The following is a 246,851-nucleotide window of genomic DNA, read 5'->3' as shown; positions in this document are numbered from 1 at the left end:
TGCATCACTCTCCTGAACAGCTGAAGTAGATGGGGGTTAAAATGTAAATAAACACCTTCAAAAAGATATATAAAGTAGCTCCATCAGGCATAAGATATATGACTTGATCTGTTTCATAAGCTTCCATACCTTTACACAACATATTATTTGTTTAACTTTCTTTATGGGATCTTGTTGCCACTGCCCTCAGGTAGACATCATGCAGCTGGCATGCTCAGAGACACTTAAAAAAGATGGATGGTTGTCTCCACGCTATGCTTTTTTTTCTTTTTCTTTGCTGGCTGTGGCCTCTCAGCCAGCCCTTTCTCTGAATAATTTCTTACTCAAACCAGACAGTGGCACACCATCAAACTTCATGATTTTTAAGCTCATATTTGAATGAGCTCAGTTATACATACCATTTTTCCAAAATATTGCAAAACATTGCACAATTGCACTCCTGATCTCATACGAACAGCATCCGAGCTGGTGTTGGGCCAAACCAAAAGAGCTTCAATTACAGCTACAAACTGTGAGAGAAATTAACCAACCAAAAAATGTTTTCCAAGTTCTTCTGGCTTGTACTGTGGTCAGCATTAAGTTTAAGGCTAACTGACTTTAAAAGGCCTCTGTGTCCAGTTGAATTGGCTCTACCACCAGGTACAGGAGTTTTTCTCTGGAAGCCGTGCATGCAAATGGTTGTTATGGTCAGTGCTATTGGAGCTGACATTTATAGATCATTTCAACATTAATCAAATCCTTTTACCATGGATCAAAGACTATTGCGTGATTTATTGTCATCGACTCATCCATCATATAAAATAGTTAAACTATTTTTTTCATCACTATCTCTTTAGGTTTTTGTTTGTCGTTTGTTTAAATTCTGTTTTTGTGCAATCAATTCTTAAGGAATTTTAACAAAATTAATTCAACAGAACTTTCCTTCAAATTTACCTCAGGGTGCACTCCAAGCCATCGAGTCCTTGTCCAATCTTTGTACATTGCCTCCTAATTATTATGCAATGTAAGCTGTCTTTTTGGTAGTTTCTTTTTTAGAAATGAATGTCAACCAGTTGCCCAGCTAGCCCATATTCTGTTGTATTGTGATTCACTGATGAATACCTACTCCCTTTAAACGCTACTTTTTTAGTTTCTTATAGTTATAGCACTGCTTTTGCCAGGTAAACACATTATTCCAAAATGTCTCTGCTTTTCTAAACTCTCATTAAGTCATTGCTGCTTTGTAGTTATTGTTAAAGAGCTGTGAGCAGTATAATAATACATGTAATAATCTGTGACAGTTCACTAGTAACCTTTTCTGTTTGCAGTACTGAAAGTGGAAGCTGGGAAAACCAGGCCTTAAAGGTGGTAATGACAGCAGCTCCTAGGGGCAGAACACAGCCGGCTGCTCCTGAGACACTGTAGTCACAAAGGTGTGGCAGCCTGAAAAGTGATAGCACGGTGCCAAACAATTATATGCGAGGAGATCAAATTGTTCCAAGTATCTATTGGGGGGATACTTCACCAACATGACTTGACAACATTTTTTTTTTTCTTGACCATCATTCTATTACACTGCTCCAAAGCTAAGGAAACGTTAGTCCCTCACATGTGAAAAAACAAAAAATACAATACAAAATTTCCAGATCTAAATGAAATGATCAGGCATAGATATATGAATTATGAAAGCACTTTAAACTCATTATTAATACAGTGTATAACAAGTGTTTTGTGCTTGTATTGTGCGGTCTCCAAGGCCCTTCGACATTAGCTTTGTGTCTTTCATCTGATCCCAAAGGATCGAGCAGCTTTCTCAACCTTAAATCTCCCCATGGGAATGAATAATAATCTCACATTTGGTGCTTCCTACGCTTTATCATCACTCTCCTTGATACCAAAGACAATTGTGGCATGATACCATCTGTATAAGACTGTTTAACAGAAGAAAACATCTAATAGTGCAGCTGATGGGCGCAGTTGTCGTAGCAGAGTAACTAATGTGAATAGCAGATTGCTATCATATCTGGTGATGGTTTTCTCTCACTTATCTCCAGCTCTCTCTTATCTAAGTCCCACAGAGACTTTCTGTCATATATATATTCCATCCCAGCAGCACTCGAGAATATTGGGGAAATGAAAGTGTAAGATATTTTGGAGTTGGCCAACTGCTCTTTTGACATTTGATTTGACATGCTCTGTGGTCCCCGCCATTCTGCTATAGGAGCATTTGCCAGAGGGGCCTTGTCTCACTGTTGTGTGACTAAATCCTGTTTGAGAAAGTGAATAATAAATCTGAGATGTATCCAGAAAGAGAACATGGGCTGAATTTAATGAGAGTCGGTGGTCAGATAAGACAGAAAAAAACATTAACGCTTTGGACCGTAAATTAGACTCGGTATTCACTTAACATGCTCAAATGTTGGAGCGTGAAACACTCAAGGTGAGAATGCAGCGTGGAGAGATGTGAAGCTTGGCCACTCATGTGTGTTTGTGTGTGTGTGTGTGCGCACACACACGCATGTGTGTGTGTGTGTGTCCTGTGACCTTAGACACAGAGCAGGAGACAGGACAAACAGCACAGCTACTGAAAGATCACAAGAATCACGTGACATATTTGAAAAGCTTTCTGTAAATCAATAAAATTGACCTCGCAGACAGGAAAGGTTTTTCCCCTCACTGGCAGACACAGCTCAGGCATCCAGCAGTTAAGAGCCCACCTCCGAGGTCCATAGTTCAACTGCGTAACTTGTGTTTACAGAGGCTAAGTGGTAATATCCCATTGTTGGCCTCTGCAGTGGAGGAATAGTCATATGGAGGGTCAACAAGCGTGCCATATTCAAATAAAGTAGCCCTCCCCCAGCCCCCACGTTAAAGAACATAGCGATATGTGCTCTTTGCTTCCCCCTCTCTCTCCTGCCCTCTCTCTCACACACAAACATATATACACACACTGCCTTTCTGCTTTTTACTCAGGCATCTACAAACCCGGGCAACAAAGATGGATTGCGGAGGGCTTTTGAAAATGATGAAACAAGCACTTATTCCATTCATTTGCGCACATAATGGCCCTTGGCCCTGACTGCAAAGTTATTAAAATGTGGAATAAAAACATCTTGAGAGCCAAGGTTGTGCTTGAATTACAGTAATATAATGTTTTAAGGGCCATGGGGCTGATCTGAAAATAAAAGAACATGAGATTCAAGTACTTACTGTATTTGGTTCATATTTTCATACAGTTCATATATATTTAACCACGATGAAACGTAAATACGTAAGCTGGTCAGCTTTTTTTTCTTTCTTTCTTCCCTGTGTAATAGCCACAGTGTCTTACTGGATCCAACTAAGCATCAATTTAAAAGGAGGAAACAAAAAAAGCGCAACATGAAAATAAAAGCAGATGAAGATGAACAAAATGATACAGTTGGCTCCTAAGCAAGGCAGTGAATATAAGACTTGAACTGAAACGGATAACATCATGCACAACATTTTACAGGCTCAAGTTCAGGCATTTCCTGTACCCAGGATATTTGCTCACAATGACAAAGTGACAGTTTATTTTGGCATTGCTTTATGGTGTGAAGTGTTGTCAAAAATATTGATATGTTGACACCTATTGATTCCAGTCATTTGAAACCGTTTTAAAGCACATTTTTCGCAGAAAAGGTGAACCTGTACCAACTGCCTTTCTTTCTCTCCTCTACCAAAGGGAGTTGACACGCACGGCACTGCATAATCCTATTTCCTACAGAAATGAATGAACTGAGCCTTGTTACCTTATCTTTTAATAAAAATCTAATCTTATTCCCTCATTCCGTGTCAATTTTTTCCCCTGTAGAATGGATCATGGTATTCAATGTGATTTTTTTTTTAAAGGTATTGTATCAAAGTTAGATCCTCCAGTATTGAGACAACACTAGTGTTGTGTATGTTAACCAGTTGTACAGTTATCATGTTAGCTTACATAAATGTGAGAAAAATTGCATTTGTAAAGGCTACAACAGGGAAATCCCCCAGCCCTTTGAATGAATAAAATGCACACCACGAAGTAAAAAAAAAAAACAGACTCTAGAGAACTGTTCAGGAACCTCATTATGTCATGTCATTGTCTGTAACCACTTTATCCCTTTTTCAAGGGGTCGCAGGGTTTGTTGCTCGAACCAATCCCAGCTGTCTCCGGGCGAAGGCAGGGTACACCCTGGACAAGTCGCCAGCTCATCACAGGGCCCTCAGGAGCAATTTGGGGTTCCATATCTTGCTCAAGGACACTTCGACATGCAGCGCAGCTCAGGGATTTGAACCAACGACCTTCCGATCACTAGCCGACCTGCCCTACCCACTGAGCTACAGCAGTCCGGAACCTCCTTATGATTTAACGAATTACAAAGAAATGGAATATTTGACTCTGATGGCTGGTGGTGTGAGCTGGAGGACTACAGGTCCAACAGGTCTTGCTGGGATGGTCTGATCTCTGTCAGATCAAGCATGCGGGGGTATCTGCTTGGCAGGTGTGCAGAGAAATACATCCAATGGCCTAATACGTTTTGTATGGCAACACACAACACACAGTATGTGATTTGTGATTTCTGATGGGGACAAAAAATATCGGTTGATGAGTTTGTGAAGTAGTGTTGGATCAGCAACCACCATTGCTGACAAAAATATATCTGACTCAGGTAGAAATGTTCAAGGACGAGGCAATATAATACAGTTTTACTTTTCTGCTATTCACTGTATGTTCGGTCAATTTAGCCGATTTCCTTCCTCACTGTCTGATGTATCATCTTAAGTTTTCCCAGAAGCTATAGCAACAGGCGACCAAATGAACCACAATGTACCCTTGAATAAAATTCCCAAAATTGATGGAAACCTTTGGGATAACGTAAGTACACAACTCAACACGAGGTTTAGTCGTTTTTAGACCTTTTTATGCAGAATTTTTGCATATCATATAGGCAGAAAATCCATTCTAAAATGCTTCAAAACTGCTCTACTCAAACATTTCACCCTATTCTGCTGCCACTGTACAAAGACTTGACGCTGCTTCAACTTGAATGGGAACCTCCCAGCCCCTCCCTTGCACAGACACCAGCGCAGAAATGCCAGATTGAGAGTTCTACGTGTGACAAAGTGGGAGCAGCCCCTCGTCATTAGCTTGAGAGGGCTGCAGAGTGCTGAGGAAGCAGAGAGGCTGGCTCTATGCCCTCAGCCTCCGTCTGAGCAGCCGGGGCTGGAGTGTGTGAAGGCTTGCCGAGTGAGGGGTCAGGCAAAGCAGATTGTGAACCGCAAGTGCTCAAACGGAAAAAAAAAAAAGCCTAGTCCTGGGTAGTGTAGCGGGTCAACAAGGCATTAAAGCATGAAAACATAATGGCTATCTGCTTGTAACTGTCTTTACAAGAGATGGATGAACTTCAGCTCTTTGTCAGCTGACACCTGCTCAAATCCAACCCTACAAGATGCTTTGTAACGGGACCAGTGTGCTACAACATGAGTCTCTTCAGAACGACGTCAAACAGTGTTATTCAGAGGCAGTTAGGCAGAGAGCTGCTCTTTGTTGAGTCACTTCTGTAGTTAAATAGAGTGAAGTGCCTGTCAGCTCAGTTGTTGCAACAATGCTTTGCTTCTCTATCCGGGGTGAGGTCTGGCTGAGGTTAACGCCATGTTCCCTGCCTTGATGGAGCTGAGGGGTTAGTTGTTCGGGTGCTGCCCCTGTGCGCGCAGGAACATTCCAGGCACACAAATAAAGCCGTAGCTGTGCCTTTGTTGCAGTGCTGACTAGACAAGAGCCTTTCTGCAGGGCTGCTGCCTTTAAAAAGACGAAGTCGTGCATCCCCGCTGGTAAATGATCTGACACACTTTTTCCCGCTGCAGTCTTTTCACAAGCCCTTGTTGTTAGGCTGTCATTGTTATTCTCCCTCTCCCTTCCTGCCTTCTTGGTTCCTTACCCTCCCTCCCTTCCCTCCTCTCTTTCATACACTTTCGCACACACATTGCAAGCAGATGGAGGGAAAAGGTGTCTATATCGAAGATATTTTCCCCTTCTTAAGCAGCCTTCCACCCTGCAGAACCAGCATGGGATTAATAAATTCAATATGAATTGAAAGCTAATGAAATGTGCACCCCCACCTCTCCCTCCTGGCTGCCAGTCGCCTGGAAGAAGGCTGAGCACAGAGCTCCTTGAGACCAGGCAGAGAATGAGATCATTGTCACAATTACACCATCAAAAGCAGCAGTCAGCAAAACCGTAAAAACTGGCCCGCTGTCAGGAAGCTGACCTGGGTGACTGGCAACAACATGCCCGGCATTCCTCTGTGACACGGTGCTTTGTCATTTTCTTCACAGTGAGGGACGGGCCACATCCTAGGAAGCAACATTCACACCATGTTTCAGACTGGAGTAATTATTCATGTCTGCTTCAGTGTGGAGTTATTTCTCCCGAACATGCATGGATGTCAGTCACGACTGTTTCCGTCTCGTAAAATGGGGAAATTAAATTTAAAAAGGACACGCGCAAGAGACTACACATAGTGTCATGTACATTAAGATATTGCTGGCAATCCTGGATGCTTACTCTTGGATAACATGGCAGCTTGTGCCATAACAAAGGACACAGCAGCCACAGGAAATACATCCAGGTTTGCAGACACAGCAGTTTTCCCACCTTCCATATGGACGGCTGCAATTAGATCAGAAACAGAAGCAGAGAGAGAAACAAGCAGACACAGACAGAGGGAGAGAAGGAGCAGGAGGGGGCAGTGAGACAGAGAGCAATGGGGATGTTAGGGTTCAACTCAAGGGCACGCTGAGTGTCATGGAGCAGGGTGGCTGAAGTGCTGTTGACGTAGTGGAGGCCCTTGTGCAGCAGGACCGGCCATGGTTCCAATTAGAGCAGCCTCGGCCCCTAATTGTTTAATTGGAGGCAGTGTGTGGGATGGAGGAGGCTCCAGAGCCCATGTGTTCACCCCTCCTCCTCAGCTGATTGATATCGAGGCCTGTTTACCACCCAGTAGGTCTCCACTCCTCATGATGGGATTTCATTGCCCCATCAGCACCGCCACCAACACACATCAGCGCCCTTCCCACCTTGCCCCTCAGCTCTCTGCATCGAGCTCATTACATTAGTTGATCATGCCGGAAAAAGTGCAACACTTGCAGAAACGTGTAAATTACTGTAAAGCAGCGGCGTGATTGATGAATATCGCCGGGCTCTATTTCAAACAAACAACAGATGTGAGACACAACGGACCTCGTTTCAGTCACTTAACTCGTCAGGTACGAGTCTCAATTCGATTTCCGGCTCATAAATGTCAAACTCTGAGCTCCAGAAAGTAGCCACAGGTCAAGGCAACTCACGGTAGGTTGTGAAACAAGTGAGGTCAAATAGTGTATTTCATACATTGAGATTCTGAATCAGAGCATGATATTTGATATCTAAAAAAAATGTAAAGCTCACATACTTGTGTGATCAAAGTCTTTATTATGTAACTTTTGCTTGTGTCGCAAACTATAATTAATACATAAATACATGTAAATTAAATAGCTCCTGATGAGCAGTAGGTGCCTTGCATGGCAGCCTCCGCTATCAGTGTATGAACGTGTGTGTGAATGGGTGAATGTGACAAGTGTTGTTAAGCGCTTTGAGCGGTCAGTTGACTGGGAAAAAAAACGCTATAGAAATGCAAGTTCATTTACTATTCCATTGAAATGGAATGGAATCCTGATATCATTAAGTGATTAAATGATATTTTCTTCCATTAAAGTTCAATTTGATTTTGGTGATTAGATGCATGATAAGCTTTGTTAAGGTTTACATTTGTGATCGTTGTTCCAGCAGTTTGCTTAGTCACATTGCGTTTTAAATATTAACTATCTCCCGCGAAAATGAAGTTCACCAGAAACTCAGAATTCATTGAGTCTGTGAATGAGATTACAATTTAAATAAGGTCAACCATTAAATGAGGAATAAAATGTGAAAGGAAATTGAGTTTCATTACAGGGTTTAGAGAGTTGTTTCACAAGGTACTAATCACACAATCTAATCATGAAACTAACCGTTTCATTTCAATACTGAATGACTTCTAGACTATTTACAGCGAACATTGATGTAAATACATCTTAAAGTAACCCTCCCATCAGAGCATCTGTAGGGAAACAAACAAATACACACATCGAAGGATCAAGCACAGCACACTCAATATTTTATGGGACTCTGGTCAATATTCATGAGCAGGGTTTATTTGAACATACTTGCTCCTGGTCAATAAGTTTACCAGCTGCAGCATTCAAGGCCTCTGTAAACAGTCTTCTCCCAACAGAGAATCCTGACGGATACAGTATCCTCCTCTGCTCACTGATCAATACATGCAGTATGCACTAAATCTGTTCTGGATGTAAAGAACAGCACAGTAATGACTTCATGTCATTAACACTGAATAGAACTGACAGCCCAGTAAGGACTGTAGTGTACATTTCTATTAATGCATGCAATAATACCATGTACATGTCATTACTTGCTCAGTGCAAGCCAAGCAGGTACTTTGATACAGGTTCTCAGCTGCCAAGAAGACATTCGTCTGTGCTGCCAGCAGAAACTAGATTGTTGTGTGTGTGTCTTCAGACATGTGTGCATCAATGTACATGCAAATGTGTGTGTGTGTGTGTGTGTCTGTACATACTGTTTGTGTGTTTGAAGTCATTATTCATGGTGCAATATGCCATAAATACTCTCAACATAGCACACTCTCATTGCAATGTGAACACTTGCTCAACACTCATGCATTATGCATGCCTGCATCTGTGTCTTACATTTACTGTGTAGAGTGTCTTGTTCTGAGGGGCAATATGGTCGGTGTGCTGTAATGTGTGATCAGCTTGCACCATTTCCTGCACGGAATGGGATTTACTAGATATAAGCTGTGTCTCAGCTTGCACTGTGCATTCAGAAAGTATCCAGATTTGTCACTTTTTATTTTTATACGCCAAAATAATTAGTAGACACTCAGTACCCTGAAACGACAAAGCAGAAACAGGTCATGGAAATTTTTTTAAGTGAAAAAAACAGAAAGATAATATTGACATAAGAATTAGCTGAAGCACCTTTGGCAGTGATTACAGTCTCTCGAGTACTTGGATATGATGTCACAAGCTCTACACACCTGGGTTTGTGGATTTTCTGCTTTTCTTCTCTGCAAATCCTCTCTCAGGCTGGATAGGAACCATGGAACAGGTTTGATTGGGTTCAAGCATGGCCATTCATGGCAACATGGTATCACAGCAGTTCATGAAACTGTCTCAAAATATAAACTAGAGGATTAGTTTACATGTACGAATCTGCACCGCATTTCTTGGAACACAGCATTTCTGAACCTTGCTGAAGTCCCAGGGAGGTGGTCAGGGTGGACGGCGTCTGTACAAATTCCAGGACTGGGACACAAAAATTGAGGGTTGCACCCAGTCTGTGGTTAGGTTTAGGCAACCGAAGCAGTTTGGTTAAGGTTAGGAAAAGATATTTTCAATCTGTTAAACAGTCACAAAAAATAATCTATAGGATTCACTTTTGTTAAGGTTATGGAAAACATTGTGAATTCAGTGACATACATTACATGATAGAAATCACTTGTATGTACAAGGTACAATTCACAAGACTTGGACACACATTTTCCGTTACAAGCTTGTTTGCGTGTCACAAAATGTGGACAATTTGTGCCAATGTGCACAATTGAGTCACGTTGCTGTGCTGTGATACTGCATTGCCCAAAGAAATTCACTGTGATAGGCCACTCCTGTGTTTGTAGGATCATTGTCTAAGGTCCTGAATGCTCTACACCAGGTTTTCATTCATAATATCTCCATACTGTGCTTTATTTTGCTCTCCCTCAAACTGAAAACACCTTAACAGCATGATGCGGCAACCACCACGCTTAGCTGTTAGTGTGTTACTACACAGGTGGCAAATTTCCAAATATGAAGCTTAGAACGGAGTCCAAACTGTTTGGTTTCATCTGACCAAGGAATCTTGTTTCTTTCAGTTTCCTTTAGGTGCTTTTTTTTTATCAACTCCAAGTGAATTTTCATGCGTCTGTCAGTGAGGAGAGACTCTCTAATGGCAGTTCTTCTTGCAGTATCTCCCATCTCCTCAGAGGAATTTTGGCGCTCAACTAGAGTGACCATCACTTTCTTAGCCACCTGTCTTGTGTCCAGTTCCAGGAAGAGTACCAGTTGTTCAAAACTTCCTCAAATCATTCTTAATCACTCTGAACTGCATTTCACTGGATGTGACATTTCACCTTTTTTCTTTTTAAGTTCACAAAACATTCTAGAATCCTGAATTCTTTGTTATTATGGGGCTTTGAGTGTTTTGTATTGATGAAGGGAAAATGAATCATTCTGTGAAAAACTGCCTTGTATCACTTAACAACAAGAAAAAAAGCTCTTTCTGGAATTCAGGTTTTCAATCATGTGAATTTATGTAGGGAAAAAAAGCAGAGCATGGAAATTACAACATGTTTACAGCGGCCGTATTCATTTTTTAGAAACCTCTGTCAGTCTGATCTCAAGACGGCAGCAGATTCAATGAGAAATGTTTAACGTATCATTCTGTCAGTTTATCTGCAGCTTGTGTCAGCTGCATAAAAAAAAATAAAAAAAAACGGGTATAATTTAGTGTCAAATGGTTCTTTAATATACTCCACTTGTGAACAACTGAAAGAGAGCATTTTGGCTGAGGGTATTTGGTTTGCAAATCAGATATGCCCTTACATGTTGGAGTGCTTTCATGATGCCACTTACCAAGCTCGGGAAGGGCACAGTCGACTGAGCTCACTTCATCATCATCACATCAGCTTTGACTGGACCGCTGCCACTGGAACTCAGCGCTGCTCAGTCAGTTGACTACTGCAGGATTTACCCCCCCCCCCCCCCACACACACACACAACAGGTAGTGCAGACTACAACAGTATATTTACTGGGGCCCCGCTGTAATAGATGACAGATGATAAGACTTTGGTGTAATCTCTTTGTGCTCATATTGATTAGAGATAAACATCTGGACAGTGCTATCAGCCACAGAGGCTCTGCGTTGATGTAGTGTTGAGGACATATTAAAACCTTTTATTGTACTCCTGGCACCTCCGCCCACTGCCCCGCATACATCACACACACACACACACACATACAGTGCACACACCATCCACTCTGGCCTTTTCTATCTGATTCACGGCTGTGTGTGACTCGATGAGTCAGAGTTGGCCTCAGCGGAGGATGAATGAGGGGTGGGTGTTGGATAACTTCTCTGCCACCGACTGTCAAGTTTTGCAGTCAATTTTATTTATATAGCCCGATATCGAAAAATCACCATTTGCTTCTAGGGATTTTACAATCTGCACCTTGATTTGAATGAGGAAAAACTCCCTTGCAAAAAAACCCCTTTAAACATGGGAAAAAAGGGAAGAAACCTCAGAAGAGTACGTACGTACCGTAGATGTAATGTTTACGGAATAGATTCACCGCAGGAAATCATATTATTAACAAATATGATGACAAATATAGGTATTAAAACCTAAGTGAGGAGGATGGATCCAGGAGGACAGCTGAGCAGCTTCAGGTGTCGCCCACTGAGTAGGATTGGAGCCACAGCACCTCCTCTCCACCATAGAGACCTGGAGAGAGGCCACATATATATATATACACATATAGATTTTGTATACTAACAAAGTCAAAACCAAAAAGTTAAGTTCTTAAAAATGTTGTACTGGCTGTGAACATCTGGGCTTCATACAAGGCTGAGTTATGCAAACAAGTTATTCAAACTTAGAACTACTGAGTTGTGGCCATTTAGATTTGTCACGCTGATGTAGTGCCACCTATAGATGAAATACCATAACATTTGGCAGGGCCAGTCAGAATTGATATACAGTCTACATGTGTGTTCCAAATGTGGTTGTAATTCCACAACGCGAGTCACAGTAACAGGTCACGAGAGCGCATACGTAAAATGTGCCATAAAGAATTTACTCACCAATTACATAGCATCTCAAAAAATGCCTTTGGGGCTCATCAAAATATGTTATGTACCACATTTATGGTTTAACTGCAGATGTTTTGGGAAGAGACCAACAGTGAGGAGGAAAGCTGCTCCCACCGAGCCTGTGAGTGCATTTTCCCTGTTTCTCCGCCCATCAGTAACAGCAGGGAGTCATGCAAACTGGGCTCCTACTACCAGCGTTGATCAGGGTTGGCTCCAGCTGAGAGGCCTGACTGCTCTGAGCTCACCATTAACCCTTCACAGAATGGAAACTGACTTTGAGACAGGTATTAAAAACCTGGTGTTGGCATTAAACAAGTCCAGCACTGAGGTAAACTATGGGAGGCTCTCTCCGAATTGCACTGTGAGATTAAAAAAATAAAAAGCTCAGCATCTCAAGCGTTGTCTTCTGAAGGATTCGCAAAGTAACAAAAGGCAGACATACTAAAACAGAAAACATAAGAGTGCTGGAAGGCAGATACTGAAAGTAAGGATTATGTAAATTCAAACAACTGTCTTGACTTAAAGCACCCACACAGGTGTTTTAAGTTATGGTGCCTGATAACACCTATCCTCAGAGCAGTGTGGGCATGCACAAACTGGGCTTCAGTGACATCTCACTTAGTCACCTGTTGGTGCTGTTGCACCTGTCAGGACAATTTAGTAAGTTAGCACATAGTTTTACGACATCAAGAGATTTGCAGGATAGAAGCACTTTATTCCGTCCTTCAACAACTTTAAATACGACAGATCCACCTCCGTGATCATAAATGTGGCAGATATTTTAATGAAGATATCCCTTTTCTGAAAAGTGCTATGCTCTCTACACGAAAATTAAATACGTGTGTGGTGAGGCAGTGCATAGTAAATATTGGTTAATACTGTCAGGAGAGTGTAGATTTTACTTCCCTACAGAAATGGATGACGGAGCCAGAGAAGCAGAGTGGGTGCTAAATAATTTAGGGGAAATGATCTCAGAGTTCTATGAAGGCTTTTTTTTCGGTCAAGTGGACTTTTTTTTCAGACAATCTTGGATGCAATCACTTTTGTAACTGCCAGTGAGTCAAGCTGCACGCTGCGGGGCAAAAAAAAAAAAAAAAGAATCCAGCTACCACTGGAAGCAATTACTGTAAAAAATACCAATTAGAATGAACATGGAACAAAGTTAATCTAGTCAGCACTTGTGTGTTTTCATATGACTGAGCAGAAACGTTGGGAAGTAAATGAACTCCAGAACGCTTGTTCCAAATTATGATAACGCAACCATGAAGTTTGATGAAAATAGCTATTCAATAACAGTTTGATGCTTGGTAGTGTTTTTTTAAGGTCATATTACCCCACAGCTTTTAACTCAAAACAAATGGAAATGGAAAAAAACAGCATTTCCTTACACGAATATCATGATGGTAGTAATAATTTTTTGGCAATTTATATACAGTAGAGAACGCAAAGCAAAACAATTATAGTTAAACACCAGTGATCACATTATATGAGAGGTTACCTGTGCCTCACAAATAATGTATAAATGGTGTAACTGCTACTCTACAGAGTTAAATCTTTGCAGAACACATCATGCGCAACACATTTGGTGCACATACCTGAATGCAGGTGATCCTTGATAATCGGTTTGTTAGCTGTTATCATTGGCAACAGGTTAATAAATCTCTTACACGCCACCCGTTTCCTTTCCACCCATTACTGCTGCCTTGCATTTCTCACACATCCTCACATTGTGTTTGTTAGCTTTAGTCTAAAGTTACAGGTGCTCATACACTTCACATCTACTGTTTCTTGATTAGAGTGGTGCGACTCCTCACGCTTATTCGGGGTATATTTTGAGTGTGTGTTTGTCTGTCCTCATCAGGAACAAACGTCTCCACACAAGTAAAGATATTTTGCCAGTTTGCAAAAAAGCAGCACAATTAGTTGCTTCAGAGGCTGGTTTCCGTATGTTGTTTCATCAAACTCTGTTTTTTTCACAGTGACAGTCTGTTGCTTGTTTAGTCAGTCAGCTCAATTTTGTGCCAACACTTGTGGTCCCAAGAGGATGAATCCACTTTGGAGATACCCTAAATCTACATCTGACCCCACCAGGGGTCAGGGATTCCTCTTATCCATTGAAATATTTCAAAGTCTTCTTGGGTTGGTAGAGAGAATTGTAATCCATGATTCCTAGAAAATGAACCCTTATAACTTTTGAAACCCCCCGACTTACCCACAAGTGCTATCATGAGGTTGACATATGTATTTTTAAGTTAATTTCTCAACTACTTTGGGATGAAATGGCTCAAGATTTTATGTTTGCCCCAGGATGAACTGAAACAGCTTTGATGATCCCAACTGGAATGATTTAATTGTGCCTTTCATTGTCACAGATAACGTCAACATGGTTTAAAATATTCTGTGTATAGTTTAGTTGTTAAAAGCACTTGGGGAAACATCAGAAACGCTCCTTTTCCTCTATGCAGGCTGGAGGGGCGGGTCCTGTGTTTGACTGACAGCAGCTGACAGGTTGCCAGAGTGCTGGTGTTACACAGGGATGTAACAAACATGTCGCATTCAGTGTGTTGTTAGTGGTACTGAAAAGGAAGCACTGCACCAGACTGAAGTCACATTTGCATGTGTGTTTACATGCTGTTTATTGTGCTGCAGCTGAGCAGCTAATTAACTCTCTAGCCTGTGAACTGGTGTCAGCAGTGCACTTTTTCCTGGCTAATGTTTATTTGGTGGCCCGTTCGACAAGCTGGAGTGCTGGACAAGAGGCATGTCCATGTTTGTGAGTTAGGTAAGAGGGCGAATTTAGCAGGAGAGCTATTGCATGCTGTTGATCTTGTGTTGATCCATGGGACCGCAAGAACTGTGACATTGCTGCTTTGTGTTGGATTTGATTGGCTGTATCAAAATAAGGTCTCCATCTATGTTTGATTTGAAATGCTTGAAGATCATTTTGAAGTGTACATTTTGAAGTGAAAACCATTTAATACACCCTGGTTGCATGATTTTGTCAACACTACACACGCCTTACTATAAATTAATGAATCCATACATTTTAAAATGTGAGTTAGAGTAGTTTGCAAGGGGACGGGTAGAAACACAAAGAGGCTGTGAAGACGGACTAGTGATCAGATGAGCTTCAGTGTTCAGCGTGATGATGTTGAATGTCCCTGACAACCTCTCTCGTTTCATTTAGCCACTCGTTAGCTGTCTTTTTAAATTCGCTGACGTATTTCATGTCGTTGAACAAAAAAACATGACAATCTCTGATGCTTGTGTTAACCACAGACCTTGTTTCAGACGCCTAACCAAAAACCCATTCAGACAAAAATCCATTGAGACTTTGAGATGACGGAATTGGATGTGCAAGAATACTAACTCATTTCTGGGTTTTAGGACTCACTCCTGCAGCACAGCATTTCTCCCTTTTGGTTTCTAAATGTGACTGAAAAGGAGAGCACATGAAAACTGATTTACAGAATACTATGCTGGAGCAGACCCCCCCCCCCCCCAAAAAAAATACAATTTAATGTCTGCTGTAGATCCAATACTTTAATTTATGTCAAATACCTGCATGAAAAAAGGGTCTGAGCACTGTAGTGCAATTTATGAGCTCATCCATAAGTGATGTTTTAAGCCAATGCTCTTCTTCAGACTGCCTGCAAAAGTAATAACATTCCCATTAACCTCAGCTGTATTTTGTGTTTACTGGCAATTAGCAAGCGTCGTAAACTATGATGGTGAACATGGTAAACATCAGACTGTATCTGCTAATCATCAGCATGTTAACATTGCTATTGTGAGCTTTTCAGCATGGTGATATTGGCAATTAGCTTGAAGCGGCAGAGCAGCCTCACAGAGTTGTTTGCACGGCTGCAAACTAAAGCTGGATTACTTTGTTGTGGTCGATTCACGTTTTTGCGAATCCAGTGTCTTTCCAGCCATCGTCTCCCAAAGAATGGACCTCTGCCAGTTGTTTTCAGCTGTTGTTGCACATGTTGGTGGAGGGAGCAGAAGAGATAGCACAAGGTTTTTCGCTTCAGTAAAACCGAAGAGCTGTTTGTGTTACTCGAAAGGCAACATTTATAATATTTTTTTTCTGCCTTCTGGGCCACCGCAAGTGGAGAAATTAATTTCTGTGACACATTCCTCTGTGCATCATTGTTGAATATTGATGGAATGTGCTGAATCTGTAAGAAAGACTGAGCTGACTGAGAAAGGATTTAAAAAAAAAAACTGTTGACTGTTAAAAAAGCTTGCAACGGTTACAACAAACACGCCTGTACGCTAAAGCCGTGCCCTCAGAAAAGCCTCCGTCACGAGTCGTAGTAGCACCACTTTGCTGTGCCAGCAGGTAAATGAACACACGCTGAGAGCCCCTCCGGAAATAGACCGCTAAGTCTACAAGTTCAATTGTGAAAGCTATAATTAGGCTCAGATATTATTGAGTGTTAGTTGTGTAGCTATGTGTAATCTTAGCTGTCACACATGCTCCAGTTATTTCACTCCTGGAACAGTAGCGTATATTTCGCTTGCACTGGAGAGAACAATCTGGAAGATCTGAAGGTACATTTGGTTAATGGTGCTCCCATTCATATCTCAGCTTCTCTGTCATCGTTTACTCTCTGAATGTTTACCACTCGGCACATTTGATTAAAGCTACATTAATGGCTTTGTCGGCTCAGCTTTGCCCCCCTCCGACAGCTTCTCCTGCCTTTGTGTCTTAATGCTGTCAAACATATTCTCCTCTCTCTCTCTCTCTCTCTCTCTCTCTCCCTTTCTCTGTCTGCGTGTCTCTCTCCTTTGTGCGTCTTTCTCTCTCTCCACGCGCCTACCCCCCATACAGGAGGATACCAACTGAATGTCAGTTCAGGGAGTGTGTTTAGAGGGATTTCTGCTGGGGAAAATACATATTTAATGACAAATCTGCAACTGTGCTTCTTTCAACCTCACCCATTAGCCAGCATCAGCCTCCTTCACCTCTTTGGGGCTAATGTCCCTTCATATCCCTCTCTCCATCCCTTCATCGCCCTGAAACAAAGGGGGACAAAAATTCATGCACTTCGCATGTTACAGCTAAGACTTTAACAGCAGTCAGGCTCACAGGATGCAGGAGCATACGTCCGGGTTGAATTAGATTTGCATCATGCCTTTATTTATTTATCTGCCTTTCAACAACTGATTAGTCTCCAATGGCCCCCGAGTTTCATGCTAGACTTAGCATTTCAATTCAGCACACATCTAGTGTTATCCTGGAGCCAAATAAGTGTCTGTCTCCAGTGGGAGTTTCAGCCCACAAGAGCGCAACCACTTCTGCGTGTGGTGGAGGGGTGCGTGAGGATTGGGAGGGGGGGGGGGGGGGGGGGGGGGTTACTCGCAAAGATGAAAAATGACAATGAGATCTCGTGGTGTGGACGGCAATGCAATTACGGCAGACAAACTGGACAACGCGTAATACCCTTTGCTTCTGTGTGAGCCGCACACAGCTGGAGAGGCAGCAAGGCTCCTCTCTTCTCTGCTTCTTCTTCCTCCACTGCTCTCCACAACACAGCCCCAGAAGCAGCAGCAGCACAAATACTGACGGGGCCAGGGGGTGGGGGGGGCTATTTGTAACAGGAAAACACCTTACCAGTACATCTTAATGACAGGTGACAAATGAGCCTCAAGTTCGGCTGGGTTATTCGCTGTTCATAAATCAAGGCAAACTGCAGACAGGGGTGTATGTAAGAAGATTGGTTTACTCACTGCTCCAGAACAAACCTAAATGACACCAATGAAGCAAGCAATCTAGATCACAGATGTAGGCAGGGGGAGGCAAAATTCTGCCTGTAAGCACTTTGTCACGCCGACGGTAGCTCACCTTTTACAACCCACAGAGTGCAGGCCCAACTAAAACACTACATGACCACTGAAATGTTCTAATCACTCGATTGCTGGCCTCTATTCAAACTTCTAAAGTGTGAACATGGGAGGTTGTGCGAAAGAGAAATTCGGTTTACCGCCCAGGAATCCCTTCTGAATTCAGCCCTTTAATCTCCTCACCCATGCCTGCGTTTAGAGGTTGTGGTTATGAACATCTGGAACACAAACCCCTCTAATACTCCAAGACGAAACAGGCTAAAAAGCCTCGCGTGTGATTTAAGGCCTTTTCGTCTAGCCATCTATCCTCCCAGAGCCCCATTTTTACTCTTCCCTTGTCCTCTTACTCCAGGCTGTGTTGGATGAGACGGATGCTTTTTGCCGGACTTTTCATTTGCCAGTGAGCTTGGCACAGGAATAATTACCTGTCTCTATGATCAATTACCTGATTACTCACCAGAGACGCACAAGATGTCTGAAGAGTGGCGCCTGGGCCTGTGCTGTGCTGTGCTGTGCTGGAGGACAGGGTTGCTGCACAGCCTGCACACACAGTACAGACACATGAACACAAGCAGAGACTCATTAAGAGACAGACATGTATACTAAGCATGCATACACTCTCTGTATAGAAAGTCCTCCCAAACACACCACACACACATACACCCAGAGGATCGTATTCTCCCGATGTTATTCAGGCAGCTAAGCAGCTGACAGAGTCAAGGACACACTGACTGGTGGGCCATTGAAAACACAAGGAAGTCATTAAGAACGATCCTGACACACATCACAGCCAGAACACATCCCCGTGTGGGGCAAAATAATTCCTCCAAACTGCCTTGTTATGATGAGAAATGTTAACCTGAGGGCAATACATGAAGAGAGGAGAGAGCGAGCTGTTAAAAGGAAGCACTGGACGTCGTTATGTGATATCCAGATATGATCCCCACGGTCTGAATAAACACTACAGTCAGATTATCATCATGTTGTGCAAGGCCCTCTCCGTGCTCCTCATGATATACAGCTTGACCTCTAAATAACACTTACATATGAGCTCAGCAACCTCCTGATCTAAACACACACACACACACACACACACACACAAACACACACAACACACAACACAGGAGGAATCTCCATGATGCTTCCTCCATCCACCGCCATATCACATCTAATCCCACACATTGCACACAGAAGTAGCTTGCCCAGCGCTTGGCTGTGAAGCAACGTGTAAAGAGACTTCGCCTGAAACCACTACGGGAGAATATTTGTTTGTGCACTGTGCATCTATTTGTCTTCTGCTCAGCATGTGTCACACCACACAATCTGTTTCTCTTGATCACACAGTAAGACATTTATTTAGACCCAGTCTGCCCTGTACTGAGCAGACCGTTTAGTCCACACATCAGACCTGTGTATTGGCATGTTTATAAAGGCACTATCAGGTGGGTAACTTCAGAACTGCCAGCTTTATTCCACTTTTGTTTAAAAGTATAACATGACCACTGGAATAGGTCTCAGTAGAGCACTTGACCATAATATAAGATCACCAGATCTGTAACAGCCAACCACAATATCAAAACAATAGCCCTGTTTACACTGCCTTTTGGATGAGGGGATCCTGCACCAATTCCCCACCTCCGTCTCTGTGTGAATCTCTCAGAGGCGGCGAGGGGTTAAATTTTGCTCCGGCGCTGATACGCCTCTTAGTATCAGGGGCATATTACTGGCGAACCAAATCAATCGATTCGTCAGGGGTTCCCCGCAACGAAGCAAGCTGCTGCAGGAGAATGGTGAGTTGTGTGAAATCCGGCAAAGTTAGCAGAAGTTTGATGCCTCGAACTATGTGCTGGGACCCTATTTGTACTGTTGTGTTCTGAGCATTATTTGTGGCTATGAGTGGCTTTTTGATGGCAGTTTCTTGGTGGAGGTATAGACTGCAGTGTATTGTTATCGTGCAGGCTTTTCTGAGGTTGCTAAAACAACATAAGCTAGCGGCGTTAATTTGTCTTCTCCTGTGTGAGAGGGGCTAGTGTTTATGGAATCATGATGCCCATTGTGTTGTGGAAGTATATAGCCTTCTGTGAAGATATCCATCAAGTTGTACAGTAACCCAATTTTTTTTTTCATTAAGAAATTAGTGAAAAAAAATGTGTAATGTTGAAAAGTGAGAAAAAAAATCTGAATCCGTTACTTTACCTGGTTCCACACCAAAAGTTGGTGGTATCTAATCTGGGTTGAGACCTGTCCTCCAACCAAGTTTCACTGAAATCCTTAGTATTTGTGTAATTCTGCTGGCAAACCAACCAACCAACAAACAAAAACAAATGGTCCCAGGTTAAAAAAAAAAAATCTCCTTGGCCGAGGTCATTAACAATTACAGTTTCAAGGTTTCTACACAGAAGCACTATGAAATGAAAATCAACAGGAAGTCATCAAAACAGGTTGTTCTGTTATTTCATTCGTCTCCTTGGTAATTTAGACATATTGACCACGTGCAATCTAACAACAGCTTCAGAAATGACAAAACTGCAACTCCACAAAGAAAGTGGTGTACCTCAAGGGTAAATATTTGGATGCACTCAGCAAATTGTTGGGCCCTCGGTGGGAAAAGGGGGTTAAAATATTCAAATATAGTCTTAATGTTTAGGCCTTGTTTTTATTACATGTATTCAACCTCATCCAGTTGTCTTTTTTTAAGTCCTCAAATCATATTAAACTTTTCAGTCAATCTAGCCTAGCCAAAATCAATATTTCTGATTTTAATTGAAAAAATTGTTCACAGAAGATTTATTCTTATCATCTGATTAAACCACACTGAATGATTTAGAATGCAACCATTCAAAGCGTCTGGTCTGTTGGTGTGATGGTATCAATGTAAGGAGTACATCCAGACATGGAACAAGTCCTGAGTTGCATATTTTATTTGAGGCAACATGATTCAACAACTGGCCTGGGACCCAATACTCTATTAAACTGTTACTGTCATAAACAGTGAGAGCTGTACATGTGTTAGTGTATAGCACAGGACGGGGGGAACGGGGGGGGGGGGGGGGGAACTGTCTATAATATTCAGTCTGGTCTTTTCTGTTAAAAATATTACATGTAAACATAGCGACAGTAATTGTGATGATGCCGGTGCCATCTTATCACCGCCTCATCTTAGTCATGCAAAACAGGCTGTTGATGAACATATTTAGTTCCAGTTTTCATTAATGAAAATAACACTACCTGATTGGATAATTGGCACAACATGAGGGAGATAATAAGCAACCGCTCAGAGAGTACTTCCCTACCGGTCCCAAACCGAAAATGGTTATCGACTCAAATTAAACTAATTTCCTGCTCTTATTTAAAATAAGCTGAATCTGTCTTTGGAGCACTAAATGTACTCCACCTCACTGAATCATTGCTGTTCTTTGAAATGTTTTCCTATTTGTCACTGGGCAGTATTTTCTGAATGACATCCATCTTTTTCTGCTTTGTTTTTCTTGTACAAGTCTGTATTATTTTGATCAGTCACTGCACATGTACAGACCTCAACCAACATGTACACTGCAAGATCAGTTCCGTGGGAGTCAGCTCTTTCACTCAGAGAAAAAATAACAACAACAAATCTTTCCAATCAGTTAACACCATTTCGGTTGGTAACGAGGATTGGCAGGCTTGAAGCTGCCTTCCAGTCATTGCTAAAGGAACAAAAATCCTAATGTGTGCGTGGGAAAGGTAGGGTAGGATACACAAGTCCAAGATTGACTCTGAGGTGCTGGCTGCCTCAGCAGGACCGTGCTTTCTACAGATTCACTGCAGAGTTAAATTAATATCGCTCTGATTCCTAAAAAGAATCAGTAAAGATGAATGAATTATTTAACATTCTCTCACACAAACAGTTCAATAAAAAAAAAACAAAAAAAAAACATACAGCCATTCCTCAGACATATTGCATCTTGGGCTGTTTGGTAAGTCACTCGCACAGACAAAGCTCTGCTCAGGGGCAATCAAAGCTATGAATAGCTCTGGTTAGTACACACAGAGCAGAAACCTTGAAGCTGACTGCTTTCATGAGATGCAGACTCTGAGTGGCAGGAAAACACAAATACTACTCCACAGTCCTTTCTTCTCTTCTTGCAGACGCCACATTAACATAATATAGCCTACTTGGATTCCTTCGCCTCCACACAATTATGACTCCCCATTTAGACTTGTATGCAAGTCAATAAATCCACGGAAGCGAGTCACAGCCACTCTCTCTGGCTCATAGATATGCAGATGTCATGATCCAGAGGTTCTCTTATTTCCTCTATGGGAGAAGCCATTGACCTTTTCCAGTCCCTGCATGTGTCACTGCAAATAACAACAAAGCAGGAGCTTGGCAGAGAGGCACTGTGGCCCAGACATCATCATTCAGGTTACATACAGGAGTAGTTCATGGAGGAATTCATTGCACACCAACAGGGGAACCTTAGCATATTAAAACAGTGAAGCTATAAGAGTGATATTAGAGATCATGGAGATGTGACTCGGTGAGTAGAATCTGTTTGATTCTAAGGACCAGCTGGAAGAACCTGGCTTGGACAAGTGAATAATTGGGTTCTCTTAATATATCCTACTGATAAAATCTAAGCTTTAGAAGCACAAAGTGAACAGTTATGTTGTTGAGACTGTGTCAAAAACACAACATAATAATCTTTTTAAGTGGGCGGCTGTAGCTCGGCTAGCAGGTTGGCTAGTGTTCGAAAGGTTGCTGGTTCAAATCCCGACTCCGGGCGGAGCTGAGCTGCAAGTGTCCTTGAGCAAGATACTGAACCCCAAATTGCTCCTGCTGTTCGGTTGGCAACTTGCATGGCGGCCTCTGCCATCAGTGAGGGCCCTGCGCTCACTGAGCTGGCGACTTGTCCAGGGAGTACCCTGCCCTCGCTCAGAGACAGCTGGGATTGGCTCCAGCAAAAACCCCCGCGACCCCATAAAAAGGAATAAAGCGGTTACAGACAATGGATGGATGGATGGATCTTTTTAAGTACTGACATATCAAAGTATAACACTGTGAAAAAAGAAAACCATAAGACTTCCACACAAGTCATACTTTACAGTGTTGATTTTGTGACTAATGAACAAAAACATGTTTGCCAATGACCTGTTTTCCATGACAAAGATTTGACGTAGACTAGCTAAATTTAGATCCATGATAATAAGAACAGATCAGCGACGAGACTAGATGGGACTGATATGTTAGTAGGGGACAAATGAGCATTCAAGAAATGTGTGATATTTCCCCCCCCCCCCGATTGTGCAACTAGTCTTGTTTAAAAGTATAAATAATACATCCCTGTCATCGATCGACATGCATACAGATTGATGTGACGTATGCAGTTTCCCAGAATCCCAAGGTGATGCTGCCCCAAAGAGAAAACAGCTGCTGGCAAAAAAAGGTTTGTTCATAAAAAGAGTAGATCTATGGACACACTTATTATAATTGGTCAGAAAGGAAAACACAATGCATTCAAAGGAGACAGAGGGATGACCTGTAGCCATGAATGAACAAAGGATACAACCAACCTGAAGAGAAACTTGAGGTCGTACCATCTTGCTGTTATTACCACAGTGAGCCAGCTATCTAAGGCTAACGTTGTCCGTTGTATTGTGTTAGTTAACGTCAGTTTGCTAGCGTCAACGCTTGTCAAACATGAAGGGCCCGACAATTAACATTAACTTTTTGGTTAATAAACTCTTTGGACGGACAGGTGAAAAAGCTGTATCGTACATACTGTATATCATCTTATGGTTCCAGTGAAACGTATGGGGAAAACTGCACTGAGATTTAAGAACCCAGTCTGTCTAAATGCTAATCAGGTGTTGCTGCTTTACATTAAAACCTGCTATTTGATTTATATATTTGGACAAGTGATGTGCAATTATGCTGGATTCATTTTCACTTAATTGTCCTTACCAGAAAAAGCCTAATGACAGCCCTGAACGTAGTAGGAATTGCCATCTAGTCACACTTTTTGCTTTCTAAGATTATACAGCATTGTATTTGGAAGATGTTTATGTGTGATTTCTGAACTGTAAGGCCAGGTACGCACAATGAACAACTAATTGTTTCAGCACTGGTGTGATTTTTATATAGTTGTAGCCTATTTGTTAGTACAACCTACCCAACAGATTTGCTGATTATACAGAGGCTTATTTGCCTAACTGGATGAGTTGAAAAGAGGGAGAACATTTTGTCTAAAAGCTGACTAAAATGTGACTAAATCGAATAAATATTTTTGTCTCAAGATTAAGACTAGTTTTAAATCTAAATAGCTGCTAAAATAAACTCTGATTCTTTACAGGTGTTTTATTAACTGTAGCACATGTTCAATTATTAATGTATGAACATTTTGCAAATCAGTAATAATGACTTGGATTATCTATTTCAAAATGTATTAGCAACTTTGGAATACTTAGGAAGCAATAAGTCATCAAGGCTGCAGTTACGAATGTCAGTGCCATATTAATGAAAACTTCCTCCACTCAATAATCCAGTCAGCAGTTTGAAAGGATAGGTTCACATTTTTTTTAGTCTTTCTTTCTTTAGTCTTAAAACAAAACTCTCTTGCTCATATGTATTCCAGTGTAAGAGACCGAAGAAAAAATCCAGAGTTCTCATTCCGTGCAGAAATGAATTCAGTTCAGCCGAAGCCAATGTGATACTTCAGTAATCACAGTCAGTCAAATAAAGTGGGTTATCTTCTGAAGGTAGACTTTTTACCATGGGAACAGAGAGAGGACATTTCAGATTCAGGTCTCAGATTGCTGAAGCCCCGTATTAGCTTCATATTACAATGTAAGTTTACCTGAAATTTGTTCCCCACCTGTTACGCCAGAATCACTTTGGTAATTTCTTCACCAGCAGGGTAGATTTAGGGGGGCCTATTAGCAGAAATGGAATAAATTGATGATGATCTTTTCATTAATCGCCTAAAACTAAGGATCATTGTGTCTTTGATAACTGAGTATGAGCCATGCATACCTGCAGAGGGAGCAGGTCCTCTTCCACAGTCAACCGTTGATGTGTCTCAATTCAGGTTCTGCATCCTTCAAAGGACCCGGCCCATGCGGTCGTCGAAGAGACCTTGTTACCCGCGTCAACCCATATTATATGGGACAGTCTAGTCTTTGGAGCATTTCCTGGTTGCGTCAATGGATGTTTTACCCTTGCATCACCATTTCTGCCGCCCAGGCCCGCAAAAGTGACGATCTACGCCACGCGATGTCGACATTTTCTCTCTTTCTTTTTTCTTTTCAGGGCGCGCAAAGAATCGGTATATGTGAGGCCACTAAGGATAGCAGAAAAAAGAGGGAAAAGAATTTTGTGGGCTGCATTTGAAGGAACCCTCGAATCGGGACAGCCTTCGCGCAGCATTGTGACCTAATTGTCCTTTAAATGAAGGCAGGAAGGATGCCTAAATTGAGACACAGCACATGTTGCGCCACCATGTTTTTACAGTAGCCCAGAAAGGACAAACAACATACTGGCTCCAGAGAGGGAGTTTTACATTTTTAAGGTTTCCAGTGGCCATCCTATGGGGAGGGTGAGACGAGGGGTGTAAGTTGGATGCAATCTGCAACCTCCCTGCTAGATGACACTAAAACCTACACACTGCGCCTTTAATGTGTCACAAGTAAAACAAAGCAATATAGAAAAATGGTTCCTATGACTGCAATATATTATTACTGGTATGTCATTGGATAGTTATCACAGATGTATCACTTCACTATTGTATGTGTCAATGTGGAGCAATTTTTAACTCATTATATCAATTTCAGTAGTTTAACAAAGTACCTCGAGCTCATAATATGAAAAGTAATTAGTAACCCTGGGTTTCTAATATATGTATTGAAGGTACAGAAGTACAGTATTCTCATTTGAAATGTTGTGAAGTATATAAGTATATAGTAGCATAACACAAAAAACACAGTAAAAGTGTGTCAAATTTCTCCTTATTCACAGAATTTGAGTGAATGTACTCATGTAAAATGTAAAATGCAAAACTGGCAATAAGACCCACTTCTTTAATTAATTGTTTATAGTAATTAATTATCAATTGTTCACCCTGTCAATCAGAACATTTCAAAATATGTCAACACTTAGATTGCACCGGTATACAGTTCTCTCTTTAAATTGTTGAAGTATTTATTCGAGATGTCCTGTGTGATGATTAGACCTTTATAAAAAGACAAAAATAGAAGACAGAAGACTTATAAAGAATGTCTTATTAGCAAGCAGTACCAAAAATGTACTGTATTTCAGGCGTCTCTCCCTTACTCCCTCTTTGTGGTACACTGTGTGATGCCTTCCACTATTTATACAAAGACTAGAGAGGCAGCTATAATAACCAGACTTCTTCTCCATCATACTTAGGCTGTATTCAGTGGTAATCCAAAAGCCCGGCATGGTATATTTCAGCTCCTATAGGAACTGAATAAGAGAGCCAAGCTCCCCAGAGAGAGCTCTATTGCTGTCAAAAGCCTGTAGAGTGGGAGGTTACCATTACTGTTCACTACACAGTAATTACAGATCTTTCATTACAAAGCTTCACTGTACTCTACCTTTATGTAGAGGGTGTACATTTCCAGACAGTTCTTTTCATCACACAGCGCAGACACGCACTCATTGGACAATTCTTGTCTGGAGGCTTCTGTATCATTTCAATTCCTATGTTGGCAGCACCACTATTATCTAAATGTAAACTCTGTAGTTTTGAGGTGGTTGACGATTTGGATCCTAACCAGCTTTTTCTTCTTCTTTGTTTCATATTAACCAATACGCAGCTTCGCCGTGAGAGTGAAGTGCGCGTCTAACAATCATCAGGGTAGGTGGTGTGATTCTAATGAAAGCTCTGTCTGTGGAACAGAGCGAGTCATTGCAGTTGCACGGTGAAGGTGGTGATGCTTAATTATACAGCAACCCAGGAAAGGGTGTGTGTGTGGGGGGGGGCCGAGAGGGAGTGATGGGGGACACACTGAGGGTGGGAGCTCAGTGCCTGTTACACAGCATGCCGTATGCCTTCCTAGGAGCTCTCCGCCTGCTTTGATTCCTGACACTGCGAGACGGCAGCAAGAACCTGCCATCAGGAGAGAAAGAGAGGAGGAGTCAGTGCAGGAGATTGGTGTGTGTGAGGGAAATGATAACAGAGAGATTGCTTGCAGCTCACTAATCAGAGGGCTAATAGTGATCTAATTATGGCAGAGTTCATTTGAAAAAATGACAAACGCCTCTGTAGGAAGCCGTGTCTGAAGCCGAAAGCAACTTAATCTCATTGACACTCATGTGTTAGTGCTGCAGTAGTGAAGACATTTGACGCTGTGCACAGTTAGCTTTCTTATATTTATTGACGCTTACTCCATGGCTCTAGGGATGGCAGTGGAGTGGAGGAAGTTGATCTGTCAGTCAGTCAGTCCACCACTTTGGTTCAATATTTATTTATTTTTTCATCGGTGGTTATCATACTTTTTATATTTACTTATCTATGGGATTCAATTCTACCATGATACTTTTATTAAAAATACATTGTATATCTCAAGTTTATGTACATTTTATTGTTAGTCAGGACATTATATTTTGTGAAATTATAAAATGTATTTCTTTGACATAAAAAAAAAAGACAAAAGACGTACGAAATGGATCGATATGGCATTTTGTGTAGACTTTCATGGACACCAGAGGATGACTCTTTGCTAATCCCTTGACTTTTCCTCTACCATGAGGTTGTAGGTTTTGTTTCGGAGTGAAATATCTTGACACTTATCAGATGGATTGCCATGAAATTAGCCAGAGACGTTCGAGGTCCCCAGAAGATAAATTCTAATGAATTTTGTGATTCTCTGACTTTACACTACAGCCACCAGCAGGTCAAAGTTTTCACTTATTCAGTGAAATATCTGGACTAGTCAAAACATTTTGTGAATGTCATTTAGTGGTTCAGGGAGAAAATCTCTGGATATCTATGGAATTTCATGAAATTTGACTTTCATATTTTCTTTTGTCGTGTTGTCAAGAATATAAAAATATTGATGAATGCTACTGTCCTGAACACACAGTTCACAAGCCTTTTTAAAATAAAAACCTACAATTTTATGGCCTCGGCGTTTCATCAACTTTCCCTTCAAACATGTTATCAAATATCTAGGTTTTTCAAGGTATTATATAACACAGTTAAAAATGGATGATTTCTAAAACTTCACCTGGCACAGTCATCACTCCAAATTATATAGTTCAACCAGTACCAGTACAATACCTGCAATGATATGCCCAACCAGCCTCAGCTGTACTCAAGTGCTAATCAACAAATGTTAATAAACTACTGGTATTCTGAATGCAGAGCCGGCCCTAGGCATAGGCAGTATAGGCAAATGCTAGGGGCGCCGTCATCCACGGTGGGCAATATAATAACAATAATAATATTAATAATAATAATAATAATAATAATAATAATGATAAAAACTTTTTTTTTTACCAGTGTTATTACTACTATTATTTCAAAATATTATGTCTGCCCACAGCAACATAACTTCATAGCAAAGCCTATTGAATAACGTGTATATATATATATACACACACACACACACACACACACACACACACACACACACACACACACACACACACACACATATATATACACACACTGCACTTTACTGCTTTTTGCACTAGAATTGCTTTGCGATGACAATAAAGTTGAATGAATCTCATCACATTTTTGTCTATATTAGTCTTATGTATAGAACACACCAAGCATCTGTTTTTTTTTATTAAAATGTAACATGCAGTGGTCACATATACTTCTCTCTTCAGATGCACTTTTAAAATATTTTGCCACCACCCCCAGTGACACAGCATCAGGTGCTCCTGTCCGTCTACCTCAGCCCAGCAGAGTGACACAGCATCAGGACTAAAGACTGCACCAATAGACCCCACTGACTGACCATCTCTTCTAACTGACAAAGTAAGATGAAAGTTAGTTCACAGAGGACCATTTCAAATAAAAAAGCAGTTACACACTTCGCAAAAACAAAGATGGGAGAGTGTCAACATGACTTTTGTAACAGAGTCTTACTCAATGGGGAAAAAAATCAAAAGAAGCTGGCTGATGTACTCAAACAAGAATGATAGCTTGCACTGCTTCTGCTGTGAAATGTTTTCTCCAAAAGAATACAGGGACTAAAGGACTGGAAAAATGCAAGCCACCTGCTGAAGGTTCATGAGGATAGCCAGGAGCACAATACCCATATGGCAACGTGGAAGGAGTTGGAGGTCGTTTTGCAAAGTGGCTGACAATAGATAAGTGGGAGATGGCACTCTGAGGCTGAGTGATAATATGTCTGCGCAATGCCTTATTTATATTGTATTTTTATCACTTGTTTCTTTCTTCATTTGGTGTGATATTTTTGACTTCAAAGAAATAAAATCTTGAATGCATACATGCAGTTTCAGTGTGAGTGTATGAAAATTGATTGTGAAATTGACTGTGGTGCAAGGGGGCGCCAGCTAAAATCTTGCCAAGGGCAGCCAAACATCATAGCATAATCATCAGTATGTTAACATACTGACGTTAACAACTCAAAGTACAGTTTGACAGAGCTGCTTGCATGGCTGTAGACTCTGAGTCCTGTTGTGGTCAGTCTAACTCTCTCCTGTTACCTGATGACCAAAGCTGGTGTTTGGCTCCATCATGGGACACTGACCCAACTCCGACTGGACAAGTCTAGTAACTGGGCCAAGACTGGTGTGTTTGGGGCGGTTGGGTAGTGCAGAGGTGGTGGGGGGCCAAGGGTTGGGGGCAGAAGTTGTGGACTGATTGCACCAGCCAGCGATACAGGCAGCTGCACAGGCAGTTTCCCCCCACCCACCCCCTGGCGCTGTTGGTTCTGCCTGATTATTTAACAGGAGCAACTGGAAGTGGTTGACATGGTTTCATGGGCTTTGTGCAGTGCGCACTCCTCAATTATGGATGGGAAAAGTGACACTGTGACAGCTGTAGCTCTCAGGGGGTCGGGGAGAGAGAGGCAAAGTGAGAGACGGAGAGAGAGTATGCAAGGAGTAATTCTTTCCTCCTCTAGCGGGAAGATAGGAGACAGTCTTCAGCATAGACGTAACACACAAAGACACCAACACAAGCACACACACAGAACACACACGCACACACACACACACACACACACACACACACAAGCCCGCTCCCTCTTCTTGTTAAATTAAATATGCCCTGAAAATGACGGGAAGAGTGGGGGTAATGAGGAAATTATTCACAATCCTTGACATGCTTTAAATCAGATTATACTCTCCGCCTGCCTCACCGGGCCCAGTCTGAAGACACAGACCAATCCATTTCTTGCTTAAGGCACACCGCCTCCTACACACACACACACACACACACACACACACACACACACACACACACACACACACTCTCTCTCGCTCTCTCTCTCACTCTCTCACGCACATGCGCGCGCGCACACACACACACACACACACACACACACAAAGAGAGGTATAGAAAAGCTCATCTGCATCCATCTCAGTTAGAGACAGGGGAGTGAGGAGAGGTGAATTATCCACAGATTTCTCTGTGGCTGGATGCAAAGCGGGAAGTGGGCTTGGACCTGCTGCCGTCTCGGAGAATCATTATGTCCGATCCTGGAGGGAGTCACGCTGCGAGCGGAAGAGCTAAAAGAGCAGGTTCCCCAGCAGCAGGCCACCCTAATGAAATGCATATTAACCAGCTGAGAGGGAGGGAGGCCCGGATAGGAGGAAAGAGGAAATCATGGAGACATCACTGGCTCCAGCCCACTCCCCTTTTCACCAGCTCACATGCCCTTACATACCTCTACAAAGGAAACATAGGGCCCTTTGTTTAGCATTAAGGGCTCTTACGCTAAGAGAGACATCCTCGCCGGTGCACCAGGCAATTATGTGTTAATGAGGTCTATGCATTTCACATCTACTTGAGCGGTTAGAGCAGGTAGCGAGGAATGGGCGGGAATGGTACCATTATGCACTAGTGTAAGAAATCCCAGGCGCAAGCTCCTGAAATAAATCAAGGATACACTGGTACAGCCATCATACATGTTATCCTCCCATTTAAATAGGAGGGAGCGTTTCAGTAGTGACCTTGCAAGCAGCCTCCACATGTATGATCTATGGTAATGTATGTAAATTGAGACCAGTAATTGCATATATTAGAGCTTAAGATGTGTTTTTAGAGGTGTGTGTGTGTGTGTGTGTGTGTGTGTGTGTGTGTGTGTGTGTGTGTGTGTGTGTGTTTGATGTGGTGGGTCACACAGCCCTCAGCAGCCTGGGTTAAAGCCCACAGCTGGAGGCGCTGGAAGGGCCAGGTCTCAGAGGCAACAACATTCAGCTTATACAAACACAACCGGCAGGAGAAGTCAATCACACACACACACACACACACACACACAACACACACACAAACACAAACACAGGTGCAAATAGAAATGCATGTGCACAAGTGCAAGTTCACAGAAGGACGCACACACACAGAGCTAATTCGCTTAACTTTTGCTGTGTGGGCTCATTTGCAAACACACACAACCTCCGACTATTTATACAGCAGTGCAGCGCTGCTGTATATAGCCGCATTCCTTTACACAATCAGTTAACCTGCTAGGAAGCATTATGCTCGTGGTTCAATTACTGGGATGCATTCCAAATCCATTCTAGTTAGTGTGATTCATCTTATTATATAAATACACTTAGTACCCCTTATCTGTTACAGAGGTAACCTGCACCAACAGGAATGTGTACCATCCTGCTACAGCCAGTGTTTTCCAGGGCCAGAAGCATCAGTCTGTGTTTGTCCCTGAGGACGGAGGAGGAGAGATCGAGCAAGCTGTTATCTCAGAGATCTACCACCACAGCTGAGGCCAAGGGCAATAACAACAATTATGATAAAAAAAAAAATGGTATAGAGACATAGAGGGATTGAAGTGTGGGGAAGGATGGATACACAGAGTTAATGTAAAGGACAGGGATACAGAGAGATGTTGGGACTGTGTGTCTTTAGTGGGTAGAGTAAGGAAGACTTTCCCCGAAGATGAATGTCTGCCACAGATGTGTTTTCACACATTTGAAAAAGATGAGTTTCAGTAACTGTGTCCTCACAAGATGATTCTGTATGATGTGGGACAGACTGTACTTTTACTTTAAGCTTTAGGCATGTGACTGTGACCATGTATGCATATGTCCCAAGATCATCCCTGATATGAAATTTGTGTTGTGATAATCTTTACATATTCAGATAAGACAACTGAGACACATTGAGTTTATTCATGAATTGATGAAAGGGATGATACCTTACATCGGTCATTTTGGAATATTTGTGGAGAATGCAGTCTTGTCCGGGCAAACCATCTGTATTTCTCAGTGGCAAGATAGCCTAAGCTATAAGTTATGAACTGGCGACCTGTCCAGGGAGTACCCCATCGCTCATCCAATGTCTGCTGGGATTGACTCCAGCCGTCCATGACCCTGTACACGATAAGCAGTCACAGATGATGGAAAGGTGGGAGATTTTATTTGTTATTTCTTTTACTTGAAAGCAAATGGTCAGGAGATGCGATGTTTCCTAATAAATGAGCAAATATATGCAAAGTAATTTCACATCTACCTTTATGACACTAAAATAAGAAGCCCTTTGATTTATAAAATGTTGTATATGTATACATATACATATATAATGTATACGATATACAAAGTCGGACACCTATACTGTGTTGAATTCTCGTATCATTTTAGCTGCTGTTGACCAACTTCAGTGTGCAGAAACACCATCCATATTAATCTCAGTGACCAGCTGGTGAGTCAGTCATTCCAAACTCCCTGCAGTGTGAAGTGTAAATACGTACATACATAAGTTTGTCTTGCTTAAGTTTGTGAAAAAACAAGACATTGAGAATATGTAATATGAGGGTTAGATGAAACCATAAAAAAGTGGAATAATGTAATTGAAGTGATCAACAGTTCAGGATGTCGACTTGGCACACTCACTATCTTTAAAAATCACAACAAAATGATTACTTAATCTTTGACAACACATGAAGACCTTGGTAGCACTTTTTATTCGGCATGATTCAGATGATTTCACTAAAAGCAAAGGCATTTTCCTCTTCATATTGAAGAAGCGTTTAAACTTGCAAAATGAACCAGTGTCAAATGTCACACATTCTTGACACCTTGGAGGAACAGACCCTCAGATCTGTGTAAATCCAGCACTAAGAATTTTTAATAAAGCTGCATCTCAGCACATTCTTTGATTTTATTCTGTACCGCTCAGTCAGACTGCGCTCACTGGTTATCTGAGTTCTCTGTTGCCGGCTTAACAACTTGACTGAGTTGAATGCACAAGGGTAGGTATTTGCAGCATCCCTCCTTTTCTTCTGTCCATTGGTTTCCCTTCTGGTGACAATGCTCCACAAGGAGCAGCTGCAGGTATGGCTGGAGGTCACTCCTAATACTATCATTTTGCCAGCCTGTGAGAACGGTGTGGATGAACATACTCTATGCAAGGACAGGCTCATATTTTAGAGCTGACTCAACTTCTTATGAAGCATAAAGGGTCCTTGGCTCATATGAAGGGCTTAAATCACAGGGGGGTGTGAATGATGCAGAAAATAATTATTCTCTACATTACCAAGACTCAAGAATTCAACAGTTTTTTTTTATTATGACAAATATGTTTAACTTCAGTGTAGCACAAAAGCCCATAATGTATGCTTTCAATAACTAGCAGTAGCGGGGAAAACAAAGGTTTCTTTTTTTTTTTGCAATATGCTTTCCTTGTGTCATGTTGTGTTACATGATCTGTGCAGGCCATAAATAGTTGATAATGCCGTTGCTGTGTGGTTCTTATTTTAGTTTACCTAGGAAGAAGTGGGTCCTAGGTCCTGTGGGATCAGCTTATAAGAATACATTAGGATGCAAGGTCAATCAAGTCTGCAGTGCTCATGAGCAGTAGTGAATAAAAAAGCTATATAGCTTCCTGCTCTTCTGGAAACAATAAGTCATATTTATGAGGATTATAAAGGGAATGTGCATAGCAGAACAGTGGGGCCGCTCCGATAACAGCACTTCAGTTCTACCTGTGTGGCTGTTATATTCTATGCTGTGAAGAAAAACTCCAGCGGTGGCTATTGTAATTAGCTTGTGGCAATCAACATAAGATTATCTGCTTAATGACTGAGAAAAACAAATGGTATCCATCCTACTGGTGGAGTAGCTTCAGAGCGATCAAACACACAACATCATTAAGAAGTCTGCTTTACACTTCAAATTAGCATCAAACAGCTCGAAGATAATTAAGTTGAGGTGGAGGTTAGGCCTACTGGAGATAGGAGATTTGTGAACAAATAATCACATTCGCTTATTAATGAGGCATAAACAAGCCTCCAAAGTTTAATGTATTTTCCCACACACTAAGACTGGATATTGATGCTTTACATGTCTACTTGCTTTCAGCCAATGCAGGCAATCAAATAAATCCAATCACGGATGCCGTGGCAACAGTGGCGCATACGTAGGCGGCAGCTATCTCCTTTAGATTTTGATGCATTTTTGTTTTTAACTGTTATTTTGATGCTTGGTGCTCATAAACAGTCAAAGTCGCAGGGTTGGGTCAGTGTTTTACCCGATGTTGAACTTCACCACCATCACCATCTTGTTGCACAACTTCGCATTCACTGTAACGCAAATAATTTTTTTTTTATATGTATAGAAATCACTGGATATATGCTGTATGTTGGTGTTACATTAAGGAGTTTACAAACTTTCATTTTGTCACGCAACCCTGTATTGTATAATGACATATAAATCACGTTGAACCTTGAAGGGCCATGGTGTGGAGATAACAGACCCATTTGAACATAATGAAATAAAACCAGGGACCAAGTGCCCTGCTGTCTGAGATGAAAACAAAGAAAGTCATGAATTAGCAGTGCATTTTTTAATCAACTATAATGTATCAGGAGGCCTGTTTTCTGTACTAGCTTGCAATCTTCCCAGGCATCATATCAATAATCATTCATGATCTGCATGATGGCAGTCTGGTATCTGTCAGTCATCTGCATGCCTATAGTCTGATTAAGCCACCATTTTGGCTGTGTGAATGTGTGTGTGTGTGTGTGACAGCTGAGTGCTAAGTGCACCTTGTTATCATGATTTAAACAAAGGTGGAGGACGGTGTGTGTACCCTCAGGACCTTGAGATAGATGGGACGAGAGACAGTGAGGGAGAGAGTGTGATAGTACGAGATAGAGTTAGTGCCTGGGTATATATACTGGGAGTATATCAGAGACAGCAGAGCCTCATTTGCATTCACTACAGACCAACAGCGGTGGCACACACACAGAACCAAGCCCACCACCACCACAACAACCACTACCACCACCAACACCATGTCCCAAGGGAGCTGCTGCTGCTGCTCTCACCCAGAAAGTGGAGACACTCGGACTCCTCTGTTGATGAGCAAGCATGATTTTATTAAACAAGAACAGAGCGATAGGGAGACAAATGAGAGGGAGGGTGTCTGGGGGTGAATTTTGTTTTCGTTACACCAAGGACATGAGCTCCTTTGATAGCGTACCATCTGGATGTCTTTATGCAGGTTTCACAATTGTGTAATTGTCAGCGTCTACAAATTCCCTCCTGTCTTGTCACATGCACTCAAAATTGTTATACAACCTGTAGAATAAGTACATCCGGACACATTCACTTTTCTTTTTTTGAAGATGGTGACCACTTTTCGACTTGTTTTGTCATAGGGGTAAAGAAAGTGGCAGAGGAAGGGGAAGCCGCAAGGAGATGACAAATGTCCAGATGGAAGTGGTGGAAAAAATACCTGGATGTTTAACTTAAGGAATGCCACAACAGTACTAGAATAGGTGACATGAATTTAAGAATGACAGTAAACCTGGACGAAATGGCCCATGAATGAGTGTAAATACTAATGCATCAATCCGTAATCAGTATTGGTGGAGCTTGTTTTAATTACTTAATACTGTATATAATTAGGTAAATAGCCGTGTGGTTCCCAAACTGAAGGCTGACTCCCCTCTATAGTGTCATAGGACAAATCTGTGGGGTCATGAGGTGACAGAGAAGAAAAAAAATAAGTTCTGCTTCACAGATGATCACATATTACAGTTTACTGTAGTATTTCAAACTGAAAATTTTTTTTCAAATTAAAATGGAGTACAAGTAGCAGAAAATCCAAATACTCAAGCAAAGTGCATGTACTTCAAAACTGTAATTAAGCATGTCCCTTGAGTAAATGTGAGTAAAATTCCATCACTACGTCTGTGGTATCAACCAAGTTTATTTTGTGCCTCAGCCAATTGCACCAACGGGACACACCTACTTTTCAGTCCAATTCATCTCCCTCATCTTTATTTTGATAAGAATATTCCACATCTGTGGCTGCTGGGGTCAAACTGCTTGATATAGTGAGGTAAAGTTATGTGGAACGCTTTGTCCTGATTTACTCTCCCAAACTTCACACCCCCTGTCTCAGAGCTCGGTTCAGGAGGTCAAACACTGGGATTCACAGTAGTAAGGTAAAAAAGAATCTGGCTACTTGCCTGAGACAGGAAGGTATTAACTTAAGTCTTGGCCCTGATGCACTGTAGGTAAGGGCGTCAGTGGATGCCAGGCACAGTGGAGGATCCTCCCATTCCTACGGGCTCCTGCTGGGCCACAAAGCATTCATCCACTGCAGTAATTAAACACAGCCCACAACTGTACACACTTTCACACACATACACACATGCACTAATTGCAGGCAGGAGGCATCTTACTCATTATAGGCCAAATTAAAGCAATCAATTGAAACTAGAGACCAGCAGAGAGGAATTCATTCATGGGGGCCTGATCTCTACAAAGACCGCACAGGCTGTGTCAGCTGTATAACCAGAGAAAACCATGCCTATTGACCAGGGTCTGTCGCACAGACAGTCTGTTAACCACCTTCACAGTCAGACAGTGGAATGCACTGCAAAAGAGATGCAAATACTTTTCAGCTCTGCCATGTTGTATGTGAAACCCTCCAACCCATTCACAACATGAAATTATGTTCTTCTCAGCACAAACAAAAATCTCTTGGCTGACACAAGTGGCTACATTTCTGCACACATCTGCAAGGCATTTTCTTGTGCACTGCCTCTGCGAGTTTCCTCCTCTCTTTTCTAGCTATTGCCTTCTCCAACACAAACACCCCCCCCCCCCCACACACACACACACCCACACACACCCACACACACACACACACACGCACACACAACAGAGGGGATCAAAGTGTTGCACATCATGGAAAAAAAAACAGAAATGTGGCAGGTAGGGTAATGCTCTCTGTTTGTCTCTGTGTTAGGCACAGGACGCTGGAGAAAATGAACACATCTGCCAAAATCAGCCTCTGCATCTCTACGCAGGCCTGCTTAAGGGAGAGCGAGAGCGTGAGCATATCCAATTCCAACATTCCCAGTGTTTTTACAAACACATCATGCTCCTGTCACCAGGGAGCCCACCCCTCCTCTCCTCTTTCTCCTCTCCCTTCCCCACCAGCCAGGCCAACTGTTGCTCCATCTCCGGGGCAGATTAGGGGAAGTGTTGGCTCCTGAAGAATGCAGGCCTGCTGCTGCCGCCGCCACTCTCAGCCGAGGATTTATTAGGACTGGCATGGCGGCCCGGGCTTTTGGCCTCAAGCTAGCAGGGGAGAGAGGGGAGGAGGGCAGCGGGAGAGGGGGACCTCTGCTGAGATATTACATGCTATCAATACAAAACATCACGGTGCCTCTTAAAGAACCGCAACAGCTTTTTAACCTGTGTTTCCGTTCATTCTGACACCTTCTTCACACAGCTCTGTTAAAGTTGACTGCCATAGGATCTTGTAAAGTAAAGCATGGTGTCAGCTAATAAAAAAATTAAAAGGTTGGTAAAACACAACCTCTAATTTGAGATCATCGAGATCAGCTAATAAAGAGCAAAAATTGGTTTAACTTATCATTATCAAGTGCACTGAAGGTTAATAAGCTCTTTCTAACAAAGGTAAACTGTGTCGCTGGTCAAGATGACATTGAACAAATGTACCGGTTTATTAACATTAAGCCGACAGGTGCTATGCGAACATTTAAATGGACACCGTGTTATACCCAGTCTGAGCCGCAATAACAAAACAATTAGACCACAACAGCAACAAGATGTGAGCAGCGATGTGTATCCATGGTGAGCGGCTAGGAGCCTCCACTACTAATGCAGTGGCCTGGATCCAGGCTGCACACATCGATCAGATTGACAATTGAGAGGCCGTGTCGTGGCCGATAAGGCTGGGTTTTTTCCTATGGCGGCGGGGGAGAAGACCATCTATTAAGATGAAAGGGAGAAGGACGACATCTGCGCTGCCATACCAGTGGCATTGTAACAGACTGGTGTGAGTGGCTGCAACCGGAAGAGGAGGAGGATGTGGAGGACATTGGGAGGTAGGTCATGTTCAGAATAAACAGGGGCACACAGAGGTCACTGTGAAACAATTCTTCTCACCTTGATGTCCACCAGTGTGCATGAGAGCATGAGAGCACGGCACCACATTTGTTCGTCTGCTCCTCACATCTCTCTCCAGCTCATATGGATTTATGCGCTTCATCTGTTCAGCAAACCAGTAAATTAAGATGATTTGCGATGTCTTATTAAGGACAGCCAATTATAAGCAGAAACATCTGTGTTTGCATCCCACGTGTACAATACATCACAGTGTGAGGCCTGAATTAGTCAGGCTATTGTTGAGTGTAAATTAGCAGTGTTAAAAATATATTAATCACTAACACCCATCATTTAGTAGCAGCTGAAGCTGTGTGGTATTACTAAGTGCTACTGAGAGAATAATTCATCTGAGCGCCGTTTGAGCGTCCTTTCATCACTTATCATACAGCACCACCTGCTGGACATGGAGAAAAATGGTGAACAGCCGGGAGCTGGTGTGAAGTAGAAATTCTGTCCTTCAGTGTCTTTGATGCCCGGTAGTCTTTATGATGCATACATAAGGCCTGAGGTAATATTTGACACCACTGCACATGCCGACACTGCCTTTTATTGCTGTATGAAACCCTATAAAAATCCCTTTATGTGAGTTATACGGTAGGCCTACTAGATAGTGCTGAACAAGTACAACAGTGTCTGGGGTCATCTGACCAGAAATGATCATACTGTACAATCGGTATATGAACCTACTACTTATTTGTGGTGTATGCAGTAAGGTATATAAGTTTTTTTTTTTTTTTGGCATGAAGTATGTTGTTAAATAGGTTGAGATGTGCAGGAAGTAGGGATAAACCGTTTATCGGTATGGCTGTTTATCGGGGCTGACATTCAACATTTTTCTGATTATCAGTATTGGTGTTTTTTTGTGGCCAATTGCTAATAAAATAACATCCGGCTCATGTCTACCAAAGTTAGGATCAGTGGCGGTTCTAGACCAGTTTTAATAGGGGGGCCAGGTTGGAGCCGGCTTTTTTGTTAGGGGGCACATACAACCCGGAAAAAAAGGATAAATCCCTCATTGAGACAAAGCAGTGTTAACAATTTCAGCAATGTTGATTGGGTAGTAAACTGCTGAGACAATTTATTTCTGCCTTTCCCTTCAGAACAAAATCATTGCAGGAAATCTGTCATTGTATTATTAATGCAGACTCCCTGTCAGGGGGGCCACAGGGGGGTCCAGACTCAGAGTTACGGGGGCACTGGCCCCTGTTGGCCCCCCCCTAGAACCGCCCCTGGTTAGGATCTTTTCAGTTTCAGGTGATCAAGTTCCCTCTTTGTGTCACTGTCCATCAGCTGCGACTCAGCTAAGAAACAGTGACTGTGGCAGCACAAAGTGAATTTCATGTAGAATACAGCAACCCACAAGCTATTTAGTGTGGACATGCCAGCTTTTTTCAAGATAGACTTAAAAAAAGAAAAAAATGAATAGATCCCTCAAAAAGACACTACTCATGTTTTGGCTTATTTTTTCGTATTTATTACTGTTAAGCGCAGCCACAAAACACATTTGTGGGAAACTGTCTCCAACTGAAAACAACAGGGCGGCATGTTGTACTCAGATTGTGTACTGACTGATGCTGAATGTCGTAAGGAAACAGAATCTAGAACAACACTTAATACGCCTGTAGATCAAAGTGACATACATTGCTTACTGAAGAATTATGTCTGCCTTAAAGGTGGGTTAACTGTAAATGCACACCACATATAGAAGAGACAGAGATTTATACTTTTAACACTGCATCCAAACAGAAAGCACTAACTAATAACATTTCCTTTAAATGTAGTTGTCACCAATTATGTGTTCCCTGCTGAACAAATTCTATTGCTCAAGAAATGAATCCCGCCCTGGTCGTGACAGACTTGGTTTCTAGACCAGGACACACCACACACACACACACACACACACACAGACACAGACACTGGCAATGGCAGCAGACAGACTGCAGACTCCTCTGGGGACATATAGACATAAATCAAGGCTGCAGAGGAGAGAACTATGCCTCCCACATTCAATTGGCACAAGAAATCTTCCCCACTGACATATCGTGGACAGTCCTGTGGAGGGGTTATACGTGTGTCTTTACAAAGCAAATGGACAGAATGTGCAATAACATATGTGGCACTTGAATCAGTCATTGCACAAAAAAAAAACCGCCATCTCAAAATGTTACAGTTTCACACGTATTATACATACAAGCCCTCTAATGCCATATCATTCTCTACGAGCTGTTTTGCCTGTTCAGGCAGTAATAAACAAATTCTCTCCATGAATTCTGACTCAGCAAACTGGAGGGTCTCCAACTGTTATGAATGTGATCTAAAAGGTCAGCCAATCCTCCTCTTCCGCTCCCCTCAAATACCACAAACACAAGCCTGCTGGATGGCATGTAAGAGTGTGCAAGCACAAACTGCAGCACAAATCATAAACAAGATACATTAAGTCCCTCATTTCAACTGTCGACATATCATTGAATCATTGATGCATAAAAAGCAACAGGTGTTCAACAAGCTGCAGGCATGAACCCAGTTCAGTAACTAAACTTGTGTTATGAGAAACCTTATGATATGATAGATAACATCAACAGTTTCACAGTGTTATCATCTTGAGACACTTTACGGATCACTTTACTATTGTGAAAATTGCTATACAAAGCAATTCAACACACGTACACATTATCAAGTGCCATTTCATAGCGTGAATAATAAACAAGGTGAAAAGACAGTTGAAAAGTGTGATTTACTATAGTGATATACATGTGCACACACCAACACACGCACACAAGCACACACACACACAAACACAGACACACAGACACACACACACACGCACACAGACACACACACACACACACACACACACGCGCACACACACACACACACACACAGGAAGCGCTACCATTGAATCTTTGGCAGCTCCAGTAAGACATCAGAGGAGGCAGCAGCTGGCACCGTGTACAGAGAAAGGAAGGGAGAAGGATGACGGGGGATATACGGAGTCTGTCAGAAGCAATGTCAGGTCACCGCTCTCCTCATCTGCTCTCTGGTGAGCTCCATTCATCTTGGCAGATAGCAATTTATATGTCAAGTTAACCTCCCTCCACAGACTCAGCTCCAATGGCTTGACTGGGGCAGTACAACTCCACTGACAATTCTATAGTGCAATAACACAATTACAGGGTGCGGGATAGAGTTGGGGAACAGCTCTCAAAGCCGTAGTACATTAACCTCCTTTCACCACAATGGCTGACTTCATGCTCATACAGTGTGAGGGCAATGCTAAGGCAGACATCAGAGGGAAAAAAAGGCTTTGACAAAAACAGATCCAAAGTGATTCTTTGTTCTTTCTGTTGGTACTATAGGACTTTTTCCGAGCATATGGATTGCACTGATTGTAATTGTTAATTGTAAAATTAATTTGTTAGCCAATGTGGCTGAACTCCAAAGTATTATTTATGAGCTATAATAACAAAGATGTGGAACTGATTAACCACTGATGCAACCCATACCCCAAGTACTCTACTTAAGTAAAGTCAGTAAATTACAAGTACCATAGAACTGTACTTGAGTTTATACATTTATTATTACCTTTATATGAAAGCTAGAATTACCAGTTATTTACTAAGATTTTATTTATAGAGAGCCATATTAAATTTTTCTTTCCCATCCCTGAGATTTTAGTTGTAATGCACAGGATGGAGCCTCACAAAACTGTATCTGAAGTAAGTATAATGACCAGAAAGGACAGTGCAATGAAACTTGCTACACATGCTTCACATTGCTGCATTAGTCTAACATTGCAATCTAATAATAATACTGTAATACTGGTAATACTGCACACAGTCACAGTGGCTGTTTTCATGCAAAACTATTACTTTAAGTACTTTTTATTGATAATACTTGTGGATTTTACTCAAGTGGAGGATGAGGAGTGTCACTTGTAATGGAAAACTTTCACAAGTATTTGAGTACTTCTGCCACTGTCCAACGGAGACAGTTGCATCATTTAAGCTTAGTAGAAAAGCATTATGAACGCACCAGAAACACTGCTGAGCACTCTTATGGTTCAGACCTGTAACAGTGATAATGACTAACTGTAACTGTTTCATCTTGATGACATGATGAGATTTTGTTTCTACACCCCTCAGCTTTTAGAGGTGCACTGTTTATAAATCACTGAACACAGTCTGTCGTAGAGGACATTATGGGAAGTTCAATAGCCGTTTCCACCTCCTTGCTTTGATTCTCCCAATTTATTAAACTGTGGGAGATCATATCAGCTGCGTTAAGCTGCAGGTGAGCATGAGCAGGCAGGCCTATTGGATGAAAAAACAGATGGCTGGCCAGGGGCCCAGAAGCACTAGGCAATAGAGGAAGACTAACAACATGTTCATACACTAAGTTTGTTGGCTCACTCTACCTGACTGCAGGAAGAGAATCAAATAGCCTCATCACTTCATATTCCTCCAGCTCCAGTTCATCGCGCAGGTGCAATCACACCAACTAATCAAACAAACTCTTAAACTTCAGTAAAGCCATTTAGGGAGAACTTGTGGAAATTTGGCTCATATGTATTAGCCTTGATCTACTGAACGCAACCATGAAAAGGGTTCAGTTTAGCAGTTTGCAAGTCCTTCCAAATATTTTTTAGACACAAAGAAAATGAAACAGGAGCTAAAATGGAAACTTGAGGGACTACCATGGAAATGTCTAAAGTCTGATTTAAGACCATCTGTCCCAAAAACACATTGTTTTCATCCCTAAACTATTTTGTAGCGGTGTCCCCTATTCAAGCACCACTTAATTTTAATCCCTTTGAACCATCAACAAACAACAGTGTTGATTTTTTCCCAGGACATTTACAATATCATTTAATACCAGCATAGCTGCTGTAACAGTGCTGTGTCCTGATGTAAAACCTGACTGTGTATCTGTTGTGATCTGCCCCAAACTGTTTCAGTTGGCAGTTTATTTGAGCTTCATACAGTTTAGCAAGAGCACTTGGAAATAATGTGGTAACTCTTCAGGTCTAAAGGATCTAAAATTCCATAATTTTTGGCATTGAATTTGTGCCAATTTGTGCAAATTTCGATGTACGCTCTAGGTTAAGCAATTATTTCAGCTGCAGCCTTTATTGGGAAGGGCTCATGGTTGTCTGTTGATCAAAAGCTTTAAGAGCAACACAGATATGATTTTTGAAATGGGTCTAAAAACAAAAGAGGGGTATGAGTGAACCAATTTAAGGTGTCATGGTGCTGAAGCTGGGGCAAAGGAAAACTGTTGAAGATCAACTGAAAATATAGCCAGCTGATCCAAAATGTTTCCCAAAGTGCACAAGCTACCACATTTGAGCAAATACATAGACTAACACTAGTCACAACTAGTTTCATTGATGACAACCCAATTACAACGGTGTCTGAGCAGCTGGTCAAAAGCCTGGGCAGATGGTACAATTCAAGCCTCAAGGACAAAGAGCAAGTGCAACAACTAAGGCAAGAGATTGTCAGCGGCCTGGAGAACACCAATAAGGCACTATTGCCCGGGAAACTGAAGCTCTGGTGCCTACAGTTTGGACTCCCCCAACCCGGACAATGCGCCACTCACTGTGTGTGAAGTCCCTATTACAACGCTGGAGAAGATGGAACGAACCATCAACTCGTACACTTAAATATGGCTTGGCGTCCCGCGATGTCTAAGTAACATCGGAGTAGTAAGGAGTAATGGAGTTACCTCTCACTGGCCTAACTGAAGAATACAAGTGTTCCAAAGTTAGACTCCAGATGACACTGAAGGACTCCAGAAACAATTTCATCAGTTATGCTTCAATGCCTAAAGTAACGGGGCGGAAGTGGATACCATCCAATCCAAGTACAGTTAATGTCAGACACTTTACGAATTTCAAGATAAGTACTGTGTGACTAGTATGGGTGACTTAGTAATATTTTAACACAATACCTTTTACTCAAGTATGACTTTGCGTACTTCATACAACACTGGTGAGGTCACCAAACTCCACGTTATTTACTTTACTTACATTCCTTACTCTTAACAGGAATAAAATACTTTAGTGTCTTTAAGTTCATCTTGCTCTAACAACTGTAAATACAAATCTAACAAAAAAGTACAGTGTGGTCCTGAACAGAATCCTAAGAAGAAGTCTAATTAGGGCAGATAAGTGGAAACACCTGTGAGGTGGACCACGGGTCCACACTAGTATGCACACATCCTGGCATTTGATTTTAGCACAAATTGCTCCTAAAACTCCGTACACATAAGCTTAATCTGATAAGAGCAAGGCAGTAAACTGACCCTTCAAAGGCTGCAGCCTATTTGTAGGACAGAGAGAACTTTAATTCCATGACGCAGCATGCAGTCCCCGAACACAATAATACATCCTTCCAGACATGCTGACATCCAAACCATGGTTTGTATCTAACAATATCTTTGCTCTATATATTGTTACCTGCAAGATTATTAATTATTATTGATTTCTTACTGTTATGGTGATTAACTGATTCAATTTTATAAAAGTTAAGATCCTTTAATTATACCTGTGTGGAGTGTAGAAATATATGCTTTTTGGGTTCTGATATTATTATTATATTAGCTGAAGAAAGTAATATAATATAATATAGTAATATAACTTAATAGTTTTCAGTGATACCTGTGGAGCTCCTTTAAAAATTGTGTATGCTCCGATATGACACAGTGTAAACTGTCTCCGTTCGTCTACAATTGGCGAAAAACGCGTGCAAAAGTGCCCTCTTGTGAGCCAAAACGCGCGCTAAAGTGCCCTCTTGGGAGCCAAAACGAGCACTAAAGTTTTTTAGCGCTCATTCTGCCCTTCAAAAAGTCTGTGCACGCCACTGTTGATTGTTCTAATTCTGATCAATACAACTAAATTACAATGGGGAGTGCCTCTTGCTGAGTTACAGTAGATATCCCCAGTAAAAAACAATATTCCTCACATTGCTCTAGACAGAGTTACCAAGTAATCATTCAGATAATCATCATCACCATGCTGCCTTTCTGAAGCATGAGTGACATTATTTCTCCAAACCAATTCACAAACTTCAGAGCGGACTGAACGAAAACATTATAACTGCCCAGTCACTTGAAAGACACTTTTGCTAACCAGTAGCCATAAAGACAAAGCTAAACACCGGTGTTAGCATACAAGCTAACAAGCTAGATTTACCAACAAGCTACGTAGCTCGACTGCAACATCATACGGTGATATGCCTTATTGCAAGTATTACTGTAACCGCTGCCATCTTAGCCTTATGGTTAAAACATAGAATTAAACACATCAAGCAGGGGTCCTACCTTGTCCAGCAGAAAAGCAGCTAACTCTGCGTTGCTCTTGAGTCCTTACAAATCCCATAGCTCCTCCACCTCTGAAATGAAGCTTGGATATTAATCCTTGTTTTCTCTCTTGCTCGGTCCAATTCTTTCTTTTTGCACTGCTTTTCTTCGTCAGTCTTCTTATTTCTTCTCTTTGACGTGGGTAATCGTGGGGCATTTTTTGGCTCTGTTGTTGTCTGTTCTCCACCATTGTTAACAGTTTGAGCTTTAAAGTATCAGACCAGGTAAGAGCAGGCACTGCACCGCTGAGGGGGGCTGTCACAGCGTATACATGAGAATGATTGACACTTCTCAGACACTCCCCTTGGCTCTGATTGGTTGTGTTGATCCGGGAGCGATGGATTATTGCAAATCAAATTACAGCCACTGGGTGGACCCACAGACAGTGGATGTTTACACAGCTGACCTGTATCTAATTCTACTGTCAGATCACAAAGACAATTCTAGCAAATATGACAAAAAAATTGTTACAGACTGCAAGTTTAAATAAACCAAACCAGTCAAACAATTGGAGTGCAGACAGAGAAGTATATAAATATGAACATTTAGCATATTAACAGTTATAACCTACTTCAGCAAATTTTGCAGATGATTCAAAATCCCACAGTTCAAAGTTATCTGAGTTGGATGAACATCAGAACACGCTTAAACCATCATTTGTACAATATTTATTTGATTGAAGATGTTCAACATTGTCAGATTTGTGAATTAAACATGAAAGATGAGAATATTGTTAGGTCATATACAGACATTTTTAGATAGTTGTCTTATTTGTATCTATACAGACACAACACAGTAACAGACTGTACAGAATGTAAGATAGTTCTACTTAAAACCTTTCATTTTTCTCTTATTCAGCCTGAACTGTCCGTCTCTTTCTTCACCGTCTTGATTTCTGATCATCGGTGCAAAGAGCTGGTGACAACTCCTTGTGTGTACGTGTGTGAGAAGGGTCCCAAACCCAGCAGCACAGAAGAAGAAGCAGATGATAATAACAACTTCCTCTGTGCTGGTCGGGCCAGGACGCTCCTCATTGTCTGGACTGGTGGCTGAGGGTGGTGTCGGGGGTTGAAGGGCAGTGGCAATGTACTCACTTGGTCTTCACACGGTGCTTTGGTGCCTGGAGGTGAGTAGCATCTTGAGAGTGGCTGGGTGGTCAGCTGGGTCTTCAGGGGAGGTTTGGTGGGTTGACGTCCACTCTCAGCTGCTCCTGAACACCATACACATAATTGTCCTGCCTTAAACATAAACGTTTACACTGTTGGTAGCTTAATTAAATTCATTTGTATAAATATCATAAAAAATGTAATAACATTTTCAGTTTATCAACACTATGTGGTACTGGTACTTCTGTAGTCTCAGTGAGGGGAGCACTTATTCAGCCCACTGAGCGAAAGCTGACTTCCACAAGCTGGTCCCGGTCATCCATCCTTCTCAATTGGTCCATCTGCTTCCCGTCATCATGGAAATCTTGGATGTCCTACGTTGTTGCCTCTAGTGGACAGGTTTGTGCGGTGTGTAATAGATTAAAATAAAATAAAAATACTACAACTTCTGAATAATAACACTCAATAGCATAACAGACTTATATTAACAATCACTGAACTTTGGATAAAGTCACACTTAAAGTTAAAACACCTGCGTTCATTTTCATTAAATGTCAACTTACCTCCTTGTGTTTATATATATATTTTTTCCTATCCTAGTAGAGATGCTCTGTATCGACAAAGAATTACATGTATTTCTATTTTTCTTTCATTCCGAGTTAAAACTATATTTACATATTTATCGTAAATTGCCTCCAATAACCTGTGAATTCCAATTTTTGCTTTCTAGAATATCGGATTAACGATGGACAGTAGGGATGTCCTGATCAGGTTTTTTTGCCACGGGTTTTTTTGCCACGGAGTCCAAGTCCGAGTCTACTTTGAGAGTCTTCTAAGCACTGGGAAGTTTTTTTTGTGTGTGTGGTCAAAAATGTGTCTTGTGGAGCAGTTTAGAAAAGTGGATGTGTTTGCCTACCTCCAGATATTTTTCCTCTCAGTTTAATGAGACTTAATGCAGCAGTTGGTCGGTGTTCCTGTCAGTTAAACGCCCACTGAGCCAAAAACTTTTGTGCGATTGCCTCCAGAGACTGTTTGAACCGCAACGTGCAAAAAGTATGAATGCTGTGAAAAAGCTGAATTCAGGTGAGAAAGTACTAATATTTGTGAACGTTTCACAGTTTGAATGGAGTTTCTATGTGGAAGTGTGAATGACTAGATGAGCTTTGAAAATGCTTGAAAAAGTGTGAAAACTTTGGTCCTAATCCAATTGACATATTTCTCTCCTTTAATCCAGCGTCAAAGGGAGCGCTCTTAACGCTGTACCGGAATGTCACCACGTTGTCACGATTGATGCTGGACAGGGCCAGGGTGGCGTGGGAACAGGACCTAGGGCATTCGATAAATGCGGTTAATGTTCTACCTCTATCTCTATACAACCAATACATATATATGTGTACACATGCATTTTTAAATTCATTTTATTCCTTTCCCCACCTTTTTAAATTTTTAAAATTATTATTATCATGTCATGTCATGTCATCGTCCGTAACCACTTTATCCCTTTCCATGGGGTCACAGGGTGTTGCTGCTGGAGCCAATCCCAGCCGTCTCCGGGCGAGGGCAGGGTACTCCCTGGACAAGTTGCCAGCTCATCACAGGGCCCTCACTGATGAGCAACGTGGGGTTCAGTATCTTGCTCAGGGACACTTCAACATGCAGCTCAGCCCAGCCCAGAGCTGGGATTTGAACCAGCGACCTTTTGATCACTAGCCGGCCTGCTCTACCCGCTGAGCTACAGTCGCCCCATTATTATTATTATTATTATCATTATTATCATTATTATTATTATTATTATTATTATTATTATTATTTTCTTTTTATTTATTTTAATTTTATTTATTTGTTTATTTGTTGTTGTTGTTTTTTAATTAATTAATTAAATTAGCTTTATTAATATTTATCTAAATATTGATTATTATTATTTTATTTTTTTTCTTTTCTTTTTATTATTTATTTGTCTTTTTTAATTATAATTATTATTATATTTCTTTTTGAATGTATTTTTCTCCTTCCTTCTCTATAAGTTGTATAGGATAACAGGTTATTTAATCGTACCATCTATACTCGCACCTGCCCAATCCTGGGATATCCTCGTGTTGTTATGATTGTGATGTACATTCTCAATGTATCATTGCTGTTTTTTGTACTCATTTTGGGGAAAATAATATAAAAGATCTTTGAAATCGAAAAAGTGTGAAAACTTACAATTTTTGAAGATTCCGTAATCTGCTTGAATGGGAAAAAATGGCTGAAAAACGTCAGAATATCTCCTGCATTGACAACCAATAAATATACATATATATATATATATCCAATCCCTGATCGGAATGTAACATCCGATTCCGATCAAGTCTGAAACCACGTGATCGGCCCCGATTTCCGATCACGTGATCAGATTGGGACATCCCTAATGGACAGGTTTTAAAAATGGTTTCAGGACTTGTATTTTGTATAAAGCCAGTTTGATTGTAGTGAATTACACTTGGGAGGATTTAAACTATTCGACTGTTTAGGACTTTGGCGATCATTTTATGGCCACAGTTAATTAATTCAAGATCAGGGTAATGGAGTCCTGTCCGGGCTCCCTTCCAAAACCCTGGACAGGCTCCAGTATGTGCAGAACTCTGCTGTCAAGGTCCTCACCCGCACCAAGCCCTGGCAACACATCACTCCCCACTCTCATCCGCCTTCAATGGCTCCCAGTTGAATCACGCATCACTTACAAAATTCTCCTCCTGACCTATAAATCTTTCCATTCCCTCGCCCCCCAATATCTGTCTGACCTCCTCCACCCTTATACCCAGTCACGGACACTGCGCTCATCAGGCACACACCAGCTCTCCATCCCTCACACCAAACTGCAAACCCTTGGTGGCAGAGCCTTCTGTGTGACAGCCCACACTCTCTGGAACACTCTCCCAGCTAAAATCCGCAAAGTGACTTCTCTGGAGACCTTCAAAAGAGACCTAAAAACCCATCTTTTTAATAAGGCCTATCAGCTCTAGATCCAGCCCCATCAAATCAATCAACTTTTCTATTTCTTTATCTTACATGTATTTTTTGTTTATCCATTTCTTCTTTTTTTGTTTGTTCCACTTTGTTAAGTGTCCTTGGGTACCCTGAAAGGCGCTATATATATTAAATTAAATGCATTATATTCAGGTGTAGAAATCTGTGGACACACATAACGAGAAACATGCATACACAGTCTTTCTTGTCAGATGTATAAGAAAACAATATTTTACGCTCAAGCAAGGGTACAAGTCTAAGAGAGTGTTGTGTATGTGGTAGAAAGGTTATGATTATATTAACCAAGTGTAGAATGAGTGTTACTATATAGAATATAAGTAAGATTATTTTGAATTCATGTGTACCTATATTTCTTTAGGCAGAATTTTTTATATTGTTTATTGACAGTCTGTGTCCAAGGCTTCATGGAAGGGACCAATGCATCATCCAGAGAGCGGAAATCACCTGTGAAACGTCATCATGGCCACTGTCACCCATCAGTGGGTGTTAGTCTACCAGATCCAGAAGAGACCTTCTGATTTAAGCACAAGTCAGCTACTGAAATTTGCAAGTTTAATTGATGAAGGTGGCGTAATTGGCAATGTTTTTGAACTGAGTGGACCAGAACTGCATGACCTGCTTGTTGACTACATCGGAAGTAAGAAGTTGGAAGCCCTGGAGGACGGAGGCATGTCCCAATTTCTTCTCCTTGATGATATGCTGAGTGACCTGCTGGCCTTGGATGCTGGAGAGGTTGGAGCAAGTCAGACAGAGCTTCTTACGAAGGAAGATTCTACTAATTGTGGTGAGGGGCACTCAGGGGGGAAAATTCAGCGGGGAAGCCAAACAACGCCACCTGGGGATTGCAACCCCAAGAAATATTTGAACCTTAGATATTGGTTGGGAAATAGGTAGAAAAAGGACGCACAAGCTCGTAACTGAATAGTCAGAGACAGAGAGCAGGAAGCAGAGGCAGAACAATGGCCCACAGGTGCCTCATAGCTTGGCCCTGATTAGGGGATTTGTTGGGGGAGGAGTTGAGCCAAGGCTGCATTCACTATCACTACACCTTGCTCTGTACTAGGGCAGTATACCCCACCACACCATCAACAGTGCCATCAACCCCACCTGATCTTGACCACAGGCACCCGGACAGCTGTCCCTTTACTTCCCTTGCCATTGAAGAGGGGTGTTCGTGTTAACCCATCTACAGAGAACAGAGATCTTCACACACTTCAATCACCTACAGGAAGAGACACTGTTATGTCGGCCAAGAACCTTACCATTTCAGCATCAGCCAAGCCAGTTTCGTTGGTGAGGGGCAGCCAGTGACTCTGACAGCTGGGGAGCCCCCAGCACAATCTCGTCAGTCTAAAGCAGCCAACCCTGTAAAAGCAAACACACGGTCTCAACCACCACCAAGAAAGCACATAGCACAGCTCATAGGAAAGCGGCGTATGGGTTCATGTGCCATTAATGGAGTTCCCCTTCAGATGTTGCTTGACTCAGGGGCTCAAGTGAGTATGGTACAGAGCGCCTACATAGGCAGCAGGGGCGGTTCTAGGGGGGGCCCTCTGTGGCCCCCCGACAGGGAGTCTGCATCAATAATACAATGACAGATTTATTGCAATGACTTTGTTTTGAAGGGAAAGGCTGAAATAAAGTGTCTCAGCAGTTTACTACCCAATCAAAATTGCTGAAATTGTAAACACTGTATTGTCTGAATAAGGGCTTTATCTTTTTTTCCGGGTTGTATGTGCCCCCTAACCAAAAAGCCAGCCCCAACCTGGCCCCCCTATTAAAACTGGTCTAGAACCGCCACTGATAGGCAGCCTATACCCAACAGCCTATACCCCACACAGTACAGGCGTACAACTGTACAAGACACAAGAGTACATGCTATGCACCGTTCTTTCTCCTTTATGGAAAAGCACCCCGTTTGCCGGTTGATTTGCTTTTTGACTTGACGCCTGAAGAAAAGCCCCTTTCCAGACGGCACTTGCAAACGTATGCAAATAAATGGGCTTCTTGCATGCTTTGCCCTCGCTGCCGCAGCCCAGGGTTGAAGTCAGGCCTGGGCCCTTTGCTGCATGTCACACCCTAAATTTACAATAAGTATTATATATAATACACATATTTTCAAGGAGTTCATTAATGTTAATATGCTCTTTTTATATACTTTTCTGCCTGCACTCCAGTTCCTTGACTGGTGTGGTACTTTAGATGTATTTTAGTCCTCTGTTTGCAGAAACACTTGACACTGTCATATTAGAACACACAGACATTTTATAGGAGCTCCACAGGTATCACTGAAAGCATGATAAATTGCCCTCTAGGCTGCCCTACATGCTGTGCCTCTAAATGGTTAAATAGTTAATAGTCCCCTGAGAGGTGCAGTAGATATAATTTACAACTTAACTAGATGTTTGGAACAGTTTGCACCTCAACACTGGCCCCAACCGCTTGAAGCTGGTGACCTTTAGATTTTTTCAGCCCAGCCCCTCAGACAGCCCCGGTCCACCACTGTTGGCCAAGAATACAAAAATGACAACATTTCATCTTTAACAGATTTCCTGTCAGAGCTCAAACAAAAACTGCTCTTGAACCCAAAGTTACTATATTTTCATTTGCTGATTGGTGTTGTTTTGTGAATAGATTCCCTCTGTAGCACAGAGATTTTCTTTCTTCATAAATGCTCTGTTCAAAGAGGAATAATCATAACCTGTCATACAGGCAGCTCAAGAGACAGCATGGCACCATTTTCACACCATGACAAAATGGTGACACAGTTTGACACGTCAGCTCTGTCTTCTTGTCCATGCTGAGGTGCCGTAAGTGTGAGCACATCACACGCACATGCAAGTTTGCCCTTTTGTGATTATTTTATCTTGATACCTTGGATAAAGAACATTACGCCAATCAATCAATCAATCAATCAATCAAACCAAAACATTTTATAAAGCACATTTAAAAAACAACAACAGCTGACCAATGTACAATGCTGTAGGATAAAACTGAAATGGCTAACACAGTAAAAACACAAAGACCAGTTAAGAAGGACAATCAGGGGCAACTCTCATACTGAATTAAAAGCCATGACTGTAAAAGTTCTGAAACGTTCCGCAACATTTTCTTCTTGTGACTGTTATTAAAGTCAGTGAGAATTCCACTGGAGGTGCAGGTGTCTCCAGGGAAGACAGGTTACAAGTACCCAGAGAATGATAAGAATGATTATGGCGGTGTGTAGCAATACTTACTACAGTTAACCGTTACACATATTAGTGATGTGTTTTATTTGTTTTAATTTTATTTATTTTCATTAATTGTTGTATTCCGTTCAGTATCATCTGAAAAATACTCCACTAGGTGGCGGCATTGCAGCGTTTTACATTCAATACGCCGGAAAACTCTAACAGAAGAAGTTCGTTACGTCTGCTGTCGTAAACAACGTCAAGATGTCTGAACGAGCAGCTTATGGCTTAGCCTGAAACAGAAACGCTTAGTTTTGTTTTTGGTTTACCTTTTCTTTTTTGTTTAGTTTGGCGTCCTGGACATTGTATTAGATGGGGACCAAGCATTTACCATGAAACTCCGGGTGCAGAATGACGGGTGAGCTGAAGCTTTCACAATCGCTAGCCTGGCCTGATAGAAAACATCTGTTAGCTTCTAGCTAATGCTAACGATAGCCCAGTGTGCAAAACTGTCAGCTTTTTGTTATGCGCCTGACACTTCTTTTCGGTTTGTTGCACACAAAAAAGGGTTAACTAACGTTAACTAACTTTCAAAGACAAGGAATTGTCGCCTGGTTGAGACGTTCAGGGGAAGTCAATGGAGTTGAACACTTGTAATAATGGCTGCCAGTTCAAGGTAGCAAGCAAAACTTAAGCTAACTAACTTAATAGTGATCTGTTACCTGGTAACATGAAACTGTGCCACCAAATGCTATCGTCGTCATTTGTCACCTTGGCAACGATTAATTATTAATACTTTACTAAATGCACTGGTTAGCTAAAGAACCACTTTCCTGTGGTCACAAGGTTACCGTATTCGCGTTATAGACAACTGAAATTACTCTGTCATATACATGGAATCGTTTGTTTGCTGGAAGCCGTATATCTTATATATCTCAGACTATCTCTGTGCGGTCCTCATTTGTTAACTAAGTATGATACTACATGTTAATATAGCTGTAATCCCTGTTGATTCTGGACAGTGGACACATTTTGACTGATGCTGTTGTCCTTCATGTCACAGGAGTGATTCCAGAAGAGCACTGAAACTGAGGGAGTCTCCTACTGTAATGCAGCCTGATTCAAGTGAGCGGGGCGCCCATGCAGGAAATGGTTTATCCCTTACTCTGCAACCAGAGCTTGTCACCAGGACACCAGTGCCTGGTGCAGCTGCCGCCAACCCTGAGAGCAATGAGGTGCGGGTACCCATGACCGGTGGGACTGGGGAGTCTGGCGGAGCCTCCTCATCCAGAAGGTGCAGAGTGAACTCCCACAGCCACTCCCATTCCCAGTCACACGGACACAGTCGACAGCAGCACCACTCGAACTCAGAGCCTGACCTCGACCCACCAGATTCTGATCTGGACTCTGGAGAACCCAGCACTTCCTTGTCCGAGCTTCGTTGTCTCTTCCGTTGGCTCCAAAAGAGCCTTCCTTTTCTCATCATACTGTGTGCTAAACTGGTCATCCAGCATGCTCTTGGTGAGTACAGGTTAGACAGACCCCTGTATTGCACGTGTCCACTAAAAACAAAATATTTTACTCGTTCTCTTCTTTCACCAGGTTTAGCAGTTGGGGTTGGCCTCTTCACAACCTTTCTATATGTGAATAAAAGCATTCAAACTCAAGTCTTTCTTCAGGTAGGTCGAGAACAGAAAAAAAAAAAGAAGTTGTTGACTCCTTGTGTACATCGTTGCTGCTTAGTTTAGATCTTTAAATTATGTTTTTGCCTGTGTGCGTTCCCAGGACCGTCACTCAAAGCTGCAGTCTGTATGGCTGCTACTGTTCCTGATCTCTTCCACCCTCCTGCTTTACTACACTTTTCTCACTGAGACACTTTACTATTGGTAAGAGTAAATTAAAACAAGACTGTGTGGCTGTTTCCAGTCAGCAATGACCTGTACTTGGCGTATAAACTCAGTTGGTCACTGTGGGCCAAGTAAGCAACCAAAATAAGCTGAGGTCATTTCTTATACTCTGGATGACTTGACCACAGCTCATCTATTCAGCAGAACTCATGACTTAATCATCACAACACATTATTTACTGGTAAAAACTAGATCTGCAACAATAAACTGACTACTGGTCAATGATTAATGGTTCTGTTAATTGTCAAGTAAGTTCAATGTTATTTTTTTTTTATTTAAAAAACGTCAAAATTCTTTAATTCCAGCTTCTTGGATGTAAATATTTTCTTGTTTCTTTACTACTCTGTGACAGTAAGCTGAATACCTTTGGACACTTTTTAACATTTTCTGCCATTTTATAGACCAAACAACTAATCAATTCCTCAAGAAAGTAATTGGCAGATAATAACAGATTGTTTTTGTTTAATTAAATTGCAGTCAAGTAGTCGGTTAAACCTTGAATGCAACAGACAAGGCTAAAATGAATGTGCCATTTAACCTGAATGTAAACGTCCTTCCAGCCTCATCTTCCTCAGCCCGACCATTGAGCCGCTGGGTTTCTGGGAGGTTCTGTGGGCTGTCGGCATCACCAACTTTGTAGTAAAGTTCCTCTACATGGGGATTAAGTGCCTTATTCTGCTGCTGCCATCTGCACTGGTGACGTACAGAACCCAGGTGTGTGCAGTGGACTTCTTATTTGGACTGTTGGCTAAGAAAACATAATCACTTCAAACTTTGTCTCAGCAGTGTTGGTTCAATAGATTGTGTGTTTATGTCTCCAGGGGCGGTGGCTGATGCAAACTGAAGAGCTGGGTCAGGCCCACCAGGCTATGGCTCCTGTTTCACTGTGGTTTCGCTACCTGGTCATGTACCAGGAGTCTGACGGCACCCCTGGACTCACACTGGGGGTCTTGCTGGCTTTGCTCTACCTCATACTGAAGGTGTGATCAGTCAAAACCAACAGCAGTAGATCTTTGCTATGTAAATGTTAACAAATTCAAAGTAGAAATTTTTTTTTTTATGACTTTTTTTGTTTTTTCTGTCTCTTTTAGCTTTTAGGATTGTACAGTCAGTGGACGACTTTACTGAAAACTGTGAGGATATTTCTAAAGGGAGAGGTCAGTGGTAAACAACTTCTTAGTTAAATAGTAAATGGTCAAATAAGCAACCATCTTTACTGAGGTGTTTTTTTGTTTCTTTCTTAGAACACAGGCTCAGCAGCCACTAGGAGTCAGTGCAGTGAGGCTGGCGATGTCTGCCCTATCTGTCAGGGAGAGTACAGGGAGCCTCGGGCTCTTATCTGTCAGGTAAGACCACACATGTATGCACTGCAGAACATGTCGTACCATTAGTCAGGTTTGATGTCATTCCGGTTAGTACTGTTTTTAATTTAGCCTAATGATTAGTGTTTACTGTTCCATTTGAGCATCAGTAGGTCGTAGTAGTACTATTCTCTCTTACTTGCTACTACAATAGTAATCCATATTTTTCTCACATTGGATGAATTTCATTTTACCTGACCATGTACTGAATCATATGAACTGAAGAATATCAGAAATGTTGGTCTAGTCATTTATTGTGAGAGCAGGACATGATATGCTGTTGTTTTTCTGATGTGCAGCACATATTCTGTGATGAATGCATCGCGCTGTGGTTCAACCGGGAGAAGAGCTGTCCTCTCTGCCGCACTGTGATCACAGAGAAGGTCTACAAATGGAGGGACGGAGCAACATCTCCACACCTGCAGATTTATTGATTGATAAAGTGCAGGTGGGGGTTTTGTGTATGTTGGACATTGGTATTAGGTTGTACAACCCTGATTCCAAAAAGTCAGGACGCTGTGTAATGCAAGAATAAAACAAAATTTGATCATTTACTTAACCTTTTTTGATATATACTAAATTTAAAAACGGTACAAACACAATTTATTTAATGAGTCACCTTATCAACTTCATTCATTTTTGTAATATATGGTTAAATCGAATTGGATGCCAGTAACACATTTCAAACAAATTGGGGCAGGGGACACAAAAGAGTGAAAGGGTGTGGAATGCTCCTAAAACACCTGTTTGGAACATTCCACAAGTTAACAGGTTCCTTAGTAACAGGTGATAGTATCATGATTGGATCGGAAAGGGGTCTTCGAAAGGCTCAGTCATTCATGAGCAAGGATGAAGTGTGAGGTTCACCTTTTTGTGAAATACATGATTGTAATGAAGAGATTACTAAATGGGCTCAGGAATACTTCATAAAGCCATAGTTGATAAACACAGGTGATCTGCAAATGACTGCATTCTTACTTAATTTATATTTTACACAGCGTCCCAGAATCTGGGTTGTATTCAATATGTAATTTCTGTACGACTCTCCAACCACACTGAAGAGTAATGATGTTCACACTGTTTCATTAATCAGCTAAGGGCTGTGACCCCAGGGGGCAGACGTCAGTAAGGACACAACAAGCACCTACAGTAGGGTTAAATGTTTCTGGCTTATTAACCAGTTCATCCCTACTTGTGACGGTCACAAAACAGAATGTTGATTATTTTCTTTCATGCGCCCCAAGTGTTTGATTTTTCTATTTTAAGTTGTTTCCTCTTGTGTTGCATTCATTCACCTTTAATCTTAATATAAACCTTCCTCATGGGGCAGCAAACCTCCACAGTTTCCTCTACTTGTAAATATGGGGACATCAGAAATATATTAAAAGAAAAGTATTTTAAACAGATTTCTCCTCTATCATACATTTGAAGAACATGAACCCTTTCTTATCCAGTGTTTCTAAATTTGGAAGTAACTTTTCGGGTTTGTAACAAATGTGTAGAGGGAAGCAGCTGCATACCTCTGCTCAGGGGTGCTTATGCTTTAGATGTCTCTTTGAACTTGAATGGGTTAAATTTAATGTGAGATTGGCAGGCTGACCACTAGCGTACTGTAAGGGCTTTGATGAAGCCTGGTACACTGTAACATCACATGGTCCGTTAATGACCAGACCTTTGCCAGCCTGCACACAGGCACTGAAGACAGACAGAATCAGCTCATGTGACGATAAATAGTTTGCCTTTTGCATTCAGCTTTTGGGGACATTTTTTCACAGCTGATTAAAAAAGGATGCGACTGAGCTTGTGGGATTGATTTACACATAAATTATTTTTCTATAGAGGCGATGTAGCCTCGATTTCTTTTGTAAAAACCAAAGACTTGGAGAAACATCTATTTTATTATGTACAGAAATCATTTCACTGTGTTGTTTTTATCCATTGAGATCCTGATCCGATCTGAATAAAGATCTACATTTGAAAGATGTTTGTGGCCTGTTTTTGTGTAGCAAAATGAGAATCACAGTCTTAAAATGTTTAAGACAGTTATGTGTTCTGAATAATAAGACATGGATGTAGGGGTGAGTAGAGCCTGGTAGATTGAGATTAAATTAACCCCTTTATTGTCACCAAGATAACTTGACCGTACAGTCAAATATTTCATAGAAACATGATTCATTTTTATTTATTTTTTTATTTTGACATTATTATGTACATGATACATATTAACATTCCCCATCTAGAGGTGACAGAGCAACAGAAATAATGTTCTTCAATGCCCAACAGTAACTTGAACACACATTCTAATCAAAGATGGTGTTTCCTTGAAAAGATAGTTCTTAAACATCTTGGTGTGGAGGACACATCTCAAGCATACCTGAACAGAAGCTAAATACATAACTTCTCACAGACATCATTCCACTTGGATCAAATCACAATGAATTGGAGAAGCAAAGATTTAAACACCCTTGAGAGATGCAATAGCAAGTGAACCTTACGGATCAATGCCAGCTTTTTCTATGCACAATTACAGTGTACAGCATCCTGTACATACATACTGTTTTCTGTCAGCAAAGGCACAATGCCATTCCCATTGGTTTTTGCATCAGACCCCCCCCCCCCCCCGCCCCCCCAATGACTGCCCTTGCTTGAAGCACTGCAAAAACACAAATTGAAGTTCAAGTTTTCAGCAAAGAAAGTCTAAGATATCAAAATGTTTTCTGAAAATCCCCCTCGAATATGATACTGTGCCACACAATAAATACTGTAAGGTTAGTTTGCTGTCCTCAATGTTTGGGATCAAAAACAAAGCTGCATCTGAGGTCGTGGTAAGACATTTTCTGCGGAGATAAAATCACACTGTACATGATTAATATTATGACAAAATAAGTCTCTGACAGGAATTCCAAAGCAAATTATCACACATTCTGCTGCCTTATCTAAACAATACAAGATAATAAATACATTTGCATAGTGTAAACAATGCTGTGGAAACACAATGGCACTTAAAATAAATATTAACAAGGAAAGAAGGTGGAGTAAAAAGTGGAGTGACTGGTCCTAAAAATAATTTAGCGGAATGGTAGAAGAAGAATCAATCAATCCGTTGAGCCCAGCACTGATCCATTTAACATCCGAGTAGGGATGCACGATATACATATGCTTGGTGTCAGTATCGGTGAAATTCTAGCCAATAAATAGAGCCAGTTTCAGAGGAAGTCAACATGATTGTAGTTCCAAAAGCGTTCAAAGAAGAGGGAGAAGGTCTGCCAGTTTTAACACAACAAATCTTTTTAGAGCGATGGAATATTAAATCACCCATTTTTGCTCACACCCATCTTTTAGCTTTTCTTAGTTTTAGATGAGCATACAGGTAAGGGATTTCTTTGAAATACAAAAATGTGACATTTACAATCATCTTATTTATATCAGCCATGAGAAGCAGGTAATTATCAGTTATTCTTATTGGCTGAAAGAATTCATACCGTGCATCCCTTTATCTAAGTTAGCTTCACCCCAGCAAGCATCAATGTGGAAAAAGTAAGTATGATCAAATATAAACAAAACACGTTTGACCTTTGAACCTTTTAGCTTTACAAAAAAACAGCCAGACACTTCTTTTGTGGCTGTCCAAGGTTTGTTTGTTTGTTTGTTTACCAGCAAAATCATTTGGTTCAATGAAACAGTGCTTTTGGTCAATTCATTAAACTCTACGTATTTGGATAACGACAAACATCGGGGAGTCATTCAAACTTTTCATTCATTCAGTTTCAAGAATCTGCATCCAGCCATGTGGTCTGTTTTTTTGAGATTTTGAGAAGTTTTTCATGGCTTGACTCCAGAGGCTCAAATAGCAGCTTTACATCACACAAGCAGGAGTTAGTAGATGGTCCACTCACTTAAGTCTGGGTTTATCCCCCTACCACTGATAGCCCTGTTACTGTGGATGCACATAAAGCATATGCAAAGCACTCAAGCACAGAAGATATGGTATAAATTTGGCTGAGCATGTTTGGGTCAACAGTGGAAATGGGGCTGCGTGAATAGACGAGTTTGAAGTAATGCTGCAGACAGAGACTGAAGTGACACACAAAAAAGGCATTTAGAGTCTGTTTACATTCAACACAAAGAAACTGAACAGTGCTTCTGGACAGACCTATAGGAAGCATTCCAGTCAGAAGTAAAGCAGTGCCAGCATTTGGTATTGATTGTGGTGGAAGTGATGCTTGCAGCAGAAATGTCACTTCCATCCTTTTCTAGATTTTCTGCTTTTTTGTCAGTCGTGCTCCACCTACCGCAAACTACAGGCTCCAGTGACAAAGGCAATGTGATTGTTTTCCTAAGACATGAGAGGAATACTGTGTTCACTGTGGAATTGTTATCCAATAAATCTACCTACTGACGGTGTGACCTGCTAGTTCTTCACAAGATCAAAGCAAAAGAGAAAAAAACTGCCTCTGGAAACCAAGGTCTTACTGTGATGGAGGCAACTCGTCGTAAACACTAAAAGTAACATTTTACAGACTTGAGGATAAAAGAGCACCAGTAAATCATATGATAATGCCAGTTGAGTAAAAGGAAACCACCTCAGCCCACTCATGAGCTGGCATTCACCCGCCAACGAGCAAGTCAAATTTCATTCAACAGCACATCTCTCACACCACTCCTCCGACTGACCACATCTACTGTAGTTAAACTGCTGCATCAGGCAGGGAAAGAGAAGGGAAAGGCGCTGCTGGAAGAGCTGGTGATCAGCATTGACAGTGTCAGTCAATTTAAAAAGGAAAAATTCTACAAGTCTTTTTGATAAAAACAAAAAAAAGGAAGAGGAGGAGGAATTAAAAGAGTCCTAATGTTTGTGGGCGAGCCGAGTGTCATAAGTTCATTCGTAGATGTTCAGGCCGTTTGGAGTTCATGGGGTAGGCCTGCTTTTTGTAGGGTGCCACATTGACACCTGAAGGGTGCCTGATGGGAAGTGGCGCAGAGGCCTCAGAGTTACCACTGCTGCTCGTGTCCATTTGCTCTGTTGTCGACACCTCCATGGGTTGCTCCACAGAGCTACCAGGGGCCAACAGAGAGGGGCAGCCGGTCAGTGTGGGTCCCCGGGGCCAGCAGTCCCCTCCTACAAACTTTATTGGACTGTAGAAGAGGAAAACACGAGAAACTGAGATTATTCCTCTGAGCTTCTGTCTGTGATGCACGGCTCATATTTGGAAAAGAGGACGACTGCAGTTTTGTATGATGGAGAATTGATTTCAATAAAACACCATAGTTTAAAAAGTTAGCAGATATCAATATATATCCATATGCCTGACAAGAAATTGTTCTCCTGTTATCTTAACTTCCCTAAATAAAGTTAAGCCCATAATGAAGACTTATTTTTGTTCCTTTGGGAAGGAACTTGTATTTATCCTTCTAATGGCAGTTTACATGTCAGGCTGGCTGCATTTACAAGGTCAGCAAATGAGTAATTGATGTGGGAAAGATGTCCTGTGGGGGAAATCAGTAATAGCTGATGGAATTCAGTGGGACCAGAGACAAAAACAACTTGCTGTTACCTCACAGGTGTTCTTGGGCTTCCTGGGAACTTGCGCGGCGAGCGGACCTTGTGCTCGAAAGAGAACTTCTCTTTGACATTTTCGAGCACAGATGGGGCTACATATGTAAAACCCTGGGGGGGAGGGACGAAAACAATAAGAAAGAGATCTGAGTCCACCTCTTCAAACACCATCTTTCCAAAAACAACCCACAGCTGATGATGAGCAATGAAACACTGAGTAAACCGTATCATGCAATGTGGTGGAACAGTGAGTGAAGCTTCCAGGAAAACCAACAGGACCAAACCAGATGGAACGCATTAACTGATTCTCGTAAGACCTACTTGTTGAAAAGGAAATAAAAACATGATGTCCAGAGTTCCCCTGTTTGTATGTTTGTTTATATGATGCGTCTGTGCTGCACCAGAACTTTTAGCTTACTTCAAATATTAATATGTACTCAAAATGAGGTTTTATGTACCTGCTATATCTGTTTACAAATTATGAGATATCAAATCACTTACATTACGTTTAAAGAAAAGACTCAACTCAAGATTGCTGCCCCATCACCTTTCAACTCCATGATACACATGCATAATACTAATCCATGTGTTACTGGGCAGTGGTGTCTTCTGTTACAGTTATTCCAAGACTGGCAAAGATACAGCCAACAAACAATGACGGTACAAATCCAAAAAAAAAGTGGCCACACTGTAAGCAAAATAATTGTAAGTGTGTTTTATCATGGATTATTCCTTCTTGAATTCTAGAAACCCTGTACACCAGAAACAGAGATATAAAATCACAGAGTTCCACTGTTTGCAGGGAGGTACAGATTGTATTACCCACCAGGAAGACTTGATTGGCACTTTCACTGAGCGTAGAGTCATCAGGGCTGTCCACTGGAGTCTGGCTGGTGAACTTGGAGTCGAACTGGCTGGCGTCATCAGCCGATTGCTGCCAAAAGAAGCAGGTCTGTTAATTTCTAGCAAGGACTAGTCACAGGGACGGTTGCTGGGTAAAAAAAAAGAGGACTCACCAGGAAAGGTTTAAATGGAGGTTCTACTTTGCGGGCGAGGAGGTCATCCCAATTTATGTGCCGGAAGAATGGGTGGGCCTTGGAAATATAATGACAGCAGCAGAGTTTTTTTTTTCCATATTTCAATACATCAATACACTGCACACACACACTTTTATGACTCCACTTTCAACAGATGTATTTACCTGGACCTCAGCTGCATCTCCTGGTCCAGCCCCGAGTCGCAGTGAGGCATTTCGTTTCAGCAGCTAAAAGAAAAAAATTGCAGACTCATTCTCACTACCACTTCAAATTTCAACAAAGACGTCACAAAGAGGGAGGCACACGAGAGGAAGAAGGAAGGCTTTCACAGCTCACCTTTTTCAAGAGGTCCCTGGCTTCTTGTGTGAGGTAAGGTGGAAGGCTGAGTTTGCATTTCAGGATTTTGTCAATTGTCTTCTTCCGGTTTTCACCAGTGAACGGAGGCTATGAAAAAGGAGTAGGACAGTAAAAATAGTTAGCAATAGTAGCAACTGCTTCCCACATTAACTTTCCTTTGTATCATTGATGCAACAATATTGGATTTCTGCTGATATGCAATATCAAGTTGTATATCTCATGCAGAGATTTAATTATGAAGCCTTTATAAAAAAAAGAAACCAATGATGCGCAGGTATTACGGCTCCTCCCTACTTTTGATTCCTGCAGTAACAGTCTTACGAACTTTAACAATGCTACCATGGTATCAGCAGGAGTGCACTTACTGCTCCAGTCAGCATATCATACATGAGAGCTCCCAAACTCCACCAGTCCACTGCTCGGTTATGTCCACTTCTCATCAGGATCTCTGGAGCCCTGAGGCGGAAGAAGGGGTGAGCAATATGATACAGCAGATGCACTACAATGAGGAATGAGTTTGATGTACGTGAGTGACATACATGTATTCAATAGTGCCACAGAAGGTGTGGGTCACTGTTCCATCATGGATGGACTCTTTGCATAGGCCAAAGTCTGTCAGCTTCACATGTCCTGGAAGGAAACAGAGGCAAAGCAACAACATAAGAGAAACCGCTCCTCTAAAAACAAAAATGGATTTCAGATCACATTTCTCTGAGAAAGAATTCAATCTGGGAACAAAAGGTCATATGTGGAGAGCACATCGATCTATGTGCAAGTTTTTCTAATCCGCCGTTTGAAAGGGCCATTTGAGGTTTTTGTACCGTTGTTGTTAAGCATGATGTTCTCAGGCTTCAGGTCTCTATAGATGATGCCTTTCTGGTGCAGGTGACCCAGCGCCATTGAGATCTCTGCCAGGTAGAAACTGTCAACAGGAAACAAAGCAAGACGCAGGTCCCACATTCAGCACAATTTTATTGTCATCAAGTGTATCTCTTTATTTCCTCATCATTACCTATTATTTATTAGGTGCATTCATAAATGTTCTACCAACAAAAGGTTCTCCACACCTCACTGCTCCTCAGTGAGCTGCAGTTAGGGTGTTACTCTCAATGTCATTTAAGCTTATTCTGGGAATATTACACACCCTTATTTGTTCAGCAGCTGGGTTCCTATAATCACCACTTTCATCTACAGGCTGTGTTTATAAAACACAACAGCAGGTAGGCAAGTGGTTGTTCCTAGTGACCCTCACACAGTGTCACTTATCTACTTGCTTTTACAGAACTCATTGCCTCTGACTCCCTGTGAGAGAATTCTCTAGTTTCCTTCATGAATATCCATGTCCTCGTGATGTGTTCAGCTTGTGAAGGCAACATTTACATTTCCTGTCTTTTAAGAGCTATTTGTTTAATTGCTAGCATTAGTCTACCAGAGACAACAGATCACACTGACGTTCAGACATCAACTGGCACCTCTGACTATGCGATAAATAACAAGTAGGCCTAAAACAAAGGCCTCTAAGAGACAACTTGCAACACCGGGTGTTTGTTAAGATGCCCATTTGGAAGTGGTTTAATATTGTAAATACTGGGGGTGGCCTTTAAAATATGTATACAAACATAGGAAGCGGGAGTGGAAGAGGGAAAGAAAAGATTCAAAGAAATTCAGATCTGACATGTTTAAGCATAACATCCTGAAACAGAATAGTTTCCAGAAACTCATATTAATTTCTCAAGGAAAAATTCCAAATGATCACCAAAAACACACTGTAGATTAGTTAGAGGAAAGCTGAAAGGTAATGTTAGCCAGATGGTTATGGCTTTACCAGTGACATACAAACAAACTCACCATGCCGTGTCTTCCATGAAGATGCCCTCTCTTTCCAGTTGCATAAACAGCTCCCCACCTACAGGAAAAGGAAATGGAGTTCCACGTTTTCACTTTATTGAAAGAAAAACACCCATCCAAATTTCCTCCGCCCCATGATCCCATACTGTGCAAAGATGAAGAACACTTGTGACAAATGAGACTGGGTTTGTACTGTACTTTATGTAGCAACTGGGCATCACTATGCTCACCGCTCAGATACTCCAGGATAAGGTACAACTTTCCACCTGTCTGGAAGGCATAGATGAGGTCCACAATGAAAGGATGCTTCACCTCCTCCAGAATGTTCCTCTCAGCTTTGGTGTGTGCCGTGTCCTTTGCGTTACGCACAATCATGGCCTGCCAAGGAACAGAGGGGCACGGAGAGTCCATAAGTGAAACTATTCAGGCAATACATTTAACCCCATTAGCTAGAGTCAAAGCTGCCGAGGAAGAGCAGGGATCAGGATGCCAGTATGGTAGCTACAGTCACTTCTCAATAAGCCAATAAACACAGTTATTAGGCAGAACCTCAAGCTTCGGGGAATATGAGCTGGCTGTTGTCAGCTGCAGCGATGAAGCCAAGCTGAACAGAAGCAACAAATCTGAGGTTTCATGGGAAAAAGCCTGCTGCCATTATTTTGGGTGGTCTGCCCTCAGCTTCTGACTTCATGGCTGAATGCACCAGTATGTCACCAGATTAGGCACACAGTGACATTCAGTATACTGTATGCGTAACACTATACACAGTTAAGCTGCATTGCACCTGGGAGTCAGCTGAGCATTTAAGGTGCTAATTCACCATAAATGTAGGTTACTTGTGTTTGCTTACATATGGATTAAATAAGTCAGACATCAATCCTCTGACATGAAATGATCCTGCATAAACACTAGGGGGCACTTCGGCTCACCTTTAAAGTATGATCAAATGACAGAATGAGCAAAATTGAGTTACTCTCTATAAGTAAGTAAAATCCCAGTGAATTGTTTTAAAAGTAGAGATAGACCAATATTTTTCAGTTTTAAAACAATCCAGAAAACTGTAATTGGATATCAACTAACACTCATTCAGAGACTTGGCCCTTTTTTACTAAAAAGAAAAAGAAATGAGCACACAAAAATGAATTCCATTTGCCTGAATTTCAAAGACTGTGATGGGAAATTGGCACCATTCAATGGGATCTGGATCGGTATGTAGACTGGTAACATCGATCCAATATCCGATAAGTAAATGATGTCAGTACCAGCCTGGAACATCAATATCAGAGCTGAGCAGTCCCAACTCAAATTAAAACCTAAAGGCAAAACCTGATAAAAAAAAATAGGCACATTCACTCACCTTTTTCAAAACTTTCATAGCAAATATCTTCCCGGAGGTGGCACCTGAAACTTTCCGAACTTGAAACACCTGTAGATATGAGGAAAAACACATCAACATTTACACAGGCTTTCTGCAGGTGTCACCAAGTTATATCTAAGACTTTTAAGAACTGTTTAATACCACATGGAATGGAATGCAATACCTGATTCACAGTCAGACATGATAGAAAGCATGAAAGGAAACCAGCAGTGACAATATAACCAAGAGTTCTTACACATTATACCACTTGTGTCCAGCACTTTTCAGGAGTATACGACAACAATTGCTGAAGATTTAATTCATGCAATTCATTTGTCCCGGACCCGGATAAGTGGCAATAAAATGGATGGATTAACCAGTTAAAAATGAGTCTGTGTTTTAGGTTCATTTACGTTTTTGCTAAAAAATTGCGAGTGGACAAACCCTACCCTAAGAGAAATGTCTATCCTTCTAAATAAATTAGAAATACCTTCTAAGGCTGAGGAATTTGGAATTTAATGCCTTTTAAGACTTTTCAAGACCTACAGATAACTAAGCATCAGTATTCCTTTGGCTGTGTAAACCAGATTTTTTTCTTCCATGCCTCAACTATGGCTTGAAAAATTACGCTTCATTCTTCTAGGGATGTTTGAAGAAAAGATTGGAGACAAACAAAGAAGCATTTTTAAGCACTATAATTATTTTTTTAAGCTTCTGTTGTGCATAATGTGAATTCATTTGACCAAGCAACGCACGTCATAGTCGTTTTTTGTAAAAATGACTTTACGTTATTCTGACTAAATTGCTACTGGGGAGCACTCGGATTTTGAGGGAACCGCAGTTGATGTTTTGAATATCTGTGTACCCGCATAATTCCAGACTAATTGTTGTCAGTTTCAAAGCCAAGCGACAAGGCCAAAATATATACACTTCAGTTACACAAGAGTATCAAAACAAATGACAATGTGTTTCTAAAATTTTAATTACTTTGCAAGGCTGAAAAATTCCCAAGATGAAGAAAATGACTTCTTAGTCATCTTACACAAAACCACTTCAAGAAAGAATAGGTCATGCATCCGCTTGCTAAGTGAAAAGTGTTTCCAAAATATCTGTGATGTGCACTTTTCATTGCCAGGATGAGAAAAGACTACGTCAGAAACTTTCCAGAGCTCTCCAGGTTAGTAAAAACCAAAATAACACAATGTTAACACCAAAATAAAACCACAAAAACAACAGATTTCATATTACAGTTAGATAAAGGGGACTGTTGGAGATTACAGTTACGGTTTGTATTGATGTGGGTAAAGGAGGAGATGGTTCTGGGGCGGCAGATCTTACATTCGTAAGATTCAATAGAAGTTTGTTCCCACAGCAAAAAAAAAAACAACAAACATTATAATTGAACTTGGGGGATTTAAAAAGGTCACTGATAAACAGAAGTGACAAATGCTTACATTTCTTGCATGCGAAAATCAATTTCAAGCCGCTTGGTTCAAAAAGTCCCCACCCATTGGAATTTCAAGACAATAGCAATCTCATCACCCACATACTTGCAACTGTGATGGCAGGTCCCAAACCAAAACAGCAAATGACAAGCTGGTATTTTCCAGACTTTTAAAAACGAATTTTCCCGGACATTTCAATGACCGAGAGTCCTAGTGTTTTCTTTATATTAAGAGTGTGTCAAATGTCCCTATGTGATATAAATGGGTCCTATATAGTGCCCACAGAGAACACCCAATTACACAGCTTTGCACAGTATTGACTGCAGTTTGTTCATTGTTTTAGTTGCATGCATATTAAATAAATGATTTGAAAACCATCATTACCAAACTCAAGTAAAGTTAAATCCCACAAAGCAAAGTGCAGTGAAGTAGTAAAGTGCATGAGTGTGGTGATCATATTGTCATTCTCGTGACAGAGGATCGGACTAAAGAATCTCACCTTTCCATAGCCACCTTTCCCCAAAACTTTGAGCAGCTCAAAGCATTCAGGTCTGATCTGCTCTGTTCCCTTGTTCACGCTGTTCTCTGAAATTTCAAACTTCTCACAGTCATCCATGTTACTGGTAAAAACAAAAAATGAAGAAAATTAGATGATAAAGAAAAGAAATTGCATTAAAAACACTCACTTCTCACTGTGTTAACAATCTCCATAACCAGAAGTGTCATCACTACCAGTGTTGAGGCCTTAACATAGACACAACTGATGGCGGTACAACAGCTTTGTTGCTGGGAATAAACAGCTGACAGATGAACAGATGGGTGGGCTATGCTGAAGGTCCCTCAAATAGATCCACATTAGTGCAATGACTCCTGATTGGACTATTTTGGCCTCAAGAGTTCATATCTTGGACGATATTAGAGGATACATAGGGATGGGTGAGAAAATGAGGATAAAGTGTTCATAAAATAATAAATGCAGTTTGAAACCCATCTGTGCCTGATAATGGATTGGCAGTGTGGTTAAACTGGTTTACAGCTGGTTAGCTGGATGAAATACAAACAATACCAAGAAAGCTATCAAGGCTCCAAAGTTCCTTGAAAACTCTTTAGTGATAACTTCCAGTAGTCAAAATAAAAGCATGTGACTTTTGTTGTTGCCCCTTTCAGGACCCCATCATTTACAGTATTGCTTATACTCACAATTCAAAACCACTGCACTGGTCCATGTATTCACTGAGCTGGCCCTGAAAAGACGAAAGAACATGACAGAAAATGTCAGCATGAGGAATTTAGCGGCCAAACTGAGCTTATAGATACAGTATAATAATGGTTCGGTTGTTTCTACTGTTGGTATAAATGAGTTTTATTGAAACTGGTAACGTTTCGGCTAACCGACTTTATTACCATGCTCACGTTGGTTGAATGTACACTTTATCCTGAAAATTAACTTGGTAACATCATTCAAATAAAAAGCTTTTATAGGTAGCTAAAAAAAAAGCAATAACTACGACGTTAACTTCGCGTTAGTTAGGTGAGCGGTGCGAAAGCTAGCAAACTGCGGTCCTATTAGCTACAGTCCCGTTAGCACCGGGAGGGTTTCAGCCCGTGTTGGTCGGCTTTACCACGACTTCAATTATATCACACTTTTTAACATTCACAAAGTTGTTTTCAAGCCATACATGTGGCATTCGTGTAAATATTCACATAGTATTATGCACCCCTACTCTGGACGAATGCCGATGCAGAGCTTGCATATTATGCAATTCCATTTTCGGACACGTAGCTTTCCTTCCGCCCGACGGAGACAACTTATTTCACGTTTCATTTCGGCTTTCCTTATGGTTGGTTTCTAGCATTTTTTTTTCCTTTTTAAGACAACACATCTGCTGACACGTTGGCGTGTGTGGCTTCACTGTCTTTTCATTCAAGATTAAAGGTTTACGTTATATGGTAGTATGCGCTGGAGAGGGGATCCGCGTCGGTTTAAGCCGGGAAACGTCAACCAGCCCGCAGCCAACTCTGTATTCAGCGGGTGTGCTTGTGCCTGTGGTACTATTAAAACTGCGCTCGACAAACATTTTTATTTCAGAACACGTGAATTTATTCAAGTATGATGCTGCGACTCCTTTATACGGCAGCATCTGATTCCGCGGGAAAGGGGCGGATGAGGACACGTCCGATAATGGACGCCGAGCCCCAGATACTAGCAACGCAGGCCTCAACGTTAACTGCTAAGTGCTAGCTAATTGGCTAACGGCGGCGGTGTTAGCCTCAACGTTAACGTAAACTCACCCCGTCCTCAAGTTCGTCGTCAGAGACATTCTCATCCGGTTGATCCAGATCGATGTCGAAAACCGCAGCCATGGCCACGGCTCTTCAGTAGGTGTCTAGCCAGAAAAAACACAGCCCCGCTCCCCCGCTTTATGGGAGAGCCATCACCGTTACAGCCGGCTACAGCAGAAAGCATGGGCTAACATCCAGCTAACCAAAACAACACAAGGAGCGAGCGGCTGAAAAAAGCCTCTAGTGTCGGCCACCGGCACTACTCGGCTCGAAGACATAAAAATATTAGTAAATAATAATTTGCAACAATAAATTAAGGGTAAGTTTATAATTTCAGTCGACTCACATGCGATGAAATTGAGTCAGCTGCCCAAAAATAATGACTTGAAAGAAGCTAATACTATGGTGGGAAAGAATTTTCTGTTTGTTTCAGTGTTACAGCTCCAGATGAGTTTAATGTAATATACAGCTGGTGGTTTTGTGGCAACTCTGAAAACAAATCTGAAAAAAATAATTAAATGTCCTAATGATTTTATTCCCAAGCAGCAGGATGTGAGAATGTGGTCCCATGTTCTTCCTCTGGATTCCTTCACCCACAATGCAGACAGTCATACTCACACTCTGCCAAATCATAATCTGATAACCTAAATGGTATTATCTGTGGTTGGTGGTCCCAAGTGCTATTTTGGGACCCAACATTTGGCTTCCTCCTGAAGTTTGCTCCGAAAATTTTGTTCCCAGAGAGTAAAAAAGGTAATTTCCTCTCACTCTTGATGTCTATTTGCGTAGATAAAGCCAATAATGTCTGAGATCATCACAGAGACATGGCTGAATTTAAGGTTAAGGTTGTTTTATTTCTTGATCTCCCTCTATCGTTTGTTTTTTCTCTTAATGCAGAACGGTCGCTCTGGCACAGAAAAATCTTAGTCTGACCGGTTAAGACCGCAGCCAAAATCATACAATATACAAAGTATTGGAACTTCACTTTTTTATTGAAATTGGTTATTTCAGTCATCACTTATTTCAGATTATTTCACCTTGTATCACCTCGTTTAATCATCAATATCTCTGTTCTGTTAATTTCTTTCCCCCATTTGTAAGGAATGTCAAACTGCATCTTGCTAAATGGCTAAAGAGTCTCAGGAGACCAGGTTGGATCATGTTTTTATCTTTTGAAATTTTCAAATACAAAAATTGATTTTAAATTCTTAGATATTTTTGGAAAGGAAAAAAAGAAGACGAAACTGGAAAGTTAGCAGTGAGCAGTTAATTTAGTTTTGTCATGTAAGGAAAATCTTAGATGACCTATGGGTTTTACGCACTGTAGAATTGAGAAGAAGGTAATAATCAAAGACAGAAAATGTGCCTTCCTTCTTCAACTGTCCAGAGCCATGCCTCGCATCTTCCTCTGGTTTTTATATACTGTGATAATATATTAATAATGATAGTAATATTTTAGGTTAAACTAATATTAATCACTCTAGATTCAGAGTAAATGCAGTTTATGAAAAAGAAAATGTTTATCCAACTCAAACATTGCTGTTCTTTGCCTTATGTGATAGGTTGAATGCATTTGGGTTTTGGGCAGGTGAAATTTTTTTTTGAAAATGTCCCTCTGTGATTTTGGAAACGTGTCTGATGTTTTACAAAGACCAAAGGGTAATTGAGAAAATCATCAGCAAATTCAGAATAATTAAATGGTTCGGTGGGTTTAAATTTGTATCGGCAACTTCTTTTCACCAGGTCAGTATTGGTACGAGGGACTTAGCTGACCTAAACTGTGATCTGGTGACACAATGATCAGCTGCAGACAACAAGGGAATATAAATGAAAACACAGCTGGTTGCTTAATGTCTGACACAGAGCACCAGCAATTTGAGGTAGAACACTGGGGGGAAAAAATGGGAATTGCTGTATCTGGGATTAAAACAACTCTTATTTTGAAGTTGAGCACAACATGCCAGTTTCTTTCTTTCTTTCTTTCTTTCTTTCTTTCTTTGTGACTCACACTATCAAAAGCAAGAACAATGGCAGCAAAGTATGCCTTTTGTGAATGTGGTGTTTGTTGGCACGAGATGTATTAATGTAGACTTAGTAGGATTCTTTATCCTTGCTCAACTCCAAGGGGTTTCTGAAGAGATCTGAGATGGAGGTCAACCAGCTTGATACAGGATAACAAAATGAATTATGACTGACCCCCAGCTCCTTCACCTTCTTCAGTTTCATGGCCTTGCAATTGTGCACGTTGGCTCACTGTGATAGTTAATGGGACACTTGATTGCAACAGAGCCATTGTTAATGTCATTAGTTACACCTGTGCCTTTCCCCCTATGACAAGTCAAAATGTGTGCTGTAAACGAGACCACTTTGAGACAGCCGTGTACTATAAGAGGTTAAGTGTCTGGCTATAGTGCGCTCCACCCAGTCGCGATCAGATTATATCCCTGTAATTCACTACATGATCCATTTTCAATCGCTTTTTTTGCCAGTAGGTGGCAGCAAGAAAAAGGGAATCCCTTTTTCCGGGTATGGGAGCCATTTTTCATTCATTCTAATATCTGCCTGTGTAGTCGCACTTTACTAAGGCACTTTAGTCTAATTCAAGGGCCTGACAAAATACCAGAAACATAACCTAAATTGGATGTGTTTGCTAGAAAGTCAAGGCAGGTTTCCACCCTGAGTTATTCAGAACTTCAATCAACAACAGTAATTATACATCGTACATTAAATGAAGCACTACAGAACGATATAATAAAAGTATCACATTACAGATTAGCGTGTGACGTGCATGTCCTTAAGGAGGTTAAGGTCACCCTCGGCAGACAGCAGAGGAGCATTGGTGCCTGATGCTGGGTAATGTAACTGATCCGACTGGGCTGCAACAGACTTACTTGTCTTACGTTAAGATATTTTAATGGCCGCACTGTGCTGGCAATATTGAAAGTAGCCTCTACGCTCCGTAGTGATCTTTGAGGTATCTGTAGAGAAAGCGGCGTAGGAGCTCCCCGTGCTCCCTGATCAGGCTCTCCATTCTGATTTTTGTCCTCTTGTGAGAAGTGTCAGATTGCATCGTAGGAACTAGCTTTAGGGTCTGATTTCACTCAGGTTGAATCTTGTTTTCAGCTTCAAGAGATTTTGCCAAAACATTATTGCGACATTCTTTTTATCCAGAATTTTTGGAAAGAGAAAAAGGAGGCCAAATTCTACATGAATATTAACAGTGAGCAGTAAGCAGCTTTTTCTCAGTTCTTCTCAGTGGAATCTGAAATAACTTACAAGTTTCGAGAGCAGTCAAATGTGAAGGGGATAAAAATCAAGTAGAACATGTCTTTTTTTGTTAAAGTGTAGAAAGCCATGGCTTGCTTCTTTTGTTTTTAAAAGTGCTGCAAGGTCATTTAGATCAAAAGTTTGAAAGGATTTTAATCGCTACAATTTCAGAGACACTTTTGAAATGTATTTTATAAAAAAAAATATTTTAATCTCAGTGCATTTCCGGTGAATCCCAACTGCATTTGTTAATATCAGAAATATGTCTTTCCATTCAGTAAAAACACAATACAAATGTTTTTTTTTCGGTGTGAACATTATTGAAGATCACCCCCAGCCATGATTTTAAAAAGATCATGTAAAACATATATAATATCAAACATATAAAATACTTGAATTATAATTTGTGGCTGATCTGGTATTTCTATATTTAAAAAATGTAATTTAGTATTTAAAAGCCCATCAACTTCTCTGACAGTGTAACTGCTGAACACAAGCTGTCTCCATTAGCTGTATATGGCTAGACATCAGGAGGTATGCTTTTAAAATCTGAGCAATGCACATTGCTTGTATTGTTTTGATTTGTCGATATGATTGATATTTATATACACTCGAGATGTAATGTAGCCTGATATTTTGTCGGAGCCCGTCCAGTTTTGCTACATGTCAAAGTTAAGAAGCTTTATGTACATAACTGAAGTAACGTATGTAATGTAGGTAGATTTGGAAGTTACATAAGTCGTTATTTTAACCCAATCCACCAGGTTTTCCTAAACCTAACCAAGTAGTTATGTTGGCTTAACCTAGCCAAACTGTGACAGTATGACAAAGGTCCTGTTTGCCTGTTGCCGATACGCTGCATAGTCAATGTTGACTTGGGAGTCACTGACAATTGACCCATTCTTTCATTTATTCATGAGGATGTGTTGGTTAGAATAGTATTCAAATAGTGTCATCATTGAAGTTATTAAAATGCATTACTTATTTTGTTATTTATTACAATTTTATCAGGGTAATTAGCAAATCAGTAACCTGTTATATTTCAACTGCATATTGGAACACATTTCCAAATTTGTGATGTCACAAAATCATGCTCCAACATCCACATGTTAAACGGAGAATTAAAGGTTATATTTATTATATTTTATGTGGACAAATCAATAAGAAAAACATCGTTCATAGAAAGGTGCAGAATAAATGTATATTTTTCCTTAAAAACATTAAGATAATTGTGATCAATAATTTTCAAATGTTGGTAGCGACCAAAATGTGTTTGTGTCTGTGTAAGGGCCCGAGCACTAGCTAGTGTTGGCAGTGTCAACATTTGGTAACCAGCATTAGCTAGCGTTGGCAAAGTTTGCTAGTGAAGATGCCACTTGAGGGGGAACGATTTGAAAAACAGCGGTGTTTTCACTGTGGATGCAGTGGAAGAGGGCAGATGGAATGCCACATTCAGATGTTAAATGTTAACACCTTTAAGGTGAGCAAATTCACCCCTTCAGCAGCAAATCTGGTGTCACTGCACATACTGTACATCCTTCAAATATCTGGGTAAAGTAACGATAAGCACAATACATTTTTTTAAACGAGGGGGATTGTTAAAAGTTCATTTGGGGCATATGGGACACATTTCTATTAAATAACAGCAGATGACTTACTGTGAAAATGCAACAGTGAAACAGCATATCATGAGTAATACTGACGAGTCAACTGTAGCATTTTTAGAGTGACGCGAGGAAAACAGTCCTCAATTTAGGCCAGCGAACAGTGGTTGTTTCCTGAATCTAAGGACATGACATGGTTACTCATAATAATAATAATAATACTGGGGAGAACAGGGGAGCCTTTTGTAAGAGTGTGTTAAATAAAAGTAATCTTCGGCGGTCCCTTCCCGCTGCTTCCCTTCAGCACAGCTGATGTGAGAGCAGCCAGCAGGGGTTTCCCAGCTGCAGCACGACATAAGTATTGATGAGATTTTTCTCAAAGACACGGGGTCTTCAAAACAGTTGAACCATATTTGATCTCCACTATATTTAAGTAAAAGTGACAATGATTACAGATGAAGCTCCGACTGGGTCCTCAATCAGAGAGGCAGAAGGTCAATCTTTACCACAGCTCCTTTTATTTTTGGGGGTTTGCCGGAAATCTTTCTCTCAGTAGGCTGAGGGGCCCCCTGCAGGCCGGCGTTACTGTGAGCACTGCCTCGATTCCATCTGATAGTTTGTTTTATTTTGATTGCCCGGTGATCAAATCCAGCTGCACTGGGTAACAAAATATGTTTTCTGTTTGTGTTCTCTGTTTTGTTTAGCTTTGTTTATGTTTACTAAAGGACAGACTAGACACTGTTAGAAAGTCGCAGAGCTCTGTTGTGGGTCTGTGTGATGACTTGAGGTCACTATTGTGTTCATTCACAATCACTTTGCATATCAACTGACTGAGGCGTGCTCTCGTGTTACCACTTTGTAAATATGGAAGGTCATTAATTTAAAACCCAGGGTGAAAGCTGTCAGCAGCTTGATCGGATTATTTTCTTTTTTCTTGAATGCATGTACCTGATGTTTACTGCAGGGCAAAGACTTGTGGGGTGTAATATCATAGCCAGATTTTTATTTGAATTTCTTAACAAAAAAATGCCAATAACTTTAGAGAAGAGTGCCTCTATGTCTTTATGATAGTCACTTTCCCTGTAAATAAAATGACCTGCATTGTCTTTTAATTGTCCAACAGCCTGTAATTGACGTATATTGTCCATAACAATATACCGTAGCTCAGGAGATGGAGCGGGTCGTCCAGTAATGTTGAAGTGTCCTTGAGCAAGATACTGAACCCGAAATTGCACCTGATGAGAAGTTGGCCTCTGCCATCAGTGTATGAATGTGTGTGTGAATGGGTGAATTTGACAAGTGTTGTAAAGCGGCTTGGAGTGGTCAGTAGACTGGAAAAGTGCTATAGAAATACGCTTTCATTTACCATCATAGATGAGTGAGATATCACAGTTGAGATCTAACGTCAACATGTAATAAAAAGGTGACAGCAAAATTTAGTGTAACCACAAATATCCATAGCATCTTGTAAAGTAATCTGTGCGTATTATGTTTATTTTATGCAAAGTGGCACTAGTCTCACAGGATGTGATGGAATTTGGTGTAGATGTGTGTCCAAACAATTAAGTGATAAACTGTTTGAAATGTCATGAGGCAATGCCTCATGCCTCATATATATATTTTGATATAAAATCAAGATAAATGCTTAAATGTTTGCAGTGTTTTCCGATTAAATGATTATTTCTGCTAGAAAAAAACAAAAAAACAAATCAATGATATTTACCTTCTTACCTGAATGATAAGTTTTCATGATCCAATTAACATTGCTCACCATAGATCAAAATTTTGACATAAACTTTAATCAAGGGTAGTTTTTATATTTATCATCATTAACATTTAACATCAAATTTCTATTAGTCTCTTGGCAAAACTGGTCTTCCATATAAATGAGAATTTGGGGGAACATGCAAAGAAAAGTAAGGACATAAATGTTTAATTTCCTTAAAAAGATTTAATTTCCATCAAGACACTGATTGAATTAGGAAATAAAGTCAAGCGCTGATGTACATTGATAATCGAGGACTTCCAGAAAGATTTTTATAATAATCCTGTTAGCGCATGGAACCAAAATAAACACCACCCTGTTAATTCTGTCTCCTCTTGATGAAGTTGCCCTTTTTGGTTCTAAATTTATGTCAGCTCTGTGGACCAAAGCACTGGATGTAGAGGACTGGTCCAGATGATTATCAGAGATGCTGCTCAACAGTTGGCAGCAATCAAAGATTTAATATAAATGCATTTGGGGGGCTCAGGTAAGGTTGTTAAAGCAGTAAAAAGTACTTTGGTGGAATATCCCAGCAAAAAAAGCCAGTACAGATGAGCTGGGAGCACAGTGTGTTTGTTGTGTAGTCTGGCATGATGTGTCTGGTTTTGTTTGCTCTTTGTGGTTGTTTGCAGCACGTTGATGGGCACACGGCATACAACCACACTGCATGTGGTAAACAGGCCTCATGCAGAGTATGTGGACAAGACTAAAATTAGCTCTGATTGCAATGCCATAAAAGCGGAGGGCTTAAGTTTTGTAATAGTAATGTCATATGTTTTTGATGGCAGTTTATATACACAGAGGACAGTGTAATGTATCGGATAGGTTCCTGTCTGTATTTTGTTGAACATCAGTTCTTAAAAAGTGGTCACAGGTTCCACAAAAACTGAGGTGTACAGAATTTAAATCTAGGGGAAAGAGCACCGGATTCGGCTCAGTAGTCAATATCGGGAGAGAATGTGTGCAACCGTAACATGATGTCTCCTGTTAACATTAGCACACTAGCATGCAGACACCAAACACATACATACAAAATGTTGGCATGGTAACCTCATGGTGACGAGACTACAAGATATTTCTGTGCTCACCCCCGGACACCAAGAAATACCAGAACTTTTTATGTTTCTGTCCGATAACAGATAAACAAATGAGACAGGAGTTAGTGAACCTGATACCTATGTTCCCCAGATTTTATGTGGCACACAATGGGAACATAACAAAAGGTCCTAGGTTCTAGTGTTGTCAAACATATCGGAATATCAGTACACATCGATACTGAATATTTGAAACTGTTTCAATACTCCTTTTACACCATCGATACTGACACTAGTCTAGCTCTCTCTCTCCCTCTTCCCTCCGACAGAGATTCGACACGCACCGCTGCAGTGTCCACAGTCCCACCCCCTCCCACTCTTCTGACTATGGTCAGAAAGAAATTACCATAAATGCTTAACACACAGTACACAGGCTTTGTCGTATCTATCTTTTAATAAAAAAAATCAAAAGTGTATGCCCTCGAAGTTGTGTGAATTCTTCCCCATGGTATAAAATATTGACATTTTTCAAGGTATCAAATCAAAGTTGGTAATTTGAATATTGTGACAGCGCAACCATGTTCCCAGGATCCCTGGCAGTTCTACATATGCACTGTCAGGGTCCTACAATCCCAAGATGCTTTGTTCCTAAGGGTAGGGTTAGGTTTATGCCCTGTGTACACTGTGAGGATCAACGTCAACTCAGCCCTCTCATCTAACTCATCCAATAGGCTACTTTACATGCGAACATGCTGCCATGAATTTGACATAGCAGATTCAAATATTAAAGCATATAAAGCACAGTTTAAATTGATGAAAGATAAGGAATAAATTACCATAGTAGAGATCACAAAACATTTTGATTCAGTGTTTGCAGTTTATTTATATGAGTTCTCTTTTACAGAATATAACATTGGGCAGTGAGATATAATAAAACATAATTATCAAAGTAGCTCAAAATCAACAATAAATGCATCCTAAAATATATCTGTAAGTCATAGCATAGTAATAAAGCCCCAAGAGAAAGAAAAATTAAGCTTCTTGCATAAACCAAAACCAAATGTATAAAACAAGAACACAAAAAGCAAAAATCTGTGTGTAGAATGATTCATAATGATAGATGTATGGCTCAACCTTGTCAGATATAGGTCTAGGCTGTGCAGGGAGAAGGTGGAGGGAGAAGCTACAAGGTCTCAATATGTCTATGAAACGATATGAAAGTGATATAAATCAAATGGTGATCAAAGTTTGTTATAAAGGCCAAAAAAATCAGATCGATGACAAAATGTTTTCTTTGTCTGACGCAACCTCAGGTCAAGTATTTTTCTCCACTGGTGTCTGGAAATTATGTACAAACTCTAAAGCTTCGAAGGGGAAGACTAACTTCTCGCGCCACCAGCAGGAGGACATTTGTGATTCTACTTACCTGAAGCTGGAAAGTTACTACATCAATCAGGATTTCCCACAGCCTTCAATAAATCAAGCTGTTCAGTGTGTTTCCATCCATCAGCAGATTTCCCGGTTCATTGTAGTGTTGCCTAATTTGCATCTACTGATGCAAAGGGCAGACCACACATTCCCAGCATTGGTATGCTTGGAAGGCAGCATGAGACATTCCTGGGAAATGTTTCTGAGATGGCATCATGTCATGACACACAAACCTGCGTTGACACGTAAAGCTGTGCTTAAGCTGCACTCAGCGCCTGAGGATGAGATGTGCTGCGGAGAGTCCATACTGTCAGATTTTAAGCATTCCAAAGAGTGACTCAGTGACGTCTTCTGACATCAAAGGGGTGTGTTGCTTATGACTGTGTGTGTGTTGGGGGTGTTGCATACATTTCTGCAATTTTACCCTCATCTTAATCAGGCATGCTGCTGCTGTATTGTGTCTTTTAGTCTTAGTATGCCACTCACATCCCCACCATGTATTTATGACACACCTAACATTTCTCTTTCCTTTAATGTCCCAGGAGCTTTGCCAAGGAAACTGCGTCATTCAGCAGTGTGATGAGCCATTATGCTGGTCTAAGGCTCCTCCTCCTCTCATGTTATGACATGTAGCAGCATAAAGATTTTCTGAAAGAAAACATTAAGGCAATCCAGCGCAGACCCTGTTTGTGACAAAGAGTTAACTCACTGAGCTTCTTCCTCACAAACTAACAAAATAAAACTGGATAAAGCTTAAAGACACTGCAAATCGATTTATGTTGTACTAGTACAACAACAAGTACGCAACCTAACTCGGATCGGACTGTTAACTCCTTGAGAACATGGCCGGCCGGAAGAGCCACAGTGCGGATGTGTGTTTCGTCACGGTGCCCTCGCATTGCCACCTGGCATCAGCCATTAGGCTGTCTGCCATGTTGGCACTGTGTGGGTAGGAACAGCAGATGCTCCTGCCTAACTATGCTCTGTTAAAATACCCACACATAATTTAGTTTAGCAGAGTGAAGGGAGAGGTGTTTTGTTGTGTCAAGTTCACTCTGAGAAACAGTAAATCATTAGTAACGGTTCGAATGCGTGTATTTAGATAATTTTAAATCATAGAACAAAAGAAGTCGGCCAAGAGCCTGTTAATAAGTCAGACACTCATCACGATCATCCTGAATCGACCTATTGATCTCATTTAAATGAGACCAATAATATCCCTCCTCTCACATGGAATGAATTATGAAGAATCTGATAAGCTTGTTTGATCTTGGTGTGCTAAAGCCACAATAAAGGAAACAAAGGCTTAGGAGTTGGGGCTTTGCACTAACCACAGCTATGATATATGTGTCCACACACAAACATGTGTGTCTGACATTTAAAGATATCTACACACATAAAGATTGCAGAAGTCACACTACAAATGTAATGTGTTTTATTTAAATTTGACAGTTTTATTCTGTGTTTTACTTTTAGATTCTGATTATTTTAGGATTTTTCATTGTTTTACTTTTGAGCACTTTGTAAGTCTGTTTCAAGAAGTTCTATATGAATAATTCTATTGTTATAATCAGCATTCATTTTAGTTAAAATAACGGAAACAGAACAACTTTCTTGCCTTTCAGGAATCCTATAACTTAAAAAAGAAAGAGACCACCATAAGGGTGATCAACTACTATCAAAAGTGATTCATAGGGATAAATCTAGTGTTAAAAGAACACATCTATGTTCGTTTGTCTGCATTTGACGTTTTGTACCGCACAAACCTGAATAAGCTATTTAAAAAACCTTCAAATTACACCTCCGTCCCTCTCACTGACAATTTCAAAATCTTTGAATATGCAAATGCATTTTATTTTGAAACAATTTAAATCGTGAACATAGTGTAAGACCTCCCTTTCTTAACAGGAAATCACATAATCAGTGTACGTGCGCTAGAAAGTTTTAGATTTCCACATCACACTTGTTTAATATTGGCCTGTGATTTCGTCCACACTCGTGTTTTCATAAACATGACTCAGATTGGAGATGAGTGGAGCGAAATAGCCTTCCACTATCAAACTGTACAGTCAAGTTCAATCATGCAAAATGAAGTTACAATAGGCACATTTGAAGGTGGTGGTGGTGGGGGGGGTTGTATTTTATCATGTATAGAATGTAAATATGTGTATAGTGTTTACATCAAAACATCAATGCTCAGTATTTCACTATTTTAATGACATTGTAATTTTGAGTTTAGAGAATAGCTATTTTAAAATGTTCCTCCTAAAAAGGAAAGCTTACATCAGCTTGACACTACATAGTATGATACTGTATCTTCCCTCATTCTAAAACTGGTTCCGTAAATAAAAGAGTGGCTAATCTTTGGCGACACGCACATAAATTGTAACTTTCCCTTGGTAAGCATCTTTCTCTGTACCTTTGGGCTTGCATGCTCACTCCACTGTGGTCTGATGTGACCCCCTGACTGCTTCTTACAAAAACAAAGGACCTTAATGTGATTTAGAACAAAAAAAAAAAAAGGAAAGAAAAAATCCACATGGTCAGCATAATTTAATGAGACGGAGTGTGAAAGGAACTAAGTGGATAACCAAATGCAAAGGGGGCTTGTGGGTGGGTGGGTGGCGGATGAAGTCAGTGATATTTCAGCATCCCTCAGCGGTTAGCCTGCTGACAGGGAGGGGAAAAAAACTGGGGAGTGAGAGACAGACTGAGGGAGGTGATGCGTGTGGGGGTCACTGTGCCAGAAGCTCGACCAGCACCGCCAGATTCAACTGTAGTATATGTACAGCATATGAAGAGATCAGAGAGAGAAAGAGAGGAAGGACAAAAGCAGTGTCATTATTTGAATCTCAGTCCCCCTGCCTGTTTGGACAGGCAGGATTTGCATGTTGGGTTTACAGCCCAGAGCCCCGGGGTAGGGTAGGGTGGGGTGAGGTGGGTGGAAATAGTCATCTTCATGGTGTTCAGGGTGTGGCTGCTCTGGGAACAGCACTGTTCTCGACAGGGGTCCTTCAGTGCAGGTCACACGTCTGACCTGAGGACACGAGATCAGCGGCGTTCGCACGCACCAATGTCAGGTTTCCCTTTTTTCTCTTTTCACTTCATTAACACAGAGAACTGATCTGAGATCATATCATAAAATGAAAAGTAACAATTGTATGTAGTGTTTAATGTTTGATATATGAATCCATCTGATTCATGTATGAATTTTAGCATAAAAATTATAATAAATACAATTTAATATTAACAGTAATGTATATATGGCAAGTTACCTAAATGTAGGTCATAGCATACATTTTATATTAAAATTGTGGAATAATTTCGCTCACCAAATAATGTTTCACATTCATAATATTAATTACTAAAAGTACAAATACTGTTTTATGTTAAGAGTGTTGGATTTAAGTATAGGAACAGGATCAAAGTGAAGCTATAATTCACAACTCATAGTAAATGCTTAACTTGGAATCTGAAATGGAGATGATGTCAGGGTGGAGCGAGCAAATCAGTAATGTGATAAATGTTTGGATGTGAAACATAAGACGTGGAAATCGGAGTTGTGATGGACTCAGTATCCTCCTTGTCCCTCTTTCTCGGCTGACATGTGAGATTCTTTGGAGGCCTGAGGGTCAACACCGGGCTAGTGTGGTCAAGACTTATCACATAATGAACAGAACACTGATCCTCTTTTCAACAGACTTTATTTATAGTGGAAGCAGATGGAAAACAAAACAGTGCGTACACATTAAAAATAACCCAGGTACAGACATGTATTAGACAAGTAATACAGGCACTTACACGTAGTAGTATAAACAGAATTTCTAGACAAACATGCACACACGCATTCAGACAGACATGCCAAAAGGGGGCTCCCTTATGGAACAGGACATCCTGAAACTGCCAAGAAAAACACTCTCTAAGCCAGTGAGCCATTCCAGTGTTATCCAATGATTTTGCTTTTATGACCAGGAAAAAGTTTTACCCTTTTGCTCTTTTTTAGAAAGAAAAAGAAGACTCTAAAATAAAACTGAGGCTTTGCGGCAAAAGCATCCACTGGTCAAGCAATGATTTTCAGCTTTGTATAATTACCAATTTGTGGCCCTTAGAAAAACACCCCCTCAAGAGAGTTGTTCCAATAAAATGCAGCCGCCTACAAAAAAACAGCGTATTGAGCAACAGAAGAAAGTACTCAGTAAACGAGAAGAGGGAAGTGTAAAAGGGAAGGGGTGAGCACTCTGTGTACCATACCTTAGAATGGGTGTCACAATGTGATGTGTTGCAATAAGGTGTGTACTGTCTGGATTCTCTGGAAATTCAGGAGGACAGAGCCAACTCACACACACACACTCACACACATATACAGAAGTACACTATTGACATCACTACATCTGCATTTGCAAACATGTGAAAACACAGTTCCCCACATAAAACCACATAAAAACCCTCACAGACGTCAGCGTGGAGGAAATAAACAATAGACCCATGTCTCTGACGTTTTCACAAGCGGTTGGGATAAAGAGAAGTGACATCGCAGCACACACCTCTGAATGGGAACTGATGCTAACTGAGACAGTGACAATAACACAAAGAGGACAAAACAGGATGCTGGTCAGATGAGAGAGCCCGAAATGTCAGACAGCCTACAGACTGTTGTCGCCTTGCAATCTTAACAGCCAACACCAGTCTGATAAGCTATCTGACAGGCCGAGAGAGTGACGGACATGCCTGAGACGTACGCATGTACAGAGACAACAATGAAAGAAAGGAAAAAAAAAAGAGAAAAAAAAAAAAAAAAAAATCCTAATCCGACTTACCATGATGGGAGAAAAGAGGAGATGTGAATGTTCTGACTAGAGCTGGTGCAGAGCGCAGGGTTCAGCCCGCTCAACAGTACCCCTCTGTTTTGAATCTACTCGAGTGATTCGTCTCCTGGCTCCGTGACTGGGGCAGTGCAACGAGTTCATTCGAAGGTTCAGCTGAGGTAACGGCACAGACGCTTTTCACTGTGCGCTTGAGGGTTCTTTTTTTCCCTCCCCTCCTGCTTGTGCCTGCTCTAGCGCCCACTGTGCTCAGTCCAGCGTAGCACAGCAGCAGTACAGAGAGGGAGAAGAAAATAGCACATTTCACTGGCAATTACGAAAAAAAAGAAGGTACTGCATGTATCGAGAGCGAGCTGACGTTATCCAAGGAGTAAAAAAAAAAAAAAAAGACCAAAAAATGAACACTTGATCGTATGAAACGCAGAGATTTTCTTTAGAAGCAGCTTATGTGATGTCAAACATGAGCGTGTTGTCCTCATCTGGAGTAAAGAGAAAGAAAAAAAAGGATGAAAAAAAAAAGACGCTCTGTGGACAATTAAGGACAAAGAAACAGACTTACCACGACATAGACTGTCTCCAAGTTAAAAGCAACAGCTACTATCTGCCGCACTGAGACTTAGGGCAGACCCTGAGTCTATTAGCAGGACACAATCTGCTTTAATCCATAAAAGATAAAAGGGAGAGCAACAAATGTGGCAGCCACGCAACCTACTATCTCCGTCTAGCCCTCCGTCTCACACACAGGCACGAACACACACACAGTCGTAGATCTGATTCAATATATGGCTGCATCTGGTAAAGTAGCCCCGGGCTGACTCATGTGCTCTCTTCCTGGAAGCTGAACAATAAGGGCAGACAAAGGGACCAGCAGGGTGATTCATGGCCGATTTATCATTTCTCATCCAAAAGTACCAATATGAGCTTTACCGCACACACAGAAGAAGTGGTCATCTAAAGCACCAAAAACAGCATGAAACATTCATTAACAGCTCTGCTACAACTGACTTCTGCAATATGTAGAAATGAGATGGTGCTGAGGTGGACACAATTAATTACAGACATGTCTTATCCAACCAAAGACAATACTGAACAACAAGTCTACGGTACAGTAATAATACATGTATCTTACCAATAAACCAGCAAATATAGTTAATAAATAAATGGGCTATTGAACAGATTACTTCACGCTGGTATTATAAGAACACGCACCAAAAAATCAAAAGTAATAATCTTAGCTTATTCAAATAAAGTCAATTCAAGAGACTCTACGGACATATGAGAACTTAAGGTTCTTCTAGTGGAACAAACAGTGCAGCTTAAGGCCTCACTGAGGAGAATTATTGCCAGCAGCTTCTTCTCACGTGCTCAGGAAAAGCACCAACATGGACACTTAACAACAGCTTATTCACACGCACCCCAACTAGCACCTACCTTACACAGAACAACCGTGGAAATCACTACCAAATGCAAAGCCTTCAAAAGCAAGTCAATGGAAGTCCGAGTTCAACATTAACATGTTGCTACAATAACAAGAGAGAAACCAGATGGAGGCTGATATTTTGCTTCAGATAATGCTGGGGTATCAGCCAGAAATGTGGAAAAGAGTGGTGGGAGCTTTGGAAGTTGATGTAAGCTGGCCTTCACTCCATCTTGCCCTCCGAGTACTTCTCATGCTGCTTGCGCTTGGCGTAGCTCTGGGCCATGGAGTTGACAATGGAGCAGACAAAGAAGCATACCATGATGACCACAACCTTCTCAAAAAGCCACGACAGCCAGCTCTCCTCCTGCCAGGAACCACAGAGAGAGCAAAGAGAGAGAGAGGAGAGGAGCTTGGTCAGTAAACTGAAGGCCACCCCCCTCACCCACCCCTTCACCCCACACCCTGCTCTCCCCTCTGCTCCTGATGCTGTAGGCTAGGTGGGGATCCAGCTCCATGTGCAGGACAGATAGAGATCAGGGGTAATAAAACACGCGGCAGCCCCCACCGTCCTCCCTCCTAACGCCCCCACTGACCCCAGCCTGCAGCCTGCCTCCACCAAGTTAAATTGCCTCGCTTCTCTCCTGTAACTGCAGGCTCAAGTTACAAGAAAAAAGGAACATTGTTCTAGAAATGCCTTAATCTGTCCTTGTGCAACTCATTCTATCCTTTTTTTCTTCTCCTTCCTAGTAAGTGCATAAAAAAAGAAAAATCGTTTTCAATGAATCACTGAGAGTAAGAGAGTAAAGGAGGGAATGAGAGATAGAGAGGAGGTAAAAAAGCTTTGCAAGAGAAATAGGCTACAGCTACAACCGGCTCTTTTTGTTCTAGACAGGGGGGTTTTGATGGATTGTCACTGGCGGAGGAGGGGGCCCCCGCCCCGGTCTACAGTCAGTGCTGGGTTCAGGCGGGGCACCGAGTGCAAGTGCGTGTGTGACACATAGGGGAGTGACCACACTCACATACACACTCCCAATTGGTACGATGTAGCATGAGTCAGCACGCCCCGCGCTACAGTAGTACAGTTCAATACAGCGAGTGGAGCCAGACCCCACACTGGCCCCTCTCCCCCTCCCCTCTTTCTACTCCCTCCCCTCCAGGCCGCCCAGTGCAGTGCTAAACTACTCTGTCATTCTGGCCCCAAACAAGCCTCTGTAATCTACTGTATCACTACAGGTTAGCGTCAAAACTATAACATCAACATTTCTCTTCTAAACATTAAATTAGGCTTAAAAAATATGAAACTCATTAAAAATGTTAACTGAAAGCAGGTAAAGAGGTGAAAACAGAAAAACAGAATTGTGCTCAGGAGAGAAAATGGGTCAGAGTTATAAAGGACGGCTTAGATAAAGAGAAGAAAGGGACAAAAAAAGTGGAGGGAGAAGGAGTGAAAGAGGCAAAAGTAAGGGGGCCACATTCTTTTCTTGGCGCGCACACGTGAATGAATAGAGGCTGTGGGCTGGGGGCTGAGGCCCCTGTACTTACAGTTGGGATCCCCTCTCCGGTGTGATGGTGCAGCTTGGCCTTTTGGGCCTCCAAGTACTCCCTGAAGGGCTTCTGCAGTGCCGCACCCAGCAGCGGAACCGCTCTGCCTCAACCAACAAGGAGAGAGAGGGAGAGAGAGAGGGGGGGAGGTGAGGAGGGAGGGAAAGAGGGAGGGAAGGAAGAAGAGAGAAAAAGGGAGAGAGTGGGTGGGGGGGGGGGGGGGGGGGGGCAGGGCACAAATCACGTCACATCATTGTTACTCACCAGCCCAAGGGCAGCAACAAAGGGGAGGCATGCTGTCCTATGTCCTGTACAGTGTCGGCCTCCCCAGCTTCCTCTCTCCGAGAAGAGAGAAAGACGGAGAGTGCAACGAGTGCAATCCCTTCACAGCTCATCCCCACAAACACACACACAAACACAGGCACGCAGAAAAAAAGGTACGGACTGTACCACAGCTACAGAAAACAAAACTGCTTAAAAACAAACAAACCAAAAATAAACAGTAAAATAAAAAAAAAAAAAAAATCAACAAAAAGAAAGAAAGATGGAAATAAAGTTGGCTGGTCCTCATACAGCAGCCTCGGCAGCAGTAGTCACTCACATTCTCCCGCTCTGCTCTCCTCTCCTCTCCTCTCTCTCACACACGCACACACACATACTCGGCTTCCTCTCCCTCTCACACACACACATCGGTGAACTCGTTCAACTCCCCTGCAGTGCCTCCTCTGCCGCTGCAGCGAGGAGAAATGAATGACTTCTCAGAACTCTCACATTTATCACAGGCGGTTCCTGTAAGAACTGGTTTCAGCCAATTAATGAGGAAGTGAGTCGTACCCGAGCTGTGTCATCACTGGCTGAGATCTGGGGGGGATGGCTTCAGAGGGGAGGGCACTCTGTAAGACGGCCCATATTAGGAAACCCTTTACAAGCATACTACTACCCCCCCTCCCCTCCCCTGCCTCTCTCACACACACACACACTCAAAGAAGAAAAAAAAAAAGACGCGAGAGGCTGCAGAGAATGCCCTAGAATAGCGAATCAGTGGCCCATCCCTAGACTGGAGTTAGTGATTAATCACTAAACAAATACATACTAAAGACCTTCACTTATTCTTTTTTGTGGCTATACACTGACAATTACATCCCCTGAACTATTGTTTCAAAACATTCCTTATGTTCCACTTATACATCTTTTGTTCACGTTGTATAGTCCTCGTCAAAGCTCAGAGACACATCAAAGATTTTCTGGCAGGTTTGCGTGGGCACTCATGTCACATACGGTTGAGTTTATAGCTGATAACTTTCTCTGAAGGAGGCAAGTCATTTCCGTCTTACCCCACCTCCACACACACACAGTTACACGTACACACACCTATGTTATGGTGAGAATAAAAACAGGTTGTGTTAAATGATTGAGTTTACAAGGAAGCCTTTCAGTAATGATTAACTTTATACCAGGTAATGGATATCCTACATGTGAATGGGCATACAGCAGAGAGGAAGTCTAACAGATGGATCACGCTTTAGATTACACAATAGAAAATTGTTAGGACATGGTATCAAAAATCAAGTTGGGTTTTTTTTTTTCTTTTTTTTTTGGAGGGAAACAAAGCCTCTCCTTTTCCCATCCCCCACTTCACACATTCCTAACATCTACAAACACAGAAATGTACCAATTTAAAATTATATAACCTGGATGAAATGCTGAATATGAGTTTGCACAAGAAAAACGCAGGAAAAATCCACTAGTTCAGCAGATAGAAGTAAACAGGCAAGAACAAAGAGCGACAGAAAGAGTTTTCAGAAATGGCGGGCGAATCATCTCCTACACGATGAGCAATACTGAGTCATGAGCCTGGGCAAATCCACCAACAAAGAAGCCCAAAGCTAGCAGTCTAAAACACACTTTTAATGCCTCAGAGTCAGGACTGACTACTGCTCTATCAATTAAAAATCTCGTGATTTTGTGCTTTTTGGGAATATATTTTCACTTTTTGCTGAAGGGGTTGTGAAATTATTGGATTTAACAATTTCTGCTGTAAGTGTGTTCATAATTTATCCGTGAGTACCTGAGCTGAACTTCTTTTTATTTCTGTGAAAAAGGTTCAGAGGGTTATCTTTCTTAATCTGAGATGAAATGAATTTATTGTAAACTAGATTTAAATGAGACATTCGTGTAACTTGTGCATGCATTAAATATATGTGATGACTATGTTTACATAGTACTTTAACTGCTGTAAAAGTTGACTTTAATGTTCAGTAAAAGTTTGGAAATGTAAAAGTATTTATGGTTATTTCTAAGTTGGGACAGGGCATGGGCGAGAATGACAAGAAGCTGAAATTTATAACAGCCATAGGATGTAGTTTGGCAAACATTAAGCCTGAACAATTTACACAGCAGCTACTGAACAAACTTCAATAACTGCTTTGTTCGTTTCTGTGCTTTCAGAGAGAGTAGCAGAAAACTCCTCACTTGTATCTTTTTTTGTGAGGCTCTGAAACACTGTGGCCTTGAGACAAGGGAAATGAATCAGTTTAGGAAAAAAAACTTTAAAGCACTTTAAAGCAGACGTTCAAAAGCAGGACTTTTTTTTACAGTTAGATTTTTACACTCCAAAAGCTCTTGCCACATTTGTGTGTTATCTACAAAAGGCTCATCTGTTAAAAACTGATCAAATCTTAATTTATGGCCAGTATCAATTGGTTAAAAAATACAACAGGTATTCCTGTAGAAGGGCATGCATGTTGGTTCTAGTAATTTACTTCTAAATCAAAACTATGAATGGCAGAACTATTTATGACGAAAATAAAGCACATAGATTCTTGTCTCAAATTTCATTTAATAAGCTGAAACAGTTGCTACATAAATGTGCCTAAAATTACATTAAATCTTTAGTTTTTATCTTAAAAAGTGTTCTCGTCATTTAACGTGGCAGTAAAGGACAGAAACTGACTATGTATTTTCGGACAAATTAACGTTAATTAATTCTTCTATGTATTTCATATTATTATCCTCCTTTTTTGTGTTAGTGTTCAAAAATATAAATGAGTACAGCACATTTATAGCCAAGTATAAAAGACAAGGCGGTTAATCCAAACAGATGTATAAAATGTGACTCCTCTTCCTTTCTTCTCCTTTAGAGAAACAATATGAGATGGTTAGAAAGAATAATAATAAAAAAAATAAAACTGTAAAATGTAGGTGGTTTTACAACCGCAGAAGCCTGAATGTGTGTGGATCCTATCAAACTTTATAACAGTTGTTCTGGAGTTAATTGAATTACTTCCAGAAGTTGTGCAAAAAGCATAAGATGCTTCATTTACTTGGGTTCTAAAAATGATTCCCTGTTAATGTTTGTGGCTTATTATCAACACTATAGATGTATGTTACACACCTGCACATACTCTACAACATAAGCAGTATGTGTGATAATTCATTTCTTAGTCATACATCAAATAGATATTATGTTGACGTCTAGGTACTGCAGTAAAGTAGAAGTAGATAGAAAGTGCAAATGGTCATAGCTCCGTCAAAAGATTTACATTTAGTCACTACATAAATAATACATTCGGAAGAAAAAGGGAAAAATTAAACATGATGAAAAGTCAAAAGTAAATCTCTCAGAGATGAATTAAATGCAACAAGGACACATCCGTATTTAATTTATCAGATGGAATGGACAGTAGAGGCTAAGGGTTACACATAAAACACAAAGTTGTAGCTAAGATATATAAAGGAAGTAATATGTTTAAAATGTTTAATATGACTGACCACACTGTAGGTGTCACGTAAGCAGTGGAGCTCAGCAGCTAAAACAGTTGAGTTTAGATTTTTTTTTTGTGAAGTTATACAACTGTTTGAATATATGCTGACTGCAAATAAAAAAGGTGACTGAAAACTGACATCTGTGATCTATACACACTGCCTTTGTGCAAGTCTGTGCCATCCAAGTATGCAAAACGAGTGTGTTTTGAGAAGGGGATTAGCACTAAATCCAATAATTTTAAGTGGACCAGCACAGTTTGATCAATATTTCTGGACATAAACAGCTCTTGTCCAGAAACACAAGAGAAACCACAGAAGCAGCACTGTCATACAATGTCGTTGAACTGATCACTTTCTTTTTTAATTTGTTCCAAATCATTCTCGGTGCGGTCATCTAGTACAACTGTGACACAAAAACATACGAACAAGAATCTGTTTGACAATTTGCATCCGTGTGTTTAGTGAAAATCAACAGAGCTGCCAGTTGGTGGACCTCTACATCAAAATCAATGTCAGAGTAGTATTTATACAGATATTCTGTTCTGTGTTTGTAAATGATTAGTTGCCATCACCACACACACACACAAACACACACACACACACACACACACACACACACACACACACACACACACACACACACACACACACACACACACACACTTAATGATAAACTAAGTATAAATATTGGATTTATTCTTACAAAAAATAATAATGAAGACAATATAATTCTAAATATTAAAGGCAAGGGGTTATTGTAGATGCAGATATTTTGTGAGTTCTGTGACCTCTCCTGCTCTCCTTCTAAATCAACAAGGACTCATCACCTCCATTTTCTAAAGAAAATAACGCCTGTGAACTACACAGAGGACACCTTTACACTAAAGGTGTGAGACAAAGGTTTCTGAAGAAGAATAACCGACTTTTTTTATCAAAGAAATGCTAGGACATACAGTATATGTATTTTTACAAAACAGCATCCTCTGCTACAAATAAATAACACTAAAATTACAATCAGGTACCAAAAGCTACAGATCTGGTCTCCTGAGAAATGGAAATGTGATTTTTTGTACTAAAAGCTATTCTGGCCTCCACTCCTGTCGTCATACTATAAAAGAGCGCCGAACAGTGTCAGACAGGAAACCAAGGAAAGAGGCTAACTTGCTTAATATTGAGTAGAGAAATAAAGCGAATATAAGCTCTGTGTGAAAAAAAAGAGGAGATCTTGAGGGAAAACCCCACATATCTCGACTTCCTGCAGTTTGATTATTGCTGCAAAGGGTTAATTTGTAAACGCCATGTCAGCCTCTCATTTTTTAATGAACTATCATTTCCTGCTGCTGTGCATGGAGTGTGGAGCGTGTTTAGGCGTCCTGTGTTCGTTTGGTGAAAACTAAATTCCACTGACCTTGAGTCAGAGGAGACCTTTGACATGTCTGCCCCTTCTAAAGGCTGCTGCCACCTCCAATGGCACTCCGGCATGCACACACACACACACACACACAGAAGATCTCTCTCTCACACACACACACACACACACAGGCACACACATACATGCACGTGCCCTGACTTCTGAGGCAGGGGAATGACAGAGAACAAGGGCTCACATGACAGCCAAACCCTGGCCAGGTCCAACTGGTTACAACATCATCACAACAACTGGCTTAGGCAATCACTAGTGTTACCCAATGCTCCACAGGGCCACAGTTCACACCTAACATAACAGCACCGACACCGCAAGACGCACACGCACTCTGTGGTTAGGCAGAACTCTGACCTGGGTTTCTGAAACTTGGACCTCTGCGCCATCTCAGCGCAAAACACTGACACTCTGACACATTTCTTTTTATCAGTGTGATAAATTACTACTGCTCCATTATGATTTTATTAAGTGCTGGAATAATTAATTAATGGAATTATGACATGAGGAATGTATAAGGAAAAATTTGGACTCACGTGCAAATATTGTAAGGTAATATCTGTGTGTGTGTGTGTGTGTGTGTGTGTGTGTGTTTGCCTGCGAGTGTGTCTGTTCCTCCTCCAGTTCAACGGGGCTCTTTCCCAATGACTTCACCACTAAAGCATGGAGCCCACTCCTGAACGGAGATCCCCCTTGCCCAGTGTGTTTATCACATCCCTGCTCCACAGCCATCCATGTGTCAGCCTGCACACACACACACACACACACACACACACACACACACACACACACACACATACATATACACAAGCTCGGACACATGCAATCCTCTTGGGATCCGGCAGTGCTGCCAGGAAATCAGGGGGCACCAATTATAGCAGTCTATTATTCCTCTCACTTCCCAGACAGCCACATAAAACGGCCCTCCGACCACTCCGACCCCTCCGACCCCCCCAGGTTCAGGTCGCCATGCCCACACAGACCCTGTTGGTCTGAGTGTGGAGGTGTGTGGAGTTGCTGGGTCACCAGATAACCAGGCCTGGACCCTTCTTATGGTGAGAAAGGGTTGTTCAATGAGTCAGATGTGACTGGAGACAGATCCAGACAAGTCATACTGCTACTTGTAGAGCGGCAGCAACAGGCAGGCTGAAAATAGAAGAGGAGGAGGAGGACGAACAGAAGAAGATGTTTAGGGCAGATTCTATCCATTCTGTCATTTCATGCTTGGAGGAGAGGCTGCTGTATGGATGTATAGTGACATTGTTTCCTCTTTTACCTCTTTTCAAAGAAAGACCTAATGACCCGTCGATAACCACCCCTACTATATTCTTACTTCGATGTACACGCAAGTCAGAAAACCCAAGAAAAGTGAAACACACATGAGGGGTTAAATGAACACATTACGACATGTTAAATAAATGTGAAGCGCAGAAACACACCAAAGAAACGAGGTCATGGGGTGGAAAATTAATGGCACGTGGAATAAATGAGAACTTGAGACTGTTTGAAGCTCGACTGTCCCATAAACGCGATGTATGTCGCTTATCCAACACAGCAGGGTAGCCAGTGAGCACAGAAGTGTGGATTTGTTTTAGCATACAGTATGGAGTTCTTTGTGGTTCATGTACATTGTGACATGCTTCTCAGACAACCACGTACATCGTAATGTACCTGTCAAAAGCCACAAGACGCTGTATACCTAACACCTCAAAACTGTATGTGCTGCTTTTGCTGCCGTGCAAGTGACTGTTACACAACAAAGACAGACAGCAAGGCCAATTGAATCTGTTTTTGTGGCAGAGTTTTAACATGAAAAATGCAACAACAACAAAAAAACAAGAAAAGTTGTCAAAAGTGATTATAGTTATCTGATTTGCATTCTGATCACTTGTACATATTGACTTGCATTTGAGTTTACATGCTACAGACATTGTGGTTAAAAGCCTACAAGTGAAGACAAGTGAAAGTTCCTGATGTCTGTGTGACTGTATGCCACAGTATATCTTCATGTGCTGCAACAACACTGAGGACAGGAAGAAGAAATTCTAGCAGAGAAAAAAAAACCAAATCATTGTTTCCCAATTAAACATTTATATTGTGTAAATATGATTTAAGATCCCATAGCTGTGTAATCCTAGGATTTGCAAAGTGATAAGTTGTGTTCACAGTGGTGAATCTTTGAGGTTTGACAAAATAAAATAATAAGAAAATGATTTATGTGTCTGGTATGAAACAAACAAAATGCAGCCTCCTCATAATTAAGATTTACGGTCGGCCTGATTTTCACATATTCTCCAGGACTGGACAACATTGAGCATATTTACAGTAAGAATGATCACGAGCAACCCTCCTCACAATCTCAGCTCCTTCTCCATAACTTGTTGCTGTTGTGAACTGGGCCGATGGGGGACAACATGTCTGTTTTGACTGAGGTGTGGTGGAGGCAGGGTGGGGACGGAGAGAGGGGTCAGGACGGCTGCCCGGCTGGCCTCTGAGTCACAGTCTGTCTGGGATGACTCCTCTCACAGAACAGAGACACAGACACACACACTCATGACAACTGGTAAAATTACAACACGCATTACGATCTTCATGGGATTTACAAAACAATACACTTCAGTCGATGATACTGATTAAGAGCTCGAGGTCAGGCTGTGTTCCCCCTGTTGAATGAGCTACTCTAAAAATGAATCAATGGTGTACTGTTTCCTTAAACAACATACAAGCCAGTTGCCATCCCGATTAATAAATACATTAGTAATGTCATAGCTTTGACTATGTGTTAAAATTATTTGATGTGTAGTGTGGCACACGGTATGAGAATGGGGGAGCCAAATGAATGAATAAAGCAAGAAATCCTGGGACATACACTGTGCCTGAGAGGCACAATTATGACACCAGATCTGGAACACACATCTGACCTCTCCCCCTCTTTGTGTCTTTCTCTGTCAGACCCATAGACACTTACTCATCAAGGCTACGATTACATTCAGATCTTTGCATACCCCTCCTGAGTCCCTCAGTGTGCCATTAACAGCAGACACAGACCTACAGTACACGATCTGAACAATATGTTTTCTTGAGCGATTGAATATTTTTTCCAAATGACTGTGCTGGCTCAAAGTCAACCCTCTCTGACTGTTACTGCCTCTGTATTTCTGTCAGAGCTTGTGGGCCAAGGTAATCAGAATGGAAGTGGGGGAGATGAGAAAATGGACGCCCCGCAGGGCCTCACATTAAACTTAACGACGCTGAATAAAAAGAGAGTCGACTGCGACCTGCCGCTCCATCTCTTGCTCACACTGTCTTGCCCCTTTTGCCTCTGATCCCGTAATCCTGAGTGAGGCATCAGTCTGTGGAGGAGAGGACTGATCAATGCCATCTTTGTGGGGACGCTTCTCAGGTGACCAGAGCAACTGGTGACTAACAGGATCGAAAACACTCCCTTCTTGCAGATCGGGTTCACGGAAAGGCTTTGCTCATATGGTTTAAAGAGGGGTATTTATAGGATCAGTGATGTCACAGAGGTGTAAACAGCTAAACAAATACAGACATGTTGGATTTTTCATCAGCTAACCATTCTTCAACAAAAAGATAGGCAACAGTCTCTGTCTGCTAAGGTACACTACATCACCACATGTAAAATAACTTCAGCTTTAGCACAGACTACAGTTGACTTGTCTTGTATATTTCTGACACAAAAAGATATTGATTGATCAAGAGATTCTGTGTGTAAATTGGTGCACTTCAGACAGATGTGTGCGCTGAAAATAGAGAACATTTAAAAAAATGCTGTCTGCTATGGGTGATGGCCTTAAAAGACCATGCCATGGTTACCTTAAACCCAGACAACCTCGCATTCAGTATGAAACCACACGAAACTAGTTTCTATATGAATGAGGGGGGTGTGCTCAAGATGGCTGTAATTCAGTGGAAACATGTAGTAGCAGACTTTTTTTACATGCATACAAATAACTGAACTACTGTGAAAACCCAGAAAAGTTTGATTTGCATGGTTCTCAGAAATTTCATTTCTCCAGTAACCCAACTTTCCTTCAGTTGCTTGATTGTTAGAATAATGTGTGGTGACCTCCTTTCGCTAGCAGGAAAATGCAGGGATCCAATTTCTTCTCAAATATCTAATTCAATTACTTTTCAAGGACTTTTCAGACCCAATTCCCTCAGATTAAAGGACTCAACACAGCATAGTTTGAGAGTCGGATCTGTTTTAACACTGAGGGTTTCTGTTATGGCAACTACCAGGCTGTACAAAAGCTCACAGACAACAATTAAAAATGAGAGGCTTGTATGTGTGAACACTTCTCAACAGTGCTGCTGTGTTACAGTGATGGCAGACCTTGCCTTCTCTAACACAGCAAAAAAATTTTTTCTTTGGGATATTGATTGATACCAGCATATTAATGAGTTGAATGTAAATTGTAAGAGTTGAAATAATGACTACTGTGGGAGACACACATGCAGACAGTGGATCGCAGCCTATTTATAAAAAATAAAAATAAAAATTATAATAAGGATTTCTCCTTCAAATTTACTACCTTTCAAGGGTTCTAAAGGACCCATGGGGACCTAGTTAATGATTTACACAGAACAATAGGTTCACAATTTTTCAAGTCCATATTAAAATAATGATCAGGTGCCTTATGAACTTTGAAACAGGTTTTACTTGCTGACCTGGTCATTATGGTAAGATCCCCTCCCAAAATGCTCTTTCACTGCAAGTCTGTGATGGGGCACTAAATCCACAGTCTTCGTTCTGTATAAAAGGTTTTCAGAAGTTTTTTTAAGCCTATTTAAAAAAAAACACTGGGTATCTTCTGTAGTTGTTTTTTTTTTTTTTTAGTAGAAACTCCCCTCACACACACACACACAAAATCTAAGTACAGAAAGACGCCAGATCAAACAGCGTAAATTCAGACAGTAATTAGAAAGTCTTAGCAGCAATTCAACTCTGTTAACTGATTTATGCTTACTCCAGCGTTAGATGTTAAGGTATAATATGTTGCCTCTATTTTTATTGTCATTATAGAAGAATGAAAAAGCTGATTGTGATTTGGAAAGTTCCAGTAGGATCCAGTGAGTAGCTCATACAACCCCCGGCTGCCCTGACCTGACCTGTGACTCTCCCCCGGCCTCCCTCTGAGCAGGACTGCCTGCCTGTGGTGCTCCTCTAATGCCAATGGCCCTGTGTGGCAGGAACAGCCATCTGCAGTCCCATTGTCCTGGTAATGGACTCCCGCCTCAGAGATGGACTCACATGGAAATGCATGCATTCTCATAGAGACATGCCGGGTTCCCCCCGTGGCCCCAGCACACCGGTTTCTACTGGAAAACCTTTTCAGGTCTCGACTCTTCCTCTCTGCACCTCAATGGCTTTCTTTCCAAGAGCCTGACAATGATAGTACCTCCCTTGACACATGAGTCTGAAGGATTTGTCAAGCTCAATACAATTCATGGAGAATGGCCAACTAAATCAAAATGATGGATTACTGAGAAAATTTAAAGAACCAGTGCAGATTAAACTGCAATGGTGTCTCTCTTGTTGTCTCCTTTTCTCTTTTCTCACTTTCTGTCTTTTTCACACTCTCACAAACGTAACTAGCACCATAACCTATTGTCCTTTCCCAGATCTTTAGAGAAACTAAACCCAGTCCTATCACAGTCACCGCTGACAAGGTGTAAACACACCAGATTCCTGCAGATGGTGAATCACCGGCACTTCGGTACCAAAGCCTCCAAAGAGGCCTCATCACTACGGCTGCTCTAAAAATCAGAGATGACTTGTATTTTTCCTCATCATACATCACCACATTAAGCTGCTGAGAAAGTGTCACAAATCAGAGTTAGCGACTCACAACTGATCAAACGAGGAGACTAGGGGTCCAGACAGCATGTCAAACACAGGAAAGCTCCCTGTTCCATTACTGCATTCAGTGGGTGATTTGGAGCTTTTCCTGCTGTATATCTCGGCCTCAGTGGCTGATGAAGCCCCAGCTGAGATAAGAGAGAGGAGGACAGGGAAGATTGGGCACAGAAAAAGATGAATCTGTTGCCCTGAAGTTATATGGAGCATAGCAGCAGGGGCTGCTTTGTTCTTTCTAGGGTTATTGACTTGAATTTCACAAATTCAAGTGTGTAAATGGCACATGATGTAGGCTAACACAGGACACTGGTCATAAATATGTATCCAATCATTTCTAGGGTTTTTCTCGGGGAGTGAAGTGTTCAGTGAGAGGTCCAGAGAGTTAAGATAATTGGTTCATAATTGCTCTCTTTTATAAAAAATCAAATTAAATCTACAAACTCTCAAGTCATTTTAAAAAGATGTGAAGCCTGTGCAGGGTTCACAAGAGGTGAACAACTGCAAAATGAACAATTTTAAATAAATAACAGCATGAAACTTTGTGACATACAAATGCTTTAGATCTTGATCAAAGCCCAGCTCAGCGTGAGTTTACAGAATTTTCCTTCCAACTTAAACAATGACTGTACACGCACGGCTGGTCTTGAAAAGGGATACTTCTGTACATTAGTCACAGGACATAAGAAACCTAACAAGTCTGATCAGACACAGCTCCATCTGACCTGGTTATCAGATCTTGTTATCAGCCCAAAAGGAATCTAAGGAAGGTTTTATTGTGACTTACAGAAACTTCAAAGCAGAACTATCTTTATTATTATCCTGCTGACAGAAGGTTATAGATTTAACCTAAAATGCTTTGCATGGCAGGAAAACAAGAGTGAAACCCATCTGCCAGAGGTATAAGAATCTGTTTCCACAAAACACATGAAGAAGTAATACATCATGTTTGAAATGTCGGACACCCATTTTTTTTTGTCCCAAAAAGACAGTAATTGGAAAAACAGTTGAAAAAGGAAGAACACTTCATTTGATTGAACAGCTGTCAAAGGACAGAAGTTCTTTTTCCACCAACAGTTTTTTTTTGTCTAGCTCTCAAAAGGAACATCAGACAGTCATAAATGTATGATGGAAATTTTAAGTCACTTATGTTCATCTTGTTCTAAAGGAGGTCTTTTACATATTCTCTACATTTTATTTCCAGCTAATAATGTTAATAATTTAAAAAAATCTGGAGTTGGTCATTTTTGTTAACAGAGGTGCTGAAAATGGCTGTTGACAGTTTTAGAGCTTAATGATTTGAGTCTCAGATCCAAACCTCTTTTTTGAGACTGAATTTCTGTAACAAACTGTTTTCCATAAGTCATTCAGAAAAATCTAGTAAACTGATTTATACTGCTGAATGAGTGAAAATCTTTTAGAAATATTTATTGTAAAGAAAGTCCCAAGGTCATATTTGTACTATTAATTGAATATGACATTATATGAATATAACATGATACACATTTCTGATTACCACACAACTATGTGTCACAGTGTCGCAATACACAATATGTTCTTCATGAAACTTTTTTTCTGGACACTCCCTGTTGGCTGAATGAGAAAAACAATAATTTGTCATGATTACAGGAAATTACTTAGAAAAGCACTAATCAAGCTGTATCTCTGTAGATTTTACTTCACACACACACACACACACACACACACACACACACACACACACACACACACACCAAAAGTATGTCTTTTTACACACTACTATTTTCCTACTATTGAAACTTAAACATTAAAGGTCACACTACAACAAACAGCTCTGGGGATTCACCATATAAAATGACTCTAACAGTGAAAGATGTTATTGTGTGTTTTTATGAGGAAGCTGTTAAATAATAAATAATAATAACTTAAAACTAAGAGAACTACTTACTAACTGAAACTAAGAAAACAGAATGTCAATGAAAGCAATTTGGTGCTTTGTACATTTTCAGTAATTCTTAGATTATATATATATATATATATAAATACAGTATATATATATCTGTGTGTGCTAACTAGCTCACCTGACAGGCAAAGACCAGGAAATAAATTGTAAATTGTGCAGTATCATATTATGTCATGTGAGAATGAAATCACTAGGCCAAAGTCCAACGGTCACTTCAGTCACCAACAAAGACAAATACTATTCCTCGGTCACAGAGCAGAGACCAAATCCAGAGCCGAGCAACAACAACAAAAACAAACTGAGCTAACATATCAAGATTTGACAATTAAGACACCGTTCGTGTCTTTATCTATTCATCAAACAGAGACATTTCTTGAATGCGTGAATCTTATCAAAGAATCAGAGACAACTAAAAAAGACAGTAAAGGCTCCACATTTTATAACATTTCACGTGGGAAAATCAAACACAACAAACAAATTAACAAATTAATCTTTGATTTGAGAATTTTCTAAAACAATCATCAAACATTTTTTGAAGGCATGGCTTTAAAGCATTATTTTAGGATTGTAATGATGAAACACCAAGACATAAGAATTTCACAGAAAATAGTTTCCATACACTCAATGAATTTAATTTAGAATAAAAACGAAATAACTGATTTTGCTTCATTGAAGAAATCTGGAAAACTCCTCTGTCTGAGTGGAGATAAAATCAAACAAGACATAAATGTTTAGTGCAACTAACTTTTGAGAAAGAGGGCACCAAGAGGACAAATGTTTGAGTGTGTGCGTTTGTAATTTGTGTGTGTGTGTGTTTGTGTGTGTGCACGCACAGAATCTCTTGTGTATGCGCATGCATATGCAACTGTGCATGTGCATAGTGGGTGGGGGCATCAGCAGGTGCCATTTAAACAGGCGTAAAAGGTGCAGATTCATTTTCAAGCACCTGCACAGTTAGCACTGACATTGTGGTCTGTTTCTGTCTGAAGGGTTCAAGTTGAAAGGCTGTCACCCATTCATAAGGTGACGTGTGATTGAGAGTAAGAGTGAGAGCAGCACAGAGGATCAGGGGTGAAGGTGGAAAGGGCCTCAGTGAGGAAGGAAGCTGACGGTTGACGAGTTGTAAAGAGGGAAACTTCCTTTAGAGAAGAAGCGGGCCATGAGTCAGACTGAAACCTGTCAATAACCAATCATCTGTCGCTCTGAGTCTGCAGCTCAATGAACAGTGACTGACAGAGGGGACAGGTCTTTCACAAGCCTACACACACACACACACACACACACACACGCATGCACGCACGTACGCGCACACACACAGTATAAAAAAAGTTTGAACTTTTTTACATTTCTTGTAGAGCTCGTGCTATTGATCACACTTCAATTGTGAGACATTTTATGTTGTGGCATTTAAACAGGATTAAAGTATTGTCTATAAAAATAAAAAAATAAAAATGAGAGAAAGGGGAATTAGAGCCTCTAAGTAGTGCCTGACAAAGTCTTATAAAATTCATTTTAGAAAGCCCATGTGCAAAATGACAACATGGCAAAGAGGAAAGCTGATGCAATCTCATCGGCTGATTTCAGCAAGTGTGTGTCTTTGTGTGTGTGCGTTTTTGAGTATGTGTGCGTATTAAACGGCACTCCCACCAGCAGGTGTGTTGAGGGCAGTTTCCAGCTGCAGCCCCTGGCATCTCTACAAGGACAACCATCATGGCACCCATCAGCACCAAGACTCTTTCAAATTCTATTATATTTAGCCCCTATTAAAAAGAAGCAAAGAGGCTGTGCATGTGCATAGATGTGATTTTGTTGTGTATTTAAAAAAAACAAAACGCTGTAGTGTCTTCAAAAGCAAATCTGGTCTAATTAGTCTCCTCACCCTACAAAATGACTTAATGCCGGTGGTAAACTCAGCACTACACTGAGGTATACACAAAGACTGACACACATACATTTCCTATGTGAAAACTCTCCCACTGGGACTAATTTCTTTTATTTCCTCCCAAGATGTTCCAGGCAAATAAACATGATCACTTCCTACCTGAGAGATCAGACACCTGAACGTCCTTATTTTATCAAAAAGATAAGAGGTTGGATCCTAGCGAGCCAGCTCTAGACACTCAAGACTCACTCTCGGCTTGTGCTCCCCATAAGATCAGGTAGGTAACGACTTGGCTAAAAGGGGTGACTACAGTGCATCATGAGAGATAAAGCAGAGAGGAGGTTTCTCTGATAGACAGAAGTTCATCCTGTCCTGTGAAGCAGCCAGAACATGTTCATGCCCATAGTCATCCAGTGGAAAAATCCAAGCCATTAATCACCATGTAGGCTATTACAGCAGAGTGAGGAGCCAAAAGGGGAACAAAATGTGACAAAACCTCTGTTTCAAGGTCTGAACAAAGCATTTCAAACAGGATAAAGCAACAAGTCATCTCCCAAAAGGACCATGTTTAATTCAAAGCCACCTCTGACACTGTGACCTTCATCAGAGTCACAGAAAGGAGGAGGCAGACTTCACACAAAGGGACATAAATTACCTGAATGCCACATGACCACCCAAAAGGTCCCTCAACCGTCAAGTTCTGCATTAACTCTTTCATGTGTGTGGCTGCACACCCCACAGGGTACTTTTAGTGAGCAAACACACGCACACAAGTGCTAACACACACACACACACACACACACACACACACACACACACACACAAACACACCCGTTGAGGCTTACTCACCCAATGAGGGAGACCATCTGCTCCACTATGTGCCTGCTGAAGGTGACGATCACAAACAGTTTCTGTATGACAAAGAAACACACAGGAAGAGCGAGTCAGTTACCGAACCATGAGGTCACTGCAAGGGTGCAGGAAAAAGGCAGTATGCACATCATAGTTTGATCAGTAATTCCTTAACTCCCCCTCACACATACACACACACACCCTACTCATTGTGCCCAAGCCCATCCCTGCAACACTAAGGTGGTTTGGTCAAAAAGCAGCTTTTGTCCTGGAGGGCAGAAATTAAAGGCCTGGGCTCTATGACACACAAACCAATGCAGTACACTTGGTCAGTATATCACACTGGCTGTCATCAGAAGTGTGTGTGTGTGTGTGTGTGTGTGTGTGTGTGTGTGTGTGTGTGTGCGTGTGTGTGTGCATGTGTGTATTTGTGTGTTTTAAGGACGGAGGAATAGACGAGTACAGGAATCATAAGACATGTCTCACTGCTTCAAAGGGGGTCTGAAAGCCGGCTCCTGTCCTGTCTGATTCCTGTTTAGTCATCGGTCCAGAATGGACAGAGAGGCGACTGGTAGCCATTCTGGCTCCTATCAGCTCTATATTCGCCTGCAGAACAGGACAGGAACATGCACCCCATAACTGACCAGAACCTTCAAGTTGATTTACTTGCCCTTTGAGTTGTGTTAGGTTACAGTATTCCTATAAACAAACATGCGTTTTTTTGCCACAAAAAATATGGTCTGACCCAGTAACATTAGGTTGCCTTGAACATGACATTAGAAAGGCTTAACCCAACAGAGCGTTTTGGCAGGTCCATCATTACAAACTCATGTTGTGCAGAAAAGGATTGTTCAAACCCGCAGAACCTTATTTTAAATTCTAGTCCAGATCCCAAGGATTCCAACGATACTAAATATATGCCGCCCAATTACAGGGAAAAGTGTATAAAATGATACACGAGGCATCTCAAATTTTCCATTTTATGTAACGATGGAGCCATAAAATGTGATCCTGGATTGGAATATTTAATTCAATGTAAATGTGTAGCTTCATAAGCAGAATATTCAATTGTATGATATGAAAATGTCAAAAGATACATTCCAAACTAACTGAGGCCACAAGTGGTCAAATATCATAAACTACAACTATAGGAAACATGCAGAGCGAGATAAATGACACTAATAGTGAACAAAAATAAATGTGACAGTTTTGTGATTACAACACCTACAAGGTAAGTTTTACATGATCACACTTAAGATACTAAGCACCAGGACACCCCAATGACAATTCTAATTTCGTTGTAACGTTATGTAACATCACCCAGGCCATACATATATTGTTATTTGGTTGACTTTAACTTTGTGAGGGTGTTAAGCCTCAAGACCTCAGTGGAGGTCAAACAAAATTAACCAAAGACTTGCAGTCATAATGTTGGCCACGTCGCAAAAATAACACAACTTATAATTGACATCTGCCACAATAAAAAACAGTCATTTGCTTGTTGTACTATTTCTGTACCTCATAGAAAATAAACATGAGGCGGTACAGTGTGTAAATCCCCTTATAGCTAATGGATTTTTATCCACAACTTCAGTAACAAATGTTGGAGTAATGCACTTGAATAGAGAATGCACCTGCATCTACTTTACAGTCACTGACACCAAATCTGTGATCCCGCACAAAGCAAGGAAGGGACAGCAAGATCACCGACATAGGAAAGCTGACTAAGATGCCTTTAATGTGTCTGCTCGGAAATTGACGATGACATGGTCTTGATTTCAGTTAACTGATAATGCTGATAAGGGCTACACACATCCCAGTCATAACAAGTTTATCACACACACACACACACACACACAGACACACAGACATAAGAAGGAAGCATTACACCAGTTCTCTGTATAAAAGGAACATTCATTATGAGAACCATGAGGTGAATTGAATGATCTGACAGCAATGCGGAAGTCAGAGCATCTGGGTTTAACTGTCGTGTTATTACAAATTTGACGATACAAAAATTCTGATTAAAAAGTCAAAGGGTGAGACAATAATAATTCTCTCCTCTCACTTTTGCTACACATAAGTCTACATTGACTGCCACACCTTACAACTGTTTTGTCTGCAGCAAAATCACATATCTCAAGGGCCCGACATGTGTATTTCCATGACATCACCTCTCATCCTCAAGTGACCTGCTGCGTCACAAACCATTCAACAGTGGACATTCAGATGTAAGGCTTAATGAGCACAAAAGGTGGAAACAGCACAGAATAAAAAAGCCTCTCCTTAGAGACTGCTGAGAGCACACCTGAAGCTCAGGTACAAACCCAGATCACAAACACAAACTCTGATGCGTGCGCACACACACACACACACACACACACACACACACACACACACACACACACACACACACACACACACAAGCCTCAAAATCCCCTTTTGTTCCCTCTCAGCTCATAAGGAACAACATCACCTGCTCTTCAAATGCTTCTTGTTTTCTGAAACTACTGAATCATTTGCATTAGAAGCAAAACCCAAAGCTTGAGGAATATTAAACCAAGCAGCTACAGGAGAGATTGAGGCCTCCAGACATGCTGGAGAACCGGGTGAAGTCTTTCTTTCCGTGAGACAGGGACACACCCCTCTCAATGGGGGCCCCCGGGACCCCTGGATGTAATCTGGTACTGTCAGTGTGATTGTGCCTGCCATGCATGCCACCCCCTCTCCTTCCCTCCCAATCTCTCCCTCTCTCTCTTTCTCCATCACCTCCCACAGACAATGTTTATCTGCATTAGCCCGTGCTCACTCGGTCCCCCCAGCCTTTTTTCTCAGTTTGGTACAGGACAATGCTGCGTTCTGCGTATGACAAGGAATGAGGCAGAGTGAAAAAAATGCTTTGCTTTTAACCCTTCCTCTCTGTGTCACAATGAACAAATTCCAACGTTTACATAGAAAACAGAGAGTGGAGCCCACAGACATACTGAAAATTCCTGGACGCAAATGGAGGATTTTCCCGGATTAGAAGAAATGTCTGTAATACCAAGTCTCGTAACAGTACCTTCTTCTTCAGAAGTTAGGATGTATCTTTTCTTTTCCTATAAGTTTTCAATCTGCTGCAGTCTGGCCGGTCTACTGTACAATGCACTGGGGGTGCTGCAGCTGCAATCACAAAATGGTTGACTCCCCTTACTTTGGCTGCACAAAATGGCCTCCTTGCTACCAGCTGAGTGCAGTACAGAGAAGCAGTGCATTAGTGTGACTCAATAACTAACCTACCAAAAGGAGAGATGTAAGCAAAACTTACACTTTGGCAGAAATACTTGTTCTTTTTTTTGCAGAAAAGAAACAGTCTATCCTTTTTTTCTTTCTTCTCTGCAGAAAAGAAAAGATTAAAGACAAGTATGTCTAGAGCTGTGAATGTGTGCTTTATGTTACACAAGTATCAACTTCATGAGCACTTTTTGGGGCAAAAAAACAGCCTCGGCATTATTGACATATACATGCATTGTTTAACTGCAGCAACTCACCTGAATGTGCATTTTGATGACTGCTTTCCCAATGAGTGTCGCACCAAAAAAAGTCCAGAAGGGAACCAAAAAATGTCCACATGTTATTCCTGCCAGGTCAAACAAGGGATTTGGAATCTGGGGAGAAAACAACAGAGATGATCAGACTTGAAACTGTGTAAATTCACTTGAGAAATGTGAAACTAATCATATAGAGAAACCTATGAAAAAATATAGCTTTAAATATTATTAAAATACTAATAGTATCAGTATAGTATTAGTATAGTACCACTGATAGTGCTATGAGATAATCTGACATGTGTCAAATAGACATTCAATAAAATTGACTTTTTCTTCATATGTTAAACAATTCATAACTGCCACTGCCTTAACATGATGCTTACATGTCTGTATAGCATCAATGCAGAAATGACAAAAATATTAAACTGATAAACTCTATAGTGGGAGGGAGGAATATTTTAATCTAAAGGAGTTGATCAGACTTACAGAAGCGCAGGCTAAAATCCCAAAGAATCCCACCCTCTGGATGAGTTTTTGCACGGCAACTTTTGCTCGGGTGGCAAAGTCCTGAAAAAGCGCAGAAGTAGGAAAAATGTGTCATCAAAGACTTGCTAATGTTTAGTTGATCACACAGCATATACTGTTTGAGTATATACTGTATATAGATACAAAACAAGACATCACTTTGTTCACAGGACACATCTCAAACATGCTTCATAGAATTGTACTGAACAGCCTATTGCAAAAAGTGTAATTTATTCTTATAATTACTGTTGTAGATTTTAAGTTACATATAATTCTGTTTTTTATAAAATACTGGATTATGTCTAACTGATTCAGAAAGTTTAAAACAATTATTAATGATTAGTATTTAACATGATAAATTATTTACAATTATTTTCTGTTACATTTCAGATAGATAAGGACATTATTTAGGATTTAAATAATTGTCTGGGCCACTGAAGTTTTTATTAAGAGAAAATTAAAGCAAAGAGTTTTGTCAGTGTCTTTCTAAGCATTTATGTAGAAGAGGGAATATCACAGAGGTGTGTGAAGAAAAAGTGTGTAGCCAGCTGCAATGTTGTTTTTCTTTTAGAGACCTCTCACAAATGCTTTTAAACCTATTCAAATGCTACATTAAAATAAATGAAGATTTTAAGATTACATATTATTCTGGGACAACATCTTATTATCAAAGAGCTGTTTTGGGGATTACACCATCATCTCTGAATGTTAATGTTTCAGCTTCTTTATAAATTATTTGCCTGTTTCCTAATAATAAACCATTTCATTTTATATTTAAAAACATTCTGATATCCAGATGAAACGAAAAATTAGTGCATAACCAGTTTTTACAATTTCTCCTTATTGTGGTATAGTTACAAAGAGCAGCAGATGCAACAGTTGCATCTGATTTTCCTCCATGTTAATGTGCTCTCAACAAAAAGTTTTCATCAATTATTGAGAAAAATATCAACTTACAAACCAAGTAATTATATCATCAAAAATTAGATACACAGCAGTGTAAACTGTTTAGAACTTAAAAACACACGTGTTTTAATTGACTGTGGATCAGAGTGATTTTCTAATTTTTGTATGTGTGCTTCTAAACCCTACCCAGTTAAGAAGCTTTATTTTGAATGTTAGAAATCTCTAAAACTTATATTTTAGCATGCACTTTTTAAAATATTTGCACTGTTTTAATCCTAATTTATCCACGATTGCCCAAGAAAATTTGAAAAGTGTAAGTGATGAGGAACTCTTGAAAAACAGTTGCCTGCTTGTGTATATTTATCACAAAAGGGTTTGAACATATGTAATAATACACAACTTGTTAGGGGGAAAATTAATTGATTTAAATGTTTGAATGAAAAAAATGGGTTTCATAATCAAATCAACAATCACTTTACGTTCATGGCTATCCTGCCATCACAAATATCTTCAAGTTCAAAGCTAAAAAGCACTGATTCACCTGTCACATGTTCTGAAGAAATCGGAATACATTCTTCATGATTCTGGGAGAATGATAAACTGATTTTACCTTGTCTCTATCTTGCCTCTGGTGCCAGTTATTAACACCATTGTGTGAGAACAAGACAACAGTCTTTGGCCATTCCAGTGACTCACAAATTCTTACTTTTTCAGCTAGTCTTGCCCTATCCCTCTTGACAGCTACACAAAAGCCTCTTTTCACAGCAGTGACACAGATTTTTCCTCAATATACCTTTTCTGGGAATAGGAGCTTTAATCTGTTTGGATTTTACCTAAACTAGTTCTGGGAACACAGTGGGAATGCAAAGGAACCCCCAGATCCAGGAACAGGACTTATATATTTTTGGATGACACATTCAAGATCTAGGTAATTTATAAAATAATTACATCCATACCATAGTAGATTTACCAAATCTGTTGGATACAATCTGTTTTTTGTTTATTTGATTCTGAGTGGAAATCAAAACTCTTAATAACAATAAAAAAATACTGAAGAGACTAGATTTCAAAATATTTGATGAAGATCTTTTTGTCTTGTTGGCCTTAATATGTTGATAATTTGATCAGTTGGATTTTACAGCCAAAAAATTCCATATCGGCTTCCATTCTTTATCTACATTCCACATTTAACTAAACTTATCTTGGAGTTGTGGTACTTTCATCATGAAAAACACTAAAACTATTCTTCTTTACAAAGTAAATGTTATGACTGTAGTAGTACTGCCTCTTTTCTAAATGTGAGGTTCTCAACATATCAAAGACATGTGAATGATGAAGAGATGTGTTTTACACAACTCTTTATAGGCAAGCAATGCATATTTGGTATCGAAATACATATTTTGCAGAAAAAGCCTGAAATGTACGTTTAATTTATCCCTCAGGGAATAATGCTTAAAAATAATACTTTTCAATGCTTTAATTTAAATGTAAGTCTGTGACTGTTATAAATGTATTTATTTTAGTTTGCCCTTTTATGTTTAGTATTAAATGCATCCATTTTCTTCCTTTAGATTTAACTTTAAACTCATTTTATATTTGGAAACAGAATAGTAATCAGTGTAAAAACCTCAAAATAATTAATGAACAACTTCAAATACAGTTCTTTATAATAAGTACATGAAGGATTTGTTTCAAAGTGAATCACACTCCGTTTAAAGAAAATACACACTCACTGAGATCAACTGCTGATATGAGCACATAATTATGTTGGTATTGCAGCTAACATTCATCTTAAGTCATTTATAAAATTGCATATTTTTCCTGAACCAAATCATTTATTAGATCCAAATATTTAATGATATTTTTCATGTGGCAAATTGTTCAAAAAATGCATCTATTGAATTTCAGAATGAAATCTTCAAATAGTTAGTGTTAAGTGGACTGTGTTTAACCATTCTAAGCCTTAATATCCTTAATAAATGTTTGCTACATGTTAAGGAGATTTTCCCACTGAAAACTGAAAACTTTTCTCATCTAAAACTATATCAAATAAACTGATGAAGGCACAGAAGAAAATAATACACATGTTTCATATGAACATACAAGTAATAATTGTTTTCTTTTAAAAAGTAAGGCCTCCGTTTCTAGAACATCATAAAAAATCTGACTTAGGAGGGGGCTGGCAAAACATGATCATACCTAATATGGTCAACAAAACCAGTACAGTGCTGATGACATTCTTTGCACGGAGCAACCAAGCGGACAGGAAACTTGAGAGACATGGGAGGTCGCCTAATAAGGCGGTGGTGGGGGGAGCGAAGGGACACAGAATCTGATTGGTTCACGGTTTGAATTTCTGCCTCCATGGATGTCCAATCATGAAGGTTTCTTCTTGGACTATCCTGTCGTTTTAATTCTAGCCTGTACCAATGTGTGCATATGCATGTGTGTGTGGGTGTGCACATGTGCGTGGGAGTGTGTGTGTATGTGTGTGTGTGTGCTGCTCAGCTGGTGGGAGACAGGGAGGGAAGGAATGTGTATGGTTGGTTTACAGCTGAACCGCTGAGGACAGTGTCTGGCCCAGGGACACCTGACAACTGCCGGTGTTGCAGCGCAGTCAGAACCCTGCAGAACCAATCATTGCCATGGTGACGGCCTGTGAATCCCATTCATTTTCTTACATCATGACACATGCCTTGTTTACATTAGGTACCGGAGTTTAGCTTTTGGCTCATGCAGTGAGTGTGAGCATGAAAATATCACTGCATTGCGAACAAAGGGTCCTTGGGGAGGTGAGGGGGGGGGGGGGGGGGTTAAAGGGTGTGTGTATGTTTGTGTGTGTGTGAACTTGTGACACTGTGATTTACTATAGTTGAACTATGTACTTGGACTCTCTCTACTCTGCATTTCTGGACTGGAGAAGCATCTATCTTGGATGGCTTGGGTTCAGACATCCAGACTCTGTTGTTGGCGGCTTATGGAAAATCACCATCTTTGCCAGGCAGCTTGCCAGGGGCTGCCTCTTGCCCCCCCCCCCCCCCCCCTCTTCCCCCAACCCCATCACTGCTGGCCTGCAGGGCTGGGCTTAGCAGCAATTACATTTGGTAAGATCTTGTCAAGGGTGCAGCGTCATTAAAACCATGGAAGTTTTGGTTCCAGGTTTGGCTGCTCGGCTCAGATGCTTTACTCAGCAGTCTACACAATCACCCCACATGAAGCCGACCGCTGAGGGGAACAAAACTCACATTTCATCCGTTGTTTGTAGGATTGGATCCCTCCATATACATCTGATACTCAGATTAGTCAATCCTAATTTGAATAAGCAGAGCATAAATACACCTCAGAAACCACATTTTGTCGAAAGCATGTTCCCACCATGTGTTTCATGAGCATGTCCTGCTGTACGTTCATGTAAATATAATTTAACATGGTGGCAGATATACAGTTATTTGTAACACTTTACATTAAGGATACAAATCATATAATAATGCAAGAGTCGTTATGATTTAATGCATTAATAAATGCTGAATGTATCAAGAACTCCTTTTGCTCACCATTAAGAAATGTTCAAGTCATTATGACTATTTGTAATTAGTTTACAGTATTACCCATTTTCTATTGGTCAAAAATCCCACATAAAGCCAGGAAGATCGGAATTTTCGTGCAAAGGGAATGTGTAAATTCTGCAGTTTCCCCTGGGTCAACCGACTCTGCATTTGACACAGGTGTTTATCACCTTTGCTTGGCTCAGCATTGATCAAAACATAATACCTGGCACGCTGGTGATGGCGCATAAATAAGGGAGGAATATTGTATGTGGCCTAGTCAAGGACGTTATATTACTGGACACAGTGTTGGAGGTGGAACTCCCTTCATTCCTAAGAAAGCTGCTCAGTGGTGTTTTGAAGCAAAAAAAGCTCAACTTTCCGGGTATGAAAATACCTAGATCGCCAAACAAGCTGGCTAACTTCTGGTTTAGTGATCGGCTAAGCTGAATGGGGATAAAATAACTGAATCGTGCAGCTCTTCAAGACTTTCTAAATGTTATTGGACAGAATGGCTCAAATTATGATTGTGAAACGACTCATTTTGCGGGGGTTGTGGTGCTCAAAATAATGTATCCACCGATATTTCTTTCACACTGGGTCTATTGTTATTTTCTCTTCTGTAACAACTGTCTCCGGTGCATTCCTGGCGTGAAACGTGACGTCATTCACTTGCAATGTAGTGCTTCGACGGGCTGCATTGCCTGAGGAAAGTGGGAATGGGGTCAATAGAGGATTTTTAGTGGGTGCACTTGTGTTTAAACAACTTGTGTAGACCCACTTATTTTGGTTGAAGATCAGTATTAGAGATAATCAGGTCAGGAATGTTTAGGAGCAGTTACTTCATACATGAATTAAGTTAGCTAGACATAAACATAACATTAACATAAACCGCTGATAGATCTATGTCTTTGCTCAGAAGGAACCTATTCTTCTTCTTCTTTATGTATTTATCTTTTATCAAACTGGTCGTCAGATGCAACATGTACAAAAGACATAAAACAGTTACATTAACTTTTATGTGATCTAATTCTATTGCTAATTTCCATTCCTTAACTGATCTACTCACTTTACCATGTTAATGTTTGATGTAATCTTGATGCGGCAGAATGCATCTAACGACCAGTTTGATTTAAAGAAAAGCTGAGAATAGGTCAATTCTGAGAAAAATACATAGATCTTACATAGAAATATTATGTAACTCGAATCTAGCTAACTTGATTGTTTGTTTTTTTCTTTCTTTTTTTAACCTTTATTTAGTCAGGGTTGGTTCACTGAGAATATCTAAACCATGACGAAATCAAATAATGTATGAAATAACTGTTCATGATCATCAGTTAAACATTAATGAAGTATATGAGTTCTTCCTGTAGTACAAAGAGTCATTATTAACAAGATATGTACCACATCTGTTTGGATTTAATCAAAGTTAATATTCTGTAGATTATTTACTATAATACATGATTGACTGCAGGGTATTTTTTCACAAGAATAAATGGAATTATGTCACCAGGATGAATCACTGAATTAGATTTAACTTTTATTATGTACATGGCAAAATAAAAGACTCAGTTTGTGAGTACAGAAGCATGTCTTTTATCAAAATGCGTAAAGAAGAAGCAGAATGCGCTCTTCATTAAACATTGTAGTTTGAATTTCTGTAGTTAGTTTCCAGGTGATGACAGTTGACATCTAGGAAGGAAGACAGTTTTTTGAACTTGATACAGTAACCCCAACGCATTACCAAAATTATGGGTTTTATTTTGATATATTGCAAATGCTAACAGGATCTGTTTCAAGTGTCAGGTGGTTGAAATGACTATGAAAATGAAGTTTATTTGTCTGTCTGTTATTCATCTGAAATGCATTATTGTTCAATGTGATATCTGTTTATTTTAGATCTGCAGAACAGTTGCTCAGGGGTTCTCTCACAAACAGTGGACGTTTCATTGTAAAAAAAGGTGGCAAAGCAAACACTGTTTTCAGAAGTCTTTGGTAGTACCGATGGGGTACAAAGTTCAAATGTAGACAAAAAGCAGGCAGCGACAAGGCACTCTGCGCCATGTGGAAAATTAAAGTGTCAGACAAGGAAAAATCTATGCATAGCCTATACACAAGTCAACACCCACGCACATTTTTTTCTCTCCCTCTCTCTGTGTTTTCTTTTTTTTCTCAATGAAAGTCTTTCACACAGAAGACACACATCTCCGGAGCGGTCGCGAGCCCCCCGACACGATGACGGCTAAAGTTCATCTCATTAACTCCTGACAAGCCCGCGCCTGCTCTCTCTGGCACAGGAAGTGGAGAGATTAAGGACTACTGACGCAATACAACACAGTCTACAGTCCCCTTTCAAGAAAAAAGAAAAGAGAAGAGCTAAGCATTCAAATCTATCTGGACACACACACACACGTGCACACACACTCACACACACACACACAGACACACACACACAGACACACAAAAAATGCACCCCTGAGTCCACGTTGACAAATTCTTTAACAAGCTGTGGTTAAAGGGAAGCTGGTTTTACTCTGACTCACCCCCCTCCTTTCAAACAGTTTACTGGAAATAAAGAGGGAGGAGGAGGGAGGGGGCACTTTCAGAGAAGTCACGTGACGGGGCCGGGCAAACCACAGCACAGAGAGTCTTTGAGTGCAGTAGGCCAGGGGGGAAGGCAGGCATACGCCCAGCGCAGATGGCCCTGATTTGAGTTACAGGAGATACGATCCTGGGAGTTGGCAATCAAGAATTCACAGCCTGTTAACCCCTTCCATGCCGGATGAAAAAAAAAACACAAGCCAGGAAATAACTTCATTATCAAGTTACAAGCGATCATGGACTCGATCCATGCATGATCCTCCAGGACAGTCTGTATCGATACTGACGTCTCCTCTCCGGCACACAAGTGCTCTCGTACTGAGCTAAAGATTTAAGAGGGGAAAAAAATCTGATGTTCATGACATCAGCGTCTGGAGCCGTAAGAAGAGGCATGACTTCATTATTCTTGAATAGCTCTGTTGAATGAATGAAAAAAAAAAAAAAAAAAAAAACCCAGAGTGCTGTACTGCTGTGCATCACGTGCACTTGTGGCAGGAAGTTGGCACGTGCAGGCTGAGAGAAATACCACTGGGTTTAAGTCAAACTGCTGGCACCTACAAACCTCTGTGACTAGAGTGAAGGGGACCAAGTGAGCATCTTAATCCAACTCTGCTGCCACAGGGTGGAGAGCGTGTGTGGGAGAGCGCCTGAGCGTGTGTGTGTGGGTGGGGGGGGGGGGGTAGGGTTGAAGGGGTGTCACATCCTTGAGGACAAAAGTTAACCACTTCCTGTCTAATACACAACGATCCAAAGATACCAAGTTTCCAATCCGTTCCAGTAGACTTTCCACTTTGGCCTATTAGTACTGGTCGTTAGCTTTCAATGAAAAAATCTGACACAAATCCACAGCAGATTAATAACTCCGTGCACACCTTAAAAAGTTGAAAAACAGTAAAAGGATGAAAGTGATAACCAATGAGCTGTTGCGGGATCTCCTTGAGTAAAAGAGGGAACCCTGAGAACATCCGAGTGACGGTAAAAGCCCTGGCGAGAGAAAAAATGTTTCCGTATGTTGCAGGTCCTCGCTGGTGCTAGCAACCTGCCTCCAGATGCTGTCCAATCACATGAGCACACATTACATACATACTCCCCGCTGCCAGATATCATCAGAGAGGGGGGAGAGAGAGAGAGAGAGACAGAGAGACAGAGGAGAGAGAGAGAGACAGAGAGAGAGACAGAGAGAGAGAGAGTAATACACAGTGGGAGACAAACAGGAGTGTATGAGAAAGAAAAAGAGCACAGAAAGAGAGGGACAGAAAAAGAAACAATGTCAGTGACAGAGCAAGAGTAAAACTGCGTACTGAGACAGCAGCAGCTCACAGCGTCACTTCTAATCTCCTCTCGTACGGATGCGAGACAAACAGACGATGCTCCTCCTGCGTCACACTGTTAGTTTGTTTGGGAAAAGACACACAGGAGCTCTTCAATGTTGAGATGATCTTGTAGACAAAATCTCCTCCTTACCACGGCGCTCGTGTGACTCCCTCTCCCACAGTCTCTGCTCTTTTCTCACAGTTTTCGGTGGGAAGCGCCACTTCTACTATCAGTAAGTGATGTCAGAGCTTCACTTGCACACATATGGTCTGAACGCCAGGGCTGCTGTTGGTGCCAACCTACACAGCTGTCCACAGCATTAGTTAAGGTGGACCTTACAGCAGGTGCTGCGCTCCTGTACCTTGTTATGCAGCAGCTCGGACTCTTGTTGCCAAATTTTTGGTGACTTCACTGAAGTGATGTCATTACTAGTACCTAATAGGGACAGTTCAGTTTTGGCGCTGGGAGTCTATACTAATAATGAAAAACAGTGGTTAAGGCAATATTTCCGTTCAGAGGAACAATGTTGAAATTCAAATTACTCATATATGTATCTTATTCATGAGAATTCAGTGCTTCCAGGGACAGGCTTTTATTTTTAAAACATAATTTACACTCTTTTAATCTTATACAGTAAAGAGATGTTTAACATGCTGTTGCAGCAAATGTCTCTCTGGTTCAGTTTAAGAGATGCAGAAGAGGCATGGAATGCTTAAACAAATCTTTGTTTATGAGAATGGATAACCTATTGATATTTGACAATTGTGTGATTTTGTGACATGCATTGACATCATTAATTTAACTATGGCCAAATATGGAACATGGTTATCCTATAGTACTGCAATGAAAGTTCCCTGCTACTAGAAATGAATGGATTAATTCATTAATGATATGTTCTTTAAAATGATGAATCTGCAAGGATTCCTACACATGGCGATGTGGGATAGAAGAGAGAGAACGGACCAAGTGACTGGTTAGGTATTGACTTGTGTAATAAAACCCATATGAGTCATATATATATACACACTCTCTCAATTGGTATAAGACAAAGTGAAACCAATTTGCGAAACACATAGTAACTAGTCATATTTCTTTGGTATCACAACAGAGATCTTAACGGCGGTCCAAAGACACCTGTTATGACCATAAATGAATTAGTGCGGCACTAAATTATGATTCTTTTTATATTCCGTTGTCTCCAAAGCAAATCGACTTGCTTCAATATTTTAAACAAATAATAGTACTCATATGGATGGAGCTGTTTAACTCGCTGCTAGAAATCTGTGACAGTTAAAACAACACTGAAATCCTGCTAAAAGTGTTATCTATCTATATACAAAGTGAGCTCAGGTTATTAATATTGTACATCTGTTTAACAGAAAATCATTTTTGTGACATTTTTGTCATATGGAGACATAAAGGACAGACGGTAACAACATGGAAAAGACTTTTCATTGAATGGGACCAGATCAAAATAAATGACTTTTTTTTCTCTTCAGATAGACACACAAACATGGTCTTACATATACTTTTTAGGCACTGTTCTTTTTGGAATTACTACACTATCAAAGACAGCATGCCAGTACGGAACAGCTCACATCTAAACTACAAATCCTGTATGCAATCCATTCAGAAAACTAAAACACACATACTATTGGCAAAAATAAATGTTCCTCAGAATCAATCAAGTTCCCCCCCGATATCTGGCATATCCTCATTAAAAAAACAGTATTTATTTGTTGCCTGTGTGCTACAGTATATTTGCAAACACAGGGGTAAGTGAGTCTGTTGTAAAGTTCAAAACCATTCATGGCGGCAGTGGTTGTACTGCACTTGACCTGTCTGACTGTTTGACCCACACTGCTGGAGAGAGAAAAACATTCCTGAGGATGAAGTCTGTGTCAGGACAGATAGGTCTGATGAAAAGCCTGTACACAATTAGAAAGGAAATGGTACAAGTGCAACAGGGTGATAAAGAACAAGTGTGCAACTGCCACAAAGCAGAGAGGTGAGAATGACGTGAAGTAGGGAGAAGTAAAGATATGATATGTAAGATTTCTTCCGGGAAACAGTAAGAGAGTGAGTAAGGAAGTCTGTGAATATTCATTTTAACAAAAGGTGAATACAAATTGAAAACATTAGCTAATCTGTAAACATTTTGCCCAACTCAAACTCGTAGCAATGGTGGTCTGATTGAGAGAACACTTGTAACATACTGTGCATTTAACAAGACGGTGGTGGCTGTGGAGGTTAGAGAGAGAAGAAAGAATGAGAAAGGGGAGTTAGATAACAGAGGTGATGGAGTAGGTGAAGCAGATGCAGGGGGCAGTGTGTCACCTGAGCAGACTGGGTCTGATCCAGTATCTCCTCAAACCTCTGGTAGTCCTCATCGTCTGGGTCAGCTCCAGACAGCCGTGCCGCCCGCGCCATAAAATAGGGAGGAAGCTCTCCTATAGCTGTTCCTGCGCCCTGCATACACACAAACACAGACACATACATACAGAGATTTTTAATTGCTGCTGCTCAGCTGTTTATATTTAGAGAACTGACGTGATGTTCTTCTGTGTATTGTTTTGGCAACACGGGATTCTGTCCAATCATGCCAATAAGGCTGAATTAAACGTAGCTTTAAGAAAGAGAAAGAGCGATGTTAGTTGTTATGCGCATGCAGGTTGTTTATTTGTTCATCAAATTGTATTAAGAGGCTGTGGCTGATTTTATTACTTTTTTAAACCAATCCTTTTTTTTTATTATGCATTGAGTAGTTTGGTTGTAAAAATGCTGTATTTGTCGTAATATAAAGCTAATTATCATAACAAGCATGTGAACATGGCTCCTGGGGGGTTAATGGAGCAAAAATATCAATATCCACTTTCCAAAGGAGCTTGCACCGCTTGACGTCTGGGATTGTGCGATCAGAGCCCTTAATGGGAATAAAACGGAAAGGATTTACGAGAATGAAAATCCCACAGATTATTAAACGATCATGGAAACATAAAACACAGGCTAGGGGAAGGTGAAAAACCAGATGCCACCTCTAAACAGCATATCAACACACTGCGCCGCTAACTGCTATGTTCCAATCCACTTGGACATGTGGAATGCAGCGTTTCTGGAAAATTTAAGAAGTGCTAACAAGCCCAGGGGGGTCTAAAGGAACCAAGATATCGATATCCAACAGCCAAAAGGAGCTTGTAGCTGTAAAGCGCAGGAGCATGAGTGATTGAGGGGGGCTTAACAGGAAGAAACCGGAAGTGATTTGAGGGATATAAATCCTCAGCACTTGGTCGGTTCACCAAGTTCATACCGCCAAAACATGCGGACGGGGGGAGTGAGGGGGTGAGGGCTACAGACTTAATTAACACAATGAAAACAGCCGCCAAGAAATTCTGTGTTTTTGGAGTTGCTCACAGCTCATTACTTTAATGTTTCCAGGCACAGGGGGAGAGTAGGGGTGCAAGGGGGATGAAAGAAGATGCAAAGGATACAGTTAGTGTAAGTTACAATTACAGATGACATATGGTTTCAAGCCCCAACACATCCACGACATCCTTTGCTCAACAGCACTGAGAAACAGTTAAGCTCTCGAAGTGAAATTCAGTTCTTTATGTGGAACACACACAAAATCGCAGCTTCAATCTCTCTCACAGAACAACATAACTAACTAATTACAGCCACATTAGTTGTATATAGAGGGATAGTTGAGCCAGAAGATGATTAGTGAGTAGTTAGCAACCATGGCAGCGACAACAAGCCCAAACAATCATTCTCAGGAGGCGGTGCTATCCCAAAACCTGGCAGACTGCATCTTTAATCTGGACACCCTGTTCTCTTGTTAACACTGCAGCCTTTGATGAAATCTGCCAGTTTTCTCTCATAATGGAGACGTGCCCTAATCTCCCTGGCAGCTGCTCCATTCAATAGCTCTGCCTCTGTTTGTGAGCGTGCATGCGCCTGTGTGTGTGTTTGTATAAGGGGGCAGCGAAATACGTCCACCTGCACAGAGGTGGTGTTTGAAGTGGAGCACTTAAGGGAGCTGCAGTAGTGGACAGAGAGGCTTCAAGAGGGAACAAAAAAGACAAAAAGAAAGGAGGAAAGAGAAAGGAGAGAGGAGGAGAAGAGGTAGTGGTAGTGGTGGTGTGGAGGGCAATGTCTCATCAGTGTATCCGGATGATGGGTGGCTGGCAGGAGGGGGAACACTGGCGTGGGTGCTTTGAAAACCCTGGGCACAACAGGTGTCTCCAACTGTAGAGCTGTCAAGCAAGTTGAAGCCATGCCAGGCTGGGGTTACATGGGTGTGGTGGTGACCGGATGGTGCAGAATCCAAGGGGATTGGGTGGCACACACACACTCCGATATCACACCTCTGAGCACAGTTATACTGCTGGAGTGGCTGCTGTTTGGCTTGGAGAAAATTCGACTCAAGTTTAAACCAGAATAACTAATATGCTGCACCAATAAATCAAACATGCAGACTTTTTTACATGCAGGATTGGTGTGCCTGCACACACACATGCATGCACGCGCCAAACGGAATATAAGATAGGAATGTAGCCATAGTATCACATTGTCATTTCCGATGAACGAATTTGAAAATTTGTATGTGCATGTAGTTTAATGTATTGCAGACAATAATGAGGCCTATAGGCAGATGATGGTAGAAAGCACATTCCGGAAAGACCGCTGGTTGCTTTAAAGTTCCCCTATAGTGAACAAGTTCCCTCACTCTCACCTCAGCCCCTTCCACATTATGCAGAACAAGGAAACAGATAACAAAGACTGTTAAAGCTCATATCATGTGTTGGTGACCAAGTTCTCTTTTCTCAAAGTTCAGCAGTTCTGCCTTTCTCACAATCAAAAAAGGAAACTGCCAATAGCAGAAGACATGATAGCTACTGTGATTACAAAGAAATCAACAAAGGAGTGTGACATCTATGTCACTATGGCTCATATCTGTTCTTGTTTTTATGAGTTCTGTATGTGCGTGTGACACAAGCACAAACCAGTGGTTTCATAGTAACTATGAGCCACGTGTGAGTCATTGATAAACCATCAGGGCCCCAGTCTAAGTCTAACTAAAAACCCAGCTAGAATGGTGTTCTTTGTCGAAGTCCAACGTTTAATGGAAACTCTATTTTTTGTTACACATTTTATTTTTGATTTAATTCTACTATAAAGTGGTAAAAACATTTTCCGTTAAGATCGTAGACTGAAAGTATTTCATCTTTCTCGTCAGCCACAAGGCTGGTTAGAGGTGTGAAACCACTGACAAAGCGTAGGGGAAATTCACTGGGGATGGGGTTTTCCAAGCAAATGAGTTATCAATGAAGACATTTGCACCCACAGCCTGAATGCAAATTTGTATTATTTCTAACCTTGAGCCTTTACTGGTGGAAGCACTGCATAAGAAATAATGGAAAAGTGATTAATAGCCACGTGAGGGTTTCTAAAATTAGGCCATGGGACCACATGGTGGAGATCTAAAAGATGTTTGTAATTCTTTGTATCAAACCTTAAGAAAGGGAGAATACACATCAAATACCAAGTTTTTATCTTTTGTATTGTTCTTACCAAAGCATTATTGCATGTTACTAACAAAAGAATTAGTGGACTTCTCTCGAAATTTGGAGTCCCTTACATGCATTGCTTAACCATGCCTCTTCGATTTGGGTGATATTAATGTTTCTAACACCCTTTTGTTTAATTAACAACTTTCAAAACACACTGGATAAATTCAGACATTTATTTAGAAGATCTGAGGCTTTCACGTGACAAACAATATTTCAAAGCGCACACTCTGGTCAAACCTTTGGCAAATGTGCAAAGTGACTGCAAACTGTGACCAAAACTGAGCCATACGAAATGTTTGTAGAAACTCAACTATTTGTAGATCCTGCAATTGCTTGTTCTTTAGCTGTATACAGTATGCACAGCCAGTGTGTAATGGGCACTCACCCACATACAAGCTTCCAGGCGGACTTTAGAGATGATAGTCCAGAGAGAGATGCTTCCATGGATGGCTGCTGATCCCACCAACTCGTCCACCCCCGCAGCCTCCACGCCCACCTGCTGAGCATCAGAGCCTGGTGCTGGGGCTTCCTGCTGGGGACAGACTATTTGGTCCGGATAGGGTGGCTCGGGGAAATCCACTGAGCCACATTCATAGGCCGCCAAGGTCACTGATGCTATGTGTGGTCCCTTAGAAATATAGAGAGAAAGACAGAGAGGCAGAGAGAAAAGCGGACAAAGAGGAAGAAAAGACAAAAAGAGAGAGGAGTGAAAAATAGTGTGGGAGTGAGTCCACCTGTTGGAAGAAGTTTTGAGTCAGAAGAAGACCACTTTACTATTAGCATAGAGAGAAAGGGACAGCAGTGAGTCAAATACTGAAGACAGTTATATGTGGGCCAGTAAAGGCTCTGTCTCCTTGTTCCTACAGCAGTGGAAATCTTCCTCTGCTTTTCCCTGTAAGCTATAACAGTGAACCCTCTGTTTGCCTTTCTATATGAGTAAATAGGCCATTAGAAATGGTGAAAAACACATAACTATGATGCTGAATTGCTATGCAAAAGGCTTCTTGATGCTGTTTCAACCAATACAAGAGAATCAAAGTTTCAATGGATAAAGTCTGGAGGGCCCCGGGTGGAAACAATCTAAGGTGGAAACCAAAGCTGGGGTATTGAAACCACTTCCCCAGTCACCTTTCCCAGGTGACACACACACACACACACACACACACACACACACACACACACACACACACACAGAGGAAAGAAATTATAAAGTAGAAAAAGCAGCAGGAAAAGAAGCTGACTTTAAACAGGGACTCTCTCAGGACAGAATTTATTCATGTTTGACTGTTCCTTTTGTATGAATGACATTAGCATACTTAAGGACCCGCTGTCTTTGATAGGTCCTGGTCTGGTTTACATTTCTGACTCTTGTTTATTTGCTCATGTCAATTAGGCTTCCAGTGAGAAAACAAAGGAATCAAAGGAAGGAATAGAGGTGCTGGTTGGACTTCTGGTGCGTGGTCAAAGTTTATTGAGATGCCGCCTTTGTGTTCTTGACTCGGCACACCATAAAACAAGTTGTACCGATATCCACGATGCTGCTGAGTAGAGAAACTCCTGAGGCCACACACACACATGAAAACTCAAATTTCAACTCAGTTACAGAGAAATAAAAAAAATGACATATATGAGTGGAAATCTCCATTTCAACACCCTTCTGGCATTCTGAAATAAAGTGCCTACCAGCATTGGTCTTTTATCTAATTGCACCGCTATCATTTTAAAGAGGAGCAATTTCACATTCCATTGCTTCCAAACAAAATAGTTTGACTTATTTATAAATTTAACACAACTGTTTTGAAGGGTCATTTCATGTAGCACACCTGTTTTCAAGGGTAATTTAATTTCCTATTTTTTGTCGAGGCAAAGGTCAAATTCGATCAAGTACTGTCTTGTAGAACAGAACAGAGAACAAAAAGTATAACAGTTCCTGTAAAAAAAGATATGCTCTTCTTACAGCATGAATTCAGTTATCAAACTTTGTTGACTGAGAGGAACAAGGAAACTACTGTATTTGTACAAAAGACCGTTGGTCATTCTTCACTGACATATCATGACAATAAGGTTAATAATATCATCTGAGAGCACAATGTCTGATTAAGTTTCATACAGAACAGGATCTAGCCAGGAAGAAAAGGTCATCTAACTTTGCATTTCCTCCGTAAGATCACATGCTCAACACTGATCAATGACCTAGATATATCTGAAATGATCAAACAAGTCAGTAACACTTGTGTGATCCCTGCAAATAAAGGCAGGTCCATGGAGTGGGCCGATGAAAAGCCAGCCCTGTGTACTCTGTCTATTCCATGTGTTTACACTCATGCGTATGTGTGTGTAGGAAGGGTGCTCCCAGTGACGCACGGGGGCAGTTTGGCATTACGCAATGAAGCGCCAAAACGATCTGGCAAACCCGGGGTGGGGCTGGAACTTCCGGAGCTGAATGGGACAAGGCAGGATAGGACAGGACGTGGGAGGGCAGGACAGTGGCGTGTGAGGCAACAGGAAACAGAAATGTTGTGCACTCCCTTTAAATGACACATATTAGTTTCTACACACTCAGTATTAGGAAATAGGGGATCGTAACATTTGATTGATGCTATATTATCTTTGAAAAACACACACACACACACACACACAGCTTATTGATACTCTTGTTTTCTTACAAAAGCATTAGACTAATCAAGGTTAAAAAATCTTAATCGACCCAGAGGGAGAACTCCCAGCATTGACTGCATCAGTCTGGATATTCCCCAGTCTCATTTCCTCTCCACTGTCTCTCCAGCAGGATTTCACCGCACGGACATCCAAACATACAAAAACACAATCCATGCACACAGACAGATTCCACAAGCAGAGCGTTTCTGGCCAAGAAAGACTATATACCTCTTACTCACACCTTCAGACTCGTTCTCAGGTAGTGTGTGTTTACCAAACACACACATACAGGCTGCCAACAGAAAGTGTTGCGTGACTCCCAGTACCTGCCCTCCCTCACTCTTTCTGTCTAATGCTGTGTCACTGCTTCTCACCTTACACAAAAGCCCAGTCATCTCCTGTTGTTAAGGTGACTCACTATTAATCTGCAGCCCAGCCCAGCCCACCATGTCCAGGTAACTTCCATCTATTTCCTTCTGTTCCTGACTTAAAACAGACACACACGCACACATTTCATATTGTAGGGAGATGTAATAAATGATTAATATCAGGACGGAAGTACAAAATATACAGCAGGAAGCATTTTTTTTTCTCTATGAGAGAACCTATTGTTCCATCATACACATTGTTTACAGTAAACAAATTAGTGGTGATGGGTTTACGTGTCTATGCTAAAATGACTGTTTCACCTCCTCCTGACTGTGTCTAATTTGAGATTTGCCAAATGTTGGGGCTATCTGCAGCCACTAAAATACACACTAGTACTGAAAGAGGCCTAAAGTCGCTCTCTCTGACCTGATGGGATCCACAATGGAGGCAACATTGCTAGCATTCCTGTGGCAACATGCAGAAACCAACGCCTGGCCTCCAAAACGAGTGGGATCCCCTCTTTTGGGTATGAGTACATCCACACACACTCTGAGGAGACACACACACAGCTCAGTGTCAGCATGTGTGCTGACAATATATCATCACTATAGAGCAATAAGAGCACACAGTCAAAACATAGGAATAGTCCCTAAAAGCCCCATCTGGATTAGATTTCTTTCTCTATGGGATTCTGGGTGATGTTGGCATTACCTGCAATGGACAGTGACCTTAAGTGATTAAAGCACATGTGGTTAACTTTTTATCACTTTCGTGATAAATTACAGCTGTAATTACCTTCTGTTTTTCAGTGAACGCAGTGTTTTTCAGTGAAGTGGATCTCAGTTTGTTTCCATGATAAGATCTGGTGTCCTTTAACTTTTACAGCACAGTGTGAAATTTGGAGATCAAAAAATGTTTTTGCTAATCTGATAGAGGCAGGTTAACACCAGAAGACAGACATATTTTGGAACCGATACAATGACGGGAAGCAATTAAAGCCAGCATGAGATCAACAGGTCATCAGATGGGCTGTGGAAATGTAACCTTTACAGGTAGGTAATGTTGTTCTTGTTTGGCTAGTCCTCTGGAACATCCATATCTATCATAGACTGTAATTTACTGATGGTTAAAATGCTGTCTAGAATGATGAGTTAAATTACTGAAGGGCACATTGAATACTTTATACCCTACTTCCCTCTGTAATGCTAATCACTACTGAATGGATCTTGAATTAAAGGTACCCTGTGGAGTAATTCACCGCATTTAGTCCAATGGAGGAATTTTCAAGTGGGTTCCCATTTTGTCAGTTTTGTGCATGAGGACACATATGCTTGCACAGGAGCACATAAGAGATGCGATACACATTCCTGCTCATTCATGATATTCAACCATTGTACAATTGGTAGGGTGACGCAGCAAGAAATTTAGCCATGCACAAACAAAGGCTGTGTAGAAGGAGCTGAAAAACAGGAATGTGACAACGCATTAAAACAACATCAACAACAACTTTTGTATGTATAGTAAACTGTTCCTTCACCTCTATCCTGGACATGGGACAGGGATTGGCAATGAGCGTGGCTGTTGCTAAAGCACATGAACGGAAAGGAGCTTCCTCTCAGCGCCACAGCAAGAACAAAGTGTGCGTCAATGTGCCCACTGAAGGAGGATGTGAAAGCTGGTTGGCCAATAGCTTCTGCTGAGAAGAGCTGCTGACTATGGGCAGTCAACCACCTTCTCTGGCCGACAGTATTCAGCACCTCTTTGAGAATATTCTTGAATTGTTAAAATACTTGAAATATAATACAATACATTCTTTTGTGTGACCTTGTGTGACACACTGACAGAGATATCTGCATCAACTCAGCAGACACACACACACACACACACACACACACACACACACACACTCACACACACACATACAGCATATCACACCAGTGTAGGCGTGATGATTTGAATTGGAATGCAGATTGTGCAAGAAGGGAGCTTTTTAAATTTTTAAATTATAACTACTAGTTCACTCTGTACACATAGACGGATGAAGTGGATTGAATGCAGTCATGATGAAATCGTATCAAAAACTAGTAGATTCCCATTAGGAAGCAGCAGCAGATGACAGATTTCAGATGTCAGCTGTCTGTAAATTTGTGCCTGCCTGTCTGCCAAATTCAACTGTTCTGTGCAAGGCAACAATTCAAATTACTGCAAATTAAAGTGATGCATATCGTAAAGGGAAATTATGTACCATCCCTCAATGTATGGTTTTTAATCATGAGAAACTACAAAATGCAACCCATAATCGCCCCAGACACCAGTCATGGTGTATACTACTCTTGATAGTTTATGGTGGCAAATGTAGTTGCTTCTGAAGCTCCAAACCAGACATTAATGGGTGACCATAAACTGACCAGTTCTCAGTGACCACGACCACAGGACGGTCCAGTCATTAACAGGTCGCTGTGGTTGTCAAGGGCCATTTAAGCACATTAGACACGGTCCAGCTAGCATAACCTGTTAACCGCTTCTTACAGTGGGAGACTGCTGGAGGCAAAACAGAACAAACATTAGAGGTTAGTTCGTTATGAAGAAGCCCTGGTCAGGCTCTCTGAGGGAGGTAAGCGAATGCTGGACTGAGGCCAGTGATGGAGCAGAGACAGAGAGGAGGGGCAGGGGGTGTTTAGAAGTGGGTGGCGAGCACACACACAAACACACTGTGACAGACTGTGAGATGCTGGAGGTTTCTTGGGGGGCTGGTCTCAGTGATTTATCCATGTGGTTTCACCATATGAATTCACGTTCAGAAACTTACCCCCAAACTAGCAGACACAGTCACTCTGACTCCCCACTGAGCGATGGACTAAAGACAAAGCATTCATCTCAACTTAAATGGTTTGAAACTGACTTAATATCTAACGCTAATTCAGGACTTACAAATGTAAATTCAATAACCTAACACTATATAGATTCAAAAAGTAAAATTACACATAAATATGTTTTTTTCATTTTACAATGTCTTTACTGAATAGAGGTTAATATTTGAGTCACATTCAACATTTTTAATGATTCCTTTGTTTCATCAGCTTTTGCAACCTTTAATTTTTATTCTGCCATCCTAATATGGCCAGGAAAATACCAGTCCAACATGGCAAATAAAAAAGCTCTGAATTAACAAAATCTTATGTATGCAGTACCTTCTTTGTCAAAAACCACAAGTATGTACAGTGATATATGCTGACTCTACAGTTACATATTAATGTAAAATGTGCACAAAACATAGATTACATAATATGTACAGAAATTGCATTTAATATGCAAAACAATTTGTTCAAGTCATTTAAATTGCAACTATTCTAACAATCAATCATTTAGTCTTATCGTGATGTTCTATGGTTTCACCTGTGAGGATTTGCTGCTTCTCTTTAATTAAACTCTTTTGTTTCAGATGGACAAGGTGAGCATTTTTAAGATATAACCTTGGGTATTTGTGATTTAGGGTGATTTTTTTTCTCCATTTTATAGACTGAGAAAATAAACTGCAGATAAATCAAAAGTGGAAATGCATGTTTGTTGCAGCCCTTATCAAAATGAAAAAACAAAAAAAAACAAAAAAACAAAACAGCACAAACTAAAATCTAAAACAAAGTGTGATGATGTTTTGGATGAATTAGACCAAAGCATCATTGAGTGTATTTCACTTTGGCCACTAAAAATAAAAGTAAAATACTGCAGGGAAACAACATTTTGGTGCTGAAAAAAAGTCCATCGGGTTAAAAAGGAGGCCGATGAAACAACAGCTACACAGAGTCACTTGAGGATGTCGGATGGTGTGATGTGTAACTGAAAAGCACTTGGTGAACTTTATAGCAGAATTTCATAACAAAACTTTTCTTCAAATAACTTCAACACCTACAGTCTGCCAGCAGCGCTCTGGTTTGGTCTGGTCAGGTTTGGCTTGTTGTTGGTACCATTTCAGGCAGGCTACACTCTAAGCCCACTTTGGCCCAGGACTGGTTTCCTGTGGGCTCTGTGTGTGTGTGTGTGTGTGTGTGTGTGTGTGTGTGTGTGTGTGTGTGTGTGTGTGTGTGTCTTTCAGAGCGACTGGTTATTGTACTTGGTATTAGCAGGACTCCTGGGGTCTCCAAGACACAGACAGACAGACGCATGCCTTGGATGGCTGGAGTGTGACAGTTAAGATTGAGATGCTATTAGAAACACCACACACACACATGCACCCATGCATGCACGCACACACACACACGCACACAAATCTATCATTTACACATCTCTCTGGTATTCATCACTAAAGGAGTCTGGTGAAGATGAGTAAGTCACAAGACGATTGGGCAGATCCATGTCGCCAACCTTATGAGGAAGCAAATGAATTACTTAAAAGGCAATTGTGCTGTTTTTGCCAAAGGAAGTAAAAACCCTTTTGCGGTATTTCAAATTTAAACCCAAAGTTAGATCATTGCCCTCATGAGCAGCTGCAGACGCATGATTTACCAGTGTAAAATTCCCAACTAACGTATCTTTATGGTATGTAAGTAATACTGCCTGTTCAGTAGTGGGAGGATCAAATCCGAGCGATAAAGTTCTGACATACTATCTAGATGTAGTTAAAAATGAATGGCTTCAGATTTAATTTAAGAGGTGTTGGAGTTAAAGCGAGAGATCCATTACTGTGAGCCAGTGGTGAGTCAAGAGTAGCTTTTCAGCTTTTCAAAGAACTACTGAACTTGATCCTGATGTGTCACTCATGTTCCAGGTAACATGCATGCAAGGTATCAATTCTCGCCTTGGCGAACAGAGGAGTGATTATGCCAAGTTTATTGTCAAGTCATGTTTGACACAGAGAGCACGCACAGAGAGGTCAGGAAGAATTCTGAATTAATATCTTTGTAATGTTTATATATGTAGTATGCCAGCAACTATCAGACTAAATAAAACTGTTTCTAAAGAGTCGCCCCGGAGCCTTATCAGCGATTAGTTCAGAAACAACTCTTTAATCAAGTGTTTTCAAGTGATCAAAATAAAAAAAAAAAAAGAGAAAGAATAAAAAAAAAAAAACCCAAAACACTTTTGAATGGTGGAAAGTTTAGTCCGGGTCTTACAGATCAGCACATCAAGTCACACATCAAACAAAGCAACCAGGTTTCTGTCTTTGTGAACGTGAAGGTGCCCTATTGTTTGCTTCTTCGTCAGCATAAAAGACGATGGTCAGGTGAGTGACGAGTAGTGCAAAACACACACACACACACACACACACACACACACACACTCCTTTGTCCAATGCCCTGCCATGCTGTGACCAAGTTTCCCTCACCCACATATTCTTGTCAGACTGTGAACGCGTGGGCGAACTGCACTTAACTGTATAACGGCATTTCTTTTTTAGCGGGAGAACTTTAGGGACCTGTACAGCAGGGTGTGTGTGAGTGTTATAGTAACAACAGTGCAGGGACAGTGTGTGGACGCCTCACTCTCAAACCTGCTCGGCACTTACAGCGATAGCTGACGCTAATTAAAGCTGTGCTCCTGGTAATTGCCAACAGCCAAAACTTAATTTTAGGGGGTTTGCAGGGGAAAATCTGTATATTCTACACAAACCTCATCTGCAACCTATAATTTAGCAATCCTAAAAAAAACTGAATATAGAAAATTCACAATGTTCCTTTATTTAGTTGAGCCACTGGTTTATTTTTTTTGAATGACAAGGGACTGTAAATCGTGAGTCATAAACAAGCTACAAACATGGTTCGATTTTGTATTATGCCATAGGACAGTTGTTTTTTTCCTCCGTGGTGGCTGACATTTCTGCTCCCAGAAAGACACATCATGTACACCTCTCGCTCATAAAACAGCTCAAAGCCAAGAAGGAGAGTGAAAAAAAAGACTACCCTAGTTGCTATTATGTAAACAGCAACGTGCGCGGCTTCAATTATAATGACTTTAATTCTTTGTTGCTGTTGATTTAACGTTGAGCACAACAATTTTCATGCTGCCCATAATGACTTAATGGCAACAGCTATTACTGAAAGTAATTTAATGGTGTATGACTCAGATGAGCTCTCTTCTAAAATATTTACAGCATTCCCAAGCTTTCAAGAGTCACACTCATCTGTAACCCCTTCTCAGTTAAAAGAGGATTTATGGAGGGCAGTGACACTGGTTGTCACTAAAAAACAAATACTTAAAAACCTAAGTGGGGATGAAAGCCAGTTCCACTCATATTTGTGATCTTCACAATCATTATGGCGCATACATGTGCAGGTGCAGGGCTTTCTGAGTGCATACATGTGCGTGTGTGTGTGTTGATCCTCGTCTCCTCAGCCCTTGTCGAAATGAGATCCCTCCAGTGTTCCTGTGTGATTTTATTGTCTTCATGGTCTGGATTATGAGGACCCACCCACTACCTCCTCCCTCAGAGCAGCTGGATAAAATACACTTGATGGTGTGCCAAGAAGTGTGCTTTTTTTTATTTTCTACGCTCGACTTGCCGGGTTTTATCTTTCTCCAATAACCAGTCCTGTCCATGTACAATGATCTCCCGCAGTCTCAGCGGGATGCAAACACAGCAAGGAGACACAGGGCAGCAATTGCCCATGTCAGGTAACAGGAGAGCTGCCACTTCTGCTCTGGTTTCATTGACTGGGATGGTTTGCATGTTAGTGACTCTGCATCCCCCTCTGCTGGTGGCTCTGCAGTCCTCTCATATAAATGTTTACTGTTTCCCGCCAACCACTAAGGATGTGTGCTGTTAATATGTGATGGGGGGGCATAATTTCTAACAAAACCTAAAAGCAGTAAAATATCATAACATTAGTTATACAGGGGTTAAACAGAGCCCTTTTAGCAGTGCCCCGTTCACAGAAGTCAACGCTGGCGGATAAAAATGTGAGCAGCAGTTTAACGTAACTGGAGGAAATAAGAGAATTTGGTCCAATCAAGGAGTTAAGTCTTTTAAATAAGTCATAAAAGGGGACAGACACATGATGACAGCTGGAAAGCAGAAAAAGTCACATGACAACACAGAGTCACATGTTATGTCATGTGAAAGGAGCAATCCAGAGGACCTTAATCATTATTAGACTTAATAGCTCGTATTCATTCATTTCTTCAACTTAGTGGGAATCACCAAAGAAATGCTGTTGAAATGTTACTAGAGAAACTGGAGTCTATCAAATACATTTGTTGGTAGTATTATGGTTCACTATGCTCTTCAATAATGAGATTTATTGTAGAGTATTTCATCTTAAATGTCATGTTTGGTTATCTAACAAGCAAAAATCCAAATATTTCTCTCTAACTCCCTGTTCCGATCTTGATTTGCCACAGAGACAACATAAGAATCATCAGATGTAGTATTACAAAATTATTCTGCACTGATTGTTCTGGTTTATCATCATCTGAAGACCACTGGCACCCTCTAGTGACTGTTATCATCAAAGACCTGGGTCAGTTACAAACATCTTTATTGACAATTTACCTCTCAGTTGTTATTTACAAATACAACAGCTTAAATGTATTTCTATTAATTAATGAAATGACTGAAATAAGTTCTCTACTCCGTATCTAATGACAGCACATATACATGGTAGATTTGACCGAGGATTATTTTGGTATCGGAATAGTCAGGTTTGGCTGCAGGTAACAGTGAAATTCATCAACGTCCCAAATATTTTTTTCTAGATAAGTGGTTTGGTCTATGAAAAGTCAGGAAATATTGAAAAATGTGCTTCCACTGACCAACAGACCAAAACCAGGAGGAAGTGAGTAACTGTCACAGAAGAGGAAGCAAGTTGGGTAGGTGAAACCAATTATTTAAACTGTCAAAAAAATAAATGAATCAACTAACTGTTAGAGCTGTACCCACAGTTTACTCTTTCACACTCTGGCATGCTAAAGTGAATGGGCCTGATAGTCTTTCACCGAGTTGTAGACTGGATGAAAGGCAGTGCAATTAAAGGTTGGCTAAGGTGGTGAATATCTTGAGTGGTGCACTTGCAAATCAATTGCAGAAGTGACTGTTGTGGCGTTCTTTCCAAGCATTCTTTCCAAATGTTGACATGAGTGTAAATCACTCAATCACGCACAATTCAGTTCTCATTTCTAGCATATTATTAAGTCTTATGGACAGGAAGAAAAACAGTGCCAGAGAGGTCAAGCTGCAAGTGTTGTAAGAACACTTGTAAGTTTGAAGGGACATCTTAGCAAGTGCTCGGAAATTGCCTGACCCACTTATTATCACTGACCCAGTCCTAGTTTCTCAAACCAGGACAACATGTCTGCTGGCACACTCCACTGTTCACTTACCACAGTAGCTCTTAAACTTTATTGTCAAAAATATCTGTCAGCACCCAGAAATCTAAAAAAACAACGAGGAATCTCCATGGCTCCTTTCAACAGGAATTCTCCAGAAAAGAAGATGTATAATTATAATTCTCTGAGGTCAGTTTTGTGCTTCTTACTTGTGGTTTAGGCCAACACTGAGGAGGACAGGGAGCAGATACTAGATCAGACAGGGTTCCTTATATAAACAAATATGGATAGACTAATAACTCCGGCCAATATTAGGCTACACTCTTATTAAATATGCCAGCCAATAACAGACATCATACTTCAAAGCAATAAATGATCCTCACTGACCACAGACTTTTTTTTTTTTTAATTAAAGCTAGATGTCTGTTGAGAGAATTGATTGTTAGTGTTCCACTAACAGGTCAGTCAGTCTGTACAAGCCTACAATATTTCACTGTCTTGTAATGTAAATGCAATTTCAGATGTACGTCCATCCTACAACATGTCTATCAAATGGGATAGAATGCTTAAAAGGGCCATTTTATTCAAAGGCACGCAGGTAACATTTCTAAAAAAAAACATCTCCTTTGAATGTCCACACAAAAACATCATGTATCAGTATATCAAATCCAAAAATATCTGCACCAGTAACGCAGAATTCAGTATCAGTCAAACTCTATAAAAAAAAAAAAAAAAAATGCACGACCAGCACGGAGCACCAAGTTCTGTCATGAACCCAATGACACCGAAACTTGCAGTAGCAGCCACGCTCACTAGATGGCGACATCCTCCTTTAAAATCATCTGAAAAACGGAGCTGGGCCACTGAGGGAGATATGAAAAAAAAACTCTCAAATTACATTTGTGGGCGCCAGAGTTTGGCTTTTAAAAACACCAGAATGGAGGACACGCACTTCAAAGTTTCCAGTTCAGCTCCACTGGGCAAGGGCACACGAGTGCAACAGTGGACTCCCTGATGACAGATGGACCCAGAGCAGTGAAGACAAGCAGATGTTTCGGGAACGTGATCTGATCAGCAGCAGAGACCCAACACCTCCCCATGCTCAAAAGCAGAGCAAAAAAAAAAAACCTCAAAGAGATGGGTGAAAAACAAACAGAAAGAGGAAGGTAGAAGAAATGAGGGGAATAAAGCGGGGGGGGGGGGGGGGGGCGTAAGCAGAGGAGAGACATAAAAAGGAGAACAAGTAAGGGGAGGGTGTGTAGGAGAAAGTGAGAGTGAGCGACACAGTGGGGAGCAGGAGAGCGGGGAGAAAGGAAAGAGAAAGAACTCCGAGAGGGGGAGGGAGAGTGTTTTTATCCTCATGTGCACTCAGTCAAAGGGGTCAGTGAGTGCGATTGTTCCTGGACTGCCTGTCAAAACAGTGCGGCTACCACAGCGGCGATGAATCTCCGCCCCTCTCCGAAATGCATGCGCGCACAAACCCATACGAACACGCTCACATATACATGTGCAAATGCCTTCAGAGTCTCCAAAAGCTTTTGATAATGCTTTCCTAAAGCCTTAGCAACAACCCAAATACAGCATCGACACAGACTTTTGAGACCTGCGTCACTGCACCACCATCATGCACCGTGCTTTAGTTTCACCTCCGTCACAAACGTGCACGGGCAAGTGAATGACTGCACTGTGAAAGTGGCGGACAGCTTGTTGAGGAGAGTTCAGAAAACAGTTCTTACCAGGTAGAGGAGGAAGGTGTGCAGGCCAGTGCCAAGACCCACTGAGGACAGGATGCCCAGGCCGACCCAGTAGGCGCACCACAGCGTCTTCTTCTCCATGTAGCGCACATACTGCAGAGGCCAGAGAGAGGGACGGTCAACCACATGGCAGAGACACATGCACAGAGTGTGAGGAAAACAAGAAGGGGGTGGAGGGGCATAGAGAGAGGAGGGGAGGGACAGAGACGAAGTGAGAGAAGGTACAAGAGGGAAAGTGTGCAGAACAGAGGGCACTTAAAGGGTGGGAGAGGGCAAGTGAGTGGTAGAGAAAGAGAGGGAGAGGAAGAGAGTGGGGGAGAGACCTTTAGAGACAGAGGTTGTTGTTGAGTTTAGAAGACAGAGCCGTAGGGTAGGAGTGTTCAGCGCACTGACAGAAGAACAGCACCATTATTCTTTTTGGTGGCAGCCAGCTCTTACACAACTAGAAAAGTAAGGCAAGCCAAGATCTCACTATCTCTCTCTCTGCTCCTCTTCCTCCTTTTCATCCACCACTATCACTCCATCTATCACTCTGGTTGCACCTCCTCCCTTGAGCCAACGCAGGTTGTTTTCAGGAGGAAGCATGGAGTGTGTAGATTACGGGAAGGAGGGAGGGGACTTACGGTAGAGGGGCTCTGACTGAAGACTCCATTTCCCAGGAAACCCAACAAAACAAAAACACCATATACTGCGTCTGTCTTTGCTGGCAGGATGCTGGGAAGTGCAGTGCCAGCCATGGGCGATTGTTACGTGTAGTTACTGAGAACTGATTACACAACTCTGGAGTCTCTGCGAATAACGTTGAAAGAAATGTTTTATGGCAGTGGGTTACAAAACACCACCGCTCGTGGCAGCAAAACCACAAGAAGTGGAATAAAAAGGGAAAGGGTTCTTGTCAGATGTATAGCATAGCTTGCAGTGTTTTACATTCACAGCTTCAGTAGTTTGCCCTGTGGACATAAGAGATTAGCAGGTAAAACAGAGCTTTGTGGGAAGTTAATAATTAAGCCGACATGATGAAAGCGCTCCCACACAAGCACGCACTTGTTATAGAGATGATGTTCATGCAAGAATCGTCTTACACGCACTCTGTGTTCCTGCAAATCCCGATCATTGTGTCGAACAATTGTATGTGGGACAGTCGCACTATGTAATCACATGTCACTTTGTGAGATGTAAATTAATAGTAAAGACAACTTTTCAACCTTAGTAGGAGAAAGCGTTGCCTTTGGTTGAATGTTGAACACTTCAACCTATGGACAGGAGGGGTCAGGAATCAATCATCGATCATTTTAACCTTACCTCTCTATAAATTGATTGAATTATACCCTCCCTTAAAATACAATGACTTCATGGTCAGCCTAACAAGGCGGAGGAACCACGTTCAGATGCTGAACTTCCACCGTACCCAAAGTATGGTTATATTGTGCCATACTGAAACTATTTCGTATTCAGTCACCTTCTGGTGTGTTCCGTCAATGCAGTAGGCAATGGACAGGAGGATAAGCAGGATCAGCAGGCCAAATACAGTCTGTCTTTGGTGCCAGAGCCTGGGTGAAGGAGAAGAAGAGAATGAAGGCGGAAAATGATGAATGCAAGTGTGAGGAGGCAGAGGTGAATGGTATTCAAGGCAGGGAGAGAAAGATGGTGAGTAGGGAGAACAAGGTGTGAGGAGGCAAATGAGAAAAGATGAGGAATCATTAGGAGCATGAGTAAGGCAGTATTAGAGAGAGGAAAGGATGCCATTCTTCGGTGGAGAAAATAAGTCTTTTTCATTTTAACTTTGGGGAAGAGAGGCATCTTCTTCACCTACAGGAGCCGCATGTTCTCAATATGAAAACAGTCATGTGGGTAATACACTGCAAACAAATGTAACCCTTTGGAACAGCACTTAACATGCTAACCTAACCTTAACAGAGTACTGAGAAAGGTGCATGTTGGCATAGCTGTTGACACAGCAGGGTGGTCATGCGTATATATACATGTGCATATACATTAATAAGTGAGGATGACATTTCATAACTGCTGGTTGAGCGTGGAGTATGAACATGTGTGTACATTGCTAAATGAATATTTGTATCTCTTCATGTGCAAATATTAGATAACAGATTCAAATTTATGATAAGTTAAGGATAAGGTCATGTCATCATCTGTAACCGCTTTATCCCTTTTTCAAGGGGTCGCGGGGTTTGTTGCTGGAGCCAGTTCCAGTACACCCTGGACAAGTCACCAGCTCATCGCAGGGCCCTCAGGAGCAATGGGATTTGAACCAGCGACCGTTCACTAGCCGACCTGCTCTACCCGCTAAGCTACAGTCGCCCCTTGCCTATAAGGTGTCATATTTAACTCAAGACAGTTTAGTTAGGGATTAGACTCTAATAGAGTATGTCAGCTACAACTTTGAGGTAGCAAATACAACACCTACATTTTTTGCTAGTACTACTTCTCCACAGTTCAGAGTGCAACACTATACTTACTCCACTAACATCACATTTATTTGAATGCTATTGTCACAAGTTATTTGACAAATTAAGATTTTTTTTTTTTTTGTGGGGGGGGGTCTATAAACTTACAATGCACAATGCATTATTTAAGCCAAACATTACCACCACTATTAATGTTACTACATTGATGTAGTGTAGCAGTATACCATTAACATTCATTGCTCGTTGTGAGGAAGCCCTGACCAGTCGATTACAGAGTGCAGTTAGAAATGCTCAATTCCGTTCTTTTCTCTGTCAGCTCTCGGTAATAACTGTTAAAAACTGGTAGGCAAGACACATATGAACTTTGATTGCATTTCCATGGAGTAAGAATCATACATTTTCATCCTCGAGCTGCGGCACTCTACTGCAATCGGTAATCGACTCGTCAGGGCTTCCCCACAACGAGTGAGCTGCTGCAGGAGAGTGGTGAGTTGTGGTGTCTTTTCAGTAGAAATCCGACAAAGCTAGTAGATGTTTGATGCCTAAAACTATGTGCTGGGACCCTATATGTACTGTTGCTGAAGTTTGGTGCTGTTCTGAGCATTATTTGTGGCTTTGAGTGGCATTTTGATGGCGGTTTCTTGGTGGAGGCATAGACTGCAGTGTATTGTTATCGTGCAGTCTTTTCTGAGGTTGCTAAAACTACATAAGCTAACGTTAGTGGTTCGGAAAACTTCGGGGGGGGTCTTACTAGGTGTCACGGTGTGTTGGACCATGGATTAAACTTACGCCTGAATATCCTTTTAAGTATGGAAAATAACATTTTTTTTTTAGTTTTTATTTAAAAATCAGCATCATGTTCACAAACACTGGCTTTCTATGAATGAATGATGAAATTAATGAATATTTGGTAGTTATTATCAAGGCTGAAAAATGTAACCCTGAGAAAGTTCAAAATAGCATATTATCTTTATGGTAGTTTTTGACATGGAATATCTTTTGTACTTACCATGGTCTGATTTGTTTTTAATTAGCTGCATTAAAGGGTTAAAAGCAGAATTTATAGTAATCTGATCATAAAGTGAGTTTCTCACATAAATTATATACCCCCTTTCCCAATCCTCCAATCCACCATCACCCCTGTTTTTATATCAAGCAAAAGTGTACAGCATCAACGCTAAACAGTTAGTTGCCCTGAGGACTCCCTGTGCATATGCTATAAATTACAAACCACTTCTATCAACATTCTATCTCTCTTCTATTCAATCATGCTAAGACTAAGTAATGTGTTGACATGTTCTCCCCTGCAGTGGTGTACACCATGTGTTTTTAGTGTTGGTGAACAGCAGCTCCGTTCAGTCAGAACACTGCTCGTGGCGCTTGCGGCTCACCACATCCTCCTGTAGTTTAGAAAATAAACACGTTGTCCTCACATACTCAACCACAAAGGCCTCCCTTGCGCGTACACTCTGACCTTCTTCTGGGCCCTCAGTGTCAACAGAGATTATTAGGTGTGTAACAGACATGTAGTGCGGCACGGGGAATTTGCCATCAAAGCAAACTCTGACGTAGTCTGATCTGATGCTGCTCTGTGGGTGAGGTAACATCAGTCAGTGGGGTGGAGAGACCTTGTCAGCTCTATCAGCCGTAAGGATGAGGAGTAATGAGGGGAAGAAAAAGATAAGCAAATCCTGTAATGGCTCTTTTGTGTTGCATTATAGGTGTCATTAGGCCTCTGACTGAAGACTAAACTATGAGGGAGAAGGCCTTCTGGGGTGATAGCACTGAGACAATCAAGGTCACCTCCTGTCTGGTTATATTTGTGTGTTTTTGCTTTTGTGTGTCTGTGAGAGAAGACAGTGTGTGGAGTGTGTGATGGATATTTTTTCACAGATGTAGCGTCCTTGTTTTAGCCTGAGCGTGTCAAGCAGCATTAGCACCTTCATACATGAAACCAGCACCACAGAAACACTGCTCAGCTTCTGTTAGCTTTACAGTGGCATCAACACATGAAATATACTTACTGAAATGATCATTTATTTGGTGCCGTCTCAATCAAACTGGGTTTTGTACTGTATGCACAGTATAATATGCGTTACAATTTAGTCTTTGCCTTCTGACTTCTTTTTACACTTGAACACTTTAAAGGTGCGCTGCAGGACTTTGTCTCCCCCTTGTGGCAGTCACCGTATTTACAAAAATATGTTTGACGCATGCCTATGACCTACACCTAAAGATGATCTCACTCCCTTTAGCTCATCTCCACCGCCCTCAACAGCCATAGCTGTTATGTCCTACACCGTCCACTACTACTCCTTAATAACAGTTGCTCTGTTTTTCAGTTCATACATATTTTTAGATTAACGCATCGCTACAGGTGCGTCAGTGCAGGACCATCACCGCAGACGCCGCATTCACAAGCTTTGGTGTACTGCAAAACGCAGAAAGATGTATCTGGAGGGTAAAGGCTTAATCAAGAATGTGTGAGCTCCTTTGGCAAGGGCTTACATGTTAAAGACTTTCATTTGAATGTAAAAGTCCCACTCTCCAGCTTTAAGTGTACACATATTCTATTTTTACAAAATGCTTACACATCATATCCTGATGTTTTCGTCAAATTTGCGCTGCCACCAAAAGTCCAATAATCTCTTTTTTTGTTTTCCTCTAAAGTTTTTTACTAAATTGTTTCTGTAGTTTGAATTTTATTGACTGAACAGATGAATTTATGATATGCAACCATTCAAATGGAAAATACTTCCATGCTAGTACAAAACTAAGGAAATTGAGTGGACACAGCCTGGCCATAGAAACATAGGTCGTCACATGCAGAAAAGGCTGGTCAGGGAGGCCAGTCTGTGTTCACTTTGTCATAAAAAAAGGGGTTGAGACAGAAACTCCCCCGCTCTTATTGTACTGCTAGAAATACAAAGATCTGAGTAAGGTTTTTATTGAAAAATGAATAAATAACATATATCCTGGTCAACGTGCAGTATAAGCTGCAAAATATTAGTGTAACAGTGTGTTTAAAATGTACCTGTTATCTCGTGATCATCTAGTTCTCTCATGTAAAATGTTATCATTCAATAATATGTCATTTACTGTATGGCAATAATGCAATTTAAACGTTCATGCTAATAAAGCTTATTTGAATTTGAAAATAGAGGGAAAAACCTCAAGTGCAACTCTACAGAATCAGGCCAGTGTTATGGGAGGCAATTGCATCCCGGCCTCGGTCTCACCTCCATATCCACTCTTTAAGGGTGATGAGCAGTTCCAGAGTGAAGTAGTAGAGTGTGAGCAGAGGTTTCTTCCACAGCACCAGGTTTTCACGCTCATCCACGTCCCTCTGTTTCCTCTCATCCACAGACAGCTTCTGGTCTAGGGGCACAGGTAGGTCTTGTACACACAGACCAATATTCAGTGAACATTTTCACATGAAAAACATGCAAATACCAACAAAAACTTTCACATCTTTATGAGCACTCAGCTGTCTATTAGTTGTCTTTCGCTTTACCTGTCGCCTCTCCATTTTGCTGTTCCTTGAAGACAAGACGCCTCTGAGGTAGTTCACCTTCAGCTGCGCACTCTGCCATCTTTTTCGCCGGGAAGGAGTCCTACTGAGAGAAGAGACAGGCCCTTAGCCCAGCATCACACACTCTGTGCTGTACACTGCTTGCCAAATCTGAGATTGAAGCAGGCCCAAAACAAACACAGACTCACTTGCAACAACACACAGCACCCCTAAACACTCCACAAACTCTCCACACTCCAGCATGTCTGTATACAGTCCCACACACCAGCTGACCAGCGGGTGTTCCTGTGTCCTGCAGATTACTGGTAACCCAATCAGGCTCGTGGATGACCCGATGAGTACTTTAATTAGCACCAATGTTGACACTGGGAGCACATGCAGGTGTGTACACTTATTTATAAGTCCACCTCCCCTTCTGTTCCAAAGGCCAAACACATTCGAAGAAAACAGTGAATTGTAGAAATAATAGGTAAAAAGAACATACAACATGATTTGGTTCTTTGATTTTTTTATTACATTTTTTGTTACAACACACGTTCATCCACGTGCCTTTGAGCATGTGAACAAAGTGTCTAACTACAGTTCCTCAGGTCTCTCAGGAATCTGTCAGTGAACAGAGAGATGGGGACTCTGACATGGAGGTATGCAGCTTACCATCTGGTGGAATTGTCAGCGTCTCACTCACTCTCACACACGCACACACTCAGAGCTTAATCCCTCTATCCTGTGCCCTAGGTCTGGGCCTCTGGCTCCTGTTTCCATGCATTCACACTGGCTAGGCTGTGCGGCTGCAGACACTGCAAACCACAATGCCTCTCGAGACCTGCAGGAATCTGATTGATACGTTGTGAGGTTTGTGAGAAACGCATTGATTTTCTTTCGAGTAGCTTCAGATAATTCCTGAAAAAAAAAAACCAAAGGTTAAGAAACACTTGGTAGGCTCAGCATGTTAAGATGTCGATGGTTATCTTGAAGTACAAACACACAGACACATTTCACAAGCACTGAAAATAAGTTTGTCGGTACTTTTCAGTCTAATTCGCACAACTCAAGTGTGACAAGGAGGAAAATAAAAATCTTTTGGGCATTTGGAGAGCTGCTCTTGGCCTTCTCAGGGAACCACAAACAAAAGCTTTTCATCACAGACCTTAAACCTTGAGCACACACACACACACACACACACACACACGCACACACAAGAAGTACTGCTTCATGCACAGTAGTATTTAATACACCCTGTCATTTCTCCTCTTGCACTGAAGAGAACAATGCGTCGTCCAACAAAAGAGCCAAACAAAGTGTGTGATATCCTGTTAACAACATTTATTATAGAAATTGGTGCCAAACAGGTCACTTTGTGCAGAACATGCATCTTGACTGCGAGTACATCTTGTGTGTTCTTTATTTAACAGTTAATTTGATTATTAATTATGTTTGGGTGCATTATTCAAAATCAATAGTCTACCTAATAAACAGTTTCATAACATCACTACTGCACAGTAGCGCAGCACTGCTCCAGCGCTCGATTGTGCAATCACTTCTACCAAAACAACCCAGACCTGTTGAGTAACTCTTGTGCGAGTGACAAAGTGAAACTCAACACAGAGCACATACACTTCAGGAAGAGAAACTTGATATGCTGCAGTCAGTTTTCACATTTCAAACAGAGATAAGCACAGTGTACTTAATTTGACTTAAAGCGTAATACAAAGCAGGGCAGCATTATAACAGCCTAGTGTATTTTATCAATGCATTATGCAGCGAGGTCAAACTCACCGTTCAGCTGATGATAAATCCACAATAACCTCTGAGCTCAAGTAAAACCTGCGCTGGAGCCCCAGTGGCAATGTAGGGCAAAAGTACGCTCCCCATGAAATGCATCATAACTTGAGTGCAGGGTGTGGTGATGGAGGGGGCCAGTGAGGGATAGAGTGTGATACGGAGTTGCCGGGGGAGGGGAGAGCAGGCTGACAGAGGAGAGACACAGAAAGCCAGAAAGAGGGAGAGATTTCATCATTTGCCCGGTGGAACCTCCAGAGAGACAGTCTAATTAAAGGTCTATAAATAAGTGGATCACTTTCCTGGAGCGCACTTCTAACACTTCTCAGTCCTCAGTAGGTTTCACGCGGAGAGTGAATGAATGGCATTTGGGCAAAGAGGGCTCGGCTAATTCCCAAATTGAAAAAAAAAAAAGACCTCAGGACATCACATTTTTCAGGTCATAACTAGAAACAGAAGACCTCAGCTGTGCATCACCATGTTTGAGTTTGAGCGCCATCTTTTTTATCAGAGTGAGAAAAGTATTCTGGTGGGAAAAAAAGTCAGTTTTTGAATTACTGTCTCTGGGGACCTTATTAGGGGGATGCATTCGGAGTACATTTTAAGGGGACAAGGCCAGTGTGTACTCTACGTTCAAGTGCAGCACATGGATGATATCTGTGTCCAGCACAGCCTTTGGAACCGGCCCAGAAGTCTTAAGTCGGCTCAGTTTCTTCCTCTTAGGCCTTGACCCGAGGGGGTCACTTAATTCACGTAAGCGAGGCATCAGGTTTAAAGGAAAGTGATTGTCAAACTGGAGACTGAGGCACGGCGCTGTAATAAGCACCAAAGGAGGAAGAGTAACACGTTCTCCTCTACAGTTTAAAGGCAAGAACTACAGCATGGCAGTGAAGTATTCAAATACATAGAAATGAAGGGGTAAAACAAAACAAAACATTTCAGAAAAAGACACTGCATTGCTTATTGTCACTGGACCAATAGCAGCTTGCATCTGGCCCTCTAACAGTATGTAATTATAGCCTACTTTGCTGTAAGAACGTTAGTTAAAGAGCACTATCACAAAATGAACACAGTTGGAGCAACGCATTCCTGAGGAATTACCCTCAATGTACAGTCAATCAATTATACGTATATAGCCTTTAAAAAGGTTTGCTGAAAATATAGGTTAATGTTCACAAGTCCATCCAGTCAGTCTCTGGGTGGACCTAAACCTAGGGTCATCCATATCACCACATGCGGACAAGAAGAACTCTCCGCTCTTTCAATTCTCAGCAAACAATTTCACGCAGTCATCTGAGTTCACAGCAGCGTATCAGTCCATATACAGCATGCTATCTATAGGCTGGATCTTGGCAGTGGGTAAGATTGTTGATCTGTGTCGTGTCTTGTTTAACAATATATGCTGCACCAAATTACATGCCGCCTACACCAGCCTGACACATAAGGAGAGGAAGGTGTATGTAGAGAGGTCTCACTCTGCTCCTGTTTGCAAACAGGGGATGACTAAAACTACTTTTGTCTTATGAAGAAAGGGCATTGTGTTGTTTGTAATGTAGACATAAATCATCTGCTACATGCATGTTTTAAAATGCTGCAGATTTCGTCAAGAGGTGACACCAAAGTCTAATTCGAAATCTATTAGAAACGTTACTGCCCTGAAATAAATTTCAATTTCTTCTTTTTCAGCTCATTAACACAACTTCATGCTCCACATTGACCTTACTGATTAATTGCGCATCACTGAAGGAGAACACAAAGTTAATTGCATTTGAGAAATCAAGGCAGTGCACTGAATTACAGGTCACTCTTTATATTAGATAGTGGCTAGCTGACCTTTCCCAGCAAGCCACGCAGACTTTTTATCTTGGGAGGCTGCCCCTGCTGTTATTGCGCTCCCCTCTCCCTGAGGTTTGGCTTGCTCCTGTCTGTTGATGTATGATAAATGTGGCATAAAAAGAACAAATTACACAATTTATTTAGCTTTTGGACACTTGACCTATATAGGATTTTCTTAATCTTACACCAGGCCTATTTATCTAACATTTAGAGAGGATCTTATTAGCTTTCAGCTTTTGAAATAGACTGAAAAATGCAACAATTTTAGATTTCTACACAGCTGTATTCTTAGGTGTTTGGAGTTTTATATGTATTTTGTGTTGTACTCACATTGGGAGATTCCTGCTTTTGTCAGAAGAGGGCAGTGTTGGCCTAAAAGTTGGTGCTGAACTTGCAGGCTCAGTCTGGGTGAGGAAGGTGTACTGCCCCTGTCTGAACAAGTCTCCAGCAGGGATGCTGAGCTGCCAGCGCACAGAAGAAAGAGAATACTAAAGCTCAACTTACCTGGATAAGTAAGTGATGAGTTGTTTCCATCACTACATAATAATTATCAGTGTTGTTAGTCATACAAATATTTCTTGATTAAGTATTTGACACTAATTGGACTTACGTAAGTATGAAAAGCACAAGTTAATGTAAAATTCGACATACATTTACATCTATGTATATTGTATACTATGGGTTGAATGATTATCAGACCGGACATTTATAGGATCCAATATTCAGCATTTTTCTGATTATTGGAATTAGTGTTTTTTTTTTAATTTCATTTAATTTTTTCTGATTTCTGGTTAAATAGATGGTGCAGCATGCAATCTGCAAAACAACTAGTAACTAAAGTTATCAAATGAAGGTAGTAGAGTATAAGTACAATCCTTGTCTCCGAAATGTACCCTAACTCTAATTATATCCAGTATGTACAATATACTCATTGTCAGATTATACTGTTTTGAATTCTGATTCAACATTCACATTATTGTGCTTCTGGAATTTGGGGAAATTCTTCTTCTTCTTCTACTTCTTCTTCTTCTTCTTTTTATTATTATTATTATTATTATTTTATAGTATGTTTTAGTGTGACTGCTGTATAGTACTTTTTCTGGAATTTAATTTGAACTTGCAAAGATAGCATTTTGACAATTTGTTCAGTTGTCAGAAAGACAGACAATATTAATTCTCCATCTATTATCAGACATTCTCATAGTGCACTGGTCAATGAAATGTGGTCTACATTAAGACCTAATTTCAACAAATTTATTGTTTCATTTAAAATGTCAGTAATATGGAACTTTATAGGCTTTGAGCTGCCAACAGGATGCTTCCAGGACATCTTAAGAGGAATAGTTTCATATACATTAATACAAAATAAGACATTGTGTTTGCTGCTGTAACTCACAAGCACAAATACTTGGAGCATTACAGCTTTGACTATCCCTCCGTCCTCCACCATTCTTCTTCTTCCCTTTCCCCATTATTTCACTTCTTTCTCTTTCTCCTCCTCTCTCTACATCTTTAAATTTCCATCAACTTAACTGACGTTTAAGTTCTACAAATGTGCACACATTCATCTAAAAAGCTTAAATATTAAGCTTTTACAACTTCCCTTTTGTCATTACAGTATTTAGCCTTTCAGGTATGTCATTTGATATTCCGGCTTTGACAGTATTTTTTTTTAAGGCGAATGCTAGTGGCTGAACTGGAGCACCAGGAGAAAACCAGTCACCACTATGTTACACTGGTTTTATTTATTTTATTTATATTTTGGTGTGTTATAATCTGTCAAATATGATCCTCATGAATCAATCAAGTCATTTTGAGGCATCTTTTCAGTGAGGAAGCTGGAATGGCAGTGACTTTTAATTGGGAAAAATATATATTATGGATTATACTGGCCTTCCAGAAGTATTTCTTAAGGTTAAAAGGACTGGGTGGGCTACACTCTACATCTGTGATTAATGAAACTATTGTATGTTATCCCAGCTTTTTTACATTTTTGCATACTACAATTGTAATGTGCATTTTTAAAGTGCAATCTTCAGTCAATTATTGGCCAAAAAAAGCTTTATCTAGGGCAAGTATTGACAAAGTCACACATACAGCTGGTGACAATGTGACACAGCCTACATTTCACTTCACTCACAGCATTTGTTTAAAGGAGCACTATGTAGTTTTGGGGATGACATTTTAATCAGACAAGAAAGATCTTCATTGACAGGACTTTATGCCATAACATTCTGAATAAACAAACTTCTTTTCATTTTCATGACCAAATAAATTGTACAAACAAATTGACCTTAAAGAACAATACAATTTTATACCGTTTTACTTTGTTTATCTGGGACCCGTGTTTTAGTCAGATTGTTTATTCTGTAATGGAAAAAATAAAATACTTCTAGTTTGTATTATTACCCCATTAACATTGTAAATATTACAATTCTGAATTGGAGATTATTCTCAAATTCTACGCAGTGCCCCTTTGACTTAAATTAAAATATTCATTTTTTCTATTTTTTATTTAGAAAATCTTGTGACGTCATCAACAAGCGCCCATAAGGAAGGTAAACGAAGCTCACTTCATGCTGCTAGCAAGTCGAACAAACCGGCAGGTATGAAGCATAACCAGTGAAGTCTGCTGTGTTGCAATTAAGTTAAATGGTTTTGGCACCATGTGGGCATGGCATTTAAGAACATGAATGTATATGTTCGTAAAGTGATATCTATGTTGTACAAACGCGGCGTTTCTGCCGAATAAGCGGTTTTGTCTCCAGCCAGGAAGCTAACGTTAGCTAGGCTAGTTCCATTTGTAAAGTTAGTTGCTAGCAAGATATCATACAGCCTCGGGGAGATTCTTATCACCGTTCAAATAACTTAAAATTACGTTATTTAGGGGGGTCAAGAAACATTAACGTAGGCAGAGAAATGGTGAGGTCAGTACCGTTAACAGAGAAACAGGAAAGATCCTGAAAACATCAAACAAATGGACATTTGAACGTCTACATTTCATTGACAGCTGGTGAAGGCACTGTGACAGCTCTAGCATTGTTGGACCTTGTTGTTTTGTCAAGTGCTGCTTCCAAAAAATGCTTTTTACTTTCAGTTTTAAAAATGTGATGTTGCTGTTTCACACCTTATGCCTTTATAGCTTACACGTGTAAATGTGTTAAATGTACTTACACTACTCTGTGACTCTGTCATTCTTACAGGTTTAACATTATGGATGTGCTATGTGGTCCCCTGGGCTTGGGTGTAGTAGCAGGACTGGGCTGTGGGCTCTTCCTCGGTTGACACCTTCGGGCCCACTTTGGCCCAACGTCCAAAGGCCCCATGGCAGCGATGGGGAACGGCACCGGGGAATCAAGCATGATGGGAGAAGGAGGCGAGTTCAAGATGATACTCGTGGTCAGAAATGACCTGAAGATGGGCAAAGGGAAAGTCGCTGCCCAGTGCTCTCATGCTGCTGTATCGGCATACAAACAGGTCCAGCGCCGGAACCCTGAGCTGCTCAAACAGTGGGAGTACTGCGGCCAGCCCAAGGTGGTGGTGAAAGCTCCTGATGAGGACACCCTGATTGATCTGCTGGGTCATGCCAAAGAAGTGGGGCTTCCTGTTAGCCTGATTCAGGATGCAGGAAGGACACAAATTGCACCCGGATCACGCACTGTGCTGGGTGTCGGTCCAGGCCCCGCTGACCTGATTGACAAAGTCACTGGAGACTTAAAGCTCTATTAATGTTCCAGCTTGCATCTTGAAGACTTGCATACAATTTCTTGACAATATATCTATGGTTTAAACTATTTGCAATGTAAAGTAAGTTGGGCTACCTTGACTTTATATTTTTATACAACAAAGATTGACATACCCATATGATTGTATGTAAGGTACTTGAATTTTTTCTATTTAGTTTTGAGGGATTTGTGCACCTAAGCCTTTCAAATTCAGCATCAGCTGACTCTTGAATAGTTGGCTTGGTGTGTATTACCTTGAGAACTATGATAGTTTGGTTAAAGTGGTAAAAACCCCACAAACATGGTTAGTTCTTATAACTAACCTACCAGCCCAGGACGTCTACAGACATAATACACATAGGAAGCAGATGTAAATGATGAATCCCGTTAGAATCACAGCCCCTTAAAATAATGATAGACCATTTTATAGCAGGAAAAGCATGTCACTAATAACATTAACAATGGCTTCCAGGAAAGAATGACCTTGAGTCAGCGTGAAAATATAAATTAAATGTGTTTTTTTGTTATTGATGTTGGTGACTACAGCTGTGCTTTTCCCAGTGTGAAAAAGGTGTATACCAACTGTTGCCCTAAATGATGTTCTCTTAATAATAAAACCAAGACAAATCCTAATCTGGGTGGTATTCATTAATTCTAAATGGTATTATTGTTGGCGCCACTGTTGCTTTTCCTAAGAGTAACAACTACAAACAGCACAGGACAAAACATGAACTCTCTTTAATGCGTTTATGCTTTTAGTCTCTAGAAGAGGCCTGTTGGCAGACAAAATGGCATTGTGAAAGACAAGTTTGCAGAGAATCAAGCTTAACATCAATGTTGTTGTCATCAAATAGCCATCATATTGATTATTTCTTATTAACTTCATAGTGATTTGTTAAAGCAAAAAACTTGTCAAGCCATTTGCATTTTACTACACAATGCAGTACCATAAATGTTTTTCCGAGTCTTAAATGCTCCATTAGATAAACCCTTCTGAAATAACAGAGGAGGAAAGAGGCACTATTTAATATGCTCATATCCACATTGTCTTATTGGGTGAATTTACTTTTATCTTCTGGAAGAAACATTAAACCACAATCATCAGACTGATTTGAGATGAGATTGAGATAGATATAGATAGATAGATAGATTGATTGATAGATATACAAATATCTGTCTAGATAGATAGATATATCTCTCTATATATATAGAGAGAGAGATACACTATATTGCCAAAAGTATTCACTCACCCATCCTAATAATTGAAATCAGGTGTTCCAATCACTTCCATGGCCACAGGTGTATAGAAGCAAGCACCTAAGCGCACAGACTGTTTCTACAAACATTTGTGAAAGAATGGGTCGCTCTCAGGCGCTCAGTGAATTCCAGCGTGGTACTGTGATAAGATGCCACCTGTGCAAAAAGTTTGCTCCTAAATATTCTACAGTCAACTGTCAGTGGAAGTGGAAGTGATTGGGAACGACAGCAACTCAGCCACAAAGTGGTAGGCCACGTAAAATGATGCAGCGGGGTCAGCAGATGCTGAGGCGCATGGTGCGCAGAGGTTGCCAACTTGCAGTCAGTCGCTACAGACCTCCAAACTTCATGTGGCCTTCATTAGCTCAAGAACAGTGCGTAGAGAACTTCATGGAATGGGTTTCCTTGGTCGAGCAGCTGCATCCAAGCTATACATCAGCAAGAGCAACGCAAAGCGTCAGATGCAGTGTTGTAAAGCACGCCGCCACTGGACTCTAGAGCAGTGGAGACGTGTTCTCTGGAGTGACGAATCGCACTTCTCTTTCTGGCAATCTGATGGATGAGTCCTGGTTTGGCGGTTGCCAGGAGAATGGGTTTTTGTCTGATTGCATTATGCCAAGTGTAAAGTTTGGTGGAAGGGGGGATTATAGTGTGGGGTTGTTTTTCAGGAGCTGGGCTTGGCCCCTTAGTTCCAGTGAAAGGAATTCTGAATGCTTCAGCACACCAAGAGATGTTGGACAATTCTCCCACATGCTTCCAACTTTGTGGGAACAGTTTGGGGATGGCCCCTTCCTGTTCCAACATGACTGTGCACCAGTACACAAAGCAGGGTTCATAAAGACATGGATGAGAGAGTTTGGTGTGGATTAACTTGACTGGCCTGCACAGAGTCCTGACCTCAACCTGATAGAACACCTCTGGGATGAATTAGAGTGGAGACTGAGAGCCAGGCTTTATCATCCAACATCAGTGTGTGACCTCACAAATGCGCTTCTGGAAGAATGGTCAAAAATTCCCATAAACACACTCCTAAACCTTGTAGAAAGCCTTCCCGGAAGAGTTGAAGCTGTTATAGCTGCAGAAGGGTGGACTGACGTCATATGCAACCCTATGGATTAAGAATGGGATGTCGCTGAAGTTCATATGCGAGTCAAGGCAGGTGAGCAGATAGAGTTTATGACTGGTAACTCACAACTGAGCTCATCCTTTTACTTTTACCACCCTCTGAATTGCACCATTAGAGGGTGCTAGTACTGCATCGCTGAGTATTAAGAGTAATGATACTGCTGATCTGAACATTTTGACATAGCATATATTACACAAAGGTAGACTAAGTAACAGGGACGTGTTACAGTAGAATCCGATCCGACACCAGAGTATGGCACCAAATATCACAAGCTCTCCAACAGTCTAAACTAATGTGATCACATTACAAGGGTTTACTGCAAATACATACATTAATTGTGTTTTAACATGTGGGTTTTTAAAAAGGTACCATCAGAGGAGCACCATTAGTCTCCAGAGACTTCATCCTGACATACAACTGAAGTCTGAGTGAATTAAAAAATGTGTTTCCCATTTTGTTTAAATATTCTGGCCAACTATGGTAGACTCCCAGTTCTCATCTTCACTTTTGCTCTATGAAATTGCAAGTAAATAGAAACACTGATAAAATGTTTTTGGAAACTGAGAAGCCACTATTCGAGGAGTGCCATCACATAGTTTAAACAATATAACATTGGACTATGAACTACAGTGCGTGACCGTACATGTAAGACACAACCAGACTGTTCTTGACAAACAAGAAGCCTTTATTTTTTTTAAGTGGAAAACAAAACCGCTGTTTCATTCATTATGATCCTGATAATGCACAATCAAGTATCTTAAGTGCACAATTTAAATCTAAGGTAATTTAGATAAGAATATAAGTTCAAAGGAGTTAATGATTGATTTCTTGTATACACGCAAGCCTTTGATAAAAACTTCAAATTACCACAAGTCCTGTGATATCGTTTCTGAACTGGATGAGCGGGTCAACTGAAAAGGTTAAAGGCAAACCTCGACAGGACATGAGGAGAAGAAAGTTTGAAAAAAATACTCTCCTGCACACTCAGTGACAGTGAACTAGAATGAAAGCCAACAGAAACAAACCGCAGCATAAAGAGGGGGCATGGGGCATGTTAGTCAAACACAAACAGGTCTGCAGTCCCTCGTATGGTGGAATGGTCCCACATTAGAGCAGTATTTAAAGCACATGGAAATGTCATCTGAATGCAAATTTGCTTGGAGAGTCCTGCATAGGCTTTGCTGGAAAGAATCACACTTTCCTGTAAATCGTATGTAAAATACTCTCTTGGGTTTCCTTCAAGAAACAGCCCTGAAGTGTGTGTGTGTATGTGTGTGGGGACACAACTGATACGACGTAGTGTTTCAGGATTTGTGGTCATGGAGGCGGCAGTTTCATGTTCAAATATAGAAGAACATATTAGCATTTGTTTGTGTCTGAATATACAATAATTAAATGCATTTTACAGTCGGACAGAAGAAGCTGCTCACACACATCAAAAGGAAAAGGTTCTACATTAATTCTTCTCACTACAGAGTGCAAATCAGATGCTTCACAACAGACCTTTTTTTTTTTTTTTTAAATTGAGAAGAGGACTAGCTCTTCCCACAAGCCCCCCCATTGTACATAAACCATTTCCCATTCAAATAAAATAGACAAAAGAAAAAATTAATCTAGTCAATACGGAATGTGAGAAAATTAATCTTTGTGATGCAATCTTTTTCTTTGACAACAAAAATAAAACTGAGTCCTTCATGACAGTTTTAAAAAGGGGAAGAAAAGTAAAAAAAAAAAAAAAAAAAAAAAAAGTTTGTATTATCTGTATTATCCCCAGCTCCCTGTAGAGGGCATACAGAGACAATAATGGTCTGGTGAAGGACTGTGGGAGATGGATGGATGGTAGCTCCAGCCTGCATGTGGAGAGAAGGGGGCGGGGGTCTTTACATGCCATAGCCGAAGCCTGGCTGAGCTGCTGGCTGACTGTATCCTGCAGGCGCCTGGTAGCCGTAGCCGTATGCTTGCTGAGGGGCCACAGGTACGCTGGGGCCTGCTGTCAGCATCAGCTGAGGTGTGCCTGCAAGAAACACAAACAGGAAGGGTTTCAAACATGCAACTGCTCGGTTTATTAAAATAATCAAAAGTGCTTCCTTCACTGGTTTGTTTATCTAGTCTTTTAGCATTAAAAAGTTCTTGTGTGGTAAACCACATATTTTCCCTTTCAGCTGCAGGACTAAACGGAAAATGAAAAACATCATAAAATGCCCTGACCCTGTGACCCATTTGTAAAACTCCCAATACTATCTCAATTATGATCAGCAAACTTTCACTGCCTTAAACTTAGAAGTTGATTGAGAAAACAAGTTTTCAGGCCCTTCAAACTGTGACGTGTTCCTACATGAACACAGTATTTCCTGCCATGTACGAAACAGTTTACACATTATTGCACAAAAGGGATTCCTGCATTTCTTTTTTCCCTGTTCTTCTCTAAGTTTGAAGTGAGTGTGCTTCCATGCACCAATCAGGGTTGAACATTTAATAAATATTTTTTAAACATTGTTTGCTATCGCTAGTTTGGTATTGAATATTTAATGTTATGGATAAAAACTATACTAAGCTGCAAATATCAATTTGAGGACTCGTTTTCAGGGGCTTTCATAAATTCAGTTATTCAAAGGTCTCTATAGCACATTAAACACGGGGAAGTCTGGATAATCGAGAAACCAAAAAGACTGCTGCCTTTGCACTTGGTCAAAGTGAGACAGACACTGACGACATTAGAGGACTGTTACCATAGACGATGGGTTGTGTCTCGGTTGCCTGCTCCTCTTCTTTCCTTACAGACTCTGAGGTTTCTAGTTTATCTACCTGCAAGACAAAAAGATTATAGCAATTACAACAAACTTCACGAGACTGAGCATATATATATATAACAAGTGAAAATAAAATACAACAATTAAATATTAAATATATTACATATATGTGTGTCAACTACTCTGACAGATTTTGTGACAGGGATGATCACGTTGGTCGCCACTCTAAGCAGATTTCAGTAGTAGCAACATAAAACATATTAAAACAAAACACGACTGATGGAACAAAAAGTCAGTTTCAGGTGATTGAACCTCAGAACACTTAAGCCCAACCAGTAATGCTAAATAACACAAATAATAAAAATAAAATGAGTTAGACAAATTATTTTAATTTCCTCTTTCCTAACCGTCTGGTCTGACCATAACACTAAAGCCACCAACTTTTCACATAGAAAAAAATAATACACAAATAAATAAAATAATAGTAAGAAGGGCTTCTCGGGCAGCAAGTCAGATGCAGCAATAAGCAAAATATATGTATCGGGTCCTGAGGGGGAAAGCAGCAGCACCTGGATGCAGGCTATTTATACATTTGAAAAGAAAGGCTTGCTCAGCAGTGCACTTCCACATCTTGTATATGTATTTATCATTCCGTTTCTCCATGCCTCTTGGGAAAAACAGCAGCCCTTTAATTAAAAGGCCTCTGCACACATTTTCACACATGAGCTGAAGCTTCACAGTGTACAGTAACAGTCCCATGCTTTATGTGTTACGATGCTGGCAGTGAAGAACAGGCTACAGTATTCAAATGCAGTTTGGTTGGAGGAGGAGGAGGAGGGAGGAGGAGGGTGAGTCTCAGGCCAGGTGCCCCTTACAGTTTAAGGCTTTCTACAAGAAGCCAGGCACAACCAACAGCCTGCTGCCAAGAGATGTTTCAACACATGCTTTATTTTACTAACCACCTAACATCAAAACACAGCAACCTTTGAAAAACAAATCATCATTCATATTGTGCAGTGTCAACTTCGGTGAGGAAATGCACTTTTAAGTAAAGTTGTAGAGAAGTTATTGGAGTTATTTAATCACTGAAGCTTCTCCACTGTTAGAGCACCAGTGGCAGAAATGTATGGATATGTTCATGAGTTCAGAAGACAAAACAGATGTTTCAACCATGATTAAAGCCACTCTATGCAGTGCATTTTCTCAAACAAAATCAGTTGTGTAGAAGATGTGTTTTAACACTTTTGATTTAATCTGTCGCAGTCTGCTGCTGGGTCATACTGTAGTTCTTCAAACAGTAGATAGATAGATAGATAGATAGAATTACTTTAACGATCCCCGACTGGGAAATTATTTTAATAGGTGATAGATGATTTAATTGACATTGATAGGGGCAAACTATGGTCCTTTAACAACTGGTATAACTGGTTTAGATAATCTAAAAATAGTGTTAGCTGGATTATTTTAATTTCCCATCCACAGACTACTGAATGGGATTCTTCATTTAGTGTGTCTGCCTTTTAAACTAACACAAATCATCTTATCCCTAACTTTTCCTCATTGAAAGAGAGGACTTGTTATTATAAACTACTACATCCTGAAGCCAATTTCAATAACGTGTTGAGATTTACTCTAGCATACTCAATGGTTCCCTTATGTAGCTACTGCAGTTGAGACAGCCAACATTTCAACTATTTTGTTTTCCAATCCCAACAGATTTATAGAAAACTATATGACATGCAGGTAAAGCCAGATGTCAAGATGTGTCCAATGTCAATGTGTTGAATATAAATTCTACAATCCTGTGTTCTTGCAGCAGACGGCTACAGTTGAATTCCTTCAGACTTAAGAGTCTGCATATCTAGATGGTTCCCCAACAATTTTAATGTCAGCTTCACAGGCGTCTCAGTGACTGTGTTCGAGTGAGAGTGTAGCTAAAACCATGCACACTCAAGGCCGCAGTCGTCCGAGCTAGATACTTAGAGATCAAGAATGGAGCATTTAGCTTTCACCTGTTCCTTAACTGCATCAACCTGGAAGAGAAGATGTGCAGCATAGGAGAAGACAATTAACGAGTATCTCCCTGTAACAAAATTTGGTTAACAGGCGACCATTAGAAGAAATTCTAGGTATGTCTTTCTTTTGATATTGAGAGGTTTCACTGGTGTTTAAGTCAAAGAAAAAACATGGTATCTTCATATTTGAAACACTGGGAGAATTCTAAATTTATTAACATGCCAGATGTTTATTATCTGCAGTCGAAGCCACCATTCTCACCGTCTTACTGACTCAAAAAAACTCTCAAGCACCAAAAAAGGAAGAGAACATGCCCCTTATCAATATTTTTTCTAGTTTGAATAATTGATCTGGCACCCAATCAAAAACAACCCTAATAACAGATAATCTAGGATATTAACCAGCATCCTCATTGCTGACAAACCGCCTGAAAAGTTGAGGCCTGGTAGCAATCTTCTCTGCCAAGATGACAGCAGTGTTGCACAGTCGTAAGCCTTTACTAATATCAAAACCTGTTTATTCCTCATTTCACTTGACTCCAGCCAGAGAAGAGCTGACCCACCTTGCTGAGGTACTCCCTCATGACCTGAATGAAGTATGGCATAGAAAAGTCCATGATGTTGTGTCTCCAGGCGGTCTCCAGCACCACGTCAGGTCGCAGCAGGTCGTAGCAGGTGAACAGGCAGGCGGCAAAACACTCCTTCTTGTTCTCCTCTAGGAACCAGGCCAGCAGCTCCTCTGCCAGCTCTATGTCCTTGGACTCTGACGCATACTGCATGGCATCCTGCAGGGGAGAAGCAGCGCGCAAAGTTCAGGAATGGTCCATCTAGGCAGAGTATTGGCAACATTCTCAAAGACAGTGAGTGTGAATGTTTGGGGGGAGGGGGGAGCACCTTATAGAGCTTGTCCTTCTTACAGAGCTCCACGCTCTGTTTCCAGCGGTTGTTGCCCTTGAAGAGGTAAGCAGCGATTCTCCTGAACTCAATCAGCTCGTGCCTCTCCAAGCGTTGGGCCAGCGAGATGTTGTCAAAGTTATCGTAGGCATCTATTGATGTCCTCAGTGCCTGAAGGGAAAATGGAGAATGTTATTCAATGAAATAATCACATACCTGAAATAAAAAGATATGGCAGCATCTCTGAAAGGCTCACTCACCTGATAATCCTCCTCTGTGATGAAGAGGTTGTTAAGTGCTTCATTGACTGATTTGTTGTTGTGGTTCTGTACTGACCGCAGGTAGGGTTTGACCAGAGGCAGCTGTTTCACCTGTGGACACACATGTACAATCATCATCTCACCAGCAATGGTTCCATCCAATTTTAGCCCCAAATTTGACACATTTTCAGAGAGGAATTAACATCTACAACTTCTCCATCATGAAAGATTAAGTGTACCTTGCTGAAGAAGTTGACAGCGCGGGAGTGGTCCAGTCTGGGGGAAAGCACTATGAGCAAATCATTCAGTAACAAGGGCTTGAACTCCAAATAGAACTGGGTGGCTTTGTAGTACAGCTCCACATTAGCCACCTACGCAGGGTGCAGAGAGAAAGACACAATACAAAAACAGAGAATAAACACTGGATCTGGACTATAGTGCAAAATGAGACATGATGATTATAATTTTACACAGTGAGAAACCTCAGAAAGTGTAATCATATTTGAGCACAATCTTCATTTTGGCATCTCATCAAAGTGTACCTTGGTGATGATGTCTTTGAACTGCCCCTCCTTCCAGGCATCTGTCGGGTGGTTCATCATGGTGATGATGGCGTTGTCGAACTCCTCGTACTTGTCGTACAGGAAGACCAGCTCGGCCCACAGGTGAGCCTGCTCCGCCGCTCTCAGGACCTTCGGGATGTTAACTCTGGACCAGAAGAGCTCCAGATGCTCCCTCATCTTCTGTGGCTTGAACTTGGAGTAAAGGATGGCCAGCTCTGTGAACATTCCCATGTGGGCGCGTTCCAGGCCCAGGGCGGCCTCCAGCATGGTGATCAGCTCCTCAAAGTAGCCGCGGTCCTGAGAGAGAGGACGAAGGATTGAGTGGGGTAAGTCACATCTCAGAATTACATAAAAAAAAACAGTGCACCCCTGTGTATTGTAATTTTATTTGAAACAACATGCCAGAAGTCTATTTCTAGCTTACTTGGTAGTAGTTGATCAGCTCCTCAAGCTCGTCAGCGTGCACCACGATGTGGAGGCCGCACATCTGGGCCAGTCTGAACTCCTTGCCATCCACGCAGGCGAAGCACACCTCTTTCCAGGTTCGGGTGCTGTTGGCTTTGCGGGCGCCATCGACAGCGGCCTGGTACTCCCCAAGGTGCACCAGAGTTGAAGCCAGACGGCCAAAGTTGGAGACGTTGTTGTATAGCAGTTTAGCAGCCTCGTACATTTTCTCATCGTAGCAGCGGTCACCAACCTACATCAGAGATACAATAAAGGCTGTTGGATTTTTTTCCCTGACAGCTTATTCACAATGTGTTCTATGACAACGTGCCTGACCTGTTGGATGTGTGCATTGTTGGGTCCGTTGATGAACTCCTCCAATTCAGCCAGGCGATTTGTCTTGGCCAAGGCAAAGATCAGCTCAGTCTCCACATAGGACTCACGGGCCTTCTTACGAGCCATCTGAAGGAATTTGACCAAGTCCTCCCAGTTACCTGAAACACATGGACAGTAATATTAAGCTGTTGGTTTGTTCTTTTTTGGAAGTTGTGGAACACTCCCTCAACTTTATTCTATGCTGATGGTGTGCCGTTTGAATAAAGCATTGCTGCAACTATCAGCAAATTCCCCTCAAGGACAAGAACTCCACTCAAGAACTCGAATAACAAACTCCATAACACAGTCAATGTACCCCATGTTAATCGCTTTCAATCGAAGTGGCACTGGCAAATGGCTTACAGCTTTCTCTGAAACCCTGCCTTCTGTTCATAGTGATTGATCTGCTCACAGTAAGTCAGGTTTTATTCCTTCCCTCTTTGGCAGACGCACAGCAGCACAGCATTAGACAACTCAACAAGACGAAATAAAATCTCAACCTCAAAAGTCTGGTGCTTTTTTTCGCTGCCATCTTTGCTTACTTGAGTTCGACATGTCTCCTTACCGCTCTTATCAGCAGCCTGTACCACCTCCATGTATGCAGAGGGATCATCAGCTTTGATGTAGGAGTCGATGGCCTCTTTAACCAAGTCCTTCTGTAATTGAGCCTTAGCCAGCTGGCTCCACACAGCCGGCTCATTGCAGCGTTCTGCAAACTCATAGGCCCGGTCCAGGTTGCCAATATGTTCGATCAGCACCTACATGAAAATAAAATATGGATGGTCAACACGTCTTCAGTCGATAAGGTACCTGTCTAGCTGTTTAAGAGCTAATGACTGACCTGCACAGCAGAGGTGTTGACGTCAAACTTCTTGAAGATGGCAAAAGCCTCCTCGAAGAGCTCGTTGCTGATGGCAATGTTGGCGATATCTGGAGCATCATAGTTGTCTAGCCTGCTGATGTACTCCATAACACGAGTACGGTCAGCTTTGATCGCCGTTAGGATCAGCAGGTTCTGCAGATTTCTGTGGGAAAGAGAAGACAAACAGCCCTCAGCACACTTTAGATTTGCAATTTGATTTTAAAATGTCTCATGGGACCAAAGCAAAACGTCGCAAGTATTGGAGCTACACACCTGTGTTCACTGAAAACTGAGTTGTCCAATACAATCTTCTCCAGCAGCTCAATGAGCTCGTTGGGCAAGTCTGCTGTCATGAAGGCCTTGACAGTGACTGACACCTCCTCTGGGTCCTGGGTTTCTGACAGGGCTGTCTGCACCACCTGAGGACAAAGGAATAGATGGTTAGAGATGACACCATGCAGCTGTATCAATAAGAGACAGAAGTTATCTTTTATATACTTTACCTGGTCAATGAGTGGTCGTCTGAAGGGGTTGCTCTCCAGCAGCACACTGGCCCAAAGGTCAGGGTCTTTGCGGCGGACCAAGTAGCGAGACAAGCTCTTGAAGAGGGAGTTCTCATTGCAGACCTGATATGAATAAGAACAAAAATGACAAGACAGTTTAATGTACTACATTAAAAAAAAAAGGATGGTGAATTGAAACAGCCATTTGGGTACACACGTGCGAGGCACACAAGTACAAAAAATTGCTCCTTACATTGATGAGTTCCTGGTCACACTGTCCTCTCTCATAGGCCACACAGGCCAGGTGCGGGTCTCTCTTCTCACAGTATTTTCCCACCACGCGGCTGTCATAGAACGGGTTTTCCCTCAGGAAGCGTTCAGGGTTGTTGTTGCTGTCAATGTAGATCTTGGCCAGAGCATTATGGGTGGCAGGCTCCTCACAGCCTTCATGGATGCGAGACTCGAGCCAGGGCAGCAGCAGCTTCAGTCTGTCAGAGACAAAGAAGGTCAGGACTCCATCTGTTCATACAACTTCTCAGACCAGGATGAAGCCAAAGTTAAATGCTATTTGGAGCACTAGATCAACAATGTTCTTCATATGGGGATCTGAAATGTTTGGAAACATGTGGGTGGAATCGTGCAGCACCTGTTCCTCTTTTCCACTTCAGCGACCAGTTCATCAGTGGAGAACTGTCCCCTTACAACTAGGATCAGGCTCTTGATGACATCTTCGGAGCAGTCCACGTCTAAGAGACCACCGACCACAACAGGCAGACGGCTGGGATTTACCTAAAACACAAATTTAGCAATAAATCTCATTATGTTATTTCTGTAATTCGCATAATTGTCATGATGAATCTGAAAGTCTCACCATAAGGCCTTACCTTCTGGACATAGATCTCAATGTACTTCTGCAGGTTGTTGCGGTACAGGTAGAGGACCAGGTCATGGACAAAGTCAAAACGGTCACAGACAATGATCAGTGGCAGCTGGTCGGTGAGTTTGGCTTCCTGTCCATCAAACACAGAGGAGGGAGATATGTGACGGTGAGCGTAAGATTACACAATTTACCACACCTCCATACAAGCCACAAAACATCAACCAACCCTGATCCAACAGGTCTGAAAATGAAATTTAATACATCATTTTCTGGCTCCAGAGCCCACTCTTCTTGATTGAAAAATGACACATTTGATAAAATATGAAGAGGGGGAAAAATAAAAGGTTTGTCACTACAACAAATGGAAGTTAGTGTGTTTCACAGATAAGACACAGAACAAGAGCTCTAAATATTCTAAAGGAGCTTTCTTATTAACAGGCAGAGAGCTGCCATTTGTAAGGTCAACACTAGACAGCGCTGACCACGAGAGTCCTCTGTACCACAATGTACTGGTGTGCTGACACACTGCTGCCACACACACTGACATAGGATTAACAAACTGGGATTGTGCAACTTGTAGATATCATGAAAGATCATGCTGCACTGACTAAAAGCTCCTAATAGGGGACTACACGCTATACACACACACCTTCAATGTCCTCAAATAGGGATACAGGACCTCCAACTTATTCACCATTAACTTCAGTTACACACAAAACATTCAATGAATGACTAAGACTACATAAAACTCAAAGAGCCCTGGTTGCACACGAGTGAGTGTATGGATTGTGGCTTATAAGCACATACGACTCCATACAAATCCCAGTTTGAATCCTAAAGGGAAGGGATGAAAGCAAAAAAAGAAGGGAGAAGTCCTGTGCTGAGGGGAAGGATCGTTTTACCTGATACATGTCCTGCCATTCCAAAGACAAAAGAGGAAAAGCACAAAAGATAATTGACTGCCATCAGGATGATTGAACATCTTTAACCAATACAGGCAGATTGCTGGGGATCTGCTAGCAACATTGTAGTAATAATTTTCTAATCTTTAGAAATGGGTCAAAATGTTGTCTTCTAATAGCATGTGGTATTTATAGGACTAGAGGTAAGCACTTTATGAAAGATGTGTAGTGAATGAAAACTGACTGGAAATGGGAATTCCAAAATTCAGAAAAACCTTTCTGGTTCAGACAAGATCTAATAGTGGGGGGAAAAAAAACTCATAGCAAAACAACACTGTAGATTAGAAACGGAAAGATATAGTGTATATGAGAGAGAGAGTGACTAAAGGAAGAGAGAGGACCCTGTGAAAGAAGAAAAGAGCTGCTGGATGTCAGTGTTTCATCACTCCAAATGTCCCTGCAGCTTTACCTTGAGGAAGTTCTTGACGCGCTCTGGGTCATAGCAGTTGCTCTCTCTGCAGATCCTCTCCACCTCTTTGATCTGGCCCGTCTTGCAGGCAGCCTGGATGTATTTGAAGTGAACCTCGGGGTCCTGACTGAAGTTCACGATAGAGCCCAGGAAGTAGAACAGACCTGAGAGACACAGTCACTTATGATTAGCTTCAAAAGACATGCATGTCTCCAGCTCCTCCCATCTAATTACAACATTATAGATCCAGTAATACATCCTGAAAAGATATTACTGATGTAAAAATGTTCTATTCCCCATTTGGCTTACTTACATTTTATGCTCCATGGTTCCAGTAAGAGCAGAGGAGCTGAACTAATTCCTCCCTAGGCCATTCTTTACAGTCAGTATTGATTGTCCTGCCTCTGCTCTGGCCTACATGTCTAATTGATAGTTAGGGGACATCAATCTTAGTACATGGGCAGGAGGAAACCGCTGCACAAATAAAACTGATGGACAAAAAAATGCCACTCTAACATCTAGCCTGTAAAACGGATATTTAAGTCAACTAGCCAATTGTACAAAACATAGCCTAAACTTTCAAAGATTGCATGAGCTACTTTTCAATACTTCATGTCTCTGAGTGAACTGGGTCTTATACGCAAACGTCTCATCAGTGACTATGAATTTATAAAAACAACAACATTTGTATTGTTTGGATTATAGATTAGTGAGTCATTCAAAAAGATTTGAATGTCAAATTAAGCTGTATACCACAATCAAGCTTGGGATCTCACCTTCAAAGCTCTTGAAAGACTCAAAGAGCTCAGTGAGAGACTGTGTGGTGAGCTGTTCATGGTACTTGGAAGCCACCTGGACACAGATCTGCAGGTTCTGGCGGATATTGGCTGACAGCATGGCCCTGAGGCACTCCAGAGAGTCCTCCACCGACAGCGAGCCAAAGAAGTTCACCAGCCACTGGAGATGGAAGAGGGAATGTTGGTATAAGCCATAGGTTGTACAATATCTACAAAGAAGTTTATCAAAAATGTAAAAAGAAAAATGGTTTTGGTTTTACTTTAATTCCTTTCAGCCTACCTCTGGGTTGAGCAGGTGTGTGTGCACCACAGCACGCTTGATGTCATACAGGTCTGTATAGTGCTCAAGTGCCCGTTGCAGGAGTCCAGCCTTCTCACAAAGCTGGGCGATGTGGGCACGGTCGTAGTTGGTGAACATCTGGTTGCCCAGGATAGCATCAGCAACCTACACCCATGACATGTGGCAAAGAAAAAGGTTAGAAAAAGCGCAGCCCAGCTCCATTTATCAGATTCCTTTTAGTAGGTGTAGATGTGTCCACCTGTGGAGCATGCATGAGGTTCATCTCCAGGAGGCGAGTCTGCAGTGGTCCTTCTGAAGGTCTGTTGTTTTTCAGAGCGTCCAGGAGGAACGAGGTGCACTGCTGGATCAGGTTGTACTCCATGAATACGTCCACGATCTGAACAGATATGGAGACATACAGGTAAGAACTCAAAAGAGGAATGGAGCCTATGATTTTATAAGTTGCTAAAACCCTGACATCAATGTGTCAAATTTCAACATTTCTTTGAAAGCCACATTCCACTGCTCTGAAACACCTCCCTTCAAGAAAAGCAAAGCACCCTTGCCACAGTCTCATAAAGTTCAGCACCAATGGCCACTTGGAGTGCAAATTCAAAGTTGTCTGACTACAACAAATTTCCTCATCTAAAAGGTTGAAGAAAGCCTCTGATGCAATGCGTTTTATTCTTTAACTCGTGTTCCCTGCCAGTGCAGCACTTGAGGCAACACAGAAAGCTGTGTCAGCAGTTGACATTTCCAGTGTAGAATGACTGCAGTGGCAGGAAGCTAAGGAAGAGGTGCATTTCCTTTATACAACAAGATCGCTGACGTTTACAGATGTTGACATGTGTGTGACTCAGTGAAACTGTTTGTCTAGTTTAAAGTCTGGAGTTGGTTTGTTAACTGCTGACTTTAATATAAGAAGGTCCAAATTAATAGTTTCATTTAAAAAAGTATAGTTAGGTCCCTAACTTCAAAGACAGTACAAGCCAATCGTACCTGCGCTGTAGGGAAGCAGGCAATAGTTTTATTTTCGAACTTGTTCTAGACTTCAGTCAAAGTACGAGCTACATCTTTTTAAAGCTCTTTCGCAGAGACCTGTTCCACACCAATATATATTAGCAGAATTTGAAATTATATCAATTTCAAAAATCCATGTATCCCTCAGTGGAAATAACTCCTCCCTTTCTCTGACCTGTGTGATGTCTGCCAGAGGCTCTTCATCCTGGACCAGCATCTGAGCAAACTGCAGGCCTTGTTCAGGGTTGATCCGCATCACATTCCTGAGCAGAAAGATCCAGTCTGGAGTGTAGCCCACCTGGAACAACAAAACAAAATCGACATTAAGGATATTCTTAAAATTCAGTTAACAAAGTCCAATAAGAAAAGCTCTAATGTTCATTATACACATCTTCATTTAACCATGTGACATTTTTGGTGTCAAACTAAATCCTTGATTAAAGCATTAGAGAAGGTGTTCAGTTTTGAAATGCATTTAATATGGGTGTTACTTTGCCTTTAATTGCCTTACAAATCATCATTGGGAATCATTTAAACTTTAAGTGCTAATACCTCAGCAAGACAGACATACCTTCTTGGCGTACAGGACAATCTTGGGGAACTGACCAGTCTCTGCAAAGCACTGGATGACTTTGTTGGGGACGTTGGCCCTTAGGTAGACACTGAGAGCCAAGGTGGGATCCACTGCCTTCACCAGGTCACCCAGTTCCTCTGAACATTCCAACTGAACCACAGGACAAATAACATTAGCCCTGTAAGCAATTCATTTTTCATTTGAAAAAAACAAAAAAACAAAAAACACCATACAGTGTTATTCTTTTGTCTTTCCCTTATTTTTTCTTTAGATTTTTTTCTTCTCTTTTTTCCCCACTATATTCAGTCTTTGTTGTGTTTTTTATAATACTGCATGTTGCACCAATGACAGCAGAGAGCATACTGAGCAAATTTTGTTAATATGTGGATGACAAAACTAAACGTTAAAATTAACTTGAGATATGCTGAATAGGAAATGGGGGAATGTCTATATTCTGTTGTACAAGTTACAGTTTCTAAGAAAAACACAAATTCCTTACATAACACATGTTCTCACATGATCCAAGATAATAGACAAGTTATATAAACAAATGGCCAGTTCAGGAAGAACCTCTTCCTGTGAGTGGGGGCTGAGATGGACATCTACAATACCTTGTCTTCCTTGAGCCACTTCTCCAGAAGCTGCTTTCGTCCCTGCTGGAGAACAGGCCTGCAAAGCTCCAGGGACTCAAACTTGTTGAGCTGGCCCTGATCCAACAGGATGCCAAAGTACTGCAGCAAGGGGGAGGTCTGGCCTGGCTGAGTTGGAACGCCCTGGAAACGACGGATGGTGTCTGGGGTTCGCAGAATACCCTGAGAGGGAAAAGGTCAACTTAAGGTGAGAGGAGGGCTGAACGACTGATAAAACAAGTGCTTTGAACATAACACAATAGTAGTACCTTGGGTGCATTGGCAGCAACCTTGGCAGCCTCAGAGTAGTTACCGGCAGCAAACAGGTTGTTGAACTTCCGTGCAAAGAGCTCTTCTGCGCCAGCAAGGTTGTTGCGGACAGCTAAACGCAGAGCCAGGTCTGGATTCTGGAGCACGTTAGTGATGTAGGGGATGATGTTTTCTTCTTCCACGCAGACTGACAGAACCTGTGTAACAGGAAAAATTATGATAAAATCTGGCAGCATGATTTCAAAGCTTTTTGTTTGTATGAGTCCAATTCAAACACCCACACTTCCTCATTGTATTGTATTGTGCTTGATGTCAGTTCAATATAATTTATTTTGCCTTTTGGTGAAGGGTACTGAAGTGACAATCATGTGCTTCTTTCATATATGAAGCATCAAGTGAAGTCAGATGCCCCCCAACACCAGTTAAATAAATGTTTAGCAAGGCTCTGAATTTAAGCTATACCACAAAATCAACCAGACCAACAGAATTCAGTCTCAAGTGAATTTAACGGATGGTATTTTTTATTTTAATTCATCTTAAATATATCTGGCACAAACCAACACATTCCTTATTCATGTCCTGTACCAGAAATAAACAGAGTGAGCAAGCACAGCTGAATAGCATTAAACTCCTTTAAACACTGTCTGGCCTTGGGATGTGGCTGCTGAATGCCAATATATTATTTGTGGGTCAGTGTAACGCATGGCTTTTGTGAGCAGTCTGGCAACAGGGAGTAAAGGGAGGAGTAGTTGAATGAAAAGAGCAGGATGAAGGAAAGGGGAGGGGGGAAAAGGAGAAAGACAGCCACTGTTGGCCCCTCTACAAACAAACCCAGCAGGTCAGTGCCCCAGCTTTTAACACGGGTGACTAGACTTCATTCTTCTTGCCACAAGAGCAGAATCGCTTAACATGGGTGGACTAATTGGAGGTAGTTGAAATAAGAAAATGGACACAAAAGAAGGAGTAAAAATAGTTCCATTAGTGGAGGTTCTGTGTTCTTCTCAGTATGATGGTGTGGTCAGGGAGGAGGAAACGGCACCCGAAAGAGATGAAGAGGCTAATATCGAAGACAGGAATGATTACAACCAGAGTCCTTCAGACAAATATACTATAGCAATACCGTTCAGTCAACTTAAAATGTAACAAGCCACATAAATACAATGATCAGAGTCTGATGGAAAAAAGACACAAACTTGCCAGAACAACTACAGAGCACCAAGCATCAGATGACACACGAGCTGTCGTATCAAGTAATTCACTGGCTCAGACACAAACACAGACTAGCAAAACTGGAGGGCAGACATCATAGGTCTCTGCCTTGCTAATGACGTGTAAGACAAGGTGCATATTCTGATTGGATGAGAGTACCAGCACTAAGAGGATTGAGGGCACCAGGCTGTGCTTCCCACTTCAGATCATGTGCTAAAGGGTGGTGGGCCCTTTGCTCCCTATTGCTCTGTTGCTTTCTCTCACTCCTTTCCCTCTTCTCTCCCTTTCTGTTGTGTATGCAGCAGTTCTGCACTGCAGCTATCATCACTGCATGTCAATGTCAGCCTAGGTCCGGCACACACTGCCTGGTCTGAGTCATGGTGTCAGATCTGATGCTTAGAATCAAACTCACAAGCAAGCACTGCTAATCTACCAATAAGAAACTTTTTACTTATTCTTGCACATTGCCGGAGTTCCCCTGTCATTGCACTGCATGGTTTACTTTGCGTCTCTGTTCATGTGAAAAAATACAGATCCTTGAACAATACTGAAGAGATCAAAACATCCAAGTAGCAGAGAAATATCAGAGACTAATTTGTATAAAATGATCAGGATGCCCATGTTAATTTTTTTGTTTTTCAGGAATGTGTCTAGATCTTACTTTAACTCAGAGTGGGGTTGTGGCGGTATTGATTATTTCGCACCACGATGACAGGACAGCACACCACTGTGGTTAACCACCATTTAGTTCAGTAATGTCTTTTTTCCAACCAACTCCACATACTGGATGGCTTTTTTCAAGGGTGATATTTTTCACTTTGTTTGCATTAACTTTCACCAGAGTACTGTTATACCACAACAAAAATATTCAACAACCCCAATTCTAAAAAAAAAAAAGGGGACACAGTGTAAAACGAAAATAAAGAATGCAGTCATTTGCAAAACATTAAATACATTTAATACTGTTTTCAATTTAATACATGTCGGAAAGGATTAGGAACCTATCACATTCTGTTTTATTTTAGCGTCTCAACTTCTCTTAAGTCCGTATCAGGTTGCCAATATTGTCGGCACACAACTGGAGGCACTGGGCCTAGACAGTGGCCAATTATCTCTCACATCGCTGCCTCCAAATATGTGTCTCTGCATGTGATGTGTGTACACACACAAATACGCACTTCGCTGCCCCGCCATACCGCGAAATCCGTCACTGCCTCAGATCAGCTTTCCTCACTTCACTCAATTATTCATGTGGTGTGTGGCCTGGCTGGAACATTATTCATCAGCTGGCTGGATCCAGTTCTCCTCTCTGGTTCAGCTTTACAAAAGCAGTGAGACACAACCCTCTCCCCGCTCTCTATGTGAAACACTACACCTTGGATTATTTATGATGCCTCCCGGTAAAGTCTGATCTTGCCTGATGACGACAGACAAACAAGGAGTTGTTGTTATTACTCCATTCAACAATTGATGTTGATGTTGTGCTTGTTTATGTTCTATGACCTGTGTCAGATTTGCTATGTGACATGACCTGATGACTTAAGGTGTAAGTAATAACAACGTGGTTCTGATGTGGCTGTGTGACACAGGTTAGGAAGAACATTTAGTTTCATCAGCAAAATTATACTTTGACATTAAAAAGACCGAGCAGCCATGTTAAACACGCATTTAATTTCCCTGAGCACATAAGACGAACACTGCTTGACATTCTTACCTGTCCCTTCCTGTTGACCCCAATGATGCCTGAGGTGGCCTCATGCGGAGCAGTAACAAAGATGGTCTCCCCACTGATGCGGTTCATGTAGATGCAGGTGCCTGTCTCCAAGTCATACAAGTGAATGTAGCCATACTTGGTAATGAGGAAAACCACATCTTGCTTGGAGCTTATCTGTCAAACAAAGATGATAAATTGTGTCTGTAAATTGGATTATGGTTAAATAAAAATGTTTTACCACATTCTTACTATAGTATCGCCACACTTATGTAGTTAATTAGTCTTTGTCTGAGGAGGAACTGTCAATTTTCTTCAAAAATGTAATAGAACATAATAATTATACTATATATGTCTTGTTCAAATCTAGTAAATCGACTTACATGTCAGCAGGGACAAGAGGATTTAGGATTCTTATCACAGATCATGGTAAAAACAATTGTGAATTTCCATCATTGGGATAATCGGAAATTAAGTGAACATGAATATCCTCATGGGTGACTTGAAAAATCTATCTTGTTCGCCAATTTACAGTCATTGACTGATTTTCTGATTCATTCTTAATTTCCACAAAGGGGACTGTGCATCTTTCTAGTCATTCCAAATTCGGAGATTAGCAGCCCAAGATTTATTCATCCTTTATTCATGCAGCAAGACCTTTTAATTTATGATCACCATATTTTAAAGAAAAAAGGATTTTCACTAACAAAAAGATTTATGTCCTATGCATGTATGGGGTAGAGTTTTTAGCAACTTTTGATGATTATGGTAATAATTTTGTGAATTGCAATTAATCTGGCCAGGATAATCATGAGATAAAGTTTTTATATTGTCCTATGTCAACATCTTAGTTCAAATTTGTTTAGCATAGACTTTTTGAAGAAGTGAGAGCTCTATTCTGAGCCAGGTCCACACCTGCATGGCCACAGGGAAGTCATTCTGGGCTTCTGGAGGGAAGAACACATCCACTGCTTTCTTTGGAAATGGCTGGTTGCCAGTTGGTGGGGTCCCCACTTCAATGATGTGCAACTGCATTGAAAGTCAGAAAACACACATCAGAATCAGGGAGGATTTGTTACATCAATGCATATGACATTAAAATCTGTTTCCGCTGATAAGGCATTAACATCACTCACCTTTCCTCCAGCCTGGCCTCTGACCGCGAAGCAGAACAAAGTCGACTCCTCTGTATTTCCCTCCATCTTGAACTGGGCAAAGCTGGCAGCGTGCCCTTCGATGGGCTGAGAGACCTTTCTGTCAACAGAGTAGAGCTGCATGGCTCCTACCACCCGATTTTGCTAAAAAAAAAAAATAGGCAAAACAAATACGTATATATATAAATATGAATATATATAAATATGTATACAACATACTGACCAATACTCAAGGTAAGCTACTGTGCATCTATAGTCATTTATGCAAAAAAGTTATCTATTGTATATTTTCTGTGATGAAGATGCGTTTCAAACACTACAGTTGGATTTCGTATGTTTCATAATAATCTATGAAGACATGAGCAGCAGATTACCTGGGCTGAGATGCCGATGAGCAGAAGCCATTTCTGCTTTGCGTCAGTGCGGTAGTTGATGATCTGGCAACCTGCCAGGCTGGAGTGGCGGTCAAAGACTTTCACAGGCTGTGAGTCACCCTCCATGCTCCAGTGGTAGACAGCATTGTCAGTCACGAGTGCAACTGTGTTAAGAGAGATCCACTTCCAGAAGGTAACATCGTCCGTCATGGTGTGTGCCTTCATCTTGCTCTTCATTTCGATGTTGAAGATCTGAAGGGTTTTGGCGGCTAAAGGAGGGAGAGAAGGGGCAGGAGCCAGGCCCCAGAACAATGTTTTAGTTTCTGTGTGACAGTGTGTCAACACATAGGAAAAGGAACACACCAAATTTCAATAGAGGAGGGAGATTAAAATTTGAAATATTGGTAGTCATGACACAGAGGTCATCAAGCAGCGACGTCATGACTGATAGAAAGGGGATGCCATACATGCTGTAGTCGGAAATTGTGTTACATGTGAGGTGTAGCGAGACAACTGGTGTAGAAATAATGAAGCAAGTGAAATCAATTAAATTTAGGCCTCCATAGAGGCTACACAAGGTGTCACTCTGTCAATTCAGCGCACTTCAAGCAAGTACATTTTTCTGTTCCGAACTCTGCAGTTGTACTATGATTTGGCAAGTTAATACAAATACATAACTACAGAGTTGCCCAATACCAGATAAAAGTAGAGTTATGTAAGTTAAGTAAATGAATAAGCTATAAGTTAGAGGAAGGTTACTTTCAATGATCAATAACTAATACGTGCACCTTATAGTTTTTGTGAGAGCGTGAAAAACGTAATACACGCCTACCTTTCTTATTTTAAATTAAGAATATGCAATAGTAAACACAGTATCTAACTAAACTGACTACAGCTCGGGTAAGATGTTTGATAAATGTACTCAGCATATGTAATGTATTATTATGTCCGACTACTTGGTCAGCCCCATTAAATGAAAAAAGTCTTAATTGACAGAAACAAAGCAGACAGAGGGTGGAAGCAGGAAACAAACAACTCACAAAGAAGGCAAACACATCTGCATCTGAGTTCAATATACAACACTTGAACATGACAGTTAAACAGATACGTGGAGGCACAATTACAGGGGAGGGAAGATTTTAAGCAATTAGGAGACTTTTGGACAAGCGTAGAAGGAAATGTTTCCAATGATGATTATGGTTGATCCAACTAAAATTGAGTAAAGGATGTTTTGTGATGTCCTGATAAAAGATCAGAAACTAAATGTTCAAAAAAGGTGCACTCACCTGCATTTTGTGTATTAGTTAGGGTTAATTTAGTGAGCTAAAGCTTTATTAAAAAAGCAGTGTGACTTCCTTGTTTGCTCATTATTCAATATTCATCAAAAAAGTGAGAAAAAGTAAAGACCAATACGTTAGCACAACAGTCAAGATCATTTTGCCATCACTAAGCCATGGGATCAGAGGACAATAAGCAGTGTGGTGAATGGACCACTTGCAGCAGCAGCCAAATTTCAACGAGCAAGCAAAGGAATTTTTAATTGAATCATGATTCATGATCAGCTGTTTGAGGTGTGTGTGCGTATTGTGTCTGTTTTTTTCAGACATGGTTACATGAAAAGATTAAGGCTCAATACTGTGTCGCATGACAAGCATCATTATGGTAGACTGAACAGGGAAGACAGTGGGGGAAGAAAGAGGGAGGAAGCGTCTACACTGAGCCTACGCTACGGAACTAATGACAGGTCTTTTCCTCAAAGTCACAACAAGTCCTCTGCAATAGCACAACTTGTATGCTATGGCTGATGAATAATGTGTATTGCTGAAACTTTACTGTATTTGTAAGACTCAGTGCTTTAAGGTTTTATGAAAAAAAAAATAGTGCTTTAATTGCCTCTTCCTCAGAACAGAAGAATTTTGTGACCTGTCGTCATAACAGTTTGACCCTGTTTACTACAAACTGAGGGATCGCTGTATTCTTATTTGGAGCATTAAGACAATAACTTTAGTAGAACATTGCAAACATCATCAGGGTGAATGTTACAAATAACAATAACAAATTTACTTGTCCTAAAATAGTCAAAACAAGGAGCCTTGTGTGTTTGATGTCTATCATTCAACCAGTCAGCGTAATGAGCAGAGATAGGTCTATTGTAATGCTCACTCCTTATGACGATAAGTCACATGTTTGTCAGCAATGAGCTACAACTCTATAAAAGTTCATAGTTTAGTTCAAAGTTTTATAACTGCACATTGTACCATGTCCTCAGTAGGCAGAACAGTCAGCAAAGGATTGTTATTTAACTAATTTTAAAAACGTAGATAAATTTAAAAGAGGAGAGCCGCAGAAAGTCTGCAAAGTTCTTTTACCATCAACAGCCCTGTATCAATCCAACAGAAATTCTGATGTTCACTAGATATGTTCACTTAAAATAGATGCTTTAAAGCCTGGTAAGTGGTTTACATAATTATAATGGTAAAATGAGCTGAGATAAATAATTTGCTCATGTTAATGCCCTCACAATCATTGAAAATTATCAAAATAATATAGTTATTTTACAGCTGAACAGCAAGTGTTCATTAACTTTACTTTTCACCCCCTGACATTGAGTCTCACAGGTTATTAACCCAGTTCACTTCCCCTCTGGGACTACCGTCACATCAGGAACATGAGAAATCAAATCAATGTAGCTATCAGATGCCATCAGACTTCCTAAAAAGGCTACAAGTCTAAGCTGACTGATAGTAGGACATTAATCTTCAGACTTTGCTATAGAGATACATTTATTGAACACAGTTGAGAAACAAGTGAGACAACAGGTCTGGGTAATTACCACTTCACACAGGTGGACTATGACATGGATTTCAAATGAAAATCAAGAGGAAATATGAATTAAAATGAAATAGTTTTTTACCCACAGTATAACCATATGTAAAAAACAGCTTCTAAATCACTTAAACATGTAATAAAAATGATGAAATGCCAGCAAGCTATAAGGCTGTGAAAGCTAAATCCTGTTTATGAAGACATTTTTTCCAATGGCCTAGATGTGGAAGGTCAAAATAATGATTCAGAAATCAAATATGAAAAATATTTTACGCTAGGCCACTGACTTAGTGAGGCAACTTCCAATGCTACACAATGGTGTATAACGTGATGTAAGCTGTAATCAATAGTCAGTATGCTTCATTTGTTTACTGAAGAGGGCCATTCTGAATCAGATAAATTCATAGATACGGTCTTAAACAGGATTTTACTTCCACAGCAAAGTAGTTAAATTTCAACTCACCGTCTGCAAACACATAAGAAAGCAGTAAAGAAAAAAAAAAAGAACATAGAAAAGACAAAAACAAAAACAACAAAAAAGTCAAAGCAATTATGATGCTGGACAAAAATAATTAAAAATATGCTACTTTGAATAGTTACAGGACAAACGTTTGGAAAAAACATACATGTTGGCCAATAAAAATTACTTCACAGCAGAAAACTAAAGTAACTGGATGTGTATGGACAGAAATAGATGAAAATAATAATCTATAAATAATCTTAATTTAATGGATAATGTCTATGTTGAACAGACATGTCAGAATTTACTGCTGCAGGGGACTAGTTAAAAAACCAACAATGAAGTAACATACTGTTGTTTTCTCTGGTAGTTCCTACACTGATTTTGAGAAATGTGGCCTCTGCCATACCAAAACTCTGCCTTACCTTTAAGTGCAATGACTTTGCTGGCTGGATTCATGATGGCGCTGTCAGCTGAGATGGGCCTGCGGATAGGTGTATTTGGGTCCGCCATGTCAATGATCACGACCTGAGTCTGATCGCCCACCTTCTCCCGGATGCAGATGAACTTATCCGACTCCATGGTTAGAGTGCTGAAGCCTATGTTAGCTGGATTGATCCCTAAGTTTTGGAGCTAAAAGAGAAGAGCAAAACAAAGTAGAGGGTATGTCAAGTTGACTATAAATAGCCTGCAAAAGGTTATCGTTAAATATCATTTCCAATAAAAAATCAATCACATGAATGAGATTAAATTTTTCCTGTCAGAGTCTCACCGTGTACAAATACAATATTTCCCAGGGGATGCGCAGGAAACAGTGAGGCAAAATAAAGAGAAAAAAGTTCTTTTTTGCCGGGCAGCAGGAAATGACTTTTAAGTGTTGCAGTGAGTGTTATATTTAAAAGTCAGTCACATTACAAAAAATGCAACTGCGGTCCAAATTTGCAGTGTGCACGATGTCCATGTCGCACAGGTGACTGTTCTAGTGACCATTCTCTCTTTGAGCAATCAGAGATCTGCACCATTGAATCTGCAATTTCAACATCAACTGTGGTGATACCAAAAAAGTACCAGGTACTATATAAACATTTTTTTAAATAGAAAGCCAAAAGAAAAGGGTCAGCTGAATCGTACCATGCAGTGGAAACACAGCATTAGACTCAGCTGCTTCGCACTACAACAGCCAGTCGATGAGGTCACCAGGCCTGACACAGAGCAGCAGCTCTTTGGACACATGGAGCTGTGAGTGTTCACAACGGTTAGAGAGCTCGGCTGGGTGGAGGACTAATCCAACGCCAAATTCTCAAAGTATGGGCCAAACAGGAAACTACAACCATATTTCACAACACTGTAGTCTCGCTGCAGTCTGACTTGCAGTTCATTGCATTTGGTAAAGATCCGGTCTGTCAAGGCAATGAGGACTACAGTTGCTTCATGAGGACAATTTTGTCATACCACCACAACTGTCACCTGTGATAAAGGATCATAATATTATGTTAAATCACATGAAATACCCATTTTAAATCCTAAGGCTCATATACTATTAACCTATAATAGTACACAACAGTTCAGCAGTGCTGCTTTAGTTTCCCTGATTTACAGGCCCCAGCAGAGAAAACAGGACATAAAGAGATTTAACCTGTATAAAACAAAAGCCTGAGGTTATGGGTGAAATGCTTTGCAGCACATAACACCAGCAAGCTCTGCAGCCCAGCTTACTGCCAAGGCTGGGAACAGGGCATCCTGCCTGCCTCACACAAACCCTGACACAGCACTACCTAGTGAAGGCAGTGCCAAACAGTGCAAATGGCAACGCACTGGTAAAGTAAACCTGAAGGAAATGAAACTACCAAAAACATTTTGTATAGACCATGTTTTGCTGTGGCAACTTCCTCTTCTTGCACAACCTGTAAGCAATACAATTCAATTGTACAAATGTCAAATAAGTACCTGAAACTGGGGTGTTATTTCCTGATTAAACCTGAGACAACAGCTGTGTAGATATGTCCCAATTTTAGTTATTTGCACCATTGTTATGACCTAATTTCAACTTGCCATAGAGCTGAGAAATACATATATACAAATAAACTTAATTACTTAAATTGTATTTGAATGTTTAACAATGGTCATGAATAACTGAGAACTATAATAAAATTACATAAAGACTACATGCATAAAGGCAAATGCAGTTTGATGAACAGGAAAATGTTAATTTACCATCCAATGAACTACGTTCTGTATTCTAATGGCAATAATTAATAACTGCAATCATTTACCAGTCGTAAGGTTAGCATGTTCCTAATTTGCTGGCCCCATAATTTCGTTTTTAAATATCAAGGGCAGTTTTGAGAACACTAATTGGATCTTTGCCGAGCAGCCCACTAGGCTTGCCAACCACAATTTACCAATTTTTGGCAGCAAGTGTTCTTTTCGAGGCTTGCTAAAGATAAAATGTGGCTCCACTGTCAACAATTATCTGTAGGAGTCCTAATCAGCAAACACAAACCATAGTTCCAGGAATTGCTCAACGAAATGGCAACAACTTTTATCAATGACAGGACACACCCTCCCCCAGCCTTGCCCCACCCACATTCTTTCACTGGTGCGTAACCTGGTCCCCTCTCAATGACATGGTGATTAATGACACAACAGAACAATGTTACTATCAGCTATGAAAAAAATACTGAAAACTGGTCTGTAGCAAGCTTTCACCACAGTGTTTCATGTTTTTTTTTTTGTTTTTTTTACCATGGAGGGTGACAGAGTAACGTCATCGCTGCTTCCATGACAATTATTGCCACCATTGTCCAGGAGGGAAGCCTTGTTTACTGAGGCAACATTTATTCCAACACCATACAAAGGGACAGATCCCTCGGGGAGAATAGCCTGTACCTTACATACTGAATAAATCTACTTTCAGTTATAACTAGCAACTGTTTGCTTGATCAGAACTGCCATCTCCCTTGAAATGGACTCATTCAACATAGACTCAAAGCAGGGCTGATCTTGTGTAACAATATCAGAATATCCTGATCCTGTAGTGGCTCAGATCTAAGACTGTGTGTACTGAACTTCCTTAAAATTGTTTCCCTGGTCGCTGCCTGCAAACCAGACCTAGGTATGTCTACATAAGAGGGGGGGGTCATCCTCTATTATTACACAATAGTTTTTGAGACAGATTTACGTGCTCTCTCTCTCACTCTCTCTCCCTCGCATTTGCCATCTATTCTGGGATCAGCAGGAAGCCCTTTCATTCACAATGAAAGGCATTCGTGTAACAGGAAAGAGCGACATGGCCTAATATGGTACCTCTGTCCCTTGAAATAAAGAAAAACAAACAGACAGATGTTGCACTGCAGGAAAATGGACCACACCACAGTTTGGTCTGTCTGACTGGTTTGCTATGGAAAGTAGTAAAACACGGCTGTGGGCTGATGTGACATCAATGAGCAGGAATTTGGGTGAAAGCAGGTCAAACCAGTGGAGCTACAAGCAACTGTGGAAAATCGTTTAGCCATTTAGCTTAGCCTGCCCTGGCCTCGGAGCTGTTGCATTTAGCTTAGCTGTTAGCACAAGCTTTGATAAGAGCCCAAAACCTTTGGATCAATCAACAGCCTAATTAACACCAGGGTAGCGAGCAGAGAGCAAAACAGAGACAGGACAGCAATTTAAGGGAGGAGTGAGAAGGAGAGTGTCATCTGTACAAGCATACCAATAAACAAAAGGATGCGGTACAAAGCTTGTTGATAGAGAGAAAAAAACAGTCAAAAAGAGGAATAAAATAATCCATTTACATGAGAAACCTGAAGGCTAATGTTGTGACACCAGACCAGTGGGCTTGTGCGATGTCAGCAATGAAATGCCAGCAAGAGGCACAGTGACTCGCTATTACAATGTGCATTAACATCATTAGTCTCATGACAAACCGTTAACTTCACCTCTTTGGCTCACTTCATTCAGAACTACAGATTCAGTTATATGACATTATAGTAGGCCATGACCCAAGTTAGTGTCCCAGAGAGGCAATATTTTTGCACTAGAGGCAGCAAAATTGCAAATACAAAAAAGAATGTGACCCTCACTGAAATGTCCACAGGTAATGTCAACCAGTAAAGAAGACAGTCAGCTAATTGCTGAGGAAGTCTATCAAGACAGTGTCAGGAAATCAGCGTTATTTAACAGCAACTTATTAGATGTTTTATTAAAGATTTATTTCAGTTGCACCAATCACTCAAATTAACATGATGATATACTACGGCTTGCAGGAATCAGTTGACATACAGCATGCAACAACTACTGATCAAGAGTGTCTTTGTTGTAACTATAGGTCGAACAACATTTTATCAAAGTCTACATAGTGAAATTCAAAAAGTCCCTGAGAGATGAAAACAAAACAAAAAAAAAGTTGCTGTTAATTGTTATTGTAAAAATACCCTTCATCTTTTACAAAAGTACAGTGGCCAAGTAAACAAACGCTCACGACCCTTCTCTAGATGTCATTTAAGAGCTAAATACAATTAGGGCTGCACATATGAGGATGATACACAGTGTGATGGAACAAACATGTCCATAGTTTCATATTACGCTCTTCCGTTTATTTAGTTGTGTAGCAAATCACAGCCTTTACTGGACTATTTTTCACTCGCAATTTTGACGATGCTTTGCGTTCTTCTGCAAGGCATGGAGGAAGGCAGGAAATTTGTATCTGGAAATAGGCTTATTGCAAAGCCCTAACTGAAATAAACCTTCAACGTGAGGATGCAGCTGCAGCTCGAATCAGAGGCCAGGGTGATCTTATCAGCTCCACTCACAGTGTGAACAAGCGCACTGTAGAGAAGAACTCATACACATCAGCTTAAGTCTGAGCAAATCCCATCCTTTTATCAGGGAATGAAAACTAATGGGACACAGGGTAATGAACATCCATCTACATAGAGTTCACTCACATATAATTCAAGTAGAGTTTTCGGATCACCTTGGCTTATGATGGTGATAACTGTATAATCTTGATTAAATTGCACTACCACCGATTTTTTGTTTATGTGCACCTCAAAATTAGACCTTTCAAAAATGCTTCATTGTTAATACGTGTCCTTATGTATAATTTTCCTGCAACAAAGTACTTTACCTTAAATGTGAAAACATTAACTATGGCATAACATTATTTGAACATGTTTGTTTTATTCTGTCATTATTGTTCTATAGAATATGGACCCACTGCAACAGCTGCAATGTATCAGGCATAGATATGATATGGGTCGCAAAAATCAATAACATTTTCTACTCAACTCAATACAAATAACAGCCCAAGTGAGGAAGTTGTCTTGCTGAGTCAAAGTCACAAATTCTAGTTAAAAACCATGAAATTGAGCACATGGCTGCTCCTGAATCTCTCAGAGACAAACTCAGCCAGCAGATTTTGGAATTATTCCTATTGACCAAAAGGGAGTCCCATCTGTTGATTTAACCTGTATGCTCTTCCTTCAAAGGAAAGCAGCATCTTGCTCAGCAGAAACAAGCCGTTGTGTGTCAGTGTGTGTATTCCACACATGTAAAGTTCAAGGCAGGGCAGGGAAGGATGTGCTATGTAATGTGCTGAGGCTTGCAGCACTTCAATGCAGTGCTCCACAACAGGAAACCAGGGACCCATTGTCTACCAGCACTGAAACAACAGGCCTGCCCAGTTCTGCCTCCTCCACTACCATGTGATACTGGTGGGGGACATGTGATCATAGATAAGAGGGGATGGAGGGGGTTGAAGGAAGGAATGCATGCGTTTCTGGACCCCATCCATCTCCATCTTCACTCCAGGCCAGTTCTGCTGAGGTGGTTCTGGGACTGCAGTTTCCTTTTTTCCGCCAGATGCACGCTTTATCTTACATTTAAAAAGCGCTGCAGAATGTCAAGTGTTCAGCAAATCTCTATCCTCAACTGTCTGTCACGAGATATCAGCTGGTCAGTCACTAGCACAGTTCAAAGTGCAACATGCAAACCTTGTAAGGTGATATTTAAAGCTCTTCCCACCAGGAAGAGAGTGGCTACAGGTATGTGGCAAGAACAAATTAATTTTACTATCCAACACCACTGACAATAAATCTCAATTATATGCAGTTAGTGTAGGCACTTCAAGATTTCAAGTCACATCTTTTCTGAGTATTTAGGGAACTTTCTCAGACCATAGACATCTGATTTACAACCATTTGTATACATCTGTCAACCAGTTACATTTCCATTTATATAAGCATTCTAGGCAAATGTGTTAAACATGACGGCTTTCATTAAATAATAAAACAATGGTGCTGCCCAATCATACAATACTACATGGCATTTGAGGAAATGTATTTTATAAATGGTCTTGGACTTATTCTATACCTTGTGGTTAGAATAATAACATCTTCACAAAGTACACTGTAAGTATCAGACGATACTGTGTCCAGGAGATACTAGCTCCTAATGGATGTTTACAATGGACAGAGAGGGTCATAACTGCAGTCCGTAAAATCTTTTCATAACTGTTAGAAATGAAAGCCTTAATGTGCAAATAAGAAAGAAATAAGAAAAAAGGTGATTGTTATGTACACTATTGCTAGGTGTTCGCAAGAGATGCTCCAAAATGTGAACTACATAGTAAACATTTAACAAAAACATTGTTGATGGGTGTTTTGTAATACTTTTAGCCAGAAGACCTAACTCATGACATGTTTAGTAAACTTAACAAATTACTGTGTATACTTAGAAAACATCTATGAAGAGAAACTAAATAACAGTAACATGTCATTACAGACTTGTATGTGAAATACTTTGCTGAATTAACACACTATTTGATGAGCTTAAGCTTTTGCTTTTCCCCTTGCATATCATCAACAGTGCGTATTTTGGCACCGGAAAGGAAAGCTGGCTTGTCAAACCCTGCTGGCTAAATACTGTTTGCAAGGGAAGCCTTTGTCAACACAGAATGGGCACCATGTTGTCATTATATGAATCCAAGAGCCATTTTTAATGATTGCCGATGGCCAACTCCCAGACAGGGATAGTTATCGAGGACCAGATATAAATTTAGACGGATTGCTGATTGGTCAGAACCGTAACATTAATAAGTACCTGGGCAGTAGGTGCTGCTACTAGTGTTTGATTCATCATTCATTCATTCATTCTTTAAACGTTACATATTTTCAGTTCCCTAAGAGAAGTGTACAGAGAGGACTGCATGACAAACTGATTGCATATATCATGTTGTGCGAGAAAAGATGGCCTTAGGTTACAGGTAGAATATTTTACTTGACACTTCTGCAATCAAAATTCTTTAACTAGAGTCTACACTACACTATATAAATGGATGATATATAAAATTGCCAGCTATGCAAGTTGACCGGATGACAGAAGACACACAATTGCAAAGTTTGAGGGGGAGGGAGGAAGACAGAGAGTCCAACTCAAATTGTTACTTTTATGCTGCTATAGTCAGTCTACATCTGGTTCTTTGTATTAACTCCCTACACTGGGCCCAGAAATATCAATATTATGTGGAAAATGTAAGAATCATGCATATAAGCTTTATTTTGAAGAAAATTAGGATGCAACAAATTACTAACTGGCATTATTTTAAATTCAGCACACTGTATTGACCATGTACTGTATTAAGTTGCAATGTGGCAACAGATTGTGAAGTATAATACCTTGATATGAAATTTTGTCACAATATTACTACAGTTCAACTAAACTTTCAGCTTCAAATTAAGTCTTCCAATTCTCAAGACAACTACTTAGACTATAACTTTTGTATAATTTAGAAGTTCTGAGTTTTTTTAAACTAGTCTTGACACACATTAATGTCACCTCTAATTACCCCAAAAACACACTGAGGCTTACAAAATCTGTAAAATGACAAGTCCATTGATAAGAATTTATCATAGTAATCTTAGCATATCTTAAAGTAATGCTGATGATGGTTCTCTGAAAGAATCTTAAAGTTTGTATTGGTTGAAGCTTGAGTTTATAAAATACATAACACCTTTTATGTACATTGGAAATGTAATGTGGACATGTTGACATCTTGATATCACTATAGTCAAGCAGCTCAAACTTACAGTACAATTAGTAAAGTAAACAGTATGGCTAAAAATAAAAACACTGCAGTGTCTAATGCAGCTTTTCTGAGCAGGTATGCTTTAACAGCTGAGTGAAAAATCATGACAGCACCAAAGAAGGATCATGGGCTGATGTCAAGTTGGCCTCTCCAGGATCCTGTGACTCTACTGTACCCACAAGCTTGGAAAACTTTCCTCCTGCGAGGAGCCATACCAGCATCTAAAGCAGGTTATCACTTGACTGACAGCCTAAAAGATGAATGGACAGAATCCTCAGGCCAAACTGATCAGAAATAAGGCAACACCCCAAAACCACATTTGTGATTACTGACATTAATTGTGATTGAAAAATTTATTCCGATACAGATTTTAGGTCATATCATCCAGCTCTAATATTCTGCATCATCTGCTCAAGCAATATATTCTGTGAAACATGCATGAAACAGCATATGCAGGTCATGCATTAGTGATAGGTGCTGGAGGTCCCTTGTGAGTTGATTAGTCACATGAAATGACCTTGTGCTGTTCCAATGACACAAATCAGGGAAAGCACACTTCAGTCACAGTCTGACTGTTCGTATCACGGATAACTCTGCGCATAGTAAGTAACTCAAATAAACTGCAACAAATTATTGTATTATTATTACTATAAACAAGTATAAATGACAACAAGTAACTATACTGGATTCTTGAATGAAATATGATTACAATTGAAATTGAAACTAGTGTAATTTCACTAAAGAGGTAGAGATAAAATATTAGTTCAATTTAAATGCAAAGTTCCCACAGTATTTCAACAGTTCTGTATTGCTCTCTTTTCACTACCACTCCCGTAATCAAAAGGACTTAACAAAGGACTCAAAATTCCATCCATAATAATTTCAATGTAGCTGTATGAACAAAAGACCTTTGCATAGCTTTGTGAAACTCAGTCTCTCACAATCTTTTGTGATAGGCCTACATATTAACTCATCAACAGCTATATTCACATAAAGTACGGCAATTACAAAGAGTGCTGAGCTGCACAGTGACCCTGGTGAAGTTTTTGAGGAATTCTTACACATATCTTGTTTTAGCATCATGAACAGCAAAGAGAAATTACAAAAAAGTGGCTAAATCTGAGGACAGCATCCACCTGCTTTTGGCAAGACATTACTCAAGCTTGCTATTCTCATGAGATGTGTCAGATTAAAAGTTTTGCAGTACCTAGAAGACATAGTAAGACCACAAGGCCTGGGTCCATTCACTCTGTTAAAATGATACTAAAACTCACTTTTAACTCCAATAGTACTGACCCTGACCTCTGACCTCTCTTTAGGGATCATTGTTGAAGCACTGTTATCATTACTGAGTGCTGAGCAGAATGCCTCTTAAAATTAAGAAATACCAGAAAAACCACAGGATCAGCCTGGAACACTACTAAATTGTCCAGGTCCAAAGTCACCAGTCTCAAAGCTGCAAGGCCCAAAGCTTTCTGTGTTCAAACCAGGTTAGAAAACAAATACAAAGACTTAATAAACCAATGGTTTCTTGAACCTGAGAGGTATACGGATCACATTTCTCGTTTGAAGCCTGGTTGAAACACCAAAAGTCGCTATCATTTATTCATTACATCTTGACAGTCAGCACCCCAGACTGAACCCATATGCTTGGGAGCTGTGACTCATTCTACTTCCTCAACCTGACCAACTGGCAGTTTAATTGGGGTTATAGTAAAGGTGTGGCCTTTAAACCAAGAAGCCAACACAGTCCAGATAATAGACTGGGCTGCACAATCAAGGAAAACACCTGTTTGTCTAGTAGTCCAAAAATGTGTAATATCAGCTGTATTACCGCCAGATCAAAGTGGGAGCATTCCTTACAGATAACAGGAGAAGAATGAAACAGAAGTCATTCTTAGCGAATGTTTGCCTTTTAGCCAACTTTGACAAAGTCATTCAACATGAGAAGCTGGACAGCTATCAAGCCAGCAGCACACCACATGACCATTTCTACAACCAGGCAACGTGATATCGTCCTGAGGTCGGGTACTCACTTTCAATGTTAATTACATGAAGATGCATATTTGATAGCATGTCAATATCTTTAAATGTAAAAGTTAAACCATTTCCACTTTGTATTTGGCTGTCACATAATTTTAAGCCGACAAGTGCAAAGGATTCAATTCAACCATGTCAGCACACGCAAGTTGCGGAGATAATGAATGAAGAATTAGATTTAGAGTTATTTTACCAATCATCCTTATCGCAGGATTGACAGTGACCATCTGTACTAGAGCAGTGAGTAACGTCTCTACGAGGAAACGAGTACTTTTTCTGAGAATGTGTTCATGGTCGATATAACACAAGAAATTATTATGTTAACACAACGTGTCTTCTGGCGACTTAATAGCAATAGGTATGTACCTTCTGTCTCCGTGTTGAAGACTTTTGTAATTAATAACATGAACAAGGGTGGCTAGTCAAGTGTTAGCAAGGAGGCTAAATGCTAACTAAGATAAACGTCATCCACCCTGTCGGGCTAGTTAGCATAGCTCGCAAAAAGCTAACTTAGCTTGTTAGCAATCCTTAACTTGTGTTTGAAAAGTCTCTGGGGCAAATAAGAATCTCGTGGCGGCTGCGACTAATGGAGAAACTTTGCCTAACAATTTAACCATTCATTCATCCACATACCTGCAGGTGCTCCTGAAAGCGAATAGGCAGGATCTGAGCCATGGCGGTTCCTCTCTCACTCTCCTCCGGTTTCTACTAATGCTAACAAACTAAGGCTTCTTCTCTCAGATCCTAGCCGGACAGCCAGGGAGCCTCTATTCTAAAGTCTAAATCAAGTAATTCTAAGCCTTCTGTTAAACGTACTGTCGGTGTGATGGTACGTTTTTTATTCGTCCCGAAACTGTTTACTTGCGGGCTTCCCCTGGCTAACAACTGACTGCCACTACACCGACTCCCTGGACCTGCAATGGCGGTGGAGGTTGGTCAGCAGAGAAAACATCCCGGAAATGGAAGTGCACTCAATAAGGCGGATGGATACGCAGTCACACTTTCTAAAAAGTGCGTTATGGCGTATATTATTACAGTGTAACTCGTAAATTTACAGTGTTTAATATTCACTTTGAAATTAAAAATAGCGTCACAAGACTCCAACATAGAAATATACGGTGAGAAATGTAAAATGGGAGAACTACTTCTTTCTATTCGCCCTTTGATTTTTGCCACATCATTCGTCTTTGTGAATTAACGTCAGTCCTACGTGTTGTACACTTGTTCCTCTCAGCCAATCAGAACACACTGAGCTCAAGCCAGAAATTCAACTTTTTCTTGAACTCAGAAACCCTCTTCTCAACAGAATTATATTTCATGTGCTTCCAGTCAGTATGCTTCACATTCACTGTTGATCATGTCAGAAATCCCTCTGACGGAGAAATTTGTTGTGATGTGATCATAAATCACCGTGATTTATTTGCCTTTTGTAAGACATTTCTGGTACATATCCACAATTTATTCTAAAGGAATTAACTTTCATCTGCGCTGATGACTCACTGTCAAGATGTCAATGAAACACCTTTATACATACATAAACAGGTGCATGCAGCATGTGTGTCATTATATATGCTGTCATTACATGTAGATAAGCAGACAGCTTCATACTAACATTGCTTTTCTGCACCAACTATAAATCTAACTAAAGCTTGCAAGCAGCAGTATGATGATGTGAACCTGAAACATAAATATATATTAAAATAAAATAACTAAGTCTCTGTTCATGGCTTAAGAATTAAAATCATTGGTTATAAAATAGTGACATCTTCATGAAGTTTTGTCAGGAGAATGTGTGTGTTTTGGTCAGAATCATGCAAGATCTTTCGGGTGGAGTGTGCACCAAGTGATCATTTCCCTTTTTTACATCCACAATTTCTGGTGGCAGCTGTTACCTTATTGCTCAATGTAAAACTGAATTCTGGGAAAGTCGTTCCTCAAATAAGCTGACTCTTGAGCGGAGTTGTCATTCTGCTGAGTTAGCAATTATGGCTTCTGAAGGAAAGAGTGGTCACAGGAAAATTAGCACATAGTATTTGTCACACATCATAATGTCTGGGAAATTAAGTAACATCCCCACACTTTTTCCTGCAAGAACATCATAAAAGTATATAACATAGTGTGATAGAATGTAATGTAATGTAATATAATACATTATATAGTGATACCGTACAGTTAAAAAACAAAGGATCAAAGTCGATACAGCAAAACCACAGATATCGCCTTTTTTATTCCATGCATTATTCTTTTTCTTCTATTCTTTTTCAAGGATGCATTTGTAGCCCCCAAGACATGTAAAGATACTTTAATGTGTAAAATAGGTGAAGTTACCCTTTAAATCCATATAGTCTAGATATTGAGATGGGAGTCAAATGAAACAACCAAATTAGTGCCAAAAATCTACTCTAAGCAGGGCTGACATTTCAGTTAAGTTCTTAAGACTAAATGACATGAACAAATACAATCATTGCAGTTTCATTCACAGCCCAAAAAATCTAATTATTTTCAAAAACATCAATAAAATGTTATTTAACTGGGCTAGAAATTACTTCTTTTGGATGGGCAGCTGTGGCTCAGGAGTTGAGCTAGTGTCTTGTTATCAGAAGGCCACTGGTTCAATTCCCCTGGTCTGCATGTTGAAGTGTCTTTTGGCAAGATACTCAATCCCAAACTGCTCCTGATGTGCTGGTCAGCACACTGCATGGCAGCCCCCGCCACCATTGTATGAATTATGTATGAATCACTGTAAGTTGCTTTGGGTAAGAACGTCTGCTATATGCCCTAAATGTAGATGTTGTTACTTTTCTGTGGTTTCATAATAATGAATTGTCCCAAGAGCCACAGAGGAGTCATACCAGACAACATCTGGATTGGGATACATCCAGGATGATCCTCTGGCCAAAGCAAAAAAAAAAAAAAAAGCATGTAAAAACAACCCCAACTGAAACATTTCACAATTAAATATTAAGTGGAAGTGTTCATGCATCTAAAACTTGCATCACTGCATCCATATATTAAAAAAAATCTAGCTTGCCCCTAATGTTTTTATTTCCCTAGCAAATCTAAGCCAAATCCATACAAATATAGAAGTGCAACATCTAAAAGGCCTCACCACTGTAAAACAAACATCTGTTCTTACCACGACATGTATGAATATACCTTCTAAATTCAATATCTAGATTTTGTATTCTGAACATTTTTGGGCACGGAATCCTGAATGAAACACAAATAATTATTTGACCGTCACCAGCATTAGTGAATTATTTTTAGCAGTGAGCATTCTCTACTTAGAAGACAGAGTATTGCATGGAGCATAAAAATTAGGTTCCCTATTTATTTATTCTTTAATGAGATTAAATAGATTAGGGACCAAGTCCAGCACACCTGGACCAAACTAACTCTGCAACTGGTTTGCTGATCTATAGTTTCAGAGGCAGAGGGTGCAGTGGAGGCCGTCCTGAATAGACCATTCACGCTGCTGTTGCCATGGGTTCCCAGGCTGAGGACACATAAGACTCAGACACAAACAGAGAAGCCATGTGTGTCACGATTAAAGAGTGGCCTTTGGACTATCTGCGAGGATGTCACACAAGCCTGCTGAGGCTGAATGTAGCCTCGGGCTCCATGTAAGACGAAGGGCATAGCCGGTAGTTCTGCAGCATTTGCCCTTGTCTTTTCTTATAGATCCTCTAACAAGAAGCCCCCATCACTATTTAATGTATCACGTCTCCAATAGGTTATCAACGAGTCGAGTGAGGTCCACAGAAGAGCAAGCATGCTTGAACTTGTGATATGTGTAGCACGTGAGCTCATGCTTACAAACAGGTAAATCTCTCTCTTTTTACAGATTTATGACCGTTAGTACACTCCAGTGCTTTGGCAAGGATATAGGCACAGATGGGAGCTCTGTGTCTTCCTGTGGCTGGGAGGATCCCATCAGGGATGACTGAGCGGACTGACACTTGGATCCAGACCCAGGGTTGAAAAGTCCCATAGAAGGCCTCCTATTGGCTCTCCTGTTCTCTCTCTCTCTCTCTCTCTCTCTCTCTCTCTCTCTCTCCCTCTCCTCTCTCTATCATTCTCATTGCTCCACTTAAGGAGGCTGAGGTTAGAGGAATGCCATCACACAAACATGCTGATTACGCATCCACTGTCCGTTAATCCTCGCTCTTCTTGTCCGTCATTCAGCAGATTTAAGTTCATTCAGTTCCCTCTTTCATTGAACGTCTTTGTGCTAAGCTGAACTCTGACACACATGCTTGCACAAATCACCTTGAGTCACCGTATTTTCATTTCATTTCTACAAATTATATTGTGGCGTAACCTTTGAACAGCAGTGGAGGTGAAGTTACTAATTGACTGAGTGGGCCTTTGCACCTCGCAGGCAACAGGAGGAGTAGTTTGTTTTTGGTAACAAGTACCAACGCTATGAAGTCAAATCATTTTGATGTACGATCTGAATGGTGAACTGCTCAAAGTTGGGACCTGCTTCTGTTTTTGCACTGTTTTTGGTTTAACATACCTTTGAATCAGTGGCCCTGACAGTATACAAAACCCACAGTGTGGATGTCAAACCTGTTTTCTCCAGAAATTAACACTTGTAATGTGATCAAGTAGCAAAAGACACAATTTCCCATGCATTTTAAATTGAACTTAAATGCAATTTCAATGAAAATGGTTAACGAGTTGTCAGCGTGGACATGTTAGGATTTTGTTGCCATCTAGTGGACTGAGCCCTCAATTAGACATTGCTGATTTAATACAGTTTTTAGTTAGTTTGAGTGTCTCTTGTTCGACTGGAAACTGATCAGATAAACCCTAAAGTGTGCTTTTAAGAATAATTGTATCAAAAGTATAATCTCTCCCAATCTTGTTGTTCAAACAGACATGAACATGCTGTTGCTACCTAAGTTCATAGGAGATACAGAAGTAGGTGACAGGTCATGCCAAGTTTGTGTGTGTAGTCTATGGTTTTGGTTCGTTATAACTTGCTATTGGTCAGAAATCATTCATAAACAACTGCAGAAATCTGGAGCATATTTCCCAATTTGCATGTAAATTGAATGTTGTTTTTTTTTTTTTTTTACCAGGAATGTCAGTCGAAACTGAATCCTTGAGTCCTGTATTGATGAAATTTCACATTAAAATGCTGAAAGACATTACTTTCCTGTAACTTTCATATCTCCTAACATTTAATCTAGAGAAAAATTAGTGCTGACTGTTGAATGCTGACAGAGAGGCATCACGAGCAATCAAGCCAAACAAAAACAAAATAAATGGAAGACTAAAATGGTGAAATGACAAAAACATGGACCCAGTAGATAAGCTCCTATGTCTAATACTATATCTGTTAGTGTTGCATAGCTTCCTGGAATCCTTCAAGCGAAATAGATATGACCAGCGGTAATGTTTTGATTTGCCATCAGCCTCCTTTATCCTCCTCTTCTCTGTATTTCCAGCCTATCAGTTCTTAAACTAATCATCAGCACAACTCCTCTTGCTGCCACACCAGCTGAACTATAAATCACAACTCTGTTGCTTTATTGGGAATGTTGGTCTGTTTGTGTAACTTGTCAGCGAGCTTTGGCCTTGGCACCGACAGTCAGTCTATGACGTGATTCTCATGGAAGCAAGCACAAGTTCTTCTCGAGAATAAGATGAAAGTCACTCATTGAGACAAGAACAATAGGAAACGGTCTTGCGGTGTTTGGTACTATCAGTTCACTGACAATGCAAAGCAGATATACTGTAGGCATGTGTGCTTAAAATTTCACACACAGATTAAACATTAAGCCTGGCATCCCTCAAAGGGAGGAGTCTCCGTGTGGTCGGAATAGATGTTTGGGCATATAGTACTCCCACATTCACATCAGCCGTCCATGAGGTAGACTGCTGGCCTGATGGGAAAGAGACACAGCATGAGATCGAGTACAGGTAATACACTCAATTCAAACTTTTTGAAGCGTCTTAATCTTTGTTTTCCAATTATCTTACAAGAGCTGACATCACTCATTGTCCTTTTGGTCTGTATATTCGATTGTATTTCCACGTTTTTAAACAATATTTCCAACTCTTGCTGTATTTTTCATTCCTTTGCCATTTTTGAGTCCTACTGTGCTGCATTCAGGATCAAATTTGGATTTGGATGGCTTTCAGATAGAACACTTGACTTGTCGAACAAATTCGCTACATCTGTGTGGATAGTGCTATCAAGATTGAATAAAGAAATCTAATTGTGATCATCATTCTTGACTTTCCCAGGCCAATTGTCACTATTTTACAGACCTGGTTAAGCTTCAGCATGCTGGTCTGTGAGTGCAAATAGAGGACCACTATGCCCTAGAACATTGAAAAGAAGGTTTACGGTGGGGAAAAGCAAACAGTGACCCATTAGCTGTACCGAAGTGCCTGTGGTATGAGCTATTCAGGAGAGGGGCTACTTGGCCATGTAGATGTGATGTCAGAGATGGACTTTATAGGGGAGCAGAGCATTACTAAATGTGTTACATTAGTATAACACTTTGTTTCTTTTTTCAAATTGTGTCTGAGAAACAAGGACTCAGTGTCACTGACATGATGAGCCAAACAGATAAACAGTGCAGAGGACAGGGACAGTTTAGTTGATTTCATTGCTCCCAGTGGCCACTATGGGGAGATGCAAATTACCCATGAGCAAATTTACATTGAGTTTAGTTTTACTGCACCTTTAGGTGAGGTTGGCCGAGCATACATACGCTCTTTTACAGCAAAGCCCTGTTAATGTCCTTGTAGAATAACTAAAACAAAAATAACAAGGACAGACAGGGTTATTACAGGGATCTGAATTCGAGGTCATTATGACATGGACTCAAGCCGATTCAAGATGACTCAAATTACTTTACCCTAGTCATTTGATATTCTTTCAGTTTAGTTTTGCTTTAGCCTGGCTGTCATTATTTCACTGTTTAAAAGTGACGGAGAGGTAATCTTTTTTGAGAAGGAATTAAGGAGTGAATAAGATCAAATTAAAATTGACAAATGCATTTAATACATTTTAAATCGATTTACCTTAACAAATTTCTCGACTTGACACAACCCGTGACTTGACTTTCCCATGACAAACTGACTTGGAACGTGCTTGAGACTTGTACCAAAGACTCGAGTCACGTGCCTGGTAAATAAATATCGCAAGGCACCAAGGGATAGAGGTGTTTTGATTCTTTGCAAATCTTTCGGTTTTCATGAGACCACTCACAGCAAAAGGCAGGTTTTTTGCTGGATCATTTCTGGTTCAAGGCTGGGTCATCAGCCAACCACTGTTGCAGGCTAAGCACAGGCAAGGAGGAGCAAGGATGAGTCATGGCAATTCACCAGCAAGGCCTTTGTAGTTTGCCAGTAGTGCTAGTAGTTATCACTTCTTTCAGACAGCGAAGGCCGACCACCTTTATGCTGTGGATAGCAGTGGTGAGTGTAATACACCAGAGTTTGAAAAGTGTTGTCAAGCAGCCGGTGAGTGGGGGCAGCAGCATTTGATGCCCTAATAATCCAGATCAGAGAGGAAATCGGCTTCCGTCACACACTTTTTCATCAAAGGGTCACTCTGCCCAATTTTACACATTAAAGCGTGTTTACAGGTCTTGGGGAGCACTACTGTATATGTGAATAAAGTAGTATAGCTAAAGCCTTTGTGGCCCCAGAGAAAAGTGGCAAGTCATCTCATAAATCGCAGGGATGTCACTCAAGTTGCATTGTGGATAGTGAAGTTGGCAGGTTTTGAAAAGCAATCCAGTGGTCTAGCGTTGTACTCCAGTAACACCGTTGGCCTTATTATGAACGGTTTAAAACCAAATTATTTTTGCTTTTCTAAATCCTGGTGACTACATTACCCACAAGTCATCTTAGCCACTTAATAGCACTGGAGACAATATGTCAGATTACATGTGTCTTCCTCTAGAGCCACAAAAGGCTCCTTGGATGGCCGGATGGCAAAATATTTGTATTGTGTGACCTTTACAATATTATAGCAGTCAGTGTGAATTACTGTATGTGCATTACTCTAATTTATATCTTTGCATCTGTAGAGTAGCATTGACTTTGTTTGATTTCATTTTTAAATACTACAATCATATACTATTAATACATTCATTTTGCAGTGCATTAAAGGAGAGATGTCATTTCTGACTACAGCTGCCAATTTCTCTATGGATAATTATACAGAGTGAGCACACAGTATCAAACCGTATCATCTGTCTAAACATGAATTTTACACTCAGACGCTGACAAGACAACCTTTTTTATATAAATGGTGAAAAGGACAGGGCCCAAACCGGATACCAACTTGGAAACTAAATAAGAATGGGTAACAACGAATTAAAAACTTGTTACATCGAGGATTCAGTCATGCCCTATATGTAAGAGGAATATTTTTTAAACCAATGAGGTGTCATGGAATTATTGTCAAACAATTCTTACATTGTTGGTGCCCTTCACTGAAACTTGTTCAGAGAATGATGGCTGATCTTTTCCATATGTTTTCTATTTGAAGATTTGAAGATTTGTTTAGATTTTAGTGTATTTGGCACTATCACTATCTCAGTTCTTCTGATCCAATAATCCACTTACACAGCAAGTATTGATTTATATAAAAACGCTGATCGACTGACTGCCAGGTCCTCCTGCCAACTTTTGACTCTTTATCTGTCACATATTTACTCGACATCTGCAACTTCAATGTTCTATAATTCCCTCCCCTTTTAGAGAGGACAAAGACTAAAGATAATCACATAATGCCCAAAGTCAAACCCTGTTTTATGGTACCTCAGCTGATAGTTAAAGTCAGCACATGTCATCCAAGGATCTTACTGTTGAGTAGACAGACGCACAGAGACGTTCACAGAGCTGTAAGTTCAAATTAATATACTTAAAATCAACGATCAGGTCTGACTTCTGTTGCTATGTTGACAATTTTAATCTGGAGTGTATGGTACCGATGGTGATATAAAATGAGTGCAGGAAGTATATCATATATGTTGGTATGTATGTATGGAAATGTGTGAATATTGAATTTCAGTGCCTGAACTTGATGCTGTTAAAGCAATTAAATTGATACGATTTGTGTTTTTCAAGGTTTGGTGGAAATCATAGGGTTGACAGAGTAAGTCTGCTCTCCATCTTATTGTTTACACCAATATTCATTTATGTATATTTATTCATTCATACATTTTATCATTTGTTCACTGTACTGCTACTGCTTATAAAAATAATGTTAAGATGATCGGGCACAGCATAGAGTTGGGCATTCAGACTGTAGCATTTATAGCAGCCCAGAATCATATCCCATTAGTATATAGTATGTACAGCATGAATATAAAACTGTGATTGACTCAGCTGGGAATGTTGACTTTTGGAACGTAGCAATCTTGAAGACTTTGGGTCCGAGATAAGGCCAAATGTGCACATAAATACTGTTAATGTGTCGATAATAAGGGGGAAGGCGAGGGTAATCGGCACTAAAAAATTAAATGTAATTGTAATCGATGCAATTGATAGATAGCTTTCATTGAATATACTGAAAAAGAAATGGGGCATTTTTAAAAAATAAATATTTATCTGCTGAAACATTAAGTTTAAGTTTAGAGGGTCATAACAAATGGAAAATGTTGCTTTTGTTTCTCATAGCTTATAAGTAAAACTTATATATCTTATATAAGATATATATATAAGATAAATAAGATATCTCTCGTCTCTGCCTTTTCAGGAAATTTAAATTCAATCCAAAAGAGGGCATAGACAACCCAGTGATGGTCATCACAGACGATGCAGGTATCTTGCATACAACTTATCTTGGATGAATCAGACGATAGGGAAACTCTGTTCAGGGACGGTATGACTTTTCTGTCTCTTCCGACTCAGTGTCATCACCCAGCCCACGTCTGTGTGTTCTCAAACGAGAGGAGGGGGAGTCCTACGGCTTCCATCTGCGGGTGGAGAAAGGACGCCAGGGTCACATCATCAGAAATGTGGTTTCAGGAGGGGTGGCGAGCCGCAGTGGCCTTCAAGATGGAGACAGGCTTCTGGAGGTCAACTACTGCTATGTTGATGATGTTCCTCACCCTGAGGTAAGATGAGCTCACCACATTATTAAACTCACAGAAACCTCTACAAAGGTAACAGAATGCTAAGTGGTGACTGTGATTCCGTTTTTATGACTCAGGTGGCGAGGAAGATGAAGCTAAGTGGACACCAGCTATGTTTGTTAGTGCTGAATGGGGAGGAGTATGAGCGGGCTCTGTCCAGAGGTCAAGACCTCCGCGATCTCACCAGAGCGCAGAAGGGCGAGGGCTGCAAACCACCCAGATTCTGCCACATCACCAGGGATCCGGTCTCAGGTCTAGGCATCAACTTCACACCCGTGGAAGGTAACATTTCTGCTGGTAATCACAGGTTCAAGGTCCCAGATTAGATGTCCATCAGAAATCTGTGCAGTGTCATGCAGTCGCTCCTCCTGTTTCTGCTCTGTAGGAGAGAAAGGTCGCTTCTCTGTGAACCTGGCTGCAGGAGGGGCAGCTGAAAAGGCGGGGGTGTGTAAGGGAGATCGCCTGGTGTGGATGGACGGAGCCACAGTGTCTGACCTGACACACTCTGCTCTCAGCAGGATGGTATGTGTCAGGCCCTTTTCCTAATCAGCATCAAAAAAGGTAAAGCCCCTCTTTTGCTGTACTGGGTTACTGTCATTCACTCCAAAACTGGTTATTAAAAGAACAGTTCACCCAAAAATGAAAACTCAGGCACCATTTACTCACTTTGATGATGACAGAAATTCAGGTAAAGTGTTTTAGTCCACAAAACGTTTCTGGCATTCCACAGCAAAACAACTATCCAAAACAACTGAAGAAGATGGGGACTTGTTTTAAACACAAAAAAACCCCCACATAAAATGGATCCATACTGCTCGTCTGGCATAATCCAAGTCTCCAGAAGCCCCAAGATCCCAAATTGATTTGAAAAGACATTACTTTCCGTTTTAAAACTGAAATACTCACCGTAGCTGCTAAGCTAAAAGAGTTAGCTTGCACTCCGTCTGAATTGGGGGAACAAGCTTGACAGTGTGTTATGGGTGTACATAATCAATCATAATCAATTTTGGATGACCACAGCTTCTTAAGACTTGGATTACGCTGGACCAGCTTCATTTTATGTTATTTTTTCTGTGTGTGTGTTTTTTTTACATTTTAAAACAAGCCCCCATCTACTTCAGTTGTTTAAAAGATTGCTGCAACACTGTTTTACTGTGAAGCTCAATAGTGGTTTGTGGATTATGCAACTTATTATGCAACACCTAACTTACCATTGGAAAGGGGGTGAGTTGATGAGAACAGAATTTTCATTTTTGAGTGAACTCTTCCTTTAAACTTAGATGGCCTGTAAATGTTGTTTCTAAGAATACATGTAACCAAGAACTGTCAAAAAAGTGAGATAAAACAATAATTTATAGGTGATATATGTAGAAATTGGCATCCTGTCTAATTGACACCCACAAGAAATGGGGTAGCATTAGTGCTGCAAAATGTAGCCAGCGCAGTAGTAAACACTGTTAGCCGTGCAGCTGGTGGCCTCGACTGTGATCTTGGAGCATGGGGTGGATTGCTACACTGCTAACACATTACCTTCTGACAGGGATTTGCAAGGGCTAGCTGGTAAGCATGCTAACTATGTCATGATGTCAAACCTTTTTATTTCTTCACATCCTGTTGATAATTGTAGTTCATTTTTTTTGGTTTTCAATTAAAATTTCCAACATATAGCACCTTTTAGAGGAAAATGAACACAAAAACTCATCGATTACAATTATAAGATTTAATGTATAATGTCCAAATTTGTCTGGCAGTAACAAATAATGTTTTGCTTTAGATGAAGAAATGTGGCAATCACATCACCATCCTAGTAACTGACAGCGAGAGCGAGCAGAACTACATCCGACAGAGAATCCCAATCCTGCCCACCATCGCTGTTCCACATAACCTACCTTATAGAGCCCGGAAACTCCACCTGGTCAGTGGGTCTGACGGCTACGGCTTCCTCCTTCGGCTGGAAAAGGCGCCCTCAGGACTCAACTGTGAGAGAACACAGGGAACATGAAAAATCCAACACATGCTTTCTCGACTTTAGTTTTTTATTTAAATATCTCTCTGTGTTTGCATACTAGTTCATGTCCTGCGTGAGATGCACAGTGGCAGTCCAGCAGAGAAGGCAGGTATGAAGGATGGAGAGCTGCTGCTCGAGGTCAATGGAGAGTCAGTGGAGTCACTGAAGCATGAGGAGATTGTGGACAGAGTGAGACTAAGTGGACAGCAGGTCTCCCTCACCACCATCACTCTGCAGGGGCTGGAGTTTTACACTAAGGTGGGACTCACTTAACCAGAACATTTTTTTTAATCAAATGTTGAGGCTGACGCTTGCTGTACAGCGAAAAATGATTGAAAAGATAAGACATTTTTTTCCAAAAATAATTCATATCTAGATCAGGGTAATTGTTAATGTTTTTCTCTTTAATTTTTTTCTCCAGTTGGGTCTATCACCCCTTCTCTTCTGTGAGGAAGATGCTGATGAGAGAGTAAAAGAGAGCAGCACACCAGCCGCTGCAGCAGAGCCATCACCACAAGAGGAAAGAGATGCCTCCTGTAAACCCAGACACTGTTCTCTCCGAAAAGGCCCTTTGGGGTTTGGCTTTAACCTGGGCTGCGTCCCACACACTCCTGGGACCTTCATCAGCCAGGTATCAAAGGCAAAAAGAACAAGAGCAAGAGCGCAGGTCAGGATACTATTTTTTCTGTCAAATGTGACTCTAAACTTTGCTTTTTTGCTTGTAGGTGGCTTTTGGAGGTGCAGGCCAGAGTGCAGGATTACTCGTGGGTGATGTGGTGATGGAAGTCAATGGACAAAATGTGGAGGAGAAATATCTGGAAGATGTGATTATGCTTGTGAAGGACGGAGGACATTTTCTTTCCTTACAAGTCATGGATAAGACTGACTACAACAAGCTGAAGAAGACTGACACACCTACCAGAGATAACACTGACAGTGAGGTAAAATAACAAAAAAAACACCTTTTTTTATATCATCTTCTACATCATCTATTTACCAATATCTTGACCATCTGTCCTTGTTCGCATCCCAGCAGGAGGATGAGAATTTTGAGATATCATGCTTGTGAGTGACAAAGACAGCATATGCCGACTGAGGAGACTTCAAACTGACTGAAGAAGAAAAGTAGAAAAACATTTCATTGGCCAAGACTGACTTAATCTGATCCCAGAGGAATCCATAAGAGATACAACAAGCTTAATGAAACTGTGACAGTGTGACTCGTACAAACCACAAATAAATGGTGTAAGGTGTATTTGTGTATGATATGAAATTGTCTTTTGGTTCAGTATTAAACTTTCAGAATGTAGAGCATTTAATCTAATTGCCACACAATGTCAATCAAATAGAATACAGAATACAGGCTGTGTGGACAAGAAACTGGTGATATGAAAAGTGTTAATTGTATTGTTTTGGGTGGGAGTGGAGGGTTATGTGTGTTTTATGTACAACACATTACATATAAAATGTTTGTCCTTGCGAAGAGTTTATGTTTATTGAAAATGGAACTGACAGCAAATATTGTAGTTGTGAAAAAAAAAACGTTGTTCTATTGTATAACACATAATGTGATCGTACCCATGTGTGTGATTGTTCACCAACCATTTGCCATACTGAACTTGTAAAATTGTATGGGCTAAAACATGCTATACAAATAATAAAACTACAATAAATGTTTTAGCAGAATTAATGTCTTTATGAATTATCTTTATCTAGTGTGAATTCTTTTTAGATGGTTCACTGCGCCCTCTCGTGGCCATATGGCAAAAATGTAGCTTGTTCATTAGCTGTTTTTAAGCCATCATAAATTAACTACTGAATTCGATATCTGAACGGTAAGGCTACATTGTTGGAGGAATACGCATATATCAAATGCAAGAAACGTCCAAATGTCGCACGCCATATAAATATCTCATTATATAATGTACACCGTGGTTACACAACACGGTCTGACGGTCTGCAGGCAGCAGTTTCTGCACAGGCACTTGTGTGGACAGCTGCAGTCGGTCCTGTCCTGGTCCTGAGGGTGACATTCAGGGGAAGCAGTTAGCATCATAGACATTAGCATCGACAAAGGCATCAACATGGCACAGGCTGTGCAGAAACTGATCGGCGGTAAGTTTATTTGTTGTGCTATTTATCCCTTCATGTATCCAACACCTGGGAACTGAATTGTAGTTACGTGTGTTGTAAAATCTTTATTGACAAGACAGAGCTAAGACTAGGCCAACGCTGCCAATTGCTCCGAGACTGTGATCAATTGAATGAAGTGGATGTAACACTAGCTAATGCTGTTTGGTATAGTAAACGCCGAATTATATTGTTAAATTATATTCATTTTGCTTTTGACTTTTTGACAAATTTTACACTTATTTGTCCAGTATTCTTGCTTTGCACTCGTTACATTCAGTAGGTAAACCATATAGCTATGTGGCTAATGCTACAGATCGGCATGCAGGGGAGCCCTTCAGCTTAAGCTAACGTTAGAGCTAAAGTTGCACAGGACTCATGTTTGCAACATTTCTTCTCTCTTAGCCGCTGTCACCTACTCCAAACCCCGGCTATCAACCTTCTGGTACTATGCCCGTGTCGAACTTGTCCCCCCTTCCCCTGCCGATATCCCAAAGGCCATCTCGGGGGCCGCAAACGTCCTCAAGGGTCTCCAGTCAGGACGTCTCGGTCAGCTCACAGTGAGGGTGAGTGTTTCCTACAGAACTTTACAGACCACTGGTTTGTGGTGGCTGTACGGGGTTCATATAAAATAATGACAGTGGGAGACTTTCTGATATCCTGATTTGAGCTAAAACTAAAAGTTTGTCGAATACCTGACCAAAGGACAATTAGTTGCCAATTATTTTGATGATTGATAAAAAAATTCAGACATTTTCTGGTTCAAGCTTAATAAATGTAAGATTTAATGGTTTTATTTGGTAAGTTACTCATGATAATATATGAAGGGTTAGGGTCTTTTATCACCTATAAACTAAATGATTTCTTGAATTAAAAAAAATAGTAAACTGCTTTCATACTAATAGTATAAGAAACAGTGTGGCCTGTGTTGCTATAAAGGTTGATACCCATGGCAGACCCTTATGCGGTTTGTTAACCAGAATTTATTAAATTGTTTTTAAATGTCTGTCATTTTAAATCTTCACTCAGATTTCAAAACAAATATTACCCAATTATTCCACATACAATCTAGCCATGCAAATATTTATAGTTTTATTTACTAAAGTTGTCAGTTTTCAACTGCTGCAATAACTATTATTTTCATCATGAGTAAGCTGTTGTTTATTTTTCATGATTAATTGATTCATTGTTTAGTACATAAAATGTCTACGAATTGTTACAATTCCAAAGTAAGAAATGACGAGGAGAAGTGGCAAATCCTTTCATTCAAGATGCTGAAACCAGCAAATGTTTGATGTTTATTTGTTTATAAAGATTACTGAAACAATAAATTGATTGGCCAAATGGTTAGTGATTGATATTCTTCAGATTGATTCATCAACTAATTGTTGCAGCTCTGCAGCCAAATGGAATTGACCTTTTTGAAGGTGCCCTCGGGACAAATAAAACCCCAGTGGTGGGAAAAGAACTGAAATTCCAAACTATAGTACAGTTACATTAGAGAGTATTCTTCTCAAATACTGCTCACAGTATTAGTTATTTTTTAACCATTCGTGTTCAATACATTATCAATAGCAGACATTAAATCAAAGGGGTTGCTGTAACTCCAAATCTTTAGTCTGAATTACTCCATACTCTGTGTTGACCTGGGCCTGTTGCAGAGTTTTGTTTTTAGTTTTTTCCAAATGTCAGGGATTTTAATGGCCCGTTTGTGGAGCAAATGGAGCATGCCTTATTGGCTACAAAAATGCAGATTGCAGGTTTGGATATTTATTCAAATTGTACTTAAATTATGATTTTTAAAATGGCCGAGTAGGTTACATGGTGTGATGCATACGTGAGTATGAATAAAATTACAGACCTGAAAAATATTCACAAAAGTATAAGTACAGTAATTTGAGTAGTTGTATTTAGTTATTTCATTCCTGAAAAATACAATATTGTGATTTGTATTAAAAAAAAAAAAAAAAAAAAAAAAAAAAGGGTTCCAGGAAACAATATATCTGTCATGCAGAGGTGTCATTGAGAACATTTGCTTGTTCAGTCAGGTTTATGGACTGGGTGAATACCATAGTGTCCGTAGTACAGCTCACAAAACAAACTCGAATGATCTACATTGACATCACAATGATCTACAAGTTATTTTGGCATAGAGCTTCTAACCTTGTTTGACCTATGATGTCATTTGTGCGCGTCTGCCTTAGCACACAGCTACCCATTATCAATACAAATAAATAGTCTTTTTCAAATTTAAGAAGTGACGCATGTCAGTTGTAATGGTTCAGGATACAAAACACTGGTAACTGAAAATGGTTTTAAAATTTCATAACCTGGCAAAATAATTGAATATATAGCATGATGATGATGATGATAATAATAATGATAATTATTATGATAATAATTTAAGTAATTGTTGGATTATTGCATGCTTAAAGGCCAGAGAAAGCAGAGGGGTGTATTCATCAGTATTCTGTTTTCTTTGCTGAAGTCTATGCTATACAAAAGAATCCTGAATAAATCAATCCCCAAGTAGGACAATGGCGGGAAGATTGTCAGTGGTGACTAAATCACAATCAAATTTAAATCTTTTTTTTTTTTTGTTTCCTCACAGGATACTTTCAGGAATGGACTAGTGGCCACAGAAGTGTTGATGTGGTTCTACATTGGAGAGTGCATTGGCAAAGGAGGCATTGTTGGCTATGCTGTCTAAATTTTTTGGACTGTCGTGCTTTTATTTCTTTTGAGCGTTGTATGCTCGACTTCCTGCTAAAATTCTAGGAACCAATAAATATATATCTATTGTTAAACAGAACGTCTTGTTTTCTGAGTCTTTGCCTTTTTCATATAACATGCATGGATTTAGTGGTGTTTAGGTGTTTGGCATCTGTGTATAGCAAAAATCATTATAAATGATTAAAGCTTAAAGTACTGGGATAGTACCAAGGACACTAGGAAAAGCTTGGATGTAAATAATAACTTCAGGGGCCTCGTATTGTGAATGCTGGATCAACTGTCAGGTAACGGAGTCATTGTTATTGGTGGTGGTAACACCTGTGCTTAAGAAGGTCGTAAAATGTTAAAATCTAACAAAGGTTAAAATGTTTGCTGGAACTAGGAACTATAAAGAAAAGGAATAGTCCTGCATCTTTGCACTTGACTGTTCACTCATGCCTCCTTTAATAACTTTGCCTACAATGGATTTGCATCTTGATTTTTACACCCAAAGATAAATATACATAGTGAGCTAGTTTTAGATGTTCTGGTGTATATGGGCACAGTGATTGTGCTTCACCGTCCTATTAATTATAGCTATTATGTAGAGAAATCCAAATTACATTTAAATGTATCTTAAGTTAATATAATTTATTCTGATATGAAATGCATCTTTGAAGATGCAGTCGGAACAGGAGAGTTGGCATCATTTTGGCATCTTGACCATAAATTAAATAGTTTGCATTGTCCCCACAGGATTCAGTTCAGTTCCTGTTAACAGCCAGCAGAGGGAGCTGTGAGTATTGTACGTATTGTTCAAGAAGCGTTGGCACTGTATTGGGTTTCAGAGCAGGTGGCTTCTATCATTTTTTAATGCAATAAGACATTTCATTTGGCAATACTGATTGGATTAGATTTGGTCCTGATGTTTTCATGCAGAAATGAATAATAGCACAAGCACAAATCAGTTCATTCGTTGTGCTCTTTTATTGAGAACTGTTGAACAATTTTGTTACAAAACAAGTCTTTTCTTGATATCAATTATACTCTGGTGGTCCATTATATAAGTAAACATACATACAATTAAATAAAGGTTAGTTCAAGTGAAAACACTAAAAACTCAGCAACTGATATAACAACTATCAGATAATATTAAAACATGATGAAATGTTTTTCTAGGTGTGTTGGAGACCTAACAATACTTGTAAATGCACCAACAACAGCATTACCATATTACTCGTACAGATCATAAAAGAGCAGAATAATATAGATGAATCATGTAAGATTGAAATGATCAATCATGAGCAAATACATCTAAGGTTATCTCATGTTACATCCTTTATGACTTTTGATAACATCATCACTTGACAAGCGTCACACCGTGTATGAAGTAATGGTTGTGATGGTACAACTATCAGTGGGAACAGAGAACAGGACTGTTAATCAGATACGTACATGTTCAAATATTATCCAGCAGTTATCAGATGCGAGGCAAGATACCACTTCTCTGTATATTGTATTTGTGTGATTGTGTAGCAATAACGTATTTCAAAAATGTCTTAGAAAACTATTGTGAAAATGTGATCCAACAGCACAATGCAGAACGCAATATGTAATGTGTGGAGTTAAATAAAAAAAGAGTATATATAATTTCTGGAGAAACATTTCTCTTAAAAAATAAGAAATACAACTTCATCAGTGTGGTTTGGTACAGTTTAAAAATGTTGAAAAAATATATATTCCAAAAGCACTGCCGTATATTACAACTCCGATTCCATAAACGTTTGGATCCTGTAGAAAACAAACAAATTAAAACTCTGAACTATGTTTTCGGACAATGTAAGTTTTTCTGTAGTACAATAATGCGTTTCACAGAGTAGTAACATTCCCAGTGTTTTGCCGCCCCTCACCCAACTTGTTTGAAACATGTTGCTGGGATCAAATTCAGAAGCATATTTTAACAAAAAAATCAATGAAGGTGAAGGTAAACCATTAAGCATATATATATATTGTCCTTGTGCTGTTTTTCAGTTGACTCAATGTCAGACAGAAGTAGCAAATTATCACATTTTGTTTTGTTGTTATTTTCCAGTGTCCCAACTTTTTTTTTGGAATCTGGCTTGTATGCGAGGCACATGAAAAAACATATTTTCAGATTTTCAAATGCTCAAACATCAGTGTTCACTTGAGATTGCAGATCTTGACTGAGGTTCCAACTCCAAAACCCGGATAGAGGGGCTCTACAAACGTGGTCTCAAACCTGTGCAGGAGGGTCATGCTGTTGCCTATGCTATAAAACGCCAGCACGCCCGCAGTGTGGTCCAGGTACACGCCTATCCTGGGGGAGTGGGGGGCGCTGATGGCTTTGTCCACCCGGTTGTGCCAGGCAGAGTAGCCCGAGTCGGAGCAGAGGAGACTCCAGGATTTATCGTTGTAGCCCAGCAGACACAGCGAGCCTTTGCCCTTCCGGCTGATGCCCCTGTAGGCCACTCCGATGGAAAACTCCCCGCTCCACTCTATCTCCCAGTAGAAGCGGCCTCCGGACAGGGCTTCCCGGCAAAGCACCTGGGCAAAGCTGTCGAACCTGTCCGAGTTCTCTCCGTAGGGCTGCAGGTCCCTGGTGCGGATGACCTTTCTGCTGCTGTCAGAGATGTACAGCTCCTTGTAGGCTGTGTTAGGGTCCAATTTCAGCTGGCAGAAGTCTGGAGAAAACAAATGTCAAACATTTGGTAACTGAAGAGGTAATCTATGTCATTTCTGCTGCTAGGGGTTATCGTAAGCAAAACAAAAGATGTTAATAGCGTGGGATCACGGGAGTTTTTGTCTCCACTGTCAAACAACAACCACCACTGCTGATGGAAATCTATCTGACATGACTCATGCTTAAATGTTCACAGACGAGGTGATGCTGTCAGATCTGATTCAATTTGATCTATTTGCGGTAAAGACACAAGATACTTACATTTCACAAAATCGGCTCTGCTCTTTGGCTCTGGAGGAGGCGCGCTGTCCACTGTCACTTCTTTGCCTGCACGCGAATAAACAATGTTAGGTCAACGTGATCTGCACACACCCGCAGACTTTCCTTTATGTTTTTTTCTTTGAGGTTTTTCTCCTTGGAGTGTTTTTAACTGAAGAGTCTCTGATGCAATCCCTCCCAACGGTTCACGGCAACTGCATTGTCAACCTAAATAATAATTAACCTCTTACAGTCTCACATTGCTGTATGGGACGTGACTGCGCTCACCTCTGCTCCTTCTGTCCAATGTCCGACTCTCCGTAGTGTACACGGGGACCTCGTTCACTGTAAGACAGAACGCATTCATATTTAGAAAACTCGGTTTGCTGCCGTTTCCTGCCTATCCTGTAGAAGTACCGCGATCAGTTTCTGAGGTCATACCTGACTTGGAGATCTTGAGCAGCTCTTCTCTGCCAAACTCCTCCAGGCGGTCCTTGATCTCAGCCACAGCTTTCCTGACGGCCCCGAAGGAGAAGTCGGGATTCACCGTCACTTTGGGTATGAAGCTGTCGTCGGTGGGGGTGCAGAGGTAGTTGAAGTTCTGATGGGGGAAAGAGATGAAAGTTTTGCGACGAGGATGAATACACAGCAACAAGTCCTATATGAGAAACAAATGGAGTTGACCGAATGTTTTTTTTTTCGCACGGGCCACGATTTTAAAGTTAAGATCACACAACCTTGAAGCTAGAGTCATGGTAAAACTCACACATTGTGAGTAATATATCAAAGTGCTGCTGTGTAAGCCTCTTAAAGTGCCTGTTTAGAAAATGTTACACCCAAATGATACAAAAGGCTTGTAGTTGTGTATTTATACTGTCAATCGTGATCATGGACGACCTGTGTGAGTAAACCGTCTCATAAAAACCACACCCACATGCATATTTGACTGCTATTAGTCTAGAGTCAGAGTGAAACTGCGAGGTCATGATAGTAACACATTAACACTGACACAGTTTCTGAGTGCAACGCCACTGTCGTAAATACAAATCCCAGGTCTGCAAGAGTTTGTCAGGCGTAATGTAGGCGCTGACTGCAAACAAAACTCATTACATCATAACAATGTTATGTGCTGTAAAGTATAAATGAATGTTACGCTGTGATCCTACCCTCTCACTGAAGTTACACATTGCAGAAACAAGTGATAGTAGGTTGGAGTGACTGAGACAGAGACACCATTCATCCCATTACAAGACACTGTTCCATCAGAATGATGTAGAAGCTGTTATTTTAAGGTCAAAGGTGCAATATGTAAGAACCTGTCACCTCTTGAATACATGCTAGTGACTGCTAACTGCTGCAAACCGTAGCTGCTGTAAGCTAGTTAACTCAGTTAGCCGTGCAGCTACCAATCTGGACTGGGACCTCAGAGTGCTTTTAAGAGAAAGGACAGGCAGGGGCTAGCTAGTTAGCATTCTTACTTCAACAGATGTCATACACGTAATGTCAAAACTCTTACTTCTTCACATTCTGCTGATAATGTTAGTTATTTTCTGGAAAATCTCTTACAATTATTTCGTATTACACCTTTAAAAAGTGTCATAATGTTGCTTTAATCTCATTAAATGACAACTCCAGATGTATTTCTTCATGAATAGTTGCTATGTTACCTGCAAGAAGTGGATGTGGTCCTCGGTGCTGTACAGCTGCTTGAGGCCCGACTCCTTCTTCTTCAGTTCGTCAATCTCCAGTTCCAGACGCTCGATCAAAGCTTCGGCCTGGTTGAAAGCGGCCTTCTCGTTGATACCAATCAGCTTGGTCACCTCTGACCTCATCCTCTCAATGGAGCGGATCATGTCCTCGAACATCTTCTGGCTATCCACCATAGCCCTCTGTGCAGAGTTCTGCACACAAGGTTCGAAATGTCAGCTATTTACAGAAGTGCTGTAGTTTTTAAAGAAATTACTTAATTTATGTAACTACATTCAGTGATTGGTTGACGTTACCTTGAGCGAATCCACCGCGGTCTTCAGCTCCTCCAGCTCCTTCACCCTCTCCTGGCATTTTTGTCTAATCTCAGCTTGAGAGATTCCCAGGAGTTTCTGCAGGATAGAGACATATTACACAGCCAGTTATTTCCCTGTTTTGTTTAGAATTCAATCCCACGCTGACTGGCCTCCTTTAATTTAGTATTCATAAGATGTAATTGAATGTCATGCTGTTTTATTGTACTAGACTTAAAGCCTCGTATTTGTTGGTTCCATAAAAACATTCTTTCTCATTAAGGAATATCTGGGGAGGCCCTTGGGCATGTCTAATAAACCCGACTCAAAGAATCTCCTTAATACGGCCAGCTTTTATCTCGGAGGGAGAGAAAAAAAAATCTGTAATGGAATTCTGGCCATGTTAGGAATGTGAATCTACCGCTGCCTGACTTTTAAAGAGATGTTTCAAGGTGCACGCAGCACTGACGCGCAGAATAGAGGGCTTCTAATTCAGCTTTTACTCAAGCCCACCAACCCATTCTTCAAGATAAGCTTGAGGAATGTGGGGAATCTGAGTGGGGGGGGTCGAACATGAGAGGGGGGAAGGGAGAGAGCGGGAGTGAGATGTGTGTGAGATCCAGGTTGTAAATCGTTAGATGAGAGAAACCAGGCTGGCCGTGTTGTAAAGAAAAACAGCAGGATGAATTATAACTCCCATCATGCCACGAAAATCCTTTAGCCCATATTCCTGCTGCCATAAAAAACACTTTCAATTACTCATCCATAAAAACTAGTACAGCTCTGACTGGTGCATTTTTTATACTACGGTATCTGTTGACAGTCTAATCTCCTCTCCATCGTTTTTTACAGGCAAAGTGAATCATTTGAATGTGCGCTGCAGTGCCGTGGTTACAGCGCTGTGATTGGCCGGTCATGAGGTGTCGAAGGCCTTGACTCCCTGACATTCCAGTATCATTACAGGCCAACTCCCACAGGTGGGAACCGCCGCAGCAGAAGGAAGTTTCTGTATATCTATCCCACAGCTGGAACGCCGCATTCTCTGAAAAGCAGCTTTCAGAGGCGATAACTAGAAGACACTCCCCCAGGCTCCACGCAGCTAATCAGAACGCTGGACTTGTTTTGGCGGTGAATGCCTGCCAGTTTAGCTGATAGTGTTGGCGAAATGGGTCAAAGTACAGGCGCCAGTTGTAGTGCAGGGGCAGGAGTTGGGAAAAACAACCTGTTTTCACACTCAAAATACTTTATATTTCTATATTTCTAATGTATCAGGGTTGTGCCTCTTTTTTTTAACAGTTTATCAGTCTTCAAACATATTACATTTCAATTAGGCTGCTTATTTCTCTGACATGAAATCACACTTTCAACCCATCAAAAGACACAGGAGGATCTCTTACCTGTTTCTCACCCCTCTCCGCCTCAGCAGAGACAATGTCATGGCCCCTGTGCTCACTGACTGTGCAGATAGCGCAGATACACATCTGATCTGTTCGACAGAAGAGCTCCAGGGACTTCTGGTGCTGCGGGCAGATCTTCCTGTCCAGGTTTACCAGCGGCTCCACCAGCTTGTGCCTTTTGAATGTGGCAGATTCGTAGTGGGGCTTCGAGTGCTTCTCGCAGTAGGACGCCAGACAGTTGAGACAGGACTTCACAGCCTTCAGTTTCTTCCCCGAGCAGAAGTCACAGGGGACGTCGCTCGGCCCGGCGTAGATGTTCCCCTGGGAGGTGTTGAGGTTGAGGGTCAGCCCGCTCTTCTTGATCTTCTCAGCCACCATGCTCAGGGTGGCGTTGGGCCGCAGCACAGGCCTCTGGGTGAATGTGATCTTGCATTGGGGGCAAATGTAAATCCCTGTGTAGTCTGCCTCGTTCCAGTAGCCACTGATGCAGTCCATACAGAAACTGTGGCCACAGGGGATAGCCACAGGGTCCCTCAGAAGGTTCAGGCACAGGGAGCAGTTGAAGTAATCTGGAGAAGTGTGATCAGCCATTGTGATGGGCCAAAAACACAGTCAGACCTGCGGAAACAGGCAGAGAACGCCAAAGAGCAGATGGAGATTTTCGTCGAGTGTGCCTGGGAGCCCGCCCTCAAGATTGTGGTACAGCCTGCCAGAGACAGGACCTACTTGTATTTCTGAATTCCAGAGGTTATTGATTGAAAGCAGACAAGGCCCTCCCCCTGTGCTGTGAGTATATCGAGCCCTGCCCAGTTCAGATAAGCAGGTTGAGCAAGGAGGGAGAAGGGAGAGGGAGAGAGAGAGGACATAGAGAGAGAGAGAGAGTGTGTGTGTGTGTGTGAGAGAGAGAGAGAGAGAGAGAGAGAGAGAGAGAGAGAGAGAGAGAGAGAGTGAGAGAGAGAGAGAGAGAGAGAGAGAGAGAGAAAGAGAGAGAGAGAGAAAGAGACCGAGGGCGGGCAGACAGGAGAGGAGAGAGAGAGAGAGGACAGAGTGAAGGAAAGAGAATGAATGAAATGTAAAAAAGGCGTAACAAGTGGCAACTCATGTGCCAGAAAAAGCTTCCATTTCCCTCAGAGTTTCCTTTACTCCTAAATTTCTCATGTGGCTCATCAGCGGCTGAGTTGCGCACACACTTCTCGGCAGCTGGATTTCCACCTATTGTTGTCAGACAGAATCGCCATTGTCTCAAACCGGTTACAGTCTGACAAACATGAATGCAGCCTAAGGTACTGTCGGAATTTGAGGGACCACCCAATAAACAAACAGAGGCGAGTGTGAGCTGAGCAGAGTTTCAAAGTCATTTCAAACATCCCTTCATTCTCTTTTCTATCACTTCAAACTTGCAAAGTTTAACTTGCTGGTGGTGGTTTGTCTCAGAGCAACAAGAGCCCAGAGCCGCAGTATTTACACAGTGTCCAGTCAGACCAGTCGGGTCACTTTTTGTCACTGTGGCTGTTTGTACAGCAGAGAGAAAATATTCCTGGTTGGGACACCAAGCGGAAACGCACACATGCACGGGTGTGCGTGCACATGAGAACGCTCCTTCCAGGTCCAGGTGTGTTGTTACAACGGATGTTCTGCATATTTGTGTGCATGCAACATCGTAAGCTATGTTGCATTATTTCCTTTTCTAAAAATGTCACTCTCATGGTTACCTAACTTAGCCCTGTCACCCTGACTCACTCTGTAACATCTAGTGTCTGCTGACATCACAGCTTCTCATTTACATTTCAATTTGCGTTTCAATTAATCCTTGTTTACTGGCTTCTACACTAACAGCCCATTCACGGTATTTTTCTGTCTGTCCTTTGTTCAAGATTAGAGCCATTGCTGGAAAGAAACTTGCTTGAAAAAAAGGTTTTGTAAAGTGCAATTCCTGCCTGATGCATAATCATGTAGGCAAAAAATAGTCATCAAAGGTTGTAAAAGGAACACTGGCTCCACCTTCAACCTCCTATCTTGCATTACTTCATACACATGGTAGTTTCACCTCTCCATATTTGGTCTGGTTTCTGATAAGCCAGTTTTTCCTTCCTTCCTCCAGAGTAAAGGGAGCGCTCTGTACTTACAGATTAACTACCTGTTAGTGTTGAGGACCGCCTCCAACGGACAGAACTTTGAATGAAGCTTCGACTTGATTGGGAGTTTCTAACTCACGATCAAAATAAACCAAAATGTTTTATATATTCAAAATAAAATCAGTATGATAATGTTTTAAATATGTCTTTTAAGATTTAATAATAAGCTTTCTATAAGAAAGTCAATGCATTCTCCGAAACTTCACAGTCATCTGCAGCTCTGTCCAAGTTCAAGGAGAAAGGTCAACCTTCATTAAGGAGCGGGGCTTTCTGCAGGGCAAGTGCAGGAGGGCACAAGTGGCTGTTTGATCAAAGGGGAACAAGGACCCACTTCACTGAGTGTGAGTGAGAAAAACAGGAAGACACAATATTCAAAAGTGTTATTGGAAATCAGTGGACACATTTGTTATTGCTTGGAAGATACACAAAGCGGAAGTTTACCGAAACGGACACAGTGTGAATAAAAAAGGCTGCACACTGCTAGCATGCATCTCTGTCGTCACCACAACCTCAGACAGCAGAAGAGCAAAAAAAAACTAGAGCCCAACCGATACTTGGCATTGATATATAGGCCGATATACACATTTACAAATAGCTCTCAAATGTGACAGAGGCAGGATACAGTTCAACAATAATCTTCATCATCTAAAATGACATCAGTGCACTGTACATAAACCTACAGGGATTTTAATAATTACAAATGATCTCAAGCATCTTTTTCTGCATTAAAATCTATATCTATGAATATCCGACAATAATGAAAAAAGAAGTCACACATTGACTGATTATCAGAGCTGCATTCAAAGGGGTATGTCAGAATAAAAGCTGGACTCATCCCAAAATAGCAGGATTTTAACGTTGTGATGCTTATTTGCTCATTTCATGTAACGTACAAAATAGCATAGTTTGGCTGTGTGTGGCAATTTTTGAGGAAAAAACATTATTTCAACCAAAAAGCTGGACTTTTGGGAAAAATAGACGATGATGAGCAAATTACATTATTCAGCATAAATTTCAACTTTAAAGTGAGATCCGACCTGAGCTCTTGTCCTAAAAACAATTCACAGGAAGTTCAGGAAAAGCATGTTTGTGTTTTTGAAACTCGCAGTTTTAGCTGGAGAGTAGGTCACAGTCAAATAAAGACAGAAGTTAACTTAATCACGCTTTCTCTCATAAGTCTGGAATGAAACAGATTCAGAGGCTGAATACATTATGGCTACGTTCACACTGCAGGTCTTAATGCACTATTCCGATTTATTGCTCAAATCCGATTTTTTGTTTGGCTGTTCACATTACCTCTTTAAATGCGGCCTGTCTACGGATTGCTGTGTGAACAGCTCACGCTCCTGAAGTGACCCGCATGCGCAGTTGATCATTGATGACATCACGCCACAGCAGTGTTTACAGAAGCGAACATGGCAACGGCAACTGGTAACGTGGGACTGTATGGCTTAATGCTAAAAACAGTGTGTGGCGGCAGCCGGCAAATTTGTGAGCGGGTGATATCATGAAGGAGGAAGAGGAGAAAGAAAATTCATATTTCAATGATGGCTCTATGCGGAGCAATAGCGGCAACATCCGTACAGAGGCTCCCGCTCGCTCCCGCCTGTGGCACACTTTTTTTCAATCAACTTTATTTGCCATTCATTAACAAAACAGTGCAGCGCGGGTCAGAATGATGTCAAAGTCGCATTAAATGCGACCTGGCTGTTCAGATTGCGGTCGCATTCAAAAAAATCCGATACGTATCCGATTCAGTACCACATTTAAATGTGGCCTGAATCTGATTAGAAAATGTCAGATTCAATGCGACTTGTGCTGTTCACACTGTCAAAAGCAAATCAGATATGGGTCACATATGAGCGAAAAAATCGGATTCAGGTCACTTGTAACTGCAGTGTGAACGTAGCCTTTTAGTAGGTGCAGTCAAGTCATGCAGAACCACTGAGTCCTCAGATGTCAAGATTAGGACTACTAAGTGTAGACCAACATGTCTTTTCTACCAGAATGACTCTATTTTTTTTTTTATGAAAGCAAAGTCCATCTCCTCCCACATCTCTTAAAAACAGGGTCAACCCTGTGCTGCATTTCACTCTGCCCTGCGTGTTTTTGATGTTCCCAGCTCCTACACACCTGATTCAAATGATCAGCTTGTCATCGAGCTCTGCTGAAGCCTGATAATGAGCCTTTCATTTGATTCAGGTGTGCTGGAGCAGGGAACCATCCAAAACATGCTGCACAGGGGGAGCGCAGGACTGAGTGGTGAGACACACATGACATTTAAGTTCAATGATAATTTTGGTGCCGACTGTCCTCTGGTGGACCCTCCTGTATTTCTTTTTTTTTTTTAAATGTTTCCTTTTTATTAAAAAAAAAAAAAAATCTTCTTTTTGCCTGGTCCCAACAAACTACATCAGTTATCATTTCCTCCAAAAAAACGATCCAGTATGCTTCTTTAAGGGATTATACGCATTTACATATTGTTATTGTTAAGTTATCTCTATTTAAAATCAAATTTTCCTTTGTGTTTTGCAACCCACAATGTTGCCCTGAGGTGATACAAAAAATGCTCGGGGGTGGGGGTGACACCGGTTTTGATCATTGACACGTCATCAGAGAGGCTTGATCTTCCAATGAATGGGATGTGTGCCGTGCTGGGTAAAGAGCATGTCAGGTACAGCTAGAGAGCAGGGGATTTTGTAAAGGGGGGGGGATGCTTTGCTCCATATGGCGATAATAAAATGTCTCGATTGACTCAACTCCAAATTTAGTGTCACTTTAAAGGCCTCTTGTAGTGCCCTTTTCAATGCTGCTGTAATGATCGAGAAAGTCAGCTCAGTTTGCGATCAGATGAACCCACTGTCACTCTGAGGAGGGACTGAACTCCACCATCATCATGTGCAATGAATTTTAATTTCATCAAAGCATGAGACAAAAATGTAAAAAAAAAATTTGGTCATCCTTGTAAATTTTCTCCATTGCCTCAAGGTCAAATGAATTGGAAATGAAGATCTGAACTGAAAATAAATCAGTAATTTTGATCTTTTCATTAAAACAAATTAATTTACAACTGAAAAGAACTTAAAATATGTTTTTGTTAACATTTCATCCTATTCTCACCAATACGTCACGCCTCAGTCAACATCGTGTCACCTGCACTGACGAGCGTGACCCTCTCGTTGGAACCTTTAGTCAAATAAGATGCTACATTTAGTCTTGCGTGTCAGCCGTAGTTACTGTTGTTGACGGACAACAGACCCTGTAATGCCTGGCACTCGGCTCTGGCCCTGCTGGCTCGAACACAATGGAATCTTTTAAGCAGCCTTTCTCGGCCCTTCTGTTATCTGGGCTATCAAGTGTAGTTGCATTCCTATCTCCATTTCAACAGCCCCGAAACTCCATCTTGGCCGGGAGGTGTGTTCGCGGTAAGGTAAAATCTACAGAGGAAGTTGTTTAGCTAAGAAAAGAAAACATTCTTACGATTGTACTGGTTTCAACGAGCACATTTTCTTAGTTGTGGTGGCGTTCTGGTTGACCTGCAGTAAATTCCAGCAGGGACTTGCAGGCTGCCTTTTTTTTTTTTTTTTCTTTTTTAAAAAAAAAAAACCTCATAAGAATTCAGAGGTAATGAAATGCAAAGTTAAAAAACGGAGTTGATGATTAACTGTTTACAGGTGAGGTGAAGGTCAGGGAAATCTCAGACCACAACAACCAAGGCAGAGAAAACGTGCACACACATCACAGTGAAACGCGTCACTGCTACGCTCAAGGCTGCTGCTGACCAGACATGACAGCTGATCAACAGAAAAGAAGTCGAAGAATAATTAGTGCAAGTGCAGAAAATAATCTTTTTTGGCATGAGGTCATTTTGTTCTCTTGACTTTTAGTTGGTATCGTCACATGCCCGAAGGGAACAGTCTGTCTCCAGGCAATCTGTAACACTCAGCAATTAGAGTACACTCAACTGTGACACACCTGTGGTTTCTCTACACTGCATTGTTTGATAGATACCAAGTTACTTTAGATGTACTTTGAAGTGGCGCTGTGTAGTTTTACAGAAGAAATTAAAACTCAGAAATTTAATTTTACAATATTAATGAGATTATAATAGAAACTCAGAAATATAAATTTTTCCATAACTGAATAAACAAGCTGTTCTCAGAGGAAAACAAGGTCCCCAGAACACTGTTTGAAGCTAGAAAGGTGGTGGGGTCTGGCACATATAAACAAAGTCGAAACGGTATGAAATTGTGTTTAACTTTTTCAAAGTGCGTTTGGTTTATTCAGTCATGAAAACGAGTTTTGTTGATTTAGTTTGTTTGGGCAGAAAACAAATCAGACAATAGAGATCTTTCTCTTCTGATTACAATTTCTTTCCCCCAAATCTCACAGCGCTTCTTTTATTCCCAATTTCATGGAGAGCAGGTAATATTATTTCAAACAGCATTCATGCTTAAAAATGTATAAAATCCTCAAGGCCTCATGGCTACATGAAATATAAAAAACATTGCGTAAGCTCCCAATTTCGATTACTCAAGGCCAAACCTTGTGACCACACATTTTATCTAGGGCTTGGATTCTGTATCTGATGAAGGCATTCGCAGAGTTCTTTGCTTACCCCGCCCTTGTTTGACTGGTTTCGGCTCAACCAGTTTATCCTCCCTCTGTTTACCCTATATAACTTGCACCTGTAGTACCTGTGGGTTCACTTTGCCACTGTGCTGACAGGAGTCACTTACTGCCTTCACAGCATCTTCACTGCATTACAGGGAACAGCCCAAAGTTGTCTCCATGTCATTGGATCAGGACACCTGCTACCTGTGTAAGGAGGACCTCAGGGATCCCGTGTCCATCCCTTGTGGCCACATCTTCTGCTCCGTTTGCCTGAAGACATACTGGGACCATGCTGACCACACAGGCTCGTACACCTGCCCACAATGCAGGGTCTCCTACAGCAAGAGGCCCACCCCGAGGCGCATGGGAAGCTCCCGGCAGTCCACATTGCCGCAGCGCAGCAGCGAATCCTTTCCACCTCCACCTCCGTCCCCTGACTACAACTACGCAGGACCCCAGGATGTAGGCTGTGACATCTGCATCGGCAAGAAGCACAAAGCCGTCAAGACCTGCCTGATGTGCCTGGCCTCCTACTGCGACAAGCATCTCAAGCCCCATTTTGAGTCTGCCACTTTTAAAAGGCACAAGCTGGTGGACGAGATCGGCCACCTGGACAGACAGATCTGTCCTCAGCATCAGAAGGGTCTGGAGCTGTTCTGCCGGACTGACCAGATGTGCATCTGTGTGCTGTGCACAGTGAAGGAACACAAAGGACACGACATGGTGTCTGCTGAGCAGGAGAGGGCGGAAGAGCAGGTAGGCAACACTTTCCTTAGAGTGACAACACTGGTTTCTCTGTTAACATGAGCTTAGCTTAACATCACAAGTATTGATTCATGTACATGCATTTTCCATCTGTAAATCAATTGTGACACATGTACTTGTCATGAATCACTGTAGTAGTGGCACAGTGGCAGGTCATGCATGACAGAGCAGATTACAATAGATGAAACAAGCCCATAAAACAAAGCCTGAAGTGCGACACGCCCGAAAGAACACAAACCTGTGACCTGAACGTAGGCTACCGCTACCAGTGTCAACTTTGAGCTATTCATTTGTTAAAGTCTAATGTTTAAGTTAAAAATAAACTTTGTGATAAGAGGGTTTTGCCAGTTATTGTCTTGTTGTTTTTGTGGAATTGCTGTCACCATCATCAACAATATCTGTCGTTTCCCCTATAGCAACGACTGGGCGCCACCCAGGCTGAGATCCAGGAGAAGATTCATGACCGACTCAAGCAGATGGAAGAACTAAAACAAGCTGTGGACGCACTCAAGGTTTGTGCCACCTTCATCCATCAGACAGATAAGACCAGACTAGCCACTTCACACTGAATGGAAAGTTAAATCAACTACCAACACAGACATGCATTCCCTCATGTAGAGAGTGATGACAGCCTCTCAGTGTGCTGGTAAAACCAGTGTGACGCCCAGTTGATTAATGGTGTTATGTCCGTCTTCCCTGTGCAGAACTCAGCCCATAGAGCGCTACAGGAATGCGAGAAGATGTTCAGTGACATGATGCGCTCCATTGAGAGGATGCAGCAGGAGATGACCAAGCTGATTGCCTCCAACAAGAGGGCAGCACTCAACAACGCAGAGGGTCACATGGAGCGACTGAGCCACGAGATCGCTGATCTGAAGAGGAGAGACAACGAGATCACCCAGCTGTCTCGTACCGAGGACCACATCCACTTCATCCAGGTAACTGACAGCCAATCAGAGGATTCGTACAACTGATCCAGTAGCTCGTTCACAATATGATACAGGTAAAGGGTGGTAGAAGACTAGAGGTATCCCATCAGGTTTCATCTTGGACAGGTCACTAGATAATCATGAGGCCAAGACTTTGTATAATATACAGTTGGTGGCATGGTGCAAAATGATACAAAAAGAAACCGATGACTAATTTAAAGTACATTATCGTGACTGTTTTGCTCTTTTGTCCTTATCAGAGCTACCACATGCTGATAGCGCAGACGGAGGCTGAGGAGCTGCCTACAGTGACCGTCAACCCCTATTTCACCTTCGGTCCGGTCACAAAGGCCGTCTCTGAGATGAAACAGCACCTGAACGAATTCAGCAATGATGAGCTGGTTAAGGTAGCCAAGGCAGGTGAGTAAAGGGACTGCATGAAGTCCTTGGTTGTTCAAACCTCTTGAATTAGTGTGAACCATGTTAACTCACTTTATTTATTTATTTATTTATTTATTTATTTATTACTTTCGCAGTTAACAAGATGACCTTCTGCCAACTGGATGAATCCAAAAAGAGACGGTCTGTGAAAAGTGAGTCAGCCACTCAAGAGAAATAACTTGCACATTGTTGATTTTATGCAGACAAAAATGTAAACGTAGTAAAAATATTAGTCCAATTCCACTTTTTAGATAATGCATTAAACATGCAGAGCTGTGGTATTTAGAAAAAGACATGGACCCAAATTGAAAGTTAAGCATACTTTGACCATGGGAAGTTGGGTAGATTTACAGTTTCCCCTGTCCTCAATAGGGCTTTGTGCAATCTTGTTTGATGTTTGGTCATGGCTAGAGAAGGACATTCATTAGAGGGTAACATGAGGTCACTCAGTTGCTGCAGGTTTAAATGTTTACTTTGGTTAAGAGGTCAAAGTGCCAGCGAGTTTACATTAACACACTCTACTAAATTAGAATTGGACTTGGCTGCACAGTCTTTGACATGAGCTTGATTGATGATGACAGTATTTATAGACCTAGGTTAAAGGTCCCCATATTATGAAAATGTTCAGGTTCTTAAGTTTATTTATTTGTTTATTTTGGGTGTCTTATTAGAAAATGTGTGATGCTTTTTAATATTGAGGAAATTTATTTTAGTTTTTTTTTTTTTTTTTTTTTTTTTTTTCTATTTTGACCATACAGTTGATGCAGTGCATCTATTCACCCTCGGTTGCACTGTTTTTGCTCCTGTCTCTTTAAGGCCGCCCTCCCCAAAAGCCCAGTATGCTTTAACTGGTCAGCTCTGAGCTGATATGGCCCATCGTGTTTACGCATCAGTTATGTCAGTGTTTTTGCAACCACACCTGTGTTGAGGGGCGTGACTTTAAAGTCGTTGCATCACAACCATACAGAAGTCCTGACAGCTTGTTTTTAAAGGCACTTTTTCTATGTGAATTGAGCATTTTGATACTGTCACAGTATGTGTATAACAGCTAGACTTGCTCTATAATCAAAGATATCACTTTCTACCATATGGGTCTGTCATTGGGATAATATTGTGCAATTACTGATGGTTAATTATCGGTCATTAATAGCATTGTGTAATGGAAATTACAAGGTAGATCACTACTAGGAAAAAAACCCCTTAATTTCAAGGCATTATAATACATTATACCATGATTACTATTGTCTGACATGACACATATTTTTATTTCTACAGGTGATGAAGCTCCCATGTACAAGTCCGTACCAGTCCACGAACCTCAGTACAGGGAGGATTTCCTGAAATGTGAGTCAGAGCTTCTCTCACTCTGCTTTCTTGCTTTCTATGCTATCTCTAATCACTTCTCTCCCTGCTCACTTCCATGCATGAGGCAAATTAGATGCTGATGAAGTTCTCTGTCAGACCCTGTGGCTGACCACAAAATCTGATTTTGGTTACTACTGTATGTGCTGCAGTGTCGACAGAGACTGGGAGTGACTGATTATAAATATATTAGCTGGCGCTAATGCAGCTTTGTTATTTGTGAGGTGCTTCCTCCCTGTTTTGAACTAACTGTTAAAAGCTGATCAGTCAGATTAGAGCAAAATAAATAACTTATTTTTGTAAATTTTTATCTTTCAGAACAATAACTCACTTTATTTGAATATGGAGAAATTGTCTTTGGGAAAAAAATAAAATGTTTTAAGCAAATTGCCAGGGGCCAGTTTGTACTAGTCTCTATAGAAACTGCTTACATAGCCTTTTAAGGTAATTGGAGACAGGGTTCAAAAGTTGTGGGTCTCACCTTACAGTTAGATGGGAACTTTGTCAGATGCACTTGTGTTTGTGGTCAAACTCACAAACAGTGTTGATACCTCTGGCATTCCAGATAAAAAGCCGGGCAGATCTAGCAGAGGCCACCGGGTGGCTCACCAACTATGACCTGCAGAGGTGGACACACACAGCAGGCAGGTGACATCTAACCCCTGGGATTAGTCTACTTTTTGTGTCCAGACAGAGGGTCTCCCGCTTTAAGTCCAATCATTAGATGACAGAAGTTGGTAAAAATAGTGGTGCAAGTGTGAGGAGCTTTATGCTGAGCAACGGCTTTGTCTGTCTTGGGTTTCCTCATTAACAGCATCTAATCCAGTATAAGTAAAAATGTTTCCACCTGTGAAGTAAGCGTTCCATTTATCTACCTAGATGCTACCCCGCTCACTCTGGACCCGAACACAGCCTACAGACAGCTCTACTTGTCTCGAGGAAATAAGAAAGCTGCCCTCAAGAGGGACCCCCAGTCATACGGTGACCACCCTGCCCGGTTTGACTCCCTGCCTCAGGTCCTGTGTGTGGAGCCTCTCTCTGGAGGAGCTTACTACTGGGAGGTTGACTGGAGTGGAGAGGGGGCAGCCCTCGGAGTCACCTACAAAGGAATCAAGAGGACGGGCTACGGAGACAGCTGCCGCATCGGCTACAACCGCAAGTCCTGGAGCCTCTTCTGCTCCGATTCCAGCTACTCAGCCCGTCACAACAAAGACCAGGTCGAGGTCAACGCACCCTACTCGTCACGTGTAGGGGTGTTCCTAGACCACGCCGGGGGGACTCTCTCTTTCTACACTGTGGGGGACAAAATGTCTCTCATCCATCGCTTCAAGGCCTCCTTTAGTGAGCCCGTCTATCCAGGCTTCTGGGTTTGGTACGAGTCGGCCATCAACCTCCTCCAGCTGTGATGAAATAACAATGATCTATGTACAACTGTGATTCAGATTTAGCATAACTATTCTGATATATTATTACTTTTAAGACTGCGTATGTTTTTTTTTTTTTGTTTTTTTTTTTAAGACTTTATCAGGGGAAACTTTCTTGATGGCTATGAATATTTTGCCAATTAACTTGTGAAATGTAAGATCAGGTATGTGAAGTGAACGAGCATTTTAAATTATTTTGAATAATGAAAGCTGTACATTGAAATGTCATGTAATCATTTCTATAGATTATGATACACTTATTTTTTATCAATAAACATTTTATGAAAAGGACATGCTGAGATACTACTTCTGTAAAACTTTTGCTTCCCTTTTTGCTTCTAGATTAATCTAATCAGACTCGATGTTATCTTTTAAGTGTTTAATAGGTTTTGATAAATGGGTGTAGGAAAATGGCAGCTTTCCAGTGAAAATCTCTATATCTAGTTTCCTGGACAGTGAGATAACAAACCACATCTACTATTCCTTTTTTAAGAGAAAAGTTCACACAAACATTTTTAATTCAATCATCTTAATCATGTTTTTTCCGTGACGATCCCAAAAAAATTTTGCGGACTGCAAAACTTCACCTAATTTTCCATTGGTATGGAGGTGGGTAGGTAATGACTGCATTTCAATTTTAGTTTTTGCGTTACCTAACATTCAGTATAAGTGAAATGAAGAGCATGTATTGTGAGACTGTGGGAGATTAGCAGTGTTGGTTTTGTAGAGGTCTAAGAGGTTTGAGAGGAATTACACATGAGCAGGCGAGGTGTGACTGAGAGGCTCCCGAGTTCACAGATGGCTGAACGACATCAAGCCGCAATCTGAAATGTTTGTGGTATGCTTGGCTAAGGTACGGTTCAGTCTCACTCTGAAGATAAAAACACAATTACTTTATAAGTAAGGCTGCATTTAGGCAGTTATAGAAGTGATATAACTCATCAGCTTTTTATTTTGGCACACGAGTTCAAACTTAATTGTGGGTGCTAAAACTATATTTTCTCTCTCTACAAATTTCTTCCAGGACTGTTAAGAGGGGCCCGCAGGCCAAAGTTGACCTGCTGTAAAGTTTGATTTGACCCACGAGATATTTCAAGCAAAAAATGTATAAATTTAAATACTAAATAGTGATATAACTAGCTTTTTATTCTGTTCTTTTATGTAGAATTATGTGTTTTTTAAATATGTGGGATCCATCCACTACCCCCCTTTTAAAGGGTCTGTAATAGCCTATTATAAGACTGTACTGTCATGTTTGTTTTTAGAGGTCTGGGACTTGAATAATGACAAAACTTAACTTGACAGAAGACAAAACACAAGCCAATGATTGAAAACATCAACGGCTGTTTCGTTTCAGTTCTGACCCCCTGTAATGTTCAGTACCTGTCTCCTGTGATGCTGGACTGAAGTAAGTCTAGATTGTGGAATCCTAAAACTGCGGCCTTTAGGGGAAACTTTGAAGATACGTTAGAGAGGATATGAAGCACTCCTCCAGAAGACTTAAGGTTGTCGTCAGTTTCAATTTCACCGATCAAGCTGGTGGGACTAAACGACAGCATGCAGACTTAGATTACAAAAGTGAGGGACAATGCAATTCTAGTGGCTATAAAGAGACACATTAGGTGACCTGAATTCTCATGTATTTGAAAAGCTCTCATCAAAATGGTTTTAGTTTCTGCTTTATGCAGCTGCATCCAAATGGCCAGTAAACAACTAATACACTGTCATTGTGTATGATCTGATTTTTACATACAGAAAGCTGGCAAAGAGCAGCATCTCAAAAGAGTTTTTACATGAAGAGTGAAGTTACTATTGATGGATTATGTACGTTTATCCAGTGGGCAGTCATCAGTGTTCATTTGCTGTGACTTTGGCTGTTGTAGCTGCCCTGCACAGACATTCTTAAACCTGTAAAATCACACGTGGGCCTTGCTACCTCTAGTGGAAAAATGGATGCAGTGCTTACCAAAGCTGCTGTCTGTCACCTAACTCTGGGGAAACCTCTGTGTACGGTGATGATTTACTTCTGGATGTACAAAATATATTGAAACACAATGATGGAGTGTGGCATGACACCAAAGTGTTCACATGCAACACAGTACTGGTCTGGTTTATGTGGCTTGGAACTTGAAAACACAGACCACACTCTCTCTTAACAGGATTTCAGTTAACAGCATGTTACAGGCTACCTTGTGGAACAACCTACCTATCTCTGTACTTTGTACACGTTTGTTCTACAAATCCCACATTGTGTGAAGTGATTACATAGGCCTACCTGTCATTATGCACTAACAAGAGTGAAAGAAAATATGTATTTCAGTCAATGACAGCCCATTTCCAGATGTTAAAGAAAAATAATTGATGAAGCCATCTATAACTTTCCCATGGTAAATCATAATAATAAAATAAATAGCCAAAATGATGGGATCAATGTTGACTATTTAACTCATAATCATGTTTGACTCAAATAACTTTGACTTCTAAATCACATATTTATGACTTTTTATTACACAATGATGACCGCTATCTCAAAATTTCAATTTTTTATCTCATATTTAGGCATACAATAACATGTCTAATCTCATCGTCAGGTTTTTATCTCATATTTAGGCAGATACTAACATGTCTAATCTCATTGTCAAGTTTTTATCTCACATTAGGGAAATACTAACATGTCTAATCTCATTGTCAAGTTTTTATCTCACATTTAGGCGTATACTAACATGTCTAATCTCATCATCAAGTTTTTATGTCATATTTAGGGTTATACTAACATGTCTAATCTCATCATCACATTTTAATCACACATTTAGGGATATACTAACACGTCTAATCTCATCGTCAAGTTTTTATCTCACATTTAGGGTTATACTAACATGTCTAATCTCATCATCAAGTTTTTATCTCATATTTAGGCACATACTCACATGTCTAATCTCATCATTAAATTTTACTCTCACATTTAGGCATATGCTAACATGTCTAATCTCATCATCAAGTTTTTATGTCATATTTAGGGGATATACTAACATGTCTAATCTCATCGTCAAGTTTTTATCTCACATTTAGACATATACTAACATGTCTAATCTCATCAAGTTTTTATCTCACATTTAGGAATATGCTAACATGTCTAATCTCATCGTCAAGTTTTTATCTCATATCTAGGTCTTATTTTATCTTCAACGGGGGGTAATGAATACAGTCTCTTACAAATACAAATCTTTTTTCGAGAATTATTAGGGCCCAGGCACTATCAGTGTGAGTTTTATTTATATTTAATTTTTCCTTGTCATGAAATAGAATTGTTTAAGCAGAGCTGTTATATGACATTTATGACATTAGGTCTAAGTAGCGGAGACGCTTATCAGCGGGCAGTTACACTTTTTGTCTCAGCTCCTATAACTTGCAGAATGTTTGCGGTATGGGGACTTAAATTTTGACACAAAGTACCCTTGTTTGTCTACTAAAAATAGCAATGTTGTTAACTTCTTCAACTATATCACAGAATTCATTATTTGATGCCAAATGCAAGGCGTTCCATTGTTCCAACCTACCCCACTACCAGGGTATGTTGTAACACAACCTGGGGTCAATTGCAACAGTAAGATTGAATAACTAAAACTGAGACCACACCACAAAATATGCATCTATATAGGTTTACTGTGCATGTGCCAACATTAAAGCATCTTCCTGTGCTTCACTAAGAAAAAAAATAACTCATTACTGATGGCTAAATGAAGAACAGTGTCAGTGGTGTGGATCCTAACATTAGACGAGCTTTCTTAAAGAACATTTTGTGTAATGCCTATGAATGTTATACACATAAAAATGGAAACCTTCAGCAGGGGGTCAGAAGTAGCTCATAATCCACATAAAATCACAGGAAGATGTTTGACAGTAAAACAACAAACATGCACACTGTGTCTGTCTTAAATGATAAAACATGAACCTGAGTGTGTGTGTTATCCATCTAATCGGAGGGATCAGAGTCACAGTGGTGACACGTGTGTAGGTTTTCCAGGGGTGCAGTTTGTCCTGGGCCTAGAAATTGCAATTTACAGTTTTCTTTTGGTTTGGAATTTGCTGTGCATCAAAGACTTTTTGGCTGCTGTGATAGCCCACACTATGCAGCTCTCTTGAACCTAGTTCCCTGAGGTTTTGAATTCTTGCACTACCTGCTCGTCATGTGGCAGATGGATTGGTCTTTGGCAACTGACCTCACTGTTTTACCCTGCCTCACTTCACCTGATGGAACTTTAAGTACATGTGAAGACACACCCCTATTCGTTTTCCTCACCCACCGTCTTGGCATACTGAAATAAAAAGGAGTAGGACAGAGAAAAAATGTGAATTGTGGGACAGGGATGGTTGTAACATTTTCTTATAAGGTGTTAGAATGATCCCCACCCCGGTCAGCCATCGTTTAGCTAGCTGTATCAGCATAGTTGTTTGAAATTGGCTTAGATGAAATGACTCACATTTTACGTAAGAACCTAGCTAGAGACAAAATAGTCCAAAAAATCACTATGTTAACTGAAAATGGATGTTTTGGCTATAAAATATGCACACTTCTTCTCACAGCCATGCAAATTCACATGCAAGATCAGGGAGGGAGTGGTTATAAATGAAATTGATGACATGACTCTTATGTTATCCCTTATTTGTCAAAGTGATGCTGTTACAACTATCCCTTTGTTACAACCATCCCCGGTCTCCCCTACATCACACAAATATCACCAGTGGGCCTGAATAAAGTAGCATCACATGGCAAAAAGATATGGGACATGATTCTAAGGGAGGCCTATAGTTCAGCCAGAAATGTTTATATTATTATATTAGTTGTATGCTATATTAAATGATTTTCCCTATATGTCAAAGTGTATTGACATAAGGCATCCAAACGAGTCTGCTGTACAAACACTGAGATTTAAAAGTACAACTTTCAGTTTAGGCTTGTTTATACCTACAGGTGATATCAAGATGCTGTAAGTATACAATCTGCAGACTGATATGAAGACAAAATAACAAACACGTTTTACTGTATGAAACATTTGATTTCTGAGGTGGAACGTGACTTTACACACAAATATATGGAGATACAGCCCGGCACGCGACATGATCACGTCACGTCATCATGTCGAACATAAACAAAGTGACAGTCGAACGCGACGAGCCGCAGCCATTTTAAAAGTTTTCAAACAACTACTTGTGGAGTAACAAGACCTCTATCGACAACTGCTTTCATCCCGATACCAACTGACTTACATCTGACGAATACCAGGGCTGTGAGATTTGTACCATATTGAAATCCACCTCGTTTCGCTACGTATTTGTACATTGAGTAGGGGTGGGCGATACTGCAAATTTTGGTATCGATCTGAAACCAAGTAATTACAGGGCCAGTATTGCCGATACCGATACTGATACTTTTTACTTAAAAATTCCTGATCAATGAATGATTTTCTACTTTTGCCTTTAATTAGTTGACCATAATTATGATAACGATAAAACACAGGACAAAGATTTTAGCCAAATAAGAAAATTATATTTAATATAATTAAATCTATAACCTGCATGTAGCCTAAATAGGAATACTAATGTTCCGTCAACAGATACACAAAAGGGTTATTATATTCTTAAGGTAGGCTATATATCTAAATATAAGTATATATTTTTGAGTTACAGTTACAGTGAACCTGAGTGAGCGGAGTGAGAGAGGTGAAGAGGAGACTACTGCACTCACACAAACTCTGTGAAGAAATACGTGTGATTTGCTTAATTCATAGAAGAGAAACTACAACAAAAATATCGATCCCATCACGCTAGTATTGATCCGATACCAATACTCACCTTGGTATCGATACTATCGATATTTGGATCGATCCGCCCACCCGTTGAGGCATTCTGCAGTGCTTGAGTAAAAAAAAAAGTGTTAAATGACTTTTCGGGGTAAAATTTTGAAATTTGTCAGACTTTTGACAGATGTATCTCTATAATGACAGAAAATGACAGAAAACAGGTTTAGAAAAGGTCTGACGGACAGTAATACGATTTTGAGCGATTGTAAATAAAATATGCTATAGCTAGCAAAAAGAGTCATGAACCCGAAATAAACTCAAAACAGAAAAAAACATTTTGAACGATTCATCAGGATCCTCTCTACTTTTATAATCAATGTCTATCATCAAAACTATTAATAGGCTATATACATGTGTATTTTATCTACAATCAGTCACCCGGCAGGTTACTTGGTGTGGTTTTCTGAGAATTTGTCAAACAGTTGTTCTCTCAAGCATTATTATCCTCTAAACACAGAATGAACAACCTACTGAGGGTAAAGGGAATGATCTCGATTATTACTGATTAAGTATCATGTGATTTTGTTGTGAAATATACAAAACATTAAGTTAAAGTGAATGTTTAAAGGCTCTGAAACTTGGATACTGTCTCCATCTTCTCTTCTGTTCTCTAATTAATCCTATTAGCATGATGCAAAATAGAACTATTTAAACAGCTTATGAGAGATTTAAAATATGTTCATTTTTTTTTACCAAATATCTTGTGACTTGAAGCAGTATGAGGTTAATATATAATCAGTTATGTCGTGCATTCAGTCCTTATCAGTGCGTGCTCTTTGATTGTGTGACACAAAGAGAAGCACAGTGTCCGAGTTTCTTGCACAGTACATTAGAAACGTACAGTTTTGATGGTGTGTTTATGTGACATGTGACAGATGATTCAAAGGGTGATTTGTTTTCTGTCTTCAGATGGAAAAGCGTTTCAATTGGACTTCTGTCTTCTGGTACTTCGTAGGGTACCTGTACCAGCCCAGTCCAGAAGTTCCTCCCCAGACTCTACAACCAGGTCCAATCCTAACACCTCTGCGCTCTCACCAACTCTTCCTATAACTGTCCTGCGACCTCCTCACCCAACTCTTTCTCCTCTTCCTCTTCCCCTGCCTCTACCTCTTCCTTTGCCTCTACCTTTGCGTATGCCTCTACCTCTTCCTCTACCTCTGCCTCTGCCTCTTCCTCTTCCCCTGCCTCTTCCTCTTCCTCTGCCTCTTCCTCCACCCCTGGAAGAGGGGGAGTTCTTCCCCTGGCCAGCACCCTTTAGTGCCAGGGGACAAAACGTGGACTTGTGTGGCACAGCATGATCAAAACAGGAAAATCCTGAGGAAGGTGCAGACTTCAAGCTACCCTCTGGGTGTGGGGGCAACCATTCCGCCGTGTACAACTAGCCCCCGTACAAGACCTCAGGCACCGATCAAGTCCCCGCTGACCCCAACCCGCCCTGTGCCACAGTGGGTGAGGAACCTCCGGTCCATTATGATGGAGAGAAACATGCAGTGTGGCATTAAAGGATCTAAGAGACCTGCTGATAAGCCAGAAGGAGCCCCCCTGGAAAAGCGCTCCTCTAACAATTGATTTGAATTTTAAGGACCATTTACTTAAAATTGTGACATGCTGTGACATCACATCACATCACAGCTGAGCTGTGACATGATTGGCTGTGATGTGCTGTGAAGTGAAGTGCTGTGACGTATTGTGCTGTGATGTGCTTCTACCTCTGTCTCTGCATGTCGCATGCTGTGACATCACATCACATCACATGATAATGTGCTAGCTTGGCTAGCAAAACATTGTTCCAATTTACTGGTAAAAGCAGTAGAGTACACTGTCTTTTGATGTTAAAGACACAATTTGTTCACAAGTGTAACAGAAATAATTGCGTTATTAAGTGTGAATAGGGATTTCCATAGCGTTATACCTGTAATAACAAAATTAATTTGTGTGGGTATCTAGGTGATAATCGTGATAATCAATTCAAATGGCTGTTCAAACAGAATAAATGGTGGTAAACAATTTGGAAATCCATGGTTATGGTAAAAGCATTAAGAATTAGCTGTGTAATTGTAAATAATGATACCCTATATAACTGAAATAGTTAAACCAATGTGTTGATAATTTGACATATTACTGATGTGCTCCATTCATTTTTTTTTTCTTACTGTACTTATTTTTTTTTTGTGCAGTGACATGGATCTTCTTAACATATATACAGTGAAATGTAACCATATTTGTACCAGAGATAGAATAAGACACCAGGAAGAAGATGCAAAGACAATGATGAACTAACCTATGAAGGAATCGATTGTTCATAAGGTCAGAATACTGTTAATAGAGTTTATTCATTTTTTAGGTGATTTTGAGGTGAGATTTATCTACTTTGCTGCAGTGAAATGTAACCAAATTTAAACCTGGGATAGATTAAGGCATCAGGAAGAAGATGCAAAGACCACCATGATCTAACCTATGAAGGAATTGATTTGACGTAAGGTCAAAGGTCACGATACTGAAAATAGTTTATTCATTTTGGGGGTAATTTTGAGGTCAGAGTAACATATAGATCTCTTGACTTGGGTTTGACCAAAAACTCAAAATTCAAGAAGTTCAGGTAGGGGAGAGTGGGGTAAGATGAGCCACTTTTTACTTATGTTGTCCTGGAGGCAAGGAAAAATGTCACAGAAATAGAATGAAAACATATACCTTTATTTCAGGATGTCTCCTTTCAAATGAAATGAACAGAATGCATCTCTGACAAAGCTTCCCAAAATAATGACTTCTCAAAAAAAAGTGCTCCTCTGGCTCAACTTGCCCCAGGTTAGGGGTAAGTTGAACCAGGTCAGGGGGTAAGTTGAGACATCTGGGGGTAAACTGACCATCTGAATTTAAAAATGTAAACCATAGCATATTGTGCTACCAAACATTTTTAACAGTTTTGAACTTATGAGAACAAACCACCAGTTGGTTTCAAACCATTTAATCAAAACAACTATTCAATATTCCAACTGTCAAGGTTGCAGGGGAATATGAACTGTTGCTCCCTCCTTGCAGTTCCTCCAGCCTTTTGAGGTTGAGGTAGCTTCTTCAGCACATCACTCCGTGGGAAAGATGCCTCATCCTTTTCTTTGAATGCAAAGGTGGGCTTTTTACTGCCAGTGATCCCTCGGATTCTTCTGAGAAATCTGGCACTCACTTCGTTGCCCGTAAGGCTGTCAACCAAGCCAATGTAATGGTGGCTCCTGCATTTGGATGCAAATTTTACGATGACAAAGTCACCAACTACCAGATCTGAGACATCTGGTTCACTTCTTTCATCGCTGGAGCTCTCATGCTCAGAAGTGTCATCAAATGGGATGGCAACATCACTCTCCTCAGAGCTGCTTTCCATTGCAATTTTTGTCTGAGTTTGTGTCCTCTTCAGCCTTCTTTCAGTTTTGCCTTTCTGTTTATTTTTCCTCTCTTCATGGGCACGTTCGATTGCCAGCTTTTCCGGTGTATCAGTCAGGATTCTTGTCTTCACACGCTTTCGGTTTGTTTGTTTCCTGGGCTGCTGACTTTTGGGTAAGGGTACAATCTCAGTAGGAGACACATGGTTGCGGTGTAAATCTGTGTCACTTGGTGAAACACATGCATGTGCAGGGCCTGGTGAAGGTAGCTCAGAAGAAAGGGAGGTTGAAACCATGGGTGCATCACCTGCAGGCTGCTGCTCCAGGTTGGGCCTGTCTGACACCATGGATGGCTCAAACTCTGCATCGGAGAAGACATCTCTGTTGTAAGGGAAAATCCCAGTGGATCTGAATCCAGAGGAGATATTTCGTGGTGTCATTGCTGACATGAAAGCATCATTCACACAGCCAGGGATTTGGTATATGTTGGCTGTTTTGCCTGGGTTGGATCTCATCCAACCATCAAGAGCTCTGTTGTAATAGGTCTTAAATGGACCATACACACTCTTATCCAGAGGCTGCAAGCGATGGGATGTGTGGGGTGGAATTGTGAGCATAACAATACCATTTGTTTTTGCTATGTCCAAAGCCTTCAGTGAAATGTGGGCTTCGTGGTTTTCCAAGTTGAACCATTGGCTCAATTTACCCCATAGCCACCATTTTGGAAAAAACGGGCTAGCTTAGAAATTCAGGCTAATCTTTAGTGAAGTGATTCACATGATTTTATATGTTAGCAAATCACCAACATGTATAATATATAATTTTAGACCTGGATGATTTTGCTTTGACATAACAGTCATTATACCTCATACGCAAAAAATTTACTTTGACAAGCAAAAAACAGTTTTTTGTGTAAAAAAATACTTATCACTTCTCCCATGTGCTTCTCTGCATCACAGCAAGATGGAAATGATGGGTGCTTCCTGAATTTATGGTCACATGACAAAACATGTGCACGATTACCTAGATACAAGGGGTGGGTCAACTTACCCACTGGCTCATCTTACCTCACTCTCCCCTACAATATTTCATGCATTATGGGAGATGATATTTTGAGTTACTGACCACAACAACCAATAAAATAAAAGCACACCCCTATAAAGCCCCCTAAAAAAACATGAGAAACAAACACAGCAGACTCCCTACAGAGCGAAGAGAGTGGTTTATTGTGAAATTTCAACAAACAGGTATTGTGGGAATAATGCCATTAAGGAGAACATCAGAGTAAAATATCAATTGGATTCGTCTGATAAACGATCCTATTTACTCTTACTTCAGTTCAGGCGCAGCGAAAATCAGACATCGGCTCACTTTACCGCAGTTCAAATTCGCAGTCTGTGATCCAAACGTTCACAAACGGACAGCCCCCACCACCAACAAGTAAGCTTTTACTGACCCGTTATCTAACTAACAGATTTAAGTGTTTTTGTTTCCATCAATACCTCAACCTCCGTGTCTGTAGAGGGCAGCCTGCCTCAATGCCTCTGTAGAAAAAGCATTTGTTTCTCTCCGGACCGATTTACCCTGCGTACCAACAGAAAGAAGCGCCGCATTCTCACATTTCCACAAGTGTGGCTGCGCAGGTGAGTTTAAGTTCATATGATAACTCTAATGAATACTTCAGACTTTGGGCCTTCACATTCTGAGGCAGTAACACATTATCTATCGTTCACATCTTCACTATTCGCTCGAAAAATTAACAGGCCGCAAGTAATAGTTGTTACTGGAGTCAAAAAAAAAACAATGAATGGAGCTAGCTAGTAAGCTAGCGTTAGCATAGAATAGTCGTGGAAAAAGATCTGAAATTAGTGACTTTCGCATATAATTTGAGTCAATTCTATGTTTATGGCAATCGAGGTGGGTGTTACTTTATTAAAAAAACACCAGCTCGACAAATTTAAAGGCACAACAATATGTTAAACGCAACCATCTTCTTGTGTTGTGACATGCGTTACAACTGTCACTATGACAACCGACTGGATAAGACAGACTCCTGTGAGTTTAAATCATCTGCTCCAGCTCGCTTCACTAACTTAATGTTGGCTCTAAAACAAGGGGTGAAACCTGAAGCCTTTTCTGTAAAGTTAATAACTAAAGCATCGGCAAGAGCTTCGAAGTGTCCATGGAAATCTCCCTGATCCAGGAGACACTTACACAGATACTGAAAAAAATCAGGCACTAGGCTTTTGCAAACAAAGTTGTAGAGTATATGAATCTTCCAAAGTAATCCTACACATAACTGTATTATATGATTATTTCTCTGCACTGTTAAATCAGAAACCTTCTTCACTCCTGGCTGTGGCTTGATATCAGGTGCAGTCAGCTGTTACCAGTTGCACAAGACAGAGAGCTTTCCAGGTTTTGGATGCCTTTTTCGAGAGTGTAACCCACTGTAATAATAAATGTGGTGGTATCTTTCTAGGATGATATGTTGTTCTTGAGGTTAGTAATATTTAGCATTTCCTCTGTTGTGTTGTGAACAAAATACAGTACAAAGATCTGAATTGTGGTTACTACATTGTCCCACAGCTCCTCCTTAACCTCAGACAACAAGGTCTCTTTCCAATGATAAAGCAAGTGAAAAGGCTGTGAGGTAGTATAATTTTTTTGTAATGATTCACTGTTTCCGTTATGTTAGAGATGGCGACTACAAAGGTTCCAGAGGTTCGTGACATCACACGGATCGAGAGAATTGGTAAGAATCCATATTTACCCTTGGACCTTGACAGTTCATCTGACAGACACCATTTAATGATGATAAAAATTTATTTTGATTTTCCAAATGTGTTTGATATTGACATGTTCATTCCTCTCTTGTGTATAGGAGCACACTCTCACATTCGTGGCCTTGGTTTGGATGATGCATTGGAACCGAGACAGGTAGCGTTAAGTCTTCATAGTGTGTATCTGTTGGACTTGTTTAATTCTTTAGTTGGCATAAACCATCTAAAGAGATATCTTAAGTGTGTATATCTATAAGAAAAGCTTGTTTACCTGGATTAGAACTACACATCAAGTAATTGTTAGACTACCGCAGTATAGGATTATAAACAGCAATGTTGTAAATTCAACAGATTAAATCACAACACAGACTGATGTGCATTATCATTATGTGTCAAATTTGGCTTCAAGTGTACCTGTTCTTATTCACCTGCAGGTGTCTCAAGGGATGGTTGGCCAGCTGGCCTCCCGTCGGGCAGCAGGGGTCATCCTGGAGATGATCAAAGATGGCCACATCGCTGGCAGAGCAGTGCTGATCGCTGGCCAACCTGGCACAGGAAAGACTGCCATCGCTATGGGTAAGGGCCATATTGGAGGCTTTCCAGAACACAATATAATTTCATTGTCCTCCCATGGAAGTCATATTGTTGCCTTGCATTGATGTAATTGGCTTAAGTTATGTTTTCATCAAAGCAAGAGATAAATGCTGTAGCTGAGTATACATTCAGCTAAGATTTTCTTTTCTACAGGCATCGCCCAGTCTCTTGGCCCTGACACACCCTTCACAGCACTGGCTGGTAGTGAGATCTTCTCCCTGGAAATGAGCAAGACCGAGGCACTCAGCCAAGCTTTTAGGAAAGCCATCGGAGTGAGGATCAAGTGAGTGAGCACAAAAAAAAATGTGTTTTGTATTTCTAATTGCTTGAAATGAATGATTTCTCATAATTGGTTTCTTTCTACAGAGAAGAGACAGAGATAATTGAAGGAGAGGTGGTAGAAATCCAGATTGATAGACCAGCCACTGGAACGGTAGGCTGCTATAAATGCACTTATATTGAACTGCTTTATACAGTTAATCTTTTAGGCCTGCTTTGGAAAATATTTCACAGAGTACACTATTTGAGTTTGTACATACTGTGCTGTCATTGAAGACAAACTCACACGTTTACTTTTGTCTCTCAGGGTGCAAAGGTGGGCAAGTTGACTCTAAAGACTACGGAGATGGAGACGGTATATGACTTGGGAAACAAGATGATTGACAGTCTCAGTAAAGAAAAGGTTCAAGCAGGGTGAGTAAATCCTTTGTTATTTGATCTTTACATATCATAATTAGGTTGTGCCTTGCAACTAATTTGCCTGATGTTTAAAAGTAGAATAATCAAACATAACAAGACAACCTGGATGACTGAAAACCTTCATCAACAAGAAATACTAAGGAAATGTGCCTGATTATTTCAACAGAATTTTCATTGAGTGAATGCTATCCCTAGCAACTATAGTAAACAATAATTTACCAGTAATATGGATAATATCTTAGACCCAACAATTAATGGGTGTTATTTTTGTAAAGCAACAGTTGGAACACATGACATTCCATTGACTAATTATGTTAGTATGCAACATAAATGTGTACAATAATAGAATGATAATAAGTTGAACCAGCTAGCTGACTAATCACGTAAATCCATACTTAGGAACACTCAGGCCTGTCAGACAGCCATACGTAACATAATCTGTCTCTCTCTTTCTCTGCGCTCCTCTCTCAGAGATGTTATCACCATTGACAAAGCCACTGGAAAGATCAGCAAGTTGGGTCGCTCCTTCACCAGAGCCAGAGACTATGATGCCATGGGAGCTCAGGTATCAATAAGATTTTACTACTTCAGTCATTAATTCACACCCGCAAACTAAAGTAGAATTTCAATGACCACGGCCTCGTATGTGTTGTCCTTGTAGACTCAGTTTGTGCAATGTCCAGAGGGAGAGCTGCAGAAAAGGAAAGAAGTGGTTCACACGGTGTCCCTCCATGAGATCGACGTCATCAACAGCCGCACACAAGGTTTCCTGGCTCTCTTCTCTGGAGACACCGGAGAGATCAAGTCCGAAGTCCGTGAGCAGATTAATGCCAAAGTGTGTGAGTGGAGGGAAGAAGGCAAGGCCGAGATCATTCCTGGGGTAGGTTCAATTACATGTGCGTATATTTATATTTGCTTTCTCTGTGATTGTACTTGACTAAGTTTATACTTTTGTGGCTTCAGGTGTTATTTATTGACGAGGTCCATATGCTGGACATGGAGTGCTTTTCCTTCCTGAACCGAGCCCTGGAGAGTGACTTGTCCCCAGTTCTCATCATGGCCACCAACAGAGGCATCACTCGGTACTGTTTACGCCTACACTTTCTACCAATATGAGAGAAGATATTTTTCCCTGATACCATTATTTGGAGAACTTTATTTCTTATCTGTGTATCTGGCTTGTTGTATTGTGTTTTCTGTTGTACAAATACTGAGTTCTAGTTTTAAAATGTCTCAGAATAGGAATTAATTATTAAATCTAATTTCTAAGCTTTTCATCCTGAGAACGATCAAAAATGGAAATAGATTATGCTATATTTCTTGTGATTTTAACGCTGAATATTAAGTATATAACTAAGTATCCACTCTTTTGTCTCTCAGCATCCGTGGCACAAACTATCAGAGCCCTCATGGCATCCCCATCGACCTGCTCGACCGCCTACTCATTATCGCCACCTCCCCTTACACCGAAAAAGAGACGAGGCAGATCCTCAAGATCAGGTGAGAATCTGCGTTCATCATCTGTGTTTGCTTCTTGTCAGTGTTAAAAGAGGGAAGTAAACCTGCATGGTTTCATTTCAGGTGTGAGGAGGAGGATGTGGAGCTGAGCGAGGAAGCTCACACCGTCCTGACTCGCATCGGCATGGAGACGTCCCTGCGCTACGCCATCCAGCTGATCAGCACTGCTGGACTGGTGTGTCGCAAACGCAAGGTAAGCTCAGTCTGAACTACCACAGTGATTTCAGCTACAACACATGTAAAGTCCTCGTTATCAGTATCTATAAGCATTTCTTTAGTCATGAATTCCAGTAGCATCAGTGTTGATGTCATCTGTGTGTTTTGGCTCCTCCAGGGGACAGAAGTCCAGGTGGAGGACATCAAAAGGGTTTACTCGCTGTTCCTGGATGAGGCCAGATCCTCTCAATACATGAAGGAGTATCAGGATTCCTTCCTCTTTAACGAAACTCGTGAGTTTTCTGTTCGTCCTCTCCGCCTCTGCTAGTAATTCCTTGGCTTTGCATCCATCACAGCAACTGTTTACTTTGGTGCTGTAAAGTATTATCAGAGTCAAGTAATGCTTTAAAATGCTGAAACATATTCTAAGCCAGGGGCACCTACTGTTATCTGCTGCAGTCATTACAGGATTTCACTTTTGACATGCTTCTTAAACTAAAATACTGCTCTGCATAGTGCTCATTTGTTCTGTAGTTTTGCAGCTTAGCAGAAAGAAAGAGCAATAAGAAAAAAAGATGTATTCAAAGGAAAAAAATTGGTAGCCTCAGCCCTCTCATATAATTTAGAAGTAAAAATTAAACAAGTCCTTCTAGAATCTCGATTGTACGTTAAATGATGAATAAGCGTGATGTATCTGTTATTACCTTTCAGAAACTGGTCAGATGGACACCTCGTAATGAAGAAAAATGCTTCCTTTTCTTTCTCTCTGAAGTTTTTATGTTGTCGATCCCCGTCTGCTGTTGGAGTCAATTCAACTACTACTGCTGAAGTTGAAATAACTACTTCTTCAACTTTAGTGGACATTGAAGATAGAATTCCAATGTATTAAAGTCACTGAATTTCCCGATATTTTTCTTCTCTGTTCGAATTCAAATGTATCCACTGAACTGTGACTTAATTCTAAATTTACCATGATGCTGTTCTTCATCGAGGCCTTTCCATTCCTTCAGTGTTTTCTTTTGTTGACTTATCTTTACATGGTTTATTTTTATGAAAATGATTAAACAGGCTTTTGTAAGCACACTTTGATTTGTCTGCTTGTTTCTCACTTAATCTTGAATGCTTGCTCCAGGAGAAAACATAGATTAGATCATTGTACCAAAACTTTTGTTTGATTTACATGAATGATGTGATCCACACCAGTTTCAGCAGCCTCACTTATTTGTGGTGCATACAACTATATCCAACCAAGACTGCTGTTAACCAACTGACCTAGCAAAGTCTAAAACCTTTCTGGAACTCTTCAACATTTGCATGAAAAGTATTGTCCCTATCAAATAAACCAAAAATTAATACATGAAATTGCCAAAACAAATTTTCCAATTTTCACACATTTTCTCATGATTGTGAGAAAAACATCCTTAAGTATGCAGCTGTATCAGTTCCCCGTCCAACTTAATATTCAAGTGAATCTTGATTTGTCTAATTCACACTGCTTAAGCCTCATATTAGCCTCAGCTTATTTTAGAGGGTATCTTAACACCTGGCTGATAAGCAGTGATTATCTGCCATTCCTGGTTTTGTGTCTTATTTCACCTCTGACTGCAGCCAGCAACATGTGTGGAACAGAAATGTGCTCTTTTGCAGTGTCCTGAGGTAGACCTGCACATGACTGCAGTAAGGTGTTAACTTAAAGCACGAGAGGTCAGAAAAAGCTAAATTAAATAGGATAGTATGGATAGTTGCTAATGATAGGCTTTAGAAATGTATGTTTGGTCAAGAGCTGTGGATTTTGTCCCCTATGTCTTACAGTGGAACCGTGTTGCCCTTATGGATATTATAAATGATTGCACTGGCAAAGCATGTTTCAATGTACTTATTGGAATGTGAATAACATTTTCAGACAGAAGACAAAAAGAAAAGAAACAAAAACATGAAACAAGTGCGAGTCTTAATTGTTTAGTTCTTTATTCTTGACAATAGTTTGGCTTATGGCACAATTTTGAAACAACCCACAACAAGAGAAACAGTTTAAATACCTGGCATCATGAAAATCTGAAATTCATAATTAACAGAAAATTCGTCATATAACGAAATTAACTTGAGACAAAAGTCTGATCTAGTTTGAAATTGTCGCCACAAGGTGGCACCCAAAGATCTCTCTTGAAGACATCTTTTCAGCAAACAATACAATGCACAAACTGTAATGAGCCACATCCATGCTTTTCAATAAGCGAGTCAAACTGCATTGCTGACGGCCTAAAAATATCTCCTAGCTGCATCAGTTGTTTGAAGCCTCCTTCTTGCATGATGGGTGTGGGCTCATACTGTAAATGACTGCAGTCAACCCACACCTCAATCTCACACCCAGTGTGATACACTGTAGGTGCTACCCTGCGCTGACACACACACACACACACACACACACTATGTAACAGGCTTCCTCACACCTAGATTCTTCTGTATTTAGATAATTAGTGCTGCGGATCGTATCCGGTTTAATTCATCTGAAAATGTCAACAAATTCCAGTTTTAACACTAAAAGCAGTCACAATTAGGCCTGTAACCATAACTACTTATGTTCGGTGATATATTGTCACACAAATATTTTAGTTTAATAATTTCTTTGTCATTGATGAGATAATGTAATAGCATAATATTGCCGGTACACAAACTTGTAATTCTTAACACTATTAGGACACTGGAATTGGAATGTGAAACAAATATTAAGATATCATATATAAATCATAGATTAAATAAAAAAAGAACCCAATCGGCTCACTAACCCTGTTAACGAAAATGATCATGGTCATGTATTATATCGTTAGGTAGATAAGACGTATACAATAAGATAAGGTCTGTATGATTCATTCAAGATAAGGTCTGTGTGATTCATTCATTCATTGGTTGCTAAATATAATTTATTCTAAAACCCCTGCATTAAATGACGAAGAGTATTTCATATTGCAGTTCGTTGACATTACATTAAATCAACTTCCAATCAATCAGACTCATTTCAGTCATTTTTACAATAACCAAGGCTGTACTCCCAGTCATGAACATCACCTACATCCCTCTACCAAGAAGCTTGGTCTCTTACTCGACCAATTAGAGCAGATTAATCAATTTACCTGCATATAGTATGAGCAGAGCGCAGACCGTCTCCTATGTGGAAATGAATATTTAATGTTTAGTGCTGGTGGGAGAGAGCCCGGCGCGGATTACCCTGCTGCCTACATCCCATAAATCCCACCTCGGTCCCACGACGCTGCTGCCTACCTCCACATCTGATAGATTCACCCGGTGGATAAAAGCTGGGCTAGACTTCAGGACGGTTCAGTTGTTTGGATGTAAAACAAGCTGTGCATGCTACCTTTTCCTCTTGGGATAAACCTGTTTTCTGTCTGTGACTCACAGTTTATTTCATCTTTCTTAAAATGTCAATATTGTAATCAGATTTTGGAGAGCAGAGGCAGAACCCTCCTCTGAGCAGAACTGCAGCAGCCTCAGTGTTTTTAACATCAGATGGAATAAACTTAAACTGAAGACATTTCTTTTTCCAGTGTCCAGTGTTTACAGATCACATTCAGGTCAGGGCCCCTGGGTGCTAGCAGGTTTTCTTGGATTGGTTCCCTCTCTTTGTCCACACACACTCCACTGTCCACAGGCTACGAGGCTGCACAGCATGCTAACATGTTGTGGCATTTTGCCTGCTGCACAGATTTGGATGCCCTCTCTCCACCACAGGAAGGCCATGCTAGCATCCTCCAAAAATGTCCCTCCTTACAGCCCCACACTTCCATCTCTTAAAGCTGAGGTTGGTTAATTTGGTTCTAGAGGAAACGCAGACGTCAGAGAATGACCTTTCAATCACACCACTTTGCCCACGACTGATGATTTTTGATGGTTTCCACCTGGGTCACACTGACAGGCAGGAAAAGCTTTCCACTCTATTGACTGTGTCAGAGGTCACGGGACATTCTCATAGTCTAACGAGGCTTTCACTATGAATACCATTAGCTTAATGTATCCGTATCAAAAATCAATTCCATCACTCATGAAATGCATTGACATGTTGACCAATTCAATTGATTTGAGTTATATACAGCTCAAGGTGGGATTGACATGTGCGTTCACCTGTCAACCTGGATCTGATCACAGTGAGTCCTTTTGGTTTTAAGATTTGATACGTAGAAATTCTGCATTAACTTGTCTAAAACTACAACTACCTTTGTCCGTTTGAGTTTTGTACATACATTATCCCAGATGTTCCCAGCAAGGTCCAAATCCAGAGAAATCCATAAGTTTACCCAAGGTAACAGTGCATTTTTCATTTGGCTGTGTTGCTACTTCGGTATAGGAATGTCCAGCAATAGACATTTCTTTTTTTTTGCTTAAATGTATGATTATGAGGTCACTTTTGATGACACAATGTATTGGCTGTAGAATAATGAAATCATCAGTGAGATTTAGATTAGTTGCATATATAAACCCCTCCTCTGGCAGCCTGGGAACATTTCTGTCTGCGTCTCATTGCTATTATATACTAAACGATTAAATAAACTCCACTTGCTGCTGCAGTTGTCTTTGCAACTCTCGACTCTACACCTGACTCACGCACCTCCTATTTAGTGCTTATGCTTAAGTGGACATCTTAAAGTACAGGTCAGGACCAGAAAGCCCAGTTAGCTTTCAATGAGAAAAGCCCAATCAACACAATTATTACACTTTACAGATGGTATATACTCATCTGGTACAAACCCCTTTAGCATACTTCCTACGCTCCTCTATCATCCCATGTTTATTTTTGCTTCTGTCTCTACGCAGTCTCTTCTCTGACGTCACGTTCCTCTAATACATCGAAGGATGTAAGCACCATTTGGAATGCGGTGCCTGCGAGCGGGTAGGATTCACGTCCATTTCCTGAGGTTTCCCAAAAAAAAATAAATCTTCACCCTCTCTCTCCCTCTGGCATATGTGAAAGGGCCGAGCTCGTGATTCCTGTGGTAAAGTCAGAGAAAGAGTTCAAATGTATATGTTCTTTTCATGTAGGAAACGCAGGGTTGGGTGACAGAATGTATTCATGGTACATCAGATTTGACACAAAGTAAATTCAAGGATCATATGGACAGACAAAAATGATTGAATTTGAAGACATGATATCAATAGTAGCATTAGTTGAAATATATGATGGATTTGGGCTGCCTAAGTCCCCCTGTCACTCCAGCTTGATCAAGAAGTTTTGACACTATAAACTTTTTTGCAGCACAAATGAATATGGTGGACTGATCTGAAAGTGTGAGAGGCAACATGCATTCAGTTTCTACATCATTGTCTGAGAGCATGCAGTGGCTGGCAGGTCACCTACCGTCATGAATAATCCATCGACCCAATTTATCACCCGTTTCAGAGTGCTCCCTCAATGACATTCATTCATTTGTGGTTAACAGCTCCCTGCTCTCATTCCTCCGGATGTGTAAGAGGTGAGGGAAATTGAGAGAAGAGAGTGGAGCATGAAAAGAATCCTGGCTGATGCAAATCATCTTTGGTTCAATTAAGGGTTTGCCAAGAGTAATGTCTGAATAATTTCTGATTTAAATGTACGACAAGGAACTTTTAACTGGTTGTGAAGCAGTCTCAATTTAATGTATGACTTTCAAAATGAGACTATCAATGAAACACATGGGCTATGGTTATTCTTAATGCCTGCCACAGGGTTGGATTCCCAAAAATGTACAATTACTTCAATGGCGGAGTGCAGAGGAGGAATTGAGGAGTTTCACAGCTACAGGAAAGAAGCTGCTCTGTTGTCTGGTGATATGGCAACGGAGACGTCTTTATTACCAGACAGCAGCAGAGCAGCTGGGCTTATAACTTCACATTTTATGTTGGCCTTGCTACAGAGCTATATCTCGCTGTTGTCTGATTATTTTGAAGACGTAACATCATTAGAGAATGTTGCACTTGCTGATGTAAATGCATTTCCTAGCCAAATCAAGACTTTTAGGACAGGGGGCAGCAATGCTCTTATCGCTTTTGTCCGATTGGCTGTCAAAATCAACAACAACAAAAAAAAATCAAACTTCAGTTTTGTAGTTGCTTTAAATAAACTCCAAAGGACAGATAGATAGTCTAAGACTTTATTCAGGTAATGACAAAGGAACTAAAAATAGAAGACCATAAAAATACTGGTCCAGGATTATTTTGCTGCTTGATGCTTACGACAGAGGTCCATTTTTACGACAAATAAGTTATGGATACATTTCCAAAACTGAGATAGTTCATCTGTATTCGCACAATTAGTGTGTAATTACAGACATGTGTGATTTGTTTCCATATGCCAGTTCCTAAGCCCTCTGTCCTGCATGTTTTGGATGTTTCCCTGCTCCAACACACCTGATTCAAATAATTGGGTCATCATCAGGATTCAGCAGAGACTGATGACGAGCTGATCATTGGAATCTGGTATGTCAGAGCACAGAAACTTTGTAAAACATGCAGGGCAACGAAACCAGTTCAAGAGCCTAATTTGGTGAAAAAGCAGTATGAGACTGTGATTAGGTACAATGTCATGCTAATATCAGCATGCTAACATGCTGAAAGGAAATTGCTATAATTATGATTTGAGCAGGTATAACAATTACCATGTTTACTCATGTCAGCATGCTAATGTTTGCTAATAAGTAGCAGACATTTTCATTTTGACCTGATGATGGCGGTGAATGAAAACTTCACATATCACCAAAGCTGTCACATTTCATCCAGACCAGGACAAGAGTGTCTGCTCTCTGAGGCAAATTTAACGGCAATGCGTCCAGTAGTTGTTTTGATATTTCAGTCTGTGGCGGATTTGAATGCCAAACCAGCACTGACATCATCGGGAGCCAGGCCACTAGTTTGGCTGTAAAAGCTCAATAAGTTTTACTGAAGAAAACACCGAGGGTGGTCGTGGACATGTGGGACTGATGCTCGTCTGACTCTTCTGTTCAGGCACAGAGAGTTTTTGCTGGAATGATTCACTGGCTCGAGCAGTGGGACTTTGTGCGTTGTAGATATACAGATCTACTAAGCTCCAAAGTATTAGAGCATAACTGATTCAGCCCAGTTGCAGAACACTTATCACCCAGGGAGGTGCAGTATTAGCTGTACGTGTGATGTTTTCCTAGATTTAAGCACTTTTAATTACAATGCAAAGAAACAATGGAATATCCTGAATTATTGTCTTTTTTTTTTACTATCCACATTTAACGACCAGAAATGCTGAAATGAATCCTCTTGACATCTTGTGCTCTTGTAAGAGTGCTTGCCTGTGTGCATTTAGAATTCTGTGTGTGTTGTTGTGGGCTGTTTGATCTGTGAGTCTGCATCGGTGTATTTTTGTGGCCCCTTGGCTGTGCACACCTGCGTAACCCTGAGAGAGACAGCCATTTGTTGCGCGTGGGACACACTCCATGTATAGCGTGTGATCCGCTCATCTACCTCCATTCACACCGAGACGTTCACCATTCATTGCCTCACAGTCATTCACAAAGCCCCTTCCCCCTGCCTTTCGGCTTCACGTGTGGCACAAATGGATGGCGCATGCATAAATAGCCCGTGGATGTTTTTTTTTTTCCCGAAACAGTTTATGCTACAGTGGAAACGGTAGTTCTAAATATAGAATCATGTGAGCTAAAAACAGCATCCAAAGCCAACCAACATCATTCACTCTTTGCCAAGTCGAGCATAAGCTCATGTTTAATTCACAGAACTCTGGTGTTCATAACTCCACACTTGCTGCGCCCGAGACACTGACCCCACTGCGGCACGTAACAAGCGCAGTTGCAGTAACACTATTCCACTGTCAATTTACATTACATCCTCGTTAGTGAGCATGCAAATCAAATTAATCCCTCGTCGCATTGGAGACCTCTCTGACACAGCTCGAAGTGAAGCCATACTACTTTGAGGCCCGATGGGAGGCGAGGAGCGATCATTAGTGGCTGCTGGGTAATGACGTCCTCTGCCATGGCAGCTCCAACGACCATTTGCTTGCCATTCATGTCTTCTCGAATCGTCCGCGTTGGTTCCATCATTGACATTGCTCAACCCACCATGAAGCACATCTCTTTATTCATTCCACATGGGCAGACAGCAAAGACGAGGAGCACGTCTCATGCCTGCCCCGGAACATGTGTCGGCTTCTTTAATGACACTCTAACGCATGCAAAGCCATCCATTAATGCGGACTCTTGACAGCTGAAGGTTAGCTGGCTCCTCGGGCCTGACCGCCCATTCACAAATGAAAAGACGTGATGCTCCGTGATGCTCCGACAATGAGAAAGGAAAAGCGGGATGAAAAATCTCTCAGCTGTTTGACATCCAACCAATGTGGCACCTCTGCTGTACAATGAATGTGCGGATGTCAATTGTTTTTGTTCATTTTCTCCCTAAAATAGCTGCTGATGTATCGGCCTCCTCATTATTTTACCAGTTGTTGTATATCATCCTGGTTTCCTGTCTAAAACAAAAGCAGGCATGTCAGGAGCATCTTGTGTTTGTGGATTATTTTGCCTTGTCTTCTACAAAGATAATATATGGCGTACCTCAAGGATGAGTTCTTGGACATCTGCTGAATAGCTGGCAGCTAATAGCACTAATGTAAGTGCTGTGAAAGTGGTCTTTTTTAGTCTCCAACCAACACTGAATTTGTTCTGTAAGAAGGTGTAATTTTGGCGGCATTTCACCAAAGGCACTGTTAGCTGGTTGATTGGTTTGTCCACCACTTTTATCCTGACTGAGTTATCTCAGATGGATTGGCATTTAATCTGGAAACGATATCCGTGTTGCCCAGAGAATGACTATCACCTCAGTAATGCCCCGACTTTTCATCTCACGCAACTAGCAGGTCAAATGGCTTTCTCATCCTGTGGAGTACCTCAACATCTCTGAAATGGATCTGGACAGCGTTTCGTACAGACATTTGCGGTTTCTCCGAATCACAGTGACTCACAACATCATGTAACATTTGTCAAACAAGCAGGGGAGCAAGTTTCTGTCGGGTTTTTAAAAATGGATGTGCTAAAAGAGCTGGACAAGATGACTCACCATCCATTCAGATTAGAAGCTGAATGCAGGGCAGTCTTGTGAGAAGACACTTTGGACCAGTGGTGGAAAGAGAACAGAAAATCTGCTATAAGTATACTTACATTACTAAGATATGACTCAATTACAAGTCAAACTACAGATATTAAAAAGGGGTCTTCTGTGGCTTTTTGTGTTTTTGTCCATATGTCGGAGTTGTCATTGGCTCGTTTGTGATCAGAGAGCCTTATTGGCTCCAAAAATGCTAATGTAAGGTTTAGATATTAATTCAAATTATACTTGGTGCTCAATTGTGATTTTAAAGTAAACGTAACTAAGTTAATTAGATCGTGTAATGCAAGTATGAGTAAATGTACAGACTTGAAAAGATTACCTCTAAAAATGACTTAAATACAGCAATTTGAGTACCTGTAATCAGTTACCTTCTCCCCTTCTTTTGACTGTGGCCTAAATTTCATGAAAGATATGAAAATAAATTGTTCTCCGCATCTGTTACTAGTATTTTTTACTACTACACCTACTTTGTATAAGTAGTCAAGGAAAGAATGTCATTTGATCAGCAAAGCAGCAAATTGTTACATAAAAAGGGAATGTTATACATATGTTGGATAAAAACAAAACCACAGCTTGAGTCAAGAGTTGGCGACAACAATATACATCAATATAAGTGTTTACAGTGCACTTTGAATTTGATGAGCTTCTGGTGAGCGGGCTTCATCAGCTTGTCTTCATGTGTAATTCTATATGAAAGAAAAGTATCATGATTTGATCCTATTTAGGAAAACACTACATACTGTAAAAACAAATAAAAAATTGTGTTTTTTAATTATTTCCATCAGTGTGATGTGAAGGGTGTTCATTATGTCTCTTTGTAATGACAGTAGTTGAGAACTTGAGCACGTCCCCGCCTCAAGTAAACCTCTAATGAAGCAACGATCTATTTTTATCTTTTCCCCTCAATTGCACTAACAGCCTTTAAAGTCATTTGTTGTTTTTCTCTTCTCTCCTCCCCGTTTCTCCTTTGAATCCCTCATGTTCAATCCTGTTGGTGGAAAGAAATATGTGTTACATGGGCCAGTGGATGACTTGCTTTGTCAGTGCGCATCTCTGTCTTCACGCGGTACAGTGTGTACTGAAGTCCGTGCTCATTTCATCAATGTTTCATCTGTGTTTTATTTCTGTGGAATACATAATAATGTGCTGTGCACTAACAAACAGACTCTGAAATGTCGTTGAAACTCTTGGTTTGTTGGATCAGCCGGTGAAAAAAACAGATCCCGGGTCTCACATTCACACACACGTGACACTATTTCACATCAGATGAGTCTGGGAACGTCTCACCAGGTGCAATCGGAGGCTTCTATGATTTTCTCCACAGCACTTGCTTTGGTGGAGGTTACTGTGTTTCTCCAGTGTGAAGCAGGTTGGAAAAGTGGGTGTCTACAGAGAGAGGTGAGAGATTCACAGTGGAGGTGTGATGCTGCAGGCCGCACAATCTTCTTTTTCATGTGTTCCTTCACAGACAGCCTTTTTTCAGTTTGAGACAAATTACCATGTCTCCTTTTCTTACCCCTACCTCTATTTGTGCTGTGCTGGTAACTTCACATTAATCATCCGGTCAGTCTAATTACATGAGTGTCTCTGCCTGCAACCAAACCTTTTTTGCAAAGTACTCAGCAAACCCAGACATTCCTACAGAGAGCGCTGCAGCCGTTACGTCAGTCGGAAATCCCTTGTTCCAGCTCACAACAAATTTTAGGAAGAATCGTGTAAATCAAATAGATTTACTTGATGTTTAATGTACAAATTCACGGCTCAAGAGTGGTGTGAGTCATGTTTCTTGACAGATTGTTATTTTAGAAGTAATTGAGTAAGATTGCAGTCGACACCACAACAAAAACCTTTTGTGTTCTAAATTTATAATGAGACGCTGCCAAGATGAAGTAGATGGAAACCACTTTGGGTCTTTAATTTGAGCCTGTACATGTTTTCTTTAAAGCAGAACAAGAGTCAAGGATTTACTGCACTGTTGAACTGCCAGGTTTTTCAAAAATACAACACAATGGATTTTAATTGTATACCCCATGCTGTGCAATATAGCTGGATGATTCTGTTCTGGATCGTTCTTTTTGAAAATGAACAATTCTTTAATCTATTGATAATTGTATTACATGTTCTCAATCACGTGAGTTACTTAACATGTATGTTTAAAGTCCCCATGAAACAGCCAATGGAGTGCTGGATGCTCCGACATAGTGTTTCTTGTAAAAACAGACAGCAGCCAATAACGCAGAATGTGCATTATGCCCCACCCCAACCATCTAACCGCTGAGTCGCCGGCGCTGACTCTCCATGGACTGGATTAGCTGCTTACCGAGTTAAGGGCAGCTACCTCCATTTAGCGGCAGTTGGCGCTCACTGCTACTTCTTTAGCAACAAAGCTACCTTTACCTATCAACCAGGAGACTCCATAAATCACATTAGTACTGTGACTGGCCTCCCATGACGTTCTTGGAGGCCACGTAGAGCCCCAGTCTATAGGTGTATGTGCATTTGCAGTTACAACAAGTAAAGCTATCTGTCCAGAGCTGACCCAGTTTCAACCAAGTCACTAAATGAAGTTATAAAGTTGTGTTTTTGTATAGTAATACTGGAGGCCCGGCCCAGCAGCACACTTGCGCTTGCAAGCATCATCAAATGAAGTAAGCGTTTATTGGACAAATCTTACGCCCCCGAGTACAGGATGAGTCGTCAACATTATCAATGATCATGACATGAAGTTCCAAACTCCGATTAAAAATGCATACAAAACAGCTTTATTTTGCCACTGTTGGGCCTTGTACTGGCGTGTATGTAAGAGAATACGTAATTCAATTCAAGAAGTGGAACTTTCTAATAAACTAGATTCATCCAGTATCTTAAAATAATAGATATTACAAAAAAATATGTATATATATATATATATATATATATATATATATATATATATATATATATATATATATATATATATATATATATATATATATATATACATATATATATCAAAAAAGCATTTATAATACACACATGTATTATACCATGGTCAGCAAACCTGTTACTAGTCCTGATGGAAAGGGAAATCAGCATCTCCATACTGTATTTTTGAGCAAGGAAGCTGTCAGTAACTGGTTGGCTGACCATGGTATTACTGTGCTTGATTGGCCACTACCTGACGACCTGACTACCTGGGGTTCAGGTCAGGCGAGTTGGCGACTCATGAGGAAGATGAGAGACAGCAGACCCAACAATACAGACAAGCTGAAGGCCGCTATCAAAGCAACCTGGGCTTCCATAACACCTCAGCAGTGCCACAGGCTGATTGCCTACATGCCACACCGCAGTGATGCAGTAAATCATGCAAAAGGAGCCCTGACCAAGTGTTGAGTGCATAAATTAACATACTTTTCAGACATTCGGCATTTCTGTATTGTAAATTCTTTTTTGATGTGTCTTGTCTTATGTAACATTCAAATATTTTGAGATACTGGACTTTTGATTTTCATGAGCTGCATGATTTTGATAAGATGTCAGTTTCACAAAACAAATAAATGCATTCAAAGTAATAGTAATTTCCAAGTGTATTTGTTTTTAATTCTATTTTTTTGATCTGAAACATTACAGATGTGGGTTTTTTTTTTATTTGACCTGAAAGCTGACTTTATCCTTCAGGAGCTGAGTAAATATCAAAACAACAGGCCCCTGTGCCTCTAAATGCATAGTAACATTTAAAAAATGGACGGCCCAAACAATGCTGCTTTCAAACCCCGAAACACGCTGACATTTTGAAGCTTACGTCCACCGGCGGCTATTTCTCAACCTGAGCTTACCCTGCGTGTTGTACAGAGTTTGTTCTCTGTGAGTTTAAGTGCAAATGGAAATTCCAGTGCTTGCTAGAATGGCTCCCCTCTTCCTGTCTACACCCCAGTGTTTCCTGCCTGCTGCATGACTAGGTGTGTTGACTTTGAGATTGGAGCGTCTGACTTTGGGGTGCGTATCGGTCCGAGTGTGAGAACACCAACTCTCCACTTTGAGCTTCCTCTGGCTCCTATGTAATCTTCCCCTCTTCAAACTGACCGCACGTCAGGTAAAAGGATCCGTAAGAAATGTAGCTCTTCCTAATTAAAGGCCTCCCGACATCTCAAGTCCTCTTTTGTCACAAATGCAGCGTATACTTACTCTTTGTGTTCGTGCAGCCCTGTCATAGACAAGTCCATTAGTGCTATTAGCTGCCGTATTAGGTAACTCTGCCCTTTTCTAATGAATGTAGGCACACAGAGGGCTTTCAGCTGTGGACTTCCTCACTTCCTGTTAAGGTAAATATTATGTTTTTTCTTTGACTGCATCCACAGCACGGATGGAGCCCTGTGTCGTGTCTGTGATGTGTCAATGCGTCTGTACACCACTCCGGGGACTGCAGGATTACTTTACAAACTGAGCCTCACAGAGGCCTGCCTGACTGCACCTGAACAATACAGTAGTTCATTCAGGGACTAACTCCGGCCATCTCTCACTGTGATACAAATCAAGGCTTTGCAAGTCCCTGCAGAGACGAGGAGGAAGGAAAAAATGGTGTTATGGTGTGTTTTCTTTGGATTAAAGAAAGTCTCAGTATTAATGTAAAACATGAGTCATCCTTGTGTTCACTGCGAGGGAGCTGAACAAGTGTATGAACTCAGTCCTGACAACTACAGATGACTTGGTAACACAAAATGTCAGTTAGCTTCTAAGCGAGTAAGGAACATATCAATTAATTAACAAGAGTAAGAAAAACGTGTCCCATTTCATTGAGTAAATCTCAGCTGCAGAAAACGACACAAACCGGAGCGCAGTCCTTAAATGCAACGTTACCTCACGAGACAAGAACACCACTTACCAAATGTTCTGTGGTACAGATGGTTTTGCTCGCTGCTATCCAAAGGAACAACTTCCAACAGTCAACACTGTGGTTTTCAGCCAAACTGGACAGTTGGTCTGAATGGTGATTAATCCACAAGCGGCAAGAATCCACCATCTCAAAATATCTTTCCGTGTAAAAAGTTTTATGGATTGAAATACTTTACTGCAAATTTAGTCTGCCCTCTGAAGGTTCATAATAGGGATGCTTCTCATGCCTCCTCCTCCTCCTTCTCCTCCTCCTCCTCCTCCGTCTTCCCCTTCTCCTCCTGCTGCACCTCCTTGGCAGATTCCAAAACAACTTTAAATGTGCACACTGGCATCCACTTTATTTGAGTGTGTGAAAGCTACCCTTGTTAAGTCTATGAAAGCAATTTACCTTCATGTTATTGGCTCTACCAGCTAGAATTTCACTGATACGGAAAGATAATATGCATTTCCTAATATTGAGCTGTTAATTTATCGGTCCACTATATATTGTGCTTCCTTTGTAATTAGATTCCGTTTTTGTGTTCTATCATAAAAAGGGGTGCATCATATTGAGAAGTAAGTAATCCCTTCTTGCTTAATTTTTATCTTGCCATAGTTGTGCTCCCTTGAGTAAAGCCCCATCTTGCAAGACTTACAAGTAGCTACTTCGCTTTGACCTGGGAATTCACACAAGGTTCTTTCATAACAAACCAGAGACAGCAGGATTCTCAAAAACTTATTTTAATCCTCATATTCAGAGCACACATTCATATTCACGTCCATGTTATGATGATCGTGCAGGGAAACATCTAAAATGTGCAGGACGGAGGGCCCCAAGGAATAGGATTGAAAAACACTGTTGTAAAACATACAATTCCGGAGTCCCCCTCAACACTGAACATTTCAGGTAAATGCAGCGGTCCTTGACTTGTTATTAAGGAATTTGGTGCTATAG

General features: G+C 40.8%; 10 protein-coding genes and 1 long non-coding RNA gene across 20 annotated transcripts; 6 read left to right on the top strand and 5 right to left on the bottom strand.

The window, feature by feature from the left end:
* Nucleotides 1–50,339: 50,339 nt before the first annotated feature.
* Nucleotides 50,340–52,435, bottom strand: LOC115594624 (uncharacterized). The gene is made up of 6 exons (XR_003986528.1): nt 52,356–52,435; nt 52,093–52,173; nt 51,821–52,013; nt 51,197–51,299; nt 51,042–51,120; nt 50,340–50,769 (listed from the first exon to the last, which is right to left on the bottom strand). It is a non-coding gene; the product is annotated as an uncharacterized LOC115594624 (long non-coding RNA).
* An 880-nt stretch (nt 52,436–53,315) lies between these two features.
* Nucleotides 53,316–58,355, top strand: rnft1 (ring finger protein, transmembrane 1). Of its 2 annotated transcripts, none has more exons than XM_030438818.1 (9): nt 53,316–53,522; nt 54,168–54,625; nt 54,707–54,783; nt 54,890–54,990; nt 55,572–55,725; nt 55,833–55,991; nt 56,103–56,168; nt 56,256–56,357; nt 56,672–58,355. In XM_030438818.1, exons 1-9 carry the CDS (start codon nt 53,497–53,499, stop codon nt 56,804–56,806), a joined length of 1,278 nt encoding a protein of 425 aa, XP_030294678.1. In that variant the 5' UTR covers nt 53,316–53,496; the 3' UTR covers nt 56,807–58,355. The 2 variants fall into 2 exon arrangements, with proteins under 2 accessions (XP_030294678.1, XP_030294679.1); XM_030438819.1 differs by lacking the exon at nt 53,316–53,522 and adding an exon at nt 53,908–54,076.
* A 646-nt stretch (nt 58,356–59,001) lies between these two features.
* On the bottom strand, nt 59,002–70,502 carry rps6kb1a (ribosomal protein S6 kinase b, polypeptide 1a). The gene is made up of 15 exons (XM_030438737.1): nt 70,266–70,502; nt 69,174–69,217; nt 68,473–68,593; nt 66,529–66,597; nt 65,402–65,549; nt 65,172–65,229; nt 64,145–64,245; nt 63,863–63,953; nt 63,689–63,779; nt 63,303–63,410; nt 63,131–63,193; nt 62,946–63,023; nt 62,756–62,863; nt 61,928–62,040; nt 59,002–61,508 (listed from the first exon to the last, which is right to left on the bottom strand). Exons 1-15 carry the CDS (start codon nt 70,335–70,337, stop codon nt 61,244–61,246), a joined length of 1,530 nt encoding a protein of 509 aa, XP_030294597.1. The 5' UTR covers nt 70,338–70,502; the 3' UTR covers nt 59,002–61,243.
* Nucleotides 70,503–83,041: 12,539 nt separating this feature from the next.
* Nucleotides 83,042–141,833, bottom strand: LOC115593954 (vacuole membrane protein 1-like). 4 transcript variants are annotated; one of them, XM_030437680.1, is made up of 12 exons: nt 141,644–141,833; nt 139,850–139,949; nt 139,575–139,713; nt 135,369–135,459; nt 133,892–134,002; nt 121,255–121,497; nt 117,637–117,768; nt 106,895–106,975; nt 106,409–106,525; nt 102,876–102,937; nt 87,140–87,242; nt 83,042–85,961 (listed from the first exon to the last, which is right to left on the bottom strand). In XM_030437680.1, the coding sequence occupies exons 2-12, from the start codon at nt 139,926–139,928 to the stop codon at nt 85,818–85,820; spliced, it is 1,302 nt and encodes a 433-aa protein (XP_030293540.1). In that variant the 5' UTR covers nt 139,929–139,949; nt 141,644–141,833; the 3' UTR covers nt 83,042–85,817. The 4 variants fall into 4 exon arrangements, with proteins under 4 accessions (XP_030293540.1, XP_030293538.1, XP_030293537.1 ...); XM_030437678.1 differs by having other exon boundaries at nt 139,575–139,731; nt 139,850–139,952; nt 141,644–141,832; XM_030437677.1 differs by having other exon boundaries at nt 139,575–139,731; nt 141,644–141,831.
* Nucleotides 141,834–146,685: 4,852 nt separating this feature from the next.
* On the top strand, nt 146,686–147,840 carry ptrh2 (peptidyl-tRNA hydrolase 2). The gene is given in 2 exon segments (XM_030437681.1): nt 146,686–147,589; nt 147,634–147,840. A coding segment is annotated over 1 exon segment (516 nt). The 5' UTR covers nt 146,686–146,695; the 3' UTR covers nt 147,212–147,589; nt 147,634–147,840.
* A 2,417-nt stretch (nt 147,841–150,257) lies between these two features.
* Nucleotides 150,258–182,892, bottom strand: cltca (clathrin, heavy chain a (Hc)). Of its 3 annotated transcripts, XM_030437208.1 has the most exons (31): nt 182,568–182,892; nt 172,237–172,444; nt 171,815–171,817; nt 168,526–168,794; nt 168,134–168,295; nt 167,913–168,026; nt 167,001–167,174; nt 164,077–164,274; nt 163,790–163,990; nt 163,176–163,328; nt 162,780–162,902; nt 161,844–161,981; nt 161,585–161,749; nt 161,284–161,464; nt 160,508–160,671; nt 159,141–159,266; nt 158,903–159,045; nt 158,510–158,744; nt 158,257–158,379; nt 158,027–158,172; nt 157,733–157,916; nt 157,457–157,649; nt 156,853–157,010; nt 156,497–156,769; nt 156,052–156,369; nt 155,749–155,880; nt 155,510–155,620; nt 155,250–155,420; nt 154,919–155,140; nt 152,320–152,395; nt 150,258–151,604 (listed from the first exon to the last, which is right to left on the bottom strand). In XM_030437208.1, exons 1-31 carry the CDS (start codon nt 182,607–182,609, stop codon nt 151,471–151,473), a joined length of 5,040 nt encoding a protein of 1,679 aa, XP_030293068.1. In that variant the 5' UTR covers nt 182,610–182,892; the 3' UTR covers nt 150,258–151,470. The 3 variants fall into 3 exon arrangements, with proteins under 3 accessions (XP_030293068.1, XP_030293069.1, XP_030293070.1); XM_030437209.1 differs by lacking the exon at nt 171,815–171,817; XM_030437210.1 differs by lacking the exons at nt 150,258–151,604; nt 152,320–152,395 and adding an exon at nt 152,491–154,373.
* Nucleotides 182,893–187,775: 4,883 nt separating this feature from the next.
* nherf4b (NHERF family PDZ scaffold protein 4b) lies at nt 187,776–195,740 on the top strand. 2 transcript variants are annotated; one of them, XM_030437211.1, is made up of 11 exons: nt 187,776–187,865; nt 191,037–191,064; nt 191,668–191,732; nt 191,823–192,028; nt 192,124–192,328; nt 192,432–192,568; nt 193,821–194,025; nt 194,116–194,312; nt 194,476–194,685; nt 194,780–194,995; nt 195,088–195,740. In XM_030437211.1, exons 1-11 carry the CDS (start codon nt 187,832–187,834, stop codon nt 195,121–195,123), a joined length of 1,539 nt encoding a protein of 512 aa, XP_030293071.1. In that variant the 5' UTR covers nt 187,776–187,831; the 3' UTR covers nt 195,124–195,740. The 2 variants fall into 2 exon arrangements, with proteins under 2 accessions (XP_030293071.1, XP_030293072.1); XM_030437212.1 differs by lacking the exon at nt 187,776–187,865 and adding an exon at nt 190,759–190,810.
* Nucleotides 195,741–196,009: 269 nt separating this feature from the next.
* On the top strand, nt 196,010–198,996 carry atp5l (ATP synthase, H+ transporting, mitochondrial F0 complex, subunit g). Its single transcript, XM_030438741.1, has 3 exons — nt 196,010–196,169; nt 196,590–196,750; nt 198,796–198,996. The coding sequence occupies exons 1-3, from the start codon at nt 196,139–196,141 to the stop codon at nt 198,892–198,894; spliced, it is 291 nt and encodes a 96-aa protein (XP_030294601.1). The 5' UTR covers nt 196,010–196,138; the 3' UTR covers nt 198,895–198,996.
* Nucleotides 198,997–199,860: 864 nt separating this feature from the next.
* Nucleotides 199,861–206,127, bottom strand: ftr82 (finTRIM family, member 82). The gene is made up of 7 exons (XM_030438740.1): nt 205,253–206,127; nt 203,859–203,954; nt 203,523–203,756; nt 202,297–202,456; nt 202,144–202,200; nt 201,859–201,924; nt 199,861–201,598 (listed from the first exon to the last, which is right to left on the bottom strand). Exons 1-7 carry the CDS (start codon nt 205,841–205,843, stop codon nt 201,078–201,080), a joined length of 1,725 nt encoding a protein of 574 aa, XP_030294600.1. The 5' UTR covers nt 205,844–206,127; the 3' UTR covers nt 199,861–201,077.
* A 3,462-nt stretch (nt 206,128–209,589) lies between these two features.
* ftr83 (finTRIM family, member 83) lies at nt 209,590–217,213 on the top strand. Of its 3 annotated transcripts, XM_030436979.1 has the most exons (9): nt 209,590–209,649; nt 212,138–212,757; nt 213,183–213,278; nt 213,471–213,704; nt 213,956–214,115; nt 214,232–214,288; nt 215,412–215,480; nt 216,064–216,142; nt 216,378–216,512. In XM_030436979.1, the coding sequence occupies exons 1-8, from the start codon at nt 209,619–209,621 to the stop codon at nt 216,114–216,116; spliced, it is 1,320 nt and encodes a 439-aa protein (XP_030292839.1). In that variant the 5' UTR covers nt 209,590–209,618; the 3' UTR covers nt 216,117–216,142; nt 216,378–216,512. The 3 variants fall into 3 exon arrangements, with proteins under 3 accessions (XP_030292839.1, XP_030292837.1, XP_030292838.1); XM_030436977.1 differs by lacking the exon at nt 216,064–216,142 and having other exon boundaries at nt 216,378–217,213; XM_030436978.1 differs by lacking the exon at nt 216,064–216,142 and having other exon boundaries at nt 209,592–209,649; nt 212,157–212,757; nt 216,378–217,213.
* Nucleotides 217,214–227,653: 10,440 nt separating this feature from the next.
* Nucleotides 227,654–232,996, top strand: ruvbl2 (RuvB-like AAA ATPase 2). The gene is made up of 14 exons (XM_030439149.1): nt 227,654–227,800; nt 228,856–228,912; nt 229,042–229,097; nt 229,375–229,516; nt 229,688–229,817; nt 229,901–229,967; nt 230,121–230,227; nt 230,705–230,798; nt 230,895–231,113; nt 231,197–231,315; nt 231,614–231,733; nt 231,815–231,944; nt 232,086–232,200; nt 232,619–232,996. Exons 2-14 carry the CDS (start codon nt 228,858–228,860, stop codon nt 232,642–232,644), a joined length of 1,380 nt encoding a protein of 459 aa, XP_030295009.1. The 5' UTR covers nt 227,654–227,800; nt 228,856–228,857; the 3' UTR covers nt 232,645–232,996.
* Nucleotides 232,997–246,851: the final 13,855 nt, after the last annotated feature.

The sequence above is a fragment of the Sparus aurata genome, chromosome 13, assembly GCF_900880675.1.
Source record: "Sparus aurata chromosome 13, fSpaAur1.1, whole genome shotgun sequence".
Classification (NCBI taxonomy): domain Eukaryota; kingdom Metazoa; phylum Chordata; class Actinopteri; order Spariformes; family Sparidae; genus Sparus; species Sparus aurata.
Note: the sequence above shows the minus strand (reverse complement) of the source record. Positions and strands in the feature narration are given on the sequence as shown.

Bases quoted from the DNA above. Each gene is read 5' to 3' on its own strand.
- ruvbl2 (XM_030439149.1), top strand. From the start codon at position 228,858: ATGGCGACTACAAAGGTTCCAGAGGTTCGTGACATCACACGGATCGAG. The intron at 229,818-229,900 runs GTGAGTGAGCAC...TTCTTTCTACAG, and splicing joins GCCATCGGAGTGAGGATCAA to AGAAGAGACAGAGATAATTG. The intron at 231,734-231,814 runs GTGAGAATCTGC...GTTTCATTTCAG, and splicing joins AGGCAGATCCTCAAGATCAG to GTGTGAGGAGGAGGATGTGG.
- atp5l (XM_030438741.1), top strand. From the start codon at position 196,139: ATGGCACAGGCTGTGCAGAAACTGATCGGCG. The intron at 196,170-196,589 runs GTAAGTTTATTT...CTTCTCTCTTAG, and splicing joins TGTGCAGAAACTGATCGGCG to CCGCTGTCACCTACTCCAAA. The intron at 196,751-198,795 runs GTGAGTGTTTCC...GTTTCCTCACAG, and splicing joins TCGGTCAGCTCACAGTGAGG to GATACTTTCAGGAATGGACT.
- ftr83 (XM_030436977.1), top strand. From the start codon at position 209,619: ATGCTGCACAGGGGGAGCGCAGGACTGAGTG. The intron at 209,650-212,137 runs GTGAGACACACA...CTGCCTTCACAG, and splicing joins GGGGAGCGCAGGACTGAGTG to CATCTTCACTGCATTACAGG. The intron at 213,279-213,470 runs GTTTGTGCCACC...TTCCCTGTGCAG, and splicing joins AAGCTGTGGACGCACTCAAG to AACTCAGCCCATAGAGCGCT.
- ftr82 (XM_030438740.1), bottom strand. From the start codon at position 205,843: ATGGCTGATCACACTTCTCCAGATTACTTCAACTGCTCCCTGTGCCTG. The intron at 203,757-203,858 runs GTAACGTCAACC...CCTTGTGTGCAG, and splicing joins CCGCGGTGGATTCGCTCAAG to AACTCTGCACAGAGGGCTAT. The intron at 202,457-203,522 runs GTAACATAGCAA...TTCCCCCATCAG, and splicing joins ACCACATCCACTTCTTGCAG to AACTTCAACTACCTCTGCAC.
- LOC115593954 (XM_030437678.1), bottom strand. From the start codon at position 139,928: ATGGCAGAGTGCGCAGCTGAAGGTGAACTACCTCAGAGGCGTCTTGTC. The intron at 121,498-133,891 runs GTAAGAACTGTT...TATATTTCTAAG, and splicing joins ACACCTTCCTCCTCTACCTG to GGACCACACATAGCATCAGT. The intron at 117,769-121,254 runs GTGAGTGCCCAT...GTGTGTATGCAG, and splicing joins GCCTGGAAGCTTGTATGTGG to GGCGCAGGAACAGCTATAGG.
- nherf4b (XM_030437211.1), top strand. From the start codon at position 187,832: ATGGGAAAGAGACACAGCATGAGATCGAGTACAG. The intron at 192,329-192,431 runs GTAACATTTCTG...TCTGCTCTGTAG, and splicing joins CAACTTCACACCCGTGGAAG to GAGAGAAAGGTCGCTTCTCT. The intron at 194,996-195,087 runs GTAAAATAACAA...TTCGCATCCCAG, and splicing joins GAGATAACACTGACAGTGAG to CAGGAGGATGAGAATTTTGA.
- rps6kb1a (XM_030438737.1), bottom strand. From the start codon at position 70,337: ATGGCTGCGGTTTTCGACATCGATCTGGATCAACCGGATGAGAATGTC. The intron at 68,594-69,173 runs GTGAGTATAAGC...TGTTTTTACCAG, and splicing joins CAGTGCAGTGGTTTTGAATT to TAACATGGATGACTGTGAGA. The intron at 64,246-65,171 runs GTGAGTTTGTTT...TCCTGTTGACAG, and splicing joins TTCATGGAAGACACGGCATG to TTTCTACCTGGCAGAGATCT.
- rnft1 (XM_030438818.1), top strand. From the start codon at position 53,497: ATGAAACTCCGGGTGCAGAATGACGG. The intron at 54,784-54,889 runs GTAGGTCGAGAA...GTGCGTTCCCAG, and splicing joins AAACTCAAGTCTTTCTTCAG to GACCGTCACTCAAAGCTGCA. The intron at 55,992-56,102 runs GTGTGATCAGTC...TGTCTCTTTTAG, and splicing joins TGCTCTACCTCATACTGAAG to CTTTTAGGATTGTACAGTCA.
- cltca (XM_030437208.1), bottom strand. From the start codon at position 182,609: ATGGCTCAGATCCTGCCTATTCGCTTTCAGGAGCACCTGCAG. The intron at 162,903-163,175 runs GTATGTCTGTCT...TTGTTGTTCCAG, and splicing joins TTGTCCTGTACGCCAAGAAG to GTGGGCTACACTCCAGACTG. The intron at 157,917-158,026 runs GTGTGTAGCTCC...TCTTTCCCACAG, and splicing joins TCAGTTTTCAGTGAACACAG to AAATCTGCAGAACCTGCTGA.